The 288,358-nt window shown below is 41.1% G+C and overlaps 1 protein-coding gene and 1 long non-coding RNA gene across 2 annotated transcripts; both read left to right on the top strand.

The window, feature by feature from the left end:
• The first annotated feature begins 36,802 nt into the window (after positions 1–36,802).
• LOC134347692 (uncharacterized) lies at positions 36,803–44,005 on the top strand. The gene is made up of 3 exons (XR_010018232.1): positions 36,803–36,861; positions 42,028–42,218; positions 42,832–44,005. It is a non-coding gene; the product is annotated as an uncharacterized LOC134347692 (long non-coding RNA).
• A 99,349-nt stretch (positions 44,006–143,354) lies between these two features.
• LOC134348515 (collagen alpha-1(III) chain-like) lies at positions 143,355–275,759 on the top strand. Its single transcript, XM_063052003.1, has 51 exons — positions 143,355–143,541; positions 191,573–191,757; positions 197,444–197,470; positions 199,319–199,426; positions 201,727–201,816; positions 201,934–201,978; positions 203,943–203,996; positions 207,442–207,495; positions 213,059–213,112; positions 213,969–214,022; positions 214,175–214,228; positions 214,359–214,403; positions 218,789–218,842; positions 219,202–219,246; positions 219,360–219,413; positions 222,550–222,648; positions 222,747–222,791; positions 223,110–223,208; positions 225,294–225,347; positions 226,229–226,336; positions 232,148–232,201; positions 232,310–232,408; positions 233,242–233,295; positions 235,645–235,743; positions 237,488–237,541; positions 237,644–237,697; positions 238,153–238,206; positions 239,585–239,638; positions 241,796–241,840; positions 241,932–242,030; positions 242,575–242,682; positions 242,799–242,852; positions 242,944–242,997; positions 243,591–243,644; positions 245,800–245,853; positions 247,840–247,947; positions 248,078–248,131; positions 248,999–249,052; positions 249,857–250,018; positions 250,680–250,787; positions 263,851–263,958; positions 264,285–264,338; positions 264,433–264,540; positions 265,653–265,706; positions 265,831–265,938; positions 266,975–267,028; positions 269,538–269,645; positions 272,211–272,475; positions 273,628–273,818; positions 274,317–274,559; positions 274,738–275,759. Exons 1-51 carry the CDS (start codon positions 143,466–143,468, stop codon positions 274,882–274,884), a joined length of 4,320 nt encoding a protein of 1,439 aa, XP_062908073.1. The 5' UTR covers positions 143,355–143,465; the 3' UTR covers positions 274,885–275,759.
• The last annotated feature ends 12,599 nt before the right edge of the window (positions 275,760–288,358 follow it).

The following is a 288,358-nucleotide window of genomic DNA, read 5'->3' as shown; positions in this document are numbered from 1 at the left end:
ACCATTGAGGGTAAGAATAGATGATTTGGTAGGTGAGTGAGTGGCTGATCAACTGGTGCAGGGTCAGGATTTCAGATTTCTGGGTTATTGGGATCTCTTCTGGGAAGGTAAAGAAGAAACTGGTTACACCTGAACCCAATGGGGACCAATTTCCTTGCAGGCAGATTTGCTAGAACTGTTGAAGAGTGTTTATACTGGTTTTGCAGGGGAATGGGAAACTGAGTGATAGGGCTAAGCATGGGGCAGTTGGTATAGAAACAGAGGCAGTGTGTAGTTACACTGTCAGGAAGAACTTGCACATTTCTACAGATGTACCATGGAGAGCATTTTAATTCACTGCATCACTGTCTGTTATGAGTGTGCTACTGCACTGGATCGTAATAAGCTGCAGAGAGCTCCATCATGGGCACTAGCCTTCATTGTATCCAGGTCGATGCCTCAGAAAGGCTTCATTCATCATTATGGACCCCTATCACCCAGGTCATACCTTGTTCTCATTGCTACCATCAGGAACGAGGTACAGAAGCCTGGAAGTGCACACTCAATGATTCTGGAACAGCTACTTCCCCTCTGCCATTCAATTTCTGAATGAACATTGAACCCACGAATACTACCTCACTCGCACACGAGGAAATCTGCAGATGTTGGAATTTCAAGCAACAGACATAAAAGTTGCTGGTGAACGCAGCAGGCCAGGCAGCATCCCTAGAAAGAGGTACAGCTGACGTTTTGGGCTGAGACCCTTCGTCAGGACTAACTGAAAGAAGAGCTAGTAAGAGATTTGAAAGTGGGAGGGGGAGGGGAGATCCGAAATGATAGGAGAAGACAGGAGGGGGAAGGATGGAGCCAAGAACTGGACAGTTGATTGGCAAAAGGGATACAAGAGGATCATGGGACAGGGGGCCTAGGGAGAAAGAAAAGGGGGAGGGGGGAAAAAGCCCATAGGATGGGCAAGGGATATAGTGAGGGGGACAGAGGGAGAAAAAGGAGACAGAGAGAAAGAATGTGTGTATATAAATAAAGAACGGATGGGGTACGAGGGGGAGGTGGGGCAATAGCGGAAGTTTGAGAAGTCACCTGTGAGTCAGCTGGGGTGATATACTGCGTCCAGTGCTCCCGATGTGACCTTCTATATATTAGTGAAACCCGACGCAGACTGGGAGATTGTTTTGCTGAACACCTACGCTCTGTCCGCCACAGAAAGCAGGATCTCCCAGTGGCCACACATTTTAATTCCACGTCCCATTCCCATTCTGACATGTCTATCCACGGCCTCCTCTACTGTAAAGATGAAGCCACACGCAGGTTGGAGGAACAACACCTTATATTTCGTCTGGGTAGCCTCCAACCTGATGGCATGAACATTGACTTCTCAAACTTCCGCTAATGCCCCACCTCCCCCTCTATTACGCCTCGTAATAGAGGCGGGAGGAGAAGATGGCAGCGTGGCGCAGTGCGCACAGCTCTCCGGTGAAATGATATTGCATCTGTTAAATAGGGGCCGTGGACAATTCTGATTTGATGGAGACAGACGTGAGAAGCACAGAGGAACATCTGGAAAAATTTCTGAAATGCCCGGTTCACTACAGCTGCTACTGTGCGATCGAGAATCTCTGGTGGGAAGGCCCCAAAATCCCCGGCTTTGCCTGCTGCTGGCGACCGAGGCTGAGGTCGAAGTGTTCGGACAGAGATGGTGCTCGGTACTTGGTGTCGGAGGGCTGATCAGAGCTCAAAGTTTTCGGACGACTCAGAGTCGGACTGTGGTCGGGCATGGCAAGGAGAGTTTTCTTCCTTCTCCCGTCTGCGTGACATGTGGGACATCGAGAGACTTTGAACTTTTTTACTGTGCCATGGCCTGTTCTTCATTAAGTTATGGTATTGTTGCACTGTTGTAACTATATGTTATAATTATGTGATTTTTTATTAATTTTTCAGTCTTGGTCTGTCCTGTGTTTCTGTGATATCACATTGGAGGAATATTGTATCATTTCTTAATGCATGCATTACTAAATGACAATAAAAAAGGACTGCGTGTCCTCATAATCTAATCTAAAGTACCCCATCTGTTCTTTATTTATTTATATACACACATTCTTTTTCTCTCTGTCCTTTTGCAGTCAGTGGGATGAGCTGCAGTGTAACAGAGGGTCAAAATCAAAGTGATGAATGATGCAGGACTGAAGGACTGAATCAAAAATGACGAATAATATAGGACTGAAGGTGTTATATTTGAATTCACACAGTATACAGAATAAGGTAGGTGACCTTGTAGCTCAGGTAGAGATTCGCAGTTATGACATTCCGGGCATCACTGAGTTATGGCTAAAAGAAGATTATAGTTAACATCCAAGGATACATATTTATCGAAAGGACAGGCAGGTAGGCAGTGGGAGTGGTATGGCTCAGGTGGTAAAATATAAAACCAAATCCTTAGAGAGAGGTGACAGAATCAGAAGATGTAGAATCATTGTGGGTAAATTTTAGGAACTGCAAGGGTAAATGGGAAATGAATAAACAGTCGACATTTTGGACTGAAACCCTTCATCAGGACTGGAAAGGAAGGGGAAAGGAGCCAGAACAAGAGAGTGGGAGGAGAAGAAGGTGTACAAGGTAGAAGGTGATAGATGGAGCCATGTGTGTGTGGGGGGGGGGGATGAAGTAAGAAGGTGGGAGGTGATAGGTGGGAAAGATAAAGGACAGGAGAAGGAACAATCTGATAGGAGAGGAGAAAGGAAAGTGGACCATGGGAGAAAGGAAAGGAAGAGGGGATCTAGAGTGAGGTGATAGGTAGGTAAGGCGAGGAGAGGAGAAGAGAAAATGTAAGAAAATGTAAATGTAAATGTGGCCCATAGTGGGGAATTGAAGAAGAGGGAAAGGGGAGAATGGCCTCATCATGCAGTAGGGCAGGCCATGGTCTGACATGTCAGAATGGGAATGGGGTTTAGATTTAAAATGATTGGCCACCGGTAAATCCTACTTTTTCCGAATGGAGTTAAGGTGCTTGACAAAGTGGTCCTCCAATCTACATCAGGCTTGACAAAACAGTCTCCCAATCCATAGAGATGGATATAGGTAGTTTATTGATCTCAAAGGAAACTACAGTGTCACAGTAGCATTACAAGTGCACAGATATACAAATACACAAATATTAGAAGAGAAGTAAGAAAGAATAAAATATGTTTCCTCAAACAGTCTAACAGGAGGGGGTAGTCACTTCCCCGGCTATAGGTTGATTCATTATACAGCCTAATGGGCGAGGGTAAGAATGACCTCATATAGCACTCTTTAGAGCAGCGCAGTTTTCTTAGTCTATTACTAAAAGTTCTCCTCTGTTCAGCCAAGGTAACATGCAGAGGCTGAGAAACATTATCCAGAATTGCCAGGATTATTCTTAGGGCCCTTTGATCTGCCACAGCCTCCAGTGTGTCCAGTTTGATTCCTATAATAGAGCTAGCTTTTCTGATCAGTTTATTGAGCCTTTTGCATCACCCATGTTGATGTCATTGCCTCAGCACACCACTGCATAGAAGATTGTACTGATGACAACAGACTGGTAGAACATTTGAAGGAGAATCCTGCATATTCTAAAGGACCTCAGTCTCCTCAGGAAGTAGTGGCGGCTCTGGCCCTTCTTGTACCCAGCCTCTGTGTTGGTCCTCCACACAAGTTTGTCATCCAGATCCACCCCCAGGTACTTGTATTAACAAAAAGCAATGCAGGCTTAGTCCATCATCATCTCCTTTGTCTTACTAACGTTGAGCTGCAGATGATCCAGCTTGCACCATTTGACAAAGTCCTCTACCAGGGCCTTGTATTCATCCTCCCATCCTCCCTTTATACACTCAACCATTGCTGAGTAATCAGAGAATTTCTTCAGATGACATGACTCAGCGTTGTATCTAAGATCCGATCTAAAGTGCAGGGTATACAGGGTAAACAGGAAGGGAGCCAATACATTCTCCTGTGGGGTCCCAGTGCAGCTTATAGCCATGTCTGACACTTAGCTCCGAAGCTGCACAAACTGTGGTCTGCCAGTCAAGTAGTCCATTATCCAAGATACAATGGAAGTGCCATCCTGCATTGAATGGAGCTTCTCCCCCAGCAATGAGGGCTGTATGGGAAGGGTTTCTTTCCAGTCCTGACGAAGGGTCTTAGCCCAAAATGTTGACTGTTTATTAATTTCCATAAATGCTGCCTGACCTGCTGATTTCCCCCAGCATTTTGTGTGTGTTACTCTAGATTTCCAGTATCTACAGAATCTCTTGTGTTACAGATGCCAATCCAGTGTAGTTTATGATTAGGGTTAGAATTAGCTATTTGAATTCAAATTCCTCAACAATTGTGTTTGGATTTGAATTCTTGGCCAGTTGTTCAGATCTGTGGATATTTTCCCAGTGAATTAATCCCTATGCTATTTTCCCACTTGAAGTCTGGCTACAAGTTTTAAATCAAGCAAGTCTCCTGTCTATATCAAATGGCCTTGTTGTATATATGGGACGAGGAATGGTAAAGTTTATGGACTCATTCTGTTGTGAAAAATAATACAATGAAAACTTTGCTTTCAAAGTACCCTGTACATGTAATGACATTATTGCTTATTCATTAGAGAGAAAATAAAAACTTCTACCTTTGATTGTAAAAGTGGGTTGTAAAGGTGACAGTGGCCATTTAGCACAGAGACCTTTCAGGTAAATATCAACAAGTTTATAGCTCAACCCTGTTTAAACAAGGTCAATTACACTTAGCTTCAAGAGTCCATCAAATAAGAAGACTTACCAGAGGCATCAGATGTTTCCAGGCTCTAGTCTCCCTTCATACACGGTACTGAAATCAAAAATGATGGTTCTGCGTAGTTAGATTCACCTCAGATTCTCCTGATGCCTTTAAGACTTGAGACACAAATAAAATAAAAATGGAACTAACTGCATGTAAAGTTGCTGAGGTATTTTTTTTGCCTTTGTTAGTATCTAATGATTAATTTAAAAAAAAGGAAGTTAGAAAAATTGGTTAAATTCCCTCATATGTCTGCTTACAGGTACAAGGATCTATTATCTCCTCATCAACCAATCACATGCTAATGTATAATCAGCGAACATGTCTAATGTACTCTATTCTTGATGACCTTGGCTGGTGTTATGTTGCAGAGTTCCATTCATTCATACAGTTCTATATTGTTCTTCCCTGCTTTTATTTGTATTATATGCTTTTAATTCATTGTCGTCCAGTTTCTTCAAGTATCTATTCTTAGATTAAATGCTGATGAAAAGGCTTTATAGAAACTTTTCACAAAATACTTAAGGTACAAATCTCTATTTTAGCTTTGCCCTAACCTGGAACCTGCCGGCTGGTGGAATAGTGGCGTTAGCACCGGACTTTGGAGCGAAGTTCCGAGTTTGAATCCAGCCAGCTCCCTTGCATGCTTTCCATCCGTGCTGGGTTGAGCGTCGAGCTAGCAACTCGGCCTCGTAAAAATAAGAAAGCCTGCTAAAAAAAACGCCGTCATGACAGCGTCCTGATGACTCCACTTGGAGTTAAGGGCTTTCTTCTTCTTCTTCTTCTAACCTGGAACACAGTGAAGATGCACACACTAGGACGCTCTTCATTGACTACAGCTCTGCATTTAACTCTATCTTTGTATAATGTATTTGTGTAGTTTGTCCTTTTTTGCACATTGGTTGTTTGTCTGTCTTTGTTGGTGTGATTTTTTCATTCATTCTATTGTGCTTCTTTGTACCTATTGTGAATGCTCACAAAAAAAATAAACTCATGGTAGTATATGGTGATATATGCGTATTTTGATAATAAATCAGAATCATAATCATTTAATACAACTGGCATATGTTTTGAAGCAGCAGTACATTGCAATACATAATAAAAACTATGAATTGCAATAAGAAATATATACAAAATTAAGCAAAGTAAGTAGTGCAAAAATAGAGCAAAAATAGTGAGAGAATGTTTATTGTCCATTTTGCAATCTGATGGTGGTAAGGAAGAAGCTGTTCTTAAAACATTGAGTGTATGTCTTCAGGATCCTGTACCTTATTTACTTTGAGCTTCTATTTTGCCCATGTTACTTGCACCAATCAATAGGTTGTTCACTTAGCAGTGCTGCAGTTTATTTTTAATTTCCAAAATTGCCACTTTAATTTATTCATGTTTCCTGAAAGTCCAGAATAAACTTGTGTGCTCCAGACAGGGTAGCACAGGAAAAATAAGTTAAAATATTAAGAATGTGAAATCCCTAATATGTATCGGGAAAAAAGACAATGCATCAGGTATCATCCACAGAGAGATAATAGAGCTGCCTCTGCACAAACTTCCTTACCCAGTGTATATTTTCCATTTCTATTTTCCACATCTGCAACGTTTGTCAGTCTTTGTTTATGTACAGCTTCCATGAATTATATTGTATTTTTTTATTTTTTCATAAATGTCTGTTGGGAAATTAATTTCAAGGTAGTATATAGTACAATATATGTATAAGCCCTTCGATAATAGATTTATTTTGACTTTGACTTTCTTTCTTTTCTATTGGTTTTATCCATAATTATGTAATTATTCTCTCACCTGATATAAGTTCATGCTTTATTCCAACTATCTGTTACATTCAGAGTGATGGCTTTTAAAATTAATAACTAAAATCTATGCAAATTGAAAACAATTACAAACAATTGTAATCATTCATCTGAATGTCCTATTATAATATAAGGACACGGACTAACAGTTCAGCCTGTATTGTGCTCAAATGCCTGCTTTTATTAGTATGTTAACTACTGATATGATCTCACTTTATAAACTGCTTCTCTCTGGACTGTATGGCCTGCTTTCATTAACAATTCTCTTTTTAATTTTGATTTTTAAGTACAGAAGTCCTTTTAAGCAACATTTTATATTTTCAATGCTGTTCCTCTTTACTAATGAAAGAACAAAAGTCTTGAAAATGGTGCACTGAATTGCAATGAACCTTTTGGCATATTCATGCCCTACACAAACATTCCCCTCTCCCCGTCCCCTTCACTCTCACTAGATAAAATCTGTAGTTCCATTAAGTTATTGGCTTGTTATTTTAATGTACTTTGATACTTCACTGTATTAGAGATAATAATCTTATTGAGCAATAAGGGTAACAAAATGAAGTCCAATATGACTGGAGGTTAGCTCTACTAAAGCTCATTCTATCACTACGAGATAAATGGATGTTTACTCCTGAATAAAGCAAAGGTTGCTCACTTACGTGGACTGTACCCCTTCCTAGAGATGCTGCCTGGCCTGCTGTGTTCACTAGCAACTTTGATGTGCGTTGCTTGCTCACTTACTTAACATAGGGATTGTTATAACCTAACCTATCAGCAACCCGATAGGATCAAGTCTGACACAATATTTATATCCCACTCATATTTACACTGCCAGTGGAATGCAATTAGTCAAGTCAAGAACTTGTGTTTCATCCATTCCATTTGTTTATCTGCCTGGTGAGCTATGGTAAGAGTGCCATTAATGCCACACATTCAAGCTCAAAAATGCACAGCATTCACAATATGTTTGACCCCTCTTCTTCCCTGAAGAGCATGGGAAGCGGTTTTGAATAGGTCTGACCAGATGATCCGAACATTCTGCAAATCACCGCTTTGCCTGGCATAAGATACAAAATCAACAGGTGGAATTCTGTTTTCATAGTGTGCAGTTAGAATCTGGAATACACAAAGCCAAAACAGATTCAACTATAGTCAAAAATGGAACTGGACAAGTATGTAAAAAGAAATAATTTTCAGTTTTATGGGGAGAAGCCAGGCAGACTGAATGAGCTCGACATAGATTGAGGATGCAGTTGATGGGCTGAATGGTCCTTTTTCTGTGCTGTAATCTTCCTAAGATTCTGTCAAACTTGGAAACATGGCTCCCAAATCTTTGACTGGCTAGTCAGTATGCAGGATCAGTGACTCCATTGCTGCAGTGGAGATGGATGGCTGAGGGGGAGAAAGGTGAGTAGCAACCTTATATTTATAACTAACAGAGCTTACATAATATATTTCAATGTTATTAAAACTTAGAATATCTTAAATATTTTCCAGGTTTTTAAGATTTTTAGTTTAATGGCCTGATTATTAATTTTCCCAAATTTTAGATTGTAATTATCTGAATCTCAACAATATTACAGTTTTGACAGCTGGTGGTGTATGAGACAGAATGGCTTTTAAAATGTTGTGTGCACTGTGAGAGAGACTCAGAGGCATATCCCAAATATTGTATGCACAGTGGTTGATATAACATCAGTCACAGAAGAGAAGAGTTCAGGTTTAATTTATCATCATGATTGATGTAAGAAATACCTTTAATTCAGGTCTTCAGATGTCTTTACATTCCGCCACACCAGCAGAGGCACATGTTCCAACTTGCTACTGGATAACTACTTACAAACAGTTTTACTGTGGAGCCTTGGCTAGCAAAATGTTTTACCACATCAACAACTGGGGTTCAAATCTCATTCAAATCTCACCATTGTCTGTGGGGAGTTTGTACATTCTCCCCATGAAGATATCCATTTCGTTCAGGTGTTCAACTTTCCTCCCATATTCCAAAGATGTACGGTTTACAAACTGTGGCATGCTGTGATAGTGCCGGAAGAATGACAAAACCTATGGGATGCATCCAGCACATCCTTGGACTGTGTTGGCTGTTGATGCAAAAAATCACATTTCACTGTACATGTGACAAAGAAAACTAATCTTTATTTTCATCTTTACTGAAGAACAGATGGTGTACTTAGAACCTAGCAATAATTTGACAACAATTTTATTTTGTTAAATCTTTTTCCCCAAATCTACATGACCACTCTATTCTCTGTAGTTTAAATTCTGGAAGTATTCCACAATTATGCAATCTGATAATTTACCTACATGAGCCAAGTAACAGATCAGTAAGTTTGTATAAGCATTGGCAGCTGGTAAAATTACTGAACCCTGTATGAGCAACTAGAATTGCATTCCAAGACAATGGTCCATATTGTGCTTTTGCATAACACAAGATTACATCATCTGTTCATGCGTAAAGAAATGCAAGTTGAGAAAAATTAGATTTTGTTTACTTGTTGGTGGAAATGCCATGAGTTCATTCCTATTCCAACTTGTTTGGAAATGACTTGTGAAATCAGTAAGGATGGATTTTCATTACCTATCAAGCCATAATGGGTTGATTGCCTAGGGTGTAAACAATGCTTGTTACTGAAGTCACAAATGGATGGATTTAACAGAACAATTTAGAAGTTATTTGAAGAAAATGTGCTGCATTTTCTCTGGAATTTGGAGATAAACTTGTAACTCTTGCCATCTTTATGAATTAAGTTTCTCTTAAAGCACTCAAAGCAGATATAATCCTTTGGTCAGTGTACGTTGAAAATACAAAAGCCCATTTTCCAGTTAATTAAAATGGCTGTGTAGAGTCAATACACTCTAGTTAGTAACACAAAAGATGGCGTATGAACGGAAAAACTGATTATTTTCAGTACATCCAAATCAGATTCTAAAAGGGCTGCCAACAAGGAATTTAGGATAAATTTTAAAGGAATTCATCATATTAGGAGAAAACTTCTGTCTCTTTTGTTTTAAGAAAAAGGCTTCAGCCAAATCATAACATAGTATGAGGAGGTCATTCCCTGATTACTCAATATGTTGATGTGCTAATCATGATTTATCCAAATTCTCTGTTAGGAGAAATAATGAAATTTTTCTTCTCACAGATATTAGATTCAGAAAGAATTTAATCCATCTACTCTGCTCTACCATTCAGTTATGGCTGTTTTATTATTCCCCCCCCCCCCCCATTTTCCTGCCTTCTCACCATAAACTTTGAAGCCCTTTTTTAATCAAACAGCTCTGTTCTGCTTTAAATACACACAAAGTCTCCACAGCCTTCTGTGGCAATAAATTCCACAGATTCTTCACCCTCTGGTGAAAGAAATTCCTTCTCATCTCTGTTCTATAGTAGACTCCCCACTATAGGAAACATCTCTCGCCAGTATTCAATAGATTTCAATAAGATCACCACCCCCCACCCTCATTCTTCTAAGCTCCAGCGAGTATAGGCTCAGACACCTCGTACATTAACCCTTCCATTCCTGGGATCAATCCCATGGCCTCAATCACATTCTCCTATGCCAGCACATCTTTTCTTATACAAGGGACCCAAAAATGCTCAAACACATGATCAATGCCTTTATAGCACCCTAGATTTTATATTCTAGTCCTCTCGAAATGAATGCTAATGTTTCATTTGCTTTCCTTATCACCTGATCAACCTACAAGATAACATTTAGCTAATCCTGCACGTGGACTCTCAAGTCCATTTCCAAAGAAGACATGAAGTGGGGGAATGTGTTTCATGATAAGCTCTTTGTGGTGATTGGACATATTGGTCTGTCACTCTCTTGTTCTCCCAACCTGGAAAATCTAATCCTTAAGTGCCGACCATTCTTCCTACCAAGAGAGATCTCTGCCAAGATCCAGATGGACAGTACACATACCACCAAAGGCAGATGTTAAGCCAATGTACCGAATGCCATGATTAGCAAACAAGAAACAGCAAGCAAGAATCAGGTGAGCGTGTCAACACAAAATCATTCAGTCTTCCCCAACCAGAAGTGCTGGATGAACCAAGATATTCACAATCTGTGGCTAAATCAGTAGTGTTCACATCTGGTGACAAAAGAAAGAGGTCCAGGTATGACTTCTCACATGCTAAGTAGCAATTCTAGATCAACTTTGGATCACAGAAACAACACACAAAATGCTGGAGGAACTCAGCAGGTCGGGCAGAATCTACGTAAAAAAGTACAGTCGACATTTTGGGCCGAGACCCTTCAGCAGGACTGAAGAGAAAAAGATGAGTAAATTTAAAAGGTGGGAGGAGAGGGAGAGAGAAACACAAGGTAACAGGTGAAACTGGGAGGGGGAGGTATTAAGTAAAGAGCTGGGAAGTTGACTGATGAAAGAGATACAGAGCTGGAGAAGGGGAATCTGGTAGGAGAAGACAGGAGGCCTTGGAAGAAAGAAAAGGGGAGAGAAGCACCAGAGGGGGGCAATGGGCAGGCAAGGAGAAAAAGTGAAAATGGGAAAAGGGGATGGGGAATGGTGAAGGAGGGGGGATTACAGGAAGTTCGAGAAACTGATGTTCATGCCGTCAAGTTGGAGGCTACCCAGATGGAATATAAAGTGTTGCTCCTCCAAGTTGAGTGTGGCCTCCTGCTACAGTAGAGGAGGCCATGGACTGACATAGTGGAATGTGCATAGGAAGCGGAATTAAAATGGGTGGTTAATGTGAGATCCTGCTTCTTCTGGTGGATGGAGCATAGATGGTAGGTAAAATGGTCTCCCAAATTATGTTGGGTCTCACCGATATAAATCATCCGCCATTGTCCCTGTACCAATGACTGGCGTCCTGTCGCACTCACCTCAATAATAAGCAAATGCTTTGAGAGGCTGGTCAGGGACTACATCTGCAGCATGCTACCACCCACACGGGACCCCCTACAGTTCACCAACTGACACAACGGATTGACAGGTGACGCAATAGCCACCGCTCTACACATCTGGAGAAGATGGATGCTTATGTCAGAATGCTATTCTTGGACTACAGTTCAGCATTCAACACCATAATTCGCTCCAGGCTCAACAAGAACCTCAGAGACCTCGGCCTTCACCCTGCCTTGTGCAGCTGCATCCTGGACTTCCTGTCAGATCACCAGCAGGTTGTAAGAGCAGGCTCCCTCATCTCCACCACTCTGACTCTCAACACAGGAGCTCCTCAGGGCTGTGTACTAAGTCCCCTCCTTTACTCCCTGTATACCCATGACTGTGTCACCATCTACAGCTCTAATCTGCTAATTAAATTTTCCGACAACACTACATTGATTGGCCTAATCTCAAACAATAATGAAGTGACCTATAGGGAAGAAGTCATCTTTCTGACACAGTGGGGTCAAGAAAACAACCTCTCCCTCAAGGTTACACAAAAAAAGGAGCTGGTTATGGACTACAGGAGCAATGGAGACAGGCTAACCCCTATTGACATCAACGGATCTGGAGTTGAGAGGGTAAACAGCTTCAAGTTCCTTGGCATCCACATCATTGAGGATCTCACATGGTCTGTACACACCAGCTGCGTGGTGAAAAAGGCACAACAGTGCCTCTTTCACCTCAGACAGTTGAGGAAGTTTGGTATGGGCTCCCAAGTCCTAAGAACTTTCTACAGGGGCACAATTGAGAGCATCCTGACTGGCTGTATCACTGCCTGGTATGGGAACTGTACCTCCCTTAATCGCAGGATTCTGCAGAGTGGTGCGGACAACCCAGCGTATCTGTAGTTGTGAACTTCCCATGATTCAGGACATCTACAAAGACAGGTGTGTAAAAAGAGCCTGAAGGATCATTGGGGACCCAAGTCACCCCAACCACAATCTATTCCAGCTGCTACCATCTGGGAAACGGTACTGCAGCATAAAAGCCAGGACCAATAGGCTCTGGGAGAGCTTCTTCCACCAGGCCATCAGACTGATTGACTTGCACTGATTTGAGTGTGTGTCTATGCTACATTGACTGTTCTATTTATTATAAATTACTATGATTGTACATTGCACAGCTAGACAGAGACGGAACATAGAGATTTTTACTTCTCGTGTGTGAAGGATGTAATAAATAAAGTCAATTCAATTCAATATACAGGAGGCCACACCGGGAGCACTAAACATAATATACGACCCCAACAGATTCACAGGTGAAGTGTCGCCTCACCTGGAAGGACTGTTTGGGGCCCTGAATGGTAGTGAGGGAGGTGGTGTATGGCACTTGTTCCACTTGCAAGGAGAAGTGCCAGGAAGGAGATCAGTGGGGAGAGAATAATGGACAAGGGAGTCACAGAGGGAGCAATACCTGCGGAAAGCAGAAAGAAGTGGGGTGAGGGAAAGCTATGCTTGATGGTGGCATCCCATTGTAGATTGCGGAAATTCCAGGAAGTTATGTACTGGATACAGAGGTTGGTGGGGTGGTAGGTCAGGACAAGAGGAACCCTGTCCCTAGTAGGATGGTGGGAGGATGGGGTGAGAGCAGAATTGCGTGAAATGGAAGAGATGCAGTTGAGGGTAGTATCAATGGTGGAGGAAGGGAGCCCCTTTCTTTGAAAAAGGAGGACCTCTCCTTAATTCTGAAATGGAAAGCCTCATCCTGAGAGCAGATGGGTTGGAGATAGAGGAATTGAGAGAAGGGTATGGCATTTTTACAAGTAACAAGGTGGGAAGAGGTATAGTCTAGGTAGCTGTGAGACCCCAAGGGTTTATAATAGACATCAGTAGATAAGCTGTCTCCGTAGATAGAGACAGTGAGATTGAGAAAGCGGAGGGAGGTGTCTGAAATGAACCAGTTAAATTGGAGGGTAGGGACACATTGGGAGCACTGGACAGAAGAAGTGGGATCTCCCAGTGGCCACCCATTTTAATTCTACTTCACATTTCCATTCCAATATGTCAATCCATAGCCTCCTCTACTTGCAAGGAGGCCACACTCAGGTTGGAGGAACAACACCTTATATTCTGACTGGGTAGCCTCCAACCTGATGACATGCACTCAATTTCTTCAACTTCCCATCATGCTCCCCCTTCACAATTCCCTATCACCTTTTCCCTCTGTCACCTTATCTCCTTTCCTGCCCATCTCCCCCTTTTCTTTCTTTCATTGTCTTCTGTCTTCTCCTAGTAGCTTCCCTTTTCTTCATCCCTGTATCTCTTTCACCAATCAACTTCTTAGCTCTTTTATCCCTCCCCCTTAGGTTTCACCTACCACCTCATGCTTCTCTCTCCCCTCCCTCACCTTTTAAATCCACTCATCTTTTTCCATCCAGTCCTTCTGAAGGGTCTCAACCCAAAATATCAACTGTACTTTTCTCCCCCATACATTCTGCCTGGCCTGCTGAATTCCTCCAGCATTTTGTGTGTGTGTGTTGTTTGGATTTCCAGCATCTGTAGCTTTTCTCTTTTTCTGTTTGAATCATAGCAGGATGCTCAACAGCTGTAGCAAGGCTTGAATGTCATCAGCTCCTACAAACTAAAACCAACAACAAGATTTGTGTCACCAGCTGATAAGTTAATGAGGAAAAAAAGAGATCACTGTTACAATTAAAATGTTTGTGGGCTGCTGACCAAGACCTAGGTCATGGGAATAACCTTAATGGTTCTATTTCATTTTGTCTGGCTATCACAAGCGGTGCTGGGAACAGACCCAAATGCAAGTCACAGACACTGAAATACAAGGAAAAGGACTTGACTAGAGTAAGGACATGACAGGATTCAGGCAAGGAGCAGGGTCAAGAGTGCAAACTTGGGCAAGGGAAAGCGGGACCAGGATTAGGAACCATGGACGAGGAGACAAGGCTTGGACTCCGAGCCCAAGACTGGACAAGGACCCAGAACCTGGGTCTTGCCTCGGGCTTGGACCCCGGAACCAGGCAAGGACATGACATGGCTTGAGGTCTTTGGTCTTGAGCTTGGCTTGGGATCCTCGAGGCTTGGGGTCTTGGGTCTTGAGCTTGGCTTGGGATCCTCGAGGCTTGGGGTCTTGGGTCTTGAGCTTGGCTTGGGATCCTCGAGGCTTGGGGTCTTGGGTCTTGAGCTTGGCTTGGGATCCTCGAGGCTTGGGGTCTTGGCTTGAGCTTGGCTTGGGATCCTCGAGGCTTGGGGTCTTGGGTCTTGAGCTTGGCTTGGGATCCTCAAGGCTTGGGGTCTTGGGTCTTGAGCTTGGCTTGGGATCCTCGAGGCTTGGGGTCTTGGGTCTTGAGCTTGGCTGCAGGCTGGGGTCTTGGGGCTTGAGCTTGACTAGGGATCCTCAAGGCTTGGGGTCTTGGAGCTTGGTTGCAGGATCTTTGTCTTGAAATGCAGAGGCTGATAACTCAGAGACTGAGCTGAGAGACAGACTGGGAACTGAACATCAACATAGAGCCGGGACTTATCCTTCGACAAGCCAGGACTCATCTTTAACACCACACTAACATTAGACAGGACAGAACAGACAGAGATCCAGGACTTATCCTAAGACAAGCCAAGACTCAACTTCTCCACACCAAGGTGGGATAGGTCCATCTGTTGGGTAACAGCATCACAGCCAGACTTACCCAACAGAGGCAAAGACAAGACATATCCCCCTGCAGGGCAACAGCAAGACAGCCTGACTTACCCCAGAGGCAAGGACAAGCAGAGACAAACACTAAAGAACAACAAACAGTTCCATCTCTGCTCCAAGGTAGCTCCAAGTCTCAGTTCAGCCAGCAGCCTCAGCTGGCTACAGAAACAGCCAGATCCCTGCCTAGCTCAGAGTGGCTAGCAGCCACTCAGCTGGCCTGGGAAACAGCCAAATCCATACCACAAAGACTAATCCTACAAGTGGCAACAAGGCTCCATGAAGCAGTGGTCCTCCAACCAGGCCTAGAGATCACAAATGGTTTCATCAGCCAGTTGCTCCAAGAGGGACTGACAAGACAAACCAACCATCCACACTCAATCCCAAGGCTACTTATATTGCAAGCCCAAAGATGGGAATCAGGTGCCTATGATTAATTCAAACAAGGGACAGCTGGAAGACCCGGAGTCCTGAGTCCACGGACCGGACCGTGACCGGAATGCAGAATTCACGGACCGGACCATGACACAGGCATGTTGAAAATTTCTGTTATTCACTGATTCTATGCCTTGAGAAGCCCTATATCTGGGGAGGAGGAAGATATCCCTATTTTACTTCACTGCCTGAACAAAAAACAGCGAAATATCAAAGATGACCAGTCAATATTATTAGCCTATTATTACTGTTCAGTCCTTGGAGTCTTCAAAAGGAACTCATGTCCCTATGGTGCCAGCTGTCATTAAACTTCATTATTAACTACTAATTTTGGGTAAAATGCTTTGATTTACCTTTTCCATTCCACCACTCCACCACAGTAATAAACCAACCCTTGATTCCTGCAGACCAAAAACACAAAGGATTCTGTGTAGATACTGGAAATCTTGAGCAACATCAAATAAAATGATAGAGGAATTCAGCAAGTCAATTGGCATCAATGGAAGGAAATAAACAGTCGACATTTCGGCCGAAGTGCTTCATCGAGACTGCAGGGTCTGCTTATGTTTGGGCTTTAACTTCTGAGCATGATCTGATAACTGTGTACATACATCTATTGATGCTTCTGGACACATCTTCAGTGATGTTCCTGGAATCATCGGGTGTTTCGGGTCTTTCAACATCATACAACCTCCTCCAGGTGACCCAGCCGGGGCTGATCAGACCCCAGCTTGTGTCCAGATGGCTAGTTACTTATGGCTCCATGGCTCCCCTCTTTTGAGCCACAGCCATCTTGAGGCCCTCTCTGCTGCATCGGTGGTACTGCGGATGGCTCTCCTCTTCCTCTCTCCCTCGATGCCCAAAATGCTGAAGGCTCTAACTAAAGAACAGGCTATGAATCCCCTACAACCAACCTCCACTGGGAGACACCTCGCTCTCCATCCAGCCTGCTGACAGCTGCTGACCAGTCCTGCGTACTTGGAGAGCTTCCTTTCAAAGGCCTCCTCCAAGCTATCTTCCCATGGGACTGTCAGCTCCAGCAGCACCACTTGCTTAGTAGACTCAGACACTAGGACAATGTCTGGTCGCAGGGTGGTGGCTGCGATACGGTTGGGGAACTTCAGCTGCCCTTCGAGGTCCACCAACAGCTGCCAGTCCCTTGCAAAGGTCAGATTGTCTGCAGATGTTCTTTTGGCAGGTATTGGCTGCTCCCCAGCTCTGACAAAGGCAATGGTCTGCTTGGCAGGTCGGGACCGCTTCGCCAACTCAACTCCTGCGCTGATGGCTTCAGCGATGATCTTCAGGACCTGATGATGCCTCCACCTGTACCGTCCCTCACCAAGTGCCCTTGCACAGCCGCTGAGGATGTGCTCCAGGGTTCCTCGCTTGGAGCACAGTGGGCACGCAGATGACTCTGCCTTGCCCCATGTGTGCAGGTCTGATGATCCATACCACTGATATTTATAAAATGGTAGCATGCCAATTATAGATGCTCTGATAAGGATGGCTGTGTTGTTCGGGCTACATAGCATGAATGTCAGATAAATAACACAAATACCATTCCTTACAGCATATTGGTAACTAGAAAGCAATTTTTTACAGGGTAGTGAAAGAATAACTTTCAGCACCATTTAAGAATTACTTTAACAGATATGAATTTAACTATTTACAAATAATTGGAAGAATAATTTGGAAGAAAAAAAGTTCTGGAAATCTTATGTTAAATTACAAAAATCTTAAGTGAGTTTTTAAATCCATTGTTCTTTTGTTAACTGGCATTTTGTTCTATAAAACTAATTTATGATTATACATTGTAATTTCTATACTGACTATTTAAAAATGTATGTACTCTTTGAAGTTTATGACATTTTGGTTTCTTCTTCAATTAAATATCATTAATTTCTAATCTACATTATTTTAAAGAAATATTAATTGTTAAGCATTTTGTTTCCTTTTTTATCTAAGAAAATGTTTTAATGTGATTAGCTATTCAGTCATTTTGATTACATCACAGATTAAAACTGTTGTACACAAGTGCATCTCCACAAAATCATTCAGAATCTTCCCCAACAAGAAGCCCTAGATGAACTATGAGAGCTGCAATCTGTTGAGGGCCAGATCAGAGGCATTCAGGTCTGGTGACCAAGAAAGTTACAAGAGGTCCAGGTATGATTTACAGAAAGCCATCTCATGGGCAAAGTGGCAATTCTGGACTAAACTTGTGCACCCCTTTCTTCCCGGGTGTCTCAGTAAACGCCTTGTTAGCCCTTGCTGGCAATCTCCCTCCCCGGTGCCGAGAAACCCGCTGTTCTCCGGCCTTGCACATCTAGGGTATGCTCCCTTCAGTCCTGCCAAATCTGTGAGATTGGGATGTCTCTCCCACCCAAGCCCAGTTTGTGTTAATGCTGTGTGATTTGCTGCCCTGTTACAGCTTGTTACTTAGAAATAACAAACCGCATATTGCATTGAATTAAGGGAAGTATATTTATGAACATTAGCCTAACTAAAGAGTTAGTAAAGAAAAGAAAGAAAAAAACAAAAGGGCCCATTGTAGTTAAACAGTCAAATGTGAACAGGTTACTGCTCAAGTCTCCCAGAAGTCATATTCACCAATCTTCAGTCGACTCCCGCACCTTGCTCCATCGAATCACGGTCCCCATTGGATCAAATCCTATGACCAGTTCTCTCCAGTGTCTTCTCTCTTCATCTCCTGCCAAACAAAGACAACAACTCACACTGGTGTCAAGCACAAAGAAACCCCACTCCCCCAGCCTCCTCTCCTGATCGGATGGCTCACATTCCGAAGCATCCATTATCTCTAACAATAACCCAAACACTGCTCCTGCAGAAAGACCATGACATGAAATATCCTACAACGTTAGCAATGATACCTTTACTAGGGTGCTACACTCTACACCCACCAAAAATAGCCATGTCCTCAAGATTTTGAGATAATTTATTACCCCTTCATGAATAGCACAAATTTTCAAAGTAATTTCGTAATGTCAGGACCTCCAATCCATGTGTAAATGATAGTGACATATTTCACTAAGGGGCTAGGCACAACATTCTGCTCCCCCAGTGCGACATAGGCCAACCTATCTAGGGGTTTCCGAACTCTCTGAGACCTCCTTATCCCATCATCTACTTCTTCAGTTTCAGCCACTTCCTGCCTACATGGAGAGGCCTCTCCCTGTCCATTACTCGTGTCTCCCAGCAACTCAGGTCCCCTTTTCACTTGGCTGAGCTCGGCTTTATGCCAGTTACTTTAGAGCCCAGTCTCCCATCATTGTCCATCCGCTAACCTGCTGCCCACTGCTAGTTCTTCCCATTTCACCCACATCAGCATGTGGAGGGTTGGGAATCTCTTCGTCAACTATTGGGCAGTTTACAAAGGGTAGCATAAACCACAGCACCATTTCTTCATTCTCTGTGTCTGTATCACATTCAGTGGTTGGGTCCTGCCCAGACCTTTCCATGGCTTGTTCTCTTGTTCTTCCACATCACCGCAGAGTCTACTTATTAGGTGTCAGGTCCAGGTCAGGCTCTGGGTCAACACATACCTCTTGTCCTTGAGGCAGAAGATGGTTCCAATGGAGGATCTTGACAGGTCCATTCCCATCCTCTGGTTTCACCTGGGAAACTGATACATTTGGTATCTGACTTTCCACTACATAGGATGTAGTCAGCCAGCTTGGGCTTCCCAGATAGCCCCAAATTCTTTATGAGAACTCTGTCTCCAGGCTTCAGTTGGGAGAACCTAACTTTTTGATCATATCTCCTCTTACTTCCTTGATTTTGCTTGGTAGCAGAGACTCTGGCCAGTTCATAAGCCCTTTGCCGTTCCCACCTTATATCAGACACATACTTCAGATAATTCTTCAGTGGCGAATCTTCCCCGCCAGTCTTAAAACAGAGGTCAATGGGCCCAAACATCAAATGTTCATGCCCAAACATCAGATAATATGGTGAATACCCAGTAGCTTCGTTCTGTGTACAATTGTAGCAGTGGACCAGATGCCCAATGTGCTGACTTTGCTTGTTCTCCCTTACTGATCTTCAAGGTTCTGAGCATGTCTAGCAATGTCCCGTTGAACCTCTCGGGCTGGGGATCACCCTGCAGGTGATACGGTGTAGTCCTTGACTTCTCAACTCCAAGCATGCTCATGTATGAGCCTACTGTTGAAATCCCTTCCCCGATCACTATGCATCTATCTGGGGAGGCCATAATGAATGAAATACTTTTTGTATAACATGGTGGACACCCTCTGATCCTTTGTAGGGATGACTTGCATATATCTGGTGTAGTGATCCATAAGAACCAAGACATTTTCCATGTTACTGTAATCAGGCTCTATTGTTAGGAAATCCATACACACCAGATCAAATGGCCCTGCACTCTGCAAATGGGATAACGGTGTGGTCCTTGTAGGCAGCGTCTTCCTCCGTATACATCAAATGCACGAGTTACTGCACTCTTCAACCTCCACCTTTATTGGGGGCCGGTAGAACCAATCTCTGAGCAATCCATAGGTCTTGTCAACCCCCAAATGGCCAGAATCATCATGAAGTGACTTCAGTACAATCCTCTGATACTTCTCAGGTAGAACTAACTGGGACTGCAGAGGCCTGTCTGGAGGTGTAGAAGTATAGAATCAGGTTCCTCAACTCCAGTCTGGGCCATTCAGAATCAGGATCATTCTCTCAGCAGTAGAGATACAGCAGGGTGTTTCATCTTGTCTGCTTGGGCCATTTCCCCTTCTGCAACTGCTGACCAAACAGTACCTATGCAAGCTTCATCTCACTGAGTTGTGGCAACTTCCCCTGGACTCAACTCAGGCAACTGCTTTATATTCGGAGTGTTCAGGTTGCAATTAGCTTGTGGAATGGCACAGCCAGAAGCTCCCAAATGATCTACCACTCGATCCTGCGATTGCCTTGCTTCTGACTTCCCCGTGACGGAAAACTAGCACGTGGCTTTGACTCCAGGGCATGAACGCTCTCCTATTCTTCATCCCTGTTCGCGTACACATTGGGACAATGCATCTGCATCAATGTTCTGACTCCTTGGCCGGTACTTCTGGCTGAAATCATAGGCAGCCAGCGCTTCCAGCCACTGATGGCCTATGGCATCCATTTTCATTGAGGTCGGGATCTAAGTTAATAGGTTGTTGGCTGTCCTCACCTCGAACTTGGCACCATATAGATAACAACTTAACTTGTCCACCACAGCCCATTTCAATTCCAGAAATTTGTGAGTGGGGTAGTTTCGCTCAGCTACAAACTCCAGCTGACAAATGCGACAGACTCCAGTTGGCAAACGCGACAGGCTTCAAACCTGAGCCTGGTACAGGACACCCCCTAAGCCCCCTCTCCTGGCAATGTATGCAGTACATACGGCAATCGGGTGTCTGCAAAAGCCAACACAAGTGCTTTCGTCAGCATCTCCTTCAGCAACTGAAAGGCCTCTTCACATTTTGCATCCCCTCTTGCTCCAAAAGGCTCTGAGATAGTCTTTGTCATCCTCTCCTTTCATCCTCCTCCCTTTTGTCCCCATGGGAGGGTAACCGCATAGAGGCTGATTCAAATGGTGACTTACTTTAGAATAGTCCTTCATGAACCTCCGATAGTGCCCACAGAACTCAAGGAACGAGCGCATGGCACTGCCCCTATCTTTGACAAATCCATAGCTACTCCAATCCATGTAACTATGTGCCCAACGTAGTAGACAGATGTCTTGCAGAACTGGTACTCGTCCAGGGACAGTTTTAACCCTTCAGCTTTCAGGTGGCCTAACACCTTCAGTAGCCTCACCTCATGATCTTCCAAGTTAGACTCGAACACTATGAGATCATCAAGGTACATCAACACCTCAAGCAATTTTATATCCTTCACAGTTTTCTTCATGACATGCTGGAAAGTAGCCAGGGCTCCTGATAAGCCCTGGGGCATCCTTTCAAATTGGTAGTAGAAATACGAATGCTGTCTTCTCCTTGTCAGCATCAGTCATGGCTATCTGATAATATCCACTCTCAGGTCCAGCGTACTGAACCACTTCGCACCATTCAAACAGGCCAGCATGTCCTCGATTCTTGGGACTGTATACTAGTCGGGGACTGTGCGTTGGTAGAGTCAGATAGTCAACACAGTTTTGTATCTTCCTATTCTTCTTCCTTGCCACTACTATGGGGAATGCATAGGGGCTTCTGGAATCAATGATGATCCCAGCTTCCTTCAGCTTTCGCAGATTCTGCCAATTGTTCTCCACCTTGGTGGGTGCCTGTCGCTGCAACCTTTCTCTGAACGGGGTGTCCTCTGTCACTTGGATAGTGTGGTGAGTGCTCTTGGAACAACCCACATCAAACTCGTCAGTAGAAAAGACATCTTCCAGCTTCAATCTCTTCTCTGTCAATCTCCTTTTCCAATCTCCATGTACCCGGGAGTCGCCAAAGTTGAATGACTCAGCTATTAACTTTCTCTTTTTTGGAGAGCGTTTCTCCCCTGGTTGTCTCACAGGATCACTAGACATTACATTCACTGGAAGAAGGTTCGCCATTGGCATTCCACACCTCAAATTGACCTCCCACTTCGAGGTGTTCCTGACAACCACTGTCACTCCATTCACCTGCACAACCAAGGGCTTCTGCAGTTCGGGCCTAGCCAGTACCCCAGCTGGTAAGCGTGACTCCTCTTCGTGGTCTTCAAGAGCATCCACCAGAAGGGCCTCAGCCTCAGGCCTTAGGGGAATTTTGGGATTTCCTGTCACTCCAGCTACTTCCCCAGGTTGTAATGTGACCGGTTTGGACTGGGTGTACCACACAGTACCTCACTTATGCTCATCATCCAGCCCAGTGCGTCCACACACTTCCTCAAAAGTAGCTTGAAACGCTGGCTGAATGGACAATATTTTCACAAAGCTCTCTCCAACTTTCTCCTTGCAGGCTCCCACGAGCCTCCTCACAAAAGGAGTATTTGTTCCCACAAAAATTGAAGCTTTGTACTTCTCCACCGGGTCCGGCAAACTAACACTAACGTATCGAGGACCTCAGCTACTCCCACAACTGCCTCCAAAAACTCCAGCTTCAATGACAAGTAACCATCATACGGGTAGTCATCAGTACTAAGACCCAGATGTCTAGTGCACTGTATGGCGTCAATGGTAAATTCGTCAATGGTAAAATAAACAGTACAGTAGAGTAACTTGAGAGCTGGTGTCAAGTATGGCTCTGGCATAAATATCCTCAATCCAAAGCGATACACCGGAGCTAGGCCCCAGTAAGCCTTCAGGAATAGGGTTTCTTACTTTCGTGTGTTCCTTGATAGAAACATAGAAAACCTGCAGCACAATACAGGCCCTTTGGCCCACACTGCTGTGCCAAACACGTACTTACTTTAGAAATTACCTAAGGTTACCCATTGCCCTCTATTTTTCTAAGCTCCTATCCAGGAGTCCCTTAAAAGACCCTATTGTATCCACCTCCACCATTGTCACAGCAGTCCACTCCACACACTTACCATTCTCTGCGTAAAAAACTTGCCCCTGACATCTCTGTACCTACTTCCAAGCCCTTAAAACTGTGCCCTTTCATGTTAGCCATTTCAGTCCTGGGAAAAAGCCTCTAAATATCCACACAATCAATGTGTCTCATCATCTTATACACCTCTATCAGGTCACCTCTCATCCTCCGCCGCTCCAAGGAGAAAAGGCCGAGTTCACTCAACCTAGTCTCATCAGGCATGCTCCCCAATCCAGGTAACATCCTTGTAAATCTCCTCTGCACCCTTTCTATAGTCTCTGCATTCTTCCTGTAGTGAGGTGACCAGAACTGATCAAAGTACTCCAAGTGGGGTCTGACCAGGGTCCTATATAGCTGTAACATTACCTCTCGGCTCTTAATCTCAATCCTATGGTTGATGAAGGCCAATACACCATTTGCCTTCTTAACCTTCTTAACCACAGAGTCAACCTATGCAGCAGCTTTGCTTGTCCTGTGGACTTGGACCCCAAGATCCCTCTGATCCTCCACACTGCCAAGAGTCTTGCCATTAATGCTATATTCTGCCATCATATTTGACCTACTAAAATAAACCACCTCACACTTATTTGGGTTGAACTCCATCTGCCACTTCTCAGCCCAGTTTTGCATCCTATTGATGTCCCGCTGTAACCTCTGACAGCATTTCACACTATCCACAACACCCCTCAGCCTTTGTGTCATCAACAAATTTACTAACCCATCCCTCTACTTCCTCGTCCAGGTCATTTATAAAAATCACAAAGAGAAGGGGTCCCAGAACAGATCCCTGAGGCACACCACTGGTCACTGACCTCCATGCAGAATATGACCCTTCTACAACCACCCTTTGTATTCTGTGGGCAAGCCAATTCTGGATCCCCAAGCAAGGTCCCCATGGATCCCATGCTTCCTTATTTTCTCAATAAGCCTTGCATGGGGTACCTTATCAAATGCCTTGATGAAATCCATATACACTACATCTACTGCTTTACCTTCATCAATGTGTTTATCACATCCTCAAAAAATTCAATCAGGCTCGTAAGGCATGGCCTGCCTTGACAAAGCCATTCTGACTATTCCTAATAATATTATAACTCTCCAAATGTTCATAGATCCTGCCTCTCAGGATCTTTTCCATCACCTTATCAACCACTGAAGTAAGACTCATAGGTCTATAATTTCCTGGACTATCTCTATCCCTTTCTTGAATAAGGAACAACATCTGCAACCCTCCAGTCCACTGGAACCTCTCCTGTCCTCATTGATGATGCAAAGATCATTGCTAGAGGCTCAGCAATCTCCTCCCTTGTCTCCCACAGTAGCCTGGGGTGCATCTATTCTGGTCCCGGAGACTTATCCAACTTGATGCTTTCCAAAAGCTCCGACACGTCCTCTTTCTTAATGTCTATATGCTCAAGCTTTTTAATCCACTGTAAGTCATCCCTACGATCACCAAGATCCTTTTCCATAGTGAATACTGAAGCAAGGTATTCATTAAGTACCTCTGCTTTCTCCTCCAGTTCTATTCACACTTTTCGGCTGTCACACTTGATTGGTCTTATTCTCTCATGTCTTATTCACTTGCTCTTCACATACTTGTAGAATGCCTTGGGGTTTTCTTTAATCCTGCTCACCAAGGGCTTCTCATGGCCCCTTCTGGCTCTCCGAATTTCATTTTTAAGCTCCTTCCTACTTACCTTATAATCTTCTCAACCTCTATCATTACCTAGTTGTTTGAACCTTTTCTCTTCTTCTTGACTAGATTTTCAACAGCCTTTGTACGCCATGGTTCCTGTACTTTACGATCCTTTCCCTGTCTCAATGGAATGTACCTATGCAGAACACCATGCAAATATCCCCTGAATGTTTGCCACATTTCTGCCGTACATTTCCCTAAGAACACCTGTTCCCAATTTATGCTTCCAAGTTCCTGCCTGATAGCTTCGTATTTCCCCTTACTCCTATTAAACACTTTCCTAACTTGTCTGTTTCTATCTTTCTCCAATGCTATGGTAAAGGAGATAGAATTGTAATCACTATCTCCAAAATGCTCTCCCAGTGAGAGACCTGTCATCTGACCAGTCTCATTTCCCAATACCAGATCATGTACAGCCTCTCCTCTTGTAGGCTTATCTACATATTGTGTCAGGAAACCTTCCTGAACACATCTAATAAATTCCACCCCATCTAAACCCTTTGCTCTAGGGAGATGCCAATCAATATTTGGGAAATTAAAATCTCCCACCACGACATCCCTGTTATTATTATACCTTTCCAGAATCTGTCTCCCTATCTTCCCCTAGATGCCTCTGTTACAATTGGGTGGTCTATAAAAAACACCCAGTAGAGTTATTGACCCCTTCCTGTTCCTAACTTCTACCCACAGAGATTCAGCAGACAATCCCTCCATGATTTCCTCCTTTTCTGCAGCCATGACTCTATATCAGATCAACACTGCCACGCCCCTACCTCTTTTGCCTCCCTCCCTGTCCTTTCTGAAACATCTGAAGCCTGGCACTCTAAGTAACCATTCCTGCCCCTGAGCCATCCAAGTTTCTGTAATGGTCACAACATCATAGCTCCAAGTACTGATCCAGGCTCTAAGTTCATTCGCTTTGTTCATGATGCTTCTTGCGTTAGAATAGACACATCTCGAACCATCAGTCTGAGCGTATCCCTTCTCTATCACCTGTCTATCCTCCCTCTCGCACTGTCTCCAAGCTTTCTCTGTTTGTGAGTTAACGACCTCTTCCTCCGTCACTTCAGTTCGGTTCCCCCACCACGCCCCCCCCCCCAGCAATTTTAATTTGAACTTTCCCCAAAAACCTTAGCAAACCTCTCTGCCAGATATTGGACCCCTCGCATTCAAGTGCAAACTGTCCTTTTTGTGCAGGTCACTCCTTCCCCAAAAGAGGTCCCATTGATCCAAAAATCTGAATCCCTGCCCCCTGCTCCAATCCCTCAGCCACGCATTTATCCTCCACCTCACTCTATTCCTATACTCACTGTCGCGTGGCACAGGCAGTAATCCCGAGATGACTACCTTTGTGGTCCTGCTTCTCAGCTTCCTTCCTAACTCCCTGTAGTCTGTTTTCAGGACCTCATCCCTTTTCCTACCTATATCGTTGGTACCAATAGGCACCACAACCTCTGGCTGTTCACCTTCTCACTTCAGGATATCACGTACACAATCAGAAACGTCCCGGACCCTGGCATCTGGGAGGCAAACTACCATCCGGGTTTCTTTCCTGCATCCACAGAGTCACCTGTCTGACCCCGTAACTATAGAATCCCCTATTGTTGATGCCTTCTTCCTCTCCCTACCCTTCTGAGTCACAGGGCCAGACTCTGCCAGAAGCGTAGCCACTGTTGCTTCCCCCAGGTAGGCCATCCTCCCAACAGTACTCAAACAGGAGTACTTATTGTTAAGATGGATAGCCACAGGGATACTCTCTTGTATCTGACTCTTGCCTTTCCCTCTCCTGACTGCTACCCTCTTATCTGTCTCCCGAGGCCCCGGTGTGACTACTTGCCTATAGTTCCTCTCTATCACCTCCTCACTTTCCCTGACCAAACGAAGGTCATCGAGCTGCATCTCCAATTTCCTAACCCGGTTCCTAACGAGCTGTAGCTCGATGCACCTAGTGGCCGTCCGGGAGATGGGAGTCTCCCGGACTTCTCACATCTGACACCCAGTACAGAACACTGGCCTCACAGACATACGTCCTGTTTCTATTCCTCACAGGTAACTTATCTCGCCTTGACCCGATATCGTTGAAGCCCGAATGAGCCAAAGCCCTACCACTCTGCCTCAGGTCACTCTGTTGAATGCCACTATGCTAGGCAGTGTCTCCCTTTTATGCCTGCACCTTCCCTGCTATCTATCTCACGACTGGTGCTCTGGTTATAGCCGCTGATAGGCCACATACAATGGACAAATGCTCATAAAGCTCCCTTTTTAAATAACCGCTGCTCCCTATCAGCTTTGTCTTGTTTGGTGGCTGCATCCTCTGGTAACAACCGGGACACCTCAGTTCTCAGATCTGCCACAATCTCTTTTAACACTACCAGTTCTGGGATATCAGGGGTCACTTTAGCAATGGGGGCCGCTATCAAGCACTGCACTCTGCTGACAGGGGCCTCCTGCTCCTCCATTGCATTCTACCCCTCTCTTAATTCTCTGATCGGCTCAACAATTGAGGGAGGTGGTGCGTCATATGAGACAATTGGAGGCCGAAAGCGATCATGTCCTGTGACTGTACACCTTTTGCCACTTCTTCCGTCCTTATCTGATTACCTCAGCCATTTGGATGGCCCTTCAGTGCCACAAGCAGCTCAGTTGTCTCTCTAGCTGAAAAATGCAAGTGGAAAGTTTCTTCTCCTTCTCCTGAAGTATGTTCCTAAACACCGTCATATGCTCCATTGGACTTCCAGTCACGCCAAAACATTTTCTAGTGCTTGCATGTGGCCCACGTTTATGCCAAAGGGTCATTAAGACTCTTGTTACTTCAGCAGCCAGACCTTTCATACTCCCTACCAGTCGCTGACTTTTCACAGTAACAGAGCACTGTCACTTATCCAGCATCTGGGAGGTCTGCTGGCCCAACTCTCATACTTCTTGTAACTGTCTCAGGAATATGTTTCATTGAAATGTTTATTTTATGTGGTTTTGCCATTAATTCATGATTAATTTATCACCTTAAAATATCTTATGTAAGGTTTATTTAATGCAGAGTGTAATGGGTCACATGACCAGAGTTTGATTAAAGCATGACTGTGGCATTATGGGTCAGAACCATCATGGAAGCAGAGAAAGATGCATGGCCCTAAAATAACCTCATTCAGCTTGTGGTCCAAGAGGCGCACACGGTGATTGTTTTTCTTAATTTGTTTTTATACTTTATTGTCACCACACAATTGATACTAGAACATCATCACAGCGATATTTGATTCTGCGCTTCCCACTCCCTGGATTACAAATCGATAGTAAACATTAAAAATTTAAATTATAAATCATAAATAGAAAATAGAAAAATGGAAAGTAAGGTAGTGCAAAAAAACCGAGAGGCAGGTCCGGATATTTGGAGGGTATGGCCCAGATCTGGGTCAGGATCCGTTCAGCAGTCTCATCACAGTTGGAAAGAAGCTGTTCCCAAATCTGACGTACGAGTCTTCAAGCTCCTGAGCCTTCTCCCGGAGGGAAGAGGGACGAAAAGTGTGTTGGCTGGGTGGGTCATGTCCTTGATTATCCTGGCAGCACTGCTCCGACAGCGTGGGGTGTAAAGTGAGTCCACGGACGGAAGATTGGTTTGTATGATGTGCTGCGCCGTGTTCACGATCTTCTGCAGCTTCTTCCACTCTTGGACAGGACAACTTCCATACCAGGTTGTGATGTACCCTAGAAGAATGCTTTCTATGGTGCATCTATAAAAATTAGTGAGGGTTTTAGGGGACAGGCCAAATTTCTTCAGTTTTCTCAGGAAGTAAAGGTGCTGGTGGGCCTTCTTGGCAGTGGACTGTGCTTGGTTGGACCAAGTCAGGTCATTTGTGATATTGAACCCGAGGAACTTAAAGCTTTTGACCTGTTCCACTTGCACACTACCGATGTAAATTGGGTTGTGTGGTCCGCTACTCCTTCTGAAGTCAACAACCAATTCCTTCATTTTGCTCATGTTGAGGGATAGGTTATTGTCTTCGGACCATGCCACCAGGTTCTAAATTTCTCCTCTGTACTCAAACTCATCATTACCCAAGATACAGCCTACAATTGTGGTGTCATCAGCAAACTTATATATTGAGTTCAATGGAAACTTGGCTACACAATCATGGGTATACAGTGAGTACAGTAGGGGGTTGAGTACACAGCCTTGTGGGGAACTGGTGCTCAGAGTGATTGTAGAGGAGAGCTCGTCCCCTATTTTTACAGCCTGGGTCCTGTCTGTGAGGAAGTTGAAGATCCAGCTGCAGATCTGAGTGCTAAGGCCCAGGTTCCGGAGCTTAAGAATCAGTTTATTTGGAATGATGGTATTAACGGCAGAGCTGTAGTCAATGAAAAGGAGCCTTACGTATGCGTCTTTATTCTCCAGGTGTTCGAAGGAGGAATGTAGGGCCAGAGAGATGGCATCTGCTGTTGACCTGTTACTCCGGTAGGCGAATTGCAAAGCGTCGAGGTTGACCGGTAGGCTGTGGTTGATGTGTGCCATAACCAATCTCTCGAAGCACTTCATAGCAATTGATATCAGAGCCACAGGTTGATAGTCACTCAGGCATGCCACCTTGCTCTTCTTCAGCACTGGGATTATCGTTGCCTTCTTAAAACACGAGGGGATCTTAGACTGAAGCAAGGAGCAGCTAAAGATGTCAGCAAACACTCCAGCTAGCTCGCTTTCACTGTCCCGGAGAACCCAACCCGGGACGTCATCTGGGCCCATCGCCTTCCTTGGATTTATCTTCAGCAAGGCCCTTCTAACGTCCTCCTCGGTGATGATGAATCTCGATGCCACCAGGTCCAGATCATCTGGAGGGAGCGGAATGCTCCTCTTCTGTTCGAATCTTGCGTAGAATATGTTAAGTTCATCAGGAAGCGAAGCGCCACAGTTATTGATATTCCCAGCCTTTTCTTTGTGCCCAGTGATCTCACTTAGACCCTGCCATAGTCTGCTGGCATCCATCTGGTTAGCCTGGGCTTCCAACCTGGCTCGATATTGCCTCTTGGCGCCTTTAATAGCTTTCCGGAGTTCATGCCTGGATTCCGTGTAGCGACTGGTATCCCCAGACCTAAAAGCTGCAGCTCTAGCCTTTAAAAGGGACTTGACCTCATAATTCATCCGAGGTTTCTGGTTAGGGAATACCCGGATTGTCTTGCAAGATACACAGTCCTCTATGCATTTCCAAATAAAGTCTGTGACAGCTGAGGCATGCTAATCGAGGTTAGCTGCCAAGTCCTTGAATACTAACCAGTCTACCAAGTCAAAGCAGTCACGGAGGACCTCATCCATTTCCTCCGTCCAACGCGACACTACTTTTGACACCGTGACCTCCCGCTTCAGTTTCTGTTTGTAAGCTGGGAGGAGGAGTACAGCCTGATGGTCCGATTTTCCGAAGTGAAGTCATGGGACGGAACAGTAGGCATCCTTGACTGCTGTGTAGCAGTGGTCAAGTATATTCTGGCCTCTAGTGGGGCAGGAGACATGTTGGTATAACTTCGGCAGTGCCTTTCTGTGGTTGGCCTGGTTAAGGTCCCCGGCTGTAATGAGCAAAGCCTCCGGATACTTGGTCTCAAGTTCACTGATGGTGGCATACAGTATGTTCAGAGCACACTCCACCTCCGCCTGGGGGGGAATGTAGACCACTGTGAGTATGACCGAGGTGAATTCCCATGGCAGACAGTAGGGACGACACTTCACCGACAGGTGTTCCAGGTCCGGGCTGCAGGAGCTTGTCAGTGCCACTGTGTCCGAGCACCATGCAGTGTAGATCAGTAGGCAGACACCACCTCCCCTCGTCTTGCCTGAAAGTGCCGTGCGGTCCATCTGATGGATCGAAAATCCCTCCGGTCGGATGGCACAGTCGGGGATGGCAGGGGAGAGCCATGTCTCGGTGAAACAGAATACACAGCAGTTCTGCATCTCCCTGCAGTAGGTGAGTCTCCCTTTAAGATCATCCACCTTGTTCTCTATGGCTTGCACATTAGCTAGTAGGATGGTGGGCATAGGGACCCTGAAGCCCCTCAGCTTCAATCTGACCAGCAGCCCAGTTCTTTTTCCATGCTTCCTCAGTAAATAGTGCATCTTTCCAGGTTTCCATCGATGCAGTATATAATGTTGTTGAGGCATCTTTATATGAACAGTGTGATACATTTTAGTGATTTATTTGATTTCAGCACAGTTCTGATGTGCTAACGTGTTTGGGCCTGTTTATCGGCAGACACTAGCTTGAGAGACTTTAAAAGACGGAGAGATGCATGTTTCAAACTTTATGTCCTTTATTTTCTTGTCGTTTTCACGGTGTCTACTGAAGAAAGAGAGAGCAAGAAATAAAATAAATCCTCAAGGACATCTATTTTTTGCGTGGGCATTATTTCATTGGACCGGTGCAGTTACAGTGAAAATGTGCAGCCAACAAGGCCGAGAGTTCAAAGTAAGAAGCGCCGCGTGTCCGGGAAGAAGAGAGGAGGAAGCACGATCGCTGGAGCAGCGGGTGGCCGGAGAAGTCGTTGCAGAAAAGGCTTGTCGATTCACGAGAGAAAACGGGAGTGTTGGCTCCTGACACCGTCGGGTTGAGAACACCGTGATTTCACCAAGAGAGAGCAACGTTTACCAGAGTAGGCTATAACTTTGCAAATATCATCTCTACGGGCTTCAGATTGCAGTGTCTGTCTTCAGGCAGGAAAGTGCGGCTCTGCAGATGGTGTCAGGTTTGACTGTGCTACATTTACTACCTTATGGACATACGTAAAATTTGAGAAATACTTGTTAAAATACTGGTTTATTGATGAGAAAAGTAACTGATTTATCATTATAGTCTAATTGTTGTTCCTGCTTTACTAGTGTCATCATTATGAATGTTCTAATGGTGTTCTTGATCTGAGAGTTCAAACACATAATCAAAAGAGTATTTGGAGGTTTTTTTGTGTAAACAGTTGCCAAATATTTGAACTTGAATTGCACTGACAATTACATAGTTGCATAAGGTTATATGCATACTCAGCAATAACTTTGTGATAGATGCAGTGTTTCTTTTTCTAAAACATGTTTAATGCTACTTTAAGGAGAGTAGGACCTAGGAAATCTTCACGGGAAAGGAAGTTGACCCCAAAAAGGCTGGAGCTTAAGCAACAAGAGGCTTCTCAGAGGGAGAGTGAATTCATCAAGCTATATGAAAGCTGGAAAGACCAACATAGAGCTACACGTACCAAACTTAAGGATGAGTGCTCTGACTGAAACTTATGTGACATGATGGATGCTGTTGAAGGGCTGGAGACACAAGTGAAAGATGTGTATGAATATATTCGATCCCAAACAGCACCTTCTACTGAGATTAGAAGAAAGATGGATTCCTGCACAGCAGTAACAGCAGATTTGATGGGGCTAATGAACATACGTATAAGAGAAGTGGGGCAAGAGGAGTTTGATGCTAAGGCAGAAGAAGCAAGGCTTCATATGGTCCTTGACAAAGAGTATGCCCAGTTGATATTTGGGACTACAATCTCCAAATCCACTGTTCATAGCCACCACTCAAGCTGTTTATCAGAACAGCAAAGCATCACAGCAAAAAGAGCAGAGTGTGCTGCACAGTTTGCTGCAAAGCAGGCCGAAATGGAGATGGAGGAGGCTATCGGTGTACAAAGGCAAGAACTTAAAAGACTGGAAAGTCAGAGAGATCTTCAAGTAATAGCGGCAAAGCTGAAGGCCAACTCTGAAGCTGACTCAGGTGAGGCCTTGCAGGAAAGTAGAACAGCAAGCAGTTAGCTGGCTAATTGTCTTCCAATACCTTATAAAGAAATGAAGGGGGGGGGCAAACATGTAAGAACTACAACAATGAACAAACAAACAGTACTAACAATGAAGGATCGTTAGTACAAGCCCTACATGACACGATGGTTGTCACCAGACTCCCTACACCCGAGCCCTCAATCTTCTCAGGGGACCCACTTAGGTTCTTAGAGTGGAGCACAAATTTTAAGCCATCGATAGGACGGCGATGCACAAATCCAGCTGACAGGTTGTTCTACTTACAAAAATACATCAGTGGTGAGGCACGATCTGTATTGGAAGGAAGCTTCTACAGAAAGGATGATGAAGCTGGTGACCAGGCAAGGGAGGCTTTGAATACTCGGTATGGCCACCCCTTTGTAATCCAGCGCGCATTCAGAGAAAAACTGAATAACTGGCCAAAGATTGGCTCAAGGGAGTCAGTTAAACTGAGACAATACAGAGATTTTCTGACAGCCTGTAGCAATGCCATGTCACATATCAAAGGGCTTGAAGTGTTAAATGACTGTGAAGAGAATTAAAGGATACTCCAAACACTCCTTGATTGAGTGACCTCTGGCTGGAATCAGCATGTCACAAAGCAGTTGCGACAGACGGGGGAATTCCCTGATTTCAAGGAGTTTGCTGATTTTGTAGCTCAAGATGCAGAAATCGCATGCAATCCTGTAACATTCTTTCATGCCTTGAAGCCTATTGAAGAAAAGCCATCTAGAGACATGAAGTGCACAAAGGCTAACGCGTTCATTACAAATGTGAAAGCGTCGGACAAATCAAGCACAGTGATGGAAACATACAGGGCCATGGAGAACAGCTCAAAGGATTCAGACGGATCCAGGAAGGTAAACACTTCGTTTTCATCTTCAAACCCAGTCACATGTGAAGAAAGCCACTCCATCCACAAATGCCAGACGCTCACCAATAAGACTGTGGAGGACAAGAGAAGATTCATATTGGACAATAACCTGTGCTTTGGCTGTCTTAGGAAAGGACATAATTCAAAGGATTGTAAGAGCAAAGCTACTTGTGGCATATGTAAGAAGCATCATCCAACACCACTTCATGAAGATCGTCCTTCTGCTGCAACACACACATTTTCTCATGTTATGCAAGTGGAAGAAAACACACCTTCCCTTTCTTGCTGCATAGACAGAGGCGATGGTGGGAGTACATCCATGATATTGCCTGTATGGATTTCTTCAATCACCACCCCTAAAATAGAGACCTTAGTGTATGCCCTATTGGATACACAGAGTAGCAACACTTTTGTAGACCAAGAGGTATGTGAGAAGAGGGGGGCAGGATTAGAACCAGTCAAGTTAAGGTTTACCACTATGATGAGAAAAGATTCCATTGTTCAGAGTTGAAGAGTTAGTGGGCTTAGAGTTAGAGGGCTTTCCTCGCTAAGTTTTATGAATTTGCCACCTGCCTATATCAGAGATTTCATCCCACATTCCTACCCCTGAAATGGCTAAAAGTTGGAAACATCTGAATGGAGTAGCACAAGAAATACCAGAGCAGATGGATTGTGAGGTCGGACTCCTGATAGGCTGCAACTATGCGCGAGTGTTGGCACCACGACAAGTCATTACAGGAGGTGACAATGAGCCATATGCCATCAACACTGACCTGGGTTGGAGCATTGTTGGCAGCTCACCACGGGTCGCAAAGCCAACAGAAGTGACAGGTCTGTGCCATCATGTATCTGTCAAGGAATTTCCACCATTGACACCAGCCACTGTCATTAGAGCCCTTAAATTAGACTACAGAGATGGAAACCCTAGGGGAAAGAGCATATCACAAGTTGTCCACAAGTCCCAGGTCAATGAGCCACAGTCTTCGGAAGTGCAATCCCTGGCGAACACGCTTACAGTCGAGAAAGGAGAGGTTTACAACTTGGGGCAAGTAAAACACTCACTGCCTGAGAAGCTTCAACAGTTAGAGTTTTGTCTCAGAGTGGACACTCATTAAAAAGGTGAAATAATCACACAGTTTGAGCAGGAAACAAAAGCTTGCCAGCAAGAGACTATAAACTTGAATCAAAAAGTCAAAATTTTAGAGGATGACAAATCTCTCCTCCAAGAAGAACTTGAAAATGTCCAGGAAATGTCAGACAAAGTCAAGAATGAGAGGGAGTACCTGGAGGCAGAATTACTAAAAAATGTCGACAAGATTGATCAATTAACTGAAGCACTAAAGACTCTTCATATGCAGAATAATTCACTTGTCAATGAATTAGATTGCTTCAGAGAAGAGAAGCGTCATTTGATCAAAGAAAGAGAAGCCCAGGAAACAAAGGTGGTAAAAGAGGACAATTTTTTGGAGAGACTTAAACAGTTCTCAAAATGACACACAGCATTGACTGTGGTTGCCCGGATCCAGCAACTAGCAAAGAGAACCAAAACAGCAAAACCCATAAATGTTGAAGACAGAAGAAAGGCCAGTCTTGAGCTTGTAAAATTGGCACAAAGGGATGCCTTCAAAGAGGAAATGCGAATACTGAGTCATGACAAACTGCCACACGGCCATCCATTGTTCCAACTTGACCCAGTATTGCAAGATGGTGTTCTCAGGGTGGGAAGGCGATTAAAGAAAGCTTCTTTACCTCTCGACTTGAAGAATCCAGTAATCCTACCAAGAGATGGTGTGGTCACACATCTGATCCTAGATTACTGCCGTGGAAAAACTCTGCATCAAGGCAGAAGACAAACCCTTAACAAACTGAGAGGAAATGGTTACTGAGTTGTTGGTGGCAGCAAAGCTGTGGCGAACTACATCAAACAATGTGTTACGTGCAGGAAAGCTCGCAGGCCAACAGAAACACAAAAGATGGCGGATCTTCCTGCTAACCGTGTTGATCTCTCGCGACCATTCTCATACTGTGGGATGGATTGTTTTGGACCATTTCACACTAAGCAAGGTCGTAAAGAGTACAAGAGATACAGTCTCATATTCACCTGTCTGTCCTCGAGGGCAATTCACATAGAAATGTTGGAAGATATAACAATTGATGTCTTCATAAATGCTTTACCATGTTTTATAGCTATCCGTGGAGCTGTAAGACAAATCAGATCGGATCAAGGGAGAAGCTTTGTTGGAGCGAAAAATGAACTGACAAAAGCCTGAAAGGAAGTGGACAAAGACAGACTGACGGCTTACCTGGCCGAAAAACTATGTGACTTCACCATGAATGTACCTGATGCCAGTCACATGGGAGGTGTTTGGGAACGACAGGTTAGGACTGTTAGGAGTGTCCTAAGCTCAGTCCTCTTACAGAGCACTGGAAGATTAGATGATGCTTCTTCGAGAACCTTTTTCTATGAGGCCATGTCAATTATGAACAGCCACCCACTCACCACTGACAGCATCAATGATCCCAAAGGTCTACAGCCACTTACATCAAACTATTTACTTACCATGAAAACATCTGTCCCGCTGCCTCCACCAGGAAAATTTATGGCAGAAGATCTGTATGCCAGGAAAAGGTGGCGCAGAGTGCAATATCTGACAGAGCAATTCTGGAGCAGATGGAAGAAGGAATATCTAGCAAACATCACCTTCAGACAGCGCTGGCACTCTTCAAGACGAAATGTGAAGATTGGAGATATTGTCATCGTAAAAGAGGAAAGGATTCCTCGTAGTGAATGGAGACTTGGAAGAGTGCTTGATGTTTGTGAAGATGAAGATGGATTGGTGCGAAGAGCCACAATACAATTAGGAAATAAAAAGCTAGGAAAAGAGGGTCAACAACTCATTAATCCACCTATTCTTGAACGTCTTATTCATAAATTAGTTGTCCTTGTAAAGAACAACTAAAATGTGTTCCAATGGAACTAATTTCTAAACATACCTGTGTGGAGAGTTTAAAGTATCCGTCTTGACCTTAGAGTTTGTTACAAATACCAATTATTTGGTTCTGGAAATTGCTAGATTTATTCAAATATTTGTATAAAGGTTATCATAAAGCATAGTAATTTGGTGGGAGTATAACTCTTTCAGGAACATGTTTCATTGAAATGTTTATTTTACATGTTTTTGTCATAAATTCATGATTAATTTATCACCTTAAAATATTTTATGTAAGGTTTATTTAATGCAGAGTGTAATGGGTCACATGACCAGAGTTAACAGGTCACATGACCAGAGTTTGATAAAAGCATGACTGTGGCATTATGGGTCAGAACCAACATGGAAGCAGAGAAATACACATGGCCCTAAAATAACCTCATTCTGCATGTGGTCCAAGAGGTGCACACGGTAATTGTTTTTCTTAATTTGTTTTGTATAATGTTGTTGAGGTGTCTTTATATGAACAGTGTGATACATTTTAGTGATTTATTTGATTTCAGCACACTTCTGATGTGCTAATGTGTTTGGGCCTGTTTATTGGCGGACACTAGCTTGAGAGACTTTAAAAGACGGAGAGATGTATGTTTCAAACTTTATGTCCTTTATTTTCTTGTAGTTTTCATGGTATCTACTGAAGAAAGAGAGAGAGAGAAATAAAATAAATATTCAAGGACATATATATGTTGCATGGGCATTATTTCATTGGACTGGTGCAGTTATACTTCTCCTCCCCCTCGGGGGTGGGCTTTTCCTCCAAGAACATTCTCAGCCTGCGATATCTGGGACTCTCCATTGGTGCACTTTGCTAGTTACTTGCCAGGGATTTAAGGGCCAGTACCAACTCAGAATTCCCAACCCTCACTGGAGGACTCATTAGACCTTCCACATCTGACCACTCCTTCCCCTCGCTCTGCAGAAACGAGAGCATCTTGTCTTTAAAGTCTACGCCCCCAGCTATGAGAAACTCAGCTTGCGATTAGGAACCCTCACCTGCACTCCATTCTTCTTGGAAAGAATATGCAATCCATGGTCTCCCCTCTCCTGGGACCCCAATAGTACTGGGCAGATCCACTGCTGTTAAATCAGCGCTGGTCTGAACTAAAATGAAATCTTTGCCCACCATTTTGTCAAACCTCTGCTCCATGATCGTAACTGTCCTAATGCTTTAACGGTAATTAAACTCCCAAGGAACAATTTATCTGGGCTATGAATATCCACTCTACTCAATACACAAGCATTAGCTACAGGTAATCCCATTGATTCGCACCACCACTCAATCCCTGTGGCATCCATACCCATGTATCTTAATCACTTTACCGGACAATAGTTTAACTCAGGCTTAAACACACAACCCACTTGATCAACGCTCAGGGCAATCACACTCCATCCAACGAACTCAATCCATGACGATACCCCCACAATGCACCCCTTCTTTCCGGGTGTCTCAGGAAATGTTTTGCAATGAAACCCACCATTTTCTGGCCTTGTATATTTAGAATATACTCCCTCTATTCCCACCAAACCTATGAGATTGGGATGTCTTTCCCACCCAAGCCCCAGTTCGTGTGAATGCTATGTGATTTGCTACCCTGATACAGCTCATTGCCAAGAAATAACAGAACGCACACTACATTTAATTAAAGGAGGTATATTTATGAATATTAACTAAAGAGTTGGTAAAGAAAAGAAAGAGGAAAAAAAAACTAAAAAAGGACACACTATAATTAAATAGTCAAATGTGCACAGGCTGCAGCTGAAGTCGCTCAGGAGTCATACTCACTGATCATCCATAGACTTCCATAGACATACTTTATTGATCCTGAGGGAAATCGGGTTTTGTTACAGCTGCACCAACCAAGAAGAGGGCATAAATATAACAATACAAAAACCACAAACAATCAAACAACAATATGCAAACTATGCCAGCTGGAAATAAGTCCAGGAGCAGCCTATTGGCTCAGGGTGTCTGACCCTCCACGGGAGGAGCTGCAAAGTTCGATGGCCACAGGCAGGAACAACCTCCCATGACGCCCAGTGTTGTATCTCGGTGGAATATGGCCGGAGTCTAACAGCAAAAAGTTCAATATCCAGGCTACAAACACGTTCCTTGATCGTAATATGACCAGGATTGCACCATTCGTTGTTAACCAGAACAGCAAGCCCACAACTCCTTTACGCTTACCACTCTCAGTGCACTTCCGGTCAGCCCGAACGGTCTGGAAGCCCTCCATGGAAAAGTTTTGGTCGGGTATGTCCACGTGCAGCCACGTTTCAGTAAAACACATAACACTGCTCTCTCGAAATGTTTTCTGACTCCTGGCTAGCGCCATCAACTCGTCCATTTTATTACCCAGCGAACTCCTCTTCTCCATAAGTCTCCGTTGTCTCGACCCGGTCCTCTTTCCTTGCCTTTTTGATCCCCTGTGCATCCTATGTGTTTTCTTCCAAATTTCAGCCGGGGCGTCCGCCGCTCTGTTCGCTAAACCGGCCGGCATAAGTGCAATCAGCTGGTCCCTGGAATAAACAATGCGACCATACTGCTGCCCTGCTAATGAGATGTGTCCAAATGTAACTTCTTCCATCAACTTGTCCACAACTTGTTCCATCAAATCATGGTCCCCACCAAATTGAATTCTACGACCAGTTCTATCCAGTGTCTTCACTCTTCATCTCCTGCCAAACAAGGACAAAAACTCACACCCGTGTCAGGCACAAACAACCCCGCTCCCTCAACCTTCTCTCCTGATCGGATGGTTCACATTCTGAAGCACCCATTATCTCTAACAATAACCCAACCATTGTTTCTGCAGGAAGATCATTACATGAAATACCCTACAGCATTAGCAGCGAAACCTTTACCAAGGCATTACACTTGAATCAATGACGACTACTGGACAATTGTGGTAGGGTTTGAATGCTGTTACCTCTTGTAAAGTTAAATCAAGTGACATAAGCGACCACAGGGCTTTGCTTCCAGATGAGCTCAATGTCTTCTGTGCTTACTTTGATAGTCAAAGCATGTGGAGGAACTGTCACAAACTCCCACAGCCCCTCCCCTGGTGATCCTGTGAGTTCAGTCTCTGAGACCGATGTGTGAACAGCCTTCAGGAGGGTGAACCCATGAAAAGCATCCGCCCAGTTGGGGTATCTGGCCAAGTACTAGAGACCTGTGATAATCAGCTCTTTAATGAGATCTTTAACCTCTCGCTTCGGCAGTCTGACTTACCTACCTGCTTCAAACAGGCTTCCCTTATATCAGTGCTTAAGAAGAACGTGTTGAACTGCCTCGATGACTATCGTCCAGCAGCACATATTTCCATTGTGATGAGGTGTTTTGAGAGGTTGGTGATGTTGTGTCTGTGCACAATGATATCAATTAAATAAAAGAACACACATGGGAGATGACTTTAATTGATGTATTCACATTGCACAGAGAGAGAGAGAGAGAAAACAATGCACATGTGTAGACAACAGATCAATACATGGTGTTAGGAGGTGGGGGGGGGCATTGCTCTGAAAGAAAAAGATCCATACATTACACTTCCTCCCCTTAAAGATTAATGCAACATAAAAAATTGTATATGTACAAAATATTCAATTTCCCTTTTGTAAACTCGTATTCCAAATAAACATGTTTTCACAAAAATAGTCCATAACTAACTTCAAAGTTTCTGGTGAACGCAGCAGGCCAGGCAGCATCTCTAGGAAGAGGTACAGTCGACGTTTCAGGCCAAGACCCTTCGTCAGGACTAACTGAAGGAAGAGTTAGTAAGAGATTTGAAAATGGGAGGGAGGGGGAGATCCAAAATGATAGGAGAAGACAGGAGGGGGAGGGATGGAGCCAAGAGCTGGACAGGTGATTGGCAAAGGGGATATGAGAGGATCATGGGACAGGAGGCCTAGGGAGAAAGAAAAGGGGGAGGGGGGAGAAAAGCCCAGAGGATGGGCAAGGGGTATGGTGAGAGAGACAGAGGGAGAAAAAGGAGAGAGAGAGAAAGAATGTGTGTATGTAAATAAATAACGGATAGGGTACGAGGGGGAGGTGGGGCGTTAGTGGAAGTTAGAGAAATCAATGTTCATGCCATCAGGTTGGAGGCTACCCAGACGGAATATAAGGTGTTGTTTCTCCAACCTGAGTGTGGTTTCATCTTTACAGTAGAGGAGGCCGTGGATAGGCATGTCAGAATGGGATGTGGAATTAAAATGTGTGGCCACTGGGAGATCCTGCTTTCTCTGGCGGACAGAGCGTAGGTGTTCAGCAAAGCGGTCTCCCAGTCTGCACATTCCTTCTCTGACTCTCCTTTTTCCCCCTCTGTCCCTCTGACTATACCCCTTGCCCATCCTCTGGGTTAACCCCCCCCCCCCGTCTTTCTCCCCAGGCCTCCTGTCCCATGATCCTCTCATATCCCCTTTGCCAATCACCTGTCCAGCTCTTGGCTCCATCCCTCCCCCTCCTGTCTTCTCCTATCATTTTGGATCTCCCCCTCCCCCTCCAACTTTCAAATCTCTTACTAACTCTTCCTTCAGTTAGTCCTGACGAAGGGTCTCGGCCTGAAACGTTGACTGTACCTCTTCCTAGAGATGCTGCCTGGCTTGAATTTCCAGCATCTGCAGAATTCCTGTTGTTTCCATAACTAACTTCACAGTTCTAAAGATTCAGACTTTTGGTTGGTGCTCTGTTTCTTTCAGGATAGCACTTTTGGACCAGGGGAGTGACATCAGGTTTAATAGGTGTCTTGTCTCAGACAACGTTCTTGGTTTCTGGTGTCATGTTGCTGTTAGTGACATCATCACTGACAGGTATGTCCGGCAACAGCAATGCATCCATCTTGTTGGATGCAGTCGACTCAGGTGTGTCCTTTTGTTGAGCATCCAGTGTCTCATCCACATGACATCTCCATGTCTGATCTCCAACATACACTGTGTACATCTGTGGTCCAGTTCTTGTAGCTATCCTACCAGGTGTCCACTTGTCTTTCGGTAATCACACACTAGGACTTCCCGTCCAATCTTGAATCTCCTTACTGCTTCACTTCGCAACTGGCTGAACTGTTTATTCTGTACTTCCCTCTGGAGCTCTGGTTTCAGGAGGTCTACGCAAGATCTCAGAATCCTGCTCATGAACAGCATTGCAGGAGTTTGACCTGTTGTTGCATGAACAAAGTTCCAATGCACAAAAAGGAAGTTGTCCACCTTGTGTTGTAGAGAAATGTCCTCCTTGTCTATCGTTTTAATGGACTTATTGGAGGTTTGTATAAACCTTTCAGCTAACCTAATCATTGCTGGGTGGTGAGGAGCTGACTTGAAACACCTGATGCCATTTTTCTTCATAACATGTATTGTGATCCATTGTCACTCACAATTTGTTCTGGTAAGCCGTTTCTGTCAAAGATAGTCCTCAGAGCAGAAACAGACTTTGCTGAGGTGGTTGACTTCATTGGTGTAACCTCCAGCAACATCGAATGAGCACCTTGTCTGGAAACATAGGGTTACCATGAGCTAGCCACCCTTGCTTGGTGATTTCATAGACTTTTGACAATGTTGGGTCATTCCTTGTTTCCCTTTGTATTTCAGAATTTGTTACCGGCAACTGATCCACTGATGCAGCGTGGAACACTTCTGCTGGATCACAGTATGAAGACTTTTCTTCTTTTGCCAGTAGTGGAAGATGTGACAAGCCATCAGCATTGCCGTGTTGTTTGGTACATGAGAACTCTACATCATAAGAGTGGGCACCTAGGAAAAGTGCCCAACGTTGTAACGAGGTAGCAGTCATCGCTGAAATTCCCTTGCTGGGATTGAAAATGGACACAAGAGGCTGGTGATCTGTCATAGGCGTAAACCTTTGTCCATAAGGGAATGGTGGAGCTTCTTTATTCCCCATATTAAACTAAGGGCCTCTCCATCGATCTGCGCATAGTTGTGTTCTGTGCTCGTCTGTGATCTTGAAGCAAACACAATCAGGCGTTCAGATCCATCTTTCATAATGTCTGACAAAATGGCTCCAATGCCATAAGCGAATGCATCACACGCCAGTCTGATGAGCAGGGATGGGTCATAATGGGTGCGCTAGTCATCTGCTGTTATTTGTCTCTTTGTTTCCTTGAATGCTTTTTTATATTGTTCTGACCATTCCTACTTTGCTCCTGTCTGTAACAGTGTGTTCAATGGATGCAGCACTGTAGCAATGTTTGGGAGAAACTAGTGGTAGTAGTTTACAAGGCCCAAGTATGACCTGAATTGTGACACATTCTCCAGTTTGAATGCCTGTAGCACTGCTTCAATCTTCTCTTGTGACTTGTGTAAGACATGCTTGTCAATGATATGTGCACAATATGAGATGCTGAAAAACTCACATTTTTTTCTCTTTGCCTGCAGACCATACTCACTCAGCCTGGTAAGCACTTTATCAAGGCTGATCTTCATCATTTTTGCCAGCCACGATGATGTCATCAAGGTAACATTGTGTTCCTTGGATAGCTTGGAGCACTCGGTCCATTGTTGTTTGCCAAATAGCTGATGCGACCCTAAAGAAGAGACGATTATACTGGAACAGTCTTTTGTGAGTGTTGATTGTGAGGAACTTTCTGCTTGAAGCTTCAATCACCATTTGCAGATAGGCATGTGACAAGCAAATCTTTGGAAACCTCTCCCAGCCTGCCAAAGAAACAAAAATCTCTTCTATTCGTGGCAGGGGATACTGCACAGTATGCAACTCTGGGTTGATGCTCAGCTTGAAATCCCCACATATGTGCATGGCTCCAGACTTCCCTTTCGTGATCACTGGGAAAATGGAGCGGCCCAATAGCTCCACTCAACCTCGGAGAGGATGCCAGATACCTCCAAGCTCTGCAGTTCAGCATCCATTTTAGGATGCAGTGTGTAGGCACTGCACACACTTTATAGAATCTTGGTATTGCTGCTTCATCCAGTTCAATTCAGGCCTTCATGCCTTTGAGTTTACTAATCCTCTTCTCAAACACCTTCTCATTATCATTAAGCAGCTGTGCCCGCCTCTGTTTAATGCTACCATTTGGGCTGCCATTGCCTGTTGATGTCACACTGACAGCTTTGATTGAGTGCCAGTCTACTTGGATTTTTCTTAACCATTCACATCTGAAAAGTGCTGGCCCTCCACCTCTCAATAAACAAAGCTCTAATTGTTGTGTTTGGCCTCCATATGTCACATTCACTTTCAGTTTGCCTTTGGGAGACACATTTTCGCCTGTTTAAGTCTTTAGCATTACTGGGGTCTTCTCTAATAGTAACTCAGGAAAGAGTCTGTTGTAGTCAGCCTCTGGCTTTACAGACAACACTGGCCCTGTATCCAGCTCCATTTTCAGTTTTACACTAGACACATCTATGGTGATAGTTATTATATTGCGATCTGCTTCAGTAGTACTATGCAGCTCTAGGCAAGGCAGTTCGTCTTTAGCAGACTCTATGCTGTCTGATTCTGTTTTACATTTGGGAACTTTATGCATTTGCTTAGTTTTGTGTTTGAGACTTTTCATTCGGTTGTGTTTTTTGTCTCTCTTGCACTTTCCCTCTATGTGACACTCTGTACAGACTTTTTCTTTGAACCAACAATCATTTGCGTCATGGAAGGATTTGCCACATTGATAACATCTTTGGCTTTTGCAGATGATACAAAGATAGTTTGAAGGGTAGGTAGTGTTGAGGAAGCAATGTGATTGTACCATGACTTTAAAAAATTGGAACATTGGGCAAAAAATGGCACATGGAATACATTTTTGGGAAATGTATCCTCGTAAAAGGAACATTAGTGCGGATTATTAACTAAATGCGGAGAAGTTTCAAACATCAGAGGTGCAGAGGGACTTAGGAGTCCTCGTGCAAGACTCCCAGAAGGTTAATTTACAGGTTGAGTCTGTGGTAAAGAAGGAAAATGCAATGTTGGCATTTATTTCAAGGGGAATAGAATATAAAAGCAAGGAGATAATGCTGAACCTTTATAAGACACTAGTCAGGCTGCGCTTAGAGTATTGTCAACAGTTTTAGGCCCCAAATCTCAAAAAGTGTTGTAATTAGAGAGAGGCCAGAGGAGGTTAATGAGGATGATTCCGAAAATGAAGCAGTTAACATATGAAGAGCATTTGGCAGCTTTGGGCCTGAACTCACTGGAATTTAGAAGAATGTGTGGGGATTTCATTGAAATTTACCGAATGTTGAAAGGACTAGATAGGGTGGATGTGGAGAGGATGTTTCCTATGGTGGGGGTATCCAGAAGTAGAAGGCAGAGCTTCAGAATTGGGGGCAACCCTTTAAAACAGAGGTAAGGAGGATTTTTTTTTAGCCAGAGAGTAGTAAATCTGTGGACTGCAGTGGAGGCCAAGTCCGCAAGTATATTTAAGGTGAAAGTTGATCATTTCCTGATCGGTCAGGGCATCAAAGGATATGGTGAGAAGGCAGATGTATGGATTTGAGTGGGATTCAGGATCAGTCATGATAGAATGGCAGAGCAGACTCGATAGGCTGAATGGCCTAATTCTGCTCCTATGTCTTATGGTCTTATGGCTTTTTGCACCATTCAGGGATATTTTGTGCATTTTACAATTTGACCTTTTCTGTAGTTCTGCTGCATCCTTTGCTGCAGTCTCTAACAATACTGCAATGGACAAAGCCCATCCTAAGATTAGGTCTCTTTCAGACAGTAGCCCCTTTTGAGTGCTTTGGCTATGCATGCTGCATACAATCCTGTCCCTCAATGTGTCAGAAAGTCCATCTCTGAAGTCACAATAGTGGGAAAGTTTGTGTGGTTCTGCAATGTATTCAGAAATGCTTTCATCTTTTGACTGGTTCCTTTTGTAAAATCTAAATCTCTCAGCTATTACCAGCAGTTTAGGGCTCAAGAAATTTTGTAGAATTGTAACAATGTCATTGTACGTCTTGCTTGCTGGCTTTTCAGAGGTTACTAGGTTACGTAAGAGTCTGTATGTTCTTGGGCCCGTTAAGCTAAGAAATGTAGGGGCTTTCTTTTGCTCCTCCACATTGCTCTCACTACAATGCAGTTCAACCCTCTCAATGTACGACTCCCAGCTTTCATTAGCACTATCAAATTCATCAACTTTCCTGACTGAAGCCATTGCCACATTATTTTCACTTTAAATTTAGAGCATCTTTCACAGTTACTATGTACTGTACTCACAGGTTTTTTAGCATCTGTGATAGTCTTCTCTTGCTGTTTCACCCTGTAACTATTGGTGAAGTTAATACTCGTCGCCAGTTTGTTATGTCTGAGCACAACAATGTGTCAATTTAATAAAAGCGTGCACACAAGAGATGGCTTTAGCTGGTGTATTCACATTGCAGCAAGAGAGAGAGAGCGAGAGAGATGCATACATGGCCAACAGGGCATGCACAGACAACAGGTCAATATTTAGTGTTGGTGGGAGGTGTTATTTGCTCTAAAAGAAATAGATCCATGCATTACATGTGATAAAACATCAACTCCTGCCTGAGAAGTGACTAGGATCCACTCTAATTTGCCCTCCGGAGCAAGAGGTCCACAGCAATTGCCTTCACATTGGCTCTTCGCTTAACCGTGAAACATCTGAACTGCAAAGATGCATAGATCAGGATGCTCTTTATCAATTACAGCATTCAATACCATCATCCCCTCAAAACTGATCAATAAGCATAATGCCCTTAGCCTCAATAGCTCAAAATTAAAAGTTCAAGGTAAATTTGTTATCAAAGTATATACAATGCTGAGATTCATTTTCTTGCAGGCATACTCGGTAAGTCTAAAGAATACTAACTATAACAGAATCAATGAAAGACCGCACCAAATTGGCATTCAGCCAGTGTGCAGAGGACAAAAAACTGTGCAAATACAAAAAGAATAGAACAATAGTAATAAGTTAAAAAGTAATAAATATCGAGAACATGAAATCATGAAATGAATAATCTTTGAAAGTGAGTCCATTGGTTGTGGGAATATTTCAATGAGGGGGCAAGTGAAGCTGAGTGAAATCACCCCCTTTGGGGTCGTAATTGTTTCTGAACCTGGTGGTGTGAGTCCTGAGGCTCCTGCACCTTAACTCCTGCTGGCAGTCATGAAACTTAAAAAAATGCTCATTGTCTGGAAAGCACCTGGGACATCCTGAGATCATATATATACATAAATACATCAAACACTATATGAACATATCTTTGAAGAGATAATTATGAGGATGTAAAGTGTTTTGGTTCTGGTAACCTGAATATTTAATGAATGCATAAATCACAAAGGAGTTATTAACACAACTCAAATGCCAGATCTATCACTTTAACAATGTTAACTTGAGAAGCTCCACAAAGTGAGCAAGCAATCAACGAACTGCTGTAATTAATTTGAGCTGTCTGAGGAGAGTAGTGTGAAACACACTGATAATTAATTTCCAGAAAGTACGTTTGAACTAGAGAATCTAGCTCGTGAAATTTTCCTTTGCCATACACTGACAAATCATTGCTCTTCAGTTTTCTTTTCCTTGAAAGGAAAGCAGGCATTTCAATAGGTAAATTTTAATAAATCTGTACTGCAGAAACCTGTCAGAGATTAATTCCGAAAGCTGCTTTCACCAATTGTTCAGGGAATGCTACTAAATTGATATATGTGTTCTTATCTCTTCAACAAAAAAACAAAAACAAATCTAGCCAACTAAAGCAAGTATTAGTGGAGACTACAGCAGAATACAAAGCTTAGTGTTGAAAAGAGAATATAAAGCTTAGTGCCATTAACTCTGCCAAGAGGAATGAATTGTGTATTGCCAAGTAAGCACACTGCTTTTAATCACAAGAGATTTACATGCAGCTGAATAGCAATAGAATATTTTTTTTAATATTCCATGGAAAAAGTGATCCATCCTTGGCTTCTAAAGATACTGAAGAAGAGAATTGTTCGAGTAACTTTGGTTTCTTATAAGCTGAGAGAAGAGTTTAAATGGAGAGTAAGTAACTGACAAAGATATTAAACACACATTTTATATCAGCCTTCACAGTAGAAGAGACTAAATGTATACTGAAATAGTAGGATGCCAAGGGGTAGAAGCACTCCAGTAATCTAATTCAGATTGTTCAGAATTCCAATAGTTTGGCATTGTGCTCGCTAGAGTTCAGTTCCTCTTGCTTCCTTTAAACTTTGGCTAAGTTATTTAGTTCAAGGAAGTTTGTAGACCAGACTAATGTTATCACATATTACATCAAACATGGTCACAGGTATGATCAATCAATAGTTGGGATCACTATTTTAATTTTTAGTAGTCAGTGTGTGCAAAAATCTTACGTTGTGCAAATTTTATTCCTGTGACAAAAGTATGTGCGCACTGAATGCACACATGGGACAGTTTACGTAGGTTTACAAATTACTTGACATAAAACTGCACAGAATAACAATAAAATTATATACATATTTAAGTCACACACACAAAAAATGCTGGTGAATACAGCAGGCCAGGCAGCATCTATAGGAAGAGGCACAGTCGACGTTTCAGGCCGAGACCCTTTGTCAGGGCTAACTGAAAGAAGAGATAGTAAGAGATTTGAAAGTGGGGGGGGGGAGGAGAGATCTGAAATGATAGGAGAAGACAGGAGGGGGAGGGGATGAAGCTAAGAGCTGGAAAGTTGATTGGCAAAAGGGATACGAGGCTGGAGAAGGGAGAGGATCATGGGATGGGAGGCCTAGGGAGAAAGAAAGCAGGGGGGAACCCAGAGGATGGGCAAGAAGTTATAGTGAGAGGGACAGAGGGAGAAAAAAAGGGGAAATAAAAAAAAATCATAATAGTGATAATAATAAATAAATAAATAAGGGATGTGGTACGAAGGGGAGGAGGGGCATTAATGGAAGTTAGAGAAATCAATGTTGATGCCATCAGGTTGGAGATATTTAATTTTTATCATATTTAAGTCACTCAGTTATTTTTTCTCTCTCCTGTCTTTGGCATTTACCCATTCTTAGTAAACTCTGTCTCGATTAATAGAACTTCCATCGCATTGATAGCTTTAGATTCTCATTAACATATCTAAATGACATTCACCTAAACGGTTTCTCAGCTTGTTTTTGAGTTGATTCATTAGGCTAAAACCTCGTTCACAGTCCGCACTAGACGCAAGAAAGGTTCCCCCAATGTCCATCAACTGTGCAAGGTCGCAAAACTGTTCATTTAGAAGTACAAATGCCACCATTTGAGAAAAGTTTGAAATTGGTTTGGATTTAATTTTTTCTTGCACGGAAAATTTGAAATCATTAAACTGTCTAACTATTACAATATCTTCAGCTAGAAAATGGTGATATTTTAGACATAAGGCATTAACTTGTTCATCGCCAAATATGAAGTCACAATCTGCAATTGCGGAGAAATCAAAAGATGACCATTCTTGTGCCTCAACTTTGACCTCCTCTGAGTTTGGTCGTTGTTGCTCTCGCTCATCTGCACTCAACCGTAACATGCGTAGCGCTCCTGTAACGGGTAATGACGGGTTCTGTTGCCTGCGCTTTTGTATACCGTCCAAATGTGATTTACTTGTCAAGTGACGCTTCAAAAAGTCAAGTTTCCAAATATCATCCCACTCCTTTCCACTAGCAAATTCTCCAGCAACTTTCGCATCACAACAATACAAACAGATAACTCCAGTTTCTGAATCATACATAAATATTTCTCGTAGCTGAACATTCATGACCTCATGAGCTTTCGGTGTAACAGTTTCTACTATTTTGTTAAGCCATTCAACTTTAAACAAATTTGCAGTACTTTTGCACTTCACGCCCTTCACTTCTTTTGAATTTGACGTAGTGAATCAATATTTTTTCCAATAAAAACTTAGTAAGCTATATATAGGATTTGAAACAGATCTCGTAAACTTTATGATAAGAACACTGTCTGCCAACCATGGCTGTCGCCGTGATGCAGTTGTACAAACCGGAACAGGATAGGTGAGGTGACATAAATTAGTGACGTGCATTGTGGTATTTGAAAAACCGACTAACTAGTTAACAGAAACAGTTAGCTAAAATATTATTTTCAATAAACATAATTATTAACTACTACATTATTTTAGGTAACTAACCTTTTGTGCGCACATTAATTTCCTTTGTGCGCTGGTTGAAAAACGTGTGTGCGCGCGCACATGCGCACAGCTTAGAGGGAACTATGGTTAGGATATTTGTGTACTCAGAGGGTCAGCCTTCACGATATTATTTTTGCACATTTGGGATCCCTGAAGCTTTGAGACCACCTGTGTGAATTACTTTGTCCCAGCAAAGGTATCTAAAACATCACATGCAAATAATGTTAACTAGTAGCAAAACAGTATAAACATCAGGAAACACTGGCAGTTGTTCAGAATGACAGAGAATGACAGAAAGAAGAGCTAAAATTCATTCCTCAACCTTCAGTTTCTGTGATAGAGGACACATTTGTCTGCAACTCATTATGTTCTTTTAGTTTATAAGAATTGTACCTGTGTTTGGAAATCCTTTGTAGTTTATAAATCTTTTGGAATTCAGAAATCTTTTAAAAATTAGAAATCCTCTGTGAGTTTTAAATAGGAACTATGAGTCTAAAATTACATGTGTCATTAAAATAAAATAAGCTGTCTTTAAACACTTTGCTGGAAATTTCACCACCTTGGTAGTGGGTATTGGTAGCAGAGACTAGATGAGGAAGTATTTGCAGAGTATATAGTAGTGCAAAAAGAACCATAGAACACTACAGCACAGAAAACAGGCCATTTGGCCCTTCTAGTCTGTGCCAAAACATTATTCCACTAGTCCCATTGACCTGCATCCAGTCCATAACCCTCTAGACCTCTCCCATCCATGTACCTATCCAATTTATTCTTAAAACTTAAGAGTGAGCCCACATTTACCACGTCAGATGGCAGCTTGTTCCACATTCCCACTATTCTCTGAGTGAAGAAGTTCCCCCTAATGTTCCCCCTTAACTTTTCCCCTTTCACCCTAAAGCCATGTCCTCTCGTATTTACCTCTCCTAATCTAAGTGGAAAGAGCCTATTCACATCTACTCTGTCTATACCCCTCATAATCTTGTAAACCTTTATCAAATCTCCCCTCATTCTTCTACGCTCCAAGGAATAAAGTCTTAACCTGTTCAATCTTTCCCTGTAGCTCAACTCCAGAAGACCCAGCAACATCCTAGTAAATCTTTGCACTTTTTCAATCTTACTGATATCCTTCCTATAGTTAGGTGACCAGAACTATACACAATACTCCAAATTTGGCCTCACCAATGTCTTATACAACCTCCCCATAACATCCCAACTCCTATACTCAATACTTGATTTATGAATGCCAGGATGCCAAAAGCCTTCTTTATAACCCCGTCTACCTGTGACGCCACTTTCACGGAATTATGTATCTGAACTCCCAGATCTCTTTGTTCCTCTGCACTTCTCAGTGCCCTACCATTTACTGTATATGTCCTACCTTGATTTGTCCTTCCAAAATGCAACACCTCACACTTGCCTGCATTAAATTCCATCTGCCATTTTCTGGCCCATTTTTCCAGTAGGTCCAGATCCCCTTGCAAGCTTTGAAAGCCTTCCTCGCTGTCCACAATGCCTCCAATCTTAGTGTCATCAGCAAACTTGCTGATCCAATTCACAACATTATTATCTAGATCATTGATATAGACAACAAACAACAATGGTCCCAGCACAGATCCTTGAGGCACACCACTAGTCACAGGCCTCCAGTCTGAGAAGCAGTCATCCACTACCACTCTCTGTCTTCTCCCACACAGCCAATTTCAAATCCAGTTTACAACCTCTCCATGGATACCTAGTGTCTGAACCTTCTGAACTAACCTTCCACGTGGGACCTTGTCAAGGGCCTTACTAACGTCCATGTAAACAACATCCATAGCCTTTCCTTCGTCTACTTTCTTCGTAATCTCTTCAAAAAACTCTTCAAGATACGTTAAATACGATCTACCTCGCACAAAGCCATGCTGACTATCCTTAATCAGCCCTTGGCTGTCCAAATACTTGTATATCCGATCTCTCAGAATACTTTCCAATGATTTACCTACTACTGATGTCAGGCTCACCAGCCTGTATTTACCTGGTTTACTTTTGGAGCCTTTTTTAAACAACAGAACAACATGAGCTACCTTCCAATCCTCCGGCATCATACCTGTGGCTAAGGACCTTTTAAATATTTCTGCCAGGGCCCCTGCAATTTCTACACTAGTCTCTCTCAAGGTCCGAGGAAATATCATGTCAGGCCCGGGGGATTTATTTACCTTTATTTGCTGTAGAGAGGGAAAAGGAGTGAAGTGGTGTACATAGTTTCATTGTCCATTGAGAAATCTGATGGCGGAAGGGAAGAAGCTGATCCTAAAATGCTGAGTGTGTCTTCATGGTCCTGTAGTTCCTCCTTCAAAGTAAATTTACTATCGAAGTACATACGTCACCATACAAAATCCTGAGATTCCATTTCCTGCTGATAATTACAGTAAATACAAGAAACGCAATAGAATCAATGATTAATGATTACAAAACAACAATAAATTGTGGAAATGCAAAAGCAATATAATAATAATAATAGTAAATAAATAACTAATGATATCAAGAACATGGGATGAAGATTCCTTGAAAGTGTCCAGTTCAGTGGGAACAGTTCAATGATGGGGTGAGTGAAGTTATCCCTACAGGTTCAAGTGCCTAATGGTTGAGGGGTAATAACTGTTCCTGAAACTGGTGGTGTACGTCCTGAAGCTTCTACCTGATGGCAGCAGTGAGAAGAGAGCGTGTCCTGGATGGCGGGTTCCTTGATGATGGATGCTGCTTTCTTGCAAAAGTGCTCTGGGTAGATGTGTTCAATGGTGGAGAGGGCTTTCCTGTGATGGACTGGGCTGTATCCTCTACTTTTTGTCAGCTTTTCTGTACAAGGGGATTGGTGTTTCCATATCAGGTTCCATATGCAACCAGTCAATATACTCTCTGCCACATCTATAGATGTTGGTTGAAGATTTAGTTGACAGGCCAAATCTTCACACACTTCTAAATTTCTTTATAATGGCACTTACATGCTAGGTCCAGGGCAGATCCTCTGAAATGATAATACTGAGGAGTTAAAAATTGCTTACCCTCTCCATCTCTGATTCCTTGGTGAGGACTTATGGTAAACTTAAACATGACATTGCAACACACACGAAATGCTGGAAGAACTCAGCAGGCCGGGCAACAACTATGGAAAAGAGTACAGTCAACATTTTGGGATAAGAACCTTCAGCAGGACTGGAGAAAAAAAGATGAAGAGTAGATTTAAAAGGTGAGGGGAGGAGAGAGAGAAACACAAGGTGTTAGGTGACACCTTGTTAACTATGACATTGCAGCTATGCTTAGCCTCACAGTCATAATTGTAATGTGAATGGAACATGGTGCTAAGCACATGGCCTTGTGGGCCACCTGTTCTGAGGGAGATTATAGAGAAGATGTTACTAATCCAAACCGACTGGAGTCTGCAAGTGAAGAAATCGAGGGTCCAGTTGCACAAGGAGGTATTAAAATGGAAGATTTGAAACTTACTGGTTGGTTTTGAGGGGATGATAGTATTGAATATTGAGCTATAGTCAATTAATAGTATCCTGATGTTTGCATTTTTGCTGTCCAGATGATCCAGGATTAAGTAAAGAGCCAATGAAATGGTATCTGCTGTTGTCCTGTTCTAAAGGCAGGCAAATTGGAGAGGATCCAAGTTGCTCCTCAGGCAGGAGTTAATATGTTTCATCACCAACCTCTCAAAGCACACAATGGAGGGAAGTGCTACTTGCATGTAAATGGATGTATGCTCTTGATGGTAGCAATTAGAAGAGGGCATGGCCTGGATGATGGATACCATCTTTGTGAGGCATCACCTTTTGAAGGTGTCCTCAGTGCCTGGATGATGGAGCTGGTTGAGGTTGCACTTTTCTGCAGCTTATACTGGTCCTTTACTGGCCCCTCCATGCCAGACAATGATGCAACCAGTTAGTGAATGCAGCAGGCCAGGCAGCATCTCTAGGAAGAGGTACAGTCCTAAATGTCGACTGTACCTCTTCCCAGAGATGCTGCCTGGCCTGCTGCGTTCACCAGCAACTTTGATGTGTGTTGCTTGAATTTCCAGCATCTGCAGAATTCCTGTTGTTTGCAACCAGTTAGAATGCTTTCCAGGGAATATCTGTTGAAATTTGCTAGAGTCAAAATTAAGTAAATAAGTACATAGGGATTGGATAATTATGTCTGCGGGCAGGAACACGCACGAACAAATTGGGATATAAACACCTACAATGGTTGGTATATAGGCTTGTATGCAACATTTTGGACCAGTGGAAATGGTCCAGAAGGGTTGTATGGAAACTATTATTACCATTTTTCTTAACAACTAATTTCATTACTTAGCCTAATAGGTTAGATTTACCACAGTACATAATTATCTATTTAAATGTTTATCTTCCTTTTATATCATCTCAATGTGTACTTAAGAATGTATAAATAATTGTAGTTTTATACATATAAAAAATGGAAAAAGTTATATGTGTGAAAAAAGTATATGATAATTGTGAATTCCTTATCCAAATAAAAATAAAATTAAAAAAAAAAAGAAATTTGCTAGAGTCTTTGGTGACATACCACATCTCCTCAAATTCCTAATGAAATGTAGCTGCTGTCGTGCCTTTCTTGTAATTGCATCAATATGTTGGGCCCAGGATAGATCTTCAGAGACACTGACACTCAGGAACTTAAAACTGCAAAGAATTTGGTAGATTTGATAGTGTAGAAAAGGGCAATTTCATGGCATCTTGTGTTGCTCAGTATGGAAGGGCGCTGTGAGGTTTTAGGTAACACATACAAAATGCTGGAGGAACTCAGCAGGCCAGGCAGCATCTATGGAAAAATATCTATTTTGCCTCCAGCTTCCACCCTGCCCTCAAGTTCACCAGGTCCATTTCTGACACCTCCCTTCCCTTTCTCAGTCTCACTGTCTTGATCTCCAGAGATAGCTTATCCACCGGCGTCTATTACAAACCCATGGACTTTCACAGCTACTTGGACTATACCTTGTCCCATCCTGCTACTTGTAAAAATGCCATCGCCTTCTCTCAACTCCTCTGTCTCCGCCACATCTGCTCTCAGGATGAGGCTTTTCATTCTAGACCGAAGATGTCTTCCTTTTTCAAAGAAAAGGGGTTCCCTTCTTCCACCATCAGTGCTGCATCTCTTCCATTTCACGAATGTCTGATCTTATTCCATCCTCCCACCACCAGGGACAGGGTTCCTCTTGTTCTCACCTACCACCCCACCAGCCTCTGCGTCCAGCACATAATTCTCGGAAACTTCCGCCACCTCCAACCAGATCCCACCACCAAGCACATCTTCCCTTCACCCCAGTTGTGGCTTTCTGCAGCGATTGCTCCCTATATGACTCCCTTAACCATTCATCCCTCCCCAGTGATCTGCCTCCTGACACTTATCCTTGCAAGTGGAACAAATGCTACACCTGACCCTACACCTCCTCCCTCACTACCATTCAGGGACCTAAACAGTCCGTCCAGGTGAGATGACAGTTCACCTGTAAGTCTGTTGGGGTCATCTACTGTGTTCAGTGCTCCTGACGTGGCCTCCTGTATATCAGTGAGATCGATATGGATTGGGAGACTACTCACTGAGCATCCATGCTCCATCCACCAGAACGAGCAGGATCACCCAGTGGCCACCCATTTTAATTCCCCTTCCTATTCCTATTCCAATATGTCCATCCATGGCCGCCTCCACTGTTGTGATGAGGCAACATTTAGGATTGAGTAACAACATTTTATACTCCGTATGAGTAGCCTCCAACCTGATGGCATGAACATCGATTTCTAAAACTTCTGGCAATGCCTCCCTCCCCACCCCCACCTTCACCATTTCCCATCGCCTCCCTCTGGTGCTCCTCCCCCACCCCCTTTACATTCTTCCAAGGCCTTCTGTCTCTTTCACCAGTTTTCCAGCTCTTTACTTCATCCCTCCCCCTCCAAGTTTCACCTATCACCTGGTGTTTCTCTCTCCCCTCCCTCCACCTTTTAAATCTACTCCTCAGCTTTTTTTCTCCAGTCCTGCCAAAGGGTTTCAGCCCAAAACATTGACTTTTTTCCATCGATGCTGCTTGACCTGCTGAATTCCTCCAGCATTTTGTGGTTGTTGCTCAGATTTCCAACATCTGCAGATTTTCTCGTTTGTGAAGTTTTAGGTGATTCTTTGAACGTTATTACAGTTCTCTCTCTCTCTTAAATCTTTTTATTAATTATTATTGAAAATCAACAACAAAAAAAATACATTGAAGTAATCAAGTCAACATATCAATATGTACAGTAAGAGTTAAACTATTAACCAAGTTAAACAATATATCAATAGTAATAAGAAAAAACAAAATATTAAAGCTTTTTTTTGGAAAAAAGAAAGAAGGAAAAAGAACCCCTACTGACTAAAACAAAACAAAAAAAAACCTAACAAAAAAAAGTAAAAAAAAAACATTTGAAGCACAAACCCGGAGCTATATGCCATATAAGTTTCCATAAAAGAAAGATATTATTACAGTTGCAATGGCCAATAAGATGATATTTTCCTAGCTGTGAATGGGATGAAAATGGCTGCACATCTTCCCCACTATACATTCCTAATCTATAGTGGATCTTGCTATCTGTGTATGTCACTGCGTGTGAATTTTTGGTTTACTTCTGAAAGGTAGAATGGAGAGGCTGTGGGATATCAATCCAATAAAAGTACTTCAACTCATTCTGGAGTGTGTGCAAAGCAAGGTTTGTGAATAACTCTGTACTGTTGTTTTGGATTTGCCTGACCAGTTAAGGAGAGAGGAAATTATTTTCTAAGATATTTGTTTTGCTGTGGGTAAGTTGTTTAATATTGGGAAGTTGGCTGTGATATTGAATGTGTGAAAGACTGTATTCTTGAGACTGGATAGAGTTGTTAAACATCAATTGCTCACTGAACTGCACTTTTTGCACTTCATTAATAAGAAAAGTGGATTTTATTGTGTCATTCATAACTTCTAAATAATTTCATCAACTTGATAATGATAAGAAGTTCTGTAATCTAAAAGCAAAGAACTGCAGAGGCTGGAAATATAATCAGCAAGTACCAAAGGCAGACTGCATCCTCCTTCACTCCACAGAGCAAAGCCATAGCTCACTCAACCTTTCCTCATAAGAAACATTCTCTAACCCAGACGGCATCCTAGTTAACCACCCAACCAATTTACAAGATCCTTCTGTTCCTGCACACTGCTAAGAATCCTGCCATTAACCTTTAAGTTTGACCTTCCAAAATGTATCACTTCACACTTCTCTGGATTAAACTCCATTCTGCTGCTTCTCAGCCCAGCTCTACATCATATCTATACTGTATCCCATTATATCCTTCTACACAATCCACAACATCTCCAACCTTCATGTCATCTGCAAACTTACTAACCCACACCTCCATTTCCTCATCCAAGTCATTTATAAAAATCGCAAAGAATAGGGGTCCCAAAATAGTCACTGTGGAACACCACTAGTCACCAACCTCCAGGCAGAATACACTCCATTTACTACTGTCTTCTGGCTTTCTGTCAGCAAGCCAATGTTAAACCTGTGCTGCCAAGTTTCCATTGATCCCATGCCCTATGACCTTCTGGATGAGCCTTCCATAAGGAACTTTGTCAAATACCATAGCGACAGGACTCAATATTCACCACATACTGGTCCACCTTCATCAATTTGTTTTGTCTCTTCCTTGAAAAAAAATCATTCAGGCTCCTGAGGCATGACTTGCTCCTCACAAAGCCATGATGACTATCACTTATAAGATTGTGCTTCTCCTAATGCTCATAGATGCTCTCCCTAAGATCCACTCCATTAGTTTGCCCACGACGGAGACTCACTGGTCTCCAACTCCCAGGATTGTTTCAGAGACCGTTTCACTGAACTCCTAAGCTCGGTCAGCCAGAGAAAGCAGGATCTCCCAGTGGCCACACATTTTAATTCCACATCCCATTACCATTCTGATATGTCTATCCACGGCCTCCTCTACTGTCAGGATGAAGCCACACTCAGGTTGGAGGAACAACACCTTATATTCAGTCTGGGTAGCCTCCAAACTGATGGCATGAACATTGACTTCTCTAACTTCCGTTAATGCTCCCCACCCATTTTTACCCCATCCCTTAGCTATTTATTTATTTATCCACACACTTATTTATTTAAAATTATTTATTTATTCCCCCCCCCTTTTTTTCTCTCTCTGTCCCTCTCACAATAACTCCTTACCTGCTCTCCATCTTCCTCTGGTGCTCCCCTCTCCATTTCTTTCTCCTTAGGCCTCCCATCCCATGATCCTCTCCCTTCTCCAGCCTTGTATTCCTTTTGCCAATCAACTTTCCAGCTCTTAGCTCGATCCCCCCCCCATCTTCTCTTATCATTGAATATCTCCCCAACCCCCTCCCACTTTCAAATCTCTTACTATCTCTTCTTCCAGTTAGTCCTGACGAAGGGTCTCGGCTCGAAACGTCAATTGTGCTTCTTCCTATGGATGCTGTCTGGCCTGCTGCGTTCCACCAGCATTTTGTGTGTGTTCCCAGGATTATCTATATTACTTTTCTCAAGTGAAGGAACATTTGCTTTTCTGCAATCCTCTGGTACTAATTCTTTTTCTTATTATTACTAATTCCATATTAGTACTGTTTCCCTCTCCACAGTAGCTGTCTAACCTTCGAGTATTTAACCATGTTCTGTTTTTAATCTAGCAATCTATTTTGGTCAATAATGAGCCATATCTACCTTTCCCCTTCTATACCTTTTGCATTGACATTACAAACATCGTGGCAGTTTTGAAGAATTGCTGAAGGTTTAAGAAGGTTTCTGAAGGTTTAAGACCATATTTTTCAGAGAAACTATGGCTATAGATTAGAATAGTTTTGCTAAAAGGGTCCAGTATCTTCAACATCTCTTTTTATGAACTGATTCTTCACGAAAGCTGGATACTTTGTTCTGTACTTGTACTCCTGATGGAGCTGACTAATTTGACAAGTTTCTGCAGCTTGCTTAGATCTTGAGCAGTAGATCACCCTCTTCCCATAACAGATGGTGATACAGGCAATCATAATGCTCTCCACAGCATATTTGTAGAAGTGTATGAGTGTTTTAGTCAAGAAAACAAATCCGCTGAAGCTCTGAATGAGATGTAACTGCTGTAGAATTTAAATATAGGGATTATAGATGATTCTTTTTATATTTGGCTGTCCCCAAAATGTATTATAATCTCCCATTTGTTATGATACTAAAACCATAATCCTCATTGACAAGTTTACCACAGAACTCATCAGTACAGAATGTGTTGGTTCTTGTTCTGACCACATTTTATGGCAGAAATATGACAAATCATTAGCCAAAGGATACAACTACTCAAGCATATGCATTTGTTTATTTCAATTTGACTACAGGGTGAGTAACGTCTTTGCACATACAATTACATTACACAGCTGGGGTCAAGCAAGACTGTATTTTCTCATCAAGACTGTTGTCAATCTTTCTTGCTGCAGAAATGCACTTCACAAACAACATCTGTCAGATCCATTACATCTTACTCAAATCCCTCTAAACAATGATTTCTTGTGCTAAGGTTTTCTAAGCTATGTGACATTCACTGAAAAGTCCTTCATCCAGCCTATTGGGTCTGTAATATACTCTCTGTTAAGCTCAAGTTACATTCGCTTTGAATTTCTTTCTATAGGTGTCACCAAATTTCTGTTCACCGCCCCCTCAAGGAGAATACCAAGCACTGGGTGCACAAATGTAACACCCTGGGAAAGGTTTCGCTGCTAATGTAGTCGTCTTTCTGTGGAAGCAGCGTTTGGGTTATGGTTAGAGATAACGGGTGTTTTGGAATGAGAGCCATCCAATCAGGGGGGCGGGTTTTTATATTGTGGCCCTGACACCGGTGTGAGCTGGGGTCCTATGTTTGGCAGGAGATGAAAAGAGGAGACACTGGAGAGAAAACGCTCAAAGGATATGACCCAGTTGGGGACCATGATTCGATGGAGCAAGGCGCTGAGGTCGACTGAGGATCGGTGGATATTACTTTTGGGAAGAGTTGAGCTCCAACTTGGGCACATTTGATTCTTTACTTATAATGGGTCTTTTTTTGTTTTTTTCTTCCTTTTCTTTACTAACTCTTTAGTTAAGTCAAGATTCATAAAATAAAATTCCTTTAATCATATGCAGTATGCTGTGTTATTTCTTGGCACTGAGTTCTAACAGGGTAGCAAATTACACAGCATCCACACAAACCGGGGTTTGGAGTGGGAGAGCCGTCTTAATCTTACAGGTTAGGTGGGACCAGAGTGTGAATTCCCTAGACTTACGCAGCCAAGGAAACCAGGGGAACTGCGGGTGGGGGGGTGTGGTTCACAAAGAAACATAAGTTAAGATCAAATGGCATCTTATGCATCAGGATTTTTCAGCTTATCTGGACTTCATTGGGTACAAGCTGCCACTGACTGCATTCGCGTCGGGTCATAGGGACCATGAACTAGAAAGGCTTGTTCTTCACCAGTGTGCCGCCATTATGGTCAAATGAAAAGTTTTCACACAGTAGATATCAGATTCCCAGGAAGCACAGACTGTCTCATCTGAATTGAGTTAACCTTGCTCAATGTTTTCATCGGATGACATTTCCCAGAGCATTTCCCAAGTTAATGTACAAAATCCCCTTACTGTACAGGCACACTGCACTGACTAGAGTGCACCAGTAATTGAATCCCCTCTCCAGTTACTATCCTGGCTTGCTATAATGTCCAAGGTTCAAGGTACATTTATTATTAAAGTATGTATGCAGTATATAACTCTGAGATTCATCTTCTCCAGACATCCACAAAACAAAGAAAACAAGGAAGACGTTCAAAGAAAAACATGCAAACAGCAACCAGAACATTTACCCCTGCTCCCCCCATATGCAAAAAAATCGCGCAAATGACAACAAGAAAGAACGGTGAGAAGCACAGAATATAAAAACATAAAACTGAAAGAGTGAAAGTGAACTACAGTCTGATCCATTCATCACAGATCTAGAACTCTGGTACCATCCTCCGGAAGCAGCGACCGAGAGGTTGGTAGATGACACTGAACACTCACTCATCTTCTGCACTTGCCTCGATGTTTCAATCTACCTTGACGCTCTGTTGCTATTTCATAATTAAGACACCTCATTTGAAAAACTAACATCTCTGGATAATACACATTTTCTGCACAGATATCCTCTTGGCTCATATAAACAGAGTAATGTAAACATTTTGAAAAATACTGTAACTTCTTCCAGAATTGTTCCTTTGAATGGGGATTCTCACTCCAAATGTCTAATGTGCACACCTCCGAAGAGGAAGTTTGGTGTTGATGCACAGGATCCTGATACCACATATATCTTGCTGACCAGAGTTTGCATGTATCTTTGACTGAATATGTGTCTCGCCCCTCGCTCCCTCTTGACTGCATCCTGTTTCTCCACTGCAGCCAAATTATGCATAGTTGTTGTGTGATTGCAATGTATAGTGTGCCTTTAAAGGTGGGTTTCCTTCTCTGATTGTTGTGCAGAATATTGGGAATCACTTATTTAAGCACCTGAGAATGTAAATCACTCTTATGCTGTTTCAGCACTTTCAGGATTGTGGCGAACTTACTTCTCAATTACTTTCAGCAAAAAACTTGTCAAAATGGGACATCTGACAGGGAAGTGGTTTGTTGGGTTAAACTTTTATCATAATAAGACCATAAGATATAGGAGCAGAAGTAAACCATTCGGTCCATCAAGTCTGCTCCACCATTCAATCATGGACTGATCCAATTCTTCCAGTCATCCTCACTCCCCTGCCTTCTCCCCATACCCTTTGATGCTCTGGCTAAGCAAGAACCTATCTATCTCTGCCTTAAATACACCCATCGACTTGGCCTCCACAGCCACTCATGGTAACAAATTCCATAGATTTACCACCCTCTGACTAAAGTAATTTCTCCACATCTCAGTTCTAAGAGGACATCCTTCAGTCCTGAAGTTGTGCCCTCTTGTCCTAGATTCCCCTACCATGGAAAATAACTTTGCAATATCTAATCTGTTCAGGCCTTTTAACATTTGAAATGTTTCTACGAGATCCCCCTTCATTCTCCTGAACTCCAGAGAATACAGCCCGAGAGCTGCCAGACGTTCCTCATATGGTAACCCTTCCATTCCTGGAATTATTCTTGTGAATCTTTTCTGAAATCTCTCCAAAGTCAGTATATCGTTTCTAAAATAAGGAGCCCAAAACTGAACACAATACTCCAAGTGTGGTCTCATGAGTGCCTTATAGAGTCTCAACATCACATCCCTGCTTCAATATTCTATACCTCTAGAAATGAATGCCAACATTGCATTCACCTTCTTCACCACCGACTCAACCTGGAGATTAACCTTTAGGGTATCCTGCACAAGGACTCCCAAGTCCCTTCACATCTCTGCATTTTGAATTCTCTCCCCATCTAAATAATAGTTTGCCTGTTTATTTTTTCCACCAAAATGCATGACCGGACACTTCCCAACATTATATTACATCTGCCACTTCTTTGCCCATTCCCCTAAACTATCTAAGTGTCTCTGCAGGCTCTCTGTTTCCGCAACACTACCCGCTCTACACCTACCTTTGTACCTTCAGCAAATTTAGCTAGAAATCCATTAACCCATAGTCCAAATCATTGACGTACATCGTAAAAAGCAGTGGTCCTAACACTGACCTATGTGGAACTCCACTGGTAACCGGCAGCCAGCCAGAATAGGATCCCTTTATTCCCACTTTGTTCTGTGCCAATCAGCCAATGCTCCACCCATGCTTGTAACATCCCTGTAATTCTCTTATCTTGCTAAGCAGTCTCATCTGTGGCACCTTGTCAAAGGCCTGAAAATCCAAGTACACCACATCTACTTCATCTCCTTTGTCTACCCTGCTTGTAATTTCCTCAAAAAATTGCAGTAGGTTAGTCAGGCAGGATTTTCCTTTCAGAAAACCATGCTGGCTTTGGCCTATCTTGTCATGTGCCTCCAGGTTTATCAATAATCTCATCCCTAACAATCCATTCCAGCAAGTTCCCAACTACTGATGTCAGGCTAACAGGTCTATAGTTTCTTTTCTGTTGCCTCCCACCCTTCTTAAATAGCGGAGTAACATTTGCAATTTTCCAGTCATCCGGTACAATGCCAGAATCTATGGATTCTTGAAAGATCATTGTTAATGCCTCTGCAACCTCTCCAGCTACTTCCTTTAGAACTTGAGAGTGCAGTTCATCAGGTCTAGGAGATTTATCCACCCTCAGACCATTAAGCTTCCTGAGCACCTTCTCAGTTGTAATTTTCACTGTATGTACTTAACTTCCCTGACACTCTTGAATATCTGGTATAATGTAGATGTCTTCCACTGTGAAGTTTGATGTAAAATACACATTCAGTTCCTCTGCCATCTCTGCATCTCTCATTACAATATCTCCAGCATCATTTTGTATTGGTCCTATATCTACTCTGAACCCTCTTTTACCCTTTATATACTTAAATAACGTAGAATATATGAATGGTTGATTGCCTCACCAAAAATTAAGCCAGTCCTATGTAGCTGAACAGTCAATGATAATATCCTTGTTCAGATAACCTCACTTTGTGGAATCATCTAAAGAGATCACAGAATTAAAGCAGTTGTTACAACAATCTCATTGCAAGCAGAGTCTGGGAAGCATCAGGATTTGTCAAGTAGGACAATACATATAGAGATATGTAAGGGAGATGTAATTGATTGTTTGCTTCCTGATAGGTAGGCAATAGAAAAAGGCAGTATGGAACAGAGATAAAAGGTTCTGCAAGCCTGTTCACAAAATAATTAATCACTATCAGAAGGGATTGTTCTGGGTATGACTTTAAACTGCAACCAGTGATGAGGCTCTGATTGGGGACTTTCAGAGCTTTGGGGAAAGTGGAGTTACCCCGTAGTCACTCATTGCTCCCAGGGTTGCTCTGACCTGAAATGGTAGCACCTGCAAGAGTTTCTGCTCAGGATATGAGCAAAGGCCAACAGCAGATCCGGCAGGTGCAGTAACTGAACTTATAACGGAGAAGGTGGATGAGCTAGGACCTCAAATGTCAATGGCTATAGTACAGGCGGATGAACATTTGGGAAGAGAAATGACAATTTCCTTAGTTCGCCCAACAGTAGGCAATAGCGAACCACCGTTTCTAGATATTAAGTTTCCTAAAGTCTACTTGCTAAGAAAACCATGGTCAAACTGACAAAACGTATCACACAACAACAGCGTCAAGAGGATCTTCAAGACAATTCTGAAGATGCTTTGCTCGGTAGGGTTGATTCTGGTCAGCAGGGGATCCCCGACCGTCATCATAAAATTCAAGTAACACAAAAGAAAATTATTGCCACTTGGAATGCAAGAACCCTATATCAAGCAGGAAGATTGGACAATTTGATAAATGAAATGGAAAGACTAAAGATTAACATCATAGGAATTAGCGAAGTTCATTGGATAGGTGCTAGAACATGTCAGAATAGAAAGAAAACACTAAATTATTCTTGCGGAACATCCCATACAAATAGAGTAGGAATTCTTATGGATGAAAACATGGCAAAAAGTGTTTTAGGACATTGGGCAATATCAGAAGGAGTGCTCCTTGTTAGATTCAGAGGACAACCATTTGATTTAACAATTATACAGTTATATGTACCAACAACAGATGGAACAAATGAGGATATAGATGAATTCTATGAAGAGTTTGAAGAAGCGAAGAATGGATGCAAATCTCAAGATATTGTTATTGTCATGGGAGATCCAAATGCTAAAGTAGGACAAGGTGCTGATGGAAATACCACAGGAAAATTTGGACTAGGGGAAAGAAATGAAAGAGGTGAGAAATGGGTAGAATGGTGCAAGATAAATAATCAGGTCATTATGAATATCTACTTTAAAAACCATCCAAGAGGCTTGTGGACCTGGAAAAGTCAAGGTGATAACACTAGAAATCAAATTGACTTTAGTACTATAAACCAAAGAACTCAGTGACTCAACGCAAAACATATCCAGGTGCAGTCTGTAATAGTGACCATAATCCAATAGTATGTCATGTAACAGTAAAACTTTAAAAACTAAAGAAGCAAAAACCTGAACAATCCCTTGACGACTTGAAATTAATTAAAGAAGGAAACTTAAGACAAAAATTTATAATTGAAGTAAGGAATAGATTTCAAAGTCTAGAAATAGAATCTGTTGAAGATGATAGCAATCATGTAGAAATGAAATTAAACTCTCTAAAGGATGTCTTGGTAGAATCAGCAAAGTCAGTGATTCCTAAAAATGAAAAAAACGCAAAGAATAAATGGATGGCAGATGAAATCAAAAATCTAATGGAAGAAAGGAGACAGAAGAAAGCAAGTCCTATAGAATATAAATTTTTAGATAAAAAGTTAAAAGCTTATGTCAAAAAGCCAAAGAAGAGTGGTTAAACCAGGAATGTGAGCAAATAGAAAGAATCCCTATTACTGATCCAAAAAGGTTACATCAACAAATCAAGAATATCACTGGTAAAAAGCTCCTCTGTTCTTCAGGTAGTTGTTTGAAAACCAAGGATGGTACCATTATCATGGAAAAAGATGAGATTATGAACAGGTGGACTGAGTATATTCAGGAATTGTTTAAAGACGATTGAGGCGAAAAACCAGAAATTAAGAAAACGTTGAAGGTCCAAGTATTTTAAAATCTGAAGATCGTAATGCAATAAATAAGATGAAGAAAGGAAAAGGAGCAGGTCCTGATGAATTAGTAATAGAACAAATTTCACCCTTGAAGATTATGGAATTGAAAAACTTACTGATTTAATCAATGATATTTATGAGACTGGAATAATACCAGAAGAGATGAAAAAAAAATCGGTACTAATCACTCTTCCTAAGAAACCTGGAGCAATAGAATGTGAATTACATAGGACCATAAGTTTGATGAGTCATATTACCAATTTTCTTCTAAGAATTTTGATGACGAGCTAAAAGTAAGATGCAAGCTGAAATGGGTAAAGAACAATGTGGTTTTGTGAAAGACAAAGGTACAAGAAACGCAATATTGATGTTAAGGATACTATTAGAATGAGCTATTCAAGTGCAAAAAGATTTGTTTGTTTGTTTTATCGACTACACAAAAGCATTTGATAAAGTGAAGCACAATAAGTTATTTGAAATATTACAGAAAACTCTAGATCTAGATTTGAAAGACCTCTGCCTAATCAGAAATCTGTACTGGGAACAAACTGCAGCTGTAAGAATAGATGGAGAAGTGAGTCAGTTTATGAAAATCAAGAGAGGCCTTAGACAAGGGTATCTTTTCTTCCCTGATTTATTTAATATGTACAGTGAAACAATATTACAAAAAAATAAGATACATCTTGGGAAACAAAGTTGGTGGTGAAAACATCAATAATTTCAGATATGCAGATGACACTGTGTTAATTACAAGTACAGAGGAAGAACTACAAAACTTAATTGATATAGTTGTTGAAGAAAGTGCAAAAATGGGTCCATCTACCAACTGCAAAAAGACAGAATATATGGTGATATCCAAAAAGAAGGAGAATCCTATCTGTAGGCTGAGAATAAATGGGGAAGTCATAAAACAAGTACAGAAATTTTGCTACTTAGGAAGCTGGGTGACATCAGATGGCAGGTGCGACATGGACATCAAAAGAAGAATAGGGATGGCAAAAGGCACCGTTATGAGAATGAAGAGTATACTGACCAATACTAAACTAGGCATGACATCCTGCCTCAGAGTACTGAAATGCTACGTTTTTTCAGTTACGATATATAGCTCAGAATGTTGGACACTATCTAATAACATGAGGAAACGAATTGAAGCAGCAGAGATGTGGTTTTTGAGGAGGATGCAAAGAATAGCATGGATGAAACAAATATCTAACAACGATGTCATGAACAGAGCAAACGCAAAGAGAGAGATAATGTATGAGATCATGAAAAGGCAACGTAATATCATTGGACATGTGATTAGGAAAGAGGAGTTAGAATGCACGGTAATTATGGGAATGATTGAAGGGAAGAAAGCAAGAGGAAGACAAAGACAAATGATGATGGAGACAGCAGCCAGAGAGCTGGAAATGAATACCAATGAATTGATCCACTTGACCTGAAACAGGAGTCTGTGGGCCATGGCAGTCAAAGCTCAAACTGGGCATGCACCTGATGATGACGATAGGAAGGGATGTCTGTTCTGTTGATCATAGGCGGTTGCCAGAAAAATGTGGCCACTGATGACAGGAATGTTGAATATAAATGATCTCGGGAGGGATGTGGATAATATTAAACACTGAGTGTTCCCCTCTCATTGTGGAAGGGGTGATATCTCTCTCTCCCATGTTAGTGAGAGAGAGCCTGAGACATGTTGAACTGTTAGGATGCGCAGTTTTTGATGGACTGTAGACTGTGGTGTCTCTTCAGGGCTTTGCTATTGCTTACATGGTGGGTGGGGGGAGTGCTGATGCTAGAATAAGTTGGGGAGAGTGTTAATGCTGCCTTGCTGTTGCTTGTGTGTGGCAGGGGACAAGGGGCTTTGGGATTCTTAAGTTTTTTCTGTCATTGAATCTTTGAGGTTTTTCTTCTGTGTTGAGGATGTCTGTGGGGAGTAAGAATTTCAGGTTGTATATTGTATACATTCTCTGATATTAAATGGAATCATTGAACCATTAAAGCATCAATTGATTCGAAGGAGAGCTTTCTTATGATTAGACACTGACAAAGACAAGGGTCCTCAAGGTACAAGAGAACCAGATACATCTCTGTTCCTTCAGATTACGAGGTAATTGAATCTCTGTACATTGGTAGAAATGCTTTATCTCATCTGAAAAATGTCATGCTCTGTACAGTCAGGGAGAGCACCAATTAATCAGAACATCCACCCCCCCGCCCCCCCCCAAGCAAAAAGTTGATCAATAAATACTATTTACCTTGGGTTTGCTTTTGGGACAGTGATTCTTTTACTTCGCACAACGACCCAAATTTATGTTGGGGTGAAGATGAGCATGTTTTCTGTTTCTTGACAACAGATTGAAAATAAGGTTCAATCTGCTGTCAAGATAAGAAGCAGAGTTTATATGTGCTAAATGCATGGAAAACAAAGATCTCAAGGTGTGTGGAGAAATGGTTGTGTGTATACTGAGAAAATAGTCAATGGTGAAAAGAATTGAATTTGCACCCTAGATGCAGCAAAATTCTCATTTTAACTTGGATTCTGTAGAAAATAGCCCATTGTCTATATGACCTGTTGTTCTTATTAACAAAATCAACCACCTAGTGCAGAATTTCCAAAATATCAATTAGTAATCTATAAGTGGATTCAATATGAACAGATATTCAGAGAATGAAACATTCAGACGTTGATTATGATTAGATTTCATCATTCTGTCCATTGTTATCTATTAGATCTTGCATCAGTGTCTGCTTTTGCTTTCTGTTTATATTACCATTGCTAGGAAAAAAATGTTACATTTGCATCAGAGCTCGGAGATAATTCATTCTGCCTGAGATGTTTGTTACAGAATATTCTGGAGTTACGTGAATATAGCAGATATTAATTTAAACAGGAACTAGGGTTCATTTCTTACAGTAAATGCCAGTAAGTTCAGGAAGCTTGCAATTAGCCTTCAGCTGTTTTTGTAAATTGAAAGCAGTAAATTAAAGTTAAAAGCTGCTCCACAGACTAAGAGACAGCATATGCAATAGCCAAAGGTTGAAACAATTTGTGTTAATTGGCTTGCATCCAAGGCAACATGGCTAAGTTACTTGCACCACTGTGACTTCAGTGCAAGCTGACAGACCAGACGGATGTTGTCAATTAGCATGGCAAAAATGGTCACAGGTATAGGCAATCAATATTTTTTTGTGTACTTATCATATTTGTGTACTCAGAATCAGTCTTGATTGTTGTAATGTGATAATTATTAAAAGTAAGTTAATACTAATTAGGATAGTTGGCGGGGGTGGGGGGGGGCAGTTTACTTCTCTTCTTTTTACTTCCGGTATGCTTTGTATATAGTGTTCCTGCCATGCTATATGGGTTGTGAAAGCTTCTGCATATACATAACGGTTTTGACGTTCGAGATAAAGTTGTTTCTTTAGGCATGAAGTTGTCAAGTATGCCTTTTCAAAGTAGAAGTTACCACATATTTTTGGCGATGAGGTGAACCGGTTTTGTCGATGTGTCGGCACGTTTCGAGCGGGAGCAGCAGCGCCGATAAGGGGCCTCGCGTTCAGTTGGCTACGTTTGGGACTATCGGTGATTTTGTGGAGGTAACAGAGGACTGGCTGGAGTATGAGAAAAGATTGGGTCACTTTTTCTGTGCTAATGGAATTACTGAGGAGGCTAAGAAGCGCTCTATTCTCCGGAGTGTGTGCTGGGCAAAGACTTACAAGCTAATAAGGAATTTAGCCACACCGCGGAAGCCGGGGGACATTCCATGTGACGAACTGGTCAAGCTCGTGGGGAACCACTACAATCCGAAACCTTCTGTGATAGTCCAATGGTGTAAGTTTCACAGCCGTTTCAGGAAGCCAGGTCAGTCTGCGGCCAATTTCGTGGCCGAGCTTCGGCAGCTGTCAGAGCATTGTGATTTTGGAGCGGTGTTGGAAGACATGCTCCATGATAGATTGGTATGCGGCATTAATAATGACGGCATACAACACTGCCTGTTAGGGGAAAACCCACCGTTGACTTTCAAGAAAGCCTTAGAGATTGCCCAAGGCATGGAGATGGCTGCTAATAATGTCAAGGATATCCAGAAAGGACATGGGGGGTCGCAGTCGGTGACAGTGCACCAAGTCAGGAGGGTGGAATGTTTCCGGTGTGGAGGGACGCACTATACAAATGATTGCAAATTCAAAGACACTGTCTGCCATGCTTGTAGCAAAAAGGGACATTTAGCTAAAAAGTGCAGAAGTTCGAAGGGTAAGATTAAGCCTGGGCGGGGGAAAGCTCAACAGGATCAGGCAGCCACACACCATCTAGAAGAAGCAGATGAAGTGGCAGAGTGTGCGTACAATATGTTTGGAGTGGAAACAGATGACGAACCACCTGAACCATATTATGCCACAGTCACCGTCAGGGGAAAGGACATTAAGTTTGAGATTGATTCAGGGGCTACTATATCGGTCATTAGTGAGGAGACCTACAGGAGGACATGGGGTCCAACCTGTCTCCCATTAGACTGTCAAAGCTCAAACTTAGGACCTATACGGGGCGACCCATACCTCATTTAGGGGTGTTATATGGGGACATTTCAGCTGGGGGTCAGAAGGCTGAAGCCAGGCTGGTGATAGCTAAGGGCAGGGGGCCCAGTCTTTTGGGTCGCGATTGCCTTCGCAAAATCCAGTTAAACTGGCATGAAATTAAGTATGTACACACGACGGAGGACATTCTGCAGTGGTACAGTGACGTTTTCAGGGATGAGCTGGGAACACTGAAGGGCGTGACAGTGAAACTCCATGTTGACCCTGAGGCTACACAACATTTTTTTTAAGTCCGGGTTGGTGCCCTATGCCATGAAAGGCAAAGTCAAGGAGGAGCCGAAATGTTTACAGAGGCTGGGCATTATTGAGCCCATCCAGTTTTCAAGGTGGGCGGCTCCCATTGTTCCAGTTTTGAAGGCAGACAAAATGGTGAGGAAATGTGGGGATTATAAATTTACGGTGAATCAGGTCTCTAGGCTGGAGGAGTATCCATTGCCACGGGTGGATGACCTGTTTGCGACCCTGTCAGGGGGTAAGCTGTTCACAAAGCTGGACATGAGCCACACCTACCAACAGCTGCTGCTCGATGAGGATTCAAAGGAGTACGTCACAATTAATACGCACAAGGGATTATTCAAGTACAATCACCTGGTGTTTGGAGTGGCATCCAGCCCTGCCATTTTCCAAAGGACAATGGACACTTTGCTGCAGGGGATTCTGCACGTAGCAGTGTACCTTGATGATATTTTGATCACGGGGGCTACAGAGGTGGAGCATCTGGCTAATTTAGAACGGGTTCTAAAGAGGCTCTCAGATGCAGGGCTGCAGTTGAATTGCGGAAAATGTGTGTTTCTGGCATCAAGTGTGACTTACCTGGGACACAAGATCACAGCTGAGGGGTTTTGCCCTATGGAGGACAAAATGAGATCTATTAAGGGGGCCCCAAGCCCTAAGACCATCACGGATCATTTTTGGGCATGGTGAATTATTATGGCAAGTTTCTTCCTGACCTCTCAAGGGTTTTGACCCCACTGTATAAGCTGCTTCACATTGACACTAAGTGGCAATGGGGTGAAGAGCAGGAGAAAGCTTTCAAGGAAGTGAAAGAACTCCTCCACTCAGCGAAGCTGCTTGTTCACTATGACCCAGACAAGGAGATCACCCTCGCATACAATTCCTCACCCTATGGAGTCGAGGCAGTTCTCTCACATGTAATGGAGGACCACTCAGAGAATCCTGTTGGTTTTGCTTCATGTACAGCTGCTGAGAAGGGATATTCACAGCTAGACAAAGAAGGTTTGGCCATTGTTTTTGCGGTCAAACACTTTCATCAGTACTTTTATGGATGCGTATTTACAATTTATACTGCCCATAAACCGCTGATGAACCTGTTCAGTGAGACTAGATGCATCCCACCGCTTGCCTCAGCCAGGATACAACGTTGGGCTCTTTCATTGTCAGCCTACCAGTATACTATAGTGTACAGAGCGGTGGAGGTTAATGCAAACGCTAATGCACTGAGTCGACTACCTTTACCTGAGACTAGTGTTGCTACATATGTGCCTCCAGAGACTGTATTTTTACTGGAGAGGCTGTCAGAGACACCTGTAAAGGCGACCCAGATTAAGCAGTGTACAGACAGGGACCCAGTCCTGTCCCAAGTCAAGACTTTTCTTTTACAAGGTTGGCCCAGAGTCATGGAAGGAAGAGGAACTGAGGCCTTATGCCAAACACAAGACAGAACTGAGTCTGAAGGATGGCTGCATTTTCTGGAGGGCGAGGGTCATTGTGCCTCCCCCTGGCCATTCACAGATTGTGAAGGAAATTCATGAGACTCATCCAGGGGTGTCTCGAATGAAAAGCCTTGCAAGATCCTATGTTTGGTGGCCAAGAATGGATCAGGATCATGCACGCAATGTTGGACTAATCTGAATATGCCACCACCAGCTCCTTTGCACCTACGGGAGTGGCCAGACCACCCCTGGTCTAGGCTACATTTGGACTTTGCTGGCCCTTTTATGGGGCAGATGTTTCTTGTGCATTCTAAATGGATCGAAGCTCACATCATGAGCAAAATCACAGCCCTCTCAACCATAGACAAACTGAGGCAAGTGTTTGCAGTCTACGGGTTGCCTGACACTCTGGTCACTGATAATGGCCCGACGTTCACCAGTGAGCTGTTCAGTGAGTTCATGCAGCAGAATGGCATTCATCACATTCAGACGTCCCCTTTCCACCCAACCTCCAATGGTTTGGCTGAGCGGGCTGCTCAGACAGTGAAGGAAGGCCTGAAGTGGATGACAGGGGACTCTCTTCGCATTCGGCTTTCACATTTCCTGTTTAAATACCTCCTCACGCCACAGACTATGACTGCCCGCACTCCAGCAGAGTTGCTGATGGGGCATAGGCCCAAGTCAAGATTGGACGTGCTGTGCCCGGACATGAAAGCAAAAATGAGACAGACAACTGCGGAATCGTGTCCACCAGTGACTTTGCCAGAGGGCGAGAGGCTGGCAGAGGGGTCGGGGTCCCCTGAGGAGGATGAACATTCTCACGCAGACACGCAGACCCCTCTCATGCCCCCAAAACCAGACCCACCCAAAACTCTATCACCAGTGGTGCCTGCTGGGTCACTGGGGGTAGTGCGCAGATCACAGTGTGCTCGTAAACCTCCTGACAGACTGAATTTTTGACGGGACAGTTTTTTTTGTTGTTGTTAGATTGAAAGCTGAATCTGTAACGTTTTTCAGATGTTTTGTATTGGTAAACTGTTGCTAAGATACTAGTATAAGTTTTCAGGGGTACACAAGTTAATAACACCACTGTTCTTATTTCCTAGTTTTTTACATTTGGGGAATGTTGGATTTTAAAGGGGGAGAAGTGTTGTAATGTGAGCATTATAAAAAGTAAGTTAATACTAATTAGGATAATGGGGGGGGGTGGTTTACTTCAATTCTTTTTACTTCTGGTGTGCTCTGTATATAGTGTTCCTGCCATGTCGTCATGCCGTACGGGTTGTGGAAGCCTCTGTATATACATAACGGTTTTGACGCTCAAGATAAAGTTGTTTCTTTGGGCATGAAGTTGTCGAGTGTGCCTTTTCAAAGTAGAAGTTACCATACTGACAACATTAATTTTGGGTGTCTAGCTCCATATTGTCAAAAGGTTTTAGAATATTTGTGTTAATTAGTTTCTCCGAAAGGCATTGCAGTGTACTTACAATATACATAATTTGATAAGAAGTGTACTTTGAACTTTGAAACCAAAGTATTGAAGTAAATAATGTCATTGTAACTATTGAAATTGTATTGAACTGTTCCCTTAGATCTTAAGGCAAAAAGAATATGATGTACCATTACGTTTGTGAGCCTCCACTGAGAGTGTCTTCAAAATGATGTCTGCTTGTTGTGCTGAATAAAAACTTTTATATCACCAGCTTCATCATCTTTCCAGTGACAATGATCACAGTCATGACAGTGTCTATACATTTCAAACATTATTCTTAATGCAAATGGAGATTTTCTAAAAAAACAGTACAAGAATCACTTCTAGTTACTGGTGTCATATTGGAATCTGCCTCAATTTGGCCATGGAGTCACTGGAAAGAACATTATTATTCGAAGAAAAATCTTGACTAATATTTTAATTCAGCCAAATAGTTTCCATCCCACTTTGTTACAGCTGCTTGCTGGACCACAAAGTTTATCTTCACGTAAGTAACCAAACCAAGATTTTGCACATCTGTGATCAAGTCCAGAAAACACAAAATCCATTAACTCTGGAGTGGTGACCTGTAAAGCAATCCCGGCATACAAACTTGGGAAGCTATTATTTAATCTTTAAGTAATGATATTGCTTCTCCCTCTTGTTTCTCTCCAGCCCTTACCACCCTCTTGGTTAATTCTTGTTTCCCTGGATGCTGTTCACCTTCCCCTGCATCTGATGAGATTGGTGAAACTCATTGTATTCCTTGCTACCACACCAGCAGAACGCATTGGAACCAGAATCAAACAAACAGCCCACAAAAATTGTGCAAAGTTGCTTCAGTTCCATTGTAGTTGTTCCTGACGTGTTTAATTGCCTCTGGGAGATGCATTTGGCCTTGGTATGAAATTTATTTGACCCTGAAGGAATATATACACCAACCCACATGCAAAGAAGTTTCATTATTGAATACTGGTTTTTAAAATTTAGAGTAAGTTTACCAATGGGGGGAAGAAAAACAGATTAAGGGAATCGCAAGTCATTTTATTCAAGGAGCACACCTAGGCATTGTATATGTACATCAGATGCAAGAAGAGGTATGTAGACTCAAGAACAAAGAAAGGAATAGAGCCAAAGGAAATGGGTGAGGTTCCTAATGAGTACTTACATCTGTATTCACCAAGGAGAAGGACATGAGATTAGGGAGGGTAATGCTGTTATTCAAGGACAGGTCGATGTTACCTGGAGGAGCTTGCAGGGTGACATGAACTAACTCAGTGATTGCTTATGACTGAAGAGGGATGAGGAGAAGAAAAATTACTGTTGTAAAGATTACATAGTAGCTTCTCAAGTACTGATGTTCAAAGTCCAAAGTAAATTTATTATCAAAGTACATATATGTCATCATATACAACTTTGAGATTCTTGCAGGCTTACACAGTAAGTCCAGGAAATACAATAGAATCAATAAAAGGCCACAACCGAAAGGACGGGCAAACAACCAATGTGCAAAAGACAACTAACTGTGCAAATACTGTTACATACCTCATGGATATCTTGTGACTGTCTTATGAGGATGATGTAATGGTCTTGTGGAGTTCACATGATGTAATTTTGCCACCGATGTGAGGTCACGTGATGATCTGTTCTCACCAGGTTTTTAAGTGTAGACTCCTGGTGATGCAGTTAGTTTTCAGTTAGATCGTCAGTCAAATACTCCGCTATGCTGCTTATTAATCTCATGACGCAGTATAGTTTTAAAACGGAGTTTTACTTTCTATTGTAAGGTACAGAAGTGTTGGGCTGTCAGTGTAACCAATAGCTGCCAGATTTGTTGATGTACCTTTTCAGTAATATGGAGAGTGAAGACGGGAACCTGAAGGAGTCGTTCGACTGTTGAAAGGATCGACCATTATTGAATTTGTTCAAGAAAGAGTGATGTGCTTGAGATAGCCTCTGCTAAAAGCAGCAGGAAAGTCTGTGCAGTAACTAGTATCCAGAGGGAAAGGTCAGTGCCTTTAAACCGTTTTATTTCCGTCGCTGTGAATCCTGCGGACAAGACAGGATCTGGCTGGGATTGGTAGTGACGTCGTGTCTACGAAAAATTCTTTACTTCAGGAAAGTCTCTCCTAATTGACTGTATAAATCCCTTGGACTTTCACATCTACCATTCTAAGAACTGTGTTTGAATTTACCACTTTAAGAACTGTTTTCGCATTTATCGCTTTAAGAACTAGTACTGAGTGGCAGTTTGTTAAATGGCCGCATAGCAGTTTACTTCCGATTGAGATTTTCGTTTGTTTTTTTTATATTGAGCAGAGTTTAATAAATATTTGATTGTTTTAATAAAACCTGACTCAATTCTATATTCATTGTTGCCGGTCCCGTGACATAATTTGGGGGCACGTCGGGATCTGTTCCGATTTTTGAGCTTATTTGCTAGTTTAAATATCAACCTGATTTGGAAAAGGGAAACACTCAATTCTTTTGTTCGATTGGTGTGTGAGTGGTATTCAGCAGCAATGACTATTGACGAATTTATGGAATCGCCAAACCTGGAATTTTTAGCGAAGGTGAATAAGGGTGATGTATCTGAAATTGCTAGAAGATTGGACCTTAAAGGAATTACGAAGGTTACGACAAAGCGCGTAATTCAGAGAAAAATCGTGGAACATTATATACATTTGGGTGTTTTTGATGAAACGGAGTTAGATAGGTTCCCTGTAAGTAAAGCAGCGATCCAGTTGCACCTGGAACAGGTAGCGTTAGAAAAGCCTAGAGTAGAAGCTGACTTAAAACAGAAACAATTAGAAGCTGACTTGGAACGATGTCGGTTAGAAGCTGCAAATAACCAGAGGGAATTTGAAGAAAGAGAAGCAGATAAAAGGAGGGAGTTTGAGCTACAGATGGAGAAATTGAAATCTAAGAATTAGGCTTCTGGTTCTAAGAAACAGTTTACTGCTAGTCGTGAGGTTATTTTGGCTCCTCCATTTAGTGAAGCAAAAGTGGACAAATACTTAACAGCATTTCGAAATTGTTGCACTGAGTTTAGTGGCCAAAAGAGCGATGGCCAGGGATGTTACTAAGTGTAATTAAAGGCAAGGCACAACAAGTTTATACAGCTTTAAATGCTGAGCAAGCATTGGATTATGATATTGTGAAACAGGATATATTGAAAGTGTATGAACTGGTTTACAGAAGCGTATAGAGAAAGATTCAGAAATTTGAAGAAATCTGTGGGAAAAACTTATGTGGAATTTGCCTATGGGAAATCTGTGTGTTTTGAGAGATGAGTTTCCCCTAAAAATGTGAATGGGGAGTATAATAAATTAAAAGAGTTGATTTTACTGGAGGAATTTAAAAGAAGCATTTCTGTTGAAGTGAGAACGTACTTAAATGAAAGGGACACTGCTACATTGCAGGAGTCTGCTAAATTAGCTGATGAGTATGCTTTAATTCATAAGAATAAATTTTCTCCAGGTAGGACTTTTAAAAGGAAAAATAGCACAGAGAGTCAAGGTAAACTAGAAATTAAATCTGAAGTTAGTGAGAAAGCTAAGGATGAAGGGAGACATGTGAAGGAAAGACATTTTGGTCTTATTTGTAATTATTGTAAGAAACCTGGACATGTAATATCTAACTGTTTTCGATTGAAAAAGAAAGAGAAGGAAGCAGTCCCAGATGCTTGTGTGCAGCATATGGAAACACCTGTAAATCCACAGAGTTCAATAAATACCAATGAAGTTTTGTCAGAGTCCGACCAAGTTAAGAGGGGATATGAACATTTTATAACCAAAGGATTTATATCCTTGAAAGAGGAATCCAATCCTGTACCAATAAAAATACTTAGAGATACTGGAGCTTCTCAATCACTAATGTTAGACAGTGTTCTAAAGTTTAGTGATGAGTCTGACATTGGTAAGGTAAACTATATAAGAGGAGGAGGGAGTGCCCTTATGTCAGTACATGTACATAGAGTAAATTTAAGGTCAGGGTTGGTTACAGGGCTTGTTAAAGTAGGACTACAACCCAGTTTACCTGTGAATGATGTTTCTCTTTTGTTAGGGAATGACTTAGCAGGTGGACTAGTTTTTCCTGAAGTGCATTTGACAATAAAGCCTAATTCTGAGAGGGATTCTAACACAGATTGTTGTAACCTGAGCTATGACTAAAAAGACTGATGTACAGGGTGAGGTTATTACCCATGAATGTTCAACTTGGGATGTGAATTTTGAGGATGTGTCAGAAACTTCCTTACCTTCATTATTTGATCAGGAATTTGGTAGTAATTCTGACAATGAAAATTTGTCTTTATCTTGGAAGGAGATGATAGCAGAGCAGGGTAGAGATCCTGAGATAGTTAAATTAAAGGAACAAGCTCTTCCAGATAGTGAAATTGAGAAGGTGGCCGTAGGATATTATTTTGAAAAGGGAGTCTTAATGAGAAAGTGGAGATCACTTACAGTTCCTGCAAGTGAGGAATGGGAAGTTAATCATCAGGTAGTAGTTCCTAAAGTTTATCGAAATGAGTTTTGAACTATGGCTCATAGTATGCCCTCGGGTGGCCATTTAGGTGTAAAGAAAGCTATGAACAAGGTTATTAAACATTTTTACTGGCCTAGTTTAAGAAAAGATGCAGTGACATTTTGCAGGACATGTCATACTTGACAAATTGTGGGTAAACCTAATCAAGTTACTTCAGTGGCCCCACTGCAACCGATTCCAGTATTTGGTGAGCCGTTTTCCAAAATTAATATAGATTGTGTAGGCACATTGCAAAAAACTAAAACTGGACATCGATATTTGCTGATGATTATGTGTACAGCGTCTAGGTTTCCAGAGGCAATTCCTCTTAGGAATATAACAGCCAAAACCGTGACAAAGGCTCCTATAAAATTCTTTACTTATTTTGGGTTGCCTAAGGAAATACAATCTGATCAAGGTAGTAATTTTATGTCTGGATTGTTTCAGCAGATAGTTTATAGCAGATAGCAGGGAGCAAAACAGATTACCTCATCTGCATATCATCCAGATTCGCAAGGAGCCTTGGAGAGATTCCATTCTACCCTCAAAACTATGATTAAGATGTATTATGTGGAAAATGAAAAGGACTGAGATGAAGGCGTACATTTACTACTTCTTGCAGTATGAGAGGCAGTACAGGAAGCATCAGGTTTTAGTCCTTTTGAACTTATGTTTGGGCATAGAGTTCGAGGACCTTTGGCCTTGTTGAAAGAACAGTGGGTTAATAAAGAGGTACACACTGATTTGCTGGATTATGTTTTGAAATTCAAAGAAGGATTACATAAAGCTTGTAGCTTGGCTAAGGAAAATTTAAAACTGGCTCAGGAGAAAATGAAAATTTGGTATGATCAGGAGGCTAGGATGAGGTCATTTAAGCCTGGAGATAAAGTGTTAGTTCTTTTCCCGGTGGAAATGAACCCATTATGAGCTAAATTTCATGGTCCTTATGAGATTAAATCTAAAGTAAATGATGTGGATTACGTGATAAAAACTTCAGATCAAAGAAAGCCAACTCAGCTGTGTCATATAAATATGATAAAACCGTATTATGAGAGAGAGGCTGCTACTATGACTCTTATGATCAATAATGAGTCTGATCTTTCTAAAAACTTAATGGATGATTCATCTGAAACTCATTTTAAATCCAACGTTATTTCTGCCAGGTTACCAAATTCAACAATTCTGGAAAATATTGATGAGAAATGAGCTCATTTACAGCCAGAGTAGAGAGAGCATATGAAACAATTAATTTTTAAATATAGGGATTTATTTCCAGACGTTTCTAGAAGAACTACCGTAGCTTCACATGATGTAGATGTTGGAGATGCAAAATCTATAAAACGACATCCATATCGGATGAACAAGGAAAAATATGAACTTGCTGAACAAGAAATTAAGTATATGTTAGAGAATAATATTACTAGACCACCTAATTCGAATTCGAGTTCACCGTGTGTTATGGTGCCTAAGCCAGACAATAGTATTAGGTTTTTTTTAAAACGCAAACAACAAGTATTAGGTTTTGTACAGATTACAGGAAGGTGAATGCTATGACAAAAACTGATGCATATCCAATTCCTAGGGTAGATGATTGTGTGGATAAAGTTGGACAAGCTAAGTTCCTTACAAAGGTTGATTTGTTAAAAGGTTATTGGTGTGTTCCATTGACGGATAGAGGGAGAGAGATTTCTGCTTTTGTAACTCCATCCGGGTTATATGAATATAATGTTCTTCCATTTGGGATGAAGAATGCACCAGGTACTTTCCAGAGGATGATTAATAGTGTGATTCATGGGTTAAAAGATACAGATGCCTTTATTGATGACGCAAACAACAGGAATTCTGCAGATGCTGGAAATTCAAGCAACACACATAAAGGTTGCTGGTGAATGCAGCAGGCCAGGCAGCATCTCTAGGAAGAGGTGCAGACGTTTCAGACCGAGATCCTTCGTCAGGACTAACTGAAGGAAGAGTGAGTAAGGGATTTGAAAGTTGGAGGGGGAGGGGGAGATCCAAAATGATAGGAGAAGACAGGAGGGGGAGGGATGGAGCCAAGAGCTGGACAGGTGATAGGCAAAAGGGATACGAGAGGATCATGGGACAGGAGGTCCGGGAAGAAAGGGGGGGTTGGGGGGGGACCTAGAGGATGGCCACACATTTTAATTCTACATCCCATTCCCATTCCGACATGTCTATCCACGGCCTCCTCTACTGTAAAGATGAAGCCACACTCAGGTTGGAAGAACAACACATTATAATCCGTCTGGGTAGCTTCCAACCTGATGGCATGAACATAGACTTCTCTAACTTCCGCTAAGGCCCCACCTCCCTCTCGTACCCCATCTGTTACTTATTTTCATACACACATTCTTTCTCTCACTCTTCTTTTTCTCCCTCTGTCCCTCTGAATATACCCCTTGCCCATCCTCTGGGTTCCCCCCCCCCACCCTTGTCTTTCTTCCCGGACCTCCTGTCCCATGATCCTCTCGTATCCCCTTTTGCCTATCACCTGTCCAGCTCTCGGCTCCATCCCTCCCCCTCCTGTCTTCTCCTATCATTTTGCATCTCCCCCTCCCCCTCCAACTTTCAAATCCCTTACTCACTCTTCCTTCAGTTAGTCCTGACGAAGGGTCTCGGCCTGAAACGTCGACTGCACCTCTTCCTACAGATGCTGCCTGGCCTGCTGCGTTCACCAGTAACTTTTATGTGTGTTGCCTTTATTAATGAGTTAGTTACAGGAAATAATACTTGGAAAGCATATATTACTGCGGTAGAGAAACTATTTGAGAGACTTTCAAAAGCTAACTTAACTTTTAACTTAGCTAAAAGTGAATTTGGTCATGCCACGGTGACCTACCTTGGTTATGTTGTGGGTCAAGGAAAATTAGCTCCTGTTCAGGCAAAAGTTCAGACAATTTTAGAAGTACCCACTCCAACTGGTAAGAAAGCTCTCAGAAGATTCTTGGGTATGGTAGGATATTACCAAAAATTTTGTAAGAAATTTGCGAACATTGACCTTCCATTAACTAATCTCTTGAAGAAAAATGAAAAGTTTGTTTGGACAGATCCTTGTCAAGAGGCCTTTGATAAATTGAAGACTATAATATGCAGTCAACCTGTTTTCAAAAACAATTTTCCTTAGCTGTAGATGCTAGTGATGAAGCTGCAGGAGCAATGTTACTTCAAAGGAATGAGGGTGATGAAGTTGATCGTCTGGTAGCTTACTTTTCTAAGAAATTTAATACCCATCAAAGAAATTATTCAAAAATAGAAAAGGAATTATTATCTCTTGTTTTGGCTTTACAACATTTTGAAGTGTTTGTTGATACTCGTCAGAAACCACTCATAGTTTACACTGATCATAATCCGTTAGTGTTTTTGAGTAAGATGAAAAACAAAAATAGAAGATTATTAAATTGGAGTTTGCTGTTACAGGAGTATAATATTTTGATCACTCATGTTAAAGGTAAAGATAATGTGATCACTGATTGTCTATCTAGATGTTAAATGTACAATGTAAATTTTTTTATGGAGTGATATTTTAACTTTTGTGACACTCCTACTGTATATTAGTTTGTAAAAGGCTGTATGATGATACTGTGTATACTGTGTATTGTAAATTTTACACATTATGTATTTTCTCTAAATAGTTAATTGTTAAAATTTTGCTCCTAAAAGACCAAATTTTTTTTGGAGGGCGGTGTTACATACCTCATGGATATCTTGTGAGGATGATGTAATGGTCTTGCGGAGGTCACATGATGTAATTTTCCCACTGATGTGAGGTCACGTGATGACCTGTTTTCACCAGGTTTTTAAGTGTAAACCCCTGGAGACGCAGTTAGTTTTCAGTTAAATCGTCAGTCAAATACTCTGCTACGCTGCATATTAATTTCATGACGCAGTATAGTTTTAAAATGGAGTTTTACTTTCTATTGTAAGGTACCAAAGTGTTGGGCTGGCAGCTAACCCAATAGCTGCCAGATTTGTTGATGTACCTTTTCAGTAATATTGGAGAGTGAAGACGGGAACCTGAAGGAGTCGTTCGAATGGTTGAAAGGATCGACTATTATTGAATTCGTTCAAGAAAGAGTGATGTGCATGAGATAGCCTTTGCTAAAAGCAGCAGAAAAGGCTGTGCAGTATCTAGTATCCAGAGGGAAAGGTCAGTGCTTTTAAACCATTTTATTTCCGTCGTCGTGAATCCTGCGGACAAGGCAGGATCTGGCTGGGATTGGCAGTGAAGTCGTGTCTTCGAGGAATTCTTTACTTCAGGAAAGTCTCTCCTAATTGATTGTATAAATCTCTTGGACTTTCAAATTTACCATTCTAAGAACTGTGTTTGAATTCACCACTTTAAGAACTGTTTTCGCATTTACCGCTTTAAGAACTAGTACTGAGTGGCGGTTTGTTAAATGGCCGCATAGCAGTTTACTTCCAGTTGAGATTTTCATTTTTTTTATATTGAGCAGAGTTTAATAAATATTTGATTGTTTTTATAAAACCTTACTCAATTCTATATTCACTGTTGCCGTTAATGTGACAATACAAAAGAAGGATAAATAAATAGGCAATAAGTATGGAGAACACGAGATGAATAGTCCTTGAAAGTGAGTCCATAGGTTGTGGGCTTAGTGAAGTTATCCCCTCTGGTTCAAGGGCCTGATGGCTGAGGGATAATAACTTTTCCTGAACCTGGTCCTGTGAGTCCTGAGATGCCTGTACGTTCCTGATGGCAGCAGCAGCGAGAAGAGAGCACGGCCCGGGTGTTGGGTCTGCTTGATGATGGACGCTGATGTACCATGACAGCACACTGTGTGGCTGTGCTCTGTGGTGGCCTGGGCCCTATTCACTCCACAAACCAAAAGGTGCAATTGGACGAAATGGGTTTCAGCAACTGTGACTGAATGATACAATAATAGTGGATCTGTGCCAACTATGCGTAATTATGAAGCAGCAGTACAAAACAAAACGAGTAGAAAAGAGAAAGGCTGCAACTCAGGTGAGTGGCATGAGTCTTTTCTGACCATGTTCAATGTGGATAGATAATCGTTAACTGTTTACTAATAAACTCAAACCCAACTTCTTGTTGATAATCAATCATTCACTTTTCACCTTCCCTGCCACTTTGCTGTAATTGAAATAACACAAACATCAAATCCACTACCAACTGCTGAGTCAAGTCCAAAGTGGAAAATAAAATCCTGCAAATTAAATTAGATATGCTCAATTGTCCATTAATGGCTGATACGTGTGGTCCTATGTAATATTTTCCCACCGCTCTAGCAAGGCTGGTGAAAGGCTGCCTAACAATGTGAGAAGACCGCAAGAATGACAACTTAGAGCAACTGCACCAAGATAGACTGACTTCAGGAGGCACAATCTTAAGATGGACAACACCAAGCAGAGCTAGTTGACTGAGGGCAACAGCAAGGATATTGTTGGAATGACAGGAGTGAAAGCATGAGTCATATTTTCTGGCAGAGGACAATTTCTGTATAGTCAATTGTGCTAATGTTACCTTCCCAGAATAAAGTTATAGCAATCCAATCATGAGCTGCAGAGTGTACTGTGACACCCTAGAGTTTCTTTTGTACACAGTAATTTTGAGCTTGTGTGATATCCAGTATGTTGATGGATTCTATATTTGCTGTTTAAAGAAATTGAAGCATGTTTATTTATGCTCAAACTACATGAGCCTGCTAATCGAAAATCATGTTCCAAATTTTATGAATGATCCATTATGATGTTGTTTATAATATATTCTTGGATAGCCTTTAGCACAAGAGATTCTGCAGATGTTGGAAACCTTAAGCTCCACGGACAAAATGCTGGAGAGACTCTGCATTCAGGCAGCATCCATGAGGGAAATGTTATCTGTTTATTTCCCTCTGTGATGCTGCCTGGCTTGTTGAGTACTTTGAGCTTCTCGTGTGTGTTGCTGGAATTCCTTGATAAATGACAGGAGGGGGGTTATCCTAAAAGAGGTCAGTGACATGTGGTGTTCTGCAAGGTTCAGTGATAGGACCTCTGTTGCATGTAAGGCATATGATTTGGACATATATGTGGTTGGGCTGATGAATAAGTTTGCAGATGACACAAAGAGACAACACTAGTAGATAAAGCAGTGAAAAAGGTGCATAGCAAACTTCCCTTTATTGGCCAGGCAATTCAATATAACATATGGAAGTCCTGTTGCAGCTGTATAAAGTTTTAGTTAAGCAACGTTTGGAACATTGTAGGCAGTTCTGGTCCACACATTACAAGAAAGATATGGAAGCTTTGGAGATGGTGTGGAAGAGATTCACCATGATCTTGCTTGGATTAGTGAGTAGTAGCTGAAAGGAGAAATTGAACACAATTGGGTTGTTTCTTTTGGAGGATTGGAAACTCCAGGTTATCCGATCGAAATATATAAAATTATGAGAGGCATCAATAGCGTAAATAGTCAGAATCTTTTTCCCAGAGCAAGAATGTCAAATAATAGAGGAATATGTTTAAGGTGAAACAGAGTAAGTTTAATTGAAGTTTATGAGGCAAGATTTTTTCTTAAACAGAGAGTAGCCGGAACACAATTCCACAGAAGTGGCTAATAATAATAATATTCCAAAGTCACTATACAATAGCATTAAACAGTAGGACCTCACAGCAATATCTATGTAAATTTTCAGAAAGCCACAATACTAAACACCACTAGAATAGTCTAAAAGTTCCTATAAATTGAGAAATGAGCTATGTCCGTACCTCAGATTTTACCAGCTTGAGCTGAGAAAAAAATGTTTTTACATTTTTACAATAATACTAATAAATTAATTATAGAGTACTTTTCATATAAACAATGTAGTTCAAAGTGCTTTACAATGGGATAAAGTGCAAACATGAAAATAAAAGACAAAAAGATATTAGTCAAAGCAAGGTTAAAGAAATAGGTTTTGAGTTGCCTTTTAAAAGTGTCAACTGAGTCTGTAACCTTATAATTTTAGATATTGAGTTGCACAGTTTTGGAGCGTAGTTCAGAAATGCTGACCTATCACCTATAAATGCTATCAGCTTTTGAGGGAGATCGTTGAAATTTAAGAGATGAATGGAAGAAGACCTGAGCTCGAGCAGGATTTTAAAATGAAAAAGATTCTGTGATACACTACGGTCCAGACCATTGAAATCTTTACGAGCAAGCAATTCTTCTCTTCTTCATGTGCCTTGCGCGTTACACGCTTGGGCGATCATGGCTCTCCACATCGAACAATCCCTCGCAGCGTCAATGATATCTTGCACACTTAGATCTGTTAGTTCTTTCACAGTGGCCATACATTTTCTTCTTTGCCTTCCTCTTCTGCATTTCCCAGGCATACGGCCTTGTAATGTAAGGCATTCTATTTCTCCCTTTCTGATGACATAGCCCAGGAATTTAAGTTTCCTCTTATTTAATGTTCTCATTAAAGCTCTTTTTGTACTGTATGGGTGTGTTGGAGTACTGTCTCATTAGTTACCCTATCTCTATATGATATTTTCAGCATTCTTCTAAGAAACCACATTTCTGTTGCTTCTAAGTTTCTTTGGAGTTCTGGTGTTATAGTCCATGTTTCGGAAGCACACAGCAAGATTGACCAGATGTAACATTTTAGTAGCCTAAGCCTTGTTGTCATAGAAATGTGTCTGCTGGTAAAAATGGGTTTCATTTTTTGGAAGTTGGTTTTGGCAATGGCAATTCTTCTTTTTATTGCTACTTTACTTCTAGCATCTTGTGATATAAAACTACCAAGGTAATTAAAGCTGGTCTCTTGTTCAATCTCTTGGTTACCAATGTACAATTGGCAGTTGGGAGTACCCTGTTGTTTTGATATTACCATACATTCGGTTTTTTTTACAGTTGACAGACCAAAATCTGCACTTGCTGTACTACTTTGTCTAGGACGATTTGTAGGTCTTCTGCAGCACTTGCTATTAGGGTGGTATCGTCTGCATATCTTATATTGTTGATGTTAACACTTCCAATTTTTATCCCATCTAAGTCTTATATTTCTCTGTGAATCATTTCACGATAGATATTAAACAATTCCGGTGAGGCAGCACATCCCTGTCTAACTCCTCTTTGAATTTTAGTCCAACTACTTATATGATCATCAATTTTTACCGTCGTCATTTGGTTCCAATATAAATTTTGAAGCAGTTGTTGGTCTCTTCCACCAAGGTTTAGCTTAGCGAGAATTTGAAATAATTTTTCATGTTGCACTTTGTCAAATGCTTTAGTGAAATCAATAAAACATAAAAAGACATCATTTTGATATTCAATTGCCCTTTCTGAAAGCATTCATAGTATGAAAGTTGCGTTCCTAGTTCCTCTATCCTCAATAAACCTATATTGTAGTTTAGAAGTTTCAGGTCTTAACTTGTTTTTAATTCGACTCAGAACAATTCTCACCAAAATCTTTATTATGTGACTGATAAGACTAATTGTTCTATAATTTTTGCAGTCAATAGTTCCAGGAATTTTTGGTAGAGTTATAAACACTGATTTCAAGAGATCGTCAGGCAATACACCAGATTCATATACTGTATGCCATTACTAGACAATAGACAATAGGTGCAGGAGTAGGCCATTTGGCCCTTCGAGCCAGCACCGCCATTCACTGTGATCATGGCTGATCATCCACTATCAGTATCCAGTTCCTGCCTTATCCCCATAACCTTTGATTCCACTATCTTTAAAAGCTCTATCCATCTCTTTTTTGAAAGCATCCAGAGATTTGGCCTCCACAGCCTTCTGGGGCAGAGCATTCCATATATCCACCACTCTCTGGGTGAAAAAGTTTTTCCTCAACTCCGTTCTAAATGGCCTACCCCTAATTCTTAAACTGTGGCCTCTGGTTCTGGACTGACCCATCAGCAGGAACATGCTTCCTGCCTGCAGCATGTCCAATCCTTTAATAATCTTATATGTTTCAATAAGATCCCCCCTCAGCCTTCTAAATTCCGGAGTGTACAAGCCCAGTTGCTCCAACCTTTCAACATATGACAGTCCTGCCATCTCGGGAATTAACCTTATGAACCTATGCTGCACTCCCTCAATAGCAAGAATGTCCTTCCTCAAATTTGGAGACCAAAACTGCACACAGTACTCCAGGTGTGGTCTCACCAGGACCCTGTACAGCTGCAGAAGGACCTCTTTGCTCTTATACTCAATTCCCTTTGTTATGAAGGCCAGCATGCCATTAGCTTTCTTCACTGCCTGCTGTACTTGCATGCTCGCTTTCAGTGACTGATGTACAAGAACACCTAGATCTCGTTGTGCTTCCCCTTTTCCTAACTTGACTCCATTTAGATAATAATCTGTCTTCCTGTCCTTACCACCAAAGTGGATAACCTCTCATTTATCCACATTAAACTGCATCTGCCATGCATCTGCCCACTCACCCAGCCTGTCCAAGTCACCCTGCATTCTCATAACATCCTCCTCACATTTCACACTGCCACCCAGCTTTGTGTCATCGGCAAATTTGCTAATGTTACTTTTAATTCCCTCATCTAAATCATTAATATATATTGTAAACAGCTGCAGTCCCAGTACTGAACCCTGCGGTACCCCACTGGTCACTGCCTGCCATTCTGAAAGGGACCCGTTGAACAGTTCAAAAAGAATATCTATGCCTAGATCTTCTAGGGCTTGTATCACTTCCACTGAAATTTCTTCAGGTCCAGTGGCTTTACCATGTTTCATGCTTTTCATTGCTTTAGTTATTTCTTGTTTGGTAATAGGTGGGCCAGAATTAGGGTGTTTAATATCTGGGGTTCCTCTCTATTATCCTCAAACAGCTGCTCTATATACTGAATCCACCTCTCACATACTTGACCTACTAAAATGAACCACCTCACACTTATCTGGGTTAAACTCCATCTGCTACTTCTCAGCCAGTTTTGCATCCTATCAATGTCCCGTTGTAACCTCTGACAGCCCTCCACACTACCCACAACACACCCAACCTTTGTGTCATCAGCAAATTTACTAACCCATCCCTCCACTTCCTCATCCAGGTCAATTATAAAAATCACAAAGAGTAGGGGTCCCAGAATAGATCCCTGAGTAACACCACTGGTCACCGGCCTCCATGCAGAATATGACCTGTCTACAACCACTCTTTGGCTTCAGTAGGCAAGCCAGTTCTGGATCCACAAAACAATGCCCCCTTGGATCCCATGCCTCCTTACTTTCTGAATAAACCTTGCATGGGGTACCTTATCAAATGCCTTGCTAAAATCCATATACACTACATCTACATCTCTACCTTCATCAATGTGCTTAGTCACATCCTCAAAAAATTTAATCAGGCTCATAAGGCACGACCTGCCTTTGACAAAGCCATGCTGACCATTCCTAATCATATTATGCATCGCCAAATGTTCATAAATCCTGCCTCTGAGGATCTTCTCCATTAACTTACCAACCACTGAAATAAGACTCACTGGCCTATAATTTCCTGAGCTATCCCTACTCACTTTCTTGAATAAGGGAACAACATCTGCAACCCTCCAATTCTCCAGAACCTCTCCCGTCCTCATTGATCATGCAAAGATCATTGCCAGAGGTTCAGCAATCTCCTCCCTTGCTTCCTACAGTAGACTGGGACACATCCTGTCTGGTCCGGGTGACTTATCCAACCTGATGCTTTCCAAAAAGCTCCAGCACATCCTCTTTCTTAATGCCTACATTCTCAAACTTTTCAGTCCACTGCAAGTCATCCCTACAATCGCCTAGGTCCTTTTCCATAGTGAATACTGAAGCAAAGTATTCATTAAGTACCTCCGCTATTTCCTCTAGTTCCATACACACTTTTGCACTGTCACACTTGATTGGTCCTATTCTCTCATGTCTTATCCTCTTGTTCTTCACATACTTGTAGAATGCCTTGGGGTTTGTTTTCATTAATCCTGTCCACTAAGACCTTCTCATGGCCCCTTTTGGCTCTCCTAATTTCATTCTTAAACTCCTTCCTGCTAGCCTTATAGTCTTCTAGGTTCATATCATTACCTAGTTTTTTGAACCTTTCGTAAGCTCTTCTTTTCTTCTTGACTAGATTTACAACAGCCTTTGTACACCATGGATCTTGTACCCTACCATCCTTTCCATGTCTCATTGGAACGTACCTACTCAGAACCCCATGCAAATATCCCCTGAATATTTGCCACATTTCTTTCTTTTCAAATCTTTTTTTTTTATTATTATTATCCAAACTTAACACGAGTACGTCGAAGTAAGCAACACTTACAATGTCTTAAGAAAAAAAAACATTATTTTAAAGATTGAAAAATTTTTGGTGATAATAAAAAAAACCTACTAAGCAAGAAAAAGTGGGAAAAAATACCCCCATTAGGTGTTCAACCCTGGAGCCATGCATCATACAAAAGCTTCTAAAAATAAGCATCAAACCGCCAGCAAGAAAAAAAAGTACCAAAAATTTACAATTAGATCGTAGAGGAAATCTATCAATTAACTCAAATGAAAATAATGAGCAAATGAAACCCATCTTTTCTCAAAATCAAATATAGGCTCAATGGTTCGACTTGTAATTTTCTCCAAATTAAGACATAGCATCAACTGAGAGAACCATTGTGACAAAGTAGGAGCTGATGTATCCCACCACTTCAACAAAATGGCCCTCCTAGCAATCAATGTAACAAATGCAATAACATATTGGTCAGACACAGAGATACCACGGATATTTCAATGAATTATTCCAAAAAACACAGTTAATTTGTTAGGTTGTAAATTAATCTTAAGTGCTTTAGAAATTGTCGAAAAAACTGACTTCCAGAACTGTTCCACTATAGAACAAAACCAAAACATGCGTGTCAGTGTAGCTGTCTCAGTTTTACATCTATCACAATAACTGTCAAAATTAGGAAATGTTTTAGGCAGTCTCTCCCTTCTCAAATAGTAACGATGTATAATTTAAAATTGAATCAGTGAATGACAAGCACAGATTGAAGAGGAGTTAACCAGCATCAGAATCCACGTCCAATCCTCCATCATAAAAGTCGAATTGAGTTCCTTTTCCCAATCTTGTTTAATCTTAAATAAAGGACGCTTATCCCATTGTAATAGTAAATTATAAATTCTTCCAATAGAACCCTTCATCGAAGGGTTCATACTCATAATGGTATTTAACAGGTCAGCATCCAAGATGTAAGGAAAATGACTTAAATATTTTTGTAAGAAATGTCTAACTTGAAGGTATTGTAAAAAGGGTGAGTATGCAAGCGAATATTTATCAACTAATTATCTTCTTTAAATAAATCCAGAAAAGAATTAATACCTTTATTTACCAAGGTAAAAATATTGGCTCACTCAAAGAAGGCTTAAAAAAGTAATTTTGATAAATTAAACTACAAAGTTTAAATTTTTTAAGATCAAAAAAATTGCGGAACTGGAGCCAAATTTGTAAAGAATGCTTAATCACAGGGTTGCCACATTTCTTCGGTGCATTTCCCTGAGAACATCTGTTTCCAATTTATGCTTCCAAGTTCCTGCCTGATAGCCTCATAGTTCCACTTACTCCAATTAAAAGTTTCCCTAACTTGTCTGTTCCTATCCCTCTCCAATGCTATGGTAAAGGAGATAGAATTGTGATCACTATCTCCAAAATGCTCTCCTACTGAGAGACCTGACACCTGACCAGGTTCATTTCCCAATAACAGTCAAGTTCAGGCTCTACTCTTGTAGGCTTATCTACATATTGTGTCAAGAAACCTTCCTGAACACACCTAACAAACTCTATCCCATCTAAATCCCTCACTCAAGGAAGATGCCAATCAATATTTGGGAAATTAAAATCTCCCACCACAACAACCCTGTTATTATTACTCCTTTCCAGAATCTACCTCCGTATCTGCTCCTTGATGTCCCTATTACTATTGGGTAGTTTATAAAAAAACACCCAGTAGAGTTGTTGACTCCTTCCTGTTCCTAACCTCCACCCACAGAGACTCCGTAGACAACCCTTCTGTGACTTCCTCCTTTTCTGCAGCTGTGACACTATCTCTGATCAACAGCGCCACGCCACCACCTCTTTTGCCTCCCTCCCTGTCCTTTCCCAAACATCTAAAGCCTGGCACTTGAAGTAGCCATTTCTGCCCCTGCACCATCCAAATCTCTGTAATGGCCACAACATCATTGCTCCAAGTGCTGATCCACTCTCTAAGCTCATTTGCTTTATTCATGATACTCCTCGCATTAAAATAGACACATCTCAAACCATCGGACTGAGTGCGTCCCTTCTCTATCATCTGCCTGTTCTTCCTTTCGCACTGGCTCCAAACTTTCTCTATTTGTGAGCCAACCTCCCTTTCCTCCGTCACTTCAGTTTGGTTCCCATGCCCTTTAAAAATTTATTTTGGGAATATACTCACAGGTTATGCTTGGTAAGCAATCTGAAAACCATTCTTTTGGATTGATTTATGTAGGGGTGAGGAAGAAAGGTGTAAATCAGGCAAAATGAGTTTCCTCTGATTGTATGCTTGCTTCAAAAAATGGTGTGTGAGAGGGAAATTTCATGGTGATTTTCATGATCAGCAGCCCAAACTCTAAAAGATGCACCCAAAAGTATTCAGGAAGCAAAATCTTTGTTTCCGGTGTTACTACTAATTATTCCAATGTGTTTTATTGTTTCGGTGGAGCTACTTTTCAAATTTTATTATTATATTTTAAATTGTTAATTTCTTAATTGTTTGTGACTGTTTCAGAAGTATTGAGAACCTTTACAGCTCTGAGAGATGACAAAACGAATGATCAGGTTTATCCCTCTCACACAATCTTCTAGAGGAGATTTATGACCAAGGGCTTGCTCCACTCTACAGTTTCGTTTGAAGTCCAAGTGTGAAACAGAGCCTTGGGTCTAAATTCAAGTAGAAATATCAAACAAGCATATCTGGCAATGGACTCCAACGACTAGTTCAAAATTTTTGAGTTATCTGTTTGATTTATTTTCATGTTATTGTTGCACTTCAAACATAAATTGACTGGTTTGAAGCTTAGAATCTGGTTTAAAAAATCTGCTATGACCGATATTAATGACAATCTTGCAGATTGGAGACAAAGAGCATGAAAGGAGAGCGATCTATCAGTTAACATAACATTGATAAGTACCATCTAATCATGTTCCTGTTAACATTTCTTACATATCCTCAATGTCTATTTTTTTTACAACTTGTCCCCTCACCCCCCCAGGAGTAAAGGGTCATGGGGTCCCGAATCACCCAAGAATCCAGAATGGAGAACAGGCTTGATCGATCAACCAGTTTTTCCTATTCTAATATCGTAACAGACTTGCAGGACAGGACTGACTGTAATTACTATAATCTGTTCATACTTCATCAAGTTAATACTGAGTCAGAATACCCACGGACATGTTCTGACTCCAGTTTGCTGAAATACTGCACTGCATATGAGTGATGCTTTGTTTACCAGTTGAACAGTCAGAACCTCACGCTACAACAGTTGTGTTAAATCCGTGAATACAAGAGAATCTGCAGATGTTGGAAAACCAGAACCACACACACAAAATGCTGGAGGAGCACAGCAGGTCAGACAGGATCTGGAGGAAAGAAAAACCAACTGGATGTTTTGGGCTGTTAAATCCAGATCAGAACTTATAAATTAAGATTAATACCATTCAAAAACACCCAAGTTTTTACACTGAACAGTTTCGATTCCAGAAAAAGAAAGATTTATAATTCTCCTATCCAGATGAATACACATCTTTTATAAATATAGAGAGACATTTATGGAACCATATCAGGCCCTTCCAGCCCAACAAGCTCACGAGGTCCAATTACACCCATATGACCAACTAACCTACTGTTTCAACACGTGCTCATCTGCATCAGTTTCGAGGTTCAGATGCTCTAACTCCTGGGAGTATGGATAGCTGGTGTGGTCCCTTTATATATTTAGCACAGTTCCACTAATTGGCAGTCGTGTTTTTGGCGCCAAGGATTGAGCATTTAAGGACCACTGGAACAGAAGTTTGGTGCTCAATCATAAGCCTACTTGTGAATTTGTCTTGTGTTTGTATGGTGCTCCGATTCTCAATCTAGTTTGAAACTGTTTCTTGATCCTAGCCTCAGATACTTCAGCACTTGGGTCCAGGCCATCCTCGTCAAGGACTCTTCATCCTCGGCACAGTATGATTGAGTCAACATGGACCCAGCATGGTGTTGGAGCCTTTAGTCAGCTGTGGCCAGCCACAGAGAGAAAATTTCAAGTCAGAGCCTGGAGATACACGACCTCCAGCTTGCCATGTGCCACCTATCGCAAGAAGAAAGCCAAAGTCGCTCGGGTGAGGCTGTCGGTCACTCTGTGGAGCCAGTCCATCTTTCAATCCCAGGGAGATTCGATGGTGACCAGGGTTCTTGGTGCATTTACCTCATCCAATGCTCATTAATATTTGAACTCCAGCCGTCTCGGTTCCCTTCGGTGCATGGAAAGGTGTCCTTCAATAGCTCTCTTCTGACTGGAAGAGCCCTGCCCTGGGCTACTGTGCATTGGAACTGTAGATCAAAGATTTGCTAGGATTTGGAAGAATTCAGGGCTGCCATGAGGAAGGTGTTCTGTCACTCTGCTGGAGCCAGCTGAGCCTCGGATTGCCTGATGAAGATTTGACAGGGCAGACAGTCAGCAGCGATTGAATTTCGGACCTTGCCCCAAGGGAGTGGCTGGAACGGGGAGGCCTTGACCACAGTATACCACCACAGACTCCGAAACGAACTGAAGGATGCTCTCGTCTTGGGAGAGCCAGCTGAGGACTTATAGGGGTTCTGATCGATCGATGGATTTGTCTTGATAATCACCTGGCAGAGCTTAAATGGAATAACACCAAGAGGTCAAAGAGGGCTAGCCCGAGCCCAGACACATCTCATTGTTTTTCCACCCTCCACCGATCTCAGACCGTGACCAGCCCGCCTGCTGCTGAGGATCCAGTCGAGCCTATGTGAATCCGCTGCATAAGAGTCTGCTGCAAAGAGAAGTTCCGGTGTCAGATTCGAAGTTGCTGCCATTACTGCGGGGAAATAGGTCACGTGCAGGCTGAATGGCCAAAGCTGCAGCTGTTGCGAGAACTGTTCAGACAGTTTGGAGTTGGGAGACTGTGATGGTAGCAGCCACTACCCCTAACCTCACGGATTTTGGTGTCATGCTGAGGGCGGAGATCTCCTGGCCTATTAGCCGATGAGGTGTGAATGCCTTTTAAGACTCCAGGGCAGCTGGAAATTTCCTGGACTTGGCTACCAGACGCTGGCTGAGCACACCACTGTAGGAGTTGAGTCAACGCATGCCCACAACTGTCCCAGATGGCCGTCCGCTTGATTCCAGGCAGATTCAGCAGACATTGGTCTTGCGGATAGAGAATCATGTGGAAGACATTAACTTCTATATCACAGAGTCTCGTCACATACCCTTGATCCTCCTGCACCCTTGACTGTCCTGGCATGAACTTCCATGAAATGGAAAGAAGGGAGGATCATTGTATGGTCCAGTTGCTGTAAGAAGGTTTGTTTCCGATCCCTAGACTGTCCCGACTCCAGCAGTCAATGAGAGGCAGACTCCTTTTCAGGGTAACCTGGAGCCTCCAGGAAACTCAGTCCTGCCTTCAAGGGAAGACAAGTTAACTCCATCCAATAGGCCCGTGTGAGTCCTGACCCTGTCCAGTCAGAGGTGCGCTGGAGCTAGATCTCTGGTTCAGGAGCAAACCAAGGGGATGCCAAAGCAGTGTGTAACAACTCTAGCAGGTAAGACAAAGGGCTCCAGTTGCAAGGTCCCGCCTAGGTGGAAGGCTCCAAAATGGAGATCCTTGGAGCCTAGTCCCAGAAGCATAGGGTCCGTTTGTCGTACCTCACTACCGATGTCTGAGGAGATGGATGAGGATTTTGATGCGATTTGGCCTCTGTTTTCACTAAGGACTCTTAAAGACCTATGGGGCAGACTCTAGGGTCTGCCAAATCACATCTGCTACCGATGGAGTCTCAGGATTCATCCTCGGAGGAAGGTTTGGGGGTAATTACAGCACCCAAGCCGGTAGAAATCCCTTCTGTCTACAAGGCTTTAGAAAAGGTCTTCAGTAAGGGAAAGGCCTCGACTCTTCCACTGCACTGGCTGTGCTCTAGATCTACTGCCTGGTACTTGTCCTCCACTGGGTCGATAATATGCTCTGTCAGGCTTGCAGAGAAACGCCATGAAGGAGCACATAAAGGTTTCTCTTGCCATGGAATTAATTCGGCCCTCCACCTCTCCAGCCAGTGCTGGCTTCTTCTTCGTGCAGAAGAGAGATGGGAGCTTGCATCCCTGCATTGAGTATAGAGGACTGAATCACATAAATGCCAAGAATCGATTGAATTTTGGTCCTTGGCACAAGAGAGTGGCTGGAACGGGGAGGCCTTGACCATGCTGTACCACCACAGACTCTGAGATGAACTGAAGGATGCCTTCACCTTGGGAGAGCCAACTGAGGACTTATAGGGGTTCTGGTTGACCGATGGATTTGACTTGATACGTGGATATTCCAGCACTTGGGTCCAAGCCATCCTTGTCCAGGACTCCCATCACACCTACTAACCTACTAACCCATACTTATTTGGAATAAAGAAGATAAAGATGGAATACGAAAGTAAGCTAGCTAATAATATTGGTGAGGATACCAAAAGTTTCTTGAGATACTTAAGTGTAAATGAGAGGCAACAGTGGATATCGACCTGCTGGAAAATAATGCTGGAGAGGTAGTAATGGGGGACGAACTAAATGGTACTTTACATCACTCTTCACTGTAGAAGACACTAGCACTATGGTGAAGGTTCCAGGTGTCAGGGCTCATGAAGTGTGTGAAGATACCATTACTAGGGAGAAGGTTCTTGGGTAAATGAAAAGTCTGAAGGTAGATAAGCCATCTGGACCAGATGGTGTACACCACAGTGTTCTGAAAGAGGTGGCTGAAGAGATCATGGAGGTATTAGCAGTGATCTTTCAAGAATCACTAGATTCTAGAATGGTTCCAGAGGACTGGAAAATTGTAAATGTCATTCCACTCTTCAAGAAGGAAGAGAAGCAGAAGAAAGGAAACTGTAGGCCAAGTAGTCTGACATCAGTCATTGGAAAGATGTTGGAGTCGATTATTAAGGGTGAGGTCTCAGGGTACTTGGAGGCACATGATAAAGTAGGCTGTGGTCAGCATGGTTTCCTCAAGAGAGAATATTGCCTGACAAATCTGTTGGAATTCTTTGAAGAAATAACAAGCAGGACAGACAAAGGAGAATCAATTGATGTGTATTAGAATTTTCAGAAGGTCTTTGATAAGGGACCACACATGAGGCTGATTGGCAGGAGGCAAAGAGTGGGAATAAAGGGAATATTTTTTGGTTGGTGACTGGTGACTATCAGTGTTCCACAGAAGTCTGTGTTGGGACTGATATGGAATTTTTGGCTTTTTTGCAGACGATATGAAGGTAGGTGGAGGGCAGGTAGCTTTGAGGAAGTAGAGAGACCACAGAAGGACTTAGACAGATTAGGAGAATGGGCAAAGAAGTGGCAGATGGAATACAGTGTCAGGAAGTGTACGGTCATGCACTTTGGTAGAAGAACAGTTTTGTGCCCCTTATCTTAGAAAAGATGTGCTGCAACTGGAGAGGATTTAAAGGAGGTTCGCAAAAATGATTCTGGAATTAAATGCTTTTCATATGAAGAGTACTTGGTTGTCTTTGGGCCTGTATTCACTTGAATTCCAAAGAATGAGGGGTGACCTAATTGAAACCTATTGAATGGTGGAAGGCCTTAATAGACTGGATGTGAAGAGGATGTTTCCTATGGTGGAGGAGCCTAAGACCAGAGATCATGCTTCAGAATAGAGAGGCGTCCTTTTAGAATGGAGATGAAGAGGAATTTATTTTGCTAGAGACAGTTGAATCCTTGGAATTCTTTTCCACAAGCATCTATGGAGGCCAAGTCTTTATGTACATGTAAGGCAGAGGTTGATAGATTCTTGATTAGTCAGAGCACGAAGGGATATGAGAAAAGGGAGGAAATTGGTGCTGAGAGGAACATTGGATCAGCTATGATGAAAAAGCAGAGGAGGTTCGATGGATGGGCCAAATAGACTAACTCTGCTCCGTACCTTATGGTCCTATGGAATGCTGAAGGAAACCAGATTGTTCAGAAGAAATCCACACAATTACGGCAAGAATGAACAAACTCCTTACAGGCAATGTGGGAATTGAATGCAAGTTGTTGGCAATGTAAAAGCATTATGCTAACTGACACACTACCGTGCCTCCCAATAGTTTATATTTCCTGGCAGAAAAGACATTTTAACAGAAAATCATAAAGATCGTGTGATAATTGGCTTGCATACAACAAGTTATGACTGATAAATGATTTGGATAAGAATGTAAAGCATATGATTGGTCTGCTAAATTTGCTGATGACACAAAGTTAACTGAAATCATAAATGGTAAAGAAGTTTATCAAAAATTACTGGAGGATCTAGATAAGATGGCTAAGGAATGGCATATGGCATTCATTTCAGATAAGTGCAAGATGTTGGATTTTGGAAAGCCAGGACAGAATAGAACTTCCACAGGGATCTGTAGATCTCTGGACAATGTTCTAGGTTCAGGAGACCTAGAATACTAGTTCCCTGTAAGTGGCATCACAGTAGACAGGCACTGAAGAAGACTTTTGGCTTTTATCAGTCATAGCACTGAGTACAGGAGTTAGGAGATTATATCGTAGTTGCACAAAACATTGATGAGGCTACACATGGAGTATTATGTACAATTTTGGTCATCTGGTCATCGGAAAGACATCACTAATTTAGAAAGAGTGTAAAGAGGATTTACACAAATGTTGCCAAGGCTTAAGGGCCTGGGTTGAAGGAAGAGGTGGGACAGGAGTTTATTCCTTGGAATGTATGATGGTGACCTTATAGAAGTTTATGTAATCATGATTAGGTGAATGCACAGTCTTTTTTCTGGGAAAAGGGAGTCAAAAACTAGAGGCTTTAGTTTTATGGTGAGAGGGGAAAGATTCAAACAGGACCAGAGGAGCAACTTCTTCACTTAGTGGGTGTTACACATATGGAATAAGTTGCCAGGGAAGTGATTGAGACAGGTATGTTAACAACATTTAAAAGGCATTTGGATTGGAACACTGGAAGGTGGGGCCTGTACAGGAGAGACAGTTTGTACCTAAACTGGAGGGGGATTAATATCCTAGTGGGAAAGATTGCTAGTTCTGCATGGGGTTGTGGGGGGGAGGGTGGTTTGGTTTAAATTAGAGAGGTAGGGGGATGGGAACCAGAGTGCCAGAACAGATAGTGGAGTGATTGTGGAGACAGGTGTCAAAGTCAGAAGTCAAAACGGTGAGCATGGTTGGACTAATGTTCTGAGCTGCATATATTTCAATGTACGAAGTATTGTAGGAAAGGCAGATGAATTCATGGTATGCATCAACATGTGGAATTATGATATTGTAGCCATTAGTGAGATTGTATTGCAGGAGGGGCAAGTCTGGCAGCTCAATATCCTGGGGTTCCGTTGTTTCTCATGTGATAGAGCAGGCGGGATTAAAGGAGGAGGGTGGTTTTACTCATCAGTGAATATGTCAAGGCAGTGCTCAACCAGGACAGACTGAGAACTTGTCTAGTGAGTCTTTTTAGGTGGAAATGAGGAGTAAGAAAGGTGTGACCATGTTACTGGGACAATATTATAGACCACCCAATAGTCCATGGGATTTAGCAGAACAAATTTGTAGAGAGATCGCAGACTGTTGTACGAGACAACATATTGACTGGGACTCCCATAATATAAAAGGACTAGGTGGAATAGAGCATGTCAAATATATTCAGGAAAGTTCCCTTATTCAGCATATAGCAGTCCCAATGAGAGACTGTGCGATCTTTGATCTCCTATTAGGGCTGGTGACTGAAGTTTGTGTACAGGAACACTGTTCGTCTAGTGATCATAATGGCATTAGCTTCATGGTAATCATGGAAAAGGTCTGGTCCTTGGGTTGAGCATCTAAACTGGAGAAAGGCCAATTTTGGTAGCATTTGAAAGGATTTGACAAGTGTAGATTCGGAAAGGCTGCTTTCTGGCAAGGGTGTACTTGGTAAGTGGGAGACCATCAAAAGTGAAATTTTGAGAGTACAAAGCTTGTATGTGGTTATCCGAATAAAAGGCAAGGAGAATAAGTTTAAAAAACATTAGCTTTAAGAGCTATCAAGGCATTGCTTAAGGAAAAAAAAAGAGGTGCACAACATGCATAGGCAGATAGGAACAAAAGAGGTACTTGAGAGTATAAGAAATGCAAGAAAATGCTTAAGAAAGGAATCAGGAAGACTTAAATAAGACACAAGGTGCCTCTAGCAGACAAGGTGAAGGAGAATCCTAAGGGTTTCTACAGGTATGGTCTCCTCTCACTGCTGCTATCGGGAAGAACCTCAGGACTCACAACATCAGGTTCAGGAACAGTTATTACCCCTTAACCATCATTGTCTTGAGCCAGTGGGGATAATGTCACTCAGATTCACTTGTCCCTTCACTGAACTGTTCCAACAAACTATGGACTCACTTTCAAGGGTTCTTCATCTCATGTTCTCAATATGTATTGCTTAATTATTTATTATTTGCAGGGTTTTTTCAACTTGTAGTTTGTTGTCTTTTGCAAATTGATTGTTTGCAATCCTGTTGAGTACAATCTTTCTTTGATTCTTTTGTAGTTCTTGGACTGCTGAGTATGCCTGCAAGAAAATGAATCTCAGTGTTGTATGTGGTGACATATATTACTTTGATAATACATTTTCTTTGACCTTTGAACTTTTAATTCAAAACTTAGTTCTACAAAAGCACATTGGCTAGCAGATTTTATTCAGTTCTGGGTTCCAGATTTTAGAAAACATGTGAAGGATCAGAGAAGAATCTATTGTTTAAAAGTCTCTTCCAAAAGGCAAAGCTTGTTTTTCTTATTAGCTGTGGCAAATAAAAAATTACTCTGTTACATAGACGTCAGTATGTGCCTTGCAGTATATATTGGTCTATAATCCAGAAGCATTTTCTATTTGACATTACCCTATTTGATTTTACTCTACCTTTTTAGATCATTCTCCAGCTTTACTTCCATCTGTCATTTTAGTGCAAGAGGCATTATAGTATGTTTTCTGTAGATCAGTTTTCATACTTCTGCTAAATAATGCCACTTTGAGTGTATTTAAAGATTTCTTCATATGTCTATAACAGTGTCTCCAGGTGTGATTTTGAAATATCTTTATACAATCTATGCAGAATAATGTTGGTTGTTCTGTGCAGTTGCACTTCATCTTGTAGCTTAGTAGTTCGCCAGACTATGTCTTAAGACTAATTACTTTTGACAAAATTAGATTTTAGAATTGAGTGTTAAGTTTAAAATGAGAAGATAGGGGTAGTATTAATAGTGAGAGGCAGCAGTCAAGGGTAAGTTAATGGAAAAGCAAATGGATGCACCATGCATTTGAAATGGACAGGCAGGGGATGCATGGGTGGCTAGGGTGCAAAGGAACTTTGCATCCATGGAAACCAATTGCAAAATGTACTTCGAGTGGGATGGCAGAAACAATTCATACACAGGTCAAAAGAGTTAGATCTTCTGTCCTCTAGGACAATGGTGAGTTGCATATTCTTTTAGGGCAATCTGAATTTCCTAGTTACTGATTCTTGCAATAGATTTTTGTTTTAAGTAATTCAATTTAAATTCCCTAGATGTCAATGCGAGAATCTAGATTTAAGGTGCACAGCTCTAAATGTCTGTTTGCCAAGAGGGCAGAAGAAGCCTTGATTCAACAGTGCACTCAGAAAGAGAAAAGCAGCTCCAGAAATGCAAGACAAGTTTACTAGTCAAAATTGTGTTGAAATGTACAGAATGGGACTTGAGTTTATTTGCTTCTGACTTAGAGGAGAAAATGCTATCCGTTTAGAAAGAGAAGAATCAAGAAAAGGTCACCCAATGAGCTTTTATTCATCTGAGATTTCCTCAACTTTATACTTCAGGATAAGATAGTTAATGACAAATAAATTCCTAGCCTTTTCTGTTTATTCCACAATGTAAATTTACAGTTGAATTACCAGATTAACCGCAGTTTCCAGCTGTCAAATATTTGGCATGTTTTCAATAGTCCTATAATAACATATCTAAAGATGTGCTGCCACAAAAATATTCTAAATGTTATGTTAAAATTAGGCTTAATTTGTACAAAAAACTATTAAGCAAGTAATGAGTAGCTGCAGGGGAAAGGAACCTTCGAAAAATCCTTAATCTTTTTGTCTGAAACAGACTTGATGGGAAAATGTCTCTTCTAACCGCAGCAATAAGGAGTTGTTGCTGTGTGGCAGGGAAAGGAAATTGAAGTATGGAGGACGCATGGTAAAACAGGACCAGATGAAGTGTCTGACCTTGAAATGTCAATTGTCCTCCTTTCCTCCATTGATGCTGCTTGACTTGCTGAGCTCCTCCAGCATTGTGCATATTACTTGACCAGCATCAGCAGCTTCTTGTGTCCTGATCCTGAGTGTCTAATTGCTTACCATTTTACTTTACTGTCCCACTCCTACTCTGACCTACTTGTGACTCCCTGCACTGTTATAAAGGCAATCATAAGATCAAGGAACAACACCACATTTGTTCAGCCACCAGAATTCAGTATCTTCGTATGTCTCCAACTTCAGATAACATAATCTTTCCTTTTGTGTGTAAGGATAAAATTAGCTTTATTTGTCACATATACATCAAACATATAGTGAAATGTGTCAATTGCATCAATGACCAACACAGCCCGAAGATGTGCTGGGGCAGCTTGCAAGTGTTGCCGTGCTTCTGGCCTCAAATTAGCATGCCCACAACTTACTACTCTTAACCCATACAATCTTTTGGAAAATGTGTGAGGAAACCAGAGCACCCGGATGAAAACCACACAGTCACAGGGAGAACAAGCAAACTCTTTAAAAATGGTTAGTGGCAGGAATTGAACCCCGATTTTCTGATTGCTGCTGCTGTAAGGTGTTACGCTAGCCATTATGCTACCATGTGACCCTATCAGGGCCGTGTTAGAACTGGCCAATTTAACCTGCCATTCCTCTGTTCCTTTTCATTCATTTATATATTCTGGCCAGTAGGCCAGACTATATTACAGTGATAAAGGAACTGTCTATTTAGTGGAATCATCATTTTGCACTAGTACAGATATTACCTTTTGTTTCATCCATTGCCCTCCCTCGTTCTCTGACTAAATAGCTTTCTCATTTCTGATGAAGGGTCTTTGGCCTTAAATATTAACTGTTTCTCTTTCTGACCTGCTGAGTATTTCCAAAATTATTTACATTTATTTTCAGCATCTGCAGTTTGTTGATTAATATTGTATTCTTTGGCTTTCACCATAGCAAGTATTTAGAAGATAAAAGCATTTTTTTTTGTGATGAGCATATGGTATGGCATGAAATCGGCCTTTTTTATCTATAGATCAAATCAATCTTACAGTAAACAACTGATCTTTTTTGCTGTTCTAGTTACATAATAGGAATAGTAGCTCAAGTTTTCTATGAGCCAATTTTATTATTGAAGTTAAATTTCACTCCCCATCAAGCAGAAGATATGGTTAAATTAGTAGAAATTCTAGAGCAGTCTTCTGGACCCTGTATCAGAACTGGTTAGTTCTGCTGCAAGTCCCTCCAGCTGCTCGCTTTTTGTTTCAGATTTCAGCATTTACAGTCTCTCATAGTGCCTTATCCCATCTGCAGATTAAAGCAATTCCTTTGCTCTACACTTGTTTTGCTGGTAATCAGACTAACCCTTTCCCTTTCTCACACTTCACGAAGGGTCCCTCAAATTAAACTTCAACTGTTTACTTTTCCACAGATGCTGCCTGACCAGATTAGGTTTTCCAGTATTTTCCATTTTCTGTTTTATTTTTGTTCTGCACTCACAGTCTGTCTTACCAAATAATTCCCATCACCCTAACATTAACAATTCACTACACAAACCTTATTAGCTTATTGTGCTAATCACTACCTCTCATTAAACCAAACTGACATCCCAGCAGAGACATCTTTTGTACTACCCTCTCCTCTTTTCTACTGAAAACCTGCTTGCAAATCTTTATTTTCTACTCTGCAAAGGGTCACAGTCCAGAAAATGAGAGTGTTTGTCATTTCACAGATGCTGCCTGTCCTGCTGAAGTTTCCAGCATTATCTCCTTTTTTTAGTTTCTGATATCCAGCGTTTGCATTTTTTTACACATGTTCAAAACTTCTCTGGCAACACCCACATGCTTGAATTTACCAGAAAGTATCTGGTAAATTTTACCATGATATGTTCCAACATTGTATAAGCAAGATGGACTACTTGGATAATCTCCTTTCCAAGGGACTGACGAAACAAGGAGAGAGATAAGCCAACCAGTTTGATTTCTACAGGTACAAGGGGTATCCGACTGAATATGTACATCATTCAACGTCATGTATGGGATCCCCATCAGCTTTGTGAGACTGAAGTCTTTCATTTCAACTAAACTGTGAACTCTCTTGTCCTATACTCAAATTATGTTCTAACACGTTCACACTCAGGTTGGAGGAACAATGCCTTATATTTCATCTGGGTAGCCTCCAACCTGATGGCATGAACCATTCCCCATCCCCTTTTTGCTCTCTCACCTTATCTCCTCACCTGCCCAGCACCACTCTCTGGTGCTCCTTCCTCCTTTTTCTTTCTTCCATGGCCTTCTGTCCTCTCCTATCAGACTTCCCCTTCTCCAGCCCTGTATCTCTTCCACCAATCAACTAACAGCTCTTTACTTCATGCCTCCCTACCTCTCGGTTTCATCTATCACCTTGTGTTTCTCTTCCCTCCCCCCAATCTACTCCTCATCTTTTTTTCTCCAGTCCTCCTGAAGGGTCTTGGCCTAAAAGTTTGACTGTATTTTTTTCCATAGATGCTGCCTGGCCTGCTGAGTTCCTCCAGCATTTTGTGTGTGTTGCTTATTATATATTTACCTTGGGTGCCTCAGACTTCCGTACAGTACTGTAGTAATTTTATGTAATGCACTGTACTGCTGTCGCAAAAAACTAAAACAAGTTTTATGACAGTTGTGAGCAATGATAAACCTGATTCTGATATGGGTCTCTATTGTGGACTGGGAGTGAGAAGGGGGCAGGGAGAGGAGAAAGAGCAGGAAGCATCAGAAAGACATTCTTTTATGATCAATAAACCAGTTGATTGGGTGGAATCAAATGACCTTCCCTTGTGTCTCAGGGCTGTGTGTGTCTACACCCACGCCATTCTCACCCCGATCATAGAATCTGTTCAGACTAATGGTAAAATCATCAATACAAGGCTCAGGAACCTGATGGTTGAAGGGTTATAACTATTGTTGAATCTGCTGATGTGTGACCTAAAGCTTTGGTACCTTCTGCCCAACAGCAGTATTGAGGAAAGTGTATGACCTGGATGGTAATGGTTTTTGATGATGGATGCTTCTTCCTTGTGGCAGCATTCCTTGTAAATGTTTATGAACTGCGAGCTAAAAATGCTTTTATTCCTGCAGCTGTGTAAAATCTAACCAGTGTTATACAATCCAAAGATATCTTAAAGCCTTGACATCTGCTGAACTCATGGTCTAAAAATTTTGGCCTATCTCTGCAAACGCTTTTAGAGAATTAACTTGAGATTACTCATCATGACTAATAAACACCCATCTTGCTTACACTTAGAAACCATAGAAATCATAGAAAAACTACAGCACAGAAACACGGCCTTTTGGCCATTCTTGGCTGTGCTGAACCATTTTGTGCCTAGTCCCACTGACCTGCACACAGACCATACCTCTCAATACACCTCCCATCCATGTATCTGTCCAATTTATTCTTAAATGTTATAAAAGAACCCACATTTACCACCTCGTCTGGCAGCTCATTCCACACTCCCACCACTCTCTGTGTGAAGAAGTCCCCCCTATGTTCCCTTTAAACTTTTTCCCCTTCACCCTTAACCCATGTCCTCTGGTTTTCTTCTCCCCTTGCCTCAGTGGAAAAAGCCTGCTTGCATTCACTCTATCTATACCCATTATAATTTTATATTCCTCTATCAATTCTCCCTCATTCTCCTACGCTCCAGGGAATAAAGTCCTAACCTATTCAACTTTTCTCTGTAACTGAGTTTCTCAAGTCCCGGCAACATCCTTGTAAACCTTCTCTTCACTCTTTCAACCTTATTTATATCCTTCCTGTAATTTGGTGACCAAAACTGAACACAATACTCCAGATTTGGCCTCACCAATGCCTTATACAACCTCATCATAACATTCCAGCTCTTATACTCAATACTTTGATTAATAAAGGCCAATGTACCAAAAGCTCTCTTTACGACCCTATCTACCTGTGATGCCACTTTTAGGGAATTTTGTATCTGTATTCCCAGATCCCTCTGTTCTACTGCACTCCTCAGTGCCTTACCATTTACCCTGTATGTTCTACCTTGGTTTGTCCTTCCAAAGTGCAATACCTCACACTTGTCTGTATTAAACTCCATCTGCCATTTTTCAGCCCATTTTTCCAGCTAGTCCAAATCCCTGTGCAAGCTTTGAAAACCTTCCTCACTGTCTACTACACCTCCAATCTTTGTATCATCAGCAAATTTGCTAATCCAATTTACCACATTATCATCCAGATCATTGATATAGATGACAAATAACAATGGACCCAGCACTGATCCCTGTGGCACACCATTAGTCACAGGCCTCCACTCTGAAAAGCAATCCTCTACTACCACTCTTTGACTTCTTCCATTGAGCCAATGTCTAATCCAATATACCACCTCTCCATGTATACCTACTGACTGAATTTTCCTAGCTAACCTCCTATGTGGGACCTTGTCAAAGGCCTTACTGAAGTCCATGTAGACAACATCCATTGCCTTCCCTTCATCCACTTTCCTGGTAACCTCCTCGAAAAACTCCAATAGATTGGTCAAACATGACCTACCACGCACAAAGCCATGTTGACTCTCCCTAATAAGTCCCTGTCTATCCAAATGCTTGTAGATTCTGTCTCTTAGTACTCCTTCCAATACCTTACCCACTACTGACGTCAAACTTACCGGCCTATAATTTCCTTCTCGATCCTTTTTTAAACAACGGAACAACATGAGGTGCCATAGACATCAACATTTTAAATATATCTGCCAGGGCCCCTACAATTTCAACACTAGTCTCCTTCAAGGTCTGAGGGAATACCCTGTCAGGTCCTGGGGATTTATCCACTTTAATTTACCTCAAGATAGCAAGCACTTTCTCCTTTTCAATCTGTACAGTTTCCATGATCACACTACTTGTTTCCCTTAATTCCATAGACTTCATGCCAGTTTCCTTAGTAAATATAGATGCAAAAAACCCATTTAAGATCTGCCCCATTTCTTTTCATTCCACACATAGCCAGCCACTCTGATATTCAAGAGGACCAATTTTATCCCTTACAATCCTTTTACTCTTAATATACTTGTAAAAGCTCTTTGGATTATCCTTCACTTTGACTGCCAAGGCAACCTCATGTCTTCTTTTAGCCCTCCTGATTTCCTTCTTAAGTATTTTCTTGCACTTTTTATACTCCTCAAGCACCTTATTTACTCCCTGTTTCCTATACATGTTATACAACTCTCTCTTCGTCTTTATCAGAGTTGCAATATCCCTTGAGAACCAAGGTTCCTTATTCCTATTCACTTTGCCTTTAATCCTGACAGGAACATACAAGCCCTGCGCTCTCAAAATTTCTCCTTTGAAGGCTTCCCACTCACCGATCACATCCTTGCCAGAGAACAACCTGTCCCACTCCACGCTTTTTAGATCCTTTCTTATTTCTTCATATTTGGCCTTCTTCCAGTTTAGAACCTCAACCCTAGGACCAGATATATCTTTATCCATGATCACTTACAGTGGTGTGCAAACGTTTGGGCACCCCTGGTCAAAAGAGGTTACTGTGAATAGCTAAGCGAGTAAAAGATGACCTGATTTCCAAAAGGGAGAAAGTTAAAGATGACACATTTCTTTAATATTTTAAGCAATATTACTTTTTTATTTCCATCTTTTACAGTTTCAAAATAACAAAAAAGGAAAAGGGCCTGAAGAAAAAGTTTGGGCACCCTGCGTGGTCAGTACTTAGTAACACCCCCTTTGGCAAGTATCACAGCTTGTAAACACTTTCTGTAGCCAGCTAAGAGTCTTTCAATTCTTGTTTGGGGGATTTTCGCCCATTCTTCCTTGCAAAAGGCTTCTAGTTCTGTGAGATTCTTGGTCCGCCTTGCATGTACTGCTCTTTTGAGGTCTATTCACAGATTTCCATTGATGTTTAGGTCAGGGGACTGTGAGGGCCATGGCAAAACCTTCAGCTTGTGCTTCTTGAGGTAGTCCATTGTGGATTTTGAGGTGTGTTTAGGATCATTATCCTGTTGTAGAAGCCATCCTCTTTTCATCTTCAGATTTTTTACAGACGGTGTGATGTTTGCTTCCAGACTTCAACTTGACCACCATTCCTGTTAACTGCCATTTCTTAATTACATTATGAACTGAGGCAATGGCTACCTGAAAACGCTTTGCTATCTTCTTATAGCCTTCTCCTGCTTTGTGGACATTATTTATTTTAATTTTCAGACTGCTAGGCAGCTGCTTAGAGGAGCTCATGGCTGCTGATTGTTGGGACAAGGTTTGAGGAGTCAGGGTATTTATAAAGCTTTGAAATTTGCATCACCTGGTCTTTCCTAATGATGACTGTGAACAAGCCATAGCCCTAACAAGCTATTTAAGCCTTTGGTAAAAGTTATCTGAGAGCTCAAATCTCTTGGGGCGCTCAAACTTTTGCATGGTGCTCCTTTCCTTTTTTTCACTCTAAAATTGTACAAAGCAAAAATAATACACTAATCTTGCTTAAAATGTTGAAAAGAATGTTTCATCTTTAACTTCATGATTTTTGGAGATCAGTTCATCTTCTACTCACTTAACTATTCACAGTAACAAAAATTTTTACCAGGGGTGCCCAAACTTTTGCAGGCCACTGTATTTGTAAATATACATCTTACATCTTTCAATCCTTGGCATCCCTAAGTGGTAGACAATCAATCAATTCTATCTTTAAGATGCAGTATAGGACAATTGCAATATAGAATTATCAAGGATGCATCTCACCCTAACCATGAACTTTTTACTCCCCTCCCATCCGGTAGGCGCTACAGGAGCCTCCGCTCCCACACCAGCAGGCACAGGAAGAGCTTCTTCCCTGAGGCTGTGATCCTGCTGAACCTCACATCACAGCACTAAGCAGTATTGCACCCATATTAGACTGTCTCAGTACTTTCATATTTGTAGCACTTACGTTTATTCGCAGTTATTTTGTAAATAATATTATTCTTTTGCACTTCTGGTCAGATGCTAATTGCATTTCATCGGCTTTCATCGGCACAATGACAATAAAGTTGAATCTAATCTAATCTAAGTCTAATCTAATAGTAGGCAATTTTAGCACTACTTGGATGATAACTAATCCTTTTTCTCAATTCCTTCATCTCTGCCACGTCTCTTTCCAGGATGAGACGTTCTTTTTCAGGACATCAAAGATGTCCTCTTTCTTCAAAGAACAGGGATTCCCTTCCACCATTGATACTTCCCTGGACATCTGGGTTCACCCTATCTTCCTGCCACCTTAACAGGGATAGTGTACCTCTTGCACTCACCTACCACCCCATGAGCCTTTGCATTAAACACCATCTTCTGTGAGGCCTTACTAGCAAACACATTTTTACCCCTCCCCAACCCTCTGCCTTTCACAGAGTTCACTCCTTTTGTGATTCCTTTGTCCATTTGTCCCTCCCCACTAATCAGCCTTCTGGCATTTACCCCTGCAAGCAGCAGAAGTGCCACACTTGCCCATTCACCTCCATTCAGGGCCTCAAACAGTCTTTCCAGGTGAGGCAATACTTCACATGAGAATCTGTTGGGGCCGTATACTGTATCCAATGCTCTCACTGGGGTCTCCTCTACACTGGTGAGACTCGACATGGACTGGGAGGACCTCTGTGACGAGCAACTCAGTTCCATACCTAAAAAGTGGAATTTCTCGGTGGCCAACCATTTCAATTCCTATCCCCATTCCCTTTCCAACATGACACGATGTGGCCACACTTGAGCTGGAGGAGGAACACCTCATATTTTGTCTAGGTAGCCTCCACCTGATTGTATGAACTTCAATGTCTCAAACTTCTGGTAATTTGATTTCCCCTTCCTCTTCCCTCTTCTTCTTTATCCCCACTCGGGCCTCCTACCTCTTCTCTTCACTTGCCTGTCTCCTCTAGCATCCCCCTTTCCCTTTCTCCCATAATCCACCTTTCCTGCTATCAGATTCTTTCTTCTCTAGCCCTTTGCCTCTTTCACATCAACTCCCAGCTTCATACTTCAGCCCCTCCCCCACCCACCTGGCTTCACTTTTTATCTTGTTCACTCCCTCCCCCCCAAAAAAAACATATTATCCTGGATTCTTGTCCTGATGAAGGGCCTCGGCCAGAAAGGTTTCCATGGATGCTGTCTGGCTTGCTGAGTTCCTCCAGCATTTTGTGCATGTTGCTTAGATTTCCAGCATCTGCACATTTTCTCTTGTTTCTTATCCTGGCTTCTTCCCCCTTCATTTCCAGTCCTGATGAAGAGTCTTAGCCTGAAAGGTTGCCTGTTTATTCCTCTCCATAGATGCTGCCTGACCTGTTGAGTTTCACCAGCATTTTGAATGTGTTCTGTGATAACTGACCAGATTAATTGTTGGTTGAATGGTGTGTATTGGAAAGGTCACAGGATTTTTGTTCTGCCATATATATGAGGAAATTTTTGAGTCTACGTTATCATTTTGGGATAAAAATTGGTATCGATTGAAATAGATATAGAAATTTGGGCAAAATGATCATCTTGATAGTATTAATCTGACCAATCAAAAACAAAGAGATTGGTGACCATTTACTAAACAAAAGTTTAATCTGATCAATTAAAGGTAAAAAATTAGCTTTAAATAAGTCTTTATACTTTTTTGTAATTGTTATCCCTAAATATGTAAATGAATCAGTAACCAATTTAAATGGTAAACATCCATAAATAGGTACCTGCTTATTTAGGGGGAATAATTTACTCTTATTAAAATTCAATTTGTAACCAGAAAAATTACTAAATTCAGCCAACAAACCTAGAATAGCAGGAATTGACTTCTCCGGATTAGAGATGTATAACAACAAATCATCTGCATATAGTGATAATTTATGTATTTCGTTTCCTCGGGTAATACCAAAAATATTAGGTGAGTCGCGGATAGCAATTGCTAAAGGTTCAAGGGCGATATTGAATAGTAAAGGACTAAGAGGACATCCTTGCCTAGTACCACGAAAAAGACGAATAAACTATCTCATTATTATTCTTATATTGATCCAATATGTGACAGATGTCATTTCGAGATAGCTTCTTTACCTCACATGTTTTGGTCATGTACTTTGTTGGAAAAATATTGGAAAGATATTTTTGACATTATTTCAACGGTTTTGAACAACCTCATCCAATTACTGCTATCTTTGGATTACCAATGATAGATTCAAATTATTTAACCTCTTCAGCATGTAGGATGATTGCATTTCTTACTTTAATGGCTAGAAGATCCATTTTGCTGAATTGGAAAGAGATTAACCCTCCTACTGTATTTCACTGGTTTTCACAAACTATGGTGTGTTTGAATTTGGAAAAAATTAGAAGTGCGGTTTATGACCCTTCTATTAAATTTAAAAAAACTTGGAGACCATTCATTCAGCATTTTCATTTGATGTAATTTGACCATTTCCAAACTTATTTTATTTCTCTGTACTGTTGGTTAAGAGGAATGGAGTCGTTGACACTAAGGTTTTCTTCTTTCCCATTTTTAAGTTGTTAGAATTGCCCAAGTCTTTTAGTTTAGTTGACTAATTCTGTTTAGTTTAGTTTTTATTTGGGATGGGTTTTTTTTCCTATTTCTTTTTCTTTTTCATGATTTTTCTTCAGTTTTTTCTTGCTTTGTATTATTCATTGTTATTCTACACGATTGGGAGTTTTGTCAATTTATACTATTTGGTCTTACAATTACTCATTTTAAGTGTAACAATGTATCTCCTACTATTTATATTATTGCTATGTTATGTTTTCATTCTATGAAATTAATAAAAAGATTGAAAAAGAAAGAAAGGAAAGGTCACAGAACAATACTCTAATTATTCAAAAGTAACATTCACCCATTCAAAAGACTGAATAGAACCTTGGTTTATCTACTCAATAAAAAATGTTGAAGCTGCACTGGCAAATGTTGTAGAAGACGGTAAATACTTAATTAGAATATACAATTTTACAATGTCTGTTCTGAAAATATGTTTGTTTCCTGCTTGACTTAGTTGAAGAAACGGAGTAGAAAATTACTTCTGAGAACTTCATTGGAATCATTTCACATTGATTATTTTTCTTGTTGCTGTTTGACGCGATTGGTTAGTTTTTTTTGTGCAAGGAATTTGGAGTTTGGTTTTGATGTTCTTGCCCTTTGCACCATTTGGTTTTCTGCACAGGGATGCATAGAGTTGATGTCCTTTTTTTTTGTAGTTTATATTTTATTAAATTTCATCATCAAACAAACATTTCCATAAGATGTATTTCAGATACTATACATGTATATCATATTTGTCACAAATCTCCACATAATAATTACCTGAGGTATACACTTACAGAAAGGAGAGGAAAGAAAGAACAATCAAAAGAAGAAAACTATGTACAGAGTAGGGAGTGATTTTTTTTTACAACATATTCATTGACTTGTGAGAATAAAATCAGGCCTATGAGGTTTTATGTAGTTAAACCATTTTTTCCAGTATGAATAAAATTGTTCCAACTTATGATTAACAGATGCTGTTATCTTCTCCATTTTGTAAATGTCCATTGTAATTTCCATCCATACATTTAAAGTTGGGCTCTCCTGAGATAACCATTTCCTGGTAAGGGTCTTTTTACCAGCCACCAGCAGTACATTCATTAAATATTTATCTCTTTTCAACCATTCTTGAGGGTTATACCCAAAATATATGGTCTTACTCTCTAAGGCTATTTCACATTTAAAGATGTCTTGTAAGGCATTATGTATCCCACTCCAATAGTCTTTGATAACGGGGCATTCCCAGAAAAAAGATAATAGTTTGCATTATGATTTCCACAATTTCTCCAGCAAGCAGGGGGGTTACTATTATAATGGGATTTCTGAGAGGGTGCAATAAAATATCTTATCAAGTTTTTCCACCCGAACTCCTTCCATTTCTGTGAACTGGTACACTTCCATTGATACCTCCATATTATTGTCCAGTCTTCCTCAGATATTATTATCCCTCCTTCCTTCTCCCATTTTGTTTTAATGTATGAAGTCGAATGTGTTTTAAGATTTGACAAACCCTTATAAACGCTTGAAATTATTCTACTACCGTTGTCTGAATTATATGCTTTTCTAAGTAGCTCTATCAGACATGTACTTGCCTTGGTTAAATTTTTAACCATCCTATTAACATACTGTCGCATCTTTAAATACTGGTAACAGTCTTGTTTTTCTAATAAGTGTTTCTCTTTGAGCATTTCAAAACTGAACAGTGTTCCTTCTTTCATTATATTGCAAATAGCTGTTATTCCTTTAGCTGTCCAGTCCTTAAATCTAGCATCCAGTTTATTCGGCGTAAAATCCAAGTTATATGCACACCATTTAAGAATTGCAATGTCTCACTCTAGTTTATGTTCTTTTATAATAGTTTTCATATTTTAAGAGTCCATTTCACCCACGGGTTGGCAATATTATATGTGTAACTTTGTAGGTTGTTATCAGCCAAAATTGCCCGTATGGGGATGGAAAGTATCCTCTCCTCAATGTTTTTCCATTGAGCGTCATATGATGGGTTGCACCAGCATATCACGGCTCTCAACTGTGCTGAAAAATAATATTCTCCAAGAGAAGGTAGGCCCCATCCCACCTTTTCCTTGGCTAATTGCAAAGTTTTGAGACAAACCCTAGGCCTTTTACACTGCCATATATATCTTGATAGCATCTTGTTCCATTCATTGAATTGATTTTGGTTAATCTCTATTGGTAGGGTCTGAAAGAGATATAGTAGTCTGGGCAGTATATTCATTTTAACAGATTCAATCCTTGAACTGAGACCAAGAGAAGGAATTAGGTTCCATCTTGTTATATCTTCCTTAATTTTTTATACATAGGCTGATAATTGCATTCTGATAATTTTGCCAAATCTTTTGGCATAATGATGCCCAAATATTTGACGGACTCTGTTTGCCATGCCCAAGGATATCTACTTTCAATTTTTCTTGGTGGGCTATAATTATATGAAAGTAGTTGGGTTTTATCTGTGTTGATCTTGTATCCTGATAATTGGCCATATTGTTCAAAGGATTGAAAGATGTATTTCAGATAGATCAAAACGTCATCCGCGTAACAGGCCAATTTAAGCTCTGTCCCTTTAATAGTAATTCCCCTGATATCTTCATTTTGTCTGATGTATTGAGCTAATGGTTCCAGACATAATGTAAAGAGTAGTGGTGACCATACACAACCCTGTCTCATGCCCCTTTCTAGGGTAAAGCTATTAGATAAATATGCATTTATTTTAATCCTGGCAGTAGGATTGTCGTATAGTGCCTGTATAGTTTTAATAATTGTGTCATGTAGACCAAATCTATGTAAAACTCTGTAAAGAAAATTCCAATTAACCAAATCAAATGCCTTTTCAGCATCCACGCTTATCACTATTTCTTCAATTTCGTTTTTTCTAATATGATCCATAATGTGAAATGTCCTTCGTATATTGTCTTGTGCTTGGCGTTGTTGTATAAAACCTGTCTGATCATTATGTATCAGTGTGGATAGAAACACTTCTAATCATTTGGCCATGATGGAAGTAAATATTCTATAATCCACATTAAGAACAAATATTGGTCTAAATGACCCATATTCCATTTTATCCTTGCCTTCTTTCGGTATGGCTGAGATTATCGCCTCCATCCAGCTGGGTGGCATTTGTGCTTTTCTTAGGGCCCAGTTCAGTGTGGGGAGTAAAACAGGAATTAACTCACTTCTAAACTCTTTATACCACTCTGCCGTATATCCATCTGATCCTGGTGACTTGCTTAACTTAAGCCTACTAATTGCAGTTTTTAGTTCAGCTTCAGTTATGTTAGCAGTCATCGTTCTATTTTGTTCTTTGCTTAAAGTGGGTAACTCTAAATAAATCAGGAAGGTGTCAATTTGGGTTATGCTTCCCCCTGGAATTTTGGATATAGAGTTTCGTAAAACATTTCAAAAGCTTCTTGAATTTCACTTAGCTTATTTTTTTTATCACTTTTGTTCTTGGATCCCTTATTCTATGAATTGTATTTTCTGCTACCTTTTTTTTCAGTTTCCGCGCCAGTATTTTCACAGATTTAGATCCACTTTCATAGTGTCTCTGTTTCAGAAACATTAAATTTTTTCTGATTTCTTGTGTAGCCAAACTATTAATTTCATTCCTAATTTTTAAAATTTCCTCTAATATATCGTGCGCCAAACTCAATTTGTGTTTTTTTCCTAGTTCCTTCAGCTTATTTTGTAATTCCTCTAATGTTTTATTCCTTATTTTTTTCTTATATGAAGATACCGCTGTAATTTTCCCATCAGAGTATCCCATAGAATGGGAGGTGAAACCTCTCCATTATCATTGAATTCTAAGTAAAGACCAATTTCCTTTTCAATTTGTTCCTTAAAATAGGGATCATTGAGTAGACTTGAATTTAGTTTCCAAATAGTATTCTTTGGTTGCAGGTCAATATCAGCAGATAAATATATAGGTGCATGGTCACTTACATCTATTGTCCCAATTCCACAGGTGATTATTCTGTCTTTTCCAAATGTTATGAAATAGTCTATTCTTGTATATATGTAATGGGGGGCAGAATAATGAGTGTAATTTCTTCTGTTGGTGGAAAGGTCCCTCCATATAGCAATTAGACCAACATCATCAAAAAGAGTGTTAACTTTCTTATGTAAGGACTTTGATTCATAAGTTATTCTACTGGAAGAGTCTAACTTTGGTTAGATTATGAGGACACTTAGTCCTTGTTTATTGTCATTTAGAAATGCATGCATTAAAAAAATGGTACAATGTTCCTCCAGTGTGATATCACAGAAACACAAGACAGACCAAGACTAAAACTGACAAAAACCACATAATTATAACCTGTAGTTACACAACAGTGCAAAGCAATACTGTAATTTGATAAGAGCAGACCATGGGCATGGTTAAAAAAACGTCTCAAAGTCCCAATAGCCGCAACATCTCATGCAGACGGTAGAAGCGAGAAACTCTCCCTGCCATGAGCTTCCAGCGCCGCAAACTTGCCGATGCAGCATCCTGGAAGCACCCACCTACAGTCCGACTCTGAGTCCGTCCGAAAACTTCGAGCCTCCGACCAGCCCTCCGACACTGAGCACTGAGCACCATCTCCGCCGAGCACTTCGACCCCGACCCCAGCCGCCAACCAACAGGCAAAGCCAGGGATTCAGAGCCTTCCCCTCCGGAGATTTCAGATCACACAGTAGCGACAGCAGCGAAACAGGCATTTCAGAAGTTTCAGCAGATGTTCCTCCATGCTCTCACGTCTGCCTCCATCAAATCAGAATTGTGCACAGCAACCTACTTGACAAGTAACAGATATTCATCACTGGAGAGGCTGCGCGCGCAGTGTTGCGCCGCCATCTTCTCCTCCCGTTGTAATTGTAAACTTAAGTCTCCCCCACATATTCTGATTCGATGGAGATGGACATGAAAGCACAGAGGAACATCTGGAAAAAATTCTAAAACACTCGTTCGCTGCTGTTGTTACTGCGCGGTCGGAAATCTTTCGGAGGGAAGGCCTCAAAATCCCCGGCTTTGCCTGCCGATAGCGACTGAGATGGAGGTCGAATCGTTCGAATAGAGATGGCACTCAGTACTCAGTGTCGGACAGTTGATCAGAGCTCGAAGTTTTTGGATAACTCAGAGTCGGACCGTGGTCAGGTATGGCAGGGAGAGTTTTTCTTCCTTCTCCCGTCTACGTGAGATGTGGGACATTTGAGAGACTTTGAACTTTTACTGTGCTCATTGACTTCTTCATCAAGTTATAGTATTGTTGCAGTGTTGTAACTATATGTTATAATTACGTGGTTTTGTTAGTTTTTTTCAGTCTTGGTCTGTCCTGTGTTTTGTGATATCACACCGGAGGAAATATTGTATCATTTCTTAATGCATGCATTACTAAATGACAATAAAAGAGGACTGTGTGTCTTCATAATCATATCAAGAGACCTTCTGTTTCTGTTACCATAATATTAGTAATTTTCTGAAAGAAACTAATATCACTTCCTGGGGGTGCATATATATTCAATAAAGTAACTGGATTTCCATCTATATTTCCCCTTACCAGAATATATCTGCACTCCTTATCTCCCATTTCAAATACTTTTTACAAAATCTAGCTTACTTGAGATGAGAATAGCAACTCCTTTTCTATGTCCTGATTTATATGAGGAGAAAAACAAATTAGTGAAGCCCATTCTCTTTAATTTTCCATGCTCATTATCACTTAAGTGAGTTTTCTGTCAATATACTACATGGGGTTGTTCTTTTTTCATTTTTGATAGAATTTTACTGTGCTTGACTGGATTCAACAGCCCATTGACATTAAAAGAAATGAATTTTCTTTGTCCTTAGCCATGTGTATTTATCTGTTAGTATATCATTAAAATTTGCAGAATATAACTTTATCGATCTATCCCTGAACAAATAAGAGACAAGAAATGCGAATAATTAAAAAAAAGGTAACGAAGGTGTGATTCCAAGGCTGGGGTCTCTAGATGACCCGGAGTTGGGCTAGAAGAAAAGTCTAGCCGTGGGGGATAGCCCCTCCTACCTGTGAGTTGAGGACCCCCGTTGCAGTACCTATAAAAGTAAGTTAAAAAAAAACTATGTCCATTACATAGAAATGATTTCCCTGTGTATTCCTCCCATGTATATATTCTCATTTAGGTGGGGGAAAAGGAATGAATAAATGAATTTTAAAAAATGGAGTAAGATAAGATCCACATTATAACACGTATTTCTCGAGATAGGTATATCACCATCTATTTTTGCTTCCATTTAATTTATCAGCACTTTTAAAGTTAGCCAAACCTTATGGCTCTTCAGGAGGAGGTGAGGGCTGCCCTCGGAGAACTGACAGTCTCTTCCTAATATCCTTCTCTCTTCCTGCTCCCGTCCCCTGCTTTCTAGGTTCTCTTACTATTTCCCAAGCAGCTCGGGACAACTGCTCAGCCAGAGTTTCCCTTGGTTTGACCACGCTAATGGACAGTCCTTTGTTGTTCATGTCTGTAGTCGCCTCCTCCACTGTCTGTTACAGTCGCTTCCATTCTTGGTAAAATACCCTCAGTTTAGCAGTGTACAGGGCTTGGAATTTAATCTTTTCTTGCTTTAATATTCATTTTGCTTCAGAATATTCCTTCTGTTTCTGTAGGACCGCTGGGGGGTAATCATGATCAAAGTATATTAATTTCCCGTTCCAAAAATCCCTGTTCTTATCCCAGGCCCTTTGTAGAAACTCCACCTTGCTCTTGAATAGAAGGAATTTAAGTACAATTGAGCGCGGTTTACTTTGTTTGTCTCCAGGAGGCTACTGGATGAGCAAACGACATGCCCTCTCAATTCCAATCTCCATAGTCTGGGGGATGTCCAGCGCTTCCCGCGGCAGCTTGTCTACAAAGTCCATCATCGACAATCCCTCCGCTCCTGGGGGAACATTAAAAATCCTGATATTTTTCTGTTGCGATCTTTTCTTCTGGTCAAGCAATTTACTTTCCTGTTGATTTAATATTTTTATCGTCTTACTGTTCCACATATTGCATGCAATCTTCCACCTTCTCAATTCGAGTCTCTGCCACTGCTATTTTCTGGTTGACATTGGCGAGCTCTGACTTTATATCATTGAGTGCTGCTTTATATCATTTTGGACTTCCCTTATCTCTTCCAGAAACCTCATCATATTTGCTGCTTCGTCTGCACAAGGCCCATCGTCAACTTCACCGCCACGCGCACGTGTGGGAGAGCCGCGCGCTGTACCTCTCTCTTCCATAGGCTCCGCAGTGGTGCTTTTTTTTAATCTCCATTCTTTCTCCCCATTCTTGCCCCCCCCTTATCAATTGAGATATTTTCGCAAGATCTTATACTTGATGGATTAACGGGGCAAAATATGCGTTTTTCCGGAGGAGCTGTTGATTTAAGCTGCCATTCTGAACGATGACGTCACCGGAACCAAGTTTGATGTTCTTCTTGTCAATTGCATGATTTTTTTGAGTGGGAGTGTTGATGATCATGTAGCCATTCTTCTTGCTGTATGGCACAATTTGTTAGTTTTTTTATGTGCGGGGGTGGGTTTGGGGTTTGATACTCTTGCTGTTTGCACGATTTGTTTTGTTTTTCTGTGTTGTGGGTTTATGTTGCCATGTTTCTTTTGTGCAGGTGGGTGGTTTTAATGTTTTCAAAAGGGGTTTGAATTAACTATTCAAAAGGGTTCTGCTAATTGGTATGTGCTACCATTATTCAAAGTTCCAAGTAAATTTAATACTAAAGTACACGAATAACCCTGAAATTCATTTTCTTGCAGGCATACTCAATAACTCCATAATAGATAAATATGTAATTCTGTAAATATACTGACTACATTCCAAAAACTAAAGTTAGTTAGGCCATTATAGTAATTGAAACTTAGTTAATCGCTCACTGTTATCTTCGTGTTGAAGAAGTATAAAACTTTGTGCCAAAGGAGTGAGATTCTTTGGATCCTCCTGGATAATCTTTCTCCTGGAAGCTTCTGTGTGAATAAAGACTTTATATTTCCCAGTTATGGCTTCCATGTGGGTCAGTTTTAGTCTGTCACAATGTTATCCAAGCAATAGTTTTTAAGTGTGATGAATGCTTCTGCAATGAGTTCCAGCTCTCAAACTACTCAATGACTCCTTCATGCCATGAGTTCCAGATCTCAAACTACTCAAATATTTGAACCTTTGGCTTAAGAAGTTTTTCCTCATCTCTTCTCCAGTTCTTCTTCTGATGACCTTAAACTTTTTTCTTGGTTTTTTATCTTTTAGCTGATGTAAATAGGGCTTTTCTATTTAGAAAATAAATAGAAAATGTCTAGGCCCCTCATAATTTAATGGATCTCAAATAGTTTTCTCTCAGTCACTTCTGTTCCACAAAAAATTAAATTTAGCTGCAATTCATAAGCCATGGTAATGTCTCATAAACCTCTACACCCTATCCTGTGCAATCACAGCATTCCTAGTAATATATGATCTAAACCACAACATATTGTACACCCTCTGGGCCTGTATTCACTAGAATTCTGAAGAATGAGGTTGACCTAATTGAAACCAATTGAATGGTGAAAGACCTTGATATAGTGGATGTGGAGCGGATGTTTCCTATGTTTAACCTGTGGAATTCTTTGCCACAGGCAGCTGTGGAGGCCGAGTCTTTATGTATATTTAAGGCAGAGGTTGAAAGATTCTTGATTGGTCAGGGCATGAAGGAATATGGGGAGAAGGCAGGAGATTGGAGGAAAACTGGATCAGCTGTGATGAAACAGCGGAGTAGACTTGATGGGCCAAATAGCATAATTCTGCTCCTTTTTCCTATGGTCTTATGTTCTAAGCTACAGTATATCCTAAATAACATTGTATACTCCATCAAAGTCTCTTTATTCTTTGATTCCTAGCTTTAGCTGAAAAAGGAAAACATTGTTTGCTGTTTTTAACCATTTTATAAATCTTTCTAGCTACCATTAAAGATCTTTGGACGACTGCTCCCAATGATCTCTCTGTGCCTTCACACTAGTCTATATTGTGCCATTTTTTGTATATTGTCTGGTGTAGCTACAACTAAACAGGTGCTTTGATTCACACATCTCCGGATTAAATTCCGTTGGCCACTTTTTTGCCCAATAAAACACCCACCTGTGGTGTTAAAATTTGTTAAAAAGAGCAACACAACTATCTTTTGAATCACTGAGGATCGGCTTTGACCATTGCCAAACTCAGCACTCCGCCTAATAGCAAAGAAGGGTGAGACATTGTTCAATATCTGTGCCTCAGGCATGTCAGGGAAGGCTTGGGAAGGATTGGTGATTTTCCATTTTTGAGGTAATGAGTTAAGTGTAAGAATGTGCTTGTGCCATTTTATGTTTGTTTGTAATATTTTAATTCTTTTAATAAACTGTAACAATTTTATCTTATTAAGAGTGTATTCATATTTTTAAAATTATTTGTATCTGTTTAATTCAAATTTAAATACCTCTATCAGAAATCCAGCAGAAGGTGACCTCACTTACAATCCATTGATGCAATCCAAAGGTTGTTTGGGCCTGCTGGGGAAACATGTGAATGAACAGTATCCAGCATGATGCAGCCCAATATTCCATTCCTAATAATAACTGTTAGGCCCTGTAGGTTCAAGACAACTGCAGACTTCACATTTGCACATACCTTTATCAATCCAAGTAGGAAATTCCATTTGAAAGAACCATCAATTTAGATCCAACCAAAGTTATTCATTTACTTAACGCCAAGTCCACTGACATGGTAGAAGGACTGATACATGGGTGCCCTGCTCCTGATGTTTCTCCCTGAGGTGCCAGTGGCTCTCCTTGGAACTCTCACTACAAAGAAGGTGCCATTTTGGATCTATTGTACACGCAAAAAAAATCCAGTGCAACACGATAGTTTAGCATGAATACGTGACTAACAAAAAACTGTCTTGATTCTGAATGGAAGGGCAAGGTGAATCACTTCTGTTTCAAGAAAAATTAGAAGTCAAAGAAATGAATTCTATCATTTGTATTCAAGGGACAAATATCTTAGCTAGAAAAATAAGTCTGATGGTGTTACTTAAGCACGGCATGTTTGGTAACGAGGAAACTATGTTCAGGTCTTTGGTGAGGATAACACTTAGTTGAATAATTTTCACCTTTGGCTCACAACATAAAGAGCCACCCTTTCTATAGGTAAACCTGCTGTTGCTATTGCTCAGTATTGACTCTTTCTCAGATCAAGGCTCAAAAATGGACGATAGGTCTTATTTCTGTAACTTCCCCCCCCCACCCTTCATACCTTCTAATATTTATATCCCTTTTTGCCAGTTATGCAGTGATGATCTCAAGTATTCTTCACTTGCCTCAAATGGTTCAGTTTAACAATTTTTGAGAAGCTCAACATGAGGTAAAGTAGCCAGCCAGGAGGTCACCCAACAATAATGTTGAATAGCCATTCCTTCCACCACTAGCACACAGTGGCTATGGTGGATACTATTTACAAAATGCTCTCTGATAGGGGTGGCGAACCCTTTTGTGCCCAAATTGGCACTAATCTTCTCAAAAAGTTCTCTTTTGACACATGGAACATGCCCAAGGTAATTTTGAGCAGAGACTATCATTGATTAATGAATTAGCAATAATAATTATGGATTTTTTAAAAGGAAAACGGATGGCCTGTTGCTTATTTATGTGTTTTTATTGTTTTATAATTAATAAAAATAAAATAGAGATAGATTGAAATAAGTAATTTTAGAAACCTGTTAAAATTATTAATATAGTTTTTTAAAAACACTAGTGAAAAATAACAATTTCTTTAATATTATTGTACTTCATATGTAATAAAAGAAATGGGAGCATGAAATTATAAGCATTGGTATATATTCGTTAAAGTTCAGAGAAAGGAAAATAAACACATTTTACTGTCAGTGAGACTTTTGTTGCTGCATTTTATATCCAGCTTGCATTTGGTTGTTTTGGGGGCAATGTACATGGAACTAGTTTCATCTGTAAGTTTACTCCGATAATTAGACTTGACCAAGTTCATCACTCTATATGTCTCTGAAAATACTCATCAAAATCAGAATCAAATAAATTTTATCCAAGCACTTGACCAATCATTTCAGGACAGAACCTCTAATAAACCAGTGAACATTATTGTATGTTAGTAGTCCTGTACACCAAACTCACTTTGGTCAGAAAATTCTAAATTGCCTTTTTTTAAAAAAAATCACACCCAGAAATAAAATGATTTACCTTGGTTACAATTTACATCACTTCTTCAAGTTCCTTAAGGCCAGATTTTGCACACAAAGCCTCCTCATATATAATATAATGAAAGTGAATCAGTGGAATCCAACATGCTTTGCAAAATTGATAAAACCTTCCTCTTTACCAAAAATGCTGTGTGCACCGTCAGTTGTCACAGAAACTATTTTGGAAAGATTAACTTCTCAACCAGACAATACTTTTACCACTGTGTTACTGTTGTCCTTTACTGTGTTTCTGCTCACTGGCAAATCTTTACTGCATTGAGTATATTTTTCTTTATCTGGAAAAACGTCAAGAAGGAAAGAAGCACACTCTGAACATGATCCCTTAGCATATTCCCCATCACTGAGTGGTTTTCCACATTGGGCAATAATCTTTGAAACCTCAAAACTAACTAACTGCCTGAAATAAATATCATCAAAGTAAGTAGATTTTGCTTTATTGGGACACATCAGAGTTAATTGATATTGGTCCAATTAAGTAGCTGTCCCAATTAGCTGAAGTGTCATGGAAATAGTTAAAAAGATATAAAAAAGACCAAGTACTGCTTAACTGAGTAACAAATCATTTATCTAAATAAAATACAGAACAAAATAGAATATTACCAATACTACCACAGTTCTATAAAACTCTATTAGTCCCTAACAGTATCGATGGAAGAATTCATCCAGTGTATGCTGCCATGTTCTTCTGATTCATTGTAAATGAACAAAATCAGCGCAGACATCTATTGCAGATAATGGACTGCCTTCATGCAATGCTTTCGATGATTGCATCCTCCAAATCTTCATTTCCATTTGAATATTCAGGATGATTGTTGATACCTTCAAATTTTTCATAGTTTCTAACTTGTTGAAGTAGTGAAATCCTTTTATTTTCACTCTTGGCCATTTCTGATATCTCTACGCCTGAATTCAGTAGTGAGCAAAACAGTTCTGAAATGTCCTACTGCTTATTTCTCACCAGCTGTCAGTTACAAAAATCACTGCTTTATGAACACAAAATGTGCACACTGCTATTTAAAAACCTCTTGCTCTTAGCATGGTGTGGTGTCTTACACTCACATAAGTGCCCACAACTGATGCTAGTTAGAAACTGTTCACCAACAGTCTTCTGTCTCAATTAACTGGCATAGTGTCTCAAATAATTGAAGGTCATCCTGGATATTTTCTCAATTAGCTTTTGTTCTTTAAGATCTGTTCCAAATTAGCAGCTGCTCCAGTAAACCAATGGCCCACTGTATTGGACTGCATTTTATGTTGCTGATATCTTGAGAGATGTTTGCTTTATTTTTCCTCGCTCACTTATATCACAAAAACTTTCATGAATAGTTTCATAATGCTGCTTAAAGGATGAAGTCCTGCACACCCGTTTCAAAATATAAGATGCATAATGCTAAATCACCTTTCTTAATCTTGCCAAATCATTCACTCCACCACTCCTGAAAATCTCCACTGCTTCTCCTATCATTTGAATGTTTCAGTTTCTTTGCTAGTGTATCTGTCACTATGAACAAGTGAAAAAAGTATTTGTAAAAACAGGTCTTCATGGGCTCACTAAACAGCATCCGTTAATTTCTTTGGTGGTAACATATCAAACAATCTGTCCTGGGACCAACACATTGGGGTACTTACTATTTCAATAATATTTGAGTAATCATATAAATATATTGTTTGATAAGCAATCCTGTTTCTTTAAGTACTTCACTATGGGTTAAATGAAAAAGCATGTGAATTGCATACAATGTCACTATGTAAAAATCGGGACTTGCATTCCCGGCTTCTTTGTTTTCCTTTTGATTGGTTTTAAAATTTAAAAAAATTAAAGTACATCTATTATCAAAGTATGTATGCAGTATACAGCTCTGAGATTTGCCTTCCCCACAGACAGCCATGAAACAAAGAAAGGCATGGAACTCGTTCAAAGTAAAACATCAAAGCACCACCCTACTCACAAAAAAAAAACAAATTGTGCAAAACGACAACCTAAAAAAACAGCAAAAAGCATAGAATCCAAAACACAAAATCGAACGAATCCAGACACATTCAGTTCAGCTCAATGCTCATTATCTCCAGGCTACCCCCGTCAAAATCGCTCGCAATAGCAACAAAAAAAGGAGTGGCCAGAAACAATGTTCCCTCTAAGGTGTCCACGTACACAAATTTTTTGCTCCTAGTGCACAAAGGAATTTAAGCTGTGCACATAAGGTTGTCACCTTCTACCTCATTGGCATGTTAAGTACATTTCATGATCATACATTGTCACATTTCATTTTCCGGTTTCTGATGCAGACAGTGTTGATAATATGGACTTTGTGATGATATGTTTGCTGATTTTAGAACTGGCTTCTTTATACAGTTTTTGTTGAAGAAATTATTCAGTGTGCACATGTTTTTGTCACTGGGCAAAAAGTTGCAGAGCACAAGATGTCTGTGCATACTGGTCATTACAAATTAGAGGGAACATTGAGCAGAAACCAGAAACACATGTTTTGGAGTTAAAAACTATATCACACATGTTCAAAGTTTAAACTAATTTTATTATCAGAGTACATATATGTCACCATATACAAAGCTGATATATATTTTCTTGTGGGCATACTCAAGAAATCTACAGAATAATAACCATAACAGAATCAATGAAAGGCCGGGCAAACTTGGGCATTTAATCAGTGTACAAAGAAATAAATAATAATAACAAAATAAATAAGCAATAAGTATCGAGAACATGAGATGAAGAGTCCTTGAAAGTGAATCCACGGGTTGTGGAAAAATTTCAATGACGGGGCAAGTGAAATTGAGTGATGTTATCCCCTTTGGTTTAAGTCATAGTCATAGTCATACTTTATTGATCCTGGGGGAAATTGGTTTCCGTTACAGTTGCACCATAAATAATAAATAGTAATAGAACCATAAATAGTTAAATAATAGTATGTAAATTATGCCAGTAAATTATGAAATAAGTCCAGGACCAGCCTATTGGCTCAGGGTGTCTGACCCTCCAAGGGAGGAGTTGTAAAGTTTGATGGCCACAGGCAGGAATGACTTCCTATGACGCTCTGTGCTGCATCTCGGTGGAATGAGTCTCTGGCTGAATGTACTCCTGTGCCCACCCAGTACATTATGTAGTGGATGGGAGACATTGACCAAGATGGCATGCAACTTAGACAGTATCCTCTTTTCAGACACCACCGTGAGAGAGTCCAGTTCCATCCCTGCAACATCACTGGCCTTACGGATGAGTTTGTTGATTCTGTTGGTGTCTGCTACCCTCAGCTGCCCCAGCACACAACAGCAAACATGATCGCACTGGCCACCACAGACTCGTAGTGTCTTAAGAGGGATGATTGAGGGATAGTACTGTTCCTGAACCTAGTGGTGTGCGTCCATAAACTCCTGTACCTTCTTCCTGACGGCAGCAGTGAGAAGAAAGCATGTCCTAGGTGGTGGGATCCCTGATAATGGATACTCTTTCCTGTGACTGTGTTTAATGTACATTTGTAGGTATGCTCAGCGGTGGGGAGAGCTTTACCTGAGACGGGTAGTGCTGTAACCACTACTTTTATAGGATTTTCCATGTAGGGCATTGGTGTTTCCATACCAGACTGCGATTCAGCCAGTCAATATACTCTCTACTATACATCTATAGAAATTTGTCAAAGTATTAGATGTCATGCCAAATCCCCACAGACTCCTGAGGAAGCAGAGGAAATGATGTGCTTACTTTATATATGCACCGATGTGCTCAGCTCAGGACGGGTTCCTCTGAAATAATAACACGAAGGAATTCACAGTTGTTGACCCTCTCCACCTCTTACTCTCCAATGAGGACTGTCTCATGGACCTCTGCTTTCCTCCATCTAAAGTCAATAGTCAACTCCTTGGTCCTTTTTGATATAAAGAGATTGTTGTTGTGGCATCACTCAGCCAGATTTTCAATCTTCTTCCCATATGCTGATTTGTCACCGCCTTTGATTCGACCTACAATAATAGTGTCATCAGTAAACTTAAACATTGCATTGGAGCTGTGCTTAGCCACACTGTCAAAAGTGTAAAGCGAGTAGAGCAGAGGGATAAACACACAGATTGTGGAGGAGATGACATTGCTAATCTTAACTGATTGGGGTTTGCAAGTGAGGAAGTCGAGCATCCAATTGCACAAGGAGGTATGGAGGACAAGGTCTTGGAACTTATTGAGAAGATTTGAAGGGATGATAGCATTGAATGCTGAGCTGCAGTTGGTAAAGAGCTTTGCTGTCCAGATGTTCCAGGGTTGAGTGAAGAGCCAGTGAGATGGCATCTGTTGTGGCCTTGCTGCTCTGGTAGGCAAAAAGGAGTGGATCTAAGTCATTTCTCAGGCAGGAGTTGATATGTTTCATCACCAACCTTTCATCATATCATCACAAAGCAGACACAGCAACGTCTCAACTTCCTAAGTAGTATGACTAGATTCAGCATGTCAGCTAAACCTTTGACAAACTCTTATAGATGCATAGTGGAGGGTATCTTAATTGATTGCATCACAGCCTGGAAACTCCAGTGCCCTGGAACAAATAAGTCTGTTTTCATTTGCACAGTTGACTGAGTGTCATTTCTCGTAAATTCTATTGTATTTCTTTTTTCCCTGTCAGTGCCTGCAAGAAACGGACTGTTAAGGTAATATATGGTAAAATATACATATTTTGATATTAACTTTTCTTTGAGCATACAGTATTTACTGTTATTGTCACTGAATATCCAACATTCACTCACAAATGACAGAAGAAAAAATATATAAGTAGAGTGAAGCTAATGCTAACTGGCCCAACCATTTACTATCCAAATACTGATATGTACACCAGGTCTGTGAGGATTTCAAAATGTACCATCCAACATCACGTGTTCTCATAATCATCTAGCTGGTGCCAAGCTGGTGTGAGACCATTAGACCATAAGATACCGGTGCAGAATTAGGCCATTTGGCCCATCGAGTCTGCTCTGCTATTTCATCATGGCTAATCCAATTTTTCCTCTCAGCCCCAATCTCCTGCCTTCTCCCTGTATCCCTTCATGCCCTAACCAATCAAGAATCTAGCAACCTCTGCTTTAAATATATGTGAAGAATTCCACGGATTCGCCACTCCCTGGCTAAAGAGATTTCTCCTCATCTCTGTTCTAAAAGGACATCCCTCTATTCTGAGGCAGTGTTCTCTGGTCTCGAGATGTTTTGTGTGAAAATATCTCACTGATCTTGGGTTGTAAAAAAATCATTCACTGCTTCATTTGGCAGTAAGGATGATCATTCTGTACCTGGGGTGGGGTTTGAAGAATCAAGGAGCAGCACAGCATGCCAGGTACAAACATAACCTTTACACATGCTACCTTGGGTACCTGTGCCATAGATTTGCCATCCTGCAGGAGGACAAGAACAGAAGGCATATGGATACACTGACACCACCCACAGGTTCCACTTCAGGTTGTGCACCATCGAATTGCCATTTCTTGTTGGTGGTCATATTCCTTGACAAGCTTTTGGGTTTACTTACAGCAGAAGTACTCAGAGGTTCGAAATGGGAGGTCACTATCAACTCCTCAGTTGCACCTAGGGCATTTATACACAATCTTTCCAGACAGATTGATGGTAATCCTATGGAGGTTTTCCATTGCCTTGCATTTGGAAAGAAAGACACTCTAAAAATCAACAGCTATGTATCACGTGGTCTGTACACACCAGCTGTGTGGTGAAAAAGGCACAAAAGCACCTCTTTCACCTCAGACGGTTGAGGAAGATTAGTATGGGCCCTCAAATCCTAAGAACTTTCTACAGGGGCACAATTGAGAGCATCCTGACTGGCTGCATCACTGCCTGGTATGGGAACTGTACCTCCCTTAATCGCAGGACTCTGCAGAGAGTGGTGCGGACAGCCCAGCGCATCTGTAGTTGTGAACTTCCCATGATTCAGGACATTTACAAGGACTGTTGTGTAAAAAGGGCCCGTAGGATCATTAGGGAACCAAGTCACCCCAACCACAACCTATTCCAGCTGCTACCATCCGGGAAGTGCTACCGCAGCATAAGAGCCAGGACCAACATGCTCCAGGACAACTACTTCCACAGGCCATCAGACCGATGAACTCACGCTGATTTGAGTGTACTCTATATTACATTGATTGTTCTATTTATTATAAATTATTATAAATTACTATGATTGCACATTTAGATGGAGATTAATGTATAATTTTTTACTCCTCGTGTATGTGAAGGATGTAAGGAATAAAGTCAATTCAATCCAATCCAATTCCTCAATAGATTTATCAATCCCAATTGTCCAGTGGTAAACTTTATTCTTGGCTAATTTTGGCTCCAAACTCCATGACACAACTTGTGTATGTACCAAAGGCAGAATCGCTTTAATATTAGTTATCCACTTGCAAAGAAGTACTGGGGTGTGGAAATGTGGTTACAAATTATAATGTAGAAAAACCTTTGGGTCAGTGTGCTCATACATTTCCCCACCTAGATCGAGATCCTCATAGGATATAATGTTTGTATTAGAACTTAATTCTCATTTGCTGCAGAGTTAAGAAACTTCTCACCATTGATGAAGGAAAATATCTCTCTTCTGCATTTCTCTGACTCATCAACTGATCATTAGCGTGCCTCCTCTGGCCACAAAAGTTTGGGAAATTTGTAATACAATCTTCTTTTTGGCCTTTGCATTACTACTTTAAACACTGAGCAGTTGTCCTGTCCTCCGCTTGCTGCTATGGTGACTGAGCAAGCAATCAGTCCTTTAAAGAGGAAAACCTGAAACACCTGTGAATGAAAAACTTCTCCTCATTCAAATAAAGATGCTTTTTGTTTTCAGTGTTTTCTTATCTCTTTGCTCGATGGGTGTCTGAGTCTATCTGATGATCCAGTCGTAAGTTTAACCATATAACCATACAACAATTACAGTACGGAAAAAGGCCATCTCGGCCCTTCTAGTCCGTGGCGAACTCTTACTCTCACCTAGTCCCACTGACTTGCACTCAGCCTATAACGCTCCATTCCTTTCTGTCCATATATCTATCCTATCTAACTTTAAATGACAACATCGAACTTGCCTCAACCACTTCTGCTGGAAGCTCGTTCCACACGGCTACCACTCTCTGAGTAAAGAAGTTCCCCCTCATGTTACCCCTAAACTTTTGCCCTTTAACTCTCAACTCATGTCCTCTTGTTTAAATCTCCCCCACTCGCAATGGAAAAAGCCTATCCACGTCAACTCTATCTATCCCCCTCATAATTTTAAATACCTCTATCAAGTCCCTCTCAACCTCCTACGCTCCAAAGAATAAAGACGTAACTTGTTCAACCTTTCTCTGTAACTTAGGAGATGAAACCCAGGCAACATTTTAGTAAATATCTTCTGTATTCTCTCAATTTTATTGATATCTTTCCTATAATTCGGTGACCAGAACTGTACAAAATACTCCAAATTTGGCCTTACCAATGCCTTATACAATTTCAACATTACATCCCAACTTCTATACTCAATGCTCTGATTTATAAAGGCCAGCATACCAAAAGCTTTCTTCACTACCCTATCCACATGAGATTCCACCTTCAGGGAACTATGCACCATTATTCCTAGATCCCTTTGTTCTACTGCATTCTTCAATGCCCTACCATTTACCATGTATGTCCTATTTTGATTAGTGTTACCGAAATGCAGCACCTCACAGTTATCAGCATTAAACTCCATCTGCCATATTTCAGCCCACTCTTCTAAGTGGTCTAAATCTCTCTGCAAGCTTTGAAAAACTACATTATCTACAACTCCACCTATCTTAGTATCATCTGCATACTTACTAATCCTGTCACAATGGGGGTGTTAGGAATGGACCCAAATACAAGACACAGACACTGAAGTACAAAGAACAGGACAAGGATACAGGACCTGGGCTAGGACATGGACAAGGAACAGGGAAACCAGACAAGGAACTATGAACTAGGAGCCTGGGCTTGAACCCCGAGCCAGATACTGGACAAGGACCCAGAATCTGGGTCTTGCCTCGGGCTCGGGCTCCAGAACCAGGCAAGGACATGACATGACTGCAGGGCTTGAGGCTTGGAGACACGCTTGGGGACTCGAGGCTGCAGGCTGGGGTCTTGGGTCTTGGGTCTAGGGTACTTCGCGGCTTGGGTATGGATTCCAAGCCAGAAACTGGGCAAGGACCCAAAACCTGGGACTTGACTCAAGCTCGGACTCCAGAACTAGGTGAGGCCAAGACGAGGCTATAGGATTGGACATGGCTAGGGTGAGGAACTCCTGGGTAGGGCGAAACACCAGGACAGGTAAAGGCACATGGACAGGACTCGGATAGGACTGGACAAGGCATGGACGGGACGAGGGCCTTAAGGAGCACGGAGCCTAGGACTAGGAGAGACGGGAGCACAGAATACAGAGCTGGGACCCCTCCTTGAGAACAGGACATAGGGCCGGGACCCCTCCTTTGGAACAGGACATAGGGCTGGGACTTGTACACAGAACGCTGAACATGAAGAGATGGATCCCAACTCAAGGTGCGGCAAATGGCCAGACCCACCTAGCGAAGGCAAGGACACAGAGACAGTTCCCAACAGTAGGTAGCGGCAAACGACTGGACCTACCTAGCGAAGGCGTGAACACAGACAGACAATTCCACACAATGAAAGACAGTTCCTTATCTTGAGCTAAGCAGGCTCCAGTCTTGCTCCAGCGGAAAACTTCAGCGATACAGGTGGGGTATACAGGCGGGGTATCCAGGCTAGGTGAGCAGACAGAGAGTCAGGCGAGGTATCCAGGCAGAGAGTCAGGCGAGGGGGGAAAGACAAGGAGGGGAACAGAACAGTCCAGCAGGGAATCCCTGGTTTGCAGAGGTATTTACGTCTCAGCCCCAAAACGAGAATCATGTGCCTAGAACAGAAACAGGGGAAATCCAGAAACCCTGGAATAAGGAACTATAAACCGGACCATGAAACAGAATACGGACTTCACAGACCGGACCATGACAAATCCAATTTACAACCCCATCATCCAGATCATTAATATATATGAGAAACAACATTGAACCCAGTACAGATCCCTGAGGCACACCACTAGACACCGTCCTCCAATCTGACACACAGTTATCCACCACTACTCTCTGGTATCTCCCATCCAGCCACTGCTGAATCCATTTTACTGCTTCGATATTAATGCCTAATGATCGAACCTTCCTAACTAACCTTCCGTTTGGAACCTTGTCAAAGGCCTTACGGAAGTCCATATGGACAACATCCACCACTTTATCCTCGTCAACTTTCCTAGTAATCTCATCAAAAAATTCAGTAAGATTTGTCAAACATGACCTTCCACGCACAAATCCATGTTGACTGTTCCTAATCAGACCCTGTCTATCCAGATAATTATATATACCATCTCTAAGTATGCTTTCCATCAATTTACCCACCACTGACGTCGAAATCACAGGCCGATAATTGCTAGGTTTACTCTTAGAACCCTTTTTAAACAATGGAATACCATAGTCATAGTCATATTTTATTGATACTGAGGGAAATTGGTTTTCATTACAGTTGCACCATAAATAATTAAATAGTAGTAAAACCATAAATAATTAAATAGTAATTTGTAAATTATGCCAGGAAATAAGTCCAGGACCAGCCTATTGGCTCAGGGTGTCTGACCCTCCAAGGGAGGAGTTGTAAAGTTTGATGGCCACAGGCAGGAATGACTTCCTATGATGCTCTGTGTTGCATCTCGGTGGAATGAGTCTCTGGCTGAATGTACTCCTGTGCCCAACCAGTCCATTATGTAGTGGATGGGAGACATTGTCCAAGATGGCATGCAACTTGGACAGCATCCTCTTTTCAAACACCACTGTCAGAGAGTCCAGTTCCATCCCCACAACATCACTGGCCTTACGAATGAGTTTGTTGATTCTGTTGGTGTCTGCTACCCTCAGCCTGCTGCCCCAGCACACAACAGCAAACATGATCGCACTGGCCACCACAGACTCGTAGAACATCCTCAGCATCATCCGACAGATGTTAAAGGACCTCAATCTCCTCAGGAAATGGAGACATGAGCAATACGCCAATCCTCCGGCACCATCCTCATTTCTAATGACTATTGAAATATTTCTGTCAGAGCCCCTGCTATTTCCACGCTAACTTCCCTCAAGGTCCTAGGGAATATCCTGTCCGGACCGGGAGACTTATCCACTTTTATATTCCTTAAAAGTGCCAGTTCTTCCTCTTCTTTAATTATCATACTTTCCATAACTATCCTTCTTTACCCTACACAATTCAATATCCTTCTCCTTAGTGAATACCGAAGAAAATAAATTGTTCAAAATCTCCCTCATCTCTTTTGGCTCTGCACATAGCCATCAATTTTGATTCTCTAATGGACCAATTTTATCCCTCACTATCCTTTTGCTATTAATATAACCGTAGAAATCCTTTGGATTTGTTTAATGATTCCCCTTTTCGTATATATGCTACTGGAAACAATTTCTAAGTGGACTTAGGTTCAAACTTCTCCAACTTAATTATGTTTCAGATGTTGAACCAAAAATGACATATTATCATTCACTATTTCATTTAGACCAAATGAACAAGGCAAGCATGCAACATTTAACAAGCCATTCTTTCAGAGTTGTTGTTGTCTACAAGATTTAATTGGGCTTATGGACTTTGTGCTGTATATAACCATACTGTTTTTATAATTATATTTACATTTCTCTTGATAAAAAGGAGATTTTAGTACTTAATTTACAATTTTGCTTAATAAAAATGTGTTTTTTTCTATTTGAACTCTCACCAGTTCCAAGAACCCTCTCCATGGAGATATCTTTCTGTGGGACTTGTGTGGACTAATAACTGGAATACATCTGTGCCCAGTTCTGAGTTAAAAAGGAACAGTTGCTTAGTAAAATGATAATAGCACAAAAGCTTGTCCAATGCAGCCCATTTTATGTTTTCTAGATTGACGCATCAGTCTATGTTTGTTGGCACAATGTAGCTGTTTCTTTTTATCAGAGCCAGAACACTGCCATAGTTCCAAGATATAAGAGCATGGGCATTGTTTTAAAAATCTCCAAGTATGGAAAGACAGCATCTATTGGAAATGAATAAGTAGTCGAGGTTTTGGGCTGAGACCCTTCTTCAGGACTGGAAAGGAAGGGGGAAGACACCAGAATTAAAAGTTGGGGCGGGGGAGGGTGAAGGGAAAAGAGGATAGTGATAGGTAAAGCCAGGTGGGTAGGATAGGTAGAGGTCTGGAGAGGAAGGAGTCTGATGGGAGAGGAGAGTGGACCGTGGAAGAAAGGGAATGAGGAGGGGAGACAAGGGGAGGTGATATACAGGAGATAAGAGCTAAGAGGCCAGATTTGAGAATAGAAGAAAAGTGGAGGGGGAGCGATTTTTTTTACTGGAAGGAGAAATCAATAATGCCCTTCTGTTGGAGGCTACCTAGACAGAATATAACGTGTTGCTCCTCTTCCCTGATGGTGGCCTGATCTTGGCACAAGAAGTGGCTATAGACCGACACGTCGAACAGGAATGTGAACAGGAATTAAATTTTTGACCACTAGGAAGTTCCGCTTTTGGCAGATAGAGCAGAGGTGCTTGATGAAGGGGTCCCCAATGTACAACGGGTCTCACTGCTGTAGTGGAGGCTGTATTGGGAGCACCAATACAATAGACAGCCCCAGTAGATTCACAGGTGAAGGTTTACCTCACCAGGAAGGACTGTTTGGGGCCCTGAATGGATGTGGAGGCAGACGTGAATGGGCAGGGGTAGTATTTTGGCCACTTACAGGGATAAGTGCCGGGAGGGAAATTACTGGCGAAGGGCAAATGGACAAGGGAATCATGGAGGGACTGATCCCTGCAGGAAGTGGAGAGGGGTGGGAAGGTAAAGATATGTTTGGTGGTAGGCTCCCTTTGGAGACGGTGGAAGCTGAGGTGGATAATGTGTCCACATCCATTCCCTTGTCCATTTGCCCCTCCCCACTTATCTCCCTCCCGGCACATATACGCTTCATTGAGCAGCTCTACTCCATCCGCCAAAAGCGGAACTTTCTCGTGGCCAAACATCTTAATCCAATTCCTATTGCAATTCTTGTTCCAACATGTTGGTCTAAGGCCTCCACATGTGCCGGGAGGAGTAACAACTTGTATTTAGTTTGGGTAGTCTCTATCCTGATGGCATGAATATTGATCTTTCCTTCCAGTAAAAAAAATTCCATTTCTTCCCCCCCCCCCCTCTACTCCCCACTTTGGCTAGCTACCTCTTCTCACTGTCTATCGCCTCCCCCGGGTCCCTTCCTCCTTCCCTTTCTCCCATGATCCAATTTCCACTCCTCTCAAATTCCTTCCTCTCTAGCCCTTTATCTTTCCTACCCACCTGGCTTCACCTATCACCTTCCAGCTATCCTCCTTCACCACCCCCCAACATTTTATTTTGCCATCTTCCCCCTTCCTTTCCAGTTCTGAAGGAGGGTCTCAGCCTGAAACTTCGACTGTGTATTCATTTCCATGGATGCTGCCTGTTGTGCTGAGTTCCTCCAGCATTTCATGTGTGTTGATTTCCCGCATCCGCAGAGTTCCTCATGTTTATACGTGCGGAGAGGGTAAAGAGTTGGAGCTTAGAAAATCATATTATATTGTTGATTCCATGACTATGGTTACCATCTTAGTTAGTTTATACAATTACTTTCAATTCCAAACTAGAATTTTAAGATTGTTTTTTCCATGATTACAGTGATATCTCTTCACAGATCTAATTGATTTTCTGGTCATTTGCCATTTAATAATAGAAATGGACAGTTTCTTGTTTAAGTAATTTAAAAATAATCAGGAAAACATCCTGCTGAGCACTGGGTGAAAGGGTGAATGTGTACATGTTTATTTATTTTTGGAACTTAAGTCACTGTACACTGGAGCTTTCAACTAGTTTGTTAACTTTTCTTTAGCTTTGTTATTTTGGCTTATATGTTTTTAAGCACAAATAGCAATGCATGTAGCTTGGATTTTGAAAGCATAAAGATTTCTGTCAATACATTTAAATATTCTTGTATCCTTGTTTAACATTTTAAAATTAAAAATGGCTGATGTCCACTAAAGCAAGGAGACTGGAATGAGTATGACCAAATACAACGATATACATCAATAACAATTAGGTTTCAGGGAATTTTGGGGATTTTGAAAATGCTTTGATTGCAGGAGCTAGCAGAAGATGAACAGACTCATTGTTTTGAGTTACTGTCACACTGGGGGGGGGGGGTGCATTAGGGGCATGAGTGGACCCAAATGCAAGACACATCTTGTGAGGTTACTTAGATTTAGCTTATTGTTCGATACCAGGAGAGCAAGGCAGAAGCAGGAGTAGTGAACTGGACATGGACTCAGGACTACGACTAGGCTGGGACTAGGGTCTGGGCTAGGACTCGGAATTGGATCCCAGAACTACAGGACACATGAAGAGGCCAGGGTATGGACTCCGAGCCAGAGGCTGGGCAAGGACCCAGTACCTGGGTCTTGCCTCTGGCTCGGACCCCAGAACCAGGCAAGGACATGACATGGGCTAGGGAGAGGAGGAACATGGGAACACAGAGCCTCGGTCTTGGGAAAGCAGGTACATGTAACCATGGGCACATACATAGAACACAAAGCTGGGACCCCTCCTTGGGAAGAGGACATAGGGCCGGGACTCACACACAGAACAGCAAGCTCGGACCTCTCCTTGGGTACAGGACATAGGGCCGGGACTCGCAAACAGAACAGAGAGCTCGGACCCCTCCTTGGGTAGAGGACATAGGGCCGGGACTCGCACACAGAACAGAGAGCCGGGACCCCTCCTTGGGTACAGGACATAGGGCCGAGACTCATGACCCCCGCGGGGCAACGGCAAGATGGCCTGACTTACCCCATGGAGGCGAGGCCAAGACAAGACAAACACCAAAGAACAACATAGTTCCTATCTAGCTCCAGCAATAGAACTAGACCGAGGTGCAGGCGAGGGCTACAGACAAGGGCTAGAGGCGAGAGGGGCAGAGAATGTATTCAGCCAGGAATCACAGACCGCCAGGGCCAGGACTTGACTAGGGACTCGGATGCTGCCAGGAACAGGACTTGACTTGGTACTCGGATGCCGCCAGGGCCAGGACTTGACTTGGTACTCGGATACTGCCAGGGCCAGGACTTGACTTGGTACTGGGATGCCACCAGGACCAGGACTCGACTTGGTACTCAGATGCCGCCAAGGCCAGGACTTGGACTTGGACGTGGTACTTGGATGCTGCCGGAGCCAGGACTTGGATGTGGTACTGGGATGCCACCGGAGCCAGGACATGGTACTTGGAAGCTCCGGGTAGTGGCGAGCTCTAGACTCGGCCGGGGAACAGTAGACAGCGGCTCCTGATTCTCTCCAGCGGGTTAACTGACGGACCTACCTTGATGAGGAAACTTTGCAGGCTCGCTTCGGCGAGGTAACTGGACAGGATTGCTCCGGTGAGGAAGGGCAAATTACTGGCACTCGCTTCGGCAGAGACTAGGCTTGCTCCGGCCAGATGACATCTGCACACCGTACCTTTGATGACTTTACAGACGTTTCCGCGCCGAATGGCTGAAAGCCAGAGACTATAAACTACTGGTTCAGCCGAGCATTAATTGCCTCTAATCACCAAAGCCAAGGGACACGGGAAAACAGGGAATCAACGGTCCGGATCGTAACATAAACAAGGTAAATTTAAAGGGACCCCGATCCGGACCATGACAGTTACTGGGGAAAAATAACATGATTAACAAGTAACACAGCTTAAGGATGATAGCCTGAATTTAAAATGAGATTAGAGTTTTGCAGTAATAGTCTGAACATCAAGAGAAGGGTAAAATATTAAGTAATTAGAAGAAAGTAGTTAACAGATCACTTTTGGATCAGAGACCAAACGTATTTTAGTTTATCCAGAGTCTGATGAAAGAACTGTTTTCACTCTTCAATATGTTAGTCTTCAACCCTATGTATGGGAGTGGGGTAACAACCCTACAGTCCACAAAGGTTTATGAAAAATGAAGACATTTTCCTTCCTGTCACATGTTTCTGCGACCTTTACTTTTCGTGACTTTTATTAAGGACCTAGATGTGGGGGTAGAAGGATGGGTTGGCAAGTTTGCAGAAGACACAAAGATTGGTGGTGTTGTGGATAGTGTAGAGGATTGTTGAAGATTGCAGAGAGACATTGATAGGATGCGGAAGTGGGCTGAGAAGTGGCAAACTCCACGACAGAGTACTAAGTAAATGGTAGGATACTTGGTAGTGTGGAGGAGCAGAGGGATCTGGGGGTACATGTCCACAGATCCCTGAAAGTTGTCTCACAGGTAGAAAGGGTAATTAAGAAAGATTATGGGGTGTTAGCTTTCATAAGTCAAGGGACTGAGTTAAAGAGTTGCGAGGTAATGATGCAGCTCAATAAAACTCTGGTTAGGCCACACTTGGAGTATTGTGTCTAGTTCTGGTCGCCTCACTATAGGAAGGATGTGGAAGCATTGGAAAGGGTACAGAGGAAATTTACCAGGATGCTGTCTGGTTTAGAGAGTATGTATTATGATCAGAGATTAAGAGAGCTAGGGCTTTACTCTTTGGAGAGAAGGAGGATGAGAGGAGGCATGATAGAGGTATACAAGATATTAAGAGGTATAGATAGAGTGGACAGCCTGTGCCTCTTCCCCAGGGCACCACTGCTCAATCCAAGAGGACATGGCTTTAAGGTAAGGAGTGGGAAGTTCAAGTGGGATATTAGAGGAAGTTTTTTTGCTCAGAGTGTGGTTGGTGCATGGAATAGGCAGATATACTAGTGAAATTTAAGAGACTACTAGACAGGTATATGGAGGAATTTAAGGTGGGGGGTTATATGGGAGGAGGGTTTAAGGGTCAGCACAACATTGTGGGCCAAAGGGCCTGTACCGTGCTGTACTGAAATAAGAAATAATAATAATAAATAAGAAATAAGAAAATGCACAGCAGAAGTGGACAAACTAAGATGTGGGTTGTTGGATCAGATTTTTATCTTTTTCAATATGCGGTAGATTTCTTGCCAGATTCTGCCGGGAAATATTAATTAGCAAGATATGGAAAAGGAAATAAGTTATTAGATCGCCTTTTTTTTGGATTAGAGGCCAAGGATGAGAATGCTTTGATTATTCTAAAGCATTCAGAGTTTTTAAGGAGAGAACTGTCAGCTGTAACTGAGAGTAGCAAGGGATTGTGATGTTGCTAGTGTGATTCCTTGCAAGCAGATGATATATGTTATATTCCCCTCCCCAAGACTTGCCTGTGGAGTCAATGTCTGCCCAGCAACAACTCCAGCAGCCAGGCTGATCAGACGTCAATTTCCAGGAGCCAAAATAACACCTGTACATAGAGGAGAGCTCTTGCCCAAATTTATCCATCATGCCGGTAGAAATCAGCAGATCAGGCAGCATCTTGTAAAAGAGTACAGTCAATGTTTTGGACCAAAACCCTCTGGCAGGACTGAAATGTAAACTGTACTCTTTAATAGATGCTGCCTGGTCTGCTGAGTTCCTCCAACATTTTGTGTGTGTTGCTCAGATTCTGGCATCTGCAGATTATGTTTTTTGAGGAAAGTTTAGAAACTAATTTCATGAGTAAAGATCTTAATAAATTAAAGATGGATAACAGAAGTGTTTCTCGAAGTGTGGATATGACCAAATCCGTCTAAGTCCATCATTTCAGTACTTCACCTCGGCAGCCATAAATCAACACTCCTTTCTACAGTGTATAAGATGATGAGAGGCATTGATCGTGTGGATAGTCAGAGGCTTTTTCCCAGGGCTGAAATGGTTGCCACAAGAAGACACCGGGCGGGGGCCGGGGTGGAGAGTGTTAATCACGACTGGTATATAGGTGATAAGTCAACTATAAGTCACTTATAAGTGGCTAATACTAAATAATGTGAATTTAATATTAAACACAGCACATATTTTCCTCACATGAATATAGTGAAAGTCAATTATAAGTCACTTATAAGTCAACATCATCATAACATTTTAAGTAACGTTTGGATATTAAACACAGCATATATTTTCCCTGTATGAACATATAAAATCATTGCAACACACCAATAGTGCTGAATCAGTGGGAGCCATGGGCTTGTTTTCCTGCAACAAGACTGTCCCATCGAGGGGTGATGGGAGACAGCGATACTCGAAGGGGGTTCCTTATGTCCAGTCTATTCCGCAATTTAGTTTTCGTTGCATTCATTGCAGAAAAGCCCGCTTCGCAGATATATTGGAAATGGAAGCAATGTTTCCAGTGCTTTCGTGGCTATCTCAGGATATTTAGCCTTGACTTTGATCCAGAATGCTGGCAGAGATAATATGTCAAACATACTTTTCAGCCCGCCGTCATTTACAAGCTCGAGAAGTTCATCTTCTTCCCGTGCAGACATGGATGACTTGTGCGTAATGAACTTGTGTGCGTTCAAGTTCAACAGTGGGCATGACGGGGAATGAGGAAAGGTGCAGCTGACTCATATCGTTTCGTATCGCCAAATCATATCGTTTCTTCACGGCCTGGTAGCACGTGCTTTGTGGTCCGGTACCGGTCCGTGGCCCAGTGGTTGGGGACTACTGGTCTAGAGTCATCAGGCAAAGTTATTTAATACCCAAGTGTTAGCTATCAACTTGAAATGACAAATGTAAATAACAAAAGTTCAAAGTAAACTTATTATCAAAGTACATGTATATACAATGCTGAGATTCGTTTTATTTCAGGAATACTCAATAAAACCATAATAGAACCAAATACTTGTAAACTAACAATTTTCATCTTTTCATTTTAGAACAAGATTTTCAATAAAGTATTTTGTTGTTTCCTGAAGGACTAAACAGTCTAGTTAAACCTGTGGCTGGAGCATTTCTTGCAAGCATGAAGCTTGGAGGATCATAGATCAGATACTGCAGAGTTGATGTGCCAAAAACAGGATATATAATCAATAGATCTCCAGAATTTCTAAGAACTTGGGAATAAAAATGATTCCTTATCGCAGTAACCTCCAAGAGGACCACAAACTTGTCATTGGATTTGGGGGCTCACCGTGCTTCGATGACCCGGAGTGCTATGTTGACTGGAGTCAGGGCTTTATGCTTTGGTTCTTGGTCACCCATGCCAAACTGGTCAAAGGGTAGAGGACAATCTAAGAGAGGTCCACCACTTCTCTGGGTTCAGGCGTCCAGCTCAGGGTTAACAGGCCTGACTGACAAAACAAAATTGTTATAGAAACAGCCGTGAAGAATGTGCGACAGTATTCCTGAGTCTCCAGCTGGGACTTGCATGACTGACAGTAGTGAAAACTGAGAGGAAGCTACTGACGTGATGAAGGAAGCTCTCAGCCCCATCTGAGATGGAGGACATTCACTGCTGCCCTAAACACCAGTGGTGTAACAGGCAGTAAGTAAGTAAATAAGTTACTGTAGTGAAAAAGAGAAATAAAATCTGGAGTGTTAGAATGCCTTTTGCATGGAACAACTTGTTTTAAATTGAAGGAAAGCTTTCCAAGTATAAGCTTGATTGCTGTGAACCATCACCAGATTTTATCTCCGTTTCTTTGTTATAAGAAAGTTATATATTACTTTTTAACCTCTTTCATGGTCCCCATAATAACTAGCATGAAAATCTATGGCTCTTAATTGGATAGCCTTAAAAGTGGTTGTGGTGATGAAGGCAAAAATTAACTGACATTATGGCCAATGAAAATCACAGGCAGTGAACAGATCCTCAAATGCCGCATTGCATTCGCTGTACCAAGAGCCGCTATCAGTCACCACCAACAAACCTCCTTAATCAAGACTCATAGTTCTTAGGTTAACCCCATAGTGAATCTGGTAGCATGGATGCAAGTTTCATAACTGCATCACCCAGTCTGTAAACACTGTTAGCAATGGAGACAATCCTTGCTATCTTGGAATAACTAAGGCCATGGCAGGGATAGGGTTGAAACAATGGAAGATATAGTTCTACTTCTGCTTAGTCACGTTCTTCATCCTATTTGTCTGTCGCCACACAATTTCTTCTGGTTTATAATATAATGCAAGAAAAAATACATTGTTGAATATCAAAATGACAGAAAATTTAAACTACTGAGCACACCTCACACTACCTCTCATCTTAACCCTTGCCCATTTCTTCTTTTTGATGCACAGGAGTTGCAATCTAGCAGGTAAAATGGAAGATCAAGAAAATAATGATAGGCATGTTCTGTCTTTGACTTCCATGCACACACCAGCTCAGATACTAACATAGTTTGTCCATTTAAGACAAGAGTGGGAATAAAGTTGGTGAGGTACTGATCAGGGGAAGCCTATAGTTAGGAAAGGTGACAATGGAAATACAGATGTCATTTTTCCAAATTCAAGATTACTTGAGTATTGCTGTGGAGGACTTGGTTAAGGACTTTGATGAGGCAGGTTTTAGAAGAAGGCTAAGCAGATCATTAGAATAAAACAGTTGGTGCAGATCAAGCCTGGTAAACCTGTGAGAAATGTCAAGGAGCACACAGGAGTCCAGTATCAATTTCGCACAGGGCTTTGCTTAAGGACTATCAATTTCTGCACGAAAGTAGCAAGTAACAACCATGAGTACTCTCATGGATCTACCAATCATGCAAAGTCTGCTGATGGTTCTTGGTTTCCTCTTCAGCTCAAACTGTAGCTGTGCAACATATGTAAGCTAGAATGACAAGTCAGACCTCCGTCAAACATGCTGAGATAGCCGTTTCAGAATTATCCTTCAGTCAGCTGGGTTTCGCCAATCACTGAGATAGCCCTGCAATATAATTCCAGGAAATTAAAAAGGACGGGCTTTTTAAGTAAATACATAGGAGTGATTAATTGATATTTCTGTGCATTAAGAAATATTTTGATTTATATTTGAATCAGAGTATTTATTTTGTGTTGGCTTTCTTTTCTGAATTTTGGCAAAGAGGGTGATGTAATGTCCAAGACACAGTTTAGACATATTGTATATGTAAATGATGAATTAGATTATGTGTACTGGGATCACAGTTGATCAAACTATTCATAGAGGGCCCCCTCCTGGTCTCCTCAATTGCTCTTCTTATGGCTGTTTAATGGAGCCATGTCCCCATGATACACTGAGCAGACCATCCATGGCAGTCAAACCCCTTCAGACATAGAGCCTTGAGCGCCTCTTCATCACCATGTTTTTGATGTCTATTGCCGCACTAATGAAGGCATCAACTTCTGACATTTTTTTTCACTCTAAACCTCTTCTTTCATAAAACGCTACCCAGAGCCAAACATTTGGCCACCTGTTATAACAGCAATTCAGCATTACGTTTTGTTTTGTAATATTCCTCTGGTGGATCTTGGTGATTTTATCATGTTTAAAGTGTCATACAAATATCAATTCTTGTGGGTGAAAAGGATAGAAAAGAGACAAATTAGGGTTCCTGGTGACACTGGTCTATGTTGTTCCTTCACTAGCTTCTGTTCAGCAAAGCAAAGCAGAGAGAAATCAAGCCATTGATTCCAAAGAATTCTCTCTTTTTTACCAGTGTCCATAATACTTAAGTAGTCTTGGCAGTGGATTGGAAGTAGACCCATGAGATGTCCCAGTAAATGAAAAAAAATGAAACGTGGGGCTTCAGGGTATGACTTTAAGATTTTAGTAGGAGTGAAAAGTCTATGCTTGTTAATGTCAGATCTCTGCCCAAAACTGTTATTATCTCCAATCGAGAGGGACTCTTCTGGGCAGTAGATGCTATTAACCCTGACTGTGGGTGGGGACGAGCTCACAAAACTATGAAAAATATTTGATATCTCACAAGACCATGTGAGCTTAACAACTATTAAAAGCAATTAATTCAAATGTTAAGATAATTAAAATGTTCAAATACAGGGAAACTAAAACGCTTGAATTATTTCTGAAAATCTTTAAACAATTGCAAAGACTAAATTCATTAAACAAAAATTAAAATACGTATTACTTCATTCTGCCTAGCCACTTCTTTGCATTTGTAAAAATTGGAGATGACATTGAGTTTAAATGCTGGGGCATTATTGCAATTTCAAGTTGTGTCATTTGTATCATAGAATAAGTTGGCAAACACTGTATTCATTCACATGAACATTCATATGTGTGGTTATCCAGAACTTGGTAGACATGCAAAAGTCAGTATTTCCCTGCTAAATTCAGGCTGCTTTTCCTCCCTTTTAAGTCTTGTCACCATCAGTTCTGATAAGTAGTTTAAACCATTTTTTAATCCTAAAAAAATGGTTGCGATTATCTTCTCTAGACTGTTTGGTTGGAACATTGCAAGTAAACCAATTCAGAAGATGTTTCAATTAAACATGATTTAAAAAAAACAATATGTCTATAATCTGTTAAGCTAATATAAATCACATTCAGAACGGAAAGCGAGAGGCCCATCAGAGCATCAGATTTCAAAGAAGGCAGGCAAAAATGTGTTGCCAAACTCTTCCTATTTAAAGCTAGACAAGCAGAAGTGAGGTTGCTGCTTGTACGAGAACTGGTGCTGAATAGAGAAGAACACCAAGCAGATTATTATTGATTTCCAGTTGATTCACATGACAAGTCCTCTGTCTAATATTTAGACATGAAGGGCTTTGTTCATGTAGGATGCTTTTTCCTCCTTGTTATGTTACAAGCGCCACTGACATTAGCAGGAGTGGGTGAGTGTTATTCTGGATCTGCCTTGTTCTGATGCCTTTATGGAAAGTGGTGCTGTGTGTCGAGGCAAAATTATGAAAGCTTGTTTAAGTCTTTAAGATGCATTAGTTCTAATCAAAACTAATTAATATATTCAACAGACTGCATGTTATGTACTTGTTCCTTTTATATGAGTTTATTTCCCACGGTACAAATTTTACTCTTTGCTGCTTCCATCTGAATGTTGTAACTAATGTCAAATATAAAGGCCGTTACTTTTGCTTTTGCCATGAATTGCTTCATGACTGGACTCTGGCCACTGAGTAGCAAAGCTAATCCTCTTTCCACCCTCTATTCAAAAAATTGCTTAACATTGACTAGGTAATGGTCAGAAACTGCAGTCTGGAGGATGTAGGTTTGATGTTTTGAGTTATTAATCTTTCTGCCTCTCTTTACTTTAAGTTGCTCCTTAAAACCACCCTCTGATTAGATTTTTATTACGGTCAATAATGCCACTTTGAGATTGTGCATAAACAAAAAAAATACATTAATGTTCCTGTAAGTGCCTTTGGAGAGCTAATCCTATAGCAAAAGCACTAGATTAATGTAGATTGCCTAATCACTCAGCAAAGTAAACCAGAGATTGAAATTAAAATATTCAGGTTTTGTAGTTTTTGTACACATACTAGGCATAACTATGCAATCAGGAAAATACTTCATTAAATATAACTTTCATCAATGCTATAACTTTCTTGAAATCCAGTCATGCAACCACTTTAGTAAAGCATTTATGTTCTTGCTATATAATGAATATTGCACGATAGCTATTGACTAGGTCTTAGTTCTGTTCCCACCTTTCTGTCTCATGCAGTATTTCTTGCCAGATCTTTTGGCTGCTTGTTTTGTTCCAAATCTATTTCTTTGTTCTGTTAAAATTTTTAGGATAATTGTTTGATCCATATCAGGAGACAGAACTTTGTAAATGGGGGAATTATATTTACAAGCAGTTGAAACGGGTTGTAGTTCACTTTTGTAGAAGAATGCAGGATTCTGCTTTAGTATTTAGCTGATAGTAAAGCTTAACATGGCTTTTTGCAACAAACCTTAGCATCTGGTTTAATATAAAGCAATCAGCTCCATTTCATAGTATTCACCTGAGCTCAGGCAATACTTCAAAGATAAAGTTATCTGCAACATTGTCAGCTATCTTTCTTTGCGTGTCTGCAGCAAATATTGCAGACGAGCTTTCCAGCAGTGAAAGAAATATGTGATATTACTTATCCAAATCATATTGTAATGTGTTCCCTTGGCAACACTGTCAGCACACTGTCAGCCAGATTCAGAAACCTTGAATGGAAAAGTTTAATGTATCATTCCTCTAACATTCTGAACTGAAGGGTTATGTGGGATAAGATTTTTCATGTTTCAAGGGATTAATCTGAAATGTTTACAGTAGTGTAAGGCTAACAATTATTATAATAATATAATCTCTCTGTCAAAATATAGATTATCATGTAAAAACTCTTGCTGGTGAAGACAAGCTAAAGCGGGCCTGTGTAAACTGCCAGGGCTGCATTGTCCTGGAGTAATTTTACATGACCCTACAAAGGCATGTGCCAGGCAATCTGTTTGATACTTTAATGTGCGGGAAGGTGAGAATTTCTGGAGTGTCTTGCACTGAATGAAACTGATCTGTGCTGATCTGCATCATTACGACACTAGTTAAAGGGGAGGCAAGTATCAAACTGGTAGAAAAATTGGAAAGGTAGAGTACCTTTTTAAATGATGTAAGTGTTGGTGTTTGGGGCTGGGGGGCACCTAGATGTCCTTGAACACGTTACTGAAAGCTAAGGTAGGTGCTGCAAGCAAATACAAAGGCAAAGACTATATTGGCCTTTCATGAAAGAGAATTTGCATTTAACATTAGGGAGATATTGCACTATTCATACATAGATCACTAATATTGCACCTAGAATTATATTACAGGTCTATTCTTCCTACCTAAGGAAGGAAATGCTCATGATTTAGGAAGCACAGCAAAAGTTTACTGAATAGTTTCCTGGGATGCTGGGTTTGTCATATGAGGAAAGAACAGGGTTACACTCTTTTGAAGAGTAAGAGGTGATCTCCAGGAAAAGTAAGAAATTCTTAAGTGACATAAGAGGGAAAATATAGGGATGATGTTTCTCTAACTGGATTGCCTAGAATCAGGGTTAGTTGTCTGAAAGTGAAGAGCCAGCTATTCCGGACTGTCAAAAGAAGGCGTTTCTTCACTTAGAGGAAACTGCATCATTCCCTGCCCAATAAGGTTGTAAAGGCTCAATCAATGAGTATATTTAAGATTGAGATCAATAGAGATTAAGTGATATTGGGTTATTGCAGGTAAAAGAAAAATGATAATCCAATTGAATCAGGGAATAGACTCGAGAAGTCAATTGACCTTCTCCCATTTATCCCTGTCTACCATTTCCCACAAAATCTTTCTCTTCTTTCTATATTCTTCATGAATATTGCTTCAATAATATTGATTAGGTTTTGGTTCTGTCTCATGCAGTGCTCCTTGACAAATCTGGTGGCTGTTTGCTTAGTTCTAAATCGGTTCCTTTGTTCTATTAAAACTCTTAGGATTGTTGTTTAATTCATGTCAGGAGACAGAACTCTGGGGTTATTGAGTAACTTGGGCTCTGACACAATAAATGTAGCATAGTCACAGGAGTGAAAATTCCATTTCACTGAAATTCGCCTTCAGATCCCTATCAAAAATGTGGACAACAGAGAGATCTCACATGTTCAGCACCCTCAAGCCCATCGCACACCCTATACCTGACTATTCAACCACAGCAGACATATCACATCTGTTCAATGTACACATCATTAGTCTTTCTCTCTCCTCCACAGTAAGGTTCCCTGTATCTGCAGACTGCAGCATCAGACTAGAGGGAGAACTATTGCCCCAAAGTAGCACAATCAACTAAAAGAGGAATTGATGACTAATTGTTGGTTTGATTCTTTGAGTGTCAGTGGTTCTGCTGTTTTTCTGTCCAAATCCTGATTCATTAACTTTCAAGCAACACACACAAAATGCTGATGGAACGCAGCAGGCCAGGCAGCATCTATAGGAAGAAGTAGAGTCGACGTTTAGGGCCGAGACCCTTCATCAGGACTAACTGAAAGAAGAAATAGTAAGAGATTTGAAAGTGGGAGGGGGATATCCGAAATGATAGAAGACAGGAAGGGGAGGGATGAAGCTAAGAGCTGGAAAGTTGATTGGCAAAAGGGATCCAGAGTTGGAGAAGGGTGAGGATCATGGGACAGGAGGCCTGGGGACAAAGAAAGGGGGAGGAGAGCACCAGAGGAAGATGCAGAGCAGGCAAGGAGTTATTGTGAGAGGGACAGAGAGACAGAAAAAAAGGGGAATGAATGAATGAATGAATGAATGAATGAATGAATGAATGAATGAATGAATAAATAAATAAATAAATAAATAAATAAATAAATAAATAAATAAGGGACGGGGTAAGAAGGGGAGGAAGGGCATTAATGGAAGTTAGAGAAATCAACGTTCATGCTATCAGGTTGGAGGCTATCCAGTCGGAATATAAGGTGTTGTTCCTCTAACCTGAGTATGGCTTCATCCTGACAGTAGAGGAGGCCATGGATTGACATAGCAGAATGGGAATAGGATGTGGAATTAAAATGTTTGGCCACTGGGAGATCCTGCTTTCTCTGACAGACAGAGCATAGGTGTTCAGCGAAACGGTCTCCCAGTCATTAACTTTCAATGCCCCTTCAAGATGCAATCTTTTCCATACAGATAGTTTAAATGAGATCCTTTCAACTTCTCCTTCCTCTTGTTACAACAATGGCTTGATGGCTTTCTTATTTCCTACACACAAGATATTACTAGACCTTTCTGTCACATCCACCAGCAGATCCTTGTTGATTTTAGTCATTTAGTCACAGGATCATCACAAGCAAGCCACCAGACACGAGATAACAGCAGCCGGACCTGTGGGAAAGAGTAGTTACTATACCAAGTTACTTTCTCATTTATTGTTATACACATCAAGGTACAAAGAAGACACAAGATTCTGTAGATGCTGGGACTCTTAAGCAACTTCTCTTGCATACACAAAGCTTACGCAGCAAACGGTAGTAGTGCAAAAAGAAATGTTTAAGGGACAATAACGGACGAGGTAGAATTAAGGTTCAAGAGTGTGGAAGAAGCTGCTCCCACACCTGGTCATCTAGGATTTCTGTAGGACTTACAAGAGTGAAAAGAAAAGGCTAGGAAGGCAGGCGTCCTTGATATGATTAGCCATTCTGATGAACTGAATCTTGAAGATGAATTAGCTGGAAGAAGTGAAGAGCCTGTAATAAACTGGCCAAGGTTTACCCATTCCCTGCAGCTCTCATCAATATGAGGTTGCACACTACTTCTGCTCCTGAAGGTCATCTAGCATGGTAGCACAACAGTTACTGCGGCTGGCTCGTAGCCCCAGTTTTCAACCTGATGGAACAATTGTCAGAAGGTGGTGGATACAGCCCAGTCCGTCACAGGAAAAGCCCTCCCCACAATTGAGCACATGTACAAGGAGTGCATCATCCACCTTCTTCATCCAGGCCGTACACTCTTCTCGACACTACCATCAGGCAGGAGGTACAGGAACAGTTATTACCCTACATTCATCAGGGTCCTGGATAACTTGAAGTACCTCAACTCCGAACTGATCCCACAACATACGGAGTCACTTTCAGGGACTCTACAACTCATGTTCTCTGTATTATTTATTTATGTTTTAATTGCACAATTTGTCTTTTGCACATTGGTTATTTGTCAGACATTGTTTATGTATAGTTTTCATAAGTGCAATTGTATTTCTTTATTTTCCTTAAATGTCTTCAAGAAAATGACTCTCAAGATATATATGGTGACATATACATGCCTATACATTATAAATTTACTTTGACTTTGGCCCGAACCTTCGACTATTTTTTTCCATGGATGCTGTCTGATGTGTTGAGTTCCTCCAGCATCTTGTATGTGTTGCTCTGGATTTCCAGCGTCTGCAGTCTCTCTTGACTTTGAACTCATGTGCTGTGGTTGCATAGTTTGCACATCTATCACTTTATGAGCTTCTGTCAGGTGTTGCAAATTTCTCCCATGTCCCAATGATGTGGCAGTGGCTAAGTCACCCCGTAGTCTAGGCTGATGGCAAAAGTGATCAAAAGGTGTTTGAGAGAAGATAAGAACAGTAACATTAGGATACGGGGGATGGACTAATGGGATCTCTCCCCAAGGAGCTGAAATAAACCAGGTGAGCCAAATGTCCTCATTTTCTATCATTGAAAGTATAAAATACGAGCTATGATAAGACAGTTAATAGACAAAGACTCTGAGGCCGTGGCTGGACTGTGTGAGATGCCGTTACTGAATCACATGTTTCAGCCAGTTCTATAGTAATAATAACTGACAAACTACTGAGTAGTATCTGATGGCAGAGCTCCTGGATCTCAGGGAAATGTAGTCAGGAGCCACACAGCACCCCTGCAATCTGACCACCTTTAGATCTCTAGACCAGCTGACATCTCTTTATTCATAAATGGGATGTGGACACGGCTAGTCATGTCAGCTTTTATTGTCCACCATTGATTGCTGTGGTGGGTCTGGAGTTGCATATAGTCCAGTCCAAATAAGGATAATAGAGTTTCTTCCCTGAGAACATCAGAGAATCGGTTTTAACCTCAGTCTCTCAGATCCATAGTTTCCATTAAGGAGATCAATGTATCTTTTTAATTAATGATTTTTTTACACTTAATTGTTTGTATTTATCTCCCCTAGCTGCTGGCCAATGATCCTGAAATATATCTATTAGTCCAACAAGAGTAGCCATGTATAGCATTAAAACTCCGACGACTGCCTCTCTGTAATGTCCTTGCATTTGGTGGTAGAGAAGGGCTAATGAAAAAATAGTGCACAGTAAAGCTAGGCTAATCTTTCACCGCTAGCTGAAGGTTCTTCTACTCAAGGAAACAGCTATCCACCATCCTGACTTCAAATTCCTCAGAGAGCATTGCATGAATAGTAAGACAAGCAAAAATAAATATTGGATGAGCATGGGTTAATTTGTGAGCAATTGAGTGCTTTAGATTATGGTTTGCTCTTGGTGTTGAGTGGCTGTTTAAAATGCTTGCCATGTGATCTGTTTTATTCTGATTTTCACAATTTGTGCTAAGATGATCAGTAACAGAGTGACGGCAACAAGAACTGTAACCAGATTGCAGATTTACTGCAGCGTTCGGGGCAGTTCCAAATTGTCTGATGAAAGATCATGAACCCAAAACATTGGCTTGATTTGTCTCTCCACAAATGCTGCCTGATCTGCTGCATATTTCAAGCATTTTCTGCTGTAGTTTCAGATTTTCGGCATCAACCATCTTTTGTTTCAACTCCCTAAATTTCTGCAGCTCTGAAGTTCTATGATGGAATCTAACAAGTTTGTCCCCAAATGAATCCCCAACGCATCTGAAACCCATTGATAGCCCCATTAAACAATATGGATCAGGATTTGCCTCTGCTATTCTTATGTGCTGTTGTTGAGAGTGAACATTTTCCCCAATATTTCTTCTGCTGATGTTATAAGGACTGATATCACCCTTTGTGCTTTATTAGATTTTTGAACCATATATATAGAACTTCTGATTAAAACCTATATTGAATGCTCTGAATTATATTGCGTATGACAAAAAGAACACATCAGAGCCTGTGCTAACAGTTAGTGGTTTAAGGCCTATCTGCCATGGCATCATTTTCCAGCACCATCCCCATAACCTTTAATTCTCTTATTTTCATAGCTTCACTAATTTTTAAGTGAAGAAATGTGTGCTCATGGTAATTCTAAATTTCTTATTGCTTACTCTCAGGCTGTGTCCTCTTGGTTAAACTTCTCAGCTCAGGGAATCATCTTCTCTGTATTTAGCCTGTCATGTCTGTTAAGAATTTAAGAAGAAGTCTCCTCTCTTTTTACTAAACTTAAAAAAATGAAAGTTGCAGTTCCAGTCTGTGTAAAACACATAATCCCTGAAAGTGAATTTAAGTACATCTTTCTTATATAAGTTGGCCAAAGTTGTCCACAAATCTCCAATATGTCTCACTAATACCCTATAAAATATTTAAGTGAGATTTCCATTCTTGTGCAACGTATGAACCCAGCAGTGTTTTGTGAGCAATTTAAAGCTTTAATTAAATTGTGTAGTTCTACCAAACTAAATCCCCTTGCCATTACATTAGCTAATACCTAAATTATTCCTCATTAGTAAAGTACTAGATGTAGAATATTTTAAATAAATAATCTATTTACAATGAAGATTAGTGGTATTGGTGACTTCACATGTAGCTTATTGTGGTTAAATAAAAATCTTTACAATCTTATTATTTATCATAAAAGGGAGAATCACAGTACTTGCTAACTCTCAGTAATAGTTACATAAATAGCATTACTACTATAGGAGGAATAAGGCTATCTGTTCCATAAGACACAGAAGCCTGATTAGTCTGATCTGTTATTTGATAATAGCTGATGTATTTTCCCTCTCCTGCCTTCTCCCCATAACCCTCGACGTCCTTATTAAACAAAAAACTACCAGCCCACCCTTAATGATTGGCCTCCACAGCCGTCTGTGGCAATGAATTCCACAGATTCACCACCCTCTGGCTAAAGAAATTCTTTCTCATTTAAAGGGGATTCCTTGTATTCTGTGGTTATGCCCTCTCGTCCAAGAATTTCCCACTATCAGCATCATTCTCTCCGTATCTACTGTATATAGGTCTTTCCATATTCAGTAGGTTTCAATGAGATCCACAATTCATTCTTCTAATGCCAGTAAGTACAGACCCAGAGCCATCAAGCGCTCATCACATATAACCCGTTCATTCCTGAGATCATTCCCATATATCACCTCTGGACTCTCTATAATGCCTGTACATTCTGTCTTAGATATGGAGCCCAAAACTACTCACAATACTGCAAATGTGGTCTGACCAATGCTTTATAAAGCCCCAGAATTACATCCTTGCTTTTATATTCTACTCATCTTCAAATTAACATTAACATTGTATTTGCTTTCTGTCTACCAACAAGTTGAATCCTGCCTAAAACTCCATAGTCCCTTTGCACCTCTGATTTTTGAATTTGTTCCCCACTTAGAAAATGGTCTACGCTTTTATTCCTTTCACAAAAATGCATGACCATGCCCTTCCCTATTCTCCTAATCTGTCCAAGTACTTCTGCTTCCTCAGGACTACCTACCCCTCTATTTTCCATAACTTGGGAACAAAACCTCCTGTTTCATTATCCAGATTGTTAATATGAACCATGAAAAGAATCAGACCCAACATCAACTCCCGTAGAGCAACATAAGTGACCAGCAGAGAAGGCCCGTTTAATATCTACACTTTCCTTCTGCCAATCAGCCAATCTTTTGTCCATGCTAGTACCTCTCCTGTAACAGCAGGGCCCTTTATCTTGTTTAGCAGCCTCATGTGGGGCTCCTTGTCAAAGACCTTCTGAAAATCCAAGTAGACAACATCAATTGACTTCCTTTTGTCTATCCTGACTTTGATTTCCTCAAAGAATTCCAACAGCTTTGTCTGGCAAGATCTTGCCTTTCAGGAAACAATGTCAACTTTAGCCAAGTACCCTAAAACTTCATCCTTAATAAAGGATTCCAGCAACTTGCTAACCTCTGAAGTCAGGCTAACTGTCCTACTGTTCCCTGTCTTTTGTCTCCCGCACTTCTTAAGGCGTGGACTGACAATTATGATATTACAGTGCTCTGGAACTATTCCAGAATCTATTCAATCCCCACACCTATCATTTTCAGAACCTTAAGGTGTCGCCTATCTGCTCTTGGTGACTTCAGATCTTTCAGCTTCCCAAGCACCTTCTCTTTGGTAAAAGCAACTACACACACTTCTGTCCTCTGACACTGGCATACAGCTAATGCCTTCCACTGTGAAGAATGACACAAAATACTTATTCAGTTCATCTGCTATTTCTTTGTTCCCATTGCTGCCTCTCCAGCATCATTTTTCAGTGGTCCCATATCCACTGTTGTGTCTCTTTTACTCTTTGCTTATCTGGAAAAAAATACTTTTCGTATCCTATTTTATGTATACTATTGACTATCTTATTTTCATGTTTCATCGTATCTCTCCTTATTGCTTTTTTAGTTACCTTCTTTTGCTTTTTAAAAGCTTCCCAATCTGATAGCTTCCCACTAATTTTTGTTATCTTGTACTTCCTATGTTTTGCTTTGATGCTATTTCTGACTTCCCTTGCCAGCTGTAGTTTCATCCTCTCTTTAGAATGCTGCTACTTCTTTGGGATGAACTGATTCTGCATCTTTCAGATTGCTCCTAGAAATTCCAGCCATTACTGTCCTGCCATCATCTTTGCTAGTACCCTTTCCAATCAATTTGAGCCAGCTCCCCTCTCACGCCTCTGTAATTACCTTTACTCAACTGTAATCTCGATACAAATGACTTTAGTTTCACACTCTAAAATTGCAATGTGAATGCTATCATATTAGGAACAGTGTCTTCTAAGGGTTCCTCTATCTGAAGCTCTTTAACCAAATCTGTTTCATTACACAACAGCCAATCCAGAACTGCTTTTCCCTTGACCACAAAAAGCTGCAAAAAGACATCTTATAAGCATTCCACAAATCCTTTTTCTTGGGATCTAGCACCAACCTGATTTTCTCAATCTTCCTGCATATTGAAATCCCCCATTGTAACATTGTTCCTTATGCATACCTTTTCTGCCTCCCATTGTAACTTGTATCCCATAGTCTGTATATAAGACCCAACAGGGTTTCAGAGTTTGTTTTACCAGTGCAGTTTCTCAACTGTAACACAAGGATTCTGCATCTTCCCATCCTATGATACTTCTTTTTCAGAAGTTGATTTAATTTATTTTACCAACAAAGGCACCCCACCCCTTTGCCCACTTCCCCATCCTTTCAATATGATGTGTATTCTTAGATGTTAAGATCCCAGCTCTGATCTTTAATCAACCATGACTCTGTGATGTCTACAAATGTCATATCTGCCAACTGCACAATGAGATCATCTACCTTACTTTGTCTACTGCATGCATCAAATACCTTCAGTCCTGTATTCATCACCCATGTTACCTGAAGTTAAGTTTTTATCTCCTTGTAAACTTTTTGTCTTTATTCTGGAGACTTTGACAACCTCTCCTGCACTCTCATTTCCTTTTAGCTTATCCAAACCTTTCAAAAGCATTGAAGCTATCCTACTATTTAGTTTAAGCCCCATTCACAGACCTAGTTATGCTTTTCGCCAGCACACTTGCCCCTGCCTGGTTCATGTGGAACCAGTCCAATTGGAACAGTTCCCTCTTTCCCCAATACATATGCTAATTTCCCACAAATTCAAACCCACTTCTCCCACAACCATGTATTTAACTTTGAATCATGCATTTATTTAACCCTCTGAACTCATTGATCCTGTTCCATTTGCATGTGACTCAGGTAACAATCCAGAGATTATTACCTTTATAGTTCTGTAGTCACTAGCTGCTCTAATTTCATCAGATTGCAAGCAGGTCGTAAGAGTGGGCTCCCTCACCTCCAACCCGCTGACTCTCAATACAGGAGCACCTCAGGGCTACGTACTGAACCCCCTCCTTTACTCCCTGTATACCCATGACCGTGTTGCCACCCACAGCTCTAATCTGTTAATTAAATTTGCCGATGAGACTACTTTGATTGGCTTTATCTCAAACAATAGGGAGGTGGCCTACAGGGAAGAAGTTATCTCTCTGACACAGTGGTGTCAAGAAAACAACATCTCCCTCAAATTCGCAAAAACAAAGGAGTTGGTTGTGGATTACAGGAGGAATGGAAACGGGCTAATCCCTATTGACTTCAATGGATCTGGAATTGAGAGGGTAAACAGTTTTAAATTCTTCAGCATCCACATTACTGAGAACACACACCAGCTGTGTGGTGAAAAAGGAACAAAAGCACCTCTTTCACCTCAGACGGTTGAGAAAGTTTGGTATGGGCTCCAAAATCCTAAAAACTTAATACAGGGGCACAATTGAGAGCATCCTGACTGGCTGCATCTCTGCCTGGTATGGGTACTATACCTCCCTTAATCGCAGGACTTTGCAGAGAGTGCTGCAGATGGCCCAGCACATCTGTATTTGTGAACTTCCCATGTTTCAGGACATTTACAAGGACAGGTGTGTAAAAAGGGCCCGTAAAATCATTGGGCACCCGAGTCACCCTAACCACAATCTATTCCAGCTGCCACCATCCGGGAAACGGTACCGCAGCATAAAAGCCAGGACCAACAGACTGCGGGACAGTTTCTTCCACCAGGCCATCAGACTGATAAACTCATGCTGATTTGATTGTACTCTATATTACATTGACTGTTCTATTTGTTATAAATTATTATAAATTTCTATGATTGCACATTGCACAATTAGATGGAGAGGTAGCATAAAGATTTTCAATGTGAAGGATATAAGAAATAAGGCCAATTCAATAGAACTTCTTTCCTTGTTCTTCCTATGTCATTGGAACCAAAATGGGCAATGACAACTGAATCTTACCCCTCCCACTCCAAATTTCTCTGCAGGTTAAATGAGATATCCTGGCACTAGGCATGAGGCAGGCAACACACCCTTTGGGACACTGGATCCTTGCAAAAAAGAATTGTGTCTATTTCCCTGACTATACTATCTCTAATTACAACTATGTTGCTCTTCTCGACACCCCTCCAAACACCCAGCCAACACAACCAAATAGCCCCCTGAACCATCACGTCACGATTCAGTTGTTCAGCCTTCCTTCAACTGCTATTTGAACTAGTTCGTATCCTTACTACCAACTCATCTCCCCCACCTGCTAAGAATAGGTCAGGAGAGGGATGGACTACTTTGCACTTATCCAGATGAATGCAACTCCGTTGAGTGTTTAAGAAACTTAAACAATCAATGGACCAACTGGCCTATTGGCAATTATTCCAGTGGAACCATGTGTTGGTGCATAACTTTGCAGGATGCACTGTGATATTGTGTTATCATTGGGAATGAAAGAATAATAAAATGCTCATCTAAGCAGAAAATGATGAGGGTTTCTGTCTCCACCATGTTTTCAGGCAGAGAACTGGAAAACCCTACTAGATTCTGGTGGAAATAAAAATCTTACAATCTCTCTAATCCAATCAGTTGCAAAAATGTATGCTATCTAGTTATTGATTTACATGCTGAGAGAAATAGATCCCTTTTTTGAGTTCCAGCACATCATGACTTCGCAGTTTTATATTGCGTGAATATATCACCCCTCAGTCTCCACTGTTTCAAACATATCTATGCTAACCTTTCCAGTGGAGAAATATTCTCCATGTTCACAAAACTCATGTGAATCTTCTCTGTACTAATCAACTTGCTATTACACCCATCTTGTAATTTTGTGATCGCAGTGAAAGCAGTTGTTTAGCCATGCTGTTTAATGCAGTCTGAGCATGGCCTCCCTGCTCTTGAATTCTATGCTTCAGCTAAAAAAGGAAAATATTTTGTCTCTCTCCATTATTAATTCATCATTCCTACTACTTTTGGAGAACTGTAAATGTGCATTTCTACACTCTTCTTCTCTAATGCACTTCTCCATATTCCACCATTACTTAGCACTTCTAAAAGCATCATTTCTCCCTTCTTCCAGCTCAGTTTTATCTGGTACCTTTCTACTCACTTGACCAATCTATTTCTGCAGTCCACAACTTTCTTCCTTTATTACTGCAGATATAAATTTTATAACATCTGCAAGTTACATATTTGTTTCTCTGGCATAATACTCCTGTACAATCCCATTGCAGAAACCACACCCATAGTTGCAAGGATCTTGCCAATACAAAAAGTTCTTCAGTGGCACTTTATAAACATCTGCTACATAAAAGGGCAAAAATATAGGTGGAAGAGAATGTTTCCCTTCCAATATTTAAGTTACTTTCTATTCTAGACATTCACTCACACACTTGATTCAAAATTCTTAAACACCTTATGCAGAGGGCAGTAGTTAGAGAAAATTCCCAATTAACTTAGAGGTACTGGTTAATAAGTACTGACATAACTAGCTGAATAAACCTTACAATTAAATCATAAAATTAATTTGCATTCCAGTATCATACATCAAAGTTGCTGGTGAACGCAGCAGGCCAAGCAGCATCTATAGGAAGAGGCGCAGTCGACGTTTCAGGCCGAGACCCTTCGTCAGGACTTGACGAAGGGTCTCGGCCTGAAACGTCGACTGCGCCTCTTCCTATAGATGCTGCTTGGCCTGCTGCGTTCACCAGCAACTTTGATGTATGTTGCTTGAATTTCCAGCATCTGCAGAATTCCTGTTGTTTGCATTCCAGTATTATACGTTTGTAGATTGCTAACACGACTGTGTTTAAGTTTGTTTTTGAAGTTGTAAATAGTTTCGGTAGGAAACAAAGATGCCAAAGCAATCCCACCTCATCCTGGTATTGGTATTGGTTTACTATTATCGCATGTGCCAAGATTTCAGTGAAAAGCTTGTCTTGACAGAAGTGTGTGCACTGCCCCAGTTTTTGAAGTCAATGATAAGCTCTTTTTGGAAATCTTAATGGGAAAGTTTAACTAAAATTGTCAGACATCTGCTAGAAGGTCCTTCAGCATTGTCAGCATTCAATGTCCGTTGATATTTGCTCTGAGGTGGTGGGGCAGAGCCTTTGACTTCTGTGGAAATCTTCCCTCAATCCAATGTGATAGGGAGTTCCAAAATTTTGACCAAGTGGCAATGAAGGAGTGGGGATACATTTCCAATTTAGGATGATGTAGGACTTGAATTGGAGCTTTCAGGTAGGGATTTTTCAGTGCACCTATTGCTCTTTTCCTTCTATACCATAGAAGTCTTTGCCTTTGTAAAAACATTAATGATGTCATGCAGTCCAATAATTGCATGTGATGGAAGGGAGGAATGATTACTAACACCATAAAAAGTCACCAACAGTAGCGAGAATCTGGAAGATTTGGAAAACTTTAAACAAAAATGAAGAACAATTATGCATGCAATTAATAAAGGGACATTACCGTAGATAATGAAGTTAAACCAGCACAACATATACAAACAGATGGGAAATATTTTTATAGTTATAGAAATTGTTTCTGCTAAAGTGAACTTAAGTTGTTATAAGATGAAAAGGGGTAAGTAATACTGAGTAATGCAGAAGTGGCTGCAGGTGTTAATGCTATGCTCGCATCTGTCCACGATATACTGTATTTTAACAATTTGGAAGAGGGGACCGAGTGTAGCATTTCTGAGTTTGCTGGAAAAGCAAATTGCGTATAGGATGCAGAGAGTCTGCAGAGTAATATAGACAGATTAAGTGAATGGACAAGGGTCCAGTAGATGGAGTACAATGTTGCCAAATGCATGTTCATCTACTTTGGAAGGAAAAAATTAAAGATTAGGTTATTATTTAAATAGTGAAGTATGCTCTTGTGCAGAGGTACATGGGAGTGCTTGTGTGTGAATAATAAAAGGTGGTTTGTAGGTGTAACAGGTTATGAAGAAGACATATATAATGTTGGCCTTCATTGCTAGAGGGATTGAATTTAAGACCAGGGACATTATCTTGCAACTGTGCAGGGTGCTGGTGAGACTGCCCCTGAAGTACGGCATGCAGTTTTGGTCTCCGTACTTGAGGAAAGAGACACTGGCTTTAGAGAAAATGTAGAGGAGATTCACCAGTTTGCTCCCAAAGTTGAAGGGGTTAGTCTTTGAGGAAAGATCGAGTTGCCTGGAAGAATACTCCCTGGAATTCAGAAAAAAATAGAATGATCACACCTGCAGTTGAGGGGGACAAATATCCTTGTGGGCAAGTTTGCCAGAGCTGTTAGGAAGGATTGAACCTGATTTTGCAGGGGGATGTAAACTGGAGTGATAGGGCAAAAGATTGGGCACTGGTATGTAAGTAGATACAGTGTGTAATGAGACTGTAATGAATGATAGCCAGGTGATACAGCAAAATTGCACTCAGGGAGACAGGTTGGTTTGTGTCTTTAAACTAAATATTGGGTTTAACAGTTTAACAGATGGGAAAAATGAGGATTAAGTAAAAGGGAAGGCGAGTGCAGAAGAGATTACAAAAGTCTTCTGAATAAATAAAAAGATAAAAGGTTTAGAAAGGGATAAGAATTTAACTTCCAGTAGCATGGAGCCAAAATGTAATAGGGTGATGAATACAGGATTGAAGGTGCTATATTTGAAAGTTGGATGATCTTGTAGTGCATTTAGAATTTGTGAATATGATATCACGGTGGCTGAAAGAAGAAGTGGGAACATAATATCCAAGGATGAAAGGAGTCACAGGTAGGCAGGTGGAGTGGCTCTGTTGGTAAAAAATGAAATCAAATCCTTAAAAAGAGTTGACATAGGATTGGAAGATGTAGAATCCTTGTGGTTAGAGTTAAGAACCTTCAAGGGTAAAAGAACCCTCATGGGAGTTATATACAGGCCTCCAAACAGTAGTCAGGATGTGGGGTACAACTTACAAAGGGAGATAAATAAGTCATATAAAAAGGCCAATGTTACAATAGTCACAGGGGATATCAATATACAGGTAGGTTTGGAAAATCAATTTGGTGATGGATCCCAAGAGAAGGAATTTATAAAATGTCTACACGATGGATTTTTAGAGAAGCTTGTGGTTCAGTGCACTAGGGATAAGACAATTCCGGATTGAGTATTGTGCAATGAATCAGGTTTGATTAGAGAGCTTAAGGAAAATGAACCCTTAGGAGGCAGTGATCATAATATGATAGGATTCACTCTGCAGTATGACAGGTGAAATCAAATATATCACTATTCCAGTGGAGCAGAGGGAATTACAGAGGCACGAGAGCAGAACTGGCCAGAGTTGATTGGAAGGGGACACCAGCAGGGATGATGGCAGAGCAGCAATAGCTGGAGTTTCTAGGAGCAATTCGGAAGGTGCAGGATAGATACATTGCAAAGAAGAAGAAGTATTCTAAAGCCAGAATGATGCAGCCATATCTGAAAGGGAAGTCAATGACAGCATAAAAGCAAATAGAGGGCATATAATAGAGTAATAATCAGAAGGAAGCTAGAGGATTGGAAGCTTTTCAAAACAAAAAGAAAGCAATTAAAAAAAGCAATACTGAGAAAACAAGGATATCTACAATTAATCTAGCCTATAATATAGAAGAAGATACCTTTTTTTTCAAATATATAAAGAGTAAAAGTGAAGTGAGAGTGGATATCACTACCGGAAAATAACATTGGAGAAGTAGTAATTGGAGACAAAGAAATGGAGAAGAGGTTCACAAGAATTATTCTAGGAATGAAATGGTTAACATAGGAGGAGCATTTGATGGCTCTGGGCCTGTACTTGCTGGAGTTTAGAAGAATGATGTGGGGTCTCATTGAATCCTTGAATATCGTAAGGCCTAGACAGGGTGGACATGGAGAGAATATTTGCTATTGTGGGGGAATCTAGGACCAAGGGGCACAATCTCAGAAAAGGAGGATATCCCTTTTGAATAGAGGTGAGGGGCCATGTTTTTACCTAGCGAATGAATCTGTGGATTGCATAGCTGCACACAGCTGCGGAAGCAATATGGGTATACTTAAAGCAGAGGTTGATAGGTTCCTGATTAGTAAGGGCATCAGAGGTTATGGGGAAGAGACATGACAGTGGATTGAAAGGAGTTGAAACAGCCATGGTGGAATAGTGAAGCAGATTCAATGGGCTGAACAGTCTAATTATGCTCCTATATCTTATGGCTTTATGGACATAACAAATCTCCCCCAGCTCCTAACAAAGTAGAGCGCTAGCATGCGTTTTTGTGATTATGTCAATATGTTGGGCACTGAGATACTGAGGCCCAGAAACTTCTTCTGTGTGTCCTTCCAACTTCCCCTGCTTGAAGTCCACAAAGAGTGAGAGGATATCTTAAATAAACTGACAAAATTATGAAAAGTATATATAACATAGTAGTGGGTAAGTTGTTTCCGCTAGTAGAAGAGACCAGAACTAGGGGGCATACAAGATTCAGAGCAGTAGATTTAAGACTGAGATGAGAAGGAACTGCTTTTCCCAGAGCGTTGCGAATTTGGAATTCTCTGCCCAGGAAAGCAGTAGAGAATATCTCATTAAAAGTATATAAAGTATAGATCGATTCTTGCATAGCAGGAGATTTCAGGGCTGATTTCGTGTCTAGGTCAGCCATGACTTTATTGAATGATGAAGCGGGCTCGATAGGCCAAATGGCCTACTCTTGCTCCTAATTCTTATATTCTTATGATTAGGATGTTAGACACGGAATCTCAATGCTGTGTCATAGACCTTTTCCAGATTGTACTTTAATGGTTCTTTCAGGCCAGCTTGTTACTGAATGTTTCTTAGTGGCAGATGTTTATTTAAAAGATTTTTCTGACTAAAAGGTTAAGATGTTTAAATGTAGCAAAGTGCTCCCACACTGAATCTAATCTGTATTGAGAGCCAACATTACAGAGCAGCACTAACATTTTCCGTTTGTTAAACACATTAATTCACCATTAGTAATGAAAAGAAATTGAGTCAGAAGTTGTCCTGAAACTATTTTCTCCCTGCCTATCAAAGTCGGCACATCCTATTATGGTCAATTAATTGGTAGTGGGGAACTTGTTCAGTTTTAATGAAGGGTCCATGAAGAATTTCAGAACAAAGAGCATGTGTAATTTTAGTAACAAGATTGTTCTAATTCTATTCATTCAGTAGAAATTGTTCTTGTAAATACTTATATGCCATGATAATTTCCAGTGAAGTAAATTCTAGAGGATTGTAATTTGTAACTCTTGAAATCCCCAGCTGCTTTGACTCAGACTTATTGAACCGTGCCTGAAAAAGTTGCTTTCAGTGAATATAAACAATCAATCTGATAGTTGTTTATAACAGCATCATAAAGTTGCTGAGTGTACTTATCATATTTAAGTTCACACTCTTGAGGACAAGAAAGGACTCATTTTCCAGTATTGGATTTCAAGTACAGGATTTATTTTCTGTTGCTCTGGAAAGTGTTAGATGTCATTTTTTTATTGAGTTCATCCCTCTTATGTGTAAATAATTAAACAAAAATTGCAAATAGTGTTCAAAACTTAATACCATTTTTGTTCATGGTAACGGATGATAACTGCCAAGCAATGAACCAAGCCTTCCAAAATTAGATAATCTATAACTCAGCTGAATCCATTTTTTGAGCAGGTCACCTTTGTTCAATGCCAGCAAAGATTTTAAAACCTGATACTGTTCTCATCAGTCACATTAATGTGTGATTTTTATGGTTGTGAATACAGCAGAATCAAAGAATCCTCTGTCATCACTCCCAAAGATTTCGCACCTGCTTTAGAGTTGTTATATTGTTTAATGCAGGAACTGCTGTCCAGGTTTTGGTATTTTTATATAGATTGTATTATTTGCAGTTTTCTCAAACAGATAAAGGGAACCCACTCAAATTAGCATGAAATTAATTACTGTAAAGACTTACTGTAAAGCACATTGACAATCTCAAGGATTGTTAAGTTTCCATAGTCAAGGTCTAAGTGAGTCTTTAACTTTGCAATTATAACTGCAGTTCAGCAAAATAAACCTAATTATATGCATGTGTGTTCTAATTCTAATAAAAATCCTTTATTTTAATTGAAAAAAAACAAAAAATAAGTTTACTTACAGTATTTCAATCTCACTAATTCATCTGTATCTTCCAAGCATAATTTTTCACTCTCTAAAAGAGTATTTGCAAATATATTTTTTTTCTCACTTACTGGCCACGACTAGTCCTTGATGATCAAAAGTTTGCATTAAGATTTCTGGATGAAAATGGGCTGGTGGCAGCAAATGTTTTAACCTACTTAGAGATCAATCTAACCCTCTTACCCCCCTCCCCCCCCCCCACACACACACACATTGATCTATTTGTCAGACTGTGCGTCAGATGTTTTTTTCTATTTACACAGTTTATCATTTGCACATTGGTTGCTTGTCAGTCATTATTTCAGCGTCAGTTTACTGCCATTGCCACTGAATTGCATATCTATTTTAAGATGTTGTTTCATTTTTTCATTTTTGTACTCTCATTGACATCAACATTTCACATGTTTTAAACATCGTACTACCTGCTGGAAACATAGAAATTGTCATTGCAACAATCAAAATGTTTCTGCATTGTTTTGCAGGTAAATACTTTACTGTAAAGATTACAGTCAGAAAAAGAAAAATAACTGCCTAACTCATTACAGCAAGCAATCATGCAGATGGATAGTACATGGTCAACATGATCAATTTGGCAAAGGGAAGTTTGCTATATTCTGCAACCCTTGTAGGACAATTTCTGCACAACAAAAATGAGATGTCAGATCCACTCTGTGCAGGATTTTTAAAGCAACTGATTAAAACATTAAGGGACATCAAACACAGTTACATAAAGTATATTAATCATATGTGTTGACTCATACTTTGAGAAAGATAGTTCACTGCATCCTTCACAGTGGACAATCTTCAAAGTTCAAAGTAACATTTATTATCAGAGTACATACATGCCTCCACATACAACCCTAAGATTCTTTTTCCTGCGGGCATACTCATAAAATCTATAGAACAGTAACTGTAAACAGGATCAATGAAAGAACAAGAGTATAGAAGACAACAAACTACGCTAATGCAAATATAAATAAATAGAAATAAATAACAAGAACTTGGAATAACAAGGTAAAGAGTCCTTAAAGTGAGAACATTGGTTGTGGGATCACTTGAAATAGAATGTGTATTTGTCCCCTTTTGTTCAAGAGCGTAATGGTTCAGGGGCAGTAACTGTTCTTGAGCCTGGTGGTGTGAGTCCTGAGTCACTTGCTTCTTCTACCTGATGGCAGCAGTGAGAAAAGAGCATGGTCTGGTAGAGAGGATCTTTGATGATGGATGCTGCTTTTCTACCACAACGTTTCTTCAATGTTTGGGAGGGCTTTACCTGTGACGCACAGGGCTGAATCCATTACCTTTTGTAGGATTTTCTGCTCAAAGGCATTGGTGTTCCCATATCAGGCTGTGATGCAGCCAGTCAATACATTTTCCACCACACATCTGTAGAAGTTTACCAAGGCTTTTGAGGTCATGCTGAATCTTCATCGACTTCTAAGGAAGTAGAAAGTTCTGTTCTGCTTTCTTTACAATTGCACTTATATGATGGGTGCAGGACAGGCTCTCTGAGAGAGAGGACAGATCCTCACTCTCTCTCTCTCTTCCTCCTACTCTCTCCCTCTCTCTCTCTCTTTCGGTCCTGCTCTCTTATGGTAATGGTTGAAGATAATGATTTGAAAATAAGATTGCTGTTCTTAGCTCCAGCTTCAGCTGCCCTTTAGTTAGATAAGACCTCTCGTTGAACTGGTGAGGGAGATAACTCAAATTTGCATTCTTCCACTGAGTATTCTCCCTATGCAGATGTGGTTGCCATTGGGTGCTTTTCATAATGGGCAGGCTAGTTTAAAACAGTACATTTCTAACCATTGGTGACCTCCAGTTTTACACAAGATTAATTCTGGTTTAACAAGTAGTAAGTTTCCATGTCTATTGATTTTAAATCAATTGAGATCGTCTTTCAAATCAGAATCAGGTTTAGTATCACTGACATATGTGGTGAATGTGTTGTTTTGTGGTATAGTACAATGCAATATGTATTCATCTCTCTATCTCTCTCTCTCTCTATCTATCTCTCTATCTCTATCTCTCACTCTATCTCTCATATAAAACCAAACAAAACTACATTCCTCTGGACCATGATGCACCAATACATACAGCACTAAAAACCAAATATCATTGTAAATAAGATAATAAAATGCAAAGTGAGAGAGAGAGAGGTCGTTGACTTCATCAATGTTGCCTCCAACGTCCACCCTGCCCTCAAATTTTCCTGGACCATTTCTGACACCTCCCTTCCCTTTCTCAATCTCTCTGTCTCTACCTCTGGAGACAGCTGATCTACTGCTGTCTGTTATAAACCCGTGGACCCTCACAGCTACCTGTACTATTCCTCTTCCCACCCTGTTACTTGTAAAAACATCATCGCCTTCTCTCAATTCCTATTTCTCTTCCACATCTGATCTTTGGAGGAGGCTTTACATTCCAGAACAAAGGAGATGCCCTTCTTTTTCAAAGAAAGAGGCTTCTCTTTCTCCACCATCAACACTGCCCTCAACTGCCCTCTTTCATTTTACATACATCTGCTCCACCCCATCCTCTTGCCACCCTACCAGGGATAGGGTTCCTCTTGTCTTCAGCTATCACCCCACCAGCCTCCTCATCCAGCACTTAATTCTCCACAACTTCTGCCACCTCCACTGGGATCCCACCTCCAAGCACATCTTTCACTCTTCCCCACCCCACCTCCATTTTCTGCTTTCAGCAGGGATCACTCCCTATGCGACTTCCTTGTCCATTCGTCCCTCCCCCCAATCTCCCTCCTGGCACTTATCCTTGCAAGTGGAACAAGTGCTACACTTGCCCCTATACCTCCTCCCTCACTACCATTCAGGGCCCCAAACAGTCCTTCTGTGATTCTGTTGGGATCATATACTGTGTTTGGTGCTCCCGGTGTGGCCTCCTGTATATAGGTGAGACTCGACGTAGATTGGGAGATTGCTTCGTCGAGCACCTATGCTCCATCTGCCAGAACAAGTGGGATCTCCCTGTGGCCACCCATTTTAATTCCACTTCCCATTCCCATTCTGATGTCAATTCATGGGCCCCTCTACTGTTGTGATGAGACCACACTCAGGTTGGAGGAACACTACTTTACATTCCATCTGAGTAGCCTCGAACCTGCTGGTACGAATAGTATGAACATCGACTTCTCGAACTTCTGGTAATACTCCCCCCCTTCACCATTCCCCATCCCCTTTTCTCTCTCTCACCTTATCTGCTTGCCTGCCCATTGCCTCCCTCTGGTGATCCTCCCCATTTTTCTTTCTTCTATGGCCTTCTGTCCTCTTCTATCAGATTCTCCCTCCTCCAGCTCGGTATCTCTTTCATCAATCATCTTCCTAGCTCTTTACTTCATCCCTCCCCTTCCTGGTTTCACCTATCACCTTGTGTTTCTCTCACCCTTCCCCCTCCTTTTAAATTTACTCCTCACCTTTTTTTCTCTAGTCCTGCTGAAGGGTCTCGGCCTGAAATGTCAACAGTACCCTTTTTCATAAATCCTTCCTGGCCTGCTGGGTTCCTACAGCAATTTGTGTGTGTTGCTTGGATTTCCAGCATCTGCAGATGTTCTCTTGCTTGTAGCAACATATGTGTGTATGAATACTATATAAGTTGATGCTGGGGAGGCTAGTGCCCATGAAGGAGCAGGCTGTTTGCCGTCCTCTACAGCTTTGTTTAAAGCTGTGCAGTGCTTCCTTCATACCAGGCAATGATGCAGCCAGTTAGAATGCTCTTCACACTGTAGAAATTTACTAGTCTTTGTTAGACATACCAAATCTTCTCAAACTCCGAATGAAATATAGCTGCTGGTCTGCCCTTTTCATAATTGCATTAATTGTTGGACACGGGATAGATCTTCAGAGATGTTAACACCCAGGAAGTTAAAACTGCTCACTCTTTCTACTGCTGTTTCCTTCATGAGGACTTGATGAATCAATTCCTTGGCCTTACTGATGTTGAATGCAAGGTTAATGTTACAACACCACTAACCAGCTGATCTATCTTGCTCCTGGATGCCTCCTTGTCACCATCTGCAATTCTGCCAACAGATTTATAGATGGTGTTTGAGCTGTGCCTGCCAACACAGTCATGGGTGTAGAAAGAGTGGGTAAGCACACATCTCTGAAATGTGCCAGTGTTGATTGTCAGTGAAGAAGAGACATTATTTCCGATACACACTGACCCTAATTTCCTGATCAGGAAGTCAAAGATCTGATTTCAGAGGGAGGTACAGAGGCCCAGGTTTTGGATATTGTTGAATAGTACTGAGTGTATCATGGTGTTGAATGCTGAGCTGTAATCAATAAACAGCAGCCTGATAGTATTACTGTTATCCAGGTGATCAATGGCAGTGTGGAGAACCAGTGAGATTGCATCCTCTGTAGACCAATTGTGGCGGTAGGCAAGTTTCTAAAAGGCATTGTGCTCATCTAGGAGTGAAGATCGCATCCATTAATACTGGTAGCTTTCGCCTTGTAGGAACTATTGGCCGGCAAACCTTTGCCAGAGCTGACATGCATTATTCACAGTAAAGCTCATGGAGCAGAAACATGTCTAAATATAATGTATTCTGTGAATACTGAAGATTTACACAAATCTTTAGAGAGATATGTCCAATTACACTGAGGTCACAAATTTAATTCATCCGGTCCTTTCATAGTAAATCAGAAACTGAAGGTGTATGAGGAATAGTGCCACCTACTGCAGAGAAGGGAAACAACACCAAACAATGAAAAATGGGTTATATTTTTAGTGTGAAAATGCACAACATTATTGTTTTGTGCAAATTACTCATTATTATGGGAAGAAAAGGTAACACATGATTTGTTGATCACTACAATATTTACAAGAGATTTTTGAATGTAAAAGTTATCAAGGTCTATAACTATAAGGGAAGTATCACTGAGATTGATGATCAGCTGCAGTCTTGTTGAGCAGTGGAATATGCATGAAGGATTGAGCAGTCTATTCCTACTTCATCCTACTTTCTGACCAACTTGTTGTACTCCTCTACTAGTTTTCAAAAGACCCAGTTCAGCCCTTTGCATCACCCTCTAATTTTTGATGTTGCTTTATTTGCACCTCGCTTGCCCTATTGATTTTCTAACACAAAATGTTCAAAAAATAAGAATTCAAATTCCTACCTATCCAAAAAATGTGCAAATTATTATTGATTCTCAATTAACAACTTCTTACAACAGGTAAAAGGTTACTTATGTGGAGACTTATTCTTTCAGATTGTGAATTGGTTTCAGCGAATTTTTTTCTCTCTTGATTTTAGTTCCATCTCATTTTCCATCCTTCAGTTCCAGATTTGTTTAAGTAATTGAATTTAATTTCTTCAGTTGCTTAAGTAGGATTTGAATTTTAAACTTGTGTCTCTGGGCCATTGGTCAAGATGTCTGGCTGCTAATATGGGAATTTAATCTTCATGTGACTGTACTGGGATTGTGCTGGTTGGCTAGCCCACAGTTTGGTGATGGTTGTGATGGGAGAACAGGCCAGGAAGATGCACATCAGTAAGTCAAATGATATCTGTGTCTGAAGCTGGTCAATAACTCATAATCAGCCCGTGCTGAACCAAGGGGATGGTTTCATTTTGAACCCAGGTCCTTAGCTTTTCTTCTAAGGCTAATGGGTGCATCATTTGGATGGAGTTACTGATTCTGAGTGGGGACTCAACCTTGATGTTATTAATCAATTTCTCTTTATCTCTATTCTAAATGGATGCCACTCTATTTTGGGGTTGTGCTCTCTGGTTCTAGGATCCCCCCACCAAAGGAAACATCCTCTTCACATCCACTCTATCTAGGCCTTTCAACATTCGATAGTTTTCACTGAGATATCTCCTCATTCTTCTAAGTTCCAGTCAGTACAGGCCCAGAGCCTTCAATCACTGCTCATGTGATAATCCTCTCCTTCCTGGAATAATCATCGTGAACTTCATTTGCACCCTTTCCACTGTCAGCACATCCATTCATAAATAAGGGGCCCATAACTGCTCACAATATTCCAAGTGAGGCCTCACCTGTAGCTCATACAGCCTCAGTATTACATCCTTGCTTTTACTGTATATTCTACTCCTCTTAAGATGAATGCAATTGTTGCATTTGCCTTCCTTACCACCAATTCAACCTGCAAGGTAACCTTAAGGGAATCGGCAAAGGTGTTTGAGGACTCCCAAACACCTTTGCACCTTGAATTTTTCAATTTTCACCAAGTCTAAAAAGTGGTCTATGCTTTTATTCCTTTCATGGAAGTGCATGGCCATACACTTCCCAACACAGCATTCTATTTGCAGCTTCTTTGCCCATTCTCCTAATCTGTCTAAGTCCTTCTGCAGCCTCTCTGCTTCCTCAACACTATCTGCCTCTCCACCCATCTCCATATTGTCCACAGACTTGGCCAAAAAGCCATCAATTTCATCACCCAAATTGTTGACATCCAATGTAAAAAGGAACAGTCCCAGCACAGACCCTTGTGGAATACCACTGGTCTCCTGCAGCCAACCAGAAAAGGCTCCCTTTATTCCCATTCTTCGCCTCCTGCAAATCAGTCAATGCTCTATCCATGCTAGTATCTTTCCTGTAATACTCCAGGTTCATATCTTGTTTACTAGCCTCATGTGCAGCACCTTGTCCAAGGACTCTGGAAATCCAAGTACACAACATATACTGATTATCCTCTGTCTATCCTGCTTGTTATTTCTTCAAAGAATTCCAACAGATTTGTCAGGCGAGATTTTCCCTTAGGGAAACAGTGCTAACTTTGGCGTAATTTGTCATATGCCTACAAGTTCCCTGAAACAAGATCTTAAAAAAATTAACTCTAACATTTTCCCATCCACTGAAGCAACTAAATACGTCATTATTCACACTCTTTCTGGGAAATGATCACTGTAAACAGTGGCCTGCGGCTTCTCTGTCAGAGTTGAGTGGAATCACCTGTACAATCTGGTATTTTTGTGGTGTGACTGGAGTCTCACTGGGGTAGCATAGTTGCAAGATGTCTGGGTTGGAGTTGCTGGAGCAGACCTTCAGGCGATATAATGCAATGGAGCCAAGGCATGAAAATATCTGAAGTTTGATCGACTTAAGAGCCAAGCTGAATTGAAAAGATTGGATGAGGCACAGCCGAGGAGAAGCGAAGCTAGCAAAGGCAAAGCGAGGTGAGGTGAAGCAAGGAGAGATCTGAAGCTTGATTGATCTGAAGCTTGAGCTGAATTGACAGGGTCTTGTACTCTTTTTAGATCAGTGATGGAGCCCGAACCCAAGCCATGGGGTAAAGAACAACCCAAAGTTTGGACAATTTAACACCGGGCCAGATTGAAATGGTCGTGGTGAGAGAGGAGCCAGTTCGGCTCGCAGCTCCATGAGATTTGCTCGACCCTGTGCTGGATTGAGGCCTTCTGAATCAGCTGCCTAGTGTTGGCAAACCCTGGCATTGTGAACTTCAGTACTGAGTGCTGTTTGCTTGATTAATTGTTTGTAAAATTTGTTTTTTCTCCTTGCTCTGCACATTGGGTGTCCGATGGTCTTGTTTTGTTTTTAGTGGGTTCTGCTGGGGTTCTTTGTTTCATGCCTGCCTGTAAGGAGACAAGTCTCAAGAATGTATCAGGTATACATACTTCGATAATAAATATACTTTGAACTTTGAACAGTCAGGCTAACTGACCCATAATTTCCTTTCTCCTACCTCCCCAAACCCACCCCCTTGAAGAGTGGAATGATATTCACAATTTTGCAGTCCTCCGAAACCTCAATGATGAGAGGTATTGATCGTGTGGATTGACAGAGGCTTTTTCCCAGGGCTGAAATGGTTGCCACAAGAGGATACAGGTTTAAAGGTGCTGAGGAGTAGGTACGGAGGAGATGTCAGGGGTAAGTTTTTTACTCAGAGAGTGGTGAGTGTATGGAATGGGCTGCCGGCAATGGTGGTGGAGGCAGATACGATAGGGTATTTTAAGAGACATTTAGATAGGTACATGGAGCTTAGTAAAATAGAGGGCTATAGGTAAGCCTAGTAATTTCTAAGGTAGGGACATGTTCAGCACAACTTTGTGGGCCGAAGGGCCTGTATTGTGCTGTAGGTTTTCTATGTTTCTATGTTTCTAACCATGCCAGGATATAGTGATTCTTGAAAGATAATTACTAAAGTCTCCACAAACTCTTCAGCCATGTCTTCTAGAACCCCTGGGTGTAGTCCATCAGGTCCAGATGATTTACAATATCTACCTTTCGACCTTTCAGTTTCCAAGCACCACCACCCAAGTAATGATAACTTTACACACTTCATGACCCAATGACACTGTTAACTTCCACCATACAGCTAGCATCTTCCATAGTGAAGACTTATGCAAAATACTTATTCAGTTCATCCACCATTTCCATGTCCTCATTACTATCTCTTCAGCCTCGTTTTACAACGGTCCAATATCTACTGTCACCTCTCTTTTACTCTTTATATATCTGAAAACAACTTTTGCTATCATTTTTGATATTAATAACTAGCTTATATTAACATTTCATCTTTCCCCTCTTTATGATACCTTCTGTTGGTTTCCTAAAGATTTCCCAATCTTCTAACTTCCCACTAATTTTTGCTCTATTATATTCTCTCTGTTTTTCTTTTATGTTGGCTTTGACTTCCGTTGTCATCTTGTCTTTAGAATATTCCCCTTCTTTGGGATGTATCTGTCCTGTGCCTTCTGAATTGCTCCCAGATACTCCGGTTATTGCAACACTAAATAATAAACATAACAATAAATAGTAAAACACAACAGCCACCTGTCAGTTAAAATCAAGTTATAAGAGTCCAGTGCAAGTTAAAAGTGTCCAAAAGCAGAGTCAGGTAGAGCAGCTATTTAGCAGTCTGACTGCCTGTGGGAGGAAGCTGTTTAGTAGCCTTGTGGTTTTAGTTTTGATGCTCCTGTAACGTTTGCCAGATGGCAGAAAAACAAACAGTTCATGGAGAGGGTGTGAGGGGTCTTTAATGATGTACCTTGTCTTCTGGAGGCATCGACTCTGAAAGAGGTCTTGGACAGAAGATAGGGAGATCCTAATAACCTGGGAAAATCGTGTCGATGCTGGCTCTCAAGAGAGAGAAATTGTGCAATGCCTCTGAGATGGCTTTTTTGGAACAGCTTGTGGTAGAACCCAGTAGGGGATCAGCAATGCTGGATTTGGTGTTGTGTAATGAACCAGATATGATTCAACAGCTTTCGGTAAAATAACCTTTAGGAAACAGTGATCATAATATGATAGAATTCACCCTGCAATTTGAAAGGGAGAAGCTAAAATCAGAGGCACGATAGAGGAGCTGGCCAAGGTTGATTGGAAGGGGACACTAGCAGGGATGATGGCAGAGCGGTGAAAAGAGGAGGTCAAACACCTGGAGAGCTGGTGCAGTAATAACAACTTGATGCTTAATGTCACCAAAACCAAGGAGATGATCGTCGATTTCAGACCATCTCAGCCTGAGCACACACCCCTCAGCATCAGCGGCTCCACAGTGGAGAGAGTGGAAAATATCAAGTTCCTTGGGGTGCAGATTTCGGACAATCTCACCTGGTCCAGGAACACCACTGGGATTGTGAAACGGGCCCAGCAGAGATTGCATTTTCTGAGGAAGCTTAAACAAGCATCACTCCCCACTAACATCTTAACTACATTCTACAGAGGCGTGGTTGAGAGTGTGCTGACCTTCTGCATCACAACCTGGTACTCCAGCTGCAGTGCTGTCGACAAAAATGCCTTGCAGAGGGTGGTTAGGGGAGCAGAGAAGGTTGCGTTTGTTATGTTATGATTGCACTGCTCCTGGGAAATGTTGTCTCATTCTGCCCTGCAGAGTTGATATACGGTTAGAATGACAATAAAGTTTTTTGAATCTTGAATCATCATACTGCAACTGGATCCATGACTTCCTCACCAGCAGACCACAGTCTGAGCACATCAGAAATAACATCTGTTTTTCACTGACAATCAAAACTGGTGCATTGCAGGGATGTGTGCTCAGCCCACTGCTCTAGTCTCTCTACACCCATGTCTGTGTGGCTAGGCACAGCTCAAATGCCATCTATTAATTTGCCGATGACACAACTATTGTTGGCAGAATTTCAGATGGTGACAAGGAGATGTACTGGAGCAGGTAGATCAGCTGGTTGAGTGGTGTCACAAGAAACAATCAGTATGACCAAGGAATTGATTGTGGACTTCAGGGAGGGGTAGTCATGGGAACGCACACCAGTCCTCATCGATCGATCAGCAGTGGAAAGAGTGTAGAATCATAGAGTCATAGAAAAGTACTGCATGGAAAAAGGCCCTTCAGCCCATCTAGTCCATGCTGAACCACTCAATCTGTCTACTCCCATTGACCTGCACTAGGACCACAGCCCTCTATACCTCCACCATCCTGGTACCTATCCAGACTCCTCTTACACGTTGAAATGGAACTTGCATTGCAGCACTTGGGCTGGCAGCTTGTTCCCCCATATCTTGATCCTCTGAGTGAAGAAGATTCCTCTCATGTTTTCCCTTAAACTTTTCACCTTTCACCCTTAACCCATGACCTCTATTTGTAGTCCCACCCAACTTCAGTGAAAAAAGCTTGCTTGCATTTACCCTGTCTATACGCCTCATAATTTTGTATACCTCTATCAAATCTTCCCACAATCTCCTATGTTTCACGGAATAAAGTCCTAACCTATTTAATCAGTTTCAAGTATTTGTGTGTCAACATCTCTAAAGAACTATCCTGGGCACAAAATACTGATGCAATTACAAAGAAGGCACGACAGTGGCTGTGCTTCATTAGAAAAATGAGGAGGCTTGGTATATTACCAAGCACGCATACAAGCTTATACAGATGGAGAGCAATCTAACTGCTTGCATTACCACCTGTAATGGAGGCACCACTACACAGGACTGGAAAAAGCTGGAGAAAGCTTACTCCATCATGGGCGCTAGCCTTCCCAGCACTGAGGCCACCTTCAAAAGATAATGCCTCCATCATTATGGACCCCAGTCACCCAGGACATGCCATCTTCCCATTGCTACCATCAAGAAGGAAGTGCAGGAGCTTGAACAGACACACTCAATGTTTCAGGAACAGCTTCTTCAGCTTCTTCCCCTCTACTATCAGATTTCTGAATGGACAATGAATGCAGAATATATATATATATATACACACACACATATATAATTGCAATATACTGTTGCAGCAAAATGTAAAAACAACAAATTTCCCTATATATGCCAGTGATACCAAAACTGATTTTGAGTTTGATTGCAAAATGTCTGTGATGCTATGCTGGTTGAACATGAAGATTAGTCTAGTTCAAGCACAATCTGGCTCAGTAATTTTATTGATACAAATAGAAATCAAGAGTGATCTCAATTTAGAACTGGAATGAATACAGTAACTCAATCCTAAACACAAGAGATTCTGCAGATGCTGGAAATCCAGAGTAACACACACAAAATTCTGGAGGAATTCAGCAGCTCTGGCAGCATCTATGGAAATAAATAAACAGTCGACATTTCAGGGCAAGATCCTTCATCTGAACTGAAAAGGGAGGAAGATGCCAGAACATGAAAGTGGAGAGGAAAGTGAAGGAGGACCTGCTAGAAGGTGATAAATGAAGCCAGGTGGGGGTGGGGGGGGAGAGATGAAATAAAAAGCTGAGAGGTGATAGGTTGAAAAGGTAAAAGGCTGGAGAAGGATGAATCTGATAGGAGAGGAGATTGGACCATGGGAAAAGGGAAGGAGGAGGGGCACCAAGGGAAGGTGATGGGCATGTGAGGAGAACAGATACGAGGTCAGAGTGGGGAACTGAAGTAGAGAGAAGCTGGAGGAGTAAATATTACCAGAAGTTGGAAAAATCAATGTTTATGCCATCAGGTTGGAGGCTACCTAGACGGAATATGAGGTGCTGCTACTGTAACTTAAGAGTAGCCTCATCATGGCAGAAGAGGAGGCCATGGACCAAAATATCAGAATGGGAATGGGGATACGAATTTAAATGGCTGGCCCCTGTGAAATCCTGCTTTTCGTGGATGGAGCAGTGGTGTTCAATATAGCAGTTCACTAATCTTTGTTGGGTCTTGCCGTGGTTTCACAAATGGCAAGGAAGCGCCAAAGATTCTTCAAGAAATGTTTAAACTTTAATTTGCAAAGTAAAGCTGAGACAGACAGTGGACTAGGCTGTGTAAGTCCATCACTGACTGCCCATTTGTCGTTTTCACATAGCATTCTTTATAGCCCTTCTGGGTTAGAATACCTCTGTAAGTTTTTTACTCTAACTAATAAGTCAATCACTCTTATCTCTCTTAATTGGCTACATTCGTTTTTCTCGAGGGGTTAAAAGTACACAGGGTTCATTTAATGGTTACATCCCAAATACCATGGTAATCCCACGCACTCAGTAACAGACACTTAATGCATAGTAAAGGCATGGTCAACATCTGAATAAACACCTAATACACGATAAAAACACTTAAAATAAACACTTAGAAAACAGAGTTAAAATGTTTTCCAATATAATTCCTCCTTTGAGACTGACAAAGTCTTACATAGAGAGAGGAAACTCCGAGTACACACACAAAAGCTTAAATAAACTCCAGAATTTATTCCCAAATCTGGGTCAAACTATAATTTCTTGTGCTTAGAACTCAAAGTGTTCTCTCCCTACCTTCCTAGGCCACTGAGCCAAAAGCCTGTCCCTTCGTGTCTGAGACAGGAAAAATGACTCAGGAGCCTTTACAGTCTACTGCCACATTATCATTTCCCTCCTGTACATCTTGCATGTCGTGTAAGCTGTAACAATACATCATCGGTGTTTCTCTTTCCACTGGGCTTGATTCAGCAATTTCCAGGAGCATCGGAAAGCATTTTGTTGCGGCCCACACTATAAGAGACTTGAGACATGGAAGAAAACAGCACAAAACAATCGCACAGCTTACCAATACAATACCTACAGTTATCACTATCTTGGTTAGCCATGTTCCCCATCCCTCTAGTTTACTATCTAACCAGTCAAATAGCTGATGTCCGAACTCTGCATTCTGTCTAACTTCTCTTCTCAGACTTTTCAATTTGTTCATTGCACTGGTAAATGATCCCTCCGGACTAGTGTTATTTGGTATAAAAGTATAGCACTGTTCTCCAAACATTACACAAACTCCTTTTTCTGCCAACAGCCAGTCTAACACCTGTCTATTCTGCCAGGCCACTCTACTAGTTGCATCCAGCTGTTGTCCTAGTGCCTCCAGCGCATCATCGGTGTAGTTAATGAATCTCTGTTGATTATAATATATATAATTGATCCACTCAACATCTTTGCTAACCCCTATCATGGGTATAAATGCTTCCCAGCCCGCAGCAATCTCATTTCTTGCCTTAAGCTCATTAGGTATAACTCTCGGCTGTCCTATACTGTCGATTTGGATCGTTGGATCAGGTTCATATTTTCGCCTCTTCCGCCGCAGTGTCTGCTGCTTTGGAGCGTCAAATTGTACTTCAGGGGACACTACAATTTCTTGAATCAGCATAACCCGTGTACGTGTACCTGTCCAACCGAGGGGGAGCGTGGATCTCAGACCTCCCTACTGTCCACACAGCCACCAGGTATCTGCTAATGGGATGGTCTGGGTATCCAGTGCACCATCGGGTGGAGGGGTACCTGTCTTGTATCTTCGGTCTGGGGTTACATCCCAAGTCTTAACACAGTTGCTGCTGAAATGCCCAACTGAGAGATCACCCGTCCGTATGAAGCATTCATAACTCAAATGTTCCTACATTTTAAGCTTTCCTAATGTGGGCGTCTGGCTTCTTTTGTTTATAGCCCACGGTCTTCTGCAATTACAGTTAGAGGCAAGCTTGTTTTGATCGAACTGCGTGGAAGCCTGGTATAACATACACCAATAAGGGCACATTGGTGTGTTGGCCACACACTTCTGATAACAGGGGTCTACCTTAACACAAACCCTCATGGAACGAGCCTTGGTCGCTCTTGGGCACTGACGTTCACACTGTTCCCTATGCTCCCCTCGCCACTGCACACAAGTGGAGGAGTTGTATGGCATGGGGATTACATACTGTGCTGGGCTTGCCCTTGAGAACAGATAACAATTCTGCTTCTTCGTCATCCCTGCTGTATAATTTGCCCATTGGTACCACGTGTTCTGGTACCATGGTACGGAGGTAACTGTTGTGCTCCTCTTACTCCTTTCTCTCAGGTTTTGTGGGATCCTAACAGTCCCATGCCACATCTGCCAAATTAATGGTCTCCAAGTCTGCACAAGAGTATCTGAGTGTATCATCCCGAGGGGCGAGACTGGTCACCCCCAAGTCGTCCCCATTATCTGAAAAAGTACTACCACCCATAACCCCATCCTTAGGGTCTTTGGGCCTGTCCTCAGGACCAAAAATTTCCCTTATGGTCTGATCAAACTCCTGTGGTACAGTGACAACTTCTTGTTCTTCTTGTCTGTCCCCTGCTATCCGTTCCTCTTCACCACTTACCTCGGGCTCCACACCTGACTGTACCTGCGGGACTGCTCTGGTGTAGTGATTGAGATGGTACCAGGTGGAACGTCCCTCTACTTGAACTGCGGTGGGTGACGCCTTGTTTACCGTAAAAGGCCCTTCCCTTCTGGTTCATTCCACCTTCTTCGAAAAGCTCGCACATAGACCTGATGGCCTGGCTTGATTGGTCCTTCCCTTTGCACGATCTCCGGCTCTTTCCGTTTTTCCTGTGCATAGATAGACTCATGTATCATGGTTAGTTGCTGCATGTATTGTTTTAGTTCTACTTCCAGTTGTTCCAAGCTAGGCCCTTTGCATGGTCCTCTCCACTGGGGCACTGGCACGGGCCTTCCGGTTAGCATTCCATGCGGTGTTAGACACGTCACTCGATTAGTTTGCATGCGGTAACTCATTAACGCTAACAGCAGCGCGTCAATCCAGTTGAGTTTAGTACCTGCACAAATTTTATTCAGTTTGGTTTTTAGAGTCCCGTTAATTCTTTCCACCATGCCCTGCGACTGAAGGTGATACATGCATCCAACCCTCTGCTTTATTCTTAGTGCTTGCAATACTAATTTGACCACTTTTTGGATAAACGCTGAACCATTGTCTGAGCTGACTTCTGTAGGTATTCCGAATCTTGGGATCACTTCGTTTGTCAGGAATTTTACCACTGTTCCTGCCCGGTGATCTTTCGAGGGTACCGCTTCTACTCATCTACTGAATCTGTCAATTACTACTAACATGTATCTTTTCCCTCTTACTGTCCTTATCATGTCTACGTAGTCAATCACTAAATGTTTAAATGGCCCTTTGGGCACGGGTATATGACCTACTGGGGTTGTAATTCCTTTCCGAACATTATTCTGTGCACGTACCTCGCACTGCGACAGCACATGATCTACTGAAGCCTGTAAAGAAGGCGACCAAAAACAGTCCTTTTTTATTTTCCTTATTACTTCCCCCCTTGCACAATGATCCGTGCCATGCGCTTCTGAAATCAGGATAGTCAACAACGGGGTGGGTGCTACCAATAAACTGTCCTCCGTGCTCCACAGGCTGTCTGAGCTCTGCTTGGCCCCCCTTCATCTCCACATTGTCTGCTCTGCCAAAGTTGCCTTACCTTGTATTTCAATCAGGTCCTCTACCTTAGGTTCCAGTTCCAAACTTACCTGGGGCACAATGAAGGCTGACATACATCCAGATGCTTTCCGGGCTGCTTCGTCTGCAGCTTGATTTCCCTTAGTTAGTACATCATTTCCTTTTTTATGTGCCTGACACTTCACTATAGCCAGCGCTTTGGGTTTCATCATCGCTGTTATTAAATCTAAAATTTGCTGACAGTGCTGTATGGGATCTCCATTACTCTTCTTAAATCTTCTCTGTTTCCACACTGCCCCAAACAAGTGACACACTCCATGCACATATGCCGAATCAGTATAAATGTCTACTTTCTCACCTTCCATCATTTCGCACGCTGCTGTCAGGGCTAATTGAGTGGAACACGGTTGGGGGCAAGCTTCCATTCTAATAGTCTTAAAGCTTGTCTGATCCTGCTGCACTACTGAGAAACCTGCATGATTTCCATCATTATCCCTATAACAGGAGCCATCTACAGACGAAACCTTTTTATCTTCATCTTCTAGCGGTTTGGATTGTAAATCTGCTCTTAATTTGGCAAATGCCATTGTTTCTCTTACACAGTCATGGGGTTCTCCTTCATGACCCAAGGGGACATTATCAGCTATATTACTGGTAGTACATCTCTGTATAGTTATATCTGGAAATGTCAATAACATCTGATATGCTGTTATTCTGGCTGGTGTCAGCACAAATTTACCTCTTTCCAGTAATTCTGTTACCTTGTGGTGTGTGTACAGGATTACAGGGTAGCCCATGGTCACGGATGATGCCTTTTCATAGGGATAGTATAATGCTGCTAATCCCTAATAACAGGGTGGGTACCCCTGAGCCACTTCATCCAATTTCGCACTATAGTATGCTATTGGTTGTTTTGCTTTTCCTGTGCCTGTCTCTTGTGTTAGAACCGCTGCGACATAGCCTTCCTGCCGGTTGGATACATACAAATGAAAGTCCTTTTCATAGTCAGGCAAAGCTAACGCTGGGGCTGACTGCAATTCCTGTTTAATAGTATTAAACGCTATTTCTGCCTCCTCGTTCCACTGTAAGCCACTTTTCAAACTTGTATGTCCTGTCTCCTTCATTATTTTCCTTAATGGCATTACGATTTCAGTGTATTTCCCAATCCAATCTGAACTGTATCCTGTTAATCCTAAAAACATCATCATCTGCTTTACTGTCTGGAGTTTAGGAACTTTAGTTATTGCTTCAATCTGACTCGGCGCTAGAACCTTCATTCCCTTGGGGATTACCCTACCTGTTGCTTACAGAGTTGCAACTTCTTTTTGGATACCTTATGTCCTCCATACGCCAGTCTTTCTAAAAGGGTTACGGTATCCTGTTCACACCGCTCCTCACTTTCGGAGCAAATTAACAAATCATCCACATACTGTTTTAATGTACTTTCCAATTGTATAACCTCTAAGTCTGCCTTTAATACCTGATTAAAAATGTGCGGTGAGTGCTTAAATCCTTGCGGCATTCTTGTATAGGTATAAATACAAATAACTACTGACACTGATCGGCCAGGGGAATGCTGAAGAAAACTGAACACAAATCAATCACTGAAAAATAGCTTGATTCCGGCGCAACGTTAGTCAAAAGCGTGTGTGGGTTGGGGACTACGGCTGGCCAGTCCTCCACTACCTCATTTACTGCTCGTAAATCATGTACCAGTCTCCATTTGGATTTGTCCGCTTTTAAGACGGGCAACAGCGGAGTATTACACGGACTATCTATCCTCTTAAGTACGCCTGCTTCAAGCAACCCCTGTATCGTGGGCGCTATTCCCTCCTCTGCTTCTGGTCTTAGAGGGTATTGTGGTCTTCAAGGTGGAACTGCTCCCTTTTTCAGTTTTATTTCTACCGGACTTGGTTTTTATTCTCCCTACGTCCGTGTCATGTTGCGACCACAGAATAGATGGTAACCTATCCAGCCTGTTATCTTTTCCCTGACCTTTCTCCTTTTCCAATAGTGACATGTGCAGCTGAGGAATTACTTCGACTTCCTTTATAGTTCCTGTCATATCTATAGCTACCATTATTTTAATGTAGTTGTTGTCTCCCAATGCCCATACCTCCTGCATAATTTTCCTCCAAACCATTACGGTTCCAACGCGTTTTACTAAGGGTCCTAGTTCTTTAGACTGGTATCCTTCATTCACCAGCAACGTTATGTGGGGTACAGCCTCCGGTATTCTATACCATTTCTCCAAAAAGGTATTCCACCCGACCTGTAGGGCTGCCCCTTGCTTTCCAATTATTATAGCCTCTCCTCTTAGGTGCTGCCGGGTACATGGCCCCTCGTGTCATCTGTCCTCTAACTCCTTACTCTGAGTCTCGTCAAAAATTACTGTGCAATGTAACTCAGACTTAGGCGCTTTCGCCTTGGGCAATATGGCCTGCACGCCCTTTTTCCATTTTCCCCAGGTTTCCCAGATCTGATCTTCTGTGTCTCCTATCCAGAAAACATTAGCTTTCTTGATTTCCCGCACTAGTAAGTGAGTATTCGCTCTTTCCACACTCAACCCATTTCTAGTGCATTCTAATTTTAATTCTAGTTTTAATAGTGCATCTCTGCCTAGCAAATTAATCGGGGTTCCTTTGGACACTAATACTGGCAGAACTATTCTTTTACTGCCCATCCCCAACCGTACTGGAGCTGTATATTGTATTAACTGTGTTTTCCCCGAGAACCCTACAGTCTTAATAAATTTTCCTGACATGGGAAGGTGAAGGGCATACTGTGGCTGTACACAGGTATACGTGGCTCCAGTGTCTATCATCAACCTGAACAATGGGTTCCTCAACCGCCTCCCTTGTTATCACTGGGTAATATCCCTTCCCACCTGGGTTCTCTGGGCACCCCTAGCATCTTGAATAGGGGTTCACGGGTCCGTTTGAGCCTGTGGGGGCTGGTCCTTGGCTAACCTGCGGTTCCCTTCTCATCGGCCCCTGTTGGTACGTGACGGGCCATAACCTGAGTGGACAGTCTCTTCTCATATCTCCTGGCTGTTTACACCCCCAGGACAGTCTCTCTATCTCTCTCTCCCCTTGTCTCCTCACTGGACCTCTTTGTCCATAACCTCTCTGTCCCACTCCTTGGGGTTTCCAGTCCTGTCTGGGCTGCTGTTTAAATTTACTCTGTTCCTGATAGGGCATTCATGGGAATGCTCCTCCAAAGACGTTTATTGTTGGCATGGGGGTTTCTGGCCCCTGTCTGACAGAGCGACCGGTTCCTCCATACGGTGGTGTTTCATTCATTTCAACGGTTGCACTCAAATCGGGTGCTACTGGCAGATCTTTTTTCCCTTCTCTTTTTCCTTCTTTTTAAGTTCTTCAAGCTGCATTTGCGTTAGCTTTCTTTGCACCTCTTCCTGCTGCTCAATCAGCTTCCGTTTGTCTTTCCAATATTTCTCAACCGCATGAATTCCGTGGTCTCTAAATTCTTGTAAGTTCATTGACATCAGTCCGACCACTTCCTCCAATTTAGATTTAACTCGCGGATGCATTGCTTCCAAAACGGTGGTTCGGAACAGTATGGTCATAAACGCGTTGTCTTCCACTTCTTGCTCAGCCTCCAGCCTCCACCTTTTCAAATGATTTTCTACATAGGCTGCTGGATTCTCAATGTCCCCCAGCGGATCCCCTTTCAAAGATTTGGGGTCCACTTTGGGTGGGTAAAACTTCCTGAGGGCCTGCCATACCCTCTGCCTCACTTGGTCAAAGCTGGTCCCGTCAGTCATTGGGCTGAACGCATTTAGTAGTCCAGCCGTTTCCATCAACTCTTTTAATTTGGAGGTTCCCATCAACCTTATCAGCAGTGCCTTCAAATCTCCCATAGCGAATAACCGTCCCGTAGTTTCTTCTTCAAAATCTCTAATCCACTTCCCTGCTCCTTCATATAAGCTAGGCAGGGTGTTTTTCAGCCCTTCCAGGTCCTGGGAGCCCCAAGGAACATACTGTACTTGTCCTGACCCTTTTACTAACAACGGCATCACTTTTTTCCTTCTCTCCCCATATTCTAATTTTCCTCCTCATCCGACTCCTCATTCTTACTGGCTGCCACACAAATCTCTCCAGGGTTTGCTCTCTCCCTTGTTTTCCTATTTTCTCTTGACTTCTCCTTAGAGTCCTCTCTTTCTGATTCAGGCTAGCATTTGCTCAGGTCCTCGCGAATTCCTCAAACTGTTGTTGGAAACCCAGTGGGAAACCCAATTTCCGCTGTAATCTCCTATACTCTTTCTCCGCTTTTCTTATCTCCCTTTCCACTCTCTCTCTTTCCCCTTCAAGGAACTCCTCTTCTATCCCCTGTCTGCACTCTCTTATACCTTCACACTCATTACTTGACTCTTGCTCTTCTGATAAATCATCTTCTTTTTCAGCCTGTTCAGTGTCGTGTTCCTGTAACAGGAATTCCTCCTGATTTTTCCTCAGCCTCAATTCCTGCAACTCTTTGATATCATAGAAACTATAGAAACTACAGCACAGAAACAGGCCTTTTGGCCCTTCTTGGCTGTGCCAAATCATTTTCTGCCTAGTCCCACTGACCTGCACACAGACCATATCCCTCCATACACCTCCCATCCATGTATCTGTCCAATTTATTCTTAAATGTTACAAAAGAACCCGCATTTACCACCTCGTCTGGCAGCTTATTCCATACTCCCACCACTCTCTGTGTGAAGAAGCCCCCCCTAATGTTCCCTTTAAACTTTTCCCCCCTCACCCTTAACCCATGTCCTCTGGTTTTTTTCTCCCCTTGCCTCAGTGGAAAAAGCCTGCTTGCATTCACTCTATCTATACCCATCATAATTTTATATACCTCTATCAAATCTCCCCTCATTCTTCTACGCTCCAGGGAATAAAGTCCTAACCTATTCAACCTTTCTCTGTAACTGAGTTTCTCAAGTCCCGGCAACATCCTTGTAAACCTTCTCTGCACTCTTTCAACCTTATTTATATCCTTCCTGTAATTTGGTGACCAAAACTGAACACAATACTCCAGATTCGGCCTCACCAATGCCTTATACAACCTCATCATAACATTCCAGCTCTTATACTCAATACTTCGATTAATAAAGGCCAATGTACCAAAAGCTCTCTTTACAAACCTATCTACCTGTGATGACACTTTTAGGGAATTTTGTATCTGTATTCCCAGATCCCTCTATTCCACTGCACTCCTCAGTGCCTTACCATTAACCGTGTATATTCTACGTTGGTTTGTCCTTCCAACGTGCAATACCTCACACTTGTCAGTATTAAACTCCATCTGCCATTTTTCAGCCCATTTTTCCAGCTGGTCCAAGTCCCTCTGCAGGCTCTGAAAACCTTCCTCACTGTCTACTACACCTCCAATCTTTGTATCATCAGCAAACTTGCTGATCCAATTTACCACATTATCATCCAGATCATTGATATAGATGACAAATAACAATGGACCCAGCACTGATCCCTGTGGCACACCACTAGTCACAGGCCTCCACTCAGAGAAGCAATTCTCTACCACCACTCTCTGGCTTCTTCCATCGAGCCAATGTCTAATCCAATTTACCACCTCTCCATGTATACCTAGTGACTGAATTTTCCTAACTAACCTCCCATGCGGGACCTTGTCAAAGGCCTTACTGAAGTCCATGTAGACAATATCCACTGCCTTCCCTTCATCCACTTTCCTGGTAACCTCCTCGAAAAACTCCAACAGATTGGTCAAACATGACCTACCACGCACAAATCCATGTTGACTCTCCCTAATAAGCCCCTGTCTATCCAAATGCTTGTAGATTCTGTCTCTTAGTACTCCCTCCAATAACTTACCTACTACTGACGTTAAACTCACCAGCCTATAATTTTCCGGATTACTTTTCGATCCCTTTTTAAACAACGGAACAACATGAGCCACTCTCCAATCCTCCGGCACTTCACCTGTAGACAGCGACATTTTAAATATTTCTGCCAGGGCCCCCGCAATTTCAACACTAGTCTCCTTCAAGGTCCGAGGGAACACCCTGTAAGGTCCCGGGGATTTATCCACTTTAATTTTCCTCAAGACAGCAAGCACCTCCTCCTTTTCAATCTGTACAGTTTCCATGGTCTCACTACTTGATTCCCTCAATTCCATAGATTTCATGCCAGCTTCCTTAGTAAATACAGACGCAAAAAACCTATTTAAGATCTCCCCCATTTCCTTTGGTTCCGCACAAAGCCCACCACTCTGATCTTCAAGAGGACCAATTTTATCCCTTACAATCCTTTTGCTCTTAATATACTTGTAAAAGCTCTTTGGATTATCCTTCACTTTGACTGCCAAGGCAACCTCATGTCTTCTTTTAGCCCTCCTGATTTCTTTCTTAAGTATTTTCTTGCACTTCTTATACTCCTCAAGCACCTGATTTACCCCCTGTTTCCTATACATTTCATACAACTCCCTCTTCTTCTTTATCAGAGTTGCAATATCCCTTGAGAACCAAGGTTCCTTATTCCTATTCAATTTGCCTTTAATCCTGACAGGAACATACAAACTCTGCACTCTCAAAATTTCCCCTTTGAAGGCTTCCCATCTACCAATCACATCTTTGCCAGAGAACAACCTGTCCCAATCCACGCTTTTTAGATCCTTTCTCATTTCTTCAAATTTGGCCTTCTTCCAGTTCAGAACCTCAACCCTAGGACCAGATCTATCCTTGTCCATGATCAAATTGAAACTAATGGTGTTATGATCACTGGAACCAAAGTGCTCCCCTACACAGACTTCCGTCACTTGCCCTAATTCGTTACCTAACAGGAGATCCAATATTGCATCCCCTCTAGTTGGTCCCTCTATATATTGATTTAGAAAACTTTCCTGAACACATTTTACAAACTCTAAACCATCTAGACCCCTAACAGTATGGGAGTCCCAATCAATGTATGGAAAATTAAAATCCCCTACCACCACAACTTTATGTTTCCTGCAGTTGTCTGCTATCTCTCTGCAGATTTGCTCTTCCAAGTCTCGTTGACAATTGGGTGGTCTGTAATACAATCCCACTAATGTGGCCATACCTTTCCTGTTTCTCAGCTCCACCCATAAGGACTCAGTAGACAAGCCCTCTAATCTGTCCTGCCTGAGCACTGCTGTAATATTTTCCCTAACAAGCAATGCTACTCCCCCACCTTTCATTCCTCTGCCTCGATCACATCTGAAACATTGGAACCCTGGAATATTAAACTGCCAGTCCTGCCCCTCTTGTAGCCAAGTTTCACTAATTGCTACAACATCAGAATTCCACGTGTCAATCCATGCCCTCAACTCATCCACCTTCCCCGCAATACTCCTAGCATTGAAATATATACACCTCAGAAGATTTTTTACCACCACTCACAACCTTTCTATCAGCGGATTTGCTTAAACCTTCAACATCATTTATTTTCACCCCAGCCACACTGTCAGCTCTGGCACGCTGGTTCCCATCCCCCTGCAAATCTAGTTTAAAGCCTCCCCAATAGCACTAACAAACCTCCCTGAAAGGATATTGGTCCCCCTGTGGTATCCCCCTGTGATACGTTCTCTTATTATCTTACTTTCTCGTTCTACTTTTTTCTTATCTTCCTGCATCTCCTTCCACAGAACCCCTCTCCTCCTCATATTTCCTTCTTTCCTCCTCGTTCTCCCAGACTTTAAACTTTCCCTCCAGTTCTAGTTCTCCTGTTAATACAAGGGCACTGTTTAAGAGTCTCCTTCTCGTAATAAGGGGGAGGGGTTTCTACATTTCTCAGGTCTGGGTATAGAGTCGGCTCTTTATTCGGTTTCTCCAGTGAATTACCAGACTGCTTTTCTTGTTTCTCAGTGTCTTCTTTACTTGCTACTGATAATCGTCCTTTCTTTCTCAATCTTTCTCCCTCCATCCTAAAGAGTTTTAACACTTCTATCTCCTATTTTTTCTCCCTTTTTTTAGATTTATCTCGTGGTTTATAATTTTTAATCAGCGCCTCCATTTCCTCACATAAACTTACATCCAATGTTCCTTCTTTGGGCCACTTCGTGACCAGATTTTTGGTCTTTTTTCCCATTTTTCTGTAATTTCCGCGATCTTACCTTGACACACCGGGAATATTCTACTCAATATTTCTACTGCTGTTCCTTTCCCTGTCATATTGTTCTTCCCATTTTTAAGGTATTCTTGGCGCCTCACACCAAAGTAATACTATTTTCTGTAACCTATTTTCTATCTAGCCTTATGGTTTCTTCTCACCCGCGTCTAAATTATCTACTTAATCTATCCTTATCTTCTATTCTGTTCTGCCCGTGCAGACCCCTTTCTCGGGCGGTATCCGCAGAACCTTCTTTTTGCACCTCGCCTATTCAGACCCTTAACTTTTCTTAAGGCGATATTCACGACGATTTTCTATTTTCTTTCTTTCCCTGTCCGTTCAGCCCTGCGTCTCGTACGAAGCGGTATCCACGGGGACTTACCAACACCACGTGGAATTTTTCTCACTTAGCTTCTTATTACTTTATTCATACTCACCCCCCTCACTGCAGTGTTCTTGATTAATCTTCCGAGCCTCCTTTTAACCCTCAATTCTGCCAGATTCTTTGAATCGGAGAGACCCTTCGGCAGTTGTTTCACACTTCTGAGTCCTAGAGACCTCCCCAAAAACCAACAGAATTCTTAGTCCAAATTGTCGCTAACAAGCGCTTACCTTTGTTTGGGTGCGCCCTGAATTCTGTTAGCTCTGTGGAGATCCCCCAGGGACCGGGAAGCGCCCTCAATTTGTCGTTTCCTTCTTCTACGGGTCTCTTCCCGATCCTGCCCGACTACGCCAGTTTTGTCGTGGTTTCACAAATGGCAAGGAAGCGCCGAAGATTCTTCAAGAAATGTTTAAACTTTAATTTGCAAAGTAAAGCTGAGATAGACAGTGGACTAGGCTGTGTTAGTCCATCACTGACTGCCCATTTGTCGTTTTCATACAGCATTCTTTATAGCCCTTCTGAGTTAGCATACCTCTGTAAGTTTTTTACTCTAACTAATAAATCAATCTCTACTTGGCTACATTCTTTTTTCTCGGGTGGTTAAAAGTACACAGGTTTCATTCCGTGGTTACATCCCAAATACCACAGTAATCCCACGCACTCAGTAACAGACATTTAATGCATAGTAAAGGCATGGTCAACATCTGAATAAACACCTAATACGCAATAAAAACACTTAAAATAAACACTTAGAAAACAGAGTTAAAATGTTTTCCAATAGTCTCACCAATATAGAAGTGGCTGCACTGGGAGCACCAGATACAGTAGATGACCCTAGAGGATTTGCAGGTGAAATGTGCCTCACCTAGAAGGACTGTTTAGGGCCCTGAATAGAGGTGAGGGTGGAGGTGTAGCACTTCTGCCCCTTGCAGGGATACGTACCAGGAAGGAGATTAGTGGGGCGGGACGAATGGACAAATGAATCATAAAGGGAATAACCCTTGAGGAAAGCAGAGAGTTGGGGATGGGCATTAAGATGTGTTTTGTGGTAGGGTCCTTTTGAAGATGGCAGAAGTTGCAGCAAATAATGCATTGGATGTAGAGTCTCATGGAGTGATAGGCGAGGTTGAGGAACTCTATCCCTATTAAGATGATGGGAAAATATCCAGGAAATAGAAGAAATATGGGCGAGGGTAGCATCATTGGTGGAGGAAGGGAACCTCCATTCTTCAAAGAAGAAGGATATCTCTGATGTCCTGGAAAGGAAATCCCCATCCTGGGAACAGATACAGCAGAGATGAAGGAATTGAGAAGGGAAGTGGAGGCAATTTTAAAGAAGACAGGGTAGGAAGAGATATAATCAAGATAGCCATGGGAATTAGTGTGTTTATAAAAGATATTGGTAGGCAGCTTGTATCCAGAGATGATGACAGAGAGAATGAGAAAAGGGAGAGAGGTGTCAGAAATGGACTAAGTGAACTTAGGAGCAGCGTGGAAGTTGGAGGCAAAGTTGTTGAAAGTGATGAGCTCAGCATGGAATCTTGAAGCAGCACCAACATAATCATCAATATAGCACAGAAAGAATTCTGGATTATTATCAGGAAAGGCTTGGAACATAGACTGCTCCATGTAGCCAACACAAAGGCAGGTATAGCTGGGGCCCAAGCAGGTGCCAATGGCTTAACCTTGAATATGGAGAAAGTGAGAGAAGCTGAAAGAGAAATTATTGAGTGTGTGGACCAACTTGACCAAGTGGAGGAGGGTGATGGTGGAGAGGAACTGGTCAGGTCTGTTGAGAAAGAAGTGGAGAGCTTTAAGGCCTTCTTAATGTGAGATAGAAGTGTGTAGGGTCTGAACATCCATGGAGAAAGTGAAATGATCAGGGCCAGGAAATTGAAAGTTGTTGAGGAGATCAAGAGCGTGTAAAATGTTGTGGATGTAGGTGGATAGGGACTGAACCAAGGGGAATAAAATGAACACACACAAAATGCTGGAGGAACTTAGCAGGCCATGTAACATCAAGGGAAAAGAGTACAGTCAACGCTTCAGACCGAAACACTTTGGCAGGACAGGAGAAAAAAAGCTGAGGAGACTTAAAAGGTGGAGGAGGGGAGAGAGAAATGCAAGGTGATAGATGAAACTTGGAGGAGGAAGGATGACGTAAAGAGCTGGGATGTTGATTGGTGAATGAGACAGAAAGTCATGAAAGAAAGAAAAAGAGGAAGGAGTACCAGAGGGAGGTGATGGGCGGACAAGGAGTTAAGGTGAGAGAGGGTAAAGGGGATGGAGAATGGTGAAGGGGTGGGGGGGGTGGTTTGGGCAGCATTAAGGGAAGTTGGAGAAATCAATGTTTGTGCCATCAGGTTGGAGGCTACCCAACCGGAGTATAAGGTATTGTTCCTCCGACCTAAGTGTGGCCTTAACATGACGGTGGAGGAGGCCATGGATTGACATTTCAAAATGGGCATGGGAAGTGGAATTAAAATGGGCCAGTGGGAGATCCCACTTGTTCTGACGGATGAGCATAACTGCTTGGTAAAGTGGTCTCCCAATCTATGTCGGGTCTCACTGATGTACAGGAGGCCACACCGGGGGCACTGAACACAATACATGACACCAACAGACTCACGGGTGAAATGTCGCCTCACCTGGAAGGACTGTTTTGGGCCCTGAATAGTAGTGAGAGAGGAAGTGTAGGGGCTGTTCTAGCACTTGTTCCACTTGCAAGGATAATTTCCAGAAGGGGGATTAGTGGGGAGGGACGAATGGACAAGGGAGTCGAATAGGGAGCAATTCCTGGGGAAAGCAGAATGAAGTTGAGGTATGTGGACACGTTCAGCGGGGCAACAGCAGGCATTAACAATGGGCCTCCCTGAACAGTCAGGTTTGTAGATCTTGGTTAGGAGGTAGAAACGAGCAGTGCAGGGTAAAGGAATTATGATATTGGTGGCAATGGATGGTTGATCTCCAGATTTGATAAGGTTGGTGATGATGCAGGAGACAAAGACCTGGTGGAGCTCAGACATAATCTGATTTTGTACTAGAGTAGACTTAAATCACCATGTGATCTGCCTTTTAATTTTTTTTTTGAATATGTTGCTCCCCACTATATGATGTAGTTAAGGAAATAGCTTAAATACTTTTGGAAGAAAAATGTTCAGATTCAGATTCATTTATTTATCATGTGTACATCAAAACATACAGTGAAAAGTACCATTTCTGTTACCAACCAAGACAGGCCAAGGATTCAAAGATTCAAAGTATGTTTATTATCAAAGGATCTCTGCAATATACAACCCTGAGATTCTTCTTCCTGCAGGCAGTCATGAAACAAAGATACATCATGGAACCCGTTCAAAGAAAGCATAGAAGCAAAAAAAGAACAAATCATACAAACAGCAAAAGAAAGACAAGTGAATAACAGAAGGACTATTAAACATCAAACTACGGAGTCCTTGACACTGTCTAGCAATGTTCAGTTTATTTCAGTTCAGCTTAATTTCGTGCTGCATCAGTCATTGACTGTAGGTCACAGAGCCAGTCCACATCCAAATGCCCCAATTAAAACAGCGCAGCGCAATATAGCAATTTTAAAAAATAGGAGAAACCAGAAGTGTATATAATATGAACAACAGAGTCCAATCCACAATCCACAGCAATAAAACCTTGCCCAAGACCCAAGACCCAATACCCGTGCTCCTTCCCCAGCAGCAGTGACTGAGAGGGAGAAGGAGACTAGTAAAACGCAGGCAGACAGTGCTAAACACCCGCTCATCTTCCATTGTCACCCTCGTTGGTTTCAATCTTGCTCACACTTTAATTGGCAAGACTGGCGAGTAACGGAGCCGATCATGGGTTTGCAATCTGTTATTAGGTCGCACACTCTGTTCTCAGCCTCGCTCTCAACCATGCCCACTTCCCACATGGACAGCAAAAGCTGAAGCTAGCTAGAAAATGTGGCCACACATCCTGGCACAAACATAGCATGCCCAACTGTAGAAATATACAGCGAGAATACCTAGATAACAATCAGGATTGGACTCTGAAATGTTATGATACAAAAAAAAACTGGCATTCCAAATGCAAAGAATGCAAAGATGTCATTTCCAGTATACAAGAATATGGAATAATCTGGACCTGATGCAGCACAAGAAGAACACAATAATAAAAAAAATATATAAATACATTGGATAGCTTATGTACTTAGACTGGTTGTATGTCCATAAAGTAATGCTTGGAACAGGAGTGTCTGTACATAAGGTGACTGACAGGAAATGATAAAGCAGGGGTTGGGGGGGTGTGGAGGGGTGGGTTAATGGGTGGAGATATTGATCAGCCTTACTACCTGGAGAAAGTAACCGTTTTTGAGTCTGGTGATCCTGGAGTGGATGCTACGTAGCATCCTCCCTGATGGGAGTGGGACAAATAGTCCGTGAGCATGACATTACTGGCCTTTTTCTGGCAGCCTTTGAGGTATATGTCATTGATGGCGGATAGGCTGGAGCAAGATGCATTGTGGAAGTTCTGACCACCCGTTTTAGAGCCTTCTTGTCTGCTGCAGTCTAGTTTCTGTACCATGCAGTGACGCAGCATGTTATGGCGCTCTCTACTGTTCATTACCAGAAGGACGGGAGTATTGATGTGCATTGTCCAGCTTTCTTCTGCCTCCTTGGAAAGTAGAGGCATTGATGAGCTTTCCTGATTGTGTAGGATATGTTCGGGTGTGCAGCTGCAACAAAAATAATTTGTTCTTTTTTACAAGGTATATTCAAACAATTAGATTCAAAGGGGTTTTGACACTGTGGATTCTGAGAAGATGATCCCCCTCATGATGATATCTTTGGCGTCTTTGTTTCATAATAAGAGATTGTCCATTTTTGGTGGAGATGTGGAGGAAGTTCTTCACTTACAGAATCCTGAGTTCTTTGTTATGACAGCTATAGAGATCATGTATTTGTCTATATTCAAGAATGAAATATTGAAATGACAAGGGACTGAGATGGTATTGGAGAAAGCACTGAATCTGCTATGATCTCGTTGAATACCAAGAGCTGGCCGACCTCCTTCTGCTCTTCTTATTTCTTATGCTCTGAGTTTAATACATGTGTCTGTTTCTTTCTCAGGTGATTTATGCACATTTGAAAATACAGAATATTCTGACACCGATGTTTGGAAACCAGTACCCTGCAGAGTTTGCGTCTGTGACAAAGGGGAGGTCATCTGTGAGGTCATAGTTTGTGATGATGTCGACTGCCCTGATGCAGAGATCCTCAACGAAGAAGAGTGCTGTCCAATCTGTCTAAACCCTGTAAGAGTCTTTCTATGGCATGTTCCATTTTTCTTAAAATGCTGATGTATAACCTGCGCCTAGAATTTGTCTTTCAGGATCGGATATTGATATAATTTGTGTGCAATGTAGAATATAGTTAATTATATAAGTAATTGTAATCCAGAATTTCAGTTGTGTGGTATGGGATGCATTCTTTGGCAACAGTCACGATGTGGTGAGTAGGAATTACTCAATAACAATCTGGAAATATGTTTGCTACATTTAATAAACATCAAGGGAATGCATGTAGTGCAAGAGTAGAGTTCTCCTCCTCTTCCACATTTAGAAGATCTGGTTCTGATGGAAAATCAGCCTGGAAAGTTAGGGAAAAAAAGTAAATTTCAGGTTTAGCAGGATCTGCAGAGGCAAGGAGATGGGCAACATTCCAGGCAGAGACCATGAATCAGGACTGGGAGTGTACGGGCAAGATAGTCAATATGAAGAGATGAGCTGGAGAGGTGAGATGGTGGACTGGTAGGTGATAGGTGGAACCAGGTGAGGTTGTAGGATCATGGGCAGATGGAACTAGAAGGTCTAGAGTGGTGTGGGGAGGGAGAAGATGGGAGACCGAATCTTGGAATGTTAAGTGGAACTAGACGAGGGAGGGGTAATACAAATGTAGAACTAGGGGTAAGGGATAGAAATTGTTGGTCAATGGAGAAGGAAAAAGTGAACAAAGAGAGATATTGCTTGGATGGACTAGTAGGAATGGGATGTTGTTTCCTTATTCAAGAAAGGGATAGAGATAGCCCAGGAAATTATAGACCAGTGAGTTTTACTTCAGTGGTTGGTAAACTGATGGAAAAGATTCTGAGAGGCAGGATTAATGAACATTTGGAGAGGCATAATATGATTAGGAATAGTCAGCATGGCTTTGTCAAAGGCAGGTAGTGCCTTACAAGCCTGATTGAAATTTTTAAGGATGTGACTAAGCATATTGATGAAGGTAGAGCAGTAGATGTAGTGTATATGAATTTCAGCAAGGCATTTGATAGGTGCCCCATACAAGGCATATTGAGAAAGTAAGCAGGCATGTGAACCAAGGGGATATTGCTTTGTGGATTCAGAATTGGCTTGCCCACAGAAGGCAAAGAGTGGTTGTAGATAGTTCATATTCTGCATGGAGGTCGGTGACCAGTGGTGTGCCTCAGGGATCTGTTCTGGGACCCCTACTCTTCGTGATTTTTATAAATGAATTGGATGAGGAAGTGGAGGGATGAGCTTGTAAATTTGCTGATAACAAAAAGGTTGGGGTGTTGTGGATAGTGTGGAGGGTTGTTAGAGGTTACAGCAAGACATCAATAGGATGCAAAACTTGGTTGAGAACTGGCAGATGGAGTTCAACCCAGATAAGTGTGAGGTGGTTCATTTTGGTAGGTCAAATATAATGGCAGAATATAGTATTAATGGTAAGACTCTTGGCAGTGTGGAGGATCAGGGGGATCTTGGGGTCCGAGTCCATAGGGCATTCAAAGCTACTGTGCAGTTTGACTCTGTGATTAAGAAGGCATACAGTGCATTGGCCTTCATCAACCGTGGGATTGAGTTTAAGAGCCGAAAGGTAGGGTTGTAGCTATATGGGACCCTGGTCAGACCCCACTTGGAGTACTGTGCTCAGTTCTGTTTGCCTCATTACAGGAAGGATGTGGGAACCATAGAAAGGGTGCAGAGGAGATTTATAAGGATGTTACCTGGATTGGGGAGCATGCCTTATGAGAATAGTTTGAGTGAACTCTGCCTTTTTTCCTTGGAGCAACGGAGGTGAGAGGTAACCTGATAGAGGTGTTCAAGATAAAGAGAGCCATTGATCCTGTGGATAGTCAGAGGTTTTTTCCCAGGGCTGAAATGGCTAACACGAGAGGGTACAGCTTTAAGGTGCTTGGAAGTAGGTACAGAGGAGATGTCAGGGATAAGTTTTTTTACGCAGAGCGTGGTGTGTGTGTAGAATGGGCGGCCAGCGACAGTGGTGGAGGCAGATACAACAAGATCTTCTAAGAGACTCCTGGATAGGTACAATGGAACTTAGAAAAATAGAGGGCTATAGGTAACCCTAGGTAATTTCAGAAGTAAGGACATGTTCAGCACAGCATCGTGGGATGATTTGCCTGTGTTGAACTGAGGGTTTTCTATGTTTCTATTTTTCTATGTAGAGCAGGGAATGTGCTGGACTATTACTTATGGTTACACGTACAAAGTAGGTGAATGGCATTTGTTGTCATGTTGCTGTGTGATGCATGCACACTTCGCTTAAAGTAAAAAATTAAGTTAAACTCAACATTCCTGTCTCCCTTGTTTTTCTTTCAATTAGTTTTTTTTATATATTTTGGAGTTCCAAAACATAACACACAGTGCCTCATAGATTACTAGTCCTGAGGGGATGTTGGTTTAGCTGTGTAAAAGACTACAAATGAATTCAGGCAGGTGATTTAATTTTAAAAGGTACATAAAATATAATACTTTCAGTGATGTATATAGAACAGTATAGTGCAGTACAATCCTTTTGGCCCACGATGTTGTGAAGACCTTTTAACCTACTCCAAGATCAAGATCAAGATCAAGTTGCGGGAGACTCCCGGGTGAGGTGATCAAGCTTCTCTCCCATGTAGTCTTCCATTTTTCCCTCATCCATGTGCCCACTTAAGAACCTTTTAAATCTGTCTAATGTAACTGCCTCTACCACTGCCCCGGCAGTGATTTTCAGACACGTACCTACTGTACCTCAGACATATCACCCTATATTTTCCGCACTCATCTTAAAATTATGCCCCTTCATGCTAGCCATTTCCACCCTGCGATAAAGGTGCTGGTTGTCCGCTCTATCAATGTCTCTTATCATCTTATACACTTCTATCAAATCACCTCTCATCTTCCTCCATTCCATAGACAAAAGATCTCGTTCGCTCAGTCTACCCTCACGGAATGAAAGAGGATAAGAATGACTTGATAGACGTGTATAAGATGATCAGCGGCATAGATCAAATGGATAGCCAGAGATCTTTCCTAGGGCAGAAATGACTAACATGAAGGGGCATGATTTTGAGGTGACTGGAGGAAAATATAGGGGGGATGTCAGAGATGAGTTTATTAAACAGAAAGTGGTGGGTGTGTGGAACTCCTGCCAGGGGACGTGGTAGAAACAGATAGATTAGGCAGACATCCCACCCTGCAAAAACTCATTTCAGGGAGGTAGCACCATCAATTTGCGGGAGACTCCCGGGTGAGGTGGATGTCTGCAACAGAGTAGCTCCTTAGCAGCTGGCCAGCTAGTTTAAATAACGTTAGCTATGCTAATAAGCGAATGACACCTGTTAAACTCACCTCAACATGTCTTTTACAGTCTTAACCCACCATGGGCAATAGAAAAGTCACTGTTGCAAAAAGTGCAGCGAGCAACACTGTCATTATTTTTGACCCCTATTAGGCAGGGGTACACTTTAGTGTAGTCTGGGGTGACGTACATTTTTTTTGGAACACTCTGCAATGTCTCTCTCTCTCTCTGTCTCTCTCTCTCTCTCTTCTCTCTCTCTCTGTCTCTGTCTCTCTCTCTCTCTGTCTCTCTCTCTCTCTCTTTCTCTCTCTCTCTCTCTGTCTCTCTTTCTCTCTCTCTGTCTCTCTCTCTCTCTCTTTCTCTCTCTCTCTGTCTCTCTCACTCTCTCTCTCTGTCTCTCTTTCTCTCTCTCTGTCTCTCTCTCTGTCTCTCTCTCTCTCTGTCTCTCTCTCTCTCTCTCTCTCTGTCGCTCGCGCACTCTCGCTTGCTTTCGCGCTCGTTCGCTCTCTCTCGCGCGCCCACTCTATCTCGTGGTCGCTCTCGCGCTCGCTCTTGCTTTTCTCGTGCTCACTCTCAAAAAAATTGATTTCCGTGATGGTGTATATAATTTGCGGGCATCAGGGAGCCACTATTAATATGCGGGAGATTCCCGGAAGTTCCAGGGGAGGTGGGATGTCTGGATTAGGGACACTAAGAGACTGTTAGATGGGTGATAGAAAAATGGAGGGCTATATGTGAGGGAGGGGTTCGAGTAAGTTAAAAGGTCAGCATAATGTCTGGGCCAAAGGTCCTGCATTGTGCTGTACTGTTCTATGTTCTTGATTTTTATGCATGTTTTCTAAATGGCTCGGAGTATTTTCTTTAGAATGTACCTCTAATTGTTATAACATGTTTTGAGTCTTAAAGTGTTTTAAAAAATGATCAGATTTCTGAAATGTACAATTTATGTAGTATCATTTCATGCAATGTCCATTATTGCAGAACCGGTTAGGCTATTGTTTTATCCAGATGGTTTACTTTACAGTGGAGATTTTCGTGAACCTACACAGAAGCCCCTGCAATAATTTTCTGTGTGTCCAGGGCCTCCACAAGTTTTAGAGCACCACTATTCCTTATTTACCTGAAGGCTTTAAGCAGTTTATCATCTGAATGTAAATGTGATCCAAGATCCAATACCAGATCACTTACGTCCTTCTGGATAGAGGATCAATCATGTCATATACAATACCGTACAAAAGTCTTAAACACGAGTAAAACAATTCCGTAAAGCGCTGATGCTTTCCAAAATAATGAAGTGAACAGCTTCTAAATATCAAAAAATTTACTATAAGTAGCAGTAAACAGTAAAAAAAATCTAAATCAAATTAGCATTTGCTCTGTCCACTCTTTCACTTTAAAACTGCATCAATTCTCTTAGGTACAAGCAGGCAGTCTTACATGAAAATCGACCGGTAGGTTGTTCCTCGAATCTTATAGAACTTGCCACTGTTCTTCTGGAGATGTTGGCTGCCTCGCTAGCTTCCATCTCTCCAGGTAATCCCAGGCAGCCTCAATGATATTCAGATCAGGGCTCTGTAGAGGCCATGGCATCTGAAACCATATGAGAGATCTAGGGGGCCTAAGACTTTTGTACAGTACCATATGTTGCCCATGAACTGCACATTGGTAGAGAGTGAACGTACTATCAGAAAATGTTAGACCATCTGTGATTACACCTTAACATTATTTTAAATATTTTCATCAGTTCAGAAAATGATTTTCTTGCTTGAGACCAGTGATACTTTAGAGGATGAATTTTCCAAAAAGTGATTTTGCCTGTATAACTTTAGAGAAAGAACTTTAAAAACCCTGTATTGGGAAAATAAAATGATATACCACAGCTTTTTAAGATTTGCATTGATAAATTGAATTTTCTACAAATCCAAATCTACACTGGATGAGTAGAAGAATTCCTGCAATAAATCATCCTATTTTGCTGTCATCTTCTAGTACCAGGAGTTCAAATCAATATCTGTAAGGTCTTTTGGTTTGATTTCAATATATCATCATTTATAAACTTATTTTTAATGTTCACTGGAAATGGATATGATTGTGGCATTCAATATAGAGTTAAAAAGAAAAAAAAAGGATGCAGTGTGAAATGAAAGGCATCAGGAAAAGAGATTAACTGAATAGAATTATTACCAGTAAGCAATCAGGTATCAATGGGTCCTATGCATGCAAGTGGTCAGTCATGTTCATGTTGGTTTGCAGAGCAGCATGACCTAAGCATGCAATTTTTTATGTTTTCATGTAACAAAATGCTCATATAACAATATTGTTCACATATTATACTGGAGTATTTTGTCATTTATATGATACTTCTTATTAGTAAAATATATATTTTTTACATTATAGACTATAACACCTGAAAATGGACACCCAGTAAGTGCAAACCTTTTGATTTAAAATAAAACAAATAGCTTTTGATGTTTGTCCAATCTTACTTTTCAATAGTGAAATTACCATGAATTGTGAATTTCTTTGTGTAATAGCAAACATAAAGGGTTATATCATATGCATAGATGTTATTCATCCTACTCATTTGTAGTTGATACTACCCCTCCCCTGATAAAACTGGACCATCAAACAATATTGACATTTGGACCTTATGACAGGTTGGTGGTTGTAAACATGCACACGTTTAGAACAATCAAATTATTTGCAAAATCTCAGATAATCTCATCAAGAAATGAATTAGTTAATATTGTTTTTTTAAATTTAAAGGGGGTTTACATTTTAATAGCAATTTTGATAATAAAATGTAATTTGTAAAGCTAACTGGTTTCCAATGTTGAGGCTTTGTAAGGGATCAATGCAAAGTTTTCAAAATGATTCAATTTACATAACTACATTCTAATTGTGTCCATATAAAGATTGCATACTCTTTCAAGAAAATTGTTTGCTTGGGGTTGCCAAGTCTGTTGCTATAGAACATTAGACCCAACTAAGAGCCTGACCTGTTCTGTCCTACTTCACATTGGTAAGATGGCAACCACAGTCCAATTAAAGGTGTAATTGCTCATCCTTTATGTCTTTTATACAATCATAAGATACTACTTGATTCTAAGGACATTAAGTACTGCAGGACTATCACATTAGCGAGTTGCTCGATGGTGATGGAGCTGGACTTATTGCGTACTGTTGTTGTGTCGTTGCCTGGACTTATTACATACTATTGTTTTGCCAAGGTGGTTTGCAGTGCAAGTGGTTGTCTTGGATGTTTGTATCGTGATTGCATGACCTTGTTAGACATTGGTAATTTACAACAGTATACTGCACGTCCAGTTCACTGGTTCATTGGAAAGACCCACGGCAGGGGAGCTGTCTTGCCTCGGTTGTGGTGAGGACTTAACTCTCATGCTGCTGGATCGCCTCTTCAGCCATCCAGGGGGAGGAGACGCTGGAAGCAGTGTTGGAGAGAGCAGATATCTCTGTGGGTTGGGGCTGGCCCCTCATCAGTGCTGCTCTCCAGTGTTCACTTGAAGGAAGGACAAGCTGGACCAGGACAACTTGCCATCAACCTACATGCCATGCCACTCAGGGACTTGGGCGATAGTATTTTTTTCCTTTGTGACCTTATGTTTTTTCTGCCGTTGCAATCATATGTGCTATATATGCCATGTGCAATGTACTGTGTGCTGTTGGTAATGCATTTTGCACCTTGGCCCTGCAGGAACGCTGGTTTGTTTAACTATATTCATGTATGGTTGAATAATAATTATACTTGAACTTGAGAAGTGGAATTTCACCATGTGTGATCTCTTAATATGGGACAGTTATCACACACCACATTGACTTATGGAGCAAAATCTTGTTGTCTTGGCAACATGTGTACATCAATTGCCATTAACATACACTCCAAACATGCCACGTCTGCCACTTGAAAGGATAAAGGTACCTGGTGCATAGTGTGCTACATCTGCAAATTCCTCCACAAGTTGCACACCATCCTGGTTAGGCAACATGTTACTTTCCTTTTTATCGCTGTTTCTAAGTAATGGCACTCCCTACCCTACAACAGAGTGTAAGCACCTTTGTAGCATGAATTGCAAAGAGGTGATTCATAGTACAACTTGGGCTGGGCAATAAATATTGGTTTTGCTAACAACAACTACAGCCCATGAATAAATAAAAATAACTCTTCAAGCTTGGAAATAAAAAATTAATATCTGAATGCCATGTATGTCTTTTTAAAAATATTTGATTGTGAATACTCATTTTATTTACAAGGGTCCAGCTGGACCTCCTGGACCTCCTGGACTACCTGGACTACCTGGAAGAAATGGCAACCCTGGCCCTCCCGGACCTCCTGGCCCTCCTGGACCTTCCAATGGAGTAGTAAGTTGACCATTTCCCTACTACCCGGTTGAAGTTTTTATTGTGCAGCCTGAAATAAAGTTTATTGCTTACATGATCAGAGGTAACAAATTTAAAGGCCATTTTATGTATGTCCTGATTATTGTTAAGTAGATACTGAACACTCAATCCAAATCAACAGCATATTCTGAAGGCAGCCATTCTAAACTCTTCAATGAAAAAAATGGAATGAAAGGCATATATAGCTCATGATATGCCGAGGTATAAGCTGCACTTGGTAGTTTAATTCAATGGGCTGCATAGGGCAGACCAGTAGACTGATAGTCAAAGCGATGTGCTGGTGATTAGTCATTCATAAATCTGTATGTCCTGGACTTCTGTTCGAGCGATGAAAATTCAAGATGACCTGTTATTGAGATGTCAGCACGTCTAACCCCACAAGCACCTCAATCTCTCTGAGGACGAGCAGCAAATGCATCTCATTATCTTTAAGGCTTGTGCATCACATGCCAGGTGTAGCAGCACAATTGTTCATTCCTCCATATGCAGACAAAATGCCCAGTGCTGATAAGTTTTACCATTTCAGTCGCTCTCAAAAATAGGTTAATGGTGGAAGTAACACTTGTTATACACTACTGTTTAGACTCTTCAATAGATCTACTGAGTGGTCTGTGGAGCCTAAATGCAATGTCTGCATTCCTCCTGCTTTTCTCAGCTGCCACATACTCCCTCCCAATGATTTCCCAATTCCATCAGCACTCCCTCAACTTCTGTTTTTTTTCCCCATTTCCACCCTTCCCTTCCCCTCTTTCCCCTTCATCTTCTTCCTCCTATTTAGTGATCTCTCTTCCTCATCCTCCTGTCTCCCTCTGTCCACATTTCCACCCCCTCTCACCTTTTAACCTCTTCTTATTTATTTATTTATTGAGATTTAACATGGAATATGTCCTTCTAGCCCTTCAAGCTATGCTGCCCAGAAATCCCCAATTCAGTCCTAGATTAATCACAGAACAACTTACGATGACCAATTAACCTACCGACTGGTACGTCTTCAGACTGTGGGAGGAAACAGGAGGAAACTCACACAGTCACCGGGAGAATGTACAAACTCCTTACTGGCAGCAGTGGGAATTGAACCCGCTGGTACTGTAAAACATTGTGCTAACCACTACATTACCGTGCCACCTGTTCTATTCCCCTCCTCTTTACCCAACGCCTCCATGCCTGATTTTCCCCTTCTCCTTCCAGTCTCCCCATTTCCCTTCCATGCCTACAGTAGGTGAATTGCTGACACCTGCACAACAATTTCTCTTAAACTTTAAAAAGCAATGAAATTTCTTTATCAAATCAATGACAATAACTGTACAATTTAGAATTATCTGTGCAGGGTGCTCCTGAAATTCTTTGCTACTGAAAGAGGTAAAATGATCTTGTATATATTGTTGTGTTTATCCTGTACCAGAGTTTTAGCTGTTATAGTTCCATACTCTGACAGTATTTGTTAATCTGATCCTTTCAATTAATCTATTTTGTTTTGATGCTATAATATTCAACACCAATGACATCTGTAAAATCGGAATAACCTCTGTTGGATTATACCTTTGTAATATATCTCAGCAATTTTTTGTTTCCTGCTCTTCCTCTTATCTTTTGATAATTATGTTAAAAGGTATCAGTCAATAATATGACTATATTTTTATTATTTCAATGAGCTATAAGTAAGTTTTAATAAATTTCAGATTTTTCAAAAATTTTATGATGCCATAATTCTAAACATTTAGTAATGCTTTACCGTATGTATAATTGCATTGAGGTCAATGCACACCGCAATTTTCATTGACAATCTAAAATGGTCAAAATGCTTTACATTGAAACTGACAGATAGCCTTTGTTTTTTCTGAGGAAAATGTAGTTTGTAAGATTATAGTCCTGGTGTTATTCCTTCAAGGAGTAAGACAAATTTACTTACTTATGTCCATCACCCTTACTGGGCATAGGTCACTGACAGCAGCTTGCCAGAGTCCTCTCTCCTGGGCCAGTCTTTCAAGTCATCCCAGGTGTTTTCTGGGCCAAAATCTGCTTCTAGGAATGAGGTCTTTGGAGCTTCTGTTGGCATTTCTATAGCTCTGGGGCATTACAGGATGGGGATGCCAGCCCATGCCCAACCCCCTTTCGCAGCTGGGCTTGGGAACATACATGGCCGAATTTAAGACAATTTTGATTGAACAAAATAGTTATTTAAGTTAATTTGATTGTTTTAACGTTCTCAAGTTTCTAAGTTTTGGTCTATGAAGAGCATTCAAATTTATTCTTTATTGCAGCCTGTATATCAAGGTAAAGATGGATATGGATATGGATGGGGTAGCAAGAAAAGTGGCTACGGAACAGTAACAGGAGTTGGGACGGTTACAGTGAGTTGATTCTTGTCATTCTGCTGTTTAAATCACTGGATTCTGCTTGCATCAAAATAAGTCACAGATATTCTGCTTTAATTTCATAATAACAACTTATAATTCTTTATAATTTAGGGTGCTCCAGGACCTAGAGGTCCAGTTGGCCCCCCTGGACCACCTGTAAGTAGCTGCTTATACTGTATTTAGCATTTGTATTTACTTTACTGTATTTTGATGCTTTTCAAACTAAGGTTGACAATACTGCAAAGCAAATGTATCTCTGAAGAAAGCAAGTAATTCTAGAAACAGTTGTCAATCACTTAAAAGCCCGCTTCTTAACACTTCCACAACTGGGACTGTTCACTGTTTAGCAATCAGTCATGTGATATTTGTAAATCGATAGATTAAAGAGATTCAGATCCTGAGAATTCCTAGCCTCCTATAATGCAATTTAATAAAGGCCTTTTATGCATATGAAAATAATGGTTTCAATAAGATAAGGTTAGAAACTTCTAACTATATGGAAGGAAATACCATTCGTTCAGAGTTTTACTATTTGAGAGTTAAAGGTGTTGGGCATGAATAGAAAATATTTTGTCCCTGTTACTAATAAACCCAATGTAACTCTGTGTATATGTACGTATTTTGTATGTTCTTCTCTAAAGGTAAAATATTTAAAGTGCATAAGGAATTTATTTGTTGCTCAAGAGTCCCACAGTACAAACCAAAATCCATGGCTAGTGATGTATTTTAGAAGTATCACTACTGGTTGAATTGAGATATAACAGAAATACAGCAAAGTAGGAGTTGATTTAGACCTTTGTATCCGGGAAAGCCAAACTTAATTTCATAATCCTATGGCAACTCAGCTACTCGCACAAGAACTTTTGAAATGTGGTGAAGCTTTTGGACCCTATTACTCTGTTGGACAGTCCATTCCAGACTTGCAATGCTCTTGGGTGAAAATTTATTACCTTAACTCTTTTAAATTCACCAAGTACTAACGTGATCCAAACGCTTCAAATATTTGATCTGTACTAAGGAAAATACAGCCTTCCTATTCACACTATCTGGTCCTCAAAATTTTATACCCCTTGATTAGATATCCCCTCAGTCTTCGTTGTTCAAATGAAAACTATTCCAGCCTAACCAACCATTCCATGCATCAACAATTCTTTACCCGTGGCAAGATCTTCATAAGATCGTTTTCACCTTCTCCAATTCACGATGTCCTTGCTGTGGCAACTCTAAATGCATAAAGTGCTCCAGTTGAGATATAATGTATACAGTTCTTGCAATGGCCACCCTGTTGTATTCCAAGCCTCAGCCAACAGTGGCAAGTATCCCGTATTCCCTTTCGATACCTTGATTTACATTTCTACTCTGTTGAAGAATCTGTGAGCAGCCATTCCAAATGTAAAGCATGACAGGCAAGTTACATGTTTTAAAATTTCCTGAACTGTTATGAGGGAATGGAATAGATAGTATTTTCAGGATTCTCAAACACAACTGTCTAACCAAAACTGATTTTCTAATGGTGCAATGATATTAGAACATAGAAGAATACAGCACAGGAACAGGCCATTTGGTCCACAATTTTGTGCCATCCAGGTAAAAAGAAAGTCAAGAACACCCAAACACTAATCCCTCCTACCTACACCATGTCCCTATCCCTCCATTTCTCTTACACTCATGTGCCTATCCAAATGAATTTGCCTCCAACACCATACGAGGAAGCACATTCTAGGCATCCACAATTCTCTGAGTAAAAAACTTACTCCTACATCCCATTTGAACCTACCCCCTCTCAACTTCAATGCATACCCTCTGGTATTAAGGATTTCAACCCTGGCAATCAGATACTCTCTATCCAGTCTATCTAGGCCTCTCATAATCTTGTAAACCCCTATCAGATCTCCCCTCAGCCTCCAGCACTCCAGAGAAAACAACCCAAGTTTACTCAGTGTCTTTTGAGGTTTTTACTACCAAGCTCATCAAAATATGTCCTATTTTATGACTGCTTTTGAGAAATTCATGATTCAATAAAAATGATGAACTTTTCGCTGAATTATAAAAAAAAATAATATTCTGAAACATGATATTTATTGTTTATATCATATTATGTATATTATGTTCACACCTAGGGTCCACAAGGTTACTCAGGGGGAACAGGTGAGACTGGACCTGCTGGTCCTAGGGTGAGTATCATAAAGATCTACAATTAAGAAAATGGCATTCCGAAGAAGGAAAAGTATACTACGTTTCCTCTACAGTTGCTGCCTAACTTGCTGAGTTCCTCGAACAATCTGTTTAACTGTTTCACTTCTTTTTGCTTTTGGTTCTCGATCTTCCTGACTTGTTTATGTACTCATGAAGATGAAGGCCCTTTAAAGCTTTTAGGTTAACTTTCTGTCTTTTCAAATGAAACCCACATCAAAAAGATTTTAACATTCCTGTCATCAGCTTTGATATATGATAGACCGGTGTCTGTGTGTGAGCAAATATCTAACATAATGATTTACCTTTAACTGATTTTCAAGAGCACAACAAAAGGGATACTGTTATACATGGGTTTAATATGAGTTTATTTTTAGGATTTAACAAGGTAAAAGATTTATGGCAGACAAATGGCAGACAAATGGCAGACAAAATTGTACACTTTCATTAATGAAGAAATTCTATACTTTATGTTACTTGACACAATGGACCTTTTTTGGAGTTTTTATGCTTATGGAATAGGCTGCAGAAGAGCTGATGGGAATCTCACATCGAAGAGATTAGATCCTGACCCCAAGTGTTCACAAGTCCGAATGAAACTTAAACCGTATACTACTTGTATCAATATGCGTGTGAAACAGCGACATTTACTAGGAGTAGTAATAAAAGGAAAACAATATACATTTGTAGAGCACTAAAGCTCAAATATGTCTCAGTTAATAATTATAAAGTCATATTGCTGTTCTGGAAGAAAAGATAGTGGTAACTTTATGCGGACTATGTCTGGAATTCAACTTTTTAAAAATTTGTTAAATTGTCAATCTAAGGCAGAATCTATCTCAGGCTTTAAAAAGAAATGGGAAGAACGCAGCAACGGCTCTACCATTTCCACATTTTTTTTGGCTGCAGGGCAAGATCACATCTATCAAATCTTTAAAGAAGGGAGTAAGGGATAAATCATAAACTTATCAGATTAATAAGGGCAATTGGAATAAATAATTCAGGAAGGACAGCTTAAATGAGTTTTCAGAAAAAGACAGCTAATTCCTTAATAAAAATACAGCTAATTCCTTTTATTAATTCCTTAATAAAAAGGAAGGATTATGTCAGATTAAAGAAACTACAAGTGAAACCCCTTGGTTTCCTTGGCTGCGTAAGTCTAGGGAAGACAACTTCTGACCCTGCCAAACTCCTGGGAGTGAGGTGCTCTCCCACACCAAACCCCAGTTTGTGTGGATGCTGTGTCATTTGCTACCCTGTTACAAATTAGTGCCACAATACCAGATAGTACACTGCATACAATTAAAAGATTATCTTTATGATTCTTAATTTGACTAAACAGTTAGTAAAGAAAAGAACAAAAAAAAAAGAAAAAATGCCCATTTTAATCAAACAATCTAATGTGCACAGGTGGTTGGAGCTCACAGTTTTTCCTTAGTCACTGATCCTCAATTGATATCACCCCTGGCTTTATCGAATCACGGTCCAGCTCCAGGTCAAATCCTATGACATCTTTTCTCCTGCATCTTCCCTCTTCATCTATTCTCAAATGAAACCCTTAAGCCTAACCTTAGTGTCCTTCACCAGAGAAACCTCCCGTTAAGTCAACCATCCTAATTGGATGGCACATATTTCTCCTCAGCTCTTATTTTCAGCAATAACCCAAACAAGCTGAAAATAAGCTGCTCTTACAGAACTGCCAAAATGAAATACAAACAGCATAACAGTAAAAATATGAACCAGGGCATTACACAATGAAGACCTAAGATGATAATACATTTAATGTAGTCTGCACAAAGTTGACCAACTTGCACACAATAGACTATTCAAGATGATAAAAAAAGTTGTGCTCCAAGAGAAAGCAGCAAGTAAAACTAAGCTGAAGTTAATACGGTTGTCTCTGCAGGAATCAACACAAACAGGGTGACTACTTTGGGAAGTGCCTTTAGGAAGTCCATAGGGGATGATGCTGAGTTTACAGTTGCCTACCAAATCAATATTCCACTCCACTCTACTCCGAGTTATTTACTCATGGCCTCTCAGCAGCATCTGTGGAGGGAAATGGATAGCTGACAAATCAGGTTGAATCATTTAGACAGAATTCTGTGTAGGTTAGAATTTCCTTTTCCCAGTTTTGACAAAGACTCCCAAATCCAGGGTGAAAATTATTGCTTTTTCCACAGACCTGACACAGGGTCTTCAACCTAAATTGTTAGCCCTGTTTCTCTTTCTATAGATTTGCATGTTTTATCTGACATAGTGAAAGAAAATTTGACTCAGTATAAAAGATCAAAATAAGATGGACAACAAGGAAATACCATTAACTGGAAATTTTTGTGCAGTTGGTCTGAGGAGGACTTGGTATTTGGTCACTTGTTTCTTCTGCAAATAACCTGGATTCTTGAACTGACAGTAATTGCTCTTCCTTCATCATTTCCCATTCCTGTTTCCCTTTCTCACCTTACCTCCTTACCTATCACCCTTCCCTACCCCTGTTCTCCTCCTTCTTTCCTTTCTTCCATAGTCTTTTATCCTCTCCTATCAAGTTACCATCTTTCTCCAGCCCTTTATCTCTTTCAACAACAATTAATTTTGCAGCTCTTTACTTCACCACATCCCCCATCCCTGTTTCACCCATCACCTGCCACCTTATACTACTTCTTCCCACCCCCTACTTTCTTGCTCTGACTTCTCTTTCTTTCCAGTCCCGTTGAAGGGTCTCGGCCCGAAACGTCGGTTGTTTACTCTTTTACATTGATGCTGCCTGACCTGATAAACCCCTGCAACATTTTGTGTGAGTTGCTTTGGATTTAAATGTAATTGTCATGAACATAATATTTGTCATTTATTCAAATATTCTTGTGTAGTTGATCATGAAAAAGTAAGTTTTAGGCAATTTGTTCAGCTTCCATCTTTTTTATGTTCTTCAGTTATGGGCAGGATATTAAAAATATAACTGTAAATTAAATGAGTAATTTACACTGTTCTCACCTTCCAAATTAATCTTGGAGACCTTCCAAATTGATCATGGAGACTGTCATCTCCCTCTTTATTTGCACAGTACTGTAGTAATTTTATGTATTGCACAGTACTGCTGCTGCAAGAAAAACAGATCTCATAACATGTGAGTGATGATAAACCTGATTCTGATATGGATCTCTATTGTGGACTGAGAGTGGGAAGGGGGCAGGGAGAGGGGAATCCATGTTTGAGAAAAGGGGAAGGCAGCAGGAAGCACCAGAGAGACATTCTCTAATGATCAATAACCAATTGTTTCGAATCAAATAACCTTTCTATATATTTTGTTATACTTTCTATCTTTAATAGTATAAATTTACTAGGTAGTAGATATTAGAATCAGATGACGTAGATGTTGTGAAATTTGTTGTTTTGCTGAAGATATTAATTACTTTGTTTTTACTGCAGGGCCAGCCAGGTCGTCCAGGTCCATATGGACCTCCTGGACCAACAGGGAAGGATGTATGTATCTATGCTGCTGCCATTTATCATTTTTCTTTTTCTGTAACATGTTCAAAGTGCAAAACAGGGTGAAGTATTCCAGTTAAAGTGTTTGCAACTCAATTAATCTATTGCAGTTAATTTTATGCTCATACTCTGGTCAACATTTACCTAGTCTTGTATAAGAAAGAATAACTGATTCACTATTTCAAATATTCGGGAGAAACTGTAAAGGTAAGTTTTATTTTTCGATGTAGTTTTCATGGTTTTGATTATTTTAAATTTTATTTTAGCTAATTTTATTTAAGCTAATTTATTTTACATGTATAATGAAGCAAAATTTTGCCGTCAGCAAGAGTTAGGAAATTTTATTCTTAAAGTAACTGGAAAAATACAAATAATACTTAAACTATAACTACTAACGGTGTCTTGGAGAATGATTTGGTTTAGTATCACAAGTATAATCAATGTATCTGCATTGTTTATCTTTGTTAAAGTACACAACAGTTGCTTGTCTAAGTCAGTTTGGCAGCTGTTCCCAAACCTACTAATTCTACGACCAGCAAAAAGGCAAGCGACACAAGCAGTTAGGACACTTTCACCTGCATATTCCCTTCCAATTGACATACCATCTGACTTATAAAAAAGTTACTGTCCCTTCCTAATCATTGGTTCAAATCCTGCAACTGCCTTTCTGATAGCATAATAGGTGGCCTTCACCAGAAGAACATCAGTAGTTCAAGAAGGCAATTTACCAGACCTAAGGCAATGCATGCTGGCATTACCAATGAAGCCCAAGTGTCAATAACGAGATAGATAAGAACCAGTGTTCAGGAATGTACCAAGCAAATGTTTTCTTCATTCAACCACAGGTCATTGATGAAACTCAAATTCGTCATCACTGATGTTTGATGTGAATAGGTTAATGTTTATCTGTAGAGATATGCTTGTGTTTTCTTCTCTAATGGTAGTAATACTCAGGTGTGGTGGAAGAATTTGACTCTGATTCAGCCAGCTCCTTTCTCCTTCATATATCTAATACTTTTATAATTGTTGCATTAAGTTGTCTTGTGACTACCAATCATATTAAATTATTAGCTTATGATTAGCTATTTCTTTGTTGAAGCAACCCCTTGCTAAATTGAAATACATTTTCATTATGCATTAACCCATCTTACTGAGTTACATTCCAAGGAATGCTCTAAAACAAACCACTTTGAAAATATTTGTGTCACTCTTTTCCTCTGGCAGATTAATTCCCTTTCTCCTGTCTAATCATCACATTCCTGTTTCTCACTCCTCCTTAGATTTTTTTTATGCTTTCATCCAAGCTGGTTATTCTCCTTCCCTTTACTAAACTTACTTACTACAGAGGCCTTACTTTTTGATGCAAGGTTTCTCTTACCTTTCAATCCACATGATAGAAGAAACACAGACCCTACTTTTGTTCATCAAAATGGGGAAATTCATAGAACCTTTGCCCATAACTTGGCAGCACGCTAATTATACCTAACATCTTACTAATGGATATTATACATCCATTCTATCGGCCAAGTTACATGTAATATCATTATCTCAGACAATAGTTATGACTGAAATTGAATGAAGTTTTATCTTCGTCATGAGGAGCTCTTTCATGGAAAATTTGAAATCGTTAAGGCACTAGAGTTAGATTGTGTTGTGTGGCGATGGGTGGTGGCAGAGTACAAGAGTATAACTTACTGCATTTGATCCAAGTTCAGAGTAAAATTATTATCAAAGTACATATGTATCACCATATACAATGTTGAGATTCATGTTCTTGTGGGATACTCAATAAATCCATAATAGAATCAGTAAAAGATCACACACATTCTGGGCATTCAACCATATGTAAAAGACAACAAACTCCACAAATGGAAAAGGAAAGAAATAATAATGAAACACCCTGGTTTCCTTGGCTGCGTAAGTCGAGGGAAGCCATTCTTAAGTCCTGCCAAACTCGTGAGATTGAGACAACTCATCACGCCCCAAACGTTGGTTCGTGTGGATGCTGGGTATTTTGCTACCCTGTTACAAATTAGTGTCAGGAAACAACAGATGGTACACTGCATACGATTAAAGAAATTATATTTATGAATCTTAACTGAAGGGTTAGTAAAGAATACCAAAAAGAAAAGGGCCCATTCTAATTAAACAGTCAAATGTGCACAAGTTGGAGCTCATCTTGAATTTCTCTGTCACTCACACACTGGGCCCTCGGTCCGTGTGAAAGCACCACCACCTCTGAACGTCGGTCACAATCCATCTTGAACAAACGTGTCTCCCACCGGATTGTTTGCTACGAGCAGTTCTCCCCAGTGCCTTCCCTCTCCAACTCCTGCCAAACACAAGCCCAACACCAACCTTATTGTCCCTCACCAAGAAAACTTCCCACTGATTAGATTGCACACATTCTACATTATCCCTTATCTTCAACAATAACCCAAACAGTCTGACAGCAGAACAAACTGCTCTTACAGAGCTGCTAAATGACATATCTACTGCATAATAGTAAAGATGTGAACCAGGCTTTACAATAATATTAAATAAATAAGCAATGAATACAGAGAACATGAGAAGAAGAGTCCTTGAAAGTGAGTCCATAGGTTATGGGAACATTTCAATGACTGGCAAGTGAAGTTGATTGTGTACATTGTAAATAAGAGAAGGGTAGAGACTGGAGATGGATTGAAGTTGCTGAATGAAGGGCTGAGGAGAAAAATCATGCATTGGTATAACGCTGTAGTCAAAATTTTCAGTCTACTGTTGGCAATATCTGTGGGAATTGCCCCAGTGGTGATAAATAGCATTTTATTTGGAAAGGACGAGCAGCTGCATCGGCTGTCTATGTTTCTCTCCTGTTATCTTGGATTGCGCGAACCTAATCTTTCAAAAGACAGGAGTATGGCATTGAGAAATGTGATACATGTTTGGGTAATATGGCAGTTCTGTGAGATATGGTTGAAGGGTTTTCGCTATTGTGAGTGACAGTGCAATAGTTCATCAAAAGTTCGGGTATGAGTTCTTATTAACAGTGTCCAGAAAACTCTCGGTTTCCCAGATGAACCTGAGGTCATCCAGTTGCTTCTCCAGTGCCTCAACGCGGTCCTTTAGGAGCTGAACCTGGACACATTTTCCACGTTTGTAGCAGCCAGAGGCACCATCAACGTCCCTGACCTCCCACGTCATGCAAGCATCACACTGAATCAGTTGACCTATCATTTCTTCACCATTTCTCACCCTCTCCAACTGTGGCGTAGTCTCCTCCCACAGCCTCCTCACCGAAGACTCTCGAGACAAAGCCTCACACTTTTCTCACAAGGCACTTCCCTCGACAAGGCCGCTCCCCGACAGGCCGCTCCCCTAGAGCAAACCTTGATTATATTGGCTGATATTTTGACTAATTCGTTTCACTTGTTGCCGACCTTAAACGTTTGTGTTGCTGGATAGTCCCGACCGGTTTTTAAATCAAACACTCCTTCTCAGCCAATCCCCTCACTCAGTCCTTCACTCGTCGCACCTCGGCCGACCTCGAATGTTTATTTAGATAGCAGTAGCAGGATAGGTCCGAGTCTGCTTGAATTTATGAGGGGGAAATCATGCTTGACTAATCTTCTGGAATTTTTTGAGGATGTAGCTATGAAAATGGACATGGGAAAGCCAGTGGATGTAGTGTACCTCAACTTTCAGAAAGCCTTTGATATGGTCCCACATAGGAGGTTAGTGGGCAAAACAAGAGCACATGGTATTGGGGGTAGGGTACTGACATGGATAAAAAATTGGTTGGCAGACAGGAAACAAAGAGTAGGGATTAACGGGTTCTTTTCAGAATGGCAGGCAGTGACTAGTGGGGTACTGTAAGGCTCGATGCTGGAACCGCAGCTATTTACAATATACATTAATGATTTAGATGAAGGGATTAAAAGTAACGTTAGTAAATTTGCAGATAACACAAAGCTGGATGACAGTGTGAAATGTGAGGAGGATGTTATGAGAATGCAGGGTGACTTGGACAGGTTGGGTAAGTGGGCAGATGCATGGCAGATGCAGTTTAATGTGGATAAATGTGAGGTTATCCACTTTGGTGGCAAGAACAGGAAGGCAGATTACTATCTGAATAGTGTCAAGTTAGGAAAAGGGGAAGTATAATGAGATCTGGGTGTCCTTGTTCATCAGTCACTGAAAGTAAGCATACAGACACAGCAGGCAGTAAAGAAAGCTAATGACATGTTGGCTTTCATAACAAGGGGAATTGAATATAGGAGCAAAGAGGTCCTTCTGCAGTTGTACAAGGCCCTGGTGAGACCCCACCTGGAGTATTGTGTGCAGTTTTGGTCTCCAAATTTGAGGAAGGACATTCTTGCTATGGAGGGAGTGCAGCATAGGTTCACTGGGTTAATTCCAGGGATGGCGGGAATGTCATATGTTGAAAAATTGGAGCGACTGGGCATGTACACACTAGAATTTAGAAGGATGAGAGGGGATCTGATTGAAACATTTAAGATTATTAAGGGATTGGACACGCTAGAGGCAGGAAGCATGTGCCCAATGTTGGGGGAGTCCAGAACCAGAGGCCACAGTTTAAGAATAAGGGGTAGACCATTTAGAACGGAGTTGAGGAAAAACTTTTTCACACAGAGGGTTGTGGATCTGTGGAATGCTCTGCCTCAGAAATGCAGTGGAGGCCAATTCTCTGGATTCTTTCAAGAAAGAGTTAGATAGAGCTCTTAAAGATAGCGGAGTCAAGGGATATGGGGAGGAGGCAGGAACAGGGTACTGATTGTGTATGATCAGCCATGATCACAGTGAATGGCGGTGTTGGCTCCAAGGGCCAAATGGCCTACTCCTGCACCTATTGTCTATAACACTAGATCTATAGGCACATTAATCTTCCCCGGAGGTTCAGGCTATCTTGATCCGTGCCGATGATTCATGCTGGACCTCATCAATGTCTTGTTTAACATAGACTAGATGTTGAAATCAGAATAATCAGCAGGAAGACTAAGTTTGATGTGCACTTTTGTGAACATAAACAGACAAGTGTTTCTCATACCTTGCAATACCAATGATTGCTTTTGGAGGGTATTTGAGATTTCTATTAACTATTGATGCAAACATTGACCCAATAAATCAGATTTTGGTCAATCATCTTTTAGTCTTTGCTACAACATGTTCATTTGATGTAATTGTAGCTTCCCTTATGATTTGAAGAGCAGCATGTATCGTCATTGATGTTTTTGAATCGGAATTATAGAGATTTTATACTACGCATTAAAACCTCTATTGACTTATTTGACTAATTTCACATTTCCATCATCCTGGTCCTACCCAATTTATTATTTCTCAGTATTTTGTCAATATTTAAAATAATGAGAATGAAATGTGTCTTTTCCTGTGCAATTCAATGGTTTCATGGCAAATAGGCAGCCTGTTTTATCTCAGAATCTCAGAATTTTGCATTGACTATCAAATGCTTGTGTCAGCAGCATACAGTTCAAAACAGTTTTTAAAGCTGCCATCCCAAATCTGCTATAACAACTGATATTGTAATGTTTAAATGTAGGGTTCGCCTGGAAGTTCAGGAAAAGATGGGCACAGAGGACTGCCAGGTCCTCCAGTAAGTAAAAAAATATATAAAATTAATGCATAATTGTCTCTGCAGGTGAACATACAATTTGTATTGTTTGGTGATAAGCAGCACACTTATTGAAATATATACTGTTTAGACTGAAGAATAATATATTGTTTTTGATAAAGAAGTTGTTGATATTCGTGAAGACCACATCAGGTTGTTGAAAGGGGTCTCCGAATTACATTCACTACCAGTTTCTAAGAGTTTGTCACAGCTGGCTAAATATATTTATTAAGAGACTTTTAAATTCTTTCAATTGCATCTTTAGCAATTCATGAAGATACAACAGTTTCACTAAGTTTTAATTCTATTTTGATGCATTTGTATGTAGTTTGAAAGATTGCAATCAATATTTTAGGTTTTTTATTAGTAGTACCTTTTATTTATCCACCCTATATTGAAGATTTTCATCCATTTCTCAAACAATCCTTAAACTTCTGATTTTCAGCAGATGCTTCTCTAGCTTGTGTAATCTTTCCTTATAGTTAGCTAGTCAGATCTATGGAGGCATGATATCATTGTGGTAATCAAGTACTGCATTTTCCTGCAAGGCCACGTGCGAGTCCAGACTTCTCGCAACTCTACCGATTTAAGATTGAAAATCAAGTTAAGCCAATGCTGCTGTGAAGACCTTTGACAAACATGTGTGTAGTAAGAATCTTAGTTACCTTTCAAAGAAATAATACCTTTGATAACAATGTCCACCTCTATTCTTACCACCTTAAAAAGTTGGGGCAGGTATTTACCCAGACTGATTCATTGGTTGTGGTAAAAATGAACTTGCCACTCACATTGTATTGTTAATGGAAACTATTCAAAGACAGTGCCATTTCTCTTAAAGGGTCCTGTTGGTATTGCTGGAAGACCTGGCATGCCTGGATTGAAAGGACATAGAGTAAGTATCCAGGAGAAACGCTTCTATATTTTAATTCCATAATTATAATGGGATATTATCCATAACAACTCAATTATTAACAATAGTTTATTTCTACTGCTTGCATTGTAGAAATGTATGTGGATTGTCTAATTGCATGTGTCTATTAACAGGGATTCAATGGACATGATGGTAGCAAAGGTGAACGAGGACCTTCAGGCCCAAAGGTAATTATCCCAATTACTTCTGATTTTAAAAAATCACCAATTCATTATTAAAGTAAAGAGAACTAAATAATTAAGTTTTCTGGATGTTATTGTTAGAATTACAGTGATTTTCCATTTCATTCTCAAACAGGGAGATGCAGGCACTCCTGGATCCGATGGCTCACCTGGAGCGATGGTAAAACAAATTTACAAAATGTCTTGGTATTAGTTGCCATAGAGAATGTGAATACTGACACATCTTTTCCTTAAATATCTACCTATCTAAAGTCTCAGTCCAATTTCAGTTTTCATCTGCCATGACATAGTTTGTTGACTGTGGTCTGTATGCCCAGTTGGTTCAGAGAGCTGCAGTTCTGTCCAAGGTGCAAGTACATATCACTTTGTATCTTTAGATCCATTTCTTCCCAAATGCCAATACACTTCACTTTGTATTCTGTTCTTGTTTTGCCTTGTTCTACTTCAATACACTGTTTAATGATTTGACCTCTATGAACAGCATGCAAGGCAAAATTTTCACTGCATTTGTGTACATCTGACAATAATAAACCAATTCCACTTCCAATATCATAACAAGATACAATGGCATAACCACCGATTCCCATGAATAAAACTGGTATCAATTTGAAAGCTGCCTGTACGTATGTATGGATGGCAGATACAGTCCTTCTTAATCCTGCTTATGGGACATAATGTAAAGTTAAGGCCAGAATATATTTTGAACCCAGTGCATCATGCTGCTGGTGGAGTCCGTTCCCTTACTGCTGCTTCAGGGAAGTAGAGCCTATAGCTTTTGGATGTCCTATTGAAGAAAATGATAAAATACAAAATCAAATCAAAACATTAGGTTAAGTCAATTTTATAAAGTTAAAAAACAAAGAACATTTTAAGAAGAAGCATTAAAATACTTTTGTTGTAGCATATATTCTATATTATGAATGTTGATAGTACATTTCAGATGCTGATTGTGGATAATTACTGTAATGGGCTGGGTTGATCAGACCTAAACAATTTAAGTGTCCAGGAGAATTGGTAATTAGTGTACATTGATTCTATTATGGTTATTATTCTATTATGGTTTTATTGAGCATGCCCACAATTAAATGAATCACAAGATTGTGGATAGTGACATATATGTACTTTGATAATAAATTCACTTTGAACTTTAATTTTACATATAAGGATAAGCCGGAATGCAAACAAAGAATCATTGAATACAACATGATTACTTAATTAGATGTTGGATAATGTCCCCAAGAATGAGGCCCAAATTACTCTTAGCTAGTTCCAATTGTCACTAGCTAAGAGTAATTTGGGCCTCATTCTTGGGGACATCAGTCTTGGGAAAAAAAAGCCTTCATTCCAATATCATGACAATACATTACCAGGTAAACAGGAGAAATACCCAAGGTTTCTCTCAAAGACTCCTTGTAAAATCAGAGCACCCACCGATTCATAAGATTCCCTGAGCCGTGATCATTCTAAATGAAGAATGCAAATTTAGTATGGCATTAAGAATCTTAAGTTAGTATGTTGGGAACACCGAAGTCTAACATAAACAGTGAAAAGGTCCAAGCACCTCCCATGCGACCTACCCCATACTGACCTGTCAAGTAACTTCTCTCTATAAGATCCAGGGATACCTCATCAGATACTTCAGGATTACTGAACTGAGCTAGATATGGAAACAACACACATCAAAGTTGCTGGTGAACGCAGCAGGCCAAGCAGCATCTATAGGAAGAGGCGCAGTCGACGTTTCAGGCCGAGACCCTTCGTCAGGACTAACTGAAGGAAGAGTGAGTAAGGGATTTGAAAGCTGGAGGGGGAGGGGGAGATGCAAAATGATAGGAGAAGACAGGAGGGGGAGGGATAGAGCCGAGAGCTGGACAGGTGATAGGCAAAAGGGGATACGAGAGGATCATGGGACAGGAGGTCCGGGAAGAAAGACGGGGGGGGTGACCCAGAGGATGGGCAAGAGGTATATTCAGAGGGACAGAGGGAGAAAAAGGAGAGTGAGAGAAAGAATGTGTGCATAAAAAAGAGTAACAGATGGGGTACGAGGGGGAGGTGGGGCCTAGCGGAAGTTAGAGAAGTCAATGTTCATGCCATCAGGTTGGAGGCTACCCATACGGAATATAAGGTGTTGTTCCTCCAACCTGAGTGTGACTTCATCTTTACAGTAGAGGAGGCCGTGGATAGACATGTCAGAATGGGAATGGGATGTGGAATTAAAATGTGTGGCCACTGGGAGATCCTGCTTTCTCTGGCGGACAGAGCGTAGATGTTCAGCAAAGCGGTCTCCCAGTCTGCGTTGGGTCTCACCAATATATAAAAGGCCACATCGGGAGCCCCGGACGCAGTATATCACCCCAATCGACTCACAGGTGAAGTGATGCCTCACCTGGAAGGACTGTTTGGGGCCCTGAATGGTGGTAAGGGAAGAAGTGTAAGGGCATGTGTAGCACTTGTTCCGCTTACACGGATAAGTGCCAGGAGGGAGATCAGTGGGGAGGGATGGGGGGGACGAATGGACAAGGGAGTTGTGTAGGGAGCGATCCCTGCGGAATGCAGAGAGAGGGGGGGAGGGAAAGATGTGCTTAGTGGTGGGATCCCGTTGGAGGTGGCGGAAGTTACGGAGAATAATATGTTGGACCCGGAGGCTGGTGGGGTGGTAGGTGAGGACCAGGGGAACCCTATTCCTAGTGGGGTGGTGGGAGGATGGAGTGAGAGCAGATGTACGTGAAATGGGGGAGATGCGTTTAAGAGCAGAGTTGATAGTGGAGGAAGGGAAGCCCCTTTCTTTAAAAAATGAAGACATCTCCCTCGTCCTAGAATGAAAAGATCTCCCAGTGGCCACACATTTTAATTCCACATCCCATTCCCATTCTGACATATCTATCCACGGCCTCCTCTACTGTAAAGATGAAGCCACACTCAGGTTGGAGGAACAACACCTTATATTCCGTATGGGTAGCCTCCAACCTGATGGCATGAACATTGACTTCTCTAACTTCCGCTAGGCCCCACCTCCCCCTCGTACCCCATCTGTTACTCTTTTTTATGCACACATTCTTTCTCTCACTCTCCTTTTTCTCCCTCTGTCCCTCTGAATATACCTCTTGCCCATCCTCTGGGTCACCCCCCCCCCCCCGTCTTTCTTCCCGGACCTCCTGTCCCATGATCCTCTCGTATCCCCTTTTGCCTATCACCTGTCCAGCTCTCGGCTCTATCCCTCCCCCTCCTGTCTTCTCCTATCATTTTGCATCTCCCCCTCCCCCTCCAGCTTTCAAATCCCTTACTCACTCTTCCTTCAGTTAGTCCTGACGAAGGGTCTCGGCCTGAAACGTCGACTGCGCCTCTTCCTATAGATGCTGCTTGGCCTGCTGCGTTCACCAGCAACTTTGATGTGTGTTGCTTGAATTTCCAGCATCTGCAGAATTCCTGTTGTTTGCGGTTAGATATGGAAACAAGTTGTTCTCAACCTGAACAGGAGAGAAGATGAGCCTTGTGATTTTGAGGACTTAATGAAGAAAAGGACTGCTCATACATATGCATGTCATTATCTTGATGCATGTGACATTAATGCATTTTGGACTTGCAACAGATCCAAAATTGGTTTGCCAATAATGTAGGCATCATTTAACAGAGATCATATACATTGAAGAAGTCACTGCATTCCCCACTTCTCTAAATTGATTAAAGCTATTTTGAAACTCAACTGGTTATTCCAATGCCTGATTACAGCCTATACACTTAAGCTATTAGCATCAGTTTCTGCTAATTTCTGGAAGAGGAAAGTTTGAAGAAATCCATTTTGAAAAGCAATGCGTCTATATTTTACACTCATTAATTTAAATGGTTTAAATGTAACATAGATAGAATTGTAGATATAATGTAGAAGCCATGTAGATAAAAATTCTCAAGCAGTTTTACATACTAGCATGAGAATTCGCAGCAGGAAGAGACTAGTCAGCCTGTTGAACCACCAGAGGAAAGGATCATGGCTGATCTATTGTAGCTTCAACATTCTCACTTATTCCCAGTAAGTTTTATTCTTCATTTATCAATGATCTGTTTCTTTATAATATTTAGTGACACTACTTCTACCACTCTTTGAAGAAGAGATTTCTAAAAGCACACAATCCTCTGAGAGAATATTTTTGCCTCATCTCTGGTTTGAATGGCAAGTCAGCCATTTTCAAACAGTGAACCCGATTTCTATATTCTCTCATGGGAGAAAGCATTTGCTCCATGTCCATTGTACTCAGGCCTTTCAAGATCCTGGGAAACACCAGTCTATGACACCCACTCCTCATGAGGTCATTGAGGCACGGAACGAATCCTTATGTTTACTTTGGAAAACAGAAGGACAAACAATAGCTCTTTGACATGTAGGTTATTAAGCTGCTCTTTCTATTTCATACACATTAATGTGCAATCAATTGTATTATAAACCCATATTCTGATATAGCAGATAAGCATTTCTGTTATCAATGCAATTAATGTAAAAAATTAATTTTATGTTGTGAAATGAGTGTTTCTCTTTATCATGTGCATTAGGGTCGTCCTGGTTTACGTGGTGAGAGAGGACGGGATGGGGTCCCTGGAACACCAGTAAGTGCTGTTATTATCATTTATGGATCTCTGTTATATAGAGAATGCCCAACATCTGTTATCAATATTTTTCTCCAGGTAACTTTGATCTATATTATGAAATGAAAATAATCACATCTTCCATAGTAACAGTAAAAAATTAAGTAATGATTATAGCAACCAGTAAATATTGCTCTAGGGCCTGAAAGTTAATAACTGGAATTCAATTTTGAAATTGACAATTTTATGGAAACATGTTTCAAGTTAAAATCTAAAATTATTAAATTCTGATTACTTCCCTTGATAAAATATTGAAGTGATTTTATTGTTAAGATTCTCCTTGGAAGCAGTCTCTAAACATGGGTCTATCTTTTGTTTAGGGTTTACGAGGATATGATGGCAGTCCTGGTAAAGATGGTCCCCCTGTAAGTGAAATGTGTAATTAGTGCAAAGCATTATTCATACTGCCCCTTCAGTTCTCCTTATATGGTTGTCTTTAAATTCATACTAATAAAATTTCTGTTTTTTATCCGTTTAGGGCAGAAATGGCAATCCTGGGAATCCTGGTGCTAATGGTCAACCAGGTCCTAAAGTATGTGAATTTCTTTCAGGGGCTCTGTGGCTTATGTTTTGTGGGTTGTTTGTTGCTTTTTATTGTTTTCAATTTTTTTTTTGTTCTTGCAAATTAGATGTTTGGCTGTCTTTGTGATGCGGAATTTTCGTGAATTCTACTATGTTTCTTTGTTTTGTAGTTGCCTGCAGGAAGATAAATCTCAAGGTCATGTATGGTATACTTACTTAGATAGTACATTTACTTTGAACGTTTGACCAATAGGCATTTCTTGGGCTTCATCTTCTTAAACCCACCACCCCTACTGGGGTACAAGCTGCTGACGGCAGCTTGCCAGAGTCCTCTGTCCTGGACCCATAGATGCAGCCCATCCTAGAAAATCCCTTCTTTCCCAGGGATGAGGTCTTTGGGGCTTCTCTTAGTGTTTCTGTAGCGCCGGGTTTCTACGGGATGCGGTTGCTGGCCCCCGAGTCTAATACTCCCCCTTTTGCAGCCAGACTTGGGACCATCCATGGCAGAGTTATTTCATGGACTTAGTTATTTTCTTCAGGATCTGGGCATTGCTGGCAAGCCCAGCATTTATTGTCCCACACCTAATGCAGATGATGGATTGCCTTCATACAATGCTTTCAACAATTGAATTCTCCAAATCTTCATTTCATTGTAACATTCAAGATTATTGTTGATACCTTCAAATTCTATATAGTTCCTAACTTGTGAAGTGAAGCCATTTCAATTACACTCCCTGCCATTTCTTGCACCTTCACGCCTAAATGCTTAAAACCACAGTGAGCAAAACAGTTCTTAATTGCCTCAGCAACTATCAGTGACAAAAATCACTGCTTTTTTAATGCAAAAACATAGTTTTGAATCAAAACTGTTCATTCTAAACACATTGTAGTGTCTATTAGCCACACAAATGCACATGACTGACATTGGTTTGAAACTGTTCAACAACAGTCTCCTGTCCCAATTAAGTGGCATCAAGTCACAAATAAACAAAAGGAGTTCTGACTCTTTTCCCAATTAGATCTTGTTCTTAAGTGTTGTCCCAAATAAGCAGCTGTCCCGATTAACCGATGGCCCAATTAACTGGCGTCTACTGTACTTGCAATGTGTGATTGATGGTTCTGACAAAGAGAAAAGTGACAGCATTTGATGGACAGCAAATTGCTACAAACAGTAATTGAACAAATAATGTAATAATCATTCCTAGGGTTGTTGATTGATGACTGAAAATTGATCTGTCTTTCACTTTTAATAGTGCCTATTTAGTGTATAATGTTCAGGAAAGAGAGGAAAAGGAGTCATGGTGACATTCTACACAGATTTTGAGGTGTCTTCCCAAATTATGTGTTAAAATTCTGCTGTTAAGTTATGAATTTCAGTATTTACAATGCAGGTTTTACAATGAAGCCAAAATTTACACCTAACGGGGGAGGGAGGGTAGCTTGAACAAGTGAGGTGAAAGCAATACTGCACAAAAGGAATGTCAACTTATTTGACCATGAAGCCTATAAGTATGAGTTGCTAAGCTGATCCAGAAGAGTGATCCATGATGATCCAATTGAATGGATGCAAAATTGGCTTCGTGATGGTGAGGATTGTTTTCAGATGGAGAACTCTGACGATTAATGATTTTGTTGAGTGTTAGTGACATGATTAAAAAGTTTCTGGATGATGATAAAATTCGTGGAACAATGGATACCAAGGAAGGTTACCGCAAAATGTAGGTCAATTGTGAAAGTGGTTGAAGGAATGGCTTAACTCAGTTTAACTCAAACAAGTGTGAAGTAATTGATCTTGGGAAGTTAAACCTGGTAGGACATATACAGTGAATGGCAGAGTGTTGTGGAACAGAAAGACCTAGGGCTTACAAGCACATAGTTCCCTGAAAGTGGTAATACAGGTAGACAGGTGGGTGAAGCAGTTGTATATCATGCTTGAATTCAAAGTTTGGATAGTTGAATAGAAGGATTAGGATATCATGTCACAGTTGTACAAGATGTTGCCAAGACTGTGCCTCTGGCCACTCGCTGTAGGAAAGATGTGATGAAGCTATACAGGATGCCAAAAAATTCACAAGGATTTTACCAGGACTGGAGGGCTTGAGTTAGAAGAATAAACTGGAGAGGTTGGGACTGTTTTCCCCAGAGAAAAGGAAGCTGAGGGAATGACCTTATAAAAGGGCATTAAGATGCTGAATGTACACAGTCTTTGTCCCAGGAAAAAGGGATTTTATTTTAGGGATATGGACCGAAACGCAAGCAAATGAGACTAACTTTCAATGGGCACCTTGGTTGGCTTAGATGAGCTGAGCCATAAGGCCTGTATCCATGCTGTGTCACTTTATAATTTCATCTCTTCAAATTCAAATTGTTCAAACTCATAGAAAAAAAAACATATAAAAAGCCACAGTGGTTAATATAGTAGAAATGATTCTGAATGTAAAGAGAACACAATTAGATTGAATGTTTAAGATAACACAGGTAGGCACATCAAAGAAAATAGTTCTACATGTCATATACCCATGGGAATCAAGACCAATGAACTACTGTAAGAGGTGTATATGTCTCTTGCATCTCAAGGAGAAATTTTGGGATATTTTACAATCTTATCCAGAAAATTTTGGACTTTCACTCTGGAGCTCAGTAACTCTGCTGCTAGCTGGTTTCAATTTTCTAAGGACCAAATCAAAAGAATTTCCTGGTATATCTTGAGATTGCTTCTTCGTGTGAGAACCAGGGAGAAGATTCACAATGTTCCACCACCACACCCCATGTAACGTAGCTTGAAGAGGCAAAATTTCTGTCTTGTCAATATTTCACTGGGTCCCTAGAGGCTGCTAAGGTGGGAGTTTCCATCTTAGAGAAGGGAGAAGTTCAGCTTTTACCTCCTATTTCTACCCAGATCCTGGAGAGAATTCAATGGGACAAAGTACAAATAGTTACAAACATGATGGAAGACCTACAGAATTGATGTCCTGGCAAAACCTGTCATCACTAAGAATGGTTACATTAAAATGTCTCTTTTAAATAATGATTAGAAAGCAAAATACGCTTCATCCTTTTCTCTTGTAATTTAGATTATGTACAAACTATCCAAAGGATTACACATTTTCAAGAATGTAACTAGTCTTTAATACTTTACCTTGCAGGGTGAATCTGGTGAAAAAGGTCCTCCTGGTTCCAATGGTCCTCCAGGACCTAGAGGTCTACAAGGGAATGTTGGTCCTAGTGGACACCAAGGAAATCCTGTACGTAACCAATGTTTGCTGCACATCAGTTTTCCATTTACCATTTAGTAAATGGTGGAAAACAACATCTGTCTGTTTACTTCTGATTTGTATTGCAGGGGAATCCTGGAAAAGATGGATCACCTGGTTCACCAGGGCCTCAGGTCAGTTACATCAAAATCATTTTTCATTTATTGTGAAAATATGTAACAAATACAGTGGAGTAATGCATTGATTATAGAGGAGACAATCTGATAAATGTCTCATTAATTTGGCTTGCATCTTTCATTTGAACATGATTTAATCACTCAATGTGAATTATCTGCCAAAGGTACTTTGTTCTACATTTTAAAGGGACAAATTAAAATTTCAATTGTCCTGTTATTTTACGTTTGCTGTTTTAGTTATAGGCCTTTGGCGCTATCCAAAAGTATAGCCTTTAGTAGAAACACTATTCACACCAGTTTTCTTTATGTTCTTAGGGTCTTCCTGGAACTCCTGGGCACATGGGTGGGCTCGGTCCCATTGGTCCTCCAGGTCCATCAGGAACTAATGGATTTCCAGGTGATAAAGGTCTACCAGTAAGTATGTGCCATAGACTAATACCATTAAGCAAGGTGTCTGTGGACCTCAGGTTGGGGACCCCTGGAATAGTGGGACGTCAATTTAGAACAGAGTTGAAAAGGTTGAATGAGCAAGGGTTTTTTTTTCTGTTTGGAGTGAAGAAAGATGAGAGATGTAAAGATGATAAAAGATATAGATTGTGGACAGCCACAGACTCCCCCCACCCCGAGCTTAAATGGCTAGCACAAGGGGCGTAATTTTAAGCTATTAAAGGAAAGTATAGGGGGAATGTCAGTGCTTTTTTTTCCAACACAAAGTGTAGTTGGTGCATGTAATATCCTGCCAGGGAGACACAGGTACAATAGGGCATTAGGGACATCTAAGTGACACTTAGATAGGCAAATGGATGAAAGAAAAATTAAGGGGTATGAAAGGTTTAGATTGATATTGAATATTGAAAGGCCTAGATAGAATGAATATGGAGAGGATGTCTCCTATAGTGGATGAGTCTCGGACCAGGGAGCACAGCCTCAGAATAGAACAAGGGTTCCCAACCTTTCTTATTATGTGGACCAATACCATTAAGCAAGGGCACCGTGAACCCCAGGTTAGGAACCCCTAAAATAGAGGGACGTCAATTTAGAACAGAAATGAGAAGGAATTTCTTTACAAACCTAAAACGTCGACTGCACCTCTTCCTAGAGATGCTGCCTGGCCTGCTGCGTTCACCAGCAACTTTTATGTGTGTTGCAGGAATTTCTTTAGCCAGGTGGTAGTGAATTTGAGAAATTCATTGCCACAGATGGCTGTGGAGGACAAATCATTGAGTATATTTAAAGCAGAGGTTGATAGTCATAGTCATAGTCATACTTTATTGATCCCGGGGGAAATTGGTTTTCGTTACAGTTGCACCATAAATAATAAATAGTAATAAAACCACAAATAGTTAAATAGTAATATGTAAATTATGCCAGGAAATAAGTCCAGGACTGACCCTCCAAGGGAGGAGTTGTAAAGTTTGATGGCCACAGGCAGGAATGACTTCCTATGACACTCTGTGCTGCATCTCGGTGGAATGAGTCTCTGGCTGAATGTACTCCTGTGCCCAACCAGTACATTATGTAGTGGATGGGAGACATTGTCCAAGATGGCATGCAACTTGGACAGCATCCTCTTTTCAGACACCACCGTCAGAGAGTCCAGTTCCGTCCCCACAACATGACTGGCCTTACGTTGATTCTGTTGGTGTCTGCCACCTTCAGCCTACTGCCCCAGCACACAACAGCAAACATGATAGCACTGGCCACCACAGACTCCGTAGAACATCCTCAGCATCGTCCGGCAGATGTTAAAGGACCTCAGTCTCCTCAGGAAATAGAGACGGCTCTGACCCTTCTTGTAGACAGCCTCAGTGTTCTTTGACCAGTCCAGTTTATTAACTAAGACCAGTTTAGGGTCTTAGTTAGTCAGGGTGTCAAAAGTTACAGGGAGAAGGCAAGAAATGGGGTTGAGAGAGATAATACACCAGCCAAGATGAAATGGTGGAGCAGACTCTTCTCTCTCCCACACTGTCTCTGGTGTCTCCTCACGTGGGCAACTGCAATAGGCAATACCACAGCATAAGGGCCTTGTCCACATGAGTCAGATTCTGGTCTGATAATAGAGTACATCTTTCCTTTTCCCTGTTTATTGACCATCACACTGTCATCTAGCCGTAATACAAAAATAAAAGCAACACCCTGAAAGCGGTTTATAGATTATTGTATGCCAACTACTATTGTTATATTAAACATTTGTGCAGTTTACATGTATGTATCTGCTTTTTCTATTGCTATTACACAGTGTTACCAAGATATACAACATTTGCAGAGGTTAGCTTTAGAAATACTCCTATAGGACAGGGGTTCCCAGCCTTTTATATGCCATGGACTAGTACAATTATACAAGGGGTCCATGGACCGCATGTTGGGAACCCCTACAGGAAATACAGTACAAAGGATATACCAGTCAGATGTAATATTTCACCTGGTAGTCTGTCAAATCAGAAAACAAAACTATTTCTAAAATTGCTTTCTAACAAGAGTAACACTTTCACTTTTAAGGGCGAACCTGGAAAGAGTGGTCCAGCTGGTCAACCTGGAGCAAAAGGAGAACGTGTAAGTCTGGTGTTATTTTATATTACATCGGAAAGTAAAGATAATGACCAAGTTATTGCATTTTTAGTATTATTTTGACATTAAGAACATTTGAGTTTAACTTACTTGTTTGTACAGATCTTAATTGATTCATCCAATTGAATCGAATTTGAGGCCTACATCGTGATGAAAAACCGACATGATTTGATTGTCATGAACTTTTTCTAGAAACAACACAATATACTTTATTACCAAGGATAAGACCACTTAAGATCTAAGTACATTCTAAAAAATTGTTCCCTTGTTTTATTTGGTGTAAAATGAAAAACAAGTGTCATAACTCCTCACTAATGTTATGTTACAGCAAGGTAGCTTAGGTGTGTTACAAAGATGTCTCATTCTACTTTGGCTAAGCACCACAGAGTAAGCTGAGATACTTCAGTTCAACACAGCAAAGCCTTCCCCATCTTTCAGCACATATTCAAGGAACACTGCCCCAAGAAAGCAGCACCCATCATCAAGGACCCCCAATATCCAGGCCATGTCCTCTTCTTGAAGCATCCTTAAGCAGGAGGTACAGGAGCCTTGGGTCCGACACTACAAGACTCAGGGACAGTTATTACCTTTCAACCATCAGGTTCCTGAACCAGCATGGACAATTTTGCTTATCTCAACTCTGAACTGCTTTGATAAAATGTGCCAAGGACTTTAAACTCATGTTCTCAGTATTAATTAGTTAATTAATCATCCATCTATCACTTCCTTGCACCTCCCCATCACCCACCCACAGCTACCTATCTTTTGCACATTAGTTGTTTGTCAGTCATTGATAACAAATTTACTTTGAACTTTGAGTGCTAATTAATTTCTATGTTTTAATTCTACCTTTATCTTACTGCTAGGGCATACCTGGGCAACCTGGTTTTACTGGCCCTGCTGGTAAAGATGGCAAACCAGGTGTCCCTGGTGAAACTGGACCAATTGGTCCACCGGGTAGTCCTGGCATGAGCGTAAGTACCAACTTTTATCATTCAGGAGAGTAGGCAATTCATTGTGGTGTACAAGAGTTAATAAGTATAGATCTACTGCAGAATCTTAAACATTGCTCATTTATTAGCCCTATCAGCCTCCACTTTAGTACACCCAAAGATTTGGCCACCACAGCCATCTGTTGCAATGAATTCCACAGATTCACCACCCTCTTACTAAAGAAAGTACTTATCTCTGTTCTAAAGGGTCATCCTTCTGTTCCGAGGATATTCTGACCCTCTGGTCCTAGACTTCACGGCTATTCAAAACATCCTCTTCATGTCACCTCTAACTAGGCCTCTGAATATTCATAAGTTTCGGTGAGATCCCCCTCATTATTCTAAACTCCAACAAGTAAATGCTTCTCACATATTTTAGCAAAACAAGAACCGCATCTAGAGAAAGAAAGGGAAGCAAATGGAAACAAGCAGGAAGTTCCTTCTGTGATGTCATTCCTCAAGCTTACATTGGGCATTGTTCAAATTCTGTAGAAAGTTGAAGGCTGAGAGGTTGGAGATTGGGTGATCTGGAATTACCATGACACAAGACTGGAAACTCATGTTCACACAATCTGTGTTTAGCCTCTTTGATGTAGAGACATTGTGAGAACCAGGTGCAAAAGTAGAAGTGTAAGAGAATTTGTTCTTAATCTGGAAGCAATATTTGGCCCTCTTTATGGTGGGAAGTGAAAGGTTAAAAGGTGGGGGGGGGGTTGTATCTTCTGTGGTTGCCTGAGAAACTGTACAACCATCGGGAGTTGCAGAGAAAGCGGTCCATTCAGAATGGTGAAAAAGAAGGGAGTGAAGGCAGGGCTAAAAAGCTTTGATTATTTATTTTCATAGATGTTGCCTGACCTGCTGAGTTCCTCTGGCATTTTGTGTGTATTGCATTGGGCTACAAACTTTTCCCAGTAGCAATGCCCAATTAAGGAGCAAATATTGTATGTTTTGGAAAATTCAGAAAGTGCTTCTAAGTTATTTAAATTGTTATCAATATAACTCACTTCAAAATCCTTAGAGATTTTCAGTGAATGTAAGGATAATGTCAAATTCAAGTAATAGTGAATATATTTCAGCCGAAGAGCTTATACTGTGTAGTCTATTGTGTAATTCTCAGAATTTTAAATAGCATTCTATTATTTAAGAACATATGTTGAAACACAAAATGAAATGTAAGTAGATGGTGTTTCAGAGAGAGAAAGAAAGAGAACTCTTTACAAAAAACAAACGACTGAAAGAGTTCAGAGGATTTGAGCTATCCCTGCGAAGGGATAGGAATTATTGACATTTCAAAAACACAAAATAATCTGCAGGTGCTGTGATCAAAGCAACACTTTCAGTATGCTGGATGAAATCAGCAGGCCGGGCAGCATCAGCCAGAAACGATGAGTCGACGTTTCGGGCCTGAACCCTTCGTCAGGACTGAAGAATGAAAGATGGGGAAGGATTTGAAGAATGCTTGTAGCTTCAGTTGAAAGACCAGTAAGGACCCTTGGTATGAACATAAAATTCTCCAACTTCCGGTAATTCCCTCCCCTCCCTTCCTCTATCCCTATTTCACTCTACCCCTTCCCCCAGCTCCCTCATGGTTCCGTCTCCTTCTTCTACTACCCATTGTTTTCAGGGCTATGACGTCAATGATTCCCCCCCCCCCACCCCTTTGTCTTTCAGGTCTTTCAAATTACTGGTCTTTCAACTGAAGCTACAAGCATTTTTCAAATCCTTCCCCATCTTTCATTCTTCAGTCCTGACGAAGGGTTCCAGCCCAAAACGTCGACTCATCATTTCTAACTGATGCTGCCCGACCTGCTGAGTTCATCCAGCGTACTGAAATTGACATTTCGAGCCAACCCAAAATACAGAGTCTCAACCCAAAACATCAAAATTTCTCTTCCTCCCCCAAAAAAAGATGCTGCTAGATTCACTGAGTACCTCCAGCAATTTGCTTCTGCTCCAGATTTCCACAGCTGTGGTCTCCCATGTCTCCAAGAATTCTTAGCATCTTCACATTTCAGGGATTAAAGGAAGCAATGTGTTATCATTGAACCCTGCCTCTGCATAGAACATATCCAGAGTACTGTTCCGTTTATCTTTGCTCTTCAAATAAGGGAATGCATAAGTTTCTTTTCATGTAATTGGTGTGTGTTTCAAAACAATGATGCTGGTGTTCGTAATAGGAACATAGATGCATAAATTATTTCATTCTATTTGATTTTACCTCAACTCTGTTTACTTGTCTCTGTTTCATTTTCATTGTCATCTTTGTATAATAAGTAAAAACCTGCATCATGTAAAAAATCAAATTTTTATTATGCCCGCATTGTTCTGGATTCCCCTAAAAGAATAGATGTACAATTTTAACCACTTCATCAAATCCCCATCCAAACAAGGTTTATTATGTGCCACAAATGCCCACATAAAGAGCATGGTGTGCTCCAGACCTGCCAAAGTGTCTCAGCCCGAAATGTCGACTGTACTCTTTTCCATAGTTGCTGCCTTGCCTGCTGAGTTCCTCCAGCATTCTGTGTGCATTGCTTGGTGCTCTAAATGAAGTCTGATTCCTGACCCTAGAAATGACACTTGAGTCACAATCTGTTCTGCCCTACTTTTTGCACCTGTCCTCTAAATCTACATGATTTGTGCACACCTAAATATGATTGTTCATTTCTGACTCCTGGTCTCTTTTTGTTAGATCATAGTCTTGATATAAAATAAATATAATATTTGCATTTCCAACATTGAATGCCATCTGGAATTTCCTGGTCCACACACATCATCTCCCTGTTTCTCTTTGTAACATTCTGCTCCCATCTGCTCAATTACTGTCTCTCCTAACTTAGTATTGCCTGAAAATTTAGATAACTAGGCCTGGAGTCTATATAATTCAAATCTGAGACCTCATAACAGATTTCTGGAATACTATTTGTCCTAAGTCACCACCCAGAGTGTTCCCGGTTCTTGGTTTCTTATCCTCAAGCTAATGAGGTGTGGTATTGGATTTGCTGACCATAAAGTTCGAGACTCAAATGAAGACCTTAAGCCCGATCCAATATAAATACCCTTGAGTGCCCTCACTAAAGGTGGGGGGGAGGTTACTCTATAATCACCCAATCTTTATACTTTATTGTTGCCAAACAATTGATACTAGAGCATACAATCATCACAGCGATATTTAATTCTGCTCTTCGTGCTCCCCAGAGTACAAATCAATAGTAAATATTAAAAATTGAAATTATAAATCATAAATAGAAAATAGAAAAGGGAAAGTAAGGTAGTGCAAAAAAACCGAGAGGCAGGTCCAGATGTTTGGAAGGTATGGCCCAGATCCGGGTCAGGATCCGCTCAGCAGTCTTATCACAGTTGGAAAGAATCTGTTCCTAAATCTGGCTGTATGAGTCTTCAAGCTCCTGAGCCTTCTCCCGGAGGGAAGAGGGACGAAAAGTGTGTTGGCTGGGTGGGTCGAGTCCTTGATTATCCTGGCAGCACTGCTTCGACAGCGTGTGGTGTAAAGTGAGTCCGAGGATGGAAGATTGGTTTGTGTGATGTGCTGGGCTGTGTTCACGATCTACTGCAGGTTCTTCCGATCTTGGACAGGACAACTTCCATACCAGGTTGTGATGAACCCCAGAAGAATGTTTTCTATGGTGCATCTATAAAAATTAGTGAGGGTTTTAGGGGACAGGCCAAATTTCCTCAGTTTCCTCAGGAAGTAAAGGTGCTGGTGGGCCTTCTTGGCAGTGGACACTGCTTGGTTGGACCAAGTCATTTGTGATATTGACCCCGTGAAACTTAAAGCTTTTGGCCTGTTCCACTTGTGCACCACCGATGTAAATGGGTTCGTGCTGTCTGTTACTCCTTCTGAAGTCAACAACCAATCAAAGACTAGTTCACTTTCCTGTTTATTCTCCATGGTGAGTTTAGCTGCCAATATCTACTACTTGAGTGGTGCCCCTCCCTGCCAAGAAGATATTTCCAGCTAACAAAGTAGTTTGAAACAGAGTAGTTTTAAAACAGAGTAGTTAATTTTCAGTGGTACACATTTAAATCAAAACATCATTCTTAAAACACATTTAAAATGCACAAAGGATTTCTATCTTATTAAAGACATCCAAATTACAAATCATTTCTATAACTCAAAGGTTTCCAAATCACATGTACAACCCCCATAAACTGAAATGTCATACCAATGATGCAAACGATCCAGTCGCCCATTGTAGAAATTGAAGAAAGAGGAATGGACTCTACTTCACCCCGTGTTTCTTTCATGCTTCATGATCCTTTTTTATATCTACTATTTTCTTTTTATCCCTGTTGTTTATAACTCTCCCAATAATGAGGAATTCCACCTTTCCCTCCACTGATTGAAGTTTTTCTTTTGACATTTGACATTGCCTTTAAACTCATTTCTAGAAGAGAGTTAACTAACAATGCAAGTAGAGCTTGTGACTTGTAGGGATATAGATTAGATTAGATTCAACTTTATTGTCATTGTGCTGAGTGCAGATACAAAGCCAATGAAATGCAATTAGCATCTGACCAGAAGTACAAAAGAATGGTATTATTTACAAAATAACTGCGAATAAAAAAAAGTGCTATGGCATACATATATATAAAAGTACTGAGATAGTCCAATATGGGTGCAATACTGCTTAACGCTGTGATGTGAGGATCAGCAAGGTCACAGCCTCAGGGAAGAACCTCTTCCCAAGCTTGCTGGTTTGGAGCGGAGGCTCCTGTAGCGCCTACCGGATGGGAGGAGAGTAAAAAGTTCATGGTCAGGGTAAGATGCATCCTTGATAATGCTTTTTGCCCTGCCCAGGCAGCATTTATGGTAGATGTTCTCAATGGTGGGCAACTGGGTGCCGATAATCCACTGGGCAGTTTTCACCACCCACTGGAGTGCTTTACGGTCCAATATGGGACAATTGCCACACCACACTGAGATGCAGTTGGTGAGTATGCTCTCAACAATACAGTGGTAAAAGTCTGTTAGTGTCCTGGGACAGAGGTGAGCTTTCTTGATGCTCCGCAGCAAATAAAGGCGATGTTGCGCCTTTTTGATCAGGATGGAGGAGTTCAGACCCAGGTGAGATCATTGGAAATATGGACAGCAATGAAACTGAAGCTTGATATACACTCCATTCTTGATGTAGATGGGGACATGAGTGTGGCTCATAGCATGCATGAAGTCTACAATAATCTCCTTGGTCTTCTGGCTGTTAAGGGCCAGGTTGTTATTGGCACACCACGTGGCCAGGTGCTGACCTCGTCCCTGTGGGCCGTCTCATCACCCCCTCTAATCAGGCCAACCATCGTGTCATCTGCGATCTTGGTTATGGAGTTAGAACCATGTACAGGAACACAATCATAGGTGAAAATGGAGTACAGAAGAGGGCTCAGCACACAGCCTTGAGGCACGCCGGTGTTCAGGGTGAGAATGGAGGAGGAGAGGTTGTCTAATTTAACAGATTGGGGTCTGTAAGTCAGAAAGTCCAAGGTCCAATTGCAGAGGGATGAGCTGATACCAAGCTGGTGAAGTTTGGCGATCAGCTTGGAGGGGATCACAGTATTGAATGCCAAACTAAAGTCAATGAACAACATTCTGGTGTAAGAGTTGATTAGCCCAAGTAACTTGTTGCACATCATGAAGATTACACAGTAAGTCTGTTTATACCTAATGCTCTGCTTTCTGATTCCTCCCAGGTCAGCTTCATAGATAAGTTGCCTTCAAAGTCAACATTTTTGCATAATTAAACTAAGCTGAAACACTAACATTTCTGCTTCTGTTCCTAGGGTGTTCCTGGATTTCGAGGCCCCTCAGGTGTACCTGGCCTTCCTGGGGACAAGGTCAGAGCTTCTATTTTATGAAAATTTCAAACATTATTTCTTTTTCAACTGGCTGAAGATTTCCAGAGAGCTGTCCATGTTAATACTGTGTAATTCGCATCATAACAGGGCAAAGCAGGTGAAACTGGCCCACCTGGCCTAACTGGAGCTAGAGGAGCCCATGGCGAACCAGGTCGTAATGGTGATCCTGGCATTCCTGGTGAAAAAGTAAGAAACATATCAATTTCTTGATGAAATTGTAGGAGCCATGTATCTGTTTTATGTGTTGTATCCTGTGCTGTGTGTTTATTATGTTTATTATCGTAGTTGTTGGCACGTGGCCAAGTGGTTAAAGCGTCGGTCTAGTGATCTGAAAGTCGCTAGTTTGAGCCTCGACTGAGGCAGCGTGTTGTGTCCTTGAGCAAAGCACTTAACCACACATTGCTCTGTGACGACACCGGTGCCAAGCTGTATCGGCCCTAGGGCCCTTCTCTTGGACAACTTTGGTGGCGTGGAGGGGGAAGACTTGCAGCATGGGCAACTGCCGCAAGCTTGCCCAAGCTTGGAAACCTTCCAGGCACAAATCCATGGTCTCACAAGACTAACAGATGCCTAAGTAGCAGCTAGTCACAGAGGTGGGGGCGTGGTAAAAGAGAAGGGAATGTTGTGTATTCATTTCTTTTTTGGAGTTTAGAACTAGGGACCACCAGATGTGATATCTTTTTGTTGACCACTTAATTACATTTGGAGCCACTTGACTTTATTTAAGTCGACATAAGTACGTTTAATATTGCTAGTTTTAGTTTCATAAGTTTCATCATAAGCTTCAAGACTGAGTGTTTTGCTATTTACTTTTAAAAGATCAAATATATCTCTTAGACTTTTAGAATATTATTATCGGGTTGGGTCAGGCGGCTCATCATACAGGATAATTCCTGTGCTTGGTCTCTAGCAACGGCATTGGTTTGTTCAAGTAGTTGCTACAGAAATACTAAGAAATGATTGTGATTATGATAATAATATATTATATACAATTTATACAAATTATACCTTTGCTTTAGGGACGTCCAGGTCCCGCAGGAGCGCCTGGTAAAGATGGAAGAACTGGACCACAAGTAAGTTACAAAAATACTTGTTTCCATTATTTCTTTCTCTTATTTCATTATATAATGAAATAAAACAAAATATATTATATATGAATTATATTATATAGAATCATAGAGCAGTACAGCACAGAAACAGGCCCTTTGGCCAATTCTAGTTCATGCTGAACTATTATTCTGCCTAGTCTCAACAACCTGCACCTTGATCGTACCCTCCATACTTCTCCCATCCATGTACTTCGCCAAACTTCTCTTAATTGTTGAAATCGATCCTGTATCCACCACTTCATTCACATTTCATTTGTATAGTTCTTGATGCAGAGAAGGAGGCCGCCTGAACTGTCAAGCCAGTAGCAGTTGAAAGTGAAATCCCATTAATTTTATTCCACCAATTTTGTCATAGAGTCATGGAATAATACAAAGGGAAACAGGCTCTTTGGCCAACTCATTCATGCTTAATAATTTTTCTCCTTTCTCCGTAAACCAATGCCTTCTATTTCTGGTTCCCTTTCTCTGGAAAAAAACCATGTGCATTCACCCTTTCTATGCCCCTCATGATATGTATACCCCTAGAATATAACCCCTCTGTTTCTTACTTTCCAAAGAATAAAGTCCTAGCATGCCCAACCCGTCTCCATAGCACTGGCCTCAAGGCCGGGCAAGGTTATCCATGTAACTTATTCTCTCCCATGTACCCATATCAGGGAGAATTAACCTACTAACCAAAATAATCTTGGAATGTTGTAGAAAGTTTGAACAGCTAGGTAAAAACTGACACTATCACACAGCAACATTCACGATGGCTGATCAAACATGATTCACAGAGGCTGTGAGGCAGTTTTACCAGCTACTGCACCACTGCTGCAACTGTAAATAAGTGTCCAAAAATCATGCACTCTATGAAATCTAAAAATGTTATTTCCTACTGTCATGTTTGTAATGAATCTTGAAATCAGTCAATTAAATGTAATGGTCAAAATGTATTTAGTCATTGGACAACAAAGAATACATAATCAAAGAACGTGAAGGAGCAATCTAGGAGAAAGCCAGATACACTCTAAGTCTCTCTTATTATCCGTGCTTTGCTGGACACTCTGCTCACACATGACCGCACGGCCAAACATCTGAGTAATCACATTGTCAAGGTCGCCAATGACTTGACAGTGGTGGGGCTCATCACCAACAACAATGAGATGTCCTACAGAGAGGAGGTAGAACAGCTTGAAGCCTGGTGCCAGGTAAATAACCCCGTCCTTAATGTCAACCAAGACAAAGGAGATAGCTAACGACTTCAGCAGAGCTCGGACCACTCACACGACTCTTTACATGGGCAGCACAGCAGTGGAAACTGCGAGCAGTTTCAAACTCCTGGGAGTGCGCATTCCTCGCACAACCTCTCTCGGTCCCAGAACACACTATACACAATGAGGAAAGCTCACCGATGTCTCTACCTTCCGCGGAGGATGAAGAGAGCTGGACTATGCACATCTATACTCATGTAATTCTGGACCACAGTAGAGAGCATCCTAACAAGATGCATCAGAGTGTGGAATGGAAACTGCACTGCAACAGACAGGAAGGCTGTACAATGGGTGGTCAAAACTGCCCAACACATCACCAGCACCAGTCCACTCACCAATATACAGAAGGGTGCTAGAAAAGGGTCAGTAGCATCTTAAACAATCCTACCCATCCTACTTGTGAACTGCTTGTCCCACTCCCGTCAGGGAAGAGGCTACGCCAGGGCCTCTAGACTCAAAAACAGTTCCTTTCCCCCAAGAAGTAAGAATGATCAACTCCCACTCACTAACCCACCCATCCACATCCCCAACCACCACTACTTTATCATTTCCTGTCCGTCACCTTATGTATAGGCACTTTATAGACATCAATCAATCTAGTATATAAGCTATCTTAGGCATTTATATTTATTGTGTTTTTAAAAATGATTGAGTTCTTTAATTTCTTCTGTTTTTGTGTGTTGCATCAGATTCAAAGAACAATTATTTTGTTCTTATTTACACTTGACCTTAAGCAACCTTGAATCGTGAATTATTCAGGGAAACATGAGCTCTTCCTCTAGCTCATTTACATTCCGAGCATCTTATCTCCAACTTTCCTTGGTTCCCACATTATCTATTAATACCTATGAACATAATAAATTGTTGATCATAGAACAAAGATTATCTAAAAATAGTATAGAGTTAGTCAGATATGATCAGAGCTGATACACGTTTAATCCAATTTTTCAGGTAAGCATAAAGCATTTTAAGTGTTTTATTATGATTACTAGCTCAATCATTGTAAATGGTGTTCTGTTTGATTGGATTATATGTGCAATAAACTTTCTTACATCACCAGGGTACTACTGGAGAACAGGGTCCTAGAGGTCCACGTGGTCTCCCTGGAGAAAGACCACCACCAGGTGTCATGGGTTTCCCTGGTCCAAGGGGTTCTGATGTAAGTTCAATTCTTTCATAATGCGTTTCTCTCAATGTTTCTGGTTTTCATGATTGCACGCACTCATAAAACCTCAGTTATAAATGAAAATGTAATTTTTTTTTTTGGTTAGCATTCTGATTTCAGCCAAAAGGTGTTTGGGAAATTCTGGATGGTGAAAATTCGCTTTAATCCAAAACTACTTTTTCAGAAATTTCCAAGAATCCTGTTTGTATCTCATAAGGCCTTTCAGCATCTGGTATGAACAGCTCTAGAGTTGATATAAAATGGATATTCCTACTTACGAGGAAAGGAATGGAATTCAAAGAAACATCAGTTACAAGGAGGCCCTTTGGGTACTGTAAGCTAGTACAGCGACAACATTCAGTTTTCTAGCATCTCTCATTCTTCAGTTTGCAGCAGGATGCCATTTTATAAATTAATCTTCACCATCAGTTATATTGGAAGCATGCAAAGTAATGATAATATGACTTTAATGTGCAGTAATTTACCACCACCAAATTGGATTCACTAATGCAGCACGCCTCATCTTGCGTGTAAGACCCAGAATCTAGCAGTGGGATGGAAGCCACCAATGGTCATTGCCACTGTACTAATTTCATTGTTATACATGCTGTCTCGAATTGACCTAGGAGCTCTCTGACCAGGCTAATTGTTTCATAATGCTGTCCCCCACCAGAGGTGTTAGAGAAGAAACATTGTTGGGAGAACAGCAAGAAGATGTCCAGCCCTGTTTAGCGGTTCCATGACTGCAAAACTCACTAATCCAGCCCCACTGTGATTGGAAGGATGTATGACTGTGTGTGTCTGTGTGCGTGCAAGGAGATGGAGGGGAAGGAGAAGAGGAGTCAAGGGTTTGTAGAATAGGGAAGAAGTGGAAGAGGGATTGCATTTAAATTAATTTTCATGAACGGGATTGAATAGGAAATATCAAAGAACATTAGCCCTTCAACATTCCTATGAAGCTTCTCAAAGTGCTGTAGTTGGCCGAACCTCCACTGCACATCTTCCTCTGAAGCAAACAACTAGAAAAACAATCTCTTTAAAAAAGATGAGCACCTCCACTCTTCGAATACACAAGTGACTACCAAACATTTGTTAAGCAACCACTGAGCTCTGAAATTTTCAGTGGTAGCTATAGCTACATTTCAACAGTGGAAGAGCAGTCAAGCCAACAATTTTATGCAGCTACCTTAATGCCTTAATGAACTGCATCTTTGCTGGAGAGCTGCAACTGGCATAGGGGCAGAAGAAGCCCACTCAGATATCTATGAAAGATTTGTCCTACAGTATATACCTCACAAACTTTATTCTAGTGCAAAGGACTATCTACTTGCCCGCTCTCCATCATGTTGCTAGGGCCTCAAGAATGGGTCTCATCCTTGGTTGCAGCCAAGAACACCTACTTTCAAGGAAACAATGCTGCTATTAAATCAATATTAGTTTGCTCGAACTGTTGCTGGCCACACACAAATCTGAGCCTGTGCAAATGCTCTTCGGTCAACAATGAAATGATCAGCACAGGCTAACTGACAACAATAATAAGCACAAATGTCATGTATATCTTGGAGTGACAAGCCTCGTCCTGCTCATCTTGGTCCCTGGTGATGGTCTCTGCAATCTTGCCTGAGGAAAATGAGCACAAGGCTTTAACACCTTATCTTGCAACATAATTTTGAGTATGATTTTTTTTTCTTCCTACCCAATCCTTTTGTCCACCACACCCCAACTTCCCCTACTGAAGGGATTACCTGGTAAGGATGGACCCCATGGCCCACCTGGTTCTCGTGGTATCCAGGTCTGTAAATACTTTATTAAGTATTCCATTGGAATTATATTTTAGTAAAAGCTAAAAATGCAATTGCTTATTAATACTTAAACCATGCTGTTGTTCTGATAGGGCCTTCCAGGAAAACCTGGATTGACTGGCCCCGTAGGTGCTTCTGGACAACCTGTAAGTATGAGTTGTAATATATATTTTAAACAAAATGAATTCTGAAGTGTTTTTTTTCTCTAATTATTCAGCTGCTCCTTTAACATTGCATTCTATAAATTAAGTTATAGGTGCTCATATTTTGAATTAGTTGCATAGTGTATATATCCATTTGAGATTCTATCAGTTTTACTCATGGTAGTGGATGGAGATATTGCCACACATGAAGCCCCACCATTCTGTTTACTTTCATGTCCTTCTTTATAAATTAGGGAGAATTCTACTTCTGCTGTGGAACTAGTTTGTATGACACAGGGATTTGCAATTAAGAAATATGCTAATACATGACCAGGAGCTGAATTCTAAATGTAAATTTCTATCAATTATTGAACAATGCTTGCTACTTTCCTACTGGCTTGATTTTATTTTGAATATTTCGTTTTCATTACTTTGCTAAGTCATCTGTTTTTCTTAAGGGTCCACCTGGTGAAAGGGGACTGGCAGGCCCTCCAGGAAATAATGGTATTCAGGTATCTTTTTAAATACCTTAATAATAATAATCAATAATTGACTGAGTTTTAAGAACTGTTGATTAACTTTCTAAAGACAAAATGCAATAACTAAAGTGTACAATCTGGATTTACTATGGTGTTGCATGCAGGGAATAGAAATTAAGAGATCCATTCAGTTGAAGTGGAATAATTAGATCTGGAGTATAAAAGTAGACTTCACTGGAAGTTAGTGCAGCAAGGAAAATAATAGGTGGAATAGGAGTAAAACAGAGCAGATTTAAGGTGCAAATGATAAAGAAAGGAGGAATTTGCCTGCTGGCACAAAGAATTGAAGCTTGAAGGGCAGCAGGGTTGCATAACGATTAGCTCAGTAACTTACAGCGCCAGCTGTAAGATCAGGCTTCAATTCCTGTTGCTGTCTGTAAGGAGTTTGTACATTCTCTCAGGGACCATGTGGGTTTGCTTTGGGTGCTCCAGTTTCCTCCCACATTCCAAGGACCTATAGTTAGGGTTAGTGAGTTGTGGGCATGCCATGTTGGCACTGGAAGCACAATGACTCTTGTGGGATTCTCCCCACATTCCTCGCTGATTTGATTTGATGCAAAAATGACACATTTCACTGTATGTTTCAACATAGGTGTAACAAATATAGCACATCTTTATAGGTCAGTAACAAAGAGGGAATGTGCTCAGAGGCCAAGGTTTAGAAGGTCCTATGGTGTTACAGTAACGATCACAGGACAAAATAGGGAATGAGTGCTTTATGGTTGAATTGGTGGGATAAAAGGCTCATGATTCTTTGTTACAGGGTAATTGATGAGCAGGAAACAACAGAAGTGAGAGAAGGGAAAATTGTGAGACTGGATGAGAATGGGAACAGGAAGGTTATAGGTGGAGGAGACAAATGAAAAGTAAAGCAAAAAACAAAAGGAAATGAAGTTTTAAGTGAGAGGGATGAGAGTGCATGACATCAGCAGAGAATAAACATTTTTAAATAGGATTTTTGTATTTCTACTTTCAGTATAAAAGCACATTCAAAGTCATTTAAGTTTGCCCTAATTTAAAATATATGATTGAGCTACAGATCAAAAAAAAGTCTTCACAGTTGCAGAGTGTGAATGGGCTCCAAAAGTGTCTGAACACCAATATTGGAGAAAGCAGGTATTCACAAGAGATGGGAAATGAATTCATCAGATTGTGAACTGAGAGGTTTAATTAGCAATGAACATCAAAGGTTGCCTTCTCATTACAAAAGGTTTCAGCAGTTTTGAAATAAATTTCGAATGGTGTCAGTATAAAAAAACAAAGGAATTATGTATGCAAACAACTTTTGTTCATCAATTATTTAGCACAAGTTTGTAGGTTAAAATTTCAGTTCTGTTTTCTTGTATATTAGGGTCCAATTGGTAATCCAGGCATACCTGGTGAAAGTGGAAAACCTGGTGAAATGGTAAGTTACTTACTGTTTTGAGTAGGTCTTTATCCAGCATAATTTCTGACAACACCATTACGTAAGTGCTGAAGCAGAATAATTGTCTTTAAATATATTATCTTACCCAAGTTAAAATATAGAAAATATAATTAGGATCAATAAGCAGTATAGAATATTGATAAGGTTAATCTGATCAACCCGAGCAGTTAATCTGATCAACCGTTCTAGTTAGTCCACCCCACCCCCTCTCACTGCACTGTACTGCGAACAATTTTTTAATGCTCCTTAGATTGTAAATATGTGCTGATATTTATTTATTTATTCAATCTCTGTCCTTAAACCTCTAATTGTATGAGCTCTTTTATATATAATTCTTTATTCTTTGGAATTGATGAATGTTGTTTTTTGTCACATGCTGTGCCCTGATCACAGTAACATAATGGTTAGCATGATACTATTACTGCTCAGGGCATCGGAGTTCAGAGTTCAATTCCAGCACCTTCTGTAAGGAGTCTGTATGGGCCCCCTGTGGAAAGCGTCAGTTTTCTCCAGGTGCTCTGGTTTCCTCCCACAGGCCAAAGGGGTACCAGGTAGGTTAATTAGCCATTGTAAGTTGTCTTGTGCATAGGTTAGGATTAATCAGCATTGTCAGGAGATGCTGGGCTAGCATGGCTCAAAGAGAATAAGGAATAAGTCTGTTCTGTATCACAAAATAAAATAAAGTAGATTAAAACACACAGCAAAATCCTAATATGTGAAAATGTATATGGCAAATAAAATTAGTTCTTGATCACTAACCTGCTCTGCAGTAACATCAGAATGCTATAAAAGAGAAAATGCATGAAAAACTCAGGCTGGTCAGAGAGCATTTATGGAAAGATTAAAGAAAAGTCAATATTTTGGGTCACAACTGGTAAAGAGAGAGAGATGCAGCTTAGTTTTCAGTAGGAGAAAAGGTGTGAGGTGTAAAATATATAGAACAAAGGAAATGTCTGTGATAGGGTGAGTGAAGTGACCTTCTGGAGACAGTTACCAGGACGTTAAGCATCTAGGTCAGTGTAATGTCTTGTTAGTGGTGGGATTTGGCCTGCGGACCAGGCATGTGTGAGTATGAAAAGAAAGGAATTGAGCGTGAAGTAGAAAATGGAAAATACTGGAAGACTCTGCAAGTTAGGCTGCACCTGTGGAAAGAGAAACAGGCAACACCTCAGAATGTTGCACACTGATGTCAATATCCATGAACCTGACTTTCAGATGCAGAGTGAGCATTTGACACAACAGATAGATCTGATCCTTCTGTGTGAAAAGATTATAGGGAATGTCCCTTCTACTTTGTAATGACTAGTACGCACAAAAATCTTGTACTGTGCAAGTTCTTGCCCAGTGACAACAACATGTGTGCACTGAATTTTTAAGTGGAAATAAAACTGAAGCTATTCTAAGGATTGTACATAAATATTTCTCATAGCTATACATTCCTGACCTCATGAGCTCTCAGTGTAGCAGCTTCTACAGTTTCATTAAGCCATTCCATTTTAAATGAACTAGCAGAGTTCTTTTGCACTTCACAACCTTTGCTTCCTTGTAATTCGACTTAATAGATCTATAATTTCCTCAGTAAAAAGAGTATAAATAAGCCAGTTCTGAAAACTGCAGATAAATCATTACAAATTCCATGTTGTCAACACCGTCCACATCAGAAACCGGAAAAGGAAATGCGATGTGTATGATCATTAAACATACTTAACGTGACAATGAGGTCGAGGGTGACAATCTTTTGTGTGCTGCTTAAATTCCTTTGTGCACTAGTAGTAAAAGATGTGTGTGCATGCACATTGGCACACCTTAGAGGGAACTTTGGTTATAGGCCAGTAAATGTTCCACTCTGAATGTGCATTTTGTAATGACCTCTAAGATTCTACTTAAAAGCAAAACCTTTGGCCACCCATTTTTCCAGAGATACTTGTGTCTGGGAAAATTACAGTCAGACTCCAGATTATTATCACTGTTTGAGGTGTGAACTACAGTGCTGGGACAAGAGAAACCCAAGACTATTGGCCAGATACAAACCTAATCACTACTTTTATCACTAGCTAATTCATTGGAGGTTTCGTAAAAACTGCTCTCGTTTTGAATAGGAACTTGCAGTATATTGATATCTTTTCTCTGTGCTAGGGACCTCGTGGTGAAAATGGTGTACCAGGAAAACGTGGTGAGAAAGTAAGTCCTATCTCAGCTTGGCTTTGAATAACAATTGCACATTTTTTTTTTTAGAAACTCTAAATTTAAATGTTACTGCTTTAAAATGTAGGGTGATTCAGGTCCACCAGGCGAGCCTGGACCCCAAGGTCTCAACGGGATTCCCGGGACTAGAGGCCCTTCTGGTGAAAGTGGATTACGTGGAGCCAAGGTAAATAATTCTGGAATTTTTAAAAATAGAGTCGTAGAGCACCACTGCACAGAAACAAGTCCTAATCAAATCTGCTAATTCTGCCTAATCATATTTACCTTCACCTCCATACTGCTCTCTATTCTGCTGTCATCCAAGACCTATCCAAACTTCTCTTAAATGTTACTACTGAATCCACGTCTGGCACTTGGTCGTTCTATACCTGCACCTCTCTCTGAGTGAAGAAGTTCCCCCTCAGATTTCCCTTATATATTTTGTTTTCCACCCTAATCCTATGACTTCTAGTTCTCGTCTCACCCAAGCTGAGGGGAAAACATACGCGTGCATTCATTCTATCGATAACCCTCATAATTTCGTATAGCTCTATAAGATCGCCCCTCATTCTCCTGCACTCCAGTGAATAAATTCCTAACCTATTCAACTTATTCTTCTTTACATCCCTACATGTAAAGCAGGAACATATAACAATAATATTCCAGTATCTGCATTCTGTCTTGTGTCTATTATTATTAAAAAATAATAATGCTTTCTCTTTGAATGCTAGGGCAGTGATGGGCCTTCAGGTCCACCAGGCCAACCGGGCCGTTCAGGAATACAAGGTATGCCAGGTGAACGAGGTGGTCCAGGTGGCAATGGTCCAAAAGGTGAAAAGGTAAGTGTTGTTTTTCCCTGTAGTATTTTTAACTCTTATTCAATGTAACACTTTGTCAGCACAAAAGGTTTTGGAACTGATATTCAGCTTCTGATTACCTGTATTTTCTCTAACAGGGGGATCCTGGTTCTCCAGGAAATGCTGGTACACCAGGAAAAGATGGTAGACCAGTAAGTACACAGGATATTATTGATCTATGTTTGCAGTTTTATCTTGTGCAATCTGTGCTTGGATTTATTAATACTTCCTCACTTCACACAGGGTCCACAAGGTCCCATGGGTGGTCCTGGTCAACCAGGTGGTGCAGGAGAGAGGGTAATTTCCTTTGTTTGATTTATTATCATGTGAAAGAAATTTGTTGTTATTCAGAGTTAGTCCTTCCTGTCCATTTCTCCACCTCCTTGGATAAATGGGTACAGTATCTGTCTCTTATTCACTAAGTTCCAGATGCCCTGCTCTCTTCTGTTGACTGTTACTGTCCCACCAACGTTTGTTTGTGCAAAAAAAAACCAGAAACATGCATGAATATGTCTAAATTACACATTACATAAGGAGTTACACAAAGGAGCTTGTATCATACTGGAAGTCTAAATGCAACTGATATTAATCATTGACAGTGCGGTTTAGCTATCAGCAGCAACATCCAATGTAAAAGAAAGATCAATCAGAGTGAATGATTGGCATCCAAATCTATTACCATCATCTAAGGAGAAGGGTGACCCTACTATAATTAAGAAAAATATTTCTGATTGCTTAGTCTTCTCAAGTGGAACGTGCTTATTGATATAACAGACTTGAATCAAACCTAATTAACACACACTCTGCTAATTTACATTTCCATATTGTATAATTGTCATTGATAACAAACTTTCTTTATACTTGATTCAATTTTCAATCTTCCCTTCCAGGGTGAACCTGGTCCTACTGGTCTTCCTGGGCCTATTGGAGGTCCAGGCCAACGTGTAAGTAAATACTATCTGTCATTTAACAGAATGATGATCCACTAATATGATGAACTAAATACAGAGACTTTGGGCCTACTCCGGGTTGCTCCAGGAGTTTGCATTTAAGAACTCAGTTTGGTTCAGAATGTTCCTTGTTGTTGTTCACTTCTATTGACTAGTTTTGTGTTTTTTTTTCTCTTTCTCTGTGGGCACTGGGGTGTTGATCTTATATTTTTAATTGGGTTCTTTCAGGTTCCTTGCTCTGTGACTGCCTGTAAGCAAACAAATCTCAAGGTTGTATTTTAGTTTGAGCTCATAGGGCAAGATGTGTCAATCACTTTGATAAGCAGATACTAATTTGGGTCATAGTGTAGAGATCTTGAGGTGGGACTTGGTGGATGGCAAATGCTTCCCGGTGGTCATCAGATGGGCACCCCCCTTCTTAGATGTTTCGTCATTTTAAGCCCACTACATGTCCAGAGGGCTCAACAGTGCGACCCGGCATCCCAGGTGCACCCCCCTCCACATCTGGCCACCCACGGGTCATTTTAAGACCCAGCTGCCCTTACTCCTCTTCATCCATAACCAGTGTCCACTTCGCTTGGCTACCTCTGAGAATTCTTTTAAGCTTGCCGCTGGCCTTGGCCTCAGACTCCCAATCCCTTCAATAATCTGACCATAGAAGTAGCCACAAACCCTCTGCAGCCAACCTGTACTGGGAAAATTGACATCTTCTATCCACGCAGCTTACCATTTGTGACCCGACATTTTTCCACTCATATGCCTTGCAGACTGCACCTTCCCAGACTACTACAGCCTTCAGATTGCTGGACCATGACCAAATCTGGTCTGAGGGTGGTAATGGCTATCTCCAGGGGAAACATTAAACTTTTATACATTCTTTGATAATAACTTTGATTATCTTTTGAGCTAAGGACAAGAAAAATTTACTTACAGCTATGGAAATATTTTGCAGCAACACGGAAATATCTCATATTGTCTTAAAACAAATTTGACTAGTGTTTATTGACTGCAACATAAAATATTCTGAATAGTAATCTGTATGTTAGCATATCAAGCTTTGAATACATCATAAATTAATGCATAATCTTTTTTAACCGTAGTTTAGATGGTTAAATGCATTTTATGGTAATTAAATAATCATTCTTAGTCGAATTGACAAAATGAGAAATTTAGAGAGTCAAGTATGAATATAACTTGAAAAAATAATATAAATAGGAAAAAGAAAAGAAAATTACTCATAGAAAGTTACAGCACAGAAACAGGCCCTTCAGCCCATCTAGTAATGCTGAAAACATTTAAACTGCTTCCTCTGATTGAACTGTACTTGGCCGATATCCATTCATACTCCTACCATCCATGTACCTATCCAAACTTCACTAAAGCATTTACATCAAGCTTATTCTACACTCTCACGACCCTGTGAGTGAAGAAGTTTCCCTCATGTTCCCGTTAAGCTTTTCACCTTTCACCCTTAACCAATGACCTCTTGTATTCTCACCCAACCTCAATGGAAAAAGCCTGCTTGCATTTCCTCCATTGAAGTATTACAGTAAATAGGGTATTATATCAAGTCCAAAAATAGTAAGAAGAATGGTAATAATAAGAATTGTTAACCTGATGCAGCACATCAGGTGGATAGTTACTCACCTTTTTTGAGCCTTCTTGATATTCCTTTAAACTCACAATTAATAAAAAATACATTAGCTTCACTACTGAGGTGAAATATTTATTTCATCAATAGCAAGTTCAGACAGAATATAAAGATCTGACCACTGGACTTGCGGCTTCTAAGTAGAGAGGTTACAGTTGCTGTGATATAACTGGGACAAATGTACTGAATCTCCTTAACTGAGCCTTGGGCAGTGGTGGTACCTTGCTTCTGTCTAGCTCCATCATCATCTTTTGTGTGGCTAGAGTGATTGAGGGAAGGAGTAACAGCAGAATACACGAAGGAGTCCAAGAAGGGATGGTTGATTGTATACTTTAAATATATTTTCAAATGATCGGAGCTGCTGGATTTGAGATTTATGATTAGCAATGTAGGCAAATTAAAGTTAAGTTAGATTTAGACAGAATGGAGCATAACTGATGTTCTATTCCATGTTGCATTCCATACTGATTTTAAAATACACAAGATTATTTCTTCCAGGGTGAACGAGGAGAAACTGGTCCACGTGGCAGCAGTGGATTTCCTGGACCTCCAGTGAGTATACCGTTAGTAAGACATTGTGGTGCATTTTGCTATTTTCATTGTTACAAAGACATATACCTCATATTAGAATACGGGTGAAACTAACTCTCATCATCATTATTCTGGAATAAACTGAACAGCAACTTCTGAAGGTGTTGAAAGTCTAGGCTGTAGAACTGCAGAAGTTCCTCTTCAGGTTATTCAAGAACAGTATACAATTTGTGGAAGACAGTGATGTTGGGGTATTTAACTGAGCAAATCCTGAATATCATGATCAAATATTGGCATCGCCAAATATCCTCTTTGACACTGAAAACTTGATTATTTCCCATCACATTTCAATTAATTTTTTCTTAAAATAAATAGGTTTTTTTCCTGAAAATCAAAAATTGATCAGATGCTGTGTCTGAAATACATAACAGATAGTGCTGGAAACATGTAGCAAGAAAAAGAATCAGTGTTTCAGACTGAAGACACTTTGAATAATTTTTTTTTCTGCTTTTTTCAGAATTAGAATAATTTATTATTGGTGACTTGCATATACAATGTGATATTTCTTGCACCAGCAGTACAAAAAAGACATAAAATTACCACAAATTACAAAAATAAATAGTGCAAAGATACTGAGGTAGAGTTCATGCATTAATGGACCCCTCTCTCTAGGAATACAATTTAACTTCCCAATGTTTAATCATTCTGTGGATATAATTAACAACTCTTGCTTGATACTTTAAGGCCTCTGCTTCCCAATAGGCTAATGGATGCCAGGAGTAATCAGCATTTTTTTTGTGGTTCAGTTCAGATGTCAGATTCCTTACTTTTCAGGTAGTAAAATATGACATAATGATATCACAAGGAAGTAGACAGCATATATTACACCAGGTTTGGTTAGAACCAGTGGAAATCAATGTCAATGACAGCAATGAAGCTGAAGTGGGTAACGTACACCTTTGAAAATGTCATAATAGTAAAGTTACACCAATAGCTAATTGAAATAGCACATTTTAGTAAGGCCTTAGAAGTAAACTACTAGCATTCGTTTCCAGAGAAATAGCACAAGGAAGTAGAGAGTTATTTTAAGCTTGTGCAGATGACTGGTTACATTACATTTGGAATGCTATGGACAGTTCTGATTTCCACATTATAGATGGGATACAGTGGTGTTGAAAAAGGTACAAACAAGATTATTGTAGTGTTACCAGAACTGAGTAGTTACATCTATTAGGGAAGACTGTACTAGGTGTTGGATGTTCCTCTACAAAGGGGGAAATTGAGGGAGGAAGGTGAGGGGCAGTGAGGTACACAAACATTTATGCCCACTTGTGGTAAACTGTGAATAGCAATTATAGTGCTGAATTCCTTGAAGCCACTTCACTCAGAATTTGATTAGAATGTGGAATTGGAAACCAAATGGAAAGGCCCTGCTTTTAACATATTAGTAATATTATATTACATCAATATTATTAATAATATTATTATTAACATTATTTAACCTGTTATTTCAGGGAGCGTGACTTCATGAAATAACAGGTTAAATGAGATTAGCACTTTGCCTTGATTCATTTTCCTGAAGTAGCTCTAATAATATTTAGACAGATACTCACACTTGTTTCTTCAGTCATTTGGGAGGAAAATTGGTTAAAATAAAATTTCCAACTGCAACAATTGAAAAAGGCCATTATTTAGTGGAGACATCCCAGGAAAGATGTTTTGACTTTGAGCACTGGAATTTAATGCATGGCAAAGTATTGATAGCAGCTGCAGATACCTGCACTCAGCCAGTGGAATCTGATGACGGGGAAGAAAGTCTAATTGATTACCAACAATTAAATGTTAGTCTTGCTAAATTTGTTTCCTTAGGCATACTCTAGAATTGAAAGTTTCCTTTCCAAGAAACAGCTGCAAGTTGATTCTGCCCTACTAATTAAAGTTTAAAGCAGAAAGTTATATTTCTAATTCTGGTTGTGTATACACCTAACCTAATGTTTTTGCAATTAGGGTTTTGATGGGCAAGCTGGTCCTAAAGGGACTGATGGCAAGCCAGGTCCAAAAGGTGAAGCTGGACTTCCTGGTGCTGGAGGGCTACCTGGTCCTCAAGGTCCAGCTGTAAGTAAATACTTTGCACTGAGTAAATAAGTAATAGTAAATGTTTTAAGTTTGATTGTACATGCTTTGATTTCTTAGGATCCAAAGTGCAATTTGAATTATGTCTTTTAAAATATTTGTGTTATAACAGGGCCCCCCTGGTTATGCAGGTGCAAAAGGTGAACGGGGATTAAATGGCTTTCCTGTAAGTATTAACATTGATTTTTGTAATTTCCATAACTCACTCGTATTAGTTATGTCTAGTACAAATTATTTTAATTAAGTGTACCTACTATTAGGTTAATTAGAAGCAATAATGGTCATCAATCTGCAAGAGCAAAGTATACATTTTATGAATTCTCAAAATATTTACCTAAATAGTTCAAATAAAGATGCTGTTCAGTTTCATTTAGCAACTAAACATTTGTTTCATAATGACTCCTCTCAACCTCACAGAGGATTATTCCACGGGATTAATTGTTTGGTTCAATTTAAAACGTAAGTGGTGTTGCATAGTTATTCAGTTGTTCTTTATCAATTACTATAGCTGTTATTTCTAGATGCAAGAGTAGTAGAATTTGATCCTTTTGTCTCATTTACTAATTACCTAATTTAGATTTTAATATTTTTTATTATTACCCATGATGTTAGTAAAGTAAAGGCATCCATTAGCCTTACGAGACCATGGATCTGCGCCTGGAAACTTTCCAGGGCGCAGGCCTGGGCAAGGTTGTATGGAAGACCAGCAGTTGCCCATGCTGCAAGTCTCCCCTCTCCACGACATCAATGTTGTCCAAGGGAACGGCATTAGGATCCATACAGCTTGGCACCAGTGTCGTCGCAGTGTGATTAAGTGCCTTGCTCAAGGACACAACACGTTGCCTCGGCTGGGGCTTGAACTAACGTGCCCCAACCACTTGGCCACATGCCCATGATGTTAGTATAGCTAATATTATATATGTTTTTATTATTGCTTTAGAACTACAAATATAATTTCTCATTCAATTTCTAAAATAGTTTTTTAGACAAGTGGATCTGAAAATTTCATAAATTGGATTGTATTTTTCTTTAGGGTCCTATAGGTGTGCCTGGTGTTTCTGGTTTACGTGGTCCAGCTGGTCTACCAGTAAGTTACCTTTTCACACCTCTGTTATTGCTTAGGCAGCCTCTTCTTCCACAATCCTTATCATATTTTAACATATTTTAAAAGTGAACCTATAAAATAGAAAATATATAACATTCTTCTTAACAAGGTCATCCATGTTTTACAGGTAAGATATGGCCCGATGGCAAAAGGCTTTTGCTTTTAACTTCATACCCGGAATCACTTACATTTATAATAATAAAATACAAAAAAAATGCAAAATCTGTAGGGTGCTTTTAATAGTTTTATTTGGCCTTGCATTGTATATTATTATAATTTATCGGCATTAAAATTTATGAACTTGACAGTTCTTTGTGTGAACACTGGCATTCTCCTGTAATGTGCCAACAAATTTAGAAAGTACACATTCATGAATGCAATAAGCCCAATGTTTTGTCTACTGGTGATTCCCATCAAGTGCCACAAACATCTAGATTGACAGCATTTACACATAGGCATCCCATCGAAGACTAGTACGAAGTTGGATGTAGAATAGAAACATTCAGTTCAATGAGAAAATTGAAGGCCAGAACACGTTGTACTTTGAATTGTTTGAATTTATTTACATGTTTTCATTATTTACTGAATTGTTAATAAATTACTCTTCATAGATAGAATAGATTTGGATTTCAATGAAAGTCTTCCATACCTCTTGTAATCTCTGTAAAACAGTTATATTTCTGGTGGTTTGCCCACCGTCTGACTGGAGCACCACTGAAGAATTTCCAGATAATTAGAAAATTCAAAATGCACTTTTTACGTCAATGTCTTGTTTTTTTTGTACAGGGCGGTGCTGGTAATCCTGGTCCGCAGGGCCCAGTTGGTAAAATGGGCCCTCCTGGGGAAACAGGTAAAACTGGTGCCTCCGGTAGCAATGGATTACCTGGTTACAAAGGGGAAGCTGGTCTGCCGGGTCCAGCAGGAGAGCCTGGCAAAGCAGGTGATCCAGTAAGTAAGGCAATAAGCATCTTGCATGTAGATCAGAAGAATCCAATGTTAATACACAGAAAATGAATGTATATACAGGAGATAACATTTCTCACATTTAATACTTGAAATAGTTTGATAATTATGACACAGAACAGCCAATGTTTTGGCACATTTGTTACATCCACCAGATTCTAAGCAGGCCGAAGTTGATTTGCTCTGGCAGCATCTAGTATTATGAAGTGACATGATCAAAAGTAGGTTTTACAGTATTTTAGCCACAGTAATTACAAGAATAGGAAAACCAGGCATATTCCTTTCCACGGTCATTTCTGCCTGTGGTGATAAGACTCTACAACTCCTCCACCTTAAATATATAAGTATATTATTTAATTGCACATCTGTATTTTGGACTATTACCTTTAATACACATATTGTATTTTTCGTACCTCAATGTTTACATTTTGTATTTTAAAGTATATACTTCTGACTGAACAACCTTGCAATAATAACTTCCTTTGGAATAAATAAAGTTTAATCTTATCTTAATTTTAAGAGAAAGCACTCATGCCAGATACAGCATCTAAATTTTCTCTTCCAGTGGATATGTTAGTGGATATGTCTTAATGCTTTGACTCATGGTGGATAAGGTGATTTAGAATTAGTATTTTATTTTGAATAGGGTCGACCTGGATCTCCAGGCCCATCAGGAATCACAGGAGGTCGTGGCTTGAAGGGCTTAGATGGTTTCCCTGGTACACCAGGTAATCCAGGTAAACCTGGTGAACCAGTAAGTATTTATCTTCCAATTAATTCAATTATAATTTCTTACTTTACTCCACATTGGTATCAAATTTTAGCTTTTAATAAAAGCAAGGTTTTCCCCTAGGTTATTAAAATAAAGAAGTAATTTTTAAAAAACAACATAGTATTTCTTTAGAAATGGTATCTGTGTGTTTTGCTACCTGATCTAAAAGTATTAGAAAACATTTACAGGGAAAACAGGAACAGAGAGACAAGGGCAAAAGCATGCTTAAGGCTTTGATAATGAGAAGCCATATTCAGAGGCACAGTCGACGTTTCAGGCCGAGACCCTTCATCAGGACTAACTGAAGGAAGAGTTAGTAAGAGATTTGAAAGTGGGAGGGGGAGATCCAAAATGATAGGAGAAGACAGGAGGGGGAGGGATGGAGCCAAGAGCTGGACAGGTGATTGGCAAAGGGGATACGAGAGGATCATGGGACAGGAGGTCTGGGGAGAAAGCTCTGGGGGATCCCAGAGGATGGGCAAGGGGTATAGTCAGAGGGACAGAGGGAGAAGAAGGAGAGTGAGAGAAAGAATGTGTGTATAAAAATAAATAACAGATGGGGTACGAGGGGGAGGTGGGTCATTAGCGGAAGTTAGGGAAGTCCATGTTCATGCCATCAGGTTGGAGGCTACCCAGACGGAATATAAGGTGTTGTTCGTCCAACCTGAGTGTGGCTTCATCTTTACAGTAGAGGAGGCCGTGGATAGACATGTCAGAATGGGAATGGGATGTGGAATTAAAATGTGTGGCCACTGGGAGAGCCTGCTTTCTCTGACGGACAGAGCGTAGGTGTTCAGCAAAGCGGTCTCCCAGTCTGCGTCGGGTCTCGCCAATATATAGAAGGCCATATCGGGAGCACCGGACGCAGTATATCACCCCAGCCGACTCACAGGTGAAGTGTTGCCTCACCTGGAAGGACTGTTTGGGGCCCTGAATGGTGGCAAGGGAGGAAGTGTAAGGGCATGTGTAGCACTTGTTCCGCTTACAAGGATAAGTGCCAGGAGGGAGATCAGTGGGGAGGAATGGGAGGGACGAATGGACAAGGGAGTCGCGTAGGGAGCGATCCCTGCGGAAAGCAGGGGGCGGGGGAGGGAAAGATGTGCTTAGTGGTGGGATCCCATTGGAGGTGGCGGAAGTTACGGAGAATAATATGTTGGACCCGGAGGCTGGTGGGGTGGTAGGTGAGGACCAGAGGGACCCTATTCCTAGTGGGGTGGCGGGAGGATGGAGTGAGAGCAGATGCACGTGAAATGGGGGAGATGCGTTTGAGAGCAGAGTTGATAGTGGAGGAAGGGAAGCCCCTTTCTTTAAAAAAGGAGGACATCTCCCTCGGATAGTGGAGGAAGGGAAGCCCCTTTCTTTAAAAAAGGAGGACATCTCCCTCGTCCAGTGCGTCCGGTGCTCCCGATGTGGCCTTCTATATATTGGCGAGACCCGACGCAGACTGGGAGACCGCTTTGCTGAACACCTACGCTCTGTCCGCCAGAGAAAGCAGGATCTCCCAGTGGACACACATTTTAATTCCACATCCCATTCCCATTCTGACATGTCTATCCACGGCCTCCTCTACTGTAAAGATGAAGTCACACTCAGGTTGGAGGAACAACACCTTATATTCCGTCTGGGTAGCCTCCAACCTGATGGCATGAACATCGACTTCTCTAACTTCCGCTAATGCCCCACCTCCCCCTCGTACCCCATCTGTTACTTATTTTTATACACACATTCTTTCTCTCACTCTCCTTTTTCTCCCTCTGTCCCTCTGACTATACCCCTTGCCCATCCTCTGGGTTCCCCCCGCCCGTCTTTCTTCCCGGACCTCCTGTCCCATGATCCTCTCATATCCCCTTTTGCCTATCCCCTGTCCAGCTCTTGGCTCTATCCCTCCCCCTCCTGTCTTCTCCTATCATTTTGGATCTCCCCCCTCCCCCTCCCCCTCCCACTTTCAAATCTCTTACTAACTCTTCCTTCAGTTAGTCCTGACGAAGGGTCTCGGCCTGAAACATCGACTGTACCTCTTCCTAGAGATGCTGCCTGGCCTGCTGCGTTCACTAGCAACTTTGATGTGTGTTGCTTGAATTTCCAGCATCTGCAGAGTTCCTGTTGTTAGCCATATTCAGAGACTGGTTCGTAAAATATGAGATCTATGAATGATGTCACAGAGTTCAAAAGGGGAACTTATGTTGGACCCACATGAAACACTGAATCAAGCACTACTATGTTATGGTAGGCTTTTGCAAATAAAATGGCAGAGGAATTTAAGTTTAAGGGAAACAGTATATGTTTCCACACATTACATCACCAAAGCTGACATCGTGAGCTTGTCCAGAGCTCGGACAAGCTGCTTTGCTCAGGTCCTATGTTCCATGGGTGGAGTAACAGAAGGTGTTTCTGACTCATCCAGAGGTATTTTGACATGTCCTGATGCCAGCAGCATGCTAGCAGAATCCCCCAAATCTTGGTGAGCCAGTTTAAGGTGATCTACTGAAATGCATTCAGGTTTACCCCTCCTATCTATGTATAAGGCTTTTCTGTCCATTCCAAAACACGGAACAGGCTATCATAAGGGGACCTAGGGGGATGTTGGTATGCATCATGTCAGACAAAAAGGAACAAAGTAGAATGTAGGTCAACAGGAAACCAAGAGTGCTGAGTGCCATGATGGGAGGTAGGAATAGATGCAAAGGAATTGCCCTGCCGACGAGAGCAGAATGCTGTTGAGAGGCTGACTAGCGAGTCGTGGTATCAGGAGTAAAATCACCTGGCAGTCATAGTATATCAATTCAGCCATGGACGACTGCAGGCCCCCTTTGAAGCTGTCCTGAGCTCCAGCAAGACCCACGGGAGAAGATCATGCCAACAGTCATCTATCAGGGAAGGACTCAGAGCAGACTTTTAAGGATTGATGATCTATATGCCATTGGATTGCGGGTGATACGCCCTGGTGTGATGCAGCCTAGCGCCGAAGTTCTGGGCCAATACAGCCTGGAGTTCTGATGTGAATTGGGGACCACAGTCCAAGGAAGAATGAGATGGGGTGCCAAATCCAACTCAGGTGCTGATGAACGCCCAAGGCACATCTGTGGCTGTTGCCGATGCTAGAGGGACAACCTCTGGCCATCTGGTAATATCATCCACCATGGTAAGGAGGTGTGTGAAAATGCAGCAGGGGAGAAAAGGATCAGCCAAGTCCACATTGATGTGATCAAATTGTCGCTCTTAGATCTGAAAAGATGCCAATGGTGTCCGAACATGACGGTTAATTTTTCACCTGCAGGGGCTTAACACAGGCTGCACTCCAGTTACACAATGCCACACAAATTTTAGTGCAACCAGTTTCTGTGAGGACTCGGGGCTTGGATGTGAGAGGCCGTGAATGGAGTTAAAAATAGTACGACTCCAGTTTGTGGGCACTATGGGGCGAGGGAAATCAGGTGAGATATCACACAGGAGAGAAACCCCAGTTTCCCTAAGCTTAATGTCAGCCAATTACAAACCCGTGACCGTTGTCCTGTAAGCCTGGATCTCTGGGTCAGTAGCTTGGCCAGCTGCTATGCCAGCATAGTCATCTCCTATTGCCATGAAAGGCAATCAGCTACTGCATTATTTTTCCCTTTGGTATGTTGTACATTAGTTGTGAACTCTGATATGTAGGCCAGGTGGCATTGGCGCTGTGCAGACCATTGGTCTAATATTTTGGCCATCGTGTGCACGAGGATTTTGTGGTCAATGATCGCAATGAAACGGTGACCCTCTGGTAGAGAATGAAAATGGTGGACAGCCAGATAGAAACTGAGAATTTAGCAGTTAAACTTGCTGTACTTCTTTTTGGGGGTACCGAGCTTCTGGCTGAAGCAGGTGAGTGGCTGCCACATGCCACTGGCCAACTGTTCATGCACAGCATCTGCAGCATAGTCTGAAGCATCAGTAGTAATGGCTATAGGTGGATTGGGGAGCGGGTGTGCTATTAGGGAAGCATTGGAAAGAGTTTGTTTGGTGTCATGAAATGCTTTGGTCAAATCCGCTGACCAGTCTAGCATACGAAGGGGCATTGCTTTTAAGGGCACTATACCGGGGATGCATATGGTCATCAGCTCCTGGAATGGAGACGTTGGCTTATGCACTCAAAAAGTGTGCGGAGATGTGATACACTTTTGGATTTGGATGCACTGGCGACAAGTATGTCACCCAAATAAACAAAAAAAAATCAAAGTCTTTTGATACAGAGTCCATCAGCCATTGGAAAATCTGTGCTGTATTTTGCAGCCCAAATGGCACGTGCAGAAAACTTAAAGAGGCCAAGCGGGGTAATTACTGCCATTTTGGGAACGTCCTCTGAGTCTATAGGCACCTGATGATGACTAAGTCGACTTTAGAAAAAAAATCAGCTTTCCAGCTAAACATGCCTAAAAGTCTTGTATATTTGTGACTGGGTAATGAACGTGGGAGGTGAAATTATTAAGGCACCAGTAATTGCCACATGGGCGACAACCATTGTTAATCTTAGGGACCTTATAGAGAAGCAAAGCTGAGGGACTATTCGACCAGTGTACAATGCCACGACTTTCCATATTGGCTGCTCAGCCTTCACGGTCGCCAGCTTCTTTGGGTCCAGTCTGTGTAGCATGGGCATGGACTGGTGAGCTAGTTGTGGAAAATTTGTGCTCTTCCCCATGTTTTGTGACCATAGTTGAATATGTGGGCTTGGTAAGGGTTCGGAATTCGCCTTGCAGTTCAGTGAGCACACGTGCAGTGGTGCATGCACTTGACAGATTTGTTGGGGGAACGTTCTGGTCACCGAATTATAGGAAAGATGTCAATAAAATTGAGAGAGTACAATTGAGGAGGTTTACTAAAATGTTGCCTGAGTTTCATCTCCTAAGTTACAGAGAAAGGTTGAACAAGTTAGGTCTTTATTCTTTGGAGCGTAGAAGGTTGAGGGGGGACTTGATAGAGGTGTTTAAAATTATGAGGGGGATAGATAGGGTTGAGATGGATAGGCTTTTTTCCATTGAGAGCAGGAGAGATTCAAATAAGAGGACATGAGTTGAGAGTTAAAGGGCAAAAGTTTAGAGGTAACATGAGGGGGAACTTCTTTACTCAGAGAGTGGTAGCTGTGTGGAACGAGCTTCCAGCAGGAGTGGTTGAGGCAGGTTCGATGTTGTCATTTAAAGTTAAATTGAATAGATATATAGACAGGAAAGGAATGGAGGGTTATGGGCTGAGTGCAGGTCGGTGGGACTAGGTGAGAGTAAGGGTTCGGCATGGACTAGAAGGGCCGAGATGGCCTGTTTCCATGCTGTAATTGTTATATGGTTATATGTTATATGGTTATGGTAACGACCCAAAGTCTTTGACATCCAGAAGCCAGCAGTTCTTAAGATCTAACTAACAGAAAATCTGTTAGTCCTTGGGCACACAGAAAATCTGCACTGAGCGGAGGTCTGGGATGAAGTCCCATATGTAATGTTGCCCACTGAAGCAAAGTGTCACCCATCGTGTTCATAAGTCTGGATCCTGCTCTTGCTGGCAGACTCCAGCGAGGTTTCCTCACTCTTTGCCTTCTTATCAAAATAGGCAATGCTGGCAGCACCTTCACTTAAGCATCCGTAATACACAGGAAGCGTTGCCCTAGAAGGGTGTCAGTAACGAACAGTTGGAACCTGCAGTGTTCATAGACCTCTGATGTCCTAATGCACTGGCACTGTCAAAGCAGCAAGGCAGTTGGCACTTCCTGGCATTCATACCAAAGCAATCATGGTAAAAGCACAGACTCAACGCTGTCTGCTTTGCAGCTGCGGCTATACATGTGTAGGAAGCCCTGCTGACCGGGCTTATTGAGGCTAAAAAAGGAAGAGGAAGTAGGCACCTCTGCCTGGCTAAGCGTAGACTCTCAGCCATTTTAGCAAGCTCCCTATAATCATTCATGGGATATCAAGGATGGCGATTTCCCAGGACAAAAAGAATGTGGTCCATTAGAATGTTTGGCGCGCTCAGACTCCAATAGTCCAAAAGTCTGTAATAGGTGTTTCCACCCATTACATTACCCTCCATTATAAAAGAAAGTCCTTGAGACAGTGCTGAGGAGCTTTATCAAAATGTTACCTAGAATGACAACAATTGGTTGTCATACCTTATTACCTGGCTTTCACAGGCTAGGCTAACCTACAAGAATAGGTTAGAGAAAGAAAAAGAGGTTAAGTGGTAATTTGATAGAGGATCATAACTGGTTCAGAATGGGAAACTTCTTGTTGGTGGATGATTCAAAGGATTTCATGATAGTGTTACGTACCACGTAACTGGGTTGCCAAACCAGCAGAAATGGACCACTTGTTGGAGTCTGGATTACTAGGAACTAATGAGGTTTTATTAAAGAAATAAGTAACACAGTACTCTAATCGTAAGGATATAAATGCAACAGGTTAGCAACGATAATACACACATGTACACAGAACTAGGGTAATAGGAATCAAACCAAGCTCTATCGCAGTCTAGGGGTAAAATGATCAGTCTTAAGTGACGCAGAGTTCAGTTCAGCTTAGTGCAGTTCACAGTAATTGCTGTTGTGCCGTTGGAGAGAGAGGGAGGGAGGGGGATGCAATTTGATTCAGGCAGACCTTTGATGTCTTCACAGTTGGTTTTGGGCGGACCCTTTTATGTCTTCTATCCCGCTGTGGTCACCGACTGTGACCCCTTCGTTCCGGATACGATCATTCTTCCGTGGTGAACCCAGCAGCCAGGCAAGGGCGGGCACACACATCAGGTTCCCATTGATTGTACCTTTACATCCTGTGAGCCTATGGTCGGTTCCCGCGAACTGGACCTCCAAACTACCACCAACTTGTGGGGGCACACCGCTCTTTCCAGGGTCTTGTTATCTCGTGATCTCGTGGTGTGTCGTGTGCCTAGCGAACCTGCTCTTTTTATCCCCCTGCTTGGGTATCGCCTGTCCATCAAACTTCAAACAGTTCAGGTTCAAAGCAACCGGTCTGACAATATTCTGAATTGTGTTTCTTTTCCGTTAATCTCTCTCTCCTCTCTCATTAGCATTTTGAATGTTTCTCCATTGTCTCTCTTATCTCTCTCATTAGCATCAATCACCCAATAACTTGGTTTGGCATCACAATAGTTACAAAAAACATACTCTAGCACAATGCCCTTAAGCCCACAATGTTGTTCTTAACTAATTAAAATAGTAATTGGAAGCTTATTAAACTAGTCCCCTCTGTCTACAGAAGTCCATATGCCTCCATTCTTTCCATACGCATGAGCCTATCATATCTGCCTCCACCACAACTCCTGGCAGTGCATTCTATTCATCCAACATTTTCTGTGCAAAAAAAAACATACACCCTCCCATCTCCCTTGAATTTACCCCATTTCACATTAAATGTGTGCCTTTTGGTATGAGACATTTTCACCCTGGGATAAAGATGCTGATTATCTATTCTACACCTTCTATAATTTTTTTTACATTTTTATCAGCTCTCCCATCAACTTATTCTGCTCCTTAGAAAACAACCCAAGTTTGTCCAAGCTCACTTTGTAGCACATATCCTCTAATCAACATCCTTGCAGACCACTTTTTGCACCATGTCCAAAGCTTCCACATCCTTCCTATAGTGGAGTGGTCATTGTGTGAATGGTCAGGCTTTGCCTCAAAAGGCTTTGGTGAGAAGAGTTGAAGACTCTAAGTACTGTAAGTTTCTTGTAAGTTTTTGTTTCTTTCCTTGTCTATTAGTACATAGCTAGTGCAAGGAGAATGGGTCCAGAGTTAGTGATATGTTCTTCGTGTGAGATGTGGGAACTCCAGGCAACCTTCAGTTTTCTTGATAACTACATCTGCATGAGGTATATTGAGCTGCAGTTCCTTAGAGACCATGTTGGATGATAAAATTTATAGCATTGTTGCCAAATTTGTGAATGATATGAAGATAGATGGAAGGGCAGGTAGTTTTGAGGAAGCAGAGTGACAACAGGACATCTTAGACCGATTTGGAGAATGGGCAAAGAAGCAGCAGATGTATCATAGTGTAGGGAAGTGTATGGCCATGCACTTTAGTAGAGGGAATAAGGGTATACATTATTTTCTAAATAGTGAGAAGATTCTGAAATCAGAGGTGCAAAGGGACTTGCGAGTCCTTGTGCATGGTTCCCTAAGGTTAACTTGCAGGTTGAGTTTGTGACAAAGAAAGCAAATGCAATATTAGCATTAATTTTGAGGGGATGAGAATATAAAAGCACAGATGTAATGTTGAGGCTTTATAAGGCATTGGTCAGACCACGCTTGGAATATTGTGAGCAGTTTTGTGCCCATTATCTAAAAAAAAGATGGGATAGTTTAGGAGAGGGCCCAGAGGAGGTCATGAGAATGATTCTGTAATGAAAGGTTTAACCTATGAGGAGCGTTTGATTGCTCTGAGCCTGCACTCACTGGAGTATAGAAGAATGAGAGAGAATCTCATTGAAACCTATAGAATGTTGACTGGCCTACATAGAGTGCATGTGGAGAGGATGTTTGCTATAATGGGGAGTGAGCACCACAGGGCACAGATGCAGAATAAAGTAATGTCCCTTTAGAACAGAGATGAGGATGAATTTCTTTGTGTTGAGCATGAGGAAACTTCATTGGCCTGGACCACTGTGAAAGCCAAGTAATAAGGTATGTTTAAAACCATGGTTGATAGGTTCTTGATTAATTGGGGTGTCAAAGGTTTAGGTGAGAAGACTGGAGAATGGGATTGAGAGGGATAATAAATCAACCAGATAGAATGGCAGAGAAAATGTGATGGGCCAAATGGTCTCTAGCTCAATTATTTTTCACCCTCCCCTGGTGTTGCCATCATGTCCACGTGGACCTCCTTGGGTGATAAGCCCTTGAAGCAGAAGTAGCCAATGACTGCATGAAGGCTGATGTTTCTCAGACAGTGTTTACTTCCAATATTCAACAGAAATACCACAAAAGTTATTAACTTCAAACTTTCTGCATAATCACTCAAAGAGTTGAACTGCACATTCATGTAACAAGAGCTGTATAACTCATCTCCTTCTACCTTAGGCCACAAACTTATCAATCAGCCCTCAACCCCCTATATATACATACACATACATATATACATATACAACCCTGAGTTTCATTTTCTTGTGGGCATACTCAACAAATCTATAGATGAGTAACAAAATAAGAGCAATGAGAGATGAAACGGAGTGGCAGAAGACAACAAACTGTGCAAATGAAAATATAAATATAAATACACAGCAATGAGTTATGAGATCATCAGGTGAAGAGTCCTTGAAAGTGAGACCATTGGTTGTGGGAACATTTCAGTGATGGGGCAAGTGAAACTGAGTGTAGTTATCTCCTTTTGTACAGAGCCTGACGGCTGAGAGGTAGTAACTTTTCTTCAACTTGGTGGTCCAAGACCTGAGGCTTTTGTAGCTTCAACCTGATGGCAGCAACAAACAGAGAGCATGACCTTGGTGGTGGGGATCACTGATGATGGATGCTGCTTGCCTACAACAGTGTTTCATTTAGATGTGTTCAATAGTTGGGAGGACTTTACCCATGATGTACTTGGTGCTTGGCTGAATCCACTACTTTTTGTAGGATTTTCCATTCAAAGGCATTGATATTTCCATACCAGACTGTGGTGCAGCCAGACAATATACACTCTACCACACTTTGACATTTTGAAGTAATGAACTTCAGTTAATGAATAATGGAGGGGCTAGAATTGACTTCATTAATTTTTCCTCCAACTTTCACCCTGCCCTCAAATTTACCTGGTCCATTTCCAACACCTCCTTCCCCTTTCTTGATCTTTCTGTCTCTGTCTCTGGAGACAGCTTATCTACTGATGTCTACTATAAGTCTACAGGCTGTCACAGCTACCTGGACTATTCCTCTTCTCACCCTGTCTCTTGCAAAAATGCCATCCCTGTCTTGCAATTCCTCCGTCTCCGCCGCATCTGCTCTCAGGATGAGGCTTTTCATTCCAGGACAAAGGAGATGTCTTCTTTTTTTAAAGAAAGGGGCTTCCTTTCCGCCACCATCAACTCTGCTCTCAAACGCATCTCTCCCATTTCACACACATCTGCTCTCACCCCATCCTCCCGCCACCCCACTAGGAATAGGGTTCCCCTTGTCCTCACCTACCACCCCACCAGCCTGCGGGTCCAACATATAATTCTCCGTAACTTCCGGCACCTCCAATGGGATCCCACCACCAAGCACATCATTCCCTCTCCCCCTCTTTCTGCTTTCCACAAGGATCGCTCCCTACACAAATCCTTTGTCCATTTGTCCCCCCATCCCTCCCCACTGATCTCCCTCCTGGCACTTATCCTTGTAAGTGGAACAAGTGCTACACATGCCCTTACACTTCCTCCCTTACCACCATTCAGGGCCCCAAACAGTCCTTCCAGGTGAGGCAACACATCACCTGTGAGTCGGCTGGGGTGATATACTGCGTCCGGTGCTCCCGGTGTGGCCTTCTTATATTGGAGAGACCCGACTCAGACTGGGAGATCATTTTGCTGAACACCTACGCTCTGTCCACCAGAGAAAGCAGGATCTCCCAGTGGCCACACATTTTAATTCCATATCCCATTCCCATTTTGATATGTGATTCTATGGCCTCCTCTACTGTCAAAATGAAGCCACACTGAGGCTGGAGTAACAACACCTTATATTTCGACTGGGTAGCCTCCAACCTGATGGCATGAACATTGATTACTCTAACTTCCGTTAATGTCCCTCCACCCCTTCTTACCCCATCCCTTATTTATTTATTTATCTTTCTCTCTCCCCCCCCCTTTTTTCTTTCTCTGTCCCTCTCAGAATCATTCCTTGCCTGCTCTCCATCTTCCTCTGGGTTCCCCTCCCCTTTCTTTCTCTCTAGGCCTCCCGTCCCATAATCCTTCTCCAGCTCTGTATCCCTTTTGCCAATCAACTTTCCAGCTCTTGGCTTCATCCCTCCCCCTCCTGTCTTCTCCTATCATTTCAGATCTCCCCCTCCCCCTCCCACTTTCAAATCTCTTACTATCTCTTCTTTCAGTTAGTCCTGACGAAGGGTCTCGGCCCAAATCATCGACTGTACTTCTTCCTATATATGCTGCCTGGCCTGCTGCATTTCAGCATTTTGTGTGTGGGGCTAGAATTGAATGTGGTTCTCTGGATGTAATCTAACAAGAATCTTATAAAGTTGCAGCATAATTTGCTGACTGAAAAACTCAATACAGCCTCTTTTTTTCTAGTCCAGATGAAGGGTCTTAGTCTAAAACATCAACTCTTCATTTCCCTCAAGGTATAAAAGTTCCTACAGCATTTAGTGTGTGTGTTGCTCCAGATTCCTGTGCTTTTTTAAAATCAACTTTAGAGATCTATGGACTTGACCCCAAGATCCCTCTGTATGTCAACACTTTTAAAGGTCCTGTCATTAACAGTATATTGTGCCTTAACACGTGATCTCTCAAATTGCGATGCATCATACTTGCCTAGATTAAACTTTATCTGTTACTTCACTGCCCATAGCTGCATCTGATCTACTATATATCCTGCTTATAACCTTTGGCAATCTTCCCACTATCTGCAACACCGTCAGTCTTTGTATCGCCTATGAATTTACTAATTCACCCGTCCAAGTTTTCATCCAAATCATATGGACAGTATATATTTGATATGCTTTGTTGGACATCTTATTAAAATCCACGTGTACAACATTCCCAGCTCTAACTTCACCAGTCACGTTCGTCACTTCCCTGAAAAGCTCAGTCAAGTTAGTTAGACATGACTAGCCCTGCTCAAATAGTAGCTCCTCAAATGCTTATCAATCCTATTCCTATGAATCTTCTCCAATAGTTTCCTACCCCTAGCATGAGACTCACAGATCTGCAGCTTCTATGATTGTCCTTATTTCACTTATTGAACACAGAACATTAGCCCTCTGCATTCCTCTGGAATCTCACCAAGTAGCTGAACAGAACACAAAGGTCTTGAATTCAGATTTAAAATTTTGGCCAAAAGAAAATAAGTGGCACGCAGGCAAAATCACTTTCATTTATCGAGTGGACGTGTTCAAAGTTTTCAGGTTGTTGGAAGAGAAGCACTCAGTGTCTTCAAAGAGAATCGGAGAGAGTCCTGAGAGAAAATATTTACAAAACTATAGGTGAATGGAACTTCTAGCATGGATCTACAGAGAGTCTGCATTTGCTCAACTTCTTGAAAGGCCTCTTTCTGTGCTATAACAATTATAATGTTTCTAAAGGATAAAATTAGATGTTTAAATAGATTTTTTTAAAATCACCAGCTTATGCATCAGTTGTAAGTAGGTTTTTAACAGCATAACCTTCAAGTTATCTCCTATTAAACTTTCAAACAGCCTTGGCTATCCACATTTTTTTTGTATTTTCTTAAAACTACATTGGAAATTATTTTTTTAAATTTTCAGAAAAACGTGGTCCCATTTCTCTCAACAATATCAAACAAGATAATTTACACTGTTCTGGAAACTCAGTTATAAACAGCAGCTCTTTTTGAAAAGAGCTCATGTCTTCTCTTGAGTTTCTCCAGTTATGTTCTTGTTTTTCTTCCATTCTAATATCTTGGTTCTGCTTAGATCAATGCCATTCCAAAATAAGGAAAACTCTTGCACAGCAATGACACAAAATGCTGGAGGAACTCAGCAGGCCAAGCAGCATCTATGGAAAAGAGTCAACAGTCAACAGAGTAAACAGTCAGATGCTTTGGATTTCCAGCATCTGTAGATTTTCTCATGTTAGTAAGACTCTTGCACATGTTCGAAAATAGTAGGAATTTAAGCACCAGAGTTATTCGACTGTGGATATGAGATTTATTTTTTGTAAATTTTCTGTTGGATAGGTGATGCCAAAAAAAGGCCCAAAGCTATTTGCTGTGCTCTAGGTTGTGATGTTCTTTTATTCTAAAATATGGGATTCTTGGATTTCAAGCAGCTTTGCACTCTTTAAAAACGTAGTAATTCATATTGTCATTTAGTAAATGTTAATCTAGTGATATGTCACTTAGGGTTCGAAAGGGTCACCGGGTAGTCCTGGTCCTGCTGGCAAAGACGGTTCTGCTGGTCTGAGAGGACCACCAGGAATTCCTGGACAATCTGGTCAACCTGGCAGCAAGGTAAGTAGTTTGATTCTTGCCCTAACTTGTATGGAAATTGAACAGCAGGTTCACTATTATTCATGAAGTTCAGGTTAGAGAATGATCTTTTTGATTAAGCTAATTCTTGGGACCCTTTGGTTAATTACTTTTCGTGAAATTATATTTAGTCTTTTATTAATTTCAGAAGAAGATGCTCTGACATTTTGAAGTAATGAACTTCATTTAATGAGTAAAAACAACTACTGAAAATCTGCTTGGGCCGATTGTTCACAAGTGATCTTTGTTACCAGTTTAATCCAGCATTGTTTTACATTATACTAAGGAAATTTCCTATTATGTTTTAGGGTGAAACTGGTCCCAGTGGCCTCCCTGGCCGAAATGGAAACCCTGGTCCTAAGGTTGGAGCAAAAGGAGCTGAAGAATTGTGTATAAATTGTATATTTATTTTCTGATCAGTGCTGACTATTAACGTTGATGTTCTGAATGATATAGGGTGAGCGGGGTGAGCCTGGGCTACCAGGGTATCAAGGCTCAGTGGGGGCTCCTGGACCTTCTGGTCAGCCTGGTTTATCTGGCAAACCCGGTGAAAAAGGTTCTGGGGTAAGTTTGGAATCTTAAACTGCATCATTGGAATTATATTTGGAATTGATAATTAATTGAAAATTTCAGCATCTAAGAGTATTCTGACATATATATATAAGCAGTTGGTAATTATGTTTGATTTTTTTGAAGAAAACAATGAAATGTATTTAAATATCTGTCTGAAACACATTACCTAGTACAATGTAATTGCTCAAATAATGTTTCAAAGAATGTACAAAGTTTAAGATAAGTATCATTTTAATTGCATTCAGGTATGTATATCAAGTTCCCTTCGTGTCAATCAAGAAGCAGCTTGAGTGGCGTGAGTCCTTCACCAATTCAATAAACCTCTAAAATAAGGCTGCAATGGGACTGCAATGTTTTCCTGTTAATGTCACCTCTGGATATAAAAATATAAATATTGCATATATTGGAAAACTGAAATAGAAGCAGGAAGTGCAAGAAATACTTAACAGGTCAGGTAGAATCCTTAGAGTATGGAGCAGAGTTAACACTTCAGGCAGATGAAAATTGATGTGAAATGTTAACTCACTCCATAGATGCTGCCTGACCAAATGAGAAATTTCTCTTTTTATCATAGGTTAGCACTTATGGCTAATACTGGCTAGCATTTACATTACCCTGGTTTCTTGATTTGAAAGAAAAAAAGATCCTGAAGTTTTTTGAAAAAAAATCATTCACAGCATAAGAAAATTGCATTCAATGCCAACATCCTTCACCATTATTGTCCCTAAATAGAGAAGATTCTATCTCATTGACAGATATGGTGTTACATTAAGATCAGAACAGGTATAATCTCAAATTTCTTTCCCTGAGGATATTAATGGAACAAGAGGCATTTACCATATTAGTGCAACTATTAAGAAAGACCCTTTCTTTTTTTTTAATCCCAAGTTTATTTAATTATTTGAGTTTGAATCTCAGTACCTGAGGAATTTAAATTAGTATCACTGGTCAAGGATCCAATGCTCTGCCTGCTGCTTTGGTATTTTACCAGAGAATATGATAGCATAGGGGTTAACAACATTCAGAGAAATTTCAGGTATGGAATGAATTTGAGTCTGATTCTTCTTAATTTCAATATTTTTTCTTCCTTCAATATCTTTCAGGGTCCTCCAGGTCCACAAGGTCCTTCAGGCTTAAATGGGGCACGTGGGCAGATGGTAAATCAGTTGAGGTTACTTCTTCAAAACTGCTTTAACATAGAAATTTTTAATAATGCTCTGTTTATTGAAATTGAGTCATATTTTTTCAAGCCCTGTGACCTAATGACTGTGCATTTTCCAGGGCCCACCAGGTGTACGTGGTGAAAAAGGTCAAGATGGAAAACCTGGTATGTTTGGTTTGAAGGGTCACCAAGGAAGGCCTGGTTTTCCCGGTTCCCCAGGGCCTCCTGTAAGTATTTCATGCATTGGTTCAATTCATGAGAAGTGTCAAAACTGTATGTTTTCAAAATTAATTTGCATGTAGCTTATTCACCCTAGAAAGATTTGATGCTCTGCAAAGTAGAGACACAATTGACGAATCAGGAGCAAGACACAAAATAGTTGTCTCCACCTATTGCCTCCCAGCCTCTGTTACTATTTCCACTCTTTACCCCTTCATTTGCCTATTGCCTTTGCTCACCAGGATCCATCTATCACTTGCCAGCTCTTGCTAAACTGGTTACCGTCATTTCTTTATAATGCCTGTCTCTCCTTATCATTCAGCCCAGTTGACAAATCTCAATCTGAAACATTAAGTGTTCTTTTCCTTCCACTGTCCTTGCCTGACCTGCTGTGTTCCTCCACCATTTTGTTGTTGTCACTATTTAATATGCGTGATCCACAAATTAGATCTTCAAATTTGGTTTCCCCCCTGTGATAGTTTCATGTTCTGAAGTATGATGTACAATTGCTTCAGTTGAAATTGACTGCAACTAGAGATCAATGGTTAATGGTGAAAGGTGAAATATTCACTGGGAAAATTGAGGGGAAACTTCTTCAATCAGATAGTCATGAGAGTGTGGAACGAGCTGCTGGTGCAAGTGATGCACACAAGCTTGGTTTCAATGTTTAAGAGAAGTTTGGATAGATACATGGATGGTAGGGGTATGGAGAGCTATGGTGGAGATGCAAGTTGATGGGACTAGGCAGTTTAAATGGTTGGGCATGGACTAGATAGACTAAAGGGCCTGGTTCTGTGATGTACTTTTCTATGACTCTAAGTTTCCTCCATACTAGGTATGGGTATCCACCAAATGCAAATTATAGAGTACAACATCTCAACTCCAGAAATAACATAACGAGCAGAAGTTATTAGTACCAAATGGATTGTATTTAAGTAGTGGGTCAAGACTTTCTATCGAAGCTGGTTTTCACCAGAGATTTTCGTCATCATCTCCCAATCTTTCAGCCGTATTGGAAAAAATAAATATTTTCTTTATATCTAGGGTAATACTGGGGAACCAGGTCCAAGTGGAATTCCTGGAGGTCAAGGTCCAAGAGTGAGTAAAATGATCAAAGTTTACAAAAATTATTATTATTAGAAGAAACATGAATATTGATGATCTTTTCATTTGTTAAGATAATGGGCTCAGACTGTTAATTTCACTATTACAAAGATTATTCTCTTACTATTTTTGAAGTATGGAAAATATTGCATTGTGATTTGAAAGGCAAATGCATAATCAATTTACATTTTTGGAGAAGCGGAGGGATATGGGGTTATATAGGCAAGGGTCATTAGGTGACCAGCTGTGAGTTTGGTGCATTATTCAAACTAATCATCACTGTCAATAATTCATAAAATATGTCAGGGACAAAAGTTCGTTTGATTTAGTAGATATACTGTTTGTTAATTATTCCAAGACCCTCTTTTTCATGACTGCTACTGCTGGTATTTGTGGGAAAATTAATGTTCATACAAAATCAAGAGAAGTAATTGACTACAGTTCATCAGTAAAATGATTCAATGGATTGAGTTCTGTAATTTTTACCCATCGGCTGCTGTTTGGTACCATTATCACTTGTATTGCCGGAAGCTATTCTTCCTTTTCCACCTTTAAGGCCAGACTCACCATCTTCTTTTATAGCAAAGCATGTTCACCCTGCTTCAATTGAACAGTAACTTTGACAATGACTCTGTTGCAACGAATGAGGCGTACCCAAGCGCAGGACACAGGCATGGAGATTTAGTTAGGATGCAGACGCGGGCATGAGCGTTGAACAGCAGACAGGAGGAAGAGCAGGAAGGCAGGAGACAAGCAGAATTTATCTTGACATTGAGAGACTGGGTTTCACAGGTAAACTTCAGAACTGGAGTGGAACTTAGAAAACTGATCTTGACACGGAGAGACAGTTTCACAGATAAATCTCGGTACTGAAGCAAAACTTAGGACACACAATCCTAAGTGGCTGGGAAGCGTTAATTACCACATTGCAAAACCAACAATCTGGCAACTAGTGGGTGCTAAGCTGGGGTTCTTATGCTGCAGGTCTTGATGAAAACCAGGTGTGTCGTCATCAAAGGGAATTAGGAGAAATGGGGAATTAATGGTCGGGACTGTGACAGACTCCAAAAGCACAAAGTTTTCTCAAGCTCTTTTCCTCAATATTATAAATGAGGGGCCAACTTTTTTAAGCAGGCAATGGATATTTGGCATGAGCTGCTAGAGGAGGTAGTAGAGGCAGATACAATTATGTTTTAAATGACAGTTAGTCAGATACATGGATGAGAAAGGTTTTGAGGGACATGAGCCAAATCTGACTCTCTCAGGCAGTGTTCTTGGTTAGCGAGGACAAGTTGGGCTGAAATGTCTATTTCTGGGCTGTAAAACTCTATTGTTCTATAATTACCATGGCAGTTAATGTACTACAGAGACACTGAGGAATGCCCTGATTTATGGTCTGTCAGGTCTATGAATGGTTTTAGGGGCTGATTCAGTGTTACATTGCACTAGTCAGAGATAAAAAGACTTATCAGACTTTGGAACAATTTGACAATTTGTGTTGCCCAGTCCCACCAGTGCTTCATTGTTAGTACATACTCTTCTTGTGTCTGAAGACCATAAGACCAATCTACGTTAGGAATATACTGCATTTATATTTCGTGGATGCAAAGACGGTTGTTATGCCCCTTGGAGGTTTGGCAATTGTTTCAGAATCTGCTGGTTGCCGATTCTCTGAGATCCAAACTGAATGAGGTAGGTGGCTTCCCTTAATAATTATAGCAGTCACCAAGGGGAAGAAAAGCACAAAAGTAAAGCCATATTTATGTTGTCAAAAAATGAAAAAGTACTTGTGTTGTAATTCATTTTGATCAGAATTATGTGCAAATTATTAGCTGTACTTTTTTAGGATGTTAATCTGCTGCTCAACCTTCTGATTATTTTTAAACAATCATCATGCCCATTTTCATATATAGCCATAAAAGTTTTTGCATTGACTCTTCATTTTTTTTCCTGCAAAAGTTTATTTCCTTAAACTTATGCACGGAAATAAAGGATTCTGTTTTCAAATCGCATGCCATTTTTGCTGACCAATACAGTATACAGCAGCCTCAAGCTCTAAATATCTTTTGGAATCTGTTTTTTTCTCGTTGTGATCTGCCAGTTATAATTTGGAATTAGATTCTTGGCACTGAGCTCAATGGTCCACTGGTTTTAGAACTTTGGTCAAGAAGGTATCCTCTACTCCATACAGATCGCTCTCTAAAGCCAGAGATTCAGCATTGAACATCTACAGACCTCTCATATGCAGTATCCTTAGACAATTCCAGATGTAAAATATCTGTCAGAATCTGTCACAGTTTCTCCTTGAAGAAATGCATGGACGCTGCAGTCCATGAGGAAATAGGATGATTCCAATTATAATCTATCTATTTAATAGAATAGCTGGTGCTACCAAACAGTGCGCTGCTTACTATTAAAGGGTAGCTGTGAAACTGTATTGTACTAATTGCACACTGTGATGCTCGCATTCAGATTCTCTAACTGAATTTTAAAATGTTTCAAGGGTCCAAGTGGTCCACCTGGCCTCCCTGGCAAAGATGGTAGCAGTGGCTTTCCAGGTCCCATTGGGCCTCCCGGTCCACGGGGTACACGTGGAGAACCTGGCTCCAGTGTAAGTATATATATGGATCATAGCCCAAAGGTGGGGAGCATTATGAACTTGTACGGCCAGCTCTAGATATTTGGGGAAAAAAACAGATTTGTATCTGTGAAATGCAACTATTGATCAGAAAAATAGATTACTGGAGATGAAAGCCGCTGGAGATCACAATTTATTTTGTTGTAATTCAGAACAGAGAGGGAAGCTATTATGATGCTGTCTTTGTACTATAGCCAATCAAATGGTGGGAAGGCAACAGAGAAATAAATTTGAAGATAAAATACAGAACTATGTAAGAAAGCTAGGGATAATCGGGACTTCAATTATCTGCTACCTGAAGTTTGTCAATCTGAGCGACTGCCATCAAATCCCAACTTCATCCAACCATTTTGTAGCCTATTGTTTACTCTGCAAGTTGTTTTTGGCTGGTCTGTCTTGTAAAAGTGTATACAAAGGCAAACCCTTGTGTATTCCTGTACACTGGAAAATATTCTAAAGTTCTTGATGGAAGAGTTAGAAAACAGTTCTTAACTTTGAATTACAAGAGGAAATAAACTAAATAGTTTTGTAGGAACAAGTGTTGCATCTCCGGGGGCGGGGGGGGGGGAGGTGGGGGGAGTTGCAGGTAACTGGGCAAGAAATGAATGAATCAGAGAGTCATGGAAAGCAGGAAGTGGTGGGGATGTAGTAGGCAGTAGTAGGATCTTGTTAGATTTGGAGGAAATGTTGAAGAATAGCTAGACCTGGAGGCTGGATGACAAGGACAAGTCTCCATTCTGTCTGGTGGGAGGTAAGGTAGGAATAGAAGTGAGTGAGATCTCCATCAACTGCAGTAGAAGGGAAGCCACGTTTCCTGAAAATGTAGGACATTTCTCATGTCCTGGGGTTGGAAACCTCATCTCATGAGCAGCTCGTGCAAAGACAGTGAGTGAAACGAATGGCACACAAGCATGTGAAGGGAGCTGTAGCTGTGGGAGTCTGTGTGTTAAAAGTGAATGTCAGTAGATTGTCTCCCAAGTCGGAGACAGGCAGAGCCAGAAGGGGGAGTTGGGTTTTAGAAGTAAAGTTGAGGGCAGGGTGGAATTTTATAGCGAAGCTGATAAAATAGATTAGTTCTACCCGAGTGCAGCAGGCAGTACTGATACAACTACCAATGTAGTGTGATGCCAGACTAGGCTTGGAACAAGGACTGTTCCCTGCAGCCAACAAAAAAAAGCGGGTGTATTTAGTGCCCACGTAGCTGTCCTAGGCTACATCTTTAATATGTAGATAGCATGAGGAACCCAAAGAGAAGTTGTGCAGGGCAAGGACAACTACTGCCAGGCAGATAGTGCAGCAGAACTGGTTGTGTCTTTGCTCCAGAAAGAAGCAGGGGGCCACGTAAGCAGAGTTATGACGGTGTATTGGGTATACATTTCAGTAAGTGAAAGAAAGAAGTCAGCAAATTGTTAACAAAGCATTTTAAATATCTTCATTAAGTAGAATGCAAATGCAAAACTGGGGCTAAACATTCAGAAAAACATAGGTACCAACTGAAATCATATCAGTTATTGTTATCATATTTCATAAAAGAAGTTCACCCTTTGGAGAGAGTACAAAGATGAAAAAGTTCATCTGAGTGAAAAACTGAAGTTGGTCACTTAAAGCAGAATAAAATGCTCAATGTTTTTAATGTTTCTAAGATAGGGACATGTTCGGCACAATTTTGTGGACCGAGGGGCCTGTATTGTGCTGTAGGTTTTCTATGATTCTATGTTGCTGGATCTATTGCAAAAGTAAATGAAAATGTAAGGACTTGTAGGACGGTGTTGTTGTGAAAGCAAATGATGCATTTTACTGTATATTTGATGTAAATGTGAAAAATAAAACTAATCTTTAAATCTTTGCAACCCCATCATGACATGCAAATAGGATTGAACTTTGTAGAAAAGCAACGACTTCTGAAAGATTCTGGAATGTTGTTTTAAAAAAAAAGCATGGGGGAATCAATTTGCACAGAGCCAGTTCTGACAAATAAGCATGTATAATGGAAGAACACTTGCTTTAAGTGATGCTCTTTTAATAATATACACTCCACTTCCACTATCTAAAATGCTACAAGTAATGTCTGTGTTTAACAAACCATCCAAAAGGCAGCAATTCAAACTGTCCAGTATCATTTTAGTTCTGAACTAGTACGTCAGCCTAAGTTTTTTATTCTCAAGACTGTGGTGTAAATCAAACACAATAATCTGATTGAGAATAAGAGCACAGTTCAGAGTCTCCAGCGGCAGAAAAGCAAGTGAGCAGTTCAAAGGTAATTGGCAAAATGTAGGTATCAATGTGAGGAACTATCAGTTTATGTGGCAAGTTATGATTGCATGATAGAGCAGAATTAATAGCAATATTAAAAAGTGAGTCATGTAAATACTTGAGGAAATACATATAAAGTTGATGAAAGATCAAGGGTGTGTGTTTGTCGACTTGGACTGAATAATTTCTTCAGAATGGTTTTGTTTTCTGATATTTCCAAAATTCACAATAACTTACTTTTTATTTGCATAGACTGTTCCTTTACAAGTAAGTTTTACTCCCTAGGGTCCTCCTGGTAAAGATGGACCTATGGGACTTCCTGGTCCACCAGGTTTACCTGGCAACACTATTTACCCACCACAACCAGAAAAGGGCCAGATGTACTGGAGTGCCGATCAGGCTGGTGAATCTGTGAGCATTGCTGAAATAATGGCTACACTGAAAAGCCTGAAGAGCCAAATGGAGACTGTGCTGACACCAGATGGATCACAGAAAAGTCCAGCACCCAGCTGTCGTGATTTAAAAATTTGTCATCCAGAATTCAAGAGTGGTAAGCATGTCATTTAAAGAAATAGTAGTATAATAATAAATTGAATCCTCTAATTTATAGAAATGTATGTTTGAAAGTATGATTACAAATAACATCTATTATTACAGTTAATAGTTCATACCCTATGTAATATTGGACTGGAAAAGGCCCACTGGTCCATTAAGTCCATCTCAATTATGGCAAGTCTAGCCACCTGTGCCTATAAAGCATTGCTGGTTGGTAATACCAGCGCATTGTACCGTGCTTCCACAATTTGATTTCAGTTACAGGTCCTCCCCCAGGTTAGGAACACCCAACTTTATGTGTAACTAGTACAAATGAAGAAGCATTTGGAAAATTGGCATGAAGTATTTGATAGCTGTTGTGGGGTTGCAGTCATCTTCTTCTACCCTGGAACTCCTCATTTTGGTCCGAAGTAGGCAAGAGATCGATGACTTAGTAACAGAAAACTTTCTCCCTACAATTACTCTGGCCAAGAAGTGTGTTATGTTCATTTATTTTATATTTAATTTTCCTTGTATTTCAATAAGGTCACCTCTCATTCTTCTAGATAATAGACCTAACCTCCTCACTTTGTTCTTATATGACAGGTTTGACACCCCAAGAACCAACTGGGTCAATCTCTGCTGTACTTCCTCTGTAGAAAGTATAATTGAACTTATTAGAAAAAAAGACCAATGTTCTATGCAAAACCCAAGATGTGGTCTCACCAAGGCACTATATAAATGCAGGGAGACATATTATTACCCAAATCTACAAGTCAACAATCTATTTTCCTAATTGCCTGCTGCATCTACATATTAGATCTCACTGGCTTATATACAAAGATACAAGGTTCCATTTGAACATCTCACTATTTGAAAGGCTGTCAGCATTTCTGTTATCTGCTTCCAGAGAAAAAACCTCCCTCCTCCCCAGTGCACTCCACCTATCATGTTGTTGCCCAATCAGTTCGCATATCTAGCATGTCTATATCTCCTTTGCATTATTAGTTCTCATTCTTCCTCTGAGAGGAATTTAACCTTTTTGTTTTATTTTAATTAAAACATTTGTATCATATGAAGGAAAGTATCACATTCTTTATCCATTAAATTGCTTTAAATCCAGGCCTGACAGCACAGTAACAGTTATGGTTTCACATTCACAAAACAGGAGAGTACTGGATTGATCCTAATCAAGGCTGCAAAATGGATGCCATCAAGGTACACTGCAACATGGATACTGGTGAGACCTGTGTGCTTCCCAATCCCAGCAACGTCCCTCAGAAGAACTGGTGGGCAAGCAAAGAGAGTCACAGCAAGAAGCATGTGTGGTTTGGTAACTCCATGGATGGTGGCTTCCATGTACGCTAAGTCAAACTGTTGTATGATAACCATAATACTTAGAACTGGACAAAGTAACAATATTGGAATGCATGTATGTTTGGCATCTGTTGCCAGGTTAATTAGAATGTGTTTCAGTACAATACATAATTTGGAACTTTTATTACGTTTTTTTCTGAGCACAAATATCTTCATTGTGATTCCATAGCCTATATAATGAAAAAGAAATATCAGGCCTGAGGCACAAGTTGGTTAACAGCTATTTGGGAGAATAGGGAGACTAAATTCTCTTCCAAAATTTATGGTTAAGACTTTTCATTCTTTTATAAAACTTGGTCATTATTTTGTTCCATAAATCAAAATAATCATTTCTGTTGTATAAGATAAAGACTCACTCACTGTCACTGTCTCAAAAGCTGAATGCTAGCTCTATTGGTGACACCCACTGCTTGAGAATGAATACATTTAAACATGGATTATTATTGAACAAACTCATTGTAAAATGTTTTGTTTCCACAGTTCAGTTACGGTTCTACTGGAGTGTCTGAAGATATTGTTGAAACCCAAATAGCATTTCTTCGAATTCGATCTACTCAAGCTGTCCAGAATATCACCTACCACTGTAAGAACAGCATTGCCTACATGGACTACGAGAATGGAAATATTAAAAAAGCTTTAAAACTGATGAGCACAGCTGATGTTGAACTCAAAGCAGAAGGAAACAGGATACTCACATACAACATCCTGGAAGATGGTTGTACAGTAAGTAGCATAAAAGATAAGGCGAGGTAGATGGGCCGTATTATACCACTACAGTTTTTAAATCCATTTCAAATGAAAGGCTTCTATTCATAGAGCATATTTACTTGAAGTGTTATTATGTCAGCAACATTGCTTTCAGGGTGAAAATTAAAAGCTGCACTTTTCTGTTTGCCTACAGAAGCACACAGGAGAATGGGGCAAGACTATCTTTGAATATCGAACACGGAAAACGATTCATCTACCCATTGTAGACATTGCACCCTTCGATATTGGTGGCAAGGATCAGGAATTTGGTGTTGACATTGGGCCTGTCTGCTTTTTGTAACACTGAAGATAGTTTGAACAGTCACTTGCAGCACATAACCAAACTGCACTTAATTTGCTTATGTTTGAAGCTACCAGGATGACAAGTTCTAAATCACTTGATTGTTTGGATGGAAGTTATATGACATATCAGAAAATGGAATAAAATAACAAAATGTCACAGGTGTACAAATAACTAATGCTCTCTGGTACTTAACGCTGGGGTGAAATCAAATGTAATTTTACAGAGCACCGAACATTCCCAGTAGCAGATTTGACCTCGCCCTTCTTTCTTATTAGGAGTGTAACTGCATTTAAAACTTACCCAGCTTCAACTACCTCACCACGGACAGAAACTGGGATAAGTTTGATGCTCCCAAGAAAATATTGCACGAGATGGGTATCTAAAGCCTCCGTCTCCAAAAATGTGGCTAAACACTTCCAGAATCAATAAATTTGAGGATGATTCAAGATGAAGTGCAACAAGTGAAAATATGTTCATTTACTATTGAAGTATGGCAGCACATCTATTACAAATAAATTGTATAAAGTACCTTATAATTAACTGGTGTGTTCAGCCATTTGTCTACTGGTGCTTATACCTTGAGAAAATGTTGCCTTAAAACTGGTGCTATTTTGACTATAACATACTAAAACCTTGAAATTTCTTTTTCAAAAACTTCTAGCTTTTGCAGTAATAGTTTCTACAGGTCTCAAAATTATGAATCCATTTCATTTATTCACTGAACTGTGCAAGATTATCAGTAAGCAGCTTTGTGAGCTATTACTGAGATAAAAGGTTTCTTCCAGTTTTGATTTATACATATACGTAACATGAATCAGGTTTTTTCTATAACAGTGTTTTGAATACTTATGTCATAGATGAAACAAATAAAGTGTCTAAATAAAAAAAATTGTTTTGATTTACTATTTCAAAATTAATTACACTAGGAATGTTACAACGAAGGGTTTGAATTGAATTGACTTTGTTACTTACATCCTTCATATACATGAGGAGTAAAAATCTATGTTACGTCTCCATCTGAATGTGCAATGTGCAATTTATAGTAATTTATAATAAATAGTATGTACAACAGGACAGTCAATATAACATAGAAATACAATTGTATCGGCATGAATTAATCAGTCTGATGGCCTGGTGGAAGGAGCTGTCCCAAAGTCTATTGGTCCTGGCTTTTATACTGCAGTACCATTTCCTAGTTGGTAGCAGCTGGAAGAGATTGTGGTTGGGGTGACTCAGATCCCCAGTGATCCTTTTTACACAGCTGTCTTTATAAATGCCCTGAATAGTGGGAAGTTCACATCTACAGATGAGCTGGGCTGTCCACACCACTCTCTGCTGAGTCCTGCGATTGAGGGAAGTATAGTTCCCATACCAGGCAGTGATGCAGTCAGTCAGGATGCTCTCAGTTGTGCCCCTGTAGAAATTTCTTAGGATTTGGAGGCCCATACCAAACTTCTTCAACCGTCTGAGGTGAAGAGGCATCGTTGTGCCTTTTTCACTACATAGCCAGTATGTACAGACCACGTGAGATTCTCGGTGATGTGTATGCCGAGGGACCACAGTCTCTGAAGGTAGGAGGACACCTAGATAAGGAGATTTAAGAAGATATATACAAGTGTTGCATTTAGTGTGGCTGGTGCTAAAAATATTCTTAGTGTATGGTGGCCACAAGTGTGCAGTTTTCTTAGGCTGTTGGCTAACTAGTGTTGTACAGTTTTAACAACTCTCTGCTTTTCTGGTCTATGGTTCAGCCACTAAATGAAGCACTTGTATATATCTTCTTAAATCACCTTATCTAGGTGTTCTCTTACTTTCAGAGGCTGTGTACATTCACCAAGGGCATAAAGCAATTTACAGGGAAATTGGAATCTATCAATTGTCACCACAGTAATTGAACCTCCATGTAGACAGCACGAACAAATTGACAGCTGTCAATGGGAAAAGAAAGATGTTGACTAAAGGCTCCAGGCAATCCCTGTGTTACACTGGGGGCTGGTGGGGTAAGATGTGTGGGTGTTGTTGGGTGGGTGGGAGGGTAAGGCAGAGGATTTGCATTACTAAAAGAAGTGTCTGCAGTGCAATATCTGTAATACAAAGCTATATTACCTATGCATATTTTAAAAAACATTACCACTAGACTAATTCCAACCAGTGAAGCTCCCTGCTTATAACTTTTCACACACCGATCCAGGTACCTTAAATGTTCACTCACTTTGGTTGAAGGACCATTTTCCATGCTGTCTTCGACTCTCACTCTTAAATACAAGATTAATCTATGAAGCCATCCATTGAAATTTCAACAAAATCCCCCTGAACAATCTAACCTTCTCCCAGAGATGTGCTCGGAAGTGAACTCTTGCTTGAGTTAGAGTCTGACCACTTGAGAACAGCAGCAGGATTTTTACCGCAGCCTCCAGGGGAAAAGGATGTATGGTAGGGAAATTATTTTTGATAACCTTAAATGTTACGAGGTTTCTGCTTTTGCCATAGTATCAGGCCATTCAGGGGGAGAAATTTTGCTCAGACCCTAATTATTCTAACAATTAGCAGGTCCAACCTTCCCATGAACTGCTTCTCTGAGAGTGAGATTAGTGTGCAAACTTAAAGCACACGGTATTGGGGGTAAGGTATTGGTGTGGGTGGAGAATTGGTTAGCAGACAAGAAGCAAAGAGTGGGAATAAATGGGACCTTTTCAGAATGGCAGGCGGTGACTAGTGGGGTACCGCAAGGCTCAGTGCTGGGACCCCAGTTGTTTACAATATATATTAATGACTTGGATGAGGGAATTAAATGCAGCATCTCCAAGTTTGCGGATGACACGAAGCTGGGTGGCAGTGTTAGCAGTGAGGAGGATGCTAAGAGGATGCAGGGTGACTTGGATAGGTTGGGTGAGTGGGCAAACTCATGGCAGATCCAATTTAATGTTGATAAATGTGAAGTTATCCACTTTGGTGGCAAAAATAGGAAAACAGATTATTATCTGAATGGTGGCCGATTAGGAAAAGGGGAGGTGCAACGAGACCTGGGTGTCATTATACACCAGTCATTGAAAGTGGGCATGCAGGTACAGCAGGCGGTGAAAAAGGCAAATGGTATGCTGGCATTTATAGTGAGAGGATTCGAGTACAGGAGCAGGGAGGTACTACTGCAGTTGTACAAGGCCTTGGTGAGACCACACCTGGAGTATTGTGTGCAGTTTTGGTCCCCTAATCCGAGGAAAGACATCTTTGCCATAGAGGGAGTACAAAGAAGGTTCACCAGATTGATTCCTGGGATGGCAGGACTTTCATATGAAGAAAGATTGGATGAACTGGGCTTGTACTCGTTGGAATTTAGAAGATTGAGGGGGGATCTGATTGAAACGTATAAGATCCTAAAGGGATTGGACAGGCTGGATGCAGGAAAATTGTTCCCGATGTTGGGGAAGTCCAGAACGAGGGGTCACAGTTTGAGGATAGAGGGGAAGCCTTTTAGGACCAAGATTAGGAAAAACTTCTTCACACAGAGAGTGGTGAATCTGTGGAATTCTCTGCCACAGGAAACTGTTGAGGCCAGTTCATTGGCTATGTTTAAGAGGGAGTTAGATATGGCCCTTGTGGCTACAGGGGTCAGGGGGTATGGAGGGAAGGCTGGGGCGGGGTTCTGAGTTGGATGATCAGCCATGATCATAATAAATGGCGGTGCAGGCTCGAAGGGCCGAATGGCCTACTCCTGCACCTACTTTCTATGTTTCTATGTCATTCCTGTTTGTTCTCTCAGCTTATTCACTTCTTTCCAAGTCTTTTGCCGCAATGTAAGAATCCCAGCCGAATAAGCTTTTCCTTCAATTATCATCCTTCCTGGTAACATCTTTCAAAATTTTCAGCACTCTCTCTGTGGTGCTAAAATATTCTTCATGTATGGTGGCCACAAGTGTGCTGTTTTCTTAGGCTGTGGGCTAACTAATGTTGTACAGTTTTAACATCACTTCAACGCTTTTCTGGTCTATGGCTCAGCCACTAAATGCAACACTTGTATATATCTTTTAAATCACCTTCTCTAGGTGTCCCCCTACCTTCAGAGCCTGTGTACATTCACCAAGGACATTAAGCAATTTACAGGGAAATTGGAATCTATCAATTGTCATGAATTTCCTGAGCCTGTTTTCTCCCCTTCCTAATAGAATTCTAAGTAATGTACTGATATTGTTAGCCTAGAATACCATCATCCTCACTGACAATCTTGAAGCCAACAAACTTATAAGTTTACCCAAATAAACACATCTGCAGTAGGTGCACCGAATCCCAGCTCCTGAGAGAACAGATAAGGAACCGGAGCTACAGCTCAATGACCTTCAACGACAGAGTCTTTTAAGAGACCTCTGGATGGATAAATGGAGCTTTGAAAAATAGAGGGCTATGGGTAAGCCTAGGTAGTTCTAAGGTAAGGATATGTTCGGCACAGCTTTGTGGGCCGAAGGGCCTGTATTGTGCTGTAGGTTTTCTATGTTTCTATACATCTGTGTTTTCTAACTCATACGGGAGAATGAAGTGATAATAGACAGGAGCTACAGGGAGGAAGTCAACCCTAGGTTGCAGGAGACAGGTAACTGGGTGCCTGTCGGGAGGAGGAGGACGCACAGCGAGCGCAGAGCTCACCTGTGGCCATTCCCCTCAATAATAAGTATACAAATTTAGATAGTATTGAGCGGATGACTGACTGGGGGAGCCACAGTGACCAGGTCTCTGGGACTGAGTCTATGACTCAGAAGAGCGGAGAGGTAAAGAGGACTGCAGTGTTGATAGGAGATTCCTTAGTCAGAGGAAGAGAGACAAGGTTCTGTGGGCGTGAGAGGGACACCTGGATGGTGTGGTGCCAGGTTCAGGAATGTCTCAGATCGGGTTTATGGCTTCCTCAGGGGTGAGGGTGAGCAGCCAGAAGTCTCGTGCATATATTGGCATCAGTGACATCGGTAGACAAGGTGAGGAGCTCCTGAAGAGAGATAGAAAGCTGAGAAACAGGACCTTCAGAGAGTAATTTCTGGATTGCTGGCTGTGCCACATGCCAGTGAGCGTAAAGATAGGATAATTTGGCAGGTGAATGTGTGGATGAGGAACTGGTGCAGATGTCGGGGTTCAGATTTATGGATCTTTTCTAGAGAAGATATGACCTGTATAAAAGGGATAGGTTACATCTGAACCCAAGGGAGACCAAATTTTTGGGCAGGTTGGCTAGACTTGTTTAGATCAGTTTAAACCAATTTGTCAAGGGGATGGGAACTGGAGTGATAGTGCTGAAGATGAGGTAGTTGGTTTACAAACAGAGGAAATGTGAAGTGATATTTCCAGCATGAAGAGGCTAACGATAGGGCAAAATTGAGTCAAAAGAATGAATTGTAATGTAAAAGGAGGACTAAATCGAAAAGAGTGAATACAGGATTGAAGGTTTTATACTTGAATGTGCACAGTATATGGAAAAAAGTAGATGAACTTGTAGCTCAGTTACATATCAGCATGTATGATGTAGGCATCACTAAATCATGGCCCAAAGAAGATTATAGCTGGAAGCTTAATATCCAAGGATACACATTGTATCAAAAGGACAGGCAAGATTGTTCTGTTGGTAAAAAATGAAATCAAATCATTCGAAAGAGGTAACATAGGGTTGGAAGGTGTTGAATTGTTGTGGATAGAGTTAAGGAACTGCAAGCGTAAAAAGGTCCTGATGGGAGGTTGTATACAGATCCCAAACAGTAGTAAGGATGTGGTCTACAAATTACAACAGGAGATAGAAAATGCATGCCAAAAGGGTAATGTTACAATAGTCATAGAGTATTTCAATATGCAGATAGATTGGGAAAATCAGGTTGGTGTTGGATTCCAGGACGGGGAGTTTATAGAATGCCGATGAGATGGCTTTTTAGAACAGCTTGTGGTTGAGACCACAAGGGGATTAGATATTCTGGGTTGGGTGTTGTGCAAAAAAACGAAATTGATTAGAGCTTAAGGTAAAAAAAAACACTTCGGAAAAAGTGATCATAATATGATTGAATTCACCCTGAAATTTGAGAAGAAGAAGCTAAAGTCAGATGTATCAGTAATGCAGTGGAATAAAGGGAATTACAGAGACATGAGAGAGGAGTTGGCCAGATTTGATTGGAAAAGAACACTGGCAAGGCTGACCACAGAGCAGCAATGGCTTGAATTTTTGGATGAAATTCGGAAGACATGGGATGTAGACATCCCAAAGAGTAAGAAGTATTCTCAAGGCAAGATGACACAACCGTGGCTAACAAGAGTAGTCAAAGCCAACAAAAAAGCTAAAGAGAGGGCATATAATAGAGCAAAAATTAGTCGGAAGTTAGAGGATTGCGAAGCTTTTAAATACAAACAGAAGGCAAATAAAAAGTCATTAAGAAGGTAAAGATGGAATATGAAAGTAAGCTAGCCAATAATATTAAAGAAGATATCAAAAGTTTCTCAGATACGTAGTGTAAAAGAGACTCAAAGGTGGATATTGGACTACTGGAAAACGATGCTGGAGAGGTGCTAATGCAGAATAAGGAAAGGGTGGAAGCTCTGGATGTCAGGGGTCATGAAGTGTGTGAAGTTACCATAACTAGAGCGAAGGTTCTTGGGAAACTGAAAGGTCTGAAGGTAGATGTCACCAGGACCAGATGGTGTACACCTCAGGGTTCTGAAAGAGGTGGTGGAAGCGATCATGGAGACATTCGTAATGATCTTTCAAGAATCACTATGTTCCGGAATGGTTCCAGAAGACTGCAAAATTGCAAATGTCACTCCACTTTTCAATAAGGGAGAGAAACAGAAGAAGGAACTTATAGACCAGTTATTCCAACCTCACTGGTTGGAAAGATGTTGGAGTTAATTGTTAAGGATCTAGTTTTGGGGTACTTGGAGGCACATGATAAAATAGGCCGTAGTCAGTATGGTTTCCTCAAGGAAATATCTTGCCTGTCAAATCTGTTGGAATTCTTTGATGAAATAACAAACAAGATAGTCAAAGGAGAAGCATTTGATGTGTATTTGGATTCTCAGAAGGCCTTTGACACAGTGCCACACATGAGGCCGCTTAAAGAGCTATGAGCTCATGGTATTACAGGAAAGATTCTAGCATGGATAAAGCAGTGGCAATTGGCAGGAGACAAAGAATGGGAATAAAGTGAGCCTTTTCTGTTTGGCTGCCAGTGACTAGAGGTGTTCCACAGGGGTCTGTGTTGGGAACTACTCTTTTTACATTATATGTCAATGATTTGGATAATGGAATTGATAGCTTTGTTGCAAAGTTTGCAGATGATATGAAGATAGGTGAAGCAGCAGGTTGTTTTGAGGAAATAGGGCTGTTCCAGAAGGATTTAGACAGATTAGGTGAATGGGCCAAAGAAGTGACAGATGGAATACGGTGTTGGGAAGTATATAGTCATGCACTTCGGTAGAAAAAAGTAAAAGGGTTGATGATGTTCTAAATGGAGAGAAATTACAAAAAACTAAGGTGCAAAGGGATTTGGAAGTCCTTGTGCAGCACTCCCTAAAGGTTAATTTTTAGGTTGAGGCTGTGGTGAGGAAGGTAAATGAGATGTTAGCATTCATTTTGAGGACTAGAATATAAACGCAAGCATGTAATTTTAAGACTTTATAAAGCACTGTTGAGGCTTTATTTGGAGTACTGTGAGCAATTTGGAGCCACTTATCTTTGAAAGGATATGCTGAAACTGGAGAGGGTTCAAAAGAGTTTCATGAAAATGATTCTAGGTTTAAATGGATTGTCATATGAAGAGGGGTAGATGGCTGTGAGCCTGTATTCACTGGAATTTGGAAGAATGAGGGGTGACCTAATTGAAATCTATCGAATGTGGAGCATATGTCTCCCATGGTGGGAGAGTCTAAGACCAGAGGACATTGCCTCAGAATAGAGGGATGTCCTTCTTAGAATGGAGATGAGAAGGAATTGTTTTAGCTAGAGAGTGGTGAATCTGTGGAATTTGTTGTTTCAGGCAGCTGTGAAGGCCAAGTCTGTACGTATATTTAAAGAGAGGTAGATAGAATCTTGATTTGTCAGGGCATGAAGGGACACAGGTTGGGGAGAAAGGTAGGAAATTGGGGCTGAGAGGAAAAATGGATCAGCCATGATGAAATGGTGTAGCAGATCTGATGAGCCAAATAGCCTCACTCTGCTCCTAGATATTATGGTCTTATGGTCTTAATGCCCCCCTTTTCACTTTATCTTAATGTACACCTGCAAAGACAAACTTAATGAATTCAGCACTCCTGCAGTTTCAATTTTTGACCTTGCGGGGTTTTTAATTTCACGACTAACTTCAAATAGCTTTTCAATATCCATGTGGACATTAAATGTACTCTTTTGGCCTCAGTCTTCTTGGAAAATTTAATTGCATTGTCTAAACACAACCTTCCCATTAATTCCATAATGACTATACTAATTGCTCTCCCTCCAAGATGCCAATTTGCAACAACTTCATTTTATTTCCTCTCTCCCCACCGCCTACTCTTCCTCCCCCTGTAATCTTGCTCACTTGCATTAGACTGCGTGGTTTGATGTCAGCAAAAGAAAAGACCTAGAGGGGAAAAAAAAGCCAATGACCAGTTCTCAGGCACAACTGCATAGCATGAAAGTATAGGAAAATTATTATCAGGCCCTGCACCAATTCCTTCCCTGCTTCTCTGGGTTTGGGGCAAAAGAATTATCTGAGCCAGGCAATTTATACACTTTTAAAGACATTCTCACTTATCTGGGCTCTAATTTTAGTCTCGTTCCTGCCCTTTCATGTATTGGAAAACATCTTTAGATTCCTTTGTTTTCACCTTCTGATATTTTATTCCCAGGTTCCTATTTTATTAATCCCCTTTCTGGTCTTTTTGGGTGGTAGCTTTCTATGTTTGTGGGAATTTTTTTTTCTTTATCATATCTTGGATATCCCTCAGCATATGTGAAGCTAGAAATGGGAGACTCACTTTTGCAAACATTAAGGAAACATAATAAACATTGAATCCTCCTTCAATGGTTCACACCAAATTCTCAACCTTAAGTTGAAAGCTAACCACTTTCACCAAATCAGACCTCAACCTGAAAATCGGCCTTTTTGTCATGGTGTCACTGTATTTTGAAGCCAATAGAAATGAATAATATTCTCTCACAATTGTCTTTTCCCCACAACAGTCCAGTACTGCACCACTCTCACTTGAAATGTACCAATTAAACTCATTTCTATAACCCAGCAGCCTCTGTACTCTTATAATCCTACTTAATCACAGTGAAACAACTCCTTCCCCCCTCCTCCAATTGACCTTTGCACTTCAGCAATTTGCCTATATTTTGGCTCCATTCCCTTCTTTGGATTTTTGCAGCTGATAATATCTGAGTGATGGGTTACAATGCCATGGCACTTCAGCAACTGTGAACTTCAAGCACTATTGCCAGTGAATAGTGTACCTGCAAGATGGTGGACATCACCCTATCAGGCTTTTAAACAACATCAGAAGACACTAAGCAGCCACAGAATGCAAAAAGTACTTCCTCAAGAGAACAAGTACAACAACATTCGTAATTGGGTTGGACAAATTGCTGCAAAATAAGCTACATGCTGACCAAGTAAAGACAAAACACATCTTCATCCTAGTTGCTTAATCAAGTTATCATTTAATGCAATAGCCTTCAGAAATCAGTAAACCTACAACTTTTGAGCTAGAACAGTCCGATAGGTTCAGGATTGGGACATAAGGGCCGTTATTACTTTCTGAATGCAAGAATCCTTAGAAGTTTACGTGACTTATTCAGCTGAGATAGTTTTCTATTTGTTCCCCAGTTAAAAGAGTATGTTTCTAACATGTACATACTCTCTACAGTTCTTTTTTTTAAAATACTTTATTTTCAAAATTTACAAAAAAAAAGATGAGATCAACAAAAACATACCAACTCAGATATGTATAAAAAAGAAATAAGCAAAAAAAAAAGACATAACATTAGAGGGATGCCTATTGTACAAAGTGCTCAAAAATACTAAACATTAAATCTCAAATGAGGGCCGTGAGAAATCAACTGGGGGAAAATTGCTCATCTGCACCCGGCCTCGTCCAGGTAGGCAGGAAATGGATCCCAGATAGCCGAAAATTTTTTAATTGAATTGGTTCTCAAGAACCTAAGTTTATCCATCTGTTTGACTGAGATCATATCAGCCATCCATCTCCAAAAGGAAGGGGGAGAAGGTGATTTCCATCCCATCAAGATAAATCTTTTGGCAACAATCATCCCCAGCATCAGAGACTGTTGTATGGCTGCAGGGAAACAAATAGTAGATTGCGAGCAGCCAAATATAGCCAGACCAGCTTCCAAGGGGAAGGATCTTTTATAGGCCTTTGAGTACCAGTCGAATATTTTGGACAAAAGTCCAAACAGTAATGGGCAAAACCAAAAAGTGTATGACAACGTGGCTTCCGTCCCTTGGCATCTATCACACATTGGCGAGACAGAAGGGTAAATTCTGTGCAATCTAAGTTTAGAGTAATTGAGACGGTGGACAACTTTAAACTGGATCAGTTAGTGCCTGCTGTTAATAGAGCAAGCCTGTATCATAGACAAACACTTATCCAAGTCCTGACGAAGGGTCTCGGCCCGAAATGTCGACTGTACCTCTTCCTAGAGATGCTGCCTGACCTGCTGCGTTCACCAACAACGTTGATGTGTGTCACTTATCCAAGGCAGCTTCAGATAATTCAATGCCCAACTCCTCTCTCCAGGCATCTCTAATCTTCACAATAGACGCTACAGTGCAATTATCAAACAAACATAGAAACTTAGAAACGAGATGCCTGGAGTCAGTAGGGTTCTTTTAAAATATCAAAAAAACATATGTTTCCCTGGAAGGATTTCAAAATTGCAAATCTTAGATTGAATGCAGTGACTAATTTGCAAATAACGAAAAACGTGCGAATGAGGCAGCTCAAATTTCTCTTTCAGCAGACTAAACGTTGCAAACCGTCCCTCTATGTACAGTTCTTCAATAGAAACTAGACCCTTCTCCCTCCAAGCATGGTAGGTTTTATCTGACCATGAGGGTAGAAAGGAGTGATTGAAACAGATTGGTGTTTGTACAGAGGTCTCTGGTAAATTCAGAACGCTCCTAATCTGATTTAGAATTCTGATGGAATTTTTCAAAACAAAACTCAAACTTTTTGAAGTCCCAGCCTTCTCTAACTTGGAAAACAGCATGGCTGGCAAGGAGGAATTGACAACAGAGTTGGACTCCATACATAGCCACAAGGGAGCCCCAGGGGCTAGGTTATCTGGAGCCCCCTATTGCCAAAACATTAAAGCCCTAGCATTGACAGCCCAATAATAGTGTCTAAATACAGGTAATCCCAGCCCTCTGTCAGACTTGGGCTTTTGTAAATGAATTTTCAAAATCCTGTGATTTTTATAATTCCAGATATAAGACAATATTATGGAGTCCAACTCTTTAAAGAAAGCTGATGTAAGAAAAATGGGGAAATTTTGACAAAGATAGAGAAACCTAGGAAGGGAAACCATTTTAATTGAATTTATACGACCAATCATGGACAGAGGTAGGGTTTTCCAACTTTCTATATTCTGTTTCAGTTTTGAAATAAACTCCGCGAGGTTTTATTTGAATATTAACTTAGGATCTTTAGGGATTGTCAAGCCAAGATAAGTAAAGTGATCTTTAACTACTTTGAACGGGACACTTTCCAAAAAACGCCGCGTGCAGTTGTTGGAGAGGGGCACAAAGTCATTTTATGTCCAATTGATTGAGTATCCCGATAGTCTGCCAAAAGAGGTGATTAAATCTAGAAGAAGAGGGACTGACTTTTCTGAGCTTTGTAAGTAGAGTATCACATCGTCAGCATATAAACTAATAAGTGTTTCAATACCTCCCACTTTCAAACCCAGACTATTTGGGTGACTTCTTATTTTTAAGGCAAGGGGCTCTACCGCGACGGTAAGAAGGGCCGGCGAGAGAGGGCACCCCTGCTGGATCGAACGGTGTAGGGGAAACAGGGTTGAATTCTCACCATTAGTTATAATAGAGCACATTGGGCTGGCATACATCAGTTTTACCCAAGATACAAATGACAACCCGAACCCAAACCTGTACAGTGACTCAAACATGTAAGGCCACTCAATCTGTCAGAAGCCTTTTGTGCATCAAGGGATAAAATTGCTGCCCCATTAGCTTTTCCATGATCAGTATATATGGTATTAAGGAGGCATCTGACATTGGAAAAAGAGAACCTACCCGGGACAAATCATGTCTGATCAGGATGACAAATGCTTATTTAGTAGGTTAGCCAGCATTTTAGTAATTACCTTTCTATCAAAATTCTGGAGAGCAATGAGCCAATAGCTGGCCGGGTCTGCCTCCTCTCTATCTTTCTTTAAAATGAGGGAAATGTTAGCCTCGTACAATGTTCTAGGCAAGGCTTTATCTCTCTCAGAGCAAGATATCATTCTGAGGAGAAGTGGGGCAAGGATATCACAGAATTTCTTATAAAATTCACAGACAAATCCATCCAGCCCAGCAGCCTTGCCAGACGGAAATGACTTAATGGCAGAAGTTATTTCTTCCAATGTGAAGTCAGAATCTAAGTCCTCCCTAGCAGCGTCACTAAGTTTCGGCATTATAAGAGAATCAAAGAAGTCATTCAGATCAGATTGAGTGGCATTGCATTTAGAGATGTAGAGTTCGCTGTAAAATTCTTTAAAACAGTCATTTATCTCCTTGGGGTTAGTTAACAGGGTACCCACCCTCGATCTAATGCAATGAATTGACCTTAGGGCCTGGACACCCCTGAGCTGCCGTGCCAGTTGCCCCTCAGGCTTGCCCCCATTTCAAAATGCTTTTGTCTTAATTTTAAAAGGAGTTTATTTATTTGACTACCCAAGATACAATTGTACTCATATTTAAGCTTCATTATTTTATTATAATCTTCAGAGGATTTCGAAGCCTGGTATGTCGCTTAGAGGGTTGGGAGAGTATTCTCAATCTCTAATAATCGCCCTTCTCTCTCCCTTTTATCAGCGGATTCATATGAAATTATATACCCACGAATTACAACTTTTAATGTCTCCCAGAGTGTGGAATCTGACACCTCGTTGTTATTGTTAATTTCTATAAAATCTTTTAATCTGGTGGTGATATATTCTATAAATTTCTTATTGGCAAGTAGGGAGGGGTTAAAACGCCAGGAATAGATTCTTTTGGAAAGGGAGAGATTTAGGGACATTGTTAAGGGGCTATGGTCAGAAATTAATCTATTATGATGTTTTGTGTTGGTAACATGGGATATTAAATGAGAATTAACCAAAAAGTAGTCTATTCTACCATGAGATTTGTGAACATGAGAATAATAAGAATAATCCTTGTTGGTGGGATGTTGAACTCGCCAAATATCTACTAAATTCCTAGATCTAATCAAATTATTTAGGACCTGCACT

Source organism: Mobula hypostoma, chromosome 6 (genome assembly GCF_963921235.1).
Source record: "Mobula hypostoma chromosome 6, sMobHyp1.1, whole genome shotgun sequence".
NCBI lineage: Eukaryota > Metazoa > Chordata > Chondrichthyes > Myliobatiformes > Myliobatidae > Mobula > Mobula hypostoma.
This window is presented reverse-complemented; position numbering and strand designations above follow the sequence as displayed.

Coding starts and splice junctions, on each gene's coding strand:
- LOC134348515 (XM_063052003.1), top strand. CDS start 143,466: ATGAAGGGCTTTGTTCATGTAGGATGCTTTTTCCTCCTTGTTATGTTA. Junction 226,337..232,147: donor CGGGTAGTCCTGGCATGAGC/GTAAGTACCAAC, acceptor TTCTGTTCCTAG/GGTGTTCCTGGATTTCGAGG. Junction 267,029..269,537: donor CTGGAGGTCAAGGTCCAAGA/GTGAGTAAAATG, acceptor AAATGTTTCAAG/GGTCCAAGTGGTCCACCTGG.